General features: G+C 40.4%; 2 protein-coding genes and 4 long non-coding RNA genes across 11 annotated transcripts; 3 read left to right on the top strand and 3 right to left on the bottom strand.

Moving 5' to 3' along the window:
* The first annotated feature begins 23,035 nt into the window (after window positions 1-23,035).
* LOC124237825 (uncharacterized) lies at window positions 23,036-39,245 on the top strand. Of its 6 annotated transcripts, none has more exons than XR_006888145.1 (5): window positions 23,036-23,077; window positions 23,975-24,084; window positions 28,776-30,256; window positions 32,077-38,359; window positions 38,504-39,245. It is a non-coding gene; the product is annotated as an uncharacterized LOC124237825 (long non-coding RNA). The 6 variants fall into 6 exon arrangements; XR_006888148.1 differs by lacking the exons at window positions 23,036-23,077; window positions 23,975-24,084 and adding an exon at window positions 25,268-25,839 and having other exon boundaries at window positions 32,077-37,217; window positions 38,250-38,359; XR_006888149.1 differs by lacking the exons at window positions 23,036-23,077; window positions 23,975-24,084 and adding an exon at window positions 25,268-25,839 and having other exon boundaries at window positions 32,077-32,249; window positions 37,101-38,359.
* On the bottom strand, window positions 29,669-39,372 carry LOC124237826 (uncharacterized). The gene is made up of 3 exons (XR_006888150.1): window positions 39,237-39,372; window positions 30,109-37,197; window positions 29,669-29,776 (listed from the first exon to the last, which is right to left on the bottom strand). It is a non-coding gene; the product is annotated as an uncharacterized LOC124237826 (long non-coding RNA).
* Window positions 39,373-55,677: 16,305 nt separating this feature from the next.
* Window positions 55,678-117,029, bottom strand: SNX4 (sorting nexin 4). The gene is made up of 14 exons (XM_046658905.1): window positions 116,858-117,029; window positions 104,293-104,414; window positions 98,509-98,644; window positions 98,282-98,431; window positions 97,644-97,691; window positions 91,327-91,382; window positions 87,457-87,529; window positions 80,585-80,646; window positions 69,145-69,210; window positions 66,094-66,183; window positions 63,505-63,604; window positions 61,496-61,641; window positions 59,841-59,955; window positions 55,678-56,758 (listed from the first exon to the last, which is right to left on the bottom strand). The coding sequence occupies exons 1-14, from the start codon at window positions 116,996-116,998 to the stop codon at window positions 56,711-56,713; spliced, it is 1,353 nt and encodes a 450-aa protein (XP_046514861.1). The 5' UTR covers window positions 116,999-117,029; the 3' UTR covers window positions 55,678-56,710.
* A 14,925-nt stretch (window positions 117,030-131,954) lies between these two features.
* OSBPL11 (oxysterol binding protein like 11) lies at window positions 131,955-213,370 on the bottom strand. Its single transcript, XM_046658880.1, has 13 exons — window positions 212,481-213,370; window positions 192,460-192,528; window positions 185,702-185,877; window positions 184,771-184,850; window positions 183,017-183,193; window positions 174,190-174,391; window positions 170,392-170,537; window positions 166,847-166,987; window positions 159,924-160,422; window positions 156,552-156,738; window positions 145,477-145,659; window positions 135,363-135,516; window positions 131,955-133,616 (listed from the first exon to the last, which is right to left on the bottom strand). Exons 1-13 carry the CDS (start codon window positions 212,678-212,680, stop codon window positions 133,551-133,553), a joined length of 2,280 nt encoding a protein of 759 aa, XP_046514836.1. The 5' UTR covers window positions 212,681-213,370; the 3' UTR covers window positions 131,955-133,550.
* Window positions 213,371-231,961: 18,591 nt separating this feature from the next.
* On the top strand, window positions 231,962-237,924 carry LOC124237737 (uncharacterized). The gene is made up of 3 exons (XR_006888107.1): window positions 231,962-232,084; window positions 234,600-234,736; window positions 237,747-237,924. It is a non-coding gene; the product is annotated as an uncharacterized LOC124237737 (long non-coding RNA).
* Window positions 237,925-252,748: 14,824 nt separating this feature from the next.
* LOC124238491 (uncharacterized) lies at window positions 252,749-257,413 on the top strand. Its single transcript, XR_006888320.1, has 3 exons — window positions 252,749-252,970; window positions 253,475-253,768; window positions 254,366-257,413. It is a non-coding gene; the product is annotated as an uncharacterized LOC124238491 (long non-coding RNA).
* Window positions 257,414-266,687: the final 9,274 nt, after the last annotated feature.

Raw genomic sequence — 266,687 nt, forward strand, 5'->3', positions numbered from 1 at the left:
ATCTTGTCTGGCATCGCCTAATTCATAGAGGGCCAGCACCACCGCTCTGACTGGTGGAATTTTTGGTGCCTCCCAAGCCCTCTCTGCTCTGGCTCTGGAGTGAATTCTCTTCAGTTATGGTCTTCTGGCATCTTTAGGAGAGGGGTGTACTTCCATCTCTTGTCCCCAAAGACTTCTCCAGGCTTCAGAACCTCTTGTACTAACCATCTTTCAAGCTCCCTGGACTTCTCAACCTCAGGAGTAGGTGGAAGTACTATCTTCTCTACCCATGTAGTTGCCTGCAGCACAAGCCATTTGTCGAGGCTGGTTCTACCTTAAGGAGAAAGTTGTCTTCTTTTTACAAAGCTCTAAATTCATAGGCTTGTCAGAGATAGATCCACGGGAGCCTTTTCCACTACATCTTGTTGCTCCTACTGGACCCAGGAAAATAGGGCTATTCCTGTCCCCATGGGCCATCTTCTGGGACACTTACCCCTGAGTTCCTGCTTCAGATCTGAAGGACACTTCCAGATCATTGATAGATTCTAAAACTAATGACCAAGACAAGGAAACAACTCGTGTCCATAAACAGATGAATAGAGAGAGTTGGTGGTATATGTTCATAAGGGAATATTATTCAGCTTTTAAAAGTTAGGAAATCTAGGCATTGGTGACAACATGGATGAACCTAGAAGACACTGTGCTAAGTGAGACAAGCCAGTCACAGAAGGACAAATACAGCATGATTCCACTTATATGAGGTATCTAAAATACTCAAACTCATAGAAGCAGAGAATGCAATAGTGGTTGCCAGGGGATGAGACGCAGGAGAAATGAGGAGTTGTTATTCAATGGGTATAGAGTTTCAGTTATGCGAGATGAAGTATTTCTAGTGATCTGCTGTACAAGATAGTACCTATAGTTAACAATATGGTATTGTGCGCTTCAAAATTTGTTTTCTTAACAAATCTCATGTGACATGTTCTTACCACAAAAGAAAAAAAGAGAGAGACACACACATACAAGCAAACTCCGGGAGGTGTTAGATGTATCTATTACCTTGATTGTGGCGATAATATCACCAAAATTTGCATATCTCCAAACCCATCAAAGTATACACATTAAATATGTGTGGTTTTTGTATATCAATTATACTTCAATAAAGTTGATTTTAAAAAGACAACTAACATATGGCCTACTCTCTCCTACTTAGGATATAGAGTTAAGATAATAAACTCTTTAGTTTACGGGGGCCAGCCCTGTGTCCAAGTGGTTGGGTTCGTGGGCTCCGCTTCAGTGGCCCAGGGTTTCCCCGGTTCGGATCCTGGGTGCGGGCATGGCACTGCTCTTCAGGCCATGCTGGGGCGGCATCCCGCATGACATGGCTGGAGGGACCCACAGCTAAAATACACAACTATATATTGGGGGGGCTTTGGGAGAAAAAGGAAAAATAAAAAAATCTAAAAAAATAAAAAATGAAAAATAAATAAAGTCTTCAGTTTAGGAAGACAAATAGCCCTCGACCTCTTGGGAGCATCTAAGGGAAGTATGGGGTTGCACTAAAGGTCATCAGCGATGAGATGACTATGGTTTGGAAGGACACAGAGGAAGACCTGAGTGAAAAGTCAAGTTCACACGAACACAAGACTGGATGAAAACAAGGTCTTGGACCAGGATGATATCAGTGGGAAAGGAAAAAATAAAATAAAATAAAATAAAGCACATTACAAGGATAATATCCTATTGGGACCTAGAGATTGGCCTGGTGCTTAAGTCCACAGACTGACTACAACTAAACCCTTTTGGGTCTGAATCCTGCCTCTACCACTTACTAGCTTTGCATCCTCAGTTACTTAACCTCTCTGTGCCGTCAAGTGCCTCATTCAGAAAATGGGGCTAATAATAACTTCCTCTTAGGGTTGTTAAGAATATTAAATATCAATACACAAAGTATTTAGAACAATATCTGGCACATAGTTAAATGTTCTATGTGTTGTGGATATTATTATTGTTGTTGTTGTTGCTGTTGTTATCGTTACTATTTAAAAAGACTTAGAGATGGTGCTGAACAAAATTTCCAAAAAATAGAATTCAATATGGAAAAAACATCAGTTCCTGCAAGTGGATTGAGGCAAGGGAAAAGATAGAAATTATACAAGTACAAAAAATGATTTAAGTGGAAAAATGTCTTAGAGAATGTTTAGCGTGGGGAATAAAAAGGGGATATCACAGCTAGATGGAGCTAGGAAAAAATAAGCAATTAAGCTGCAGAAGAAATATGTAACATTATTCAGAGAATTTATTTCTGAGTATAATCTTTGCCTGAATACTTTTATTTATAAGGCTGATGAAACTGGTCTCTTGTAAAGATGCTTGCTATTTTCTACTCAGCAAATGCCAGTGAATCACGTTCCTACCTCTTCTTCCCCAAAGTTTAAGCAGAATGAAGACAAGTTAACTACTCTAATATATATATTTATGTATTAAAGCTGTGGGTTTCCATAAAACAGAAATAATGGCAATTGAAAATTTTTATCATTCTAGAGCTTTCAAAGATTTCATGTATTTGCTTATTGCCAGATAGTGCAACTTAATGCAGAGATGAATTTCTTCTTTCTTGTTTTTACTACCTTTTTACAATGTAAATAAAAAAGCGTGTCAGAATTCTAGACTTCCTAGAGAATATTAAAACTACCCTGTTGATAAACAATTGTGTAGATCAACACAAAAAAGGAGTCAACTTCCCCCAAAATGACCATCTTCCTACCTGCCAGTGTTCAGTGTAAACATTTATTAAAAGCCAGTACAAGATTCAACAAAAGAGGTAAAAGAGATACTGTGTTGCACAAAAGTTCACCAGCTGTGAGATGACTATGGTTTGGATGGATTCAGGGAGCGACATGACTGAAGGGTCAAGATGCACAAGAACACAAGAATGAAGTGCTGGGGTGGGGGCTGTGTTACCTTTTCATTTGCTATTTGATTTTTCATAAAAGCAACCATTTTACACTTTCCTGAAGATTACGCAGTTACATAAGAACATATTGCTGGGGTTCAAAGAAGGCAAGGATCTGGTCTAAGCTCATGAGAAGCTCTTAGACTAATGGAGGAAACAGATAAAAAGTGAGAGAATTTCAGCATAATAGGCTGTGATAACACAGAGGTGTGTAGACGGTTCTCTCATTGATGGAGACTATGGACTGGCTTATCATTCTGATACCAAAAGAATACTTTCCACCTTGTTCGTACATCTAAAAACTTACACGTGAGGTTCTTGGCAAATATCAAACATTATGCAGGACTTTCTTTCACCTTTCAAGAAGCATTCATTGTCTGATAATTTAAAAATGTGTAAGCTCTGAAACAAGTCATTTCCATCACACACACACACACACCTTGAAATAATTGCAGAATAATCCTCCATACTCCGTGAACAAAATGTGAACATGTGAGGCTGAAAAGCACATGCAAGTTGAAAATTAGGTGAAAGTGATCTACAGCAGTGGAAGCGAGGGGACATGACAGCATCAGTGATCAAGCAGATAATCGTCTGGTGGGAAGAAGCCGTTTTACCTCTTCATTCACTAATTGATATTTCATAAAGATAACCACTTTACACTTTCCTGAAGAAGATTATACGGTTATATAAGCTTCATTCTTCCCTCATAAAATAACCAGGAAGGGGGCACCCAAAAAATCAGCTGATTTGGCGTTTGATTTGGTTTGTAACAAATTTCAATGTCACAGCTAAGGTCATCACCCAGTTAGCCTCAGGCCTTGTATCATCTAAGTCTGCAGGTGTGCTCCCCAGACCACTAGCACAGACAGATGTCACATCCAATAGCTGATGTCCATAGGGAGAGCACCAACTCAGCATGGAACTGTTACTATTTGGGGCACTTTGCTTAAAAAGCCAGGGAAGTGTGCAGTATATTGGGAAAGTGCCCATCTTTTTCCTTTTTTAATGTTTTGGTGTTTATGCGATTAAACATCAGTTGTTCAGAAGTTCTATTTATACCAAACACCACATTCTCCAAGATTCCAGATAGTAGAGCTATTATAGAAAAGAAAAATAAAAGTCTTTAGTACAATTTAGTTACTGTAAAACCTTTATTATAAATCCCTATGGCACACACATTGTTGTAAAAAACAGTGTTACCATCAGTCTTAAAAATCACATAGGTTGTGTTTTGAAACTCAGAAAATGAGGATAATGGCATAAAAATCTGGATATATAGTAAAATAACAAAATATACTGAAAACATTCATGAAGTACGGATTTTAATATTAATTCAAACATTTATTATTTACCTTAGGGGGTCAGCCCCGTGGCTGAGTGGTTAAGTTCTCGCGCTCCGCTTTGGCGGCCCAGGGTTTCACTGATTTGGACCCTGGGCCCGGACATGGCACCGCTCATCAGGCCATGCTGGGGCGGTGTCCCACATGCCACAATTAGAAGCACCCACAACTAAAATTTGCAACTATGTACTGGGTGAATTGGGGGAGAAAAAGCAGAAAAAAAAATACTTTACATTGAGTAAGAAAAGAGTGTACTGATATACATCCCCACTGTGCTGTGGCTTTCCCGACAGACCCTGTCCTCTGTCGTGACAGGCTCATTTACCTAGAGACCGAAAGTCTCTTAGGCCACAGATAGACATTTTGACCTCTTTCTGGACAGAGAGGAAAGAATAATGTCACATGGAGCAAAGACCTTATGAGACCACCTCTCAAATAAAAAAAAAGGTAATGCCACTAGGGTGAGGAGAAGGCTTCATTTCCTTCAATCACTCATAAGTGTCTTTTGAATGCCTAGTATGTGTCAGGCTATGGGCTGAGTGTTAGTGAGAGTTAGTTAGGCTTAAGAAATCCATACATCTGTCCTTTTATTCATCAACCAAATCATTATTGAATGTCTGGCACTATCCTAAATGCTAGAAATACCATGGTAAATAAAACAGTGTTCCTCCCCCAAAGGAGCTTGCAGTCTTCAGTTGGAGTAAAACACATGAAAAAGCTGCCTGAAGTGAAGCAGGGTGATACGCTGTCAGACAGGAATAAGCAGGGATCCTGGGGGGCAGGACACAGCCCAGCCCACGGGCCAGGAAAGCTTCCCCTAGGCGACATTTGAGCTGAGACTGAAAAAGAGGTGGGTGGGCATTCTGGTAGAGTCCTGGGCAGAGGGAGGAGATGGTGCCACAGAGCCCTAGAGCCAGGGAGGGCTCCGTGTGTGCAGAGACCTGCTCGTTGTTCAGAATGAATGGGTGCAGGAAGTGGTAAAAAATGAGATGACAGCGGAAAGCACCAGCAAACTCGAGCGCCTCGTGGGCCAAGCTGAGGCATCTGAACTTTATCCCGAAATCATGTTTCCCCAAAGTGAGGCTGGGTGGTAAGCAAGAGGATTTTAGAGGGTCCACAGACCAACGTTCTTTATTTTGGTAGTTAATGACTTTAATATGCATTAGAAAATTATATAACTCATGCATCCAACATATTACTGCTCTTATATTATTGCTTAAAATGAAGCTGAGGAACAAAAGTGATTCAATTTAGAGACAAAATATTAAATATATTGTAGTTGATATATAAACAACCTAAAATGACTGATGTTTTGGAAAAACTGCCTGAGACCAACAGATTGCCATTGAAAGATTCTATGCAGGGAAGTAACGTGACAAGACTTCTGAGTTAGAAAGGACACTGTGGGGGCTGGCCCCGTGGCCGAGTGGTTAAGTTCGCGCGCTCCACTGCAGGCGGCCCAGTGTTTTCTTGGTTCGAATCCTGGGTGCAGACACGGCACTGCTCATCAAACCACGCTGAGACAGCGTCCCACATGCCACAACTAGAAGGACCCACAACAAAGAATATACAACTATGTACTGGGGGGCTTTGGGGAGAAAAAGGAAAAAAATAAAATCTTTAAAAAAAAAAAGAAAGGACACTCTGGTTGTGGAGAATGCATTAGGGCTATATTTGTCAAACTTCTGGTTAAATTTCATTAGTGGATTCTGAAATCAAATTTAAAGTTGTAACTGGCAAGGGCTGGCCCAGTGGCGTAGCACTTAAGTTCACATGTTCCACTTCGGCGACCCGGGGTTCACTGGTTCAGATCCCGGGTGCGGACATGGCACTGCTTGGCAAGCCATGCTGTGGTAGGCGTCCCACATATAAAGTAGAGGAAGATGGGCACGGATGTTAGCTCAGGGCCAGTCTTCCTCAGCAAAAAGAAGAGAATTGGCAGCAGATGTTAGCTCAGGGCTAATCTTCCTCAAGAAAAAAAAATAAGCCACTGGAAATAGACCAGTTAGGAGGCTATTGCCATAGTTTTTTCATTCATTCAGCTAGTATTTATTGAGCACATATTATATGAAGGGTGCTGTTCTAGGCACTGAGAATACAGTTGGTGAACAAACTAGATAATGTCCCTGGTCTCACAAAGTTTCCACATTGGTGAGGAGAGGATACAATGAGCAAGTAACCAAGTAAATACATAAGACAATTAAAGAGATGGCGAGTTTTTATTTCTATTTATTTATTGCTGAGGAAGATTCACCCTGACCTAACATCTGTTGCCAATCTTCCTCTTTTTTGTATGTGAGCCACCACCACAGCATGTCCACTGACAGACGAGTGGTGTAGGTCTGCACCCAGGAACTGAACCCTAGGCTGCTGAAGTAGAGTGTGCTGAACTTAACCGCTAGGCTGGGGCTGGCCAAGATGGCAAGTTTTTAAAAGCAATAAATCCAAGAGAGAAAGGTAAGCTCTGCACAGACTGCCTGTTCACTACTGTGCCCCAAGCACTGAGACTAGAAATAGCACCTGGAACAGAGTAGCTGCTCAATAAGTATCAGTTGAACAAACGAATGAGGGATGTTGTTGTTTTGACTTAGGTAGTGACAATAGAAATTAAGAGAAGCAGATGGGTTCAAGATATGTTTAAGAGATAAAATAAACAGGGCTCAGTGAGAAAAAAAAATACCTGGGGCTGAGAGATAAAAAGAAGAGGAATGATTTTTCTACATTCTATTCTAAATATAGTAACCAGAGTGCTCACGTGATTTCTCCACTCCAAACCCTCCTGTGGCTCCCTATTGTACTGAGGGTAAAACTTTTAAATTCCTTGCAATGGCCAGTAAGGCTGCACATGATCTGGGCTTGGGTACCTCATTGACCTCATCTCTAATAATCTCTCCCTGGTTCTCTCTACTCCAACCACACTGAACCCCCAGTTAAGTTCCTGGTCAAGGCCTGAACTAGCTGTCCCCTCTTCCTGAAATGCTCTTCTCCCAAATATTCATGTAGCACAATCTATGCTTCCTTCAAGTGTGTCCCTCTTTGTGAGGTCTATTCTGACCACCCCTGTCTATTACTGCAATTCCCTCTCCATGACGTTCATTGTAATTTATTTATCTTTATTGTCTCTCTTCTCACAAGAGTCTAAACTCTCCTTGAGCCTAGAGCACTGCTTGGAACATTATAGGTACTCCATAAATATTTGTCAAATAAAGAATGAAAGATGACTCTCAGGTTTCTGGTTTGAGCAACTGGGTGAATGGTGGGTCATGAGGCAGAAAACACAGGAGGATGCAGCATTTGGTGGAAAATAACAAGTTCAGTTTCGGACATGCTGAGTCTAAGCGTCTGTGAGACTAAGATCCAGGTGGAAATGCCAGTTAGGCAATGGAATATATAGGCCTGGCACTCAAAAGAGCTGGAGATACAAATCTGAGGGTTACTGGACCACAGATGGCATTTGAATGGATGACATTGCCAAGGAAATGTATGTAGAAAAGAACTTTGAGAAACACCAGGAGGTGAGAGCAAAATCAGAAGAGCTTATGAAGGAGAGAGAAGGAGGAGACAGGGTGTTAGGAGCAAAACCAGGAGTTGTGGAAGTCCATAGGAAAGTAGTTTTAAGAAGGAAGATATTAAAAAAAAAAAAGAAGAAAGAAACAGGGGCCAGCACCACGGCTGACTGGTTAAGTTCGCACATTCCTCTTTGGCGGCCCAGGGTTTCACTGGTTTGGACCCTGGGCCCGGACATGGCACTGCTCATCAGGCCATGCTGAGGCAGCATCCCAAGTGCCACAACTAGAAGGACCCACGACTAAAAATACACAACTATGTACCTGGGGGCTTTGGGAGAAAACGGAAAAATAAGATCTTTAAAAAAAAAGCCAAAAAGAAAGAAGATTGGCAACAGTTGTTAGCTTAGCTGCCAATCTTTAAAGGGCTGGCCCAGTGGCTGAATGGTTAAGTTTGTGTGCTCCACTTCGGCAGCCTGGGGTTTTGCCAGTTCGGATCCTGGGCATGGACATGGCACCACTCATCAGGCCATGTTGAGGCGGCGTTCCACATGCCACAATTAGAAGGACCCACAACTAAAATATACAACTATGTTCTGGGGGGATTTGGGGAGACAAAGCAATTAAAAAACAAAAGAAGGAAGATCTATTAGTCATCTATTGCTGTGTAACAATTACCCCAAAACTTAGTGGCTTCAAACAAAGCACATTTGTTATCTCACTCTTTCTGTGTGTCAGGAATCCGCACTGCTTAGCTGAGTCCTCTGTTTTAGAGTATCTTGAAAGACTGCAATTAAGGTGTTAGCCAAGGCTGTGGTCTCATCTGAAGTGTTGACTGGGACATGATCATCTTTTGCACTGTTGGCAAACCGTTCCTTGGTGGCAGGATTCAGTTTTCGAGGGCTGTTAAGAGGAGAGCCTCAGCTCCTTCTCATGTGGGTCTCTCCATAGAACACCTCATAACCTGGGAGCTTGCTTCAACAGAACAAGCATGAAAGAGGACTCAGAGAAGGAACGCAAGCAAATCTTTTATAACTCAGTCTCAGAAATACCACATCATCCCATCTCACTTTTGTCTTACTCTGTCCCTTAGAAGAAAGTTACTAGGCTCAGCCCACACACAAGGGAGGGGATTACAAAAGGGAGTGAATACCAGGAGGTGGAGATCACTGGGATTCATTTTCAAAACTGCCTCCTACAGAAGATGTGTTGGCAGTGTTAAATGTCATAGAGTGATCAAGTGTCCAGGAGATTTGGCAATGAGGGGAACCCATTTGTTGTTTTAGAAAGAGCTGGCTTAGGAGAATGTGGAAGCAAAGGCCAGACTACGATGGATTGAAGAGTGAGTTAGAATGGAAGAAGTAAGAGACAGCAATACTAGACAATACTTTCAAGATGCTTAGATAGATGGGCAGGATAGAGACAGGGTAACTAGAGGAAGGAATGGAACCAAAGCCAGGTTGTGGGCTTTTTAAAAATTGAAAGAGATTTGAATATGTTTGGGTAGGCATGAACAGAAAGAAAGAGACTGTGGTTAGAAATAGAGATGAATCACTCAGATGGTTTTATCAAGGATGGAGAAGACCGGCAGGAAGTCCAGGGGAAAGATGATGAGGACCTAAATAACCACCTTTCATCAAGTCTTTATTTACCCAGGCTTATTTTGTTAAATACTTAGCTGTCTTATCTCATTTAATTCAACTTCCAAAGGTAAGACTTTAACCAGCATTATATAGGCCAGGAAAGAAACCAAGAGAAACTAAGTAACTTTCCCAAGGTCACATAGTAAATAAGAAGAGTAAAATTTGAAATCAATCTCTAGGCCAGTGGGTCTCAAAGTATAGTCCCGGACCAGCAGCGTCAGCATCACCCAGAAACTTGTTAGAAATGCACATTCTCAGGTCCCATGACAGTGATTCAGCAACTCTGGGAGTAGGGCCCAACAATTTGTGTTTTAACATGCCCTGCCCTCCAGATAACTCTGAAGTTTGAGAAGCACCGCTCCAGGTGTTACTGTCTCGTAGGGCCCAAACTAGAGCAGGTGCGATAAAGATAAAGCGAAGAGGACAGACTGGAGAATTATTCAGATGGTTAAGGGAGAGTGGGTGAAGAAACCCAAGATGACTTCTAGATTTCTGGCTTGGGTGACTGATAGAGAAATCACCGGAAGAGGGAGGAGGTTTGGGAGAGAAAAACGACTTTGTTTTGAACAGGCCGATTCTGAGGTTCTTGTGGGCAAACAGGTGGAGCTATTGAGCAGGCAAATAAATATATGCGTCAGATGGTTGAAGGAAAGGTCATGCCAGGGACAAGCCCAGGCCGTTTGCAGGGCCTCGGGCAAGAACACAAACAACCACACACTATAGACCTAAATATTTAAAAGTTATAAATCAAACTAAATTATTGCTAACTAAGATACACTGTCTCTTTTTACCTTGACAAACATATCTTCATAATGTGAAAATTTTTAAAACTATGTGCAAAACGATGGTTTTTATATGATGGAAAGTTGGCAAAATGGCAAAGACGACTTGGGAGTTCTGTTGATGGGTTGGCGATTGGGGTAAGTCATAAAATATACACATAATTCATGAACGACTGTTTATTTCCTCCATGAAATTTATTTTTCATGCCTTCATTTCAGCAAAATTTTCAATAACGTTCTTATAATGAAGATTTTCACATAATTAGTATTCAATTGACAGTAGCAATTCAAAGAGTTAAAAAATAGATGTAACTATTCAAAGTACACAAAATTTTTAGTAAATTTTCATAAAAAATGTAAACTAGTTTTTGGAGGACTTGGCTGGCTGCTGATTGGGAGTTGATGTTGAGCTGAGATTTTTTTTTTTTTCCTGAGGAAGATTAGCCCTGAGCCAACTGCTACCAATCCTCCTCTTTTTGCTGAGGAAGCCTGGCCCTGAGCTAGCATCCGTGCCCATCTTCCTCTACTTTATATGCAGGACACCTGCCACAGCATGGCTTGACAAATGGTGCCATGTCTGCACCAGCATCCAGGCCGGCCAATCCCGGGCCACCAAAGCAGAACGTGCGAACTTAACCGTTTCGCCACTGGGCGGGCCCTGAGCTGAGATTTTTATCTGACTCAGAAACTGGCCGAACCCCAGTTTGACTTCTCAGCTTCAGGAGATGGACAGAGCAATTCCTACGTGCACGCATCAAAAAGCACTGACCCCAGCGTAGCTGTTTAAAACTGGTAGGTGCTATTTTCTCCCCACTGATCATATTCCTGATACTGTGTTAAGCACTTTTTTTTTTTTTTTTGCAATTTTTGCCCTCTCCTGACACCTTATGAAAGGCACAATGATTTCCATTTTGCAAATGGAGATACTGCGGCTTAGAGAGGTCAAGTAACTTGCTCAGAATCAATTATTACATGGCTAAGAGCTAGAAAATAAAGTAATGGGCTAGTATTTCCCATGTCTCTGGAGAAAAGACACCACGACCAATAACAAAGACAAGAATAATTCAGGCATTCATAAAGCAGAGGACGTAGAGATTTACTTCTGGGGGCCCGATCAAGGACCATTCATTTTACCTGGAGAAAAACACCAAATCCCAGCATTCTAAGACTAACACTTATTAGAATTCTTATACTTTCAAGACATTCCTTAAGACTAAAAAGTAGAAATTGTTGACAAAATACCTGCCAATATTGCACAGCACAATATTACTATGCCATATTTCACGGAGGTAAAGCACGCGGAGGTTTTCTCTGGTTTTCCTCCTGGCCGCCTCACTCACCAGTTCCTCTTTCACCATTTGTCGTCCAGGGTTCTTCCTCCCAGCCCACTTTTCTCTTCCACAAACTCACCCTATGGGAACCTAATCCACTCCCCAAGGTTTCGAAATCCATCTCTCGGCTGATGACTCCCCATATCTAGACCCACCCCAGAGATCCAACAGCCACCAGCGGAAGACTCCGCCAGCACAGCCTGCAGGCGTTGGCTACTGATGAAGCTGTCCGTGGAAGGATTATTAAAAATAAGAAGTTTGTTTTCCCATCAGAGATGTAATAGTCCTTATCAGGGAATATTCAGAAATTATAGAAACATAAAGAAGAAAAAGTAGCCATAATATCATCACCCAGAAGTAATGGAGTCTAAAGAAGGTGGAGATGTCTGCCCTAATCCTAAAATGGCCTGTCCTAACAGAAGAGGCACGATAGCATAGTGTCGAGGGGCTTCAAGCACCAGATTTGTCTGGGTTCTTGATCCTGGTTCACTAGCTATCTGGCCCGATTTGTGAAATGGGCACCGATTAAAGTAATGCGTGTAAAGTGCCTCCCAGAGAGCAAGTGAGTAACACTTGCTCATTCAAAATTCTGTTCCAGGGGCAAAGTAAGAGCAAAGCAAAGGCAGGCAGGGAGAATGTTTCCGGCTTTTTCTTCTTGAAAGCTGTTTGGTTTTGGAACTTGCATCCTCTCCTGTTCTGAGGCTCCCCAGGTCTACCCTCCTTTTGGTCCAGCAATTAACTGAGCTGGATATTCTGCTCAAACGGGCAGGAAGCGCAGAAGGGCCTTGTAGGGGTGACAAAGAGTTCTTTGCCCTCTGAACTCAGCATTCCTGAGCTCAGGGGTTTCCAGTCTTTTTACCACTAAGAACCCTTTCAGTCATCTTCCCCCAAAGTCGTGGAGGATTTGTGTACACAAAAGTGCATTTCTTAACTAAAAAAAAGTAAATCAAAGAACTGTAAACATTTTTTAATTATCTTTTATGTTTTGTAAAGTTTTTTTTCTTCTAAACTGTTAAAATGATTAAAGTTAAAAAGCAAAATACAAATTATAATTAATGAATATCAACAATTCACATCAAAACTACTTAAAGTTGAAAGTTTTAATTCTTTGACAATTTAAAATCTTAAATTATTTTTTATTTTTTAAGATTTTATTTTTCCTTTGTCTCCCCAAAGCCCCCAGGTACATAGTTGCTTTTTTTTTGTTGAGTTGTGGGTCCTTCTAGTTGTGGCATGTGGGATGCTGCCTCAGCATGGCTTGATGAGCAGTGCCACGTCTGCGCCCAGGATCCAAACGGGCGAAACCCTGGGCCGCCAAAGCGGAGCATGCAAACTTAACCACTTGGCTATGGGGCTGGCCATTTAATCTTAAATATTTTTATAAAGATAAAACTATTAGCAACTCTAGCAACATCCATGTTTTTGTTAGCTCTTTTTTTCTTTTTTTTGGCAAGGAAGATTGGCTCTGAGCTGACATCTGTTGCCAGTCTTCCTCTTTCTGCTTGAAGAAGATTGTCCTGAGCTAACATCTGTGCCAATCTTCCTCTATTTTGTACGTGGGATGCCGCCACAGCATGGCCGGGTGGGTGATGTGTAGGTCCATGCCCAAGATCCAAATCTGTGAACCCTGAGTCCCCAAAGTGGAGCATGTGAAAACCACTATGCCATCAGGCTGGCCCCTTTAGTTATCTTTTGCTATATAACAAATCACCTCAAAACTTAGTGGTTTAGAATAATGATCTCCCATTTCTCACCATTCTGTAAATCGCCTTGCTGGTTCTTCTATTAGTCTCTCCTGGGCTCATTAATGAGACTGCAGTCATATGGCGGCTCAGCTGGAGATGGAGGGTCGAAGAGGGCCTTATTCACATGTCTGGGGCCTTTGAGGGGACGGCTAGGAGGCTGGGACCTCTCCCTCCATGGTTTCTCATCATTCAGTAGTCTGAATGAAGGTGGCTTCCTTACTTGGTGGCTGGATCCCAACAAGAAAGCAGAAGCTGCCAGGCCTAAGGCCCAGGCCCTGAACTGGCACAGGCACTTCCGCCACATTCTATTGGTCAAGGCAGGTGGTGAGGTCATCCCAGATTCAAGTGAGAGAAACAGACTCCACTTTTTGAGGGGAGAAATGGCATGAGTGGACAGGGAGGCGAAGAATTATTGACAGCTATCTTTGCAAACAATTTACCACAGTCCATCTGGTGGCCAATGCAAAGAATTGGTTATTTACATAGCTTCACATATGTTATGCCTAGACCTACATACATATAAATTTAAAATAATATAATATATTGAATAAAAGGATATATAATTAATAATAAGAGTATTGTTTACCATTACATAAACAATATTATTTGCTATTATAATGTTTTTCCACCATTCTGTGCAACTGTTGTAAATACCAGGAGAGTCATGATTTACAACATGAAGAGAAGCAAAAATATGAACGCTCAGCACTACTGGGAAACACTTTGTTATGCAATAATCTATTATACTCACGCCATCATTTGGCAAGTTAATTGTCTAAATACTCCCCCTGCTCAAATCCTCTCCAGACTCAGAAGCAGCATCTGTCTCCACTGTCGGCAGCACAGATTTGGAGGCAGCTGCCTTTTATTTTGGGGACATAGGGCAAGAGTTGTGAAGTGTTTCCCTGCAACGTAAGCAGTGTTAGTTAGTAGAGCGGATGTTTAAAGACATGGGCCACACGGTACCTGTGCTGAGTGCTGGATCCTGAATGACAAAGGTGCCCAAATAGTCCTTAATTAACTTACGCTTTGTATGCTTGCATATGTAGGGGACTTTAAAGTACACAGTCTAGGGCAAGACACTCTTGTTTAGGTCTAATGGTGGTACCATTGGATGCCAGTAACTTGAGAACGGAGAGATAATCCAGGGAGAGTGGGTGGGAGTGAGAAGAGTAGTGGCCCAAAAAGGATGGAACTCTGGGGAATAAACACGTTATTTACTGGATGGACTGAATGGATGGACTGAAATATCCATCAATAGGGGAAGTGCTTAAATACATTAGGATGCATTCATTCTATGAAATACTAAGGAACTCCTTCCTCTCGTTCTCTGCCTCTCTGGTTTTGTGTGTGTCTCTCTCTCTAGCCCGTATCGTGGACTGATCTCTAAAGTAAAACATAAAATAAAAACAGCCAGCAAGGTGTAGAACAGTAAGTATAGCATGACTGGTATTATATTTATATCACACACACGCACTTGTGACTGCATAGAAAAAGTACTAGAAGCAAATACACCAAACTGTTAAGAGTTTGGAGGTACAAGGGGGAATTTTCACACTTTGTTCAGCCTCTTAGAATTAGAGGCTCTGAACACGAGTTTTCTGTTACGTAAAATAGAGGTAATAATAGTAATCACTCGCAGAGTTCTTTTTAAAAAATTGAGATATAATTCACTCACCACAAAATTCCTCCTTCTAAAGTATACAATTCAGTATTTTTTAGTATATTCCCAATGGCTCCATGTGGGTCTTTCTTTGGGACAGTCCTGCTGAAAGCTCAGTGTTTTTAATGGGGAGAGAGGGAGACTTTGCCCCTGGGGTACATTTGGCAATGTCTGGAGATATTTTTGGTTGTCATAACTGAGGGGGCACCCCTGGCATCTAGTGGGTAGAAGCTAAACATTCTATAATGCACAGGACAGCCCCCCCAAAACAAAAACTTATCCAGCCCGAATGTCAGTTGTGCTGAGATTGAGAAACCCTGACTAGATAAATGCGAGTTGATTATGCTTACACCTCGAACCAGGGCAGCAAGATGGGATGGCTCCAGAGTCAGACAATCCTGGGTTCAAATCTCAGCTTTACCACTTACCATCTGTGTGACCTTGAGCAAGTTCCTTAACCTCTCTGAGCCTTAGTTTCTTCATCTAATAATCACTCTCATATATATGCATACATATAATCATCTAATATATATAACAATTCTCTAATGTACATATGTTTAAAATCATCCAATATGCATATAATGTACAGCATAGTGACTGGCATATATTAAATACTCAAATATTAGCTCACATTAACACAGATGATAACAATATCCTAATAAAAATAATACCTCAGGATTTTTAAAGTCAGGTTTATTGAGTTAATTTATGTAGAGCAAAATCATCTTTTTAAGCATACAATTCAACGAGTTTTGACAAATGTATGCAGTTGTATCACTACCACCATAAGCAGGGTATCAAACAGCTTCATCACCCCCCAAATTCCCTCATACCCCTTGGTAAAAAGTCCCCATCCCACTGATCAATTTTCTGTCCCTATCGTTTTTTTGCTTTTTTCAAAATGTCATATAAATGGAATCCTAGAGCAGGTAGCCTTTGAGTCTGGCTTTTTTCACTCACATAATGTTTTTGAGATTCATCTGTGGTTTTATACGTATCAGTAGCCTTCTTCCTTTTCATTGCTGAGTAGTATTCCATTGTTTGGATGTACCATAGTTTGTGTACCCACTTACCAGTTGACCGACTTTTGGTTGTTTCCAGTTTTCTGGCTATTATGAATACAGCTGTTATAAACATTAACGTACAGGTCTTTGTGTGGACATGGGTTTTCACTTCTCCTGAAATAAACAAGTTTAACACAAGGAGTGAGATTTCTGGGTATTATAGTAAGTGTATATTTAGCTTTGTAAAAAAACATCAAACTCTTTTCCAGAGTGACTGTATCATCTTGCATTGTTGATCTGCAACCTGGCTAGCGCTTGGTGTTGTCAGTTGTTGCTTTGTTTTGTAATTTAATTTTAGTCATGCTAGAAGGAAGGAAGTGGTATCTTATTGTGTTTTTCATTTTTTGTTTTTGCTGAAGAAGATTCATCTGAGCTAACATCCATGTCAATCTTCCTCTTTTTTTTAGTATGTGGGCTGCCAGCACAGCACGGCCACTAACAGAGCTGTGTAGGTCTGCGCCCAGGAACCAAACCCAGGCTGCTGAAGCAGAGTGTGCTGAACTTAACCACTAGGCCACCAGGGCTGGCCCCCTTATTGTGTTTTTAATTTGTATTTTCCCTAATAACTAGGGATGTTGAGCTCCTTTGTTTTGGTTTCATTTTACAACATACAGACCATTGTGGATGCTTTAAATATCACAAAAACTATATTAGGTAGGTTGAAATAAACATGTTCATACTGACGAGAATTAAATACATGCCTTCTCTCCACGCCACCATCTCCAAAGTGACTGCTTTCCCATTTTCCATGAGAAAAGCAATGTCTGGTTTTATACACTCTCTAGCAACCCGGGGCTGCAGCCAGTCTGCGTCATCCTCACTGTGTAATTAGAGGCTGGAGGTGCCCACGTGTCTCATTTTTAGGATGCTGTGGGCTACATTTGGCCCAGATTAGGTTATACTTTAGGCATTTTACTGCGTCTCCACTTTTTCCCCTCAGTGTTCCATTTCTCAGAAGGCTCTTAGCAGAACAAACAGATCGGGGTTGGAGTGAAGAGTCTCGCTGTCTGAGGAAGGGCAGGTGGTAGAGACCTCCACGGGGCACTCTCTGTAGAGCAAGAAAGGAAAGAATAACCAAACCCACCAGCCCTCGAGGGCGCAGAGTCTTGGACTCCAACCCGGCGAGAGCGGACTGCTTCACCGACTGAGATCATCTGTGCACGAGAACTCTGTCTGTCTCACCGAGTGGGCATTGGCCTGCCCACGTTGTCCGTATTTTCCTCTCCCTTCTCACACAGAATCCATCGCCTCCAACACTTTTCCTTCCTCTCCTAATTAGGGTTGCCAGATAAAATACAGGATCCGCAGTTAAATCTGAATTTCAGATAAACAATAAATAATTTTGAGTATAAGTATATCCCATGCAATATTTAGAGCTTGCTTCCACTGCCAGTATTGGAGGAGCTAGCTTATTTTTGTTAAGGAAATCAAGCTCGCTCTTGGGGAAAGAGACAAGAACTTGCTTGATTTCTTTTAGACCTAGCCTTGTTGGTTTTTTTTTCCTCAGAAGCAAGGTATATAGACAACCACCTATTTTCCCCACTCCTGCATTTGTCCTGAGACTTCAGAAGCCTGAAGAACCAGGGGTGGATGGCAGTGACCTACCTTTCGCTAACAATTCCTGTAAAAAACAGAAAAGCAAAGCTTCGTCTGGGCAGACTCTGGGTAAGTCAGATGAAAAACTGACTATGCCTCCTGTTCAACTCGGCATGGCTGGGGAAGGAAGCGAGCTAATCTGTATGAAAGGGTCACTTAAACAGATTTCTGGAATCAGCCTGATACAAATGCATTCATTTAGCTTTAAAGTTTTTTGAGTTATTGTCCTGCTAGCAAACCCACTAACAGTGAGCTTCCCCTACAGAGAAGGGCACAAGCAAATTCAAACCCTCTGGCCCCTTGCTATAAGGTTAACAGGAAAAGAAATGCAAAATATAAATGCAAAAAAATAAATAAAATAAACTTACTTTTAACAGAAGAGAAAAAATATTTATTGGCTGCCTCCTATGTCCAAGTTCCCCGTGTGTGTTATCTGAACGTATCCAATTTTACAGAACGTACTTGTTGTGTTGCAAAACCATGCATGTTTAATAATTTCCCCAGTGCTGGTGGAGTAGCTTGGATTTGAATTAGAATCAGTCTGATTCTGGAATTGGGTGTTCCTACTACTAATCCACACAAGTCTGACACCGTAATTATCCCGAAGAAGAGAGAAATTTCCCAGTAAAAATGCTCAGTAGCGTGTGGGAATTATCACAATGGATCAGCCCCAAAGGACGAGGCCTGTGATTCCACCGACCAAGCAGAACCCATCCAGGCGGCTTTGACGGTGACTGAAGGATGAGTTCAACGTGCTATGGCCACGGCTGGTTTCAGAGGCAGTACTGGGGCTCCAGTGAAGGATCAGGGCTAGAGACCGGTGTCCAAAAGTCATTGACACAAAGGGGAAGAAAACTATCTTGTAATTGCCAGAGACCAGAGCAAGGAGGAGATCAGGAATCCAGGCAGGCAGCAATATCCGATCACGTTTCTTGCCACCAAAGCACCTGAAGTGACTGTGACTCTGAGGTAATGTCTGGGCCAGCCACGGCTTGGTCAGGAACTGGGACCTGTGTCCTCATGTGTGAATGCCAACAACAAGAGTTAACACTTAGATAGCACTTTCCGGGGGCCAGGCTCTGGTCTGAGTCCCATCCATCTATTAACCCATTTAATCCTCACAACAACACTTTCAGATAAGGGCTCTTGTTATCCTCCTGCTGTCCATGAGGAAACTGAGGCAGAGAGAAGTTAAGTGACTTGCTCAAGACCCCATAGTAAGTGACAGAGCTGGGATTCCAAGAGGAGCGTCTGGCTCTGGAGTCCGTGGCCTTCACCGTCACGCCATACTGCTATGTGGAAAGCATCAGCACTGTCCGGGAGGCAGACCAAGGCAGAGCTGGTGAGGTCTGAAGAAAGAATTGAAATAGTGCATTGGGGGATCAGCTTACCAAAGAAGGGCACTGAGTGTAGAGGAGAAAGTCAGTGGAGAATCACCATTAGAGCAGGGATTAAGAAGGGAAAGCCCTGAGGTAGACAAAGAAGGGACAGTCAGAGGGGTGGGAGGGGAATCAGGGGGGAACAGGAGGAGGAGAAAACTTCATGAAGAAAGGTTATCCATAGTGCCTAGTGCCGCAGGGAAATCAAGAGGCGTAGTGCCTGGGAAATGGTCATTAGAATCGGCAATTTGAAGCTTGTATTGATGAAGATGTGGGTTATTCTATAAGGATACAGATTTAGCTGCTGTAATAAAGGCCAAAATAGCAGTGTGAAGTGTATTTCCCCTCACACAACAGTTCAGGGCTGACATGGCCAAGCCATCTCATTGGGGACCCATGCTCCTTCTATCTTGTTGCTCTGCCATCATGAGCATGAGGTATCTATCTCAGGTCTAAAGTTACTGCTCCCATCATCCCTCCACAGTTAGCCAGCATGAAGATAAAAAGCAAAAGTGGATATAGCATGTCCCTTCCTTTTAAGGGGATGATCCAGAAGTTACATACACGGCCATACCCAGCTGCAAGGAAACCTGGAAATGCAGTCTTTGGCTGGGCAGTCGTGCTCCACTAACACTGATGGGTTCTACTTCTCAAGGAAGAAAAATACGACAGATATGGGGACACACCTCTCTACCACAGAGGCCATTGGTCACCTTTGCACGTAGTTTCATCTGGTGGGCTGTAGGGAGTTTGTAGGGAGAGGATGGACTGACCGCAGAGGAGGAAGTACCATCTGAGAAGGTTGGTGGTCACTGAAAATAGAGAAAATTCTGGTAGTTTGAGGATTAGTAGAAGAGCGAGCTTGTCTGTACATGAGGGGGAGAACTAGGTGTGCTTGTGGAGAGCAGAAAAAGTCAAGAGGGAAGAGAAAGACCAGATGCTGGCGAGGGTGAGGACAGCTGGAGAGGTCAGCCTTGGACACTACTTTCCTGAAACAGCAGGGAAGACGACAGTGAGTAAAGATACAGAGACATTTTAATGTGGAGAGTAGGGAAGTCGCGCAAGCTTGGGTTCAGGTGGCCCCAATCCCAGTCAGGTGGGTGAGATCATCTGCCTCCATAACTGTGTTTCCAAATGTGAAAGCTCCTGGGAGCTCACAAATGTAAGGGTGATGCTCCATGTCTCTGACCAGCATCCCATCGCCTGGGGCCACCCTGCCTCTCAGGAGGAGACTAACGAACATGCACTGTCTTCCTCCTGCAGAGTCAGAACCCTATGCAGAGCGGCGTCCAACCTGGAAAGCCAAACAGACAGATACAGAGATGACCGCCAATAAATATTTGCTAAATACATGAATACATGAATGCATGAATGAATGAATGAATGAACAAATACTTTTCACACTCTATCTCTCTGGATAGGTGCACATGTTCAGGAGATTTAAATTTCTCTTCAAGTAATGTAACTCCTTGCAGGCTGACATTCATTTCAGCAGATTCCATTTCCAAACCTGCTTCCTTCTTCTCTAAAACAGGAGAATAATATGTTCCGTGGAATTTTTGAGGTGTCGTGGATCGTACCAGGCAGTATCTGGGTCTTTTGTTTGAGTTGTTAGAGGAGCTTTTGAGGATCCACTCAGGCTAAATGTCGACTCCCTCCAGTTTAAAGAAATTGCATCAATAATAGGTTGTTTTTTCCATAAAAGGAAAATAGCCATTCATGGAAGTTCTTTGTGTGTATTTGTTTCCAATTACCATAATGTCACATCGTTTCAGATGTCAGGCAAGCCATGACAGACTCAAGAATCCAGGTATTCCAGACAAAGAAAACCACCTCTCCCCTATTCCCCCACCCTCAGTTTATGTAGATCACTGTCTCTTGTCGCTTCTTTGTATTTCAGAAGATTATATCCAGGAAGACGGTGAAACTAGAAGGCGAAAATCGGATCAGATGTGGTATGTCAGTCATCAACCACCCACCAAATCAGAAAGGCTTGTATTACGAAGGATTGTGTGTGGTGATGTGTTGAGGACTAAACAAACAAAATGACAAAGAGCTAGTGGCTGCTGCCTGGGCTGGTGCCAACATAGGTTCGGAGGCCCCTCCTGGAGGACTGTCCCCAGGACTGCTTAAGACCTTAGCCCACCCCTGAGCATCTTTCTGAAACAAGCCCATTCTGTTGGTGAGACACAGAACATCTTCACTGCAGAGGGAGAATCTCCAGGTTCAACTATTACCACTGCAGAAATTATGAGCAAGTGGAATGATTACATCATTTCTAATTACAATTCTTCTCTCTGGCTCCAACATGAGGAAACTGCCCTCGCTTTCATCCTCCCCTCCAGACTGCCAGCTCTCCGAGCAGCCTTCACCTTCTGAAGGACAAAGCTGCCTCTGGTCTTCCACCCTTGGAAAGCTCTCTGAACTTGTCTGTTTCCAAGATGAGACATTCTTTAATGCATCCTTTAAAGCGCTGGCTCTCCGGCACAAGACAAAAACAGGTGTGCAAGGGAGCTAAGACAACTCTTCTCTTCCTTCTCCAAGAGGAGTGGCTTCTGATGCATACCTTCGGGGCACTACCTCTGCGTCTTCATGCTCTCCTGGAACGCTGAGCTTCCCAGTGTTCTCGGCAGGGGAGCAGAGCACTAAACACCAAAACCTACCATTGGTCTCAGTCCCTCTCTGCACTCCAGATTATTCCACTAGCTTTTGCCTAGGGACAACTCAGTCCTCCCATATCACTGTTGCTTGACATCAGATCCTCTGACTTCTCAGCCGGTATCTCAGAGTGGCCAATGGAGTTCTTCCTGCCCAGTGCACAGGGAGCATCTTCTTCCTTGCTCCTCATTATTTTCCATCTGTGATCTCTCTCCTTTCCACACTACAAGGACAACACACAGAGCAGACCACACAGTTTCAAGATGTTTACTAAGGAAAATTAAAAGAGTAATTGTACTAAAGTGACAAAGTAGAATTTGTGTCTAATCCTTGGTTAAAGATTGGCGCTATATCTTGTTCCTCCTTCTCTGACCAGGTGCTTGTGGTCACCTGAGATTTGCGCCTCTCCCAGGTCTATCTCAGACCATGCCAGAGGCCCCACGCTGACCCAGCCAGGCCCTTTCTAATTACAGAGAAACAAGACTGCGGTGGTTTTGTGTCTGAGTCTTGCCACTGCACTTGTTGATGCCTCTGATATTTTATACTCAGTGTTTGGTTCTGGGTGTCATATTTTAAGAAGTACGTTGACAAATCTGAGAGAATAATCAGGTAGTGAGGGATCTGAAAACCATCTTACACCAAGAATGATCAGAGAAACTAAGGACACAGGCTAGAGAAGCGAGGACCTGGGGAGGGCGTGGACATGGCCATCACAAACCCTCCAACACTGGCTGAGGGCAGAATCCAGACAAACGAGATACATTTGCTGTTTTCAGCCCAACCCAGCGATATACCTTTCTTACACTAATGAAGTGGTGCAGACTCTTCTAGAAAATGATAAGCGCATCTTTATCTAAATTGTTCTAGGAGAGATTAGCTGGCCTCCAGCAGAGATGTTCCAGACAGGATTCTTTTGTTGGGTAAGGGCTTGCCTTCCAACTCCATAATTGTCTATCTCTATGAAGAAGACAGAGAAAGGGTCCAGAAGTTTTTGGTAACTATGATCCTTGTTAAACCTCACTACCTGTTCGGCTCTAGACATCAGTCAACTCTCACCTATTAATATTATCCTTTGAAATTCTGACGTGAGCTCCAGGAATTTAAAATATTCCCTTCTGCAGGATGACACAGCTTGCCAGCTTTAAATTTCAAACTTCAAAGCTGCTTTGGAAATAAAAGTCTGCTTTTACAATTTTAAAGGTTTCCAGCCGTAGGAGAAGTGAGCTGAACTTTGGAAATTTGCTTTTGAAATTTACACCTATTGACCAACTTACCAGTGAGCTTGAATGTCCCTGTGGCATGTGCAAGCAGCCTGTTTAACTTACCTTTGCTCTCTGACAGCTTAGGCCTGCCTCCAGTCCGGAGTAGTCTAGAGAAGAGGTGCCCAGCTCTGGCTGCACATCAGCGTCACCAGGAGCTTAAAAAAACAAAGGTAAGTGCCCAGACCCCCTACTCAGAGCTACTGATTTAATTGGGCTAGGATTGGGCTCAGGCGTGGATAATTTTTAAAATTCTCTAGGTTGTTCTAACATGTAGCTAGAGATAAGAAGCTGTTCTTGAAGACTTGAGAGACGCCATCTGACCCAGGTGCCTCTCAGACATCATTTCAGATCAAACCAGTTTGCTTGGGGTCTAGAGGTTCAACAGTGCTGTCATATTCCAAAACACCATTCAGGAATAAACGGATGAATTCTCTACATCTGTGGTTTTGATTCCCGGTAGACCTTGTGCCTTGAGTCCACTAGACCCAACTATGATGGTGGAGTGCCAGTGGGGTGAAGGTTGAGGGATGTTTTTACATCTCTAATGACAAAATTGGTGGGGTTATGGTCAGGCTAAACTCACCTACCTACAGGCGTTTTGAGCTTCTCTTGGCCGACACACAGCTTCCCCATGCCTGGACGAAAACATCTTTCTCTGAAGCTTCCAGAGACTCAGACAAGAGAGAAGACTCCTTTAAGGAGGCTTTTTTGACGTGCTGATTCACAGCTGTTTATATTCAAGAATAGCTACCCACTGGGAAAATCACATCTGTGCTGACTGTTGGAATAGTAACTGCCCACAGGAGTTGATGAGCCAGCAGACTCATCCTTTTGGATGGTGCTTGACCCCTAACATCCCCGCACACACTCCACGAAGGCACAGACTTCATGGGCCTCCCCACCCTCGAACCCTCAAAGCCTAGAACAACATCTGACGCCAAGTTGTTCTCAAGAAGCATATTCAATGGATGAACACGTGAAGAAATGAATCAAATGATAATCAGGGCCCAGATAGGACTCCAGAGGCTATCAAAATTACTTAAGAATAAATAATTGTTTATTTCCAGAATCTGGTTTCCCCAGGGCTTCTCAGAAATGCTCAGATACCAGCAGAGGAAGACCTAGACCACTGCACACGTTGACACAGGGAGGAAGCGCGTGGCCAGGACAAAGACGGGTCAGTCTATGTGAAGCTTTGGATCTACTTCTAAAGGACCAGCCTAAACTCTCTCATTGTCAGAGTTTCCCAACCTCCTTCCCCTTCAGCCTGAGCATCATGGAAGTCCGCCTCCGCAGAGCTGCCTCCCCAACCCAGGGCTTCCCTGCTATTAACTATACTAACTAACCCGCTCCCCTGCAGGGAAAGCCCCTCCCAGATCCCTTCTTGTACTGGGTCTTAAGCCCAACTCCCCACACCCTTGCATAATTCCGGTTTTACCCATCATAGCGCACCCCACCCTGCCCAGCTGGTGATGCACCACCAAGCCCTCCTCCTCCTCAGAGAGAGCAGCTTGGAAAATCTTTTTTTTGTGCCTCAAAAAATTAGAACTAGGCTTGTCCAGCCCTGGCAGTGTTAGCAATCATCTGCTGGAGACGCATACAAATTTGAGTAAAAAAAAGCCAAGCAGCTGCATTCTCCCAATCCCCAGGGCCCTAGAACACACCCCACAAAAAGCAGAATCCTTTCTTGGAATATGGAATGTGGGATTCAGTGAAAACCTTCTGACCGAACCACCTTTCTCCTGGGCTCTCACATTATCCGCCTAGGAGAGGCCTGGGTCTAAAGGGAGGTGTTCACATCTATTGATTCTTACTTTCCCTGTCAGCCTGGCCGCCGACAACATGACTTGGCAGAGCCTAGCAGTTCTCCCTGAGCCTCTGACTGGTACAATCAAGAATTTTTACTTTGAGGCTCAGTCAGCTTTCTGATGAAAGGAATTCACTATGTCTCAGCGTAGGTATTGCCTGTGTCAATGCGCATGTGGAAAAAATCAGAAGCTGGAAGCCAATAGTTAATGCGTTGAATCTCTTGTATTTAACACATTCTCTGGCTGAGATTCAAAGTGAAGGATTAAATGCTGGTGACCTAGGGGCTAGCATCATCAGTGGTTCTAGAAAAGTCCCCTCCCTCTATGATGCACCATTTAGACTGGGAAGATTGTTCCCCGTGGACCACACCTCCAGGGATGTGCATCTTAATTGAAGAGCGAAATATCAAGCAACTTGATCAATAACAATAACCTGTGATTGATAACTACAGGTTAATGTTCTAAGAAGAGCAGCATTCAAATTTCTAATCAAGGGGCCATTGTTACTGATAAAAATTACCCCCTCTTGGCTCATCCCTATCTTTGAAACACTCATCCTACACAGGTTGGAAAGTGATCACTTGTTTAGGAAACTTCACTCTGTCTACATGATCACAACCACTGAGAGGTTTACTTAAACCGATAGTGGAATTAGGGACTGAGAGGCAAGGATAAGAGAAACACATTACATTTAAAGCAGCATCTAGTTAGCAGCTGCCTGATGTAGCTTTCCCCAACTCCCCACTAAAATACATACAGACACAGAAAAAGATTAAAAACCCTAAGTCATTCAGTCATGCAAAAAATATTCATCTGACAAGCACTGAGTAAATAGTCACCGCTTTCAAGGAATTTCTGGTGCAGTCACTAAACCCAACTCTGTCTTAGTTAACTATTGCTGCGTAACAAATTACCCCACAACTTGGGAGCGTAAAACAATATTTATTCTTGTGGGTCAGAGTCCAGCCAGGGCTTAGCTGGGTGCCTGGTTCTGGGTCTCTCACAGAGCTGTAGTCATCTCAAGGCTCAAGTGGAAGGATCTGCCTGCTTCCTCGCTCATGTGGTTGCTGGTGGGATTCAGCTCCTCAGTGGTTGTTGGACTGAGGATCCCCGGGTTCTTTGAGGTATGGGCCTCTCCACAGAGCATCTCATGACGTGACAGCTTTTGAGGAGCTGTAATAATGAAACAGAAGGGAGTACATCTGGAGACAAGCAGGAACCCTCCTCAATTCTCCTTCCATCCCCCACTCACTGCTGAGCGTTGGGGGGATCTTCAAGGTTTCATGCCTACCCATCTGTATCTAGACTTTCTTCTTGTTCCTCCCTTCATTGATTTAATCCATTCAATTACTATTTAGCGGCTCTCTCTACGTGCCAAGAACTATGCAGTGGGAATATAGCAGTGAACAAACACATTTCCGATTCTTAGAGAGTTTACATTCCAGTAGAGAAGACAAATGATAAAAAAGAACTGTTTAGTATATCAGAGATAAGTGTTATAGAAAAATAACGTGGAATAAGTGGGAGAGGGAGTGCTAAGAAATGTGTGTGTGTGTTTGTGTGTATGGGCCTGTGTTTGTGTATGTGTCATGGTGGGAGGTAATAATGTGAGAACTGGGCAGGGGACTAAAGGAAGGTAGAGGTCCTGGGGTGGCGGTGTGCTTGGCATGTTTAGGGAACAACAGTGAAGTCAGTGGGGCTGGAGCAAAGCCAGTGAAGTAGAGAACAGACAGACACAAGGTCTGCGGGATAGTTGGGCAGCAGAAAGTAGTGGAGTTCACTGAGCAATAATTTGAAGGGTTTCGTAAGCCATTTTAAGATTTTAGATTTTCCTCTAAGATGGGACACAATGGGTGGATTTAGAGAAAAGGAGCAACATAATCTGATGTAAGACGACTTGGCTGCTAGGTTTAAGAAGAAACTGGCAGCGGGGCAAAGGTGGAAGCCAGGAGACCAGTTGTAAAACTACGGAAATAATCCAGGCAAAAGTAAGAAGTCATTGGATTCTGGATATATTTTAAAGAAGAACAAATATGATTCAATGAAAGATAGAACATGGGATATGAGAAAAAAAGAGGCATTAAAGATGATTCTAAAGTTTTTGGTCTGAGCAACTGGTGCCACTTATGGGGAACAGGAACACTGGAGGGGGAAAAACAATGGGGAAGATCCGGAAATCAAGTATTCTGTTTCAGGTATGTTAATTTGAGATGTCTATTAGACAGCCAGATGGACATGTCAAGTAGGCAATTACATAAACGAATCTGGAGTTCAAGGGACCGATTCCGGGCTAGAGATGGAAATCTGGGAGTCATCAGTTTACAGACGTTATTTAAAGTCACGAGACTTGATGCATTCACTGGGAGGTTAGAGTAGATAGAGAAGAAAAGAGATCCAGGGACTGAAGCCTGGGACACTCCAACACTGAGAGAGGCGTGACGGGAAGGAAGCAAAGTGGTTAATGAGGTAGGAGGAGAATCAAGAAAAAGTTGTGTCCAGGAAAACAAGTGGAGAAAGTATTCCAGATTATTGGAGCTTCCTTTAGTTTATCTTAGGGCTTTTCACATGCTAACATACATAAGAATCACTCTACAAGGTGATTTTATACACAGTATCTTATTTATTTATTTTGCGGGAAACTTAAAGGATTTTCAAGGTTATTTTGACTTGGCTCGAATTTAGCTGTAGATGCTGACTGAAGAACGTACCTGTGGTGGGATGGGATCCACTGTAGGTCCTGAGGTGCTAGGAGGATTCCAAGTACTGTAAGGACAGAGGCAGTGTTTACCAGGGACTCAAGTGTTAGAGTTTTATGTCATTGAACTTTTTTTGATAATTGCAACTTTTAAAATATTTTATTATATTGGGGCCGGCCTGGTGGCACAGTGGTTAAGTGTGCATGTTCTGCTTCGGTGGCCTGGGGTTCGCCGGTTCAGATCCTGGGTGTGGACATGGCACTGATTGGCAGGCCATGCTCTGGTAGGTGTCCCACGTATAAAGTAGAGGAAGATGGGCATGGATGTTAGTTCAGGGCCAGTCTTCCTCAGCAAAAAGAGGAGGATTGGCAGCAGATGTTAGCTCAGGGCTAATCTTCCTCAAAAAAAATAAAATAAATAAATAAATAAATAAAATAAAATATTTTATTATAGAGAATATCAGATGTGCAAAATTAGCAGAATAATATAATGGTATAATAGCCTCTGTGTTCCCATCACCCAGTTCAACAATTATCAATTCATGGCCAACCTTGTTTCCTTTATATTCCATCACTATCCCCCATACATTTTGAAACAGCCTCCAAACATCATATCACTTCATCAGTAAACATTTCAGCATGTATCTTTAAAATAAAGACTTTTGGGGGCTGGCCCCGTGGCTGAGTGGTTAAGTTCGCGCGCTCTGCTTCGGTGGCCCAGGGTTTTGCGGGTTCGTATCCTGGGTGCGGACATGGCACTGCTCATCAAGCCGTGCTGAGGCAGCGTCCCACATACCACAACTAGAAGGACCCACAACTAAAAACATGCAACTATGTACCGGGGGGCTTTGGGGAAAAAAAGGAAAAATAATATCTTTAAAATAAAGACCTTTTTACATTAAGACAAAATCATTATCACCCCAACAGTTAACAGTTTTTTACTTTAAGAAATCCAGTAAGAACTCAAATTTCGTTTGATAAATAGGTTTTTTTTAACAATTTTTTTTTGAATCAGGATTCCAATAAGGTCCATACATTGAGAATGGGGTTATATCGTTTAAGTCTCTATACATTCTCCCCTTACCATTTCTTGTATATGTATGTGAGAATATTATATTATAATAAACATATATATTATTTTTTGTTTTTACTGGCAAATTATTTGTTGAAGGGAGCAGGTAGAGTTTCCCACAATCTGGGCTTCCGTGATTGCATCCTCGTGTTGGTGGTGAAATGGTCAACATGTTTCTCTATCCTCTGAATTTCCTGTAAAAAGGGAGTTGAATCTAGAGGCTTGATCAGCTTTGTTAGATTTTGTTCTTTTGCCAGAACTCCTTTATAGGTGTTGCTGTTCTCTTCCACCAGGACCCCTTTGGTACCGGGCTCCATTTCTCTGTTGTGGTGCTGGAGGCTCTTCGCGATCAAAGCCTAGGTGTGAACGTCCTAACGCTAGCCTTCCTTCTTCATTTACTAACCGCAGCACTCCTACGAAGAGAAACTTCCCCGCAGTCTGCATTTGGTTTCTCAGTGATAGAGTTCATACAGGAAAGGCAACATAAATGCTTGATTTCTTACCTTTATTTATCAATTTTCGAAATAATAATTTGGTCTCTAGTATCCTCCCACAGAGACCAATTAGGGCTTTGGGGTGGGTTGGGGTGGGGGATGTTGTGAATGCATGAATTTAATTATTTGATGTGTTTCAATCCATTGCAGTTATCCCCACTGATGCTCAAATTATCCATCATCAGCCAGTGGAAGCCCCTTCCATTGGTTCCCGAATCCTTTTAATGCATAATCCTCACTACCTAGTGCCAAAAGATGTTCAGGTTGATCTTGTATATTTCCCACTCAGACCTGGACTCAGCCATTTCTCCTCGAAGCTCTGGTTCTTTTTAATGGAAAAGGAATTAAAGTTGTTATGTACCATATGGGGTCACAGAATCAAAGACCCGGGCCGTAGGTGTTGAAGGAGATGTCACCTTGGTGAGCAAAGCTATACTAGAATCTGCTAGAACTCAGAATTCCACTGGGCACTATTCACACCAACCTCCTCTCAAGCTGTTGATCTAAGAAAAGGATGCTATTATCTCCCAAGCAGAGAGCGTGGGGCCAAGCTGACGGCTTTGTTTCATTCAATCCAAGTAAGTAAAATGAGAAAAAAATGGAGCCCATGGAAAAAGGCTACTGAGTAAGAGAAAGGACAAATCCTTTCCTCCCTAAAGAACAAGAGGAAGGGACAAGTCCCTGAAAATGCAGATCACTGCAGGAAGAAAGTGCCGGGACGTCATTCAGCATCCTAAATAGGGTGGAAGGAGAGACGTCTTTCACAAAACACGAGCAGACAGCCGCAGGATGAAAACAAGCTGAGGAGAAAAAGAACAAAATAAATAGAAAAGTAGATGCATGAGATAAGGAATTCTAAGGTAAAATTAAAAACACAAGAGCAAAATTACGATCAGACTCTGCATCGACATATATAATACGGTTGTTTTCACGTAACAATATATGAGAACTATCTTTCCATATGTCATTAAACATTTTTTTCACTGTGATATTTCCAATGACTGGACTGCATAGGTAATTCAACATAGGAAGGGCCACACTCCCTTGAACTCAACCCCTCATGTTAGAAAATTCAATATTTTCCAGGTTTTTCTGCCGTTACGAGTAATATGAAGAGGACATATTCTTGTACCTCTGTCCATGTATTCACCAACTATTTATCGAGCATCTAATGATTACTGGACATGGTGCTAGGTGCTGGGGTGCGAGGCGGTGAAAAAGATGGACACAGTTCCCGTCTTCATGGACCTTGCAGTACAACAGAGAAACAGGAGAATTAAGTAAGAAATTTCAACACTTTTGTGATAAATGATAGAAAAATTGTATGATGAGAAGGAAACACATGGCCAGGAAGCCTAACCTATTTTAGATTTTCCTGAGAAAGTGACATTTGATCTGAGAACTGAAGAATGAGAAGAGGTAAGCTAAGAAAAGAATTGCAAATAATGTTTCAGGGAAACAGAAGAGCATGTGCAAAGGCCTGAATATGAGAAGAGCAAGGCATACTCAATGGCAGGTCCCGAAGGGCCTTGTCACGGAAGGATGTTAAACATGGGTGTATCATAGTCAATTTTTTTCTATAGAAGACACACTCTGGAGCACAGTGGACACTGGATTGTAGCACAGCATGACTAAAGGCAGAGAGGCCATTTAGGAAGCTGTTCAAAAGCCCAGGCAAGAAACGGTGGTGGGACAGAAGAGGGTGTTGTCAGTGAGCATGCAAGGAAGCCAATGGACTCAGAAAAGACTTACGGGAGGCTGATTCATTTGATGTGGGCGGTAAGGGAGAGGGGTTTCAAAGCTAGATCCCAGGTTTCTGACTTTAGCAACCAGGGGGTGCCCTTTACTAGTAACGGGAGAAAGAGAAGAGAGAAATTATGAGTTCAGTTGGGTACTGTTGAGTTTGAGGTTCCTACAAAGTTCCTAAATGGAAATATCCAATATGCAGTTGGATACACAGATCTGGAGTTCAGGATCTCTCCTGAGACCTGGACTGGGATTCCAGATTTGGGATCCATCGGTGTATGGGTTGTCATCAAAGCTTTGGGAGTGCCTGAGATCTTATAGAAAAACTATATAGAGGGAGAAAGAACAGCACCTGGGGCAGCCCGCTGAGGAACAGCACCAACGCTTAAGGGATGGGCGAAGGAAAAAGACACTGAGAGGGAGCAGCCAGAGAGAAAGGAAGAAAACCAGAAAACATGCAGCTTTATAGAAGCTGAGGAAAGAGCTGTGTTATGAGGAAGTGTGGCTAACAGCATCAAATATTTCGGAGAGGTTAAGAAAGACAAGAGCTGAAAAGAATCCACTGGATTTAGTGACCATCTATAGGACGTGACAAGAGAAGCGACAGTGGTGAGTTGGGCAGGATGACCAGATTTCAGAGTAAAGATTTAGCTGAAGGTGAGGAAACAGTCAATGGATCTCTCCTTTGACTTTTGACCCAATTTGAGCAACACTGTCTTTTACTCAAGACAAGTTGAATTCATCTACATTTATTTTCACAATGGTTTTATTTGGGTTTTCTTCTTTCATTTTGTTTTATGCTTTCTTATTTTTATGTTCCATTGCTCTTTCTTTTCTATTCTATTTTTTGCTGGGTAGACCATTGTGTTTATCATTATCTCCTGAAGTGAACCGGAGGGTTAACAGCCTGCTTTTAATTCTACTCAGTAGTGGAACCTGAATTCGAACCCAGGCCATTCAGAGTCTGCACTCGCAGCTGCTGTGCTATACTGCATCTCTTGTGACCCAAAGCATCATAATAGAGATAGCAAATTAGTTTGCCCTTGAAAATAGTTACACCATATGGGCAATAATTTCACTTCTAAAAATATACCTTGCACATACATTATGAGAATTGCACATAGGTATTCATTGCAGCATTATTTATCATAGCAAAACAATCCAAATTTGTATAGGTTTTCTCTTTTTAAAAAATAATATCCATAGCTGTCCCTCTCTAGTGTTTGACTTGTCCTCTGGTCCGTGTTAAAAGTTTTTGTCTTGTATCTGAATTTTGTTTGTAAATTGATCACAACCTTTTAAAAGCTGATTGAAAAAATTCACATTATAATTTGTACCCTGTTTGCTCCCCGAGTTTGCTGACTGTTTACGACACAGAACAAGACTTGACATACAGGGATGGAGCAGCTCAGAGTCCATCTGAAGGAGGCAGAAGGGGTAGCATTTTCTGGCATCAGAGTCGAACACATTACAAGACCTAGGAAATTTGGCTCTAAGATGTCTGGCAAAGAAGCAGAAAGAAACACAGTAAGTTACATAATTTTCATTGTCCAATAAGACAAAGAATTCTAACATTCTTCTGTGGAGGTAGCTTTTTCTGAGGTCTAAAATCAAGCAGGAATTTATTACATGAATCCTCGTATAAAGGGTACTGAGGGACACTGAAGACTATCTGTGATACTGTGATTCATAAGAAATAGTATACATTTGGTTTTTGTCTAGTTTCTGGCATGGAATTCCTAAAACCATTGGAATTTCCTGAGCTATAAGAGCAATGGCAGCATCTTTTGTTATAGTATTTGGTCTCTTGTCTTCAGTTCCTGAAATCGCTTCAGAGCCATAAAGGTGAAATGGGTGTCTTGTTATTCATAACAAACTCCCTTCAATCACAACTGGTTTATGTTAATGAGGTGACTTTTGGAAACGCCCTAAAGATAGGAGGGGGCCGGTCACCAAGGAAGCCGACCGCGTGATTAGAGGGTTGGAACAGTCCCACCCGTGATCTCCGGGGAGGGGAGAGGGCTGGAGACTGAGTTCAGTCATCAATGGCCAATGATTGGATCAGTCATACCTATGTAATGCAGCCTCCATAAACATTCAAAAGGAGGGGCTTCAGTGAGCTTCCAGGTTAGTGAACACATGGAGCTTTGGAGAGACTGACACTCCTGGAGAGGCATGGAAGCTGGGCTCCCCTCCCCCATACCTTGCTCTATGCGTCACTTCCATCTGGCTGTTCCTTTCCTGAGTTATAGCCTTTCATAATAAATGGGTAATCTGTAAGCAAAATGTTTCTCTGGGTTCTGTGAGCCGCTCTAGCACATTAATTGAATCCAAGGAGGGGGTCACTGGAACCTCCCATGTCTAGCCAGTCGGTCAGAAGCCAGTCTGAAGTCGGGGGTGGCGCGGTAGGGACAGTCTTGTAGGACTGAGCCTTTAACCTGTGGGATCTGACACTATCTCTGGGTGGATAGTGTCAGAATTGAGTTGAACTGTAGGACACAGCTGGTGTCGGAGAATGGCTTGCTGGTGTGGGGAAAAACCCCCCTCCGCACATCTGAATTGGGTGCTCAGACCCCTTACTATCTTTAAACATTTTATAAAGAAATCCTATTAAGCTCATTTGCCTGGATGGCTCTCTATGAACTTGCCATAAAAGCCCCCAGCAAGGTACCTGCTCCTAACCTGGGGAAGGTTTTTATGCAAAGAGCTGAAAGGTGGGGTCTGGGTCTCTGTCTCCTGGTCATATTTCTGTCTTCCTCTCATTGGTGGAGCTCTGCCACCAGCAAGGCACTTTCAGATCCCATGCTGCTCCAGCTCTGCTGTGAAAGCCCCCTCACGTGAATACGAGCTGGGGGTGGGTGAGGAGAGGTTGTAGCCCAAAAAGGCCAGCTGTAAGCTAAAATTTCTTCGAAGATTTGCAATTTATATTTAAAAGCCATGTGAATTTTACAGTCTGTTTCATAATGTGTTATACATAAAAATGTGTTTCCCCCTTAAAACTTCTAACAAAATTGGTGCTCCAGGAAGATGGGCTGTATTTATCCTACTTGAGTATCCCTTGGCAAGCCGCCTCGGACCTCACTCCTCCCACAGACATGCTATGATTTTAATTTGATGTTGGGACAGTACTTCCAGGGTCTAGATTAGTAAACTGCTTCTGTCCAGTATTAAATGTCTTAGAACAGAACATCATCTATTAGTCTAAGGTATCGAGAGGAGGGTCTGCATAGCTCTGGCAGACAGGTGTTCAAATACGAGTTGACACTACCTTGTGAATATTTATGAGTTGGACTTCCCGTACAGCCGGCAGAGAAAGCCAGTGTTCCACACAGGTCCAAACGTCAAGAGCAACGACATTAGGCAAGAGCTAATACTTATTTCTCAGGAAAGATATTTTAATCTGTAGAATCATGATTGATCACGACCTACCTGAAGGCCCAGGGAGAAGATGCTTGGGTAGTGGACACTTGGTGGGGCTTACCTCGCTACAGTAACAAGGCTCTAAGGAACGGTTTGAAATCTCCAACTTGGCACAGGCCCTCTGTGAGAGGAAGAATGCTCTAAGCACTTTGCACATTGAGTCATTTATTCTGTAAGCTCAGTCCCGTTCAGTTGGCCCTTTTTCCGGCTAGGATTCCTGGGTCTTGAAAGCCTAAGGTTAGCTAAAGCAACTCTGCAGGGAGGGGTGATGTGCAAATCCTCTAGCTGCGTTTAGGGTTGGGCTGGACCATCATCTATGTTTACAGAACGGTGGAAGGCCCAAGATCAATTGGAAAAAGATGTATCCTCCTAAAATGGGAGGCCACAACCTCCATGAGCAAGACTCTTGGCGTGCAGGTCATGGGTAGGCCAGTAGCCATCGGAAAGCTCCGTTTAACAAGGAAGAAAATACTTCATTGCGAGAAAGTATCTAAAACAGATGCTGGCCACCTCTTCCATAGAAGAACCTCAGAATGACCTCAGCAGTACAGCTATTTCAAGAAAAATTTCCTCTCAATGAACCATCAAATGAGTAAGCTACAAATTGCATCCCAAAAGAGCTAAAAGATTGAACTCTTTGGTACCATTTTTAAAGAGTCATTTAAATACTGGCAAAACTGCTATTTCAGACTACACAGGTTAGCCAGTGGGAAGCACCAGCAGGAGGTAAGGTTGGGTATTTACTCCTCCAGAGCCCTCCTTGCAGGGCTGTTGGTTGGCAGTGGCTGCATTTCTCTACAGAAGGCTATAGTCCTGTTGAGGAGCCCTCTCCTACAGCTACAGCTCCCACCAAATTCTGGCAACTGCTCCCTCCCCCGCCCCTTCGGCTTTAGGGGTAAAAATGCCAACCTGAGATGTTTCACCACCCCTTCCCGGTTTCTACTAAGCCTGACCACACTGCTGCGGATGGTCCCTTCATTAACCTCTATTCAGCTCCCCTTTGGCCTGTGTCTTCTTTCCACTGCTGGCACCCTGACCCAGAGACACTCCTCACTCCAGGTCCGGCTGAGGAGGCAGCCACCATCTGCAACTGACAAGAAAAAGAGCACCGTGGACGGTACCTTGTTGTAAAGGCTTCTTCTTGGAAATGACACATGATACTTGGGTCCATTCTTCATAGACCAAAGCAAGTCATAAGGTGTATTCATTATGTATTGTTGTATAACAAATAACCGCAAAACTTAGTGGCTGAGAGCAATTACCACTTATGCTGTCACACAGTTTCTGAGGGCCAGGAATCTGGGAGTGGCTTAGCTGGGTGGTTCTGGCCCAGGGTCTCTCACAAGGCTGCAGCGAAGATGCCAGGGCTGCAGGCATTTGGAGGTCTGACAGGGGCTGGGGGATCTGCTTCCAGGGCGGTTCACTAACATGCCTGCAACTTTGGACTGGTTGTTGGCAGGAGGCCTTGGTTCCTAGCCAGTGGACCTCTCTAAAGGGCTGCTTGAGTGTTCCCATGACATGGCAGCCGGCTTCCCCTGGAATGAGCAAGTCAAGAGAGAGCCCAAGAGGGAAGCCACAAAACCTTTTATGACCTAGTCTCAGAAGTCAGACACTATCACTTCCAGAATATCCTATTCATTCTAAGTGAGTTATTAACTCTAGCCCATATCATATGGGCAAAGCTAAACTTCATCTCCAGAAGGGAAGAGTATCAAAAAACACATGGATATTTTAAAACCACCACACAGGCCTACACCTAACTTCAAAGCATACAATGTGGCCGGAAGATGAAGCTCAAACATTTGGCGAATAGTACTAATGACTGGAAGAATCCCAGGAGATTTTATTGGCCACTTAAGAATTAAAATCTGGATCCAAGTTTTACCATTGTGTTTGATTTATGAATCTTTGCTATATGAATCTTGGGGTCATGGTGTTGAAATAGAATTTGATCCCAATCCAGAAATCCCTAGGAGTGGGAAGAGGGACAGCCCAACAGCCAGACTTCCTTGAAATGATAAGTAATTCCCAGGGCTAATCCCCTCTGGGAAGAAGAGATTCTTTACGTAAGAAAATGAATTATTACATGAGGCCCTAGGCAGGCAGGAGTGGGGAAATCCAGTTCTTTTCATGAGCCTCATTGTGCTGACCTTGAACTTCCCTGGTGGGGGGAGCCAAGGTGGTGTCCACCCTGTGGAGCTGGGAGGTCTGGAGTCAGAGAGAGGGACTTCTGGAGAGAGTCACAAAATAAACCCTGGCTTGTGAGCCAACTTCCCTCTTCCATATTACTCTTTGTGTTCATTTCTCATTTGTATGTCCTAAGGTTTTGATAAAACCTATTTGAGCGGGCTAGTCTTGTCCCAGAAGTCCAGATCATGAGACAAAGGTGATGTATCAAGGGGGGAGCAGCGTGTGGGAGGCAGGAGTAGCTGAAGAGAGACTCATGGGGAGAAGTCAGGCTCAAGCTCCAAGTTGGAGCCACACGGTCCAGCTCTCCCCACCAAGAGACTCTGCTCTCATGACTAGACATAGAAATTCTGGGTTGTATTTTATTAAGACATCCAGTATTTCCTTACTACCAGCTACCCCCAATCTGCTTGACCCCGCAACCTCAGCTGTCAACACAGCAGCCCAGAAATCTAGGCAATACTAAGATCTTGGGCAGTGGGTGCAGATGCCCAACGATGTATTTGTGAGGGAGTTGTGCAATCATTTCCAGACCTAAGACCTGAGGCAGAAGAAATGGAAGAGACTTCCAGTCAGGGCAAGAGGTCCAAGAGAGTCAGAGAGAGTTTCTCTATCTGATGGAGCCGAGGCCCTGCAGGGAAATGAAAACGCTTTCCACCTTTGAAGTCTTCCCCAGGACCTGGGTGAACTTCTGGTGAGCGTCTCTCCCCCCAGCAAAGCAAGGTCATAGGAACAAACAACACAACACCTCATGCCGTGCCTGCTCCACAGCGGCCTTTGGACTGTGGGCTCGTGGCGGCGTTCCAGCCGTGGAGAGGCAACGCAGACCCGGGTCAGGATTTGCTGGGGCACCAGGCATCGATTGTACCTGTATGATGAACAAGCATGGTTTGTGACTAAAACTTTATTTTTCTGTCTCCCACTACCCTTTAAACTTTATTCAGTGAGGAAACTTTTCTTCTGCTACTGGATGAAAACTCAGGAGGCCTCATGATTTTTGGGTGCTCAGTTTTAGGTAACAGAGAGCCTTGCAGTCACTTTAGGTCAGAAGGACAATCTCATTCAGTGGTTATATAGTGGGCTTTCCTTAAAGACTCTTCAGTCTCCATTTGAAGGAAAGTCTCCCTCTCTCACAGCCGAGGCTTGCAGTTGGTGCTACCATCTCTGGGAAAGTCTTCTTCCAACCCAGTCCCCTGGCCTCCATCCCATAGCGGCTCTTTCCACCATCACCAGATGAGGGAAAGGGCAGGCAATGAGGTAAGGGGTCTGGTCTCACGCTGCTTGCCTGGACAGCTTTGCGCTCTCTGGGCTGACAGAGAATTAAAGCTGACTCCCTGTCGTGGGTGCTTTCATGGATGGCTCAGAGACTCCCACCCCAGGACTTTCCTCCCAGTTCCCTTGACCCACGTGATGCATCTGTATTCTGGATGGTCACTTGTGACATCTTTACTTCCAGCTTCTTACTGGGGCCCCACAGGCTAACTCCTCCGTGTGGCCCACTTCTGATCCATGGGAAACACACTTGTCTTTGTTCCAGTGAAGTCTGGGATGACCCTAAGATACCAGCAAGCTCCTAGCTCTGCCCCCAAATCCCTGAATCAGTGCATCTGTCTGTCCTACTCCAGAGAAGGGAATCAGACCCCAGGCTCCAGGCACCCCCTCAACTCAGGAGGTCTTGTGGTATGGTCGCTATCTCCAAAGATGGCCGCCATCAATTCCTTCCCTTCCTTTATATACATGCCCAATCAGCTAGCAAGAAGTGGAGTCTATACTCCTATACTCCACCCCCTAGAATCTGAGCTAGCCTGTGACTGCTTAACTAACAGCATGTGGTGGAAGTGACTCTGTGCCAGTCCTGGGCCTGTCCTTTAAGAGGATTGGCAGCTTCCCCTTCCTCCCTTCCTCCCTGTTGGCACCCAGCCTCCATGCCGTGAGGAAGCCCAGGCAGCCACACAGAGGAGAAGCAAAGCCCTCAGCCAGCAATCCCCACTGACCACGCAGCCATCAGCCAGTGCCAGCTTGCCAGCCAGGTGAGTGAGTCATTTTGGAGCTGACACCATGTGGAACAGAGACAAATTGTCCCCACTGAGCCTGGCCCAAACTGTAAAATTGTGAACAAATCAGTGGTTCTTGTTGTTTGAAGGCACTAATTTTTGCAGTGGTTTGTTTTGCAGCAATAGGTGACTGAAATACTGGGTGAGCTCTCCAGCGAGTGTCATGGAAGCCTTTCCTGCTCAGCTGGGGATGAAGCTGATGACACCCCCTTTCCTTCCCACGTGGGTACATGGAGGACTCAGCATGGCAACAGATCTCTCCAAGGAAGACTCTTCACACGTCATCCCCTCTCCCCACGCTCTAACTGATTTTCAGATCCCTGATCTGCCTGAGGCGTCCAAGAGACATAGAACCAGTTCTTAAAACTCCTTTGTCAATTCAAGATGTTTGAGAATTCTGTCTCACACTCACTTGGAGGCCTAATATTGTTCATATTAATTTCTCGGCTAAAGCTAAGGCCCAAAGAACCTCATCTTGAGGTCCTGGGGCACCGAGTCCAGGCCTGGCTGGGGCATACACTGACCCCTGAGAGCCTTCAGGCAGGTGGGTGGTGCCAAGCAGTGAGTTTTTCAAATTTCTTTTAGCCAGAAAGTCCTGACAGAATCTTATTTGAAGGCCCAAACCAGTTGAAAGCCACGTTATAGTTGAAGAGGGAGTGAGAGGTCTGAGCTGGGCCAGGGCCCCCCCATCCTTGCCCCGATAGTGCCCCTAACGTGACATAAATGGCCTGGGTTCTGCAGAGCACAACTGGAACACCGCTGTATACGGCGATGAGCTCGAGCTTGGGAGCAGCTTGAACTTCTCTGCATCTCAGCTTCTTCACTGTAAGATGCGGGAGACAACACTACATACCTCACAGGTTCTCGTGAGAGGTGGAGGAGACAGTGGAAGCACATTTGTACCGGGCTGGTATTCCACAAGCATCTGTCCCCTTTCTCCTTTCAGCTGGACTCATGTTTCCAGTCACCAGCACACCGAGTTTCCTCCCTGGTTCAGTGGAGAGCCTGCTGCTGCACCCCGGGGCTCAGCAGGACGTCACTGCGTGGGACAACCCACAGCTCGTCTTCTAAGAGGGTGTCCAGACCATCCTGTGTCCTGTCTCCAGAATCTGACTCCTGGCGAGGGAGGGGTTAACACAGTGCGCCTCCCCCACAGGGTGAACTTCAGTCAGGAGAAAGGCTGGTCACAAAATCGCTGGGGTGAACCAAGCCTTTTCAGTGCCCCCCAATGGCAACCCAGGGAACTCGCGTCTCACAGCCCCTGCTGGGTGCTTACTGTAGGCTAGACAGGCGCCCAGTGCTTTACATGCATTATCTTTTTTAATCCTCACAGCAACCTGGTGCAGTGGATACCATTATGTTGTTTCGCAGGTTAGAAAACTGAAGTTCACAAAGGTTAAGCCAGTAATCCCCAAGTTTGGGGGCCTATCAGAATAACTGGGGAGCTCTTGACATGCACGTTCCCAGGCTCCACTTCAGATCAAAAGAATCAGAATGCAGTTTTTTAGGGTCAAAGGTGCACACCTATCCAGTGGGAAGACAGGGCTGGGACGAGGGTGAGACAATCAAGGCTGCCTGAGCCAGGGTGCACCTCCCTCGCGGGTGCCCATCCGCTTTCAGACCCAGCAAGCCAGGGCCTTCTTACAATCTATGCCCCAGGTGTCCCCTGGCCTCATCCTGGTTCCACCCACTGCAAAGCCAGAACTGAGATGCAGGCCTGTCTGTGGACAATCTAGCCATGAGGTTACTACAGTCCCAGGAGGCCTTAGGGCAGAGCTTCTCACACTTGAATGTACATCAGGATCATCTGGGGAGGCTGGTCGGGCTCCACACTGAGATCCACCGCCTTCAGGTGGGAGGAGAAGCCAGCATCTAGGGCAACAGCTTCCTTCTCTAGATTTCTCCCCTAAGGGTCTGTGATGAAGTGCTCAGAGCAGCTTCAATGCCCCACGCTTCGACCCCAAGATATGCCAAACTGGGCTTGATTTCCCCATCGCCCACCTGCCCCCCCAGGCACCTTGAGGCCAGGTGTCCTAAAGCCGCTCCAGTTTCCACAAGAAAGGATCCTAGGGAGAGGGTGTAAGGTTTCAGCATGGAGAGGTCAGGCCTTACCAGGTCAGGACTGATGGGGGCTCTGGTCTGACCACTCCGTGGGGACCCCATCCATCTGCTTGCGGGCTGCTGGGAGGGCGATGTTACGCTCGTGTTTGTCTCTCTGCTTTTTGCAGCTCCGAGTTTACGGGAAAAGACGAGCCTGATCTTAAAGTTCCTGGGTTCTCCCTGCTCCCTCGTTGAGCAATTGTCCTGAGAGCAGTTGCAGACATTTGCGATAATTAGTTAATTTAATTTTATGTGCGCCTTGTTGGGGACCGAATTCAGTGTATCAATTAATGGCAGCTCACATGCAAACGAGTGGAATTCAGTCCCCAGACTTTAGGGTTTTGGTTTTGGTTTTGAACAGCCCGTAAGGCCCTAAGCCAGCACTGGGTGTTTCCTTCTGATCCTCAAAAAAGTGTTTCTGATTCATTAAACACCTAATCGCGCAGCTCTTGAGGGAAGTTCCTACTAAAAATGAAAACCAGCCTCCAGCCTCCTCCTCACTTCCACCCCCACCAACTGCAGGCTCAAAGGCCCCTCGCAGCTCTCTGAGGTTCCCTGACACCCTGACCTGCTCCTGACCTCTGACCCCGATCTCATCCTCCCGATTTTACTGTTCAATCCTGGGCCCATGGTGGTTTGGGGAAAGAGCTCTGAGTTGGGTGTCAGGACATGTGGACTCAGCCCACTGACCAGCTGTGTGTCCTGGGCAGTCGCCTCTCCTCTCTTAGGCTTTGGTTTTCTCCTCACATACAGGGGCAACAGGATGGCGGTTTCTGCCAAAGGAAATAGGAGACCCTGCTGGGAGGATGAATCTAGAGCAGGCATGATGGTGGCCCTGGGGACTGGGAGGGGAAGGACTTCCTCTGGGGTTTTGGGAACCGGATTTGAAGGTGGGAGGGGAGGGCGTGGCGCGGGTGAGGGGGTGCGCAGGTCCTGGCTGGGGGAGGGGCGGTTTGCAGCATCGCTGGGCTGCCCTGTTATCTTTGTCGGCAGCTGCACTGAGGGGCCTCCCCCAGCTTCAGGGGGCTGAGAAGTGCCCTGGGAGCCTCTCATCCCAGGCTGCGGGGACAGCCAGCAAGGGCTGACCAGAGCCTGCGTGTGGACAAGTTCAGAGAGCTCAGGGGGGCCCAGGCTGGCCCTAGGCCGACCATGACCTAAGAGAGAGAAGTCCCCGTCCCCATCCTGAGCCCTGAGAAACACCTGCGGCCTGCGAGGCTGGCCTCAGTGGCCTAGGCCCTTCCTCAGTGGACATGGCCTTGCGAGGCCACCCACCTTCTCAGCAGCAGCCGCACAACGAGTGGCCCTTTCAGCCTATTTGCATCTTCTCAGAGGTGAAGGGACTGTGACTGGGAGGCACTCAGGGGTCTCTAGACCCACTATTGGGACGACACTCTCTTTTTTTATTATTAATTTTTTTTTAAAGATTTATTTTTTCCTTTTTCTCCCCAAAGCTCCCCGGTACATAGTCGTATATTCTTCATTGTGGGTCCTTCTAGTTGTGGCATGTGGGACGCTGCCTCAGCGTTGTTTGATGAGCAGTGCCATGTCGGCGCCCAGGATTCGAACCAACGAAACACTGGGCCACCTGCAGCGGAGCGCGCGAACTTAAGCACTCGGCCACGGGGCCAGCCCCTTTTATTATTAATTTTTAATTTAAACATTTTATTTATTCATTTGTTTACTTATTAAGCTTTATTGAAGTATAATTGACAAACAACAGGAGGACATTCTTAATAAGCACTATTTTGGGAGCATGGAATCACTTATTTGGATCTTAAAAAATAGTTCCTTATTTTCATTCAAGCTGGTAAAGCAAGACATCTGGTTATTGGAAAGAACTAGCCTGTCACTCCTTTCGAGCTGCTGTAACCAACTACCACAGAGTGGGTGGCTTATAAACAACAGAAGCTAACTTCTCACAGTTCTGGAGGCTGCAAGTCCCAGATCAGGGTGCCAGCGTGGTCGGGTTCTGGTAAGGGCCCTCTTCCGGGTTACAGACTGCCAAATTCTTGCTGTGTCCTCACATGGCAGAAGCTCTGTGGGGTCTCTTTTACGAGAGCACTAATCCCATTCACGAGGGCTCCAGCCTCGGGACCAAAGGGGCCCCCCCGCCCATGCCATCATATTGGGCATTAGGATTTCCACATACGAATTTGGGGGATGCAAACCTTCAGACCACAGCACAGACTATGCTGACCTCTGCGGGCCACTCAGCAGTAAGGGGCCATGAGTCCACGAGCCGTCTGATCCCCTACTTAACTGAGCAATAGCCAACGTTCTTGAGCACTCAGGACAGTGTGCTGGGCACTGGACATGCATTAACGCGTCTAATACAACACTTCTGCCCAGAAGGCACTATACTCATCCCCACTTGGTACCGAGGAAACCGAGGCACGGCACAGTAAGTAGCTTACCCGAAATCATAGAACTTGTAAACAGTGGAGCCAGGAATCAAACCAGGCCTGAAAGTGGACTCGGTTTTGTAGCCCAGAGTCCCACTCCTGGCTGCTTCTCCAGGTCCGGCCCCACCTGGAGGTCCCTGACTCCTGTGACAGGCAGGAACTCACCTGCCTGTGGAGCAGAGAGACCTTCCCCCTGGAGCGAGGACTGGACACTGGGAGGCGGTCCGCTGGCAGGCAGGACACCTGGGAGTGGCTTCAAGTTCAACACTGGATCATCGGGGCAGAACCCACGTGTGGCAGAACGTTTAAAAAAAGTTCTAATGTCCTATTTCTGTTGAAATATAATGCAGCTAGACAAGACGCCTGTGTGTTTGTTCAAATGGTTTGAAAGAGACGCTGCCGACCAGGAGGGGAAACAGCGAGCAAACCCCGGTGCTTGTTCAGAAACTCTAAAAACAAGAAAACCATTTTTGTTTGTTTTTTAAGGAGGCAGAAAATTCTCAAACCGTGACTGGGAGATTGAAGGAATGAGAGGGGTTTGTGGACTCTTCGATGAGAAAGAGGCGCGTCCTTCCTCACAAGCTGGAGAGATGGAAGGGCGGCTGGCTGGCTGGGGAGTCGGGAATTCTCTCCAAAGCCGGGACTCGGAACCCCAGGAGGGCTTTCGCGGACCCCCAAGGTCCCCCCCTCTAACCCCTTGCCCCAGATTCTCATGGCTCTCCCAGGCCAGGCTCGCCCTATAGCCTCGATTAGTGCTAGGGGTGTCCTGGGGCAGGGGGCAGGGGGCAGCCGAGAGTGGGCGGAAAACCAGGGAGAATCAGCCAGGCGCGGACGAGTTAGGAGCAGATTTTCCCCCAGGCGTTGTATTGATGAAATCGAGGCTAGAAAGGTCCAAGTTCAAAGGTCTGTTTACTTTACTATCTTTTTATCCCGAGGAATGTGCCAGTCGAGTTAATGTTTATTTTATTGATTAATCTCGTTTTAGGCACGTCAATAAAGAGTCAATGCTACTTTTATAGGAAAAACGCAGTTTTGCGGCTAATGATTTCACATCTCCGGCGAGAGGTTCTTCCTGGGCCCATTGGCTCTACCGCCACCTGGCGGCCACTTCCTCTAGAGCAGGGTTGGCCATTTGCGTTGCAGGCCGGAACCCGAGTCCTTTTGGGGGTTGTTACGATGATCCAGTGAGTTAATGTATGGGCAGTACCTAGTGCGGAGTAAATGTTTAATAAACTGTAACTATTAGTCTTATTGGAAAAGAACTCGATATCCCTCCGGGAGTCTGTTCTCATCCTTTCCATCCTGAGACAAGTGAAGCTACAGGAGGCGCGGCCCCCACATCAGTGTCTGCCGCTGCTGAATCAGAGGCTGAGAGATATTGCCAGGTTGGGAGGGATGAGCCAAATCTAACAGGCAACGTTTAACAGAGAGAACGTAAGTCCTAAATTATATACGTTGTCTGCCAAGTGCACAAATATGGGGATGCCTGGCTGACAGAAAAGATCAAGCCCAAACCGCTGAGGGATTTTAGGAACAGATAGTTCAACCAGAGCCAGTTGGGTGACTCCACACTGAAAATTCTCATTTTATCAGCAGCCATGAAGGAGCAACGCAGATGACAAGCCTTTAAAATGTTCATACGCCCTGACCTCGTCATGCCACAGCTAAGACTCTACCCAGAGGAAATCAGAAATAACTGTATACACAGATGCTCATTACAGTATGATTCACGAAAGTAAAAAATAAGAAACAATAAATGTCCAATAATAGAGGACAAGTGAATTAAACTGTGGTTTATCCATAGGCAGTCCTTAGAATTTTTCCAGAAAAAATGCTCATTATCTAAGTCCATAAATTGGCAAAACTTTAAGGAGAAATTGACAAGTAGGTGATTTTAATACAGCTCTCTCCATAGTTGATAGATGAAGCAGATAAAAAATATCAGTAGGGAAAAAGATTTGAGCCCCCAATTTGAAGCTTAACATAATGGCCCTGCGTGGTACACAGCGCCCTACACCTGGAAAGCGTGTTCTTTTCAAACACACACGGGGCATTCCTAAAACTTGACCACATGCACATGTGGAAACTAGCAATTTCAGTACCTGGTGCTAAATTCTAAGACAGGAGGAACGGGGACCTTTGGGATCCAGAGGCTTTTTGATTTCAAGCTCAGGGAAGACCTCCCAGAAGACATTATGGGAGAAGCAGAAGGTCCAAGGGCCCTGAGGCAAATGCAAAGCGAGTGAGTTTGGGGAGCGCGCAGAGCACCCCAGCGTTCGCATCCCTTGCTCTCCACAGTGCCGCGTTCTCCTAGTCATCCTGCTCCCAGGCGGTGGCCCCGTTGTGAATATCCAGAGGTCCCACCAAAAGCTGCGGTTCAGTTTCCATCTCTAATAGGAGACGGGGGTCTTCAGTTACCTCCACGCCGGGGCATGTCCCCCAGAGAGGAACATGAGCTGGGCCTGAAAAGGAGCCGTCCGGAGCTCAGGTGTCACGTAGGCTTGGTGAGCTCACGGCAGGTGGGTAGGTCACAGGACTCCCGATGGTCGGTGACAACTAAGGAAACCCTCTGCCCATCCCCCAGGGGACGCCTAAAGAGCCTTGGAGGGCCTCCCTGCAGGCCGGGCCAAGCAAGGAGGGATCCAGGACCCCCGGGCTTGGTCTAGCCCGCATTGTGTGACCCGGCTCGCATGGAGTTCTCTGGAGTTCAGGCCACCTGCTAAACACAGGTATCACTGGCTCCCTGCTCACTGTGCCAAGGTGTCACATACACAGGCTCATGTTTAGGAGGGAACTCTAGAGGTGTTGGCAACAGTAATTGTCCAAAGTCGCTGGATGGTTGAAATGCAGTGTTTATCCCAAACCTTCATTTCAGCCAATTGCTTTCTTGTGTCCTCCCCAAACCACTCTCAATGTACCCCTGATCTGGTGTGGGGACTCGCTGGATGCCCTTTCAGTGCCCCTCCCTGGCTGCTGAGCAGGTGGTGAGCTGTGATAGCCAGAGAGGCTTGGGTAAGCCACACAGGCCTGTTAGCTCAGGAGACAAATGTGGAGAGAGAATACTGTCCAGAAGTCAGGGATCTGCACTCATGGCCCGTGTGACTGTGAGCAAGTCACTTCCCCTCTCTGGTCCTGGTTCCTCATTTTCAAAATGAGGGGGAATCATCTCTAAGCTCATTTTTAGCTGAAAATTCTGGGAACCTATCAATCACTGAAATAATTGGGTCTATTTCAATGGTCAGTTGAGCAAATTCTTAATCAGAGGATACCGTCCCCTCCATTGACTCTCCAGGGCTGCTGTGGGGTGGAAGGAAGCGGAGGTGGGAATGCCTGGGCCTCTGCTGAGCCAGGGACCAGGAATGAAACCTCCCCAGGGGCTGCCACCAGGACTTGGGGCAGTGGGGCCAGTTCTTCAGTCATCCTCACCTAACCAGCCCAGCAGCACAAGGGGAACTCTATCAGGTGTTTCTATCAGGCTTGACCAGCATTTTTGGTATGCTAATAAGATAATCCTCCGTATGTGTGTGTGTGTGCGCGTATGTGTGTGCCCATGCGTGTGTATCTACAGCCACAGATCTACCTACAGGTATAGATATATACATAGAGAAAATTGTGATCGCTCTCTTCACATATATATGAATACACCTGTAAAGTGAATCAAGAAAAGGAGACTTATGTGATGAAACGTGGATTTGGTTCTTGAGCGTTTTTAGGGGTATAAAGGAAACAGTGAAGATACCCAGTTCACAAAGTGGTGATCTTCAGCTTGCTGATGGGAACTCAGTGGTGCCTACATACCAGCAATGTGCAGTCCTCCTGCTTCCTGCTTACGTTGGGCTGACCTCTGGAGGGTCATACTTAATTCTGGGTACTAAGGTTTTTTGGTTTTTTTTTTTTGAGGAAGATTAGCCCTGAGCTAAGTGCTGCCAATCCTCCTCTTTTTGCTGAGGGAGACTGGCCCTGAGCTAACATCCGTGCCCATCTTCCTCTACTTTATATGTGGGATGCCTGCAACAGCATGGCTTGCCAAGCGGTGCCACGTCCGCACCCGGGATCTGAGCCAGCGAACCCCAGGCCGCTGAAGCAGAACATGAACACTTGACCGCTGTGCCACCGGGCCAGCCCCTGGGTACTAAGTTTTGAGAAAGATTCTTCAAACCAGAGGCTTCCAGGTAATATCAGCTCAGGTGGGGTGGGGTCTGGAAAGCATGTGCCTGATGGTTGAAAGAACTGGGCATTCAGAGCCTGGACAAGAGCAGACAGGAGGGATGTTGTAATGGCACAAGAAATGGCACTGGGAATAGACAGATTAGGATAGAACGAGAGTGGAGTTTTTACCAAAATGGAGTAGAAGGAAGAAAGATTAGTTACAACGGTCACACCCATATCCACACACAGTTTCATCCTTCCATTCAGCCTGCTCCTCTCAGTGACTTTGTTCATTCCCAGGGTCCACTTGCCGTCTATCTGCTAATGTCTCCCAGCCCCATCTTCAGCCCAGACTCTTCCAGAGCCTCAGACCTGTGCATCCGACCCCCCTGCTCACCCTGACCTGGATGTCCCCATACACCCCGAGCTCAACATGGCCTAGAGTGAACTCTTCGCCACATCCATGACCTGGGACCATATTGTGAAAGCCTTCAACTTTTATGAGCTCCACTTGTACTGACCATGTCTGGAAGGCAAGGAAGGGTATGGGGTTGTCATTTATAACTAAACTCCAGAGTACTGGTCATTGTTTCCATTGCCTCTGTCCTTAGAATGAGGTGTTTTCAACTTGGCTGCTCATCAGAATCATTTGGGAATATTTTTGGAAAATGCAGATTCCCAGGCCCTACCCAAAAAGTCCGTGAATCAGAATCCTACGAATTTTAACTAACTTTTTTCAAATTTGGAATCCCATTAATGATATCAATGAAAGTCAATTATGCTGATTAACAAGTCAAATTTCACCACTGAAAATTCATTTCTCACATTTCTTCTCCTCAGTAGGAAAGGTAAGGATTGATTTTGAGGGAATGAATGCCTTGGCCCTTACTCCCACCCTTAACCAGAAGACACACCTACTGGCTCAGTGCTCTCCACCATTCTGCTAAAATTTAGCAACTGTGGGAAGCATTATCCACCTGATTCCTCCGGATGGAATCGTCCCTTCCTTCTGCCTCTCTGGGCATCGGGTGCTTGCTTGCACAGTATTAATTTGTTCTCACAACCATTCTGTCCTTTTGGAGAAACTCGCAAATAACTTTCTCTCCCTTCCTCCAAACTGGAAGCTCAGGAGCTGAGTAGGAGAGGGCAGGAGCTGAAAGGTGCCCATAATGTCCACATTGGCCCACACCAACTTTCAGTGGGCTCAAATCCTGCGCCTTAGCCGGGTATGGCCCTGAGTGTCATGCCTGAGACTTGGTTCTCCCGACAAGAATCTGTCATGTTGGAACCCCAAAGCATTTGTTGGTCAACTTTCAGTGCCTTTGATAACTTTTCTCTTTGAACAAACAAAATAGTTATTTTCACCTCGTGGGCAGGGGGTGAGAGTGGGGGTAAAATTTAGGCAATTTTAAATGGTAGATCGTTGCCAGATTATTTTTAAATTAACATGGGACTGTAATTGGACAGGCATGTGCTAGAATGCACCACCCTGTTCCAGGTCAGCCGTTCCGGCTACCTCCCCTGCCGCCCACTCTTAATCCCATTTTGACCACCGCTGCGCAGAAGGCTCAGCCAGAGTCGCTACGTGAAAATCTGCAGGGGCAGCTCTCTCACAGATAAACAAGAGCTGACTTTGTCTTTTATGAACCACATGTTCAAATTGGAACCAGGAGAACATGAAATTCACTCAAGATTATTGGAAATACACTATGTATCACTTGATGTAGGATATAAAACTTTATTTCAAAAAATCCCCACGCAATTTATCCTATAGATGTACTCTCATATGAGCATAAAGACAAGGAGATTCATTGTATCGTTTATCACAGCCCCACACTGGACACCACTCTCATTTGCGCCAATATGAGGCTAATTAAATAAATTATGGTCTATGTGGAATACCACATGGCCAAAAAGGGGTTGAAGTGTGTGTATTGACGTGGAGCTATCTTCCAGATTACGTTAGGTGTGCGCTGGATGCTCCCGTTCGTGCGTGTGGAGGGGTGCACACACATGTGATGACAGACTATTTCTGGAAGGAATACACAGGAAACGCACAACAGCGGTTACCTCTGTGGAGATGAACAGGGAGCCAGAGCAGTGAGGAATAAGAGGAAGGACCCCACTTTCCACGCACAGGCCTTCAGCACCATTTGAATTTTCTTTTTTTTTTTTCTTACCATCTTCATATATTAACTTAAAAAATTTTTAACGTTCTATTGAAATGTCCAGTACGAACCTCACAATCTGGAAGAGACTTTGACGTGTCCTTCATCGTTTATGTTTATAATACTGTGGGGTCTTCTTTCATTTGACCTCTTTTACTTCCCCGGCTGAGGACAGGGGCACAGACTTTGGCTTTCCTTTGCCTTTATGTGCTTATTGTTTAAAACTAGTCTCTACCTGTTTCTCCGCTTCTTATAAATATTAGGAGATAAGTAACTTTTTCATTTTTGTTGCACGCATTTTGAATCAGCCATTGCCTCACACTATGTCGTCATCCTCTGCGTGAAGGAGTGCGGCATGCACACCCCAAGCACATTTCTAGTAATAAGGGGAGGCGGCACATGTGGACACTGCCCATCCATTCGGGGATGCTGTAGCCACATTTTGCTGATAACCTAATTCCTGATATTTGTTTGTTTCAATCTTCTGATGTTAATTTCTTTAGTTAACATTCCCTCGGGAGCCACTTTTGGAGGGAAGATGAGCGCTTCTGTCACTGTGATTGCCCACGTCTGTATCCATTTCCAGTGGATCCCCACGGTCGAGGACATGTGCTGACTTTGATAAAGTTCCTACCGGGCCACATCATCTGAGGCAGTGTTTGTTGCTATTTTTCTTTCGGTTGCAAAGCAGTTTGATGCATAGTGATATTTTTTACAAAGATTATTCCTATCATCTGCAGGTGTGTGGTGTTCTTTTAATAGATAATCTGCTTTGGGTAATTATTTTTTATTTACACTTTAAAAAAATTAGCCTTTTATTATATAAGTAATACATAACGGTGCAAAAATTTCATTTGTACTAAAATACACTAAAAAGTAAAAGGCTGCTGGGGTCAGCCTCTGGTGTAGTGGTTAACTTTGGTATGCTCTGCTTCGGGGGCCCAGGTTCACAGGTTCGGATCCCATGCACGGACATACGCCACTCATCGGCCATGCTGTGGCAGCATCCCACACATAAAGCAGAGGAAGATTGGCACAGATGTTACCTCAGGACTAATCTTCCACAAGCAAAGAAAAGAGGAAGATTGGCAACAGATGTTAGCTCAGGGCTAATCTTCCTCAGCCAAAAAAAAAAAAAAGGAAAAGAAAAAGAAAAAAGAAAAAAGTGAAAGGCTGCTATTCCAACCAATTGCCAACCTACACCCTAAATATAACCATTGTGAACCATTTAATGTCTTACCAGGTATTTCCCAAGCATATGCAAACACGGAGACACAATCAACCCTCTTTTTATTAAAAAATAAAATTGGCTCATGCTATACACGCTGTTCTGCTACTTGCATTTTTTGCTTTCTCTATAGGGGACATGTTTTAAAGTCAATTCATTGACTTTAAAATTTTTAAATCAATTATCTATCACACAATTTAAAAATTAAATAGTATTTAAAGGTTCATGATAAAAAACAGCAGCCCCTGCGCCCCATGGTTCCTATTCCTCAGTCCCTTTGATTCTTTTCTCTGTTTCTATTGATGTTTATCTTTATATTTCCAAACAATGTTTCTAGGGCTGTGTCTTCATTTAAGACCTATTATATGAGCATGTGGCTCTCTTAACCTCCCCCCCAACCAATCACTAGAGTTGTTAGCACCGAATTTGGATAAGCTGATTGTTGTGTTTCCATTATTATAATTATGTAAATATTTTAACTGCAGAGCCATGTAGTATATCCTGATTATGAGTTTCTTCTTGCAGAACATTTCTTTTCTCCTGAATATTGTCAGAGCCTTGTGTTTTTATTGCTTGGTTTTCTTTCTATCTATGGCTAAATCATCCCACTCCAGTGGCCTCCAAATACAATATTGCACTTGTCCCCATACATCCCATAGACCTGAGCCTACACTTCCAGCTTCTTCCCCGGGGACCTTCCTCCGGGAGCCTTCCATCTCTGGCTCCACTCTGGCCAGTGCCTTCCTGGGACTCCTTTTTGCCTTATCCTGGGCAAACCTTTCCTCTCTCTTCTATGTGAGATCTGTCTTCCGTATCCCATGTCTTCCTGACTTTTAGTCTATGCTCCGGCTTTGGTGAGCCACATCCTCCAGTAGCTTCTGGAGAAAGGGTGCATAGGAAGAGAAGTTTTCGAGACTGCATACCCAAAAACGTCTTTGTTCTGCCTCACACTTGCTTGACAGTTTGGCTGTTGAGTTGGAAATCATTTTTTCTTCAGAATTCTGAAGGCATTACTCTATTCTCTTCTGGCATCTAAGAAATTTTGCTGTTGGGAAGCCTGATGCTATTCTGATGGCAATTTTTCGTATATTAACTGTTTCCTGGAATGTTGTACTAGTCTGGAATTCGTGGTAGTGTGTGTGATGTCTCCTCAGCACATGGAGCCGGGGCGGGACGGGCCATCTCACTGCTCTTGCAACAGACTTTCAACCAACCCTTACCCCACCCTTTTAACTGCACGACTATTTCTTCTTACCAGTGTGCCTGTTTCCTCTCATTCCTGAGTCTGTCTTGGATTCCGTTGTGCCAGTTAGCTTGTTTCTCATTAGCAGCTCCAGCTAGAAGCACGTAAGTTCCAGCTGCCACCATTTTGCTAAGTCAATTAACACTCCTCCATCTTACTCCAAAATTCTGTGAACAGTTCTTGTAAGAGTTCTCTCTTCTTCTCTTCCCTTTGTCCTCAACAGTACTTAAAAAAAAAACTTTCTGTCATTTTAGAGGAATTTAGAGAAGGCACAAAGATAACCCCATGTCTACACCGCCGTCTTTAACAGGAAGTCTTCTGCAGCGCTGGATAAAAGCCTCATTAATACTATTCTTGCTATTACCATCTTATTGAGTTTGTTGTAACTTTTGCATCATAATTATTATCCATCTACGCATCTTTATCATCAAGGCTTCACATAGTTTTAAATTTTGCTTTTGATACAAACTTGTAAACACGGAATTGTATTAAGAAATTGGTATTACCTATTTTTTTTTGTAAAACTACTACATTTTTGTCTATTTGCTAAGTAACTGTACCTAAAGCGGTCTCAGTTTGGCCAGGCCATTGGCTTAATGGCTAGTACTATTACATATTATATATATATTTTATATACACACACACACACACACATATACACACCTCACTACTCAAAGTGTGACCAGTAGCACTGACGTTATCTGAGAGCTTGATAGAAATGCAGACTCGGGCTCCGCTGCGAACGACTGAATCGGAACCTGCACTTTAACTAGATCCCCGAGTGACTCACAAGCACATTCAAGTTGGAGAACCAGTCTAGTCTTTCACCAGAGCCCGCCTCACTCTCATGTTGCCTCTTCCTGCTGCCATTCCCAGTAGGATCCAAGACATTGTCACCTATTTTGCCATCTGGGCATCATGAGAGTTAGCTTTGTGGATCCCTCTCCCACCCTCCTGGCTCTGCCCCAGAGGCTCTCCTTCACGTCTCTGACGCCTAAAGTCCTCTGCTCCTCCAAAAGGGAAAAGGCTCGAAAAGTACAGGCTCTGGAGCCATACCTGGGTTCCAATCCTGGCTCTACCACTTACTAGCTGTGGGCCTTGGGCAAGCCACGTCACTGCACGGTGCCTCACTTTGGGCTTTGGCTTCAGCAGTAAACATTCGATCCATGTTAGCGATATCCTCTGAAATCAAGGCCTCAGCAAACGAGTACTTAGGAGTTTCTCCTTGTCTTCTGCTGAACGGTGCTTCTATCACATGAACGTTTTATTCATTTGGGCTTTTGCTACTGAATCAGCTCATTCCACCTTCATCTGAGGATGAACTTTCTAACTATCTGCTGAATCAGCAGGTTCCCCAAACCTTTGGACTTGGAGCGTCCACTTGGTGAACATACTCTCCTCCGTCAGGGCTTCAAGTATGGGGCATCTATCTGTGTCAGGGTTCAACGAATATTCTGAGGAAAAGGCTCAGCAGTGAGCACAAGGGACAAGAGGAGAGGGGACAGTTGGAGGGAGGTGGGGGGGAAGCCAGAGGAACGTCAGCATTGGTCATGGGGAGGGGGACATGGGGGGACACATTGTCTAGTGGGCAGTTGTCTAGTGATGGACTCAACTTTTTCAACATTATGTATGTTAGCTGTAGGTTTTCCATAGATGCTGAAAGTTTTAAATCATGAATCGGTGTTGAACTTCGTCAAATGGTTTTTCTGTCTGTACTGAAACAATCATGAGATACTTCATTTCATGAATATGGGGGATTATAGTAATTGATTTTTAATGTTAAAGCCAATCTTGTATTCTGAGATAAACTCAACTTGGTCATGATGCATTATTATGCTCCACATACTGCTGGATTCAATTGGCTGATAGTTCAATGATTTCTGCCTCTGTGTTCATGATGCATATTGATATGTCACTTTCTTTTCTTGAAAGGTCTTTGGCAGTTTTGCTACTCTGGTAATACTGTTCTCATAAAAAAAGAGAGAGAATTTCTGAAAGTCTGTGTAGAATTGAAGCTTTTTCTTCCTGAAATGTTTGCTGCAACTCGCCAACAAAGCCATCTGGACCTGGAGTCTCCCTTTGCAGGAAGATTCTTGATAATACAGTTCTTTGATATAAGGCTCTTCAGATTTTCTGTTTCACCTTGTATCAGTTTAAGTAAGCTACATTTTTCAAGGAATTTGTTGACTTTATCTAATTAATTGGTTTAAAGTTGTCCATAATATTCCTTGTTATCTTTTTAATGTTTGTAAGATCTATAACACCCTCCATTTCACTCCTGATAGGGATAATTTGTGCTTTTTCTTTTTCCGCTCAGTTTTGCTCACGGTTTAACTTTATTAGTTGTCTCAAAGAACCAACTTTGGCTTTGTCAACTCTATTATTTATCTGTTTTTAGTATCACTGATGTTTGCTCTTACTTTTAATATTTCCTTTCTTTTACTTACTTTGGGTTTAATTTGCTCATTTTTCCCTAGCTTCTTCCTTCCTTTCAAATACATAAATATCTAAAGCTATATAATTTAGGAGGCAAGTGTAATTCTACTGATTTGGCCTTACATTACCTTATTTCTGGGTTACTCAACCCTGAAAGAAATTCCTAAATCCTTTTTTAGGGAAAACTTTTTAGGACAAACAGTAAGGAGAGTGTGCATATAAATCGAAAGAATGACTATAAGGCTATAAAAAGCCTAGCATTCCTGTTACATAACTCTTGATTTTTCATTCCATTCCGAGCTGGGTATGTGTTTATTCTAAGGATGCTTGAATTTTAAGAACCCTCAGTTCCTGTTTTGGATGCTACGTTGTAATTATCAGTGACTCATTCATCCACACTCAAGTTTTTGGATGTAAATGAAGGTTAAGTATGACTTCAGTTAATTTTAATGCTTTGACTGTACCAACTGCATCACGAGTACATTGTCAAGATGAAATCTTCCTCTGTTACTAAGTATTTATATCAATGTAATGAGTCATTTTTCTTTAGTTATTGCTTATATTATCTTTTTATATTTATCTTTGGAGATCTAACACCCCCCCCAATAATTCATTTTGAGTTCTGATTTTTAAACTGAAAAGGAGGGGGTTAAGTTCACGTGCTCTGCTTAGGCGGCCCAGGGCTTTGCTGATTTGGATCCTGGGCGTGGACATGGCACCGCTCATCAGCCATGCTGAGGCGGCGTCCCACATGCCACAACTAGAAGGACCCACAACTAAAAATATACAACTATGTACCAGGGGGCTTTGGGGAGAAAAAGGAAAAATAGAATCTTTAAATCCTGAAAAGGGTTACTGCATATACTTATTCTGGATAGTACCAAAATGATTTCCATAATAAAATTCCTTAAGAGTTTCTTTAAAAGGAATGATTGTGCTATCAAATGAAACTTTTTTCAAAACCAACCCAAGTCAAGCTCTTTCTAGTTAAATATACATACAATCAAGTGAATATGTGTATATTTTAGAAATAACAAAATATTTTTCCTAATTCATCTTTTAAAATACAGGTAACAACGGCCTTCTCAAATTAAGTCACCCAGTAGAAAAAATCTAACATATTTTACATTTAGTCTAAGGTTAGTGTGGGGGAGAAGGCTTTTGATTTTTAAATGCCAAGTGGAAAGTATTTCATTTCATGAGTCAAGAGATGATTACAATTCAATGGAATGAAATGTGCATCTATACAGAGGACTTTTGCTTCTAATAATTTTATCCTTTTAAATAAAAACCAGTAAAATTAAAAAAATTGTATCTCATTTCAGCTTATTTTTTAAAATATCCAACATTTTGGCGTAAGACAAATTTATACAATTAAACACTTCAAAACATAATATGCCATAAATTATTTTCTCACAGGGCATCAGATACTAAAATGTATAGACCACTTTGTTAAAATAACAAAAATATATGAAAATCAGCACAATACCTCTTTATTTATTGTATAAGTTTGGCAAACAGCACAAAAATCCAGCAACATTTTAAACATGTAAAAAAGTCAAACGCTGAACAGTATTGGAAATTTTATTTTACATAATTAGAAATAATGAGTACACATGTAAGATTCTGCAAAGCTAGCAAAACGAGGGTGCTTGGCTTCTGAACATATACCACAAAAACACACACACAAAACAAGATAATTTATCTTTACAAAAATTACAGCCAAGCGACAGAAAAGAAGGATGTTTAATAATGAAGATACTAAAACATATGTTTACTACATATATCTTATACATTGAAATGCTACATCTTGTACCCTGAAATGCCATGTGTAGAGAGCCAAGCAGAGTAAATTTAGGCTCATCACTGAGGTTAAGAATTATTTGAGAAGAATTTAATGCTTATATGTAACACACTCAATTAAAATTTCCTATATAGCAATTCCTACATCATAACAACGTATTCCACTATATATCTGAGAAGTTGAGTCTTCTTTGTTGGCAGTATAAAATTTCTGACCAGTATCAAAATTCTGGTAAAACACAAATTGAAGGCATTTTCTAGTGTATGCAAATGTTACAGGGGGCATCAATGAATGTGGGAGAAAATCTTAGATTTCACACTAAGTTTCTGCTGAGCTTTGTCAAACCAAACAGCTCAACTATAAGGCAAGAAAAAATAACCCCCTATAACAGATTAGTGGGTCTTACCAAGTAAAGATAGGAATTCAATCTTAGGAAAAAACTCCCTACATAAACAGATTTGAAACAGGTGACATTGAAACAGACATCTAGAAATCACCTAACATCTTGATATTCAGTCATTGGTTCAGAAGCCTGACAAACTATCCATTGGTATATTTTATCAAATTAATTTTTTGGAATCAGCACCAGTCCCCAAAACCTGAAATTATAATATTTAATCTCTATTAAAATACATACGTTTTGTGCTATATTAACACAACTACAATCAAATTAAAGAAAGTTGAAGCTACTCAACTTACGCATTTTTGTGTATACTGCGTAGCAACTTAAATTTTTTTAATTTACTTGTGCTTCTGTTTTGGGGCACTTTGATTGAAGAGAAATTCATTTCACAGGATTACATCTTGCTAAAGCATTCCTTAGCATTGGTCCAAACTTGAATTCCCTAAAAAAAAAAAAAGGAACTTTAAAATGATTTTGGAAGGATTCTGAAAGCCCAGGCACTCGGCTTACTGGTGTGCTAAGTCTTACTTTTCGGAAAAATTAACAGCAAGTCCAGCACGTATGATACTGTTTCTGGCAATGGCTAATGTAAGTGAATGTCTAATGTTTCTGACAAAAGCAAGAGAATCATTCGTATGAACCCATCTTCAAAATGGAGAAAGAACTACAACTTCTTGAAAAACTGTTTTCAAGGTTCATAACAAACTCATTTACTCCTATCACATGTTCATATCGTTTCTGTTTGTAAATCAAACAAGTTCTCAAGGAGTTTTTTCTATATAACATTTGAAACAAAAGAATAAACCTTATTAGTCTAACAAATATAAATTTACGATTATTAAATTAGTCTAAAAACTAATGTTTTGATAAAAATCAATTATGAACTAAATTCTCAAATCCCTCTCAATGGTTCTGACAGACTATTTAGCAAAGCTAATATCCTATAATATACCTAATATGCTTAAATAAAAATGCACGTCTATAAAAATGTCAACAGTAAAACCTAAGGAAGTGGTAGAAACAAAGGTACTTTTTCAATAAAAAAAATTTATATTCTGCAATAACTGCTAATCCATGAAGGAATATTTTCTTTAATACTTAAACATTTAAGTGTGTCAATATTTATCAAGGCTTCAAACAAGAGAAAAAAATCAAGAATCTTTTGAGTCTTTTTCCTTTCTGATGGAATACGAAAAGCAAATAAACAAGTAAATAAAAACAAAAATCCTTTAAAATGTCTCAGGCTGGCTGGATAAAGTACTACCTAATGGAGTATCTATTGTTAGAAAGGCTGAGAGAGATCTCACACACCGTCCTAGTGAGATGTCTGTGAGACATCAAGTGACAAAGCAACTACACACTAGCACATGCAATGCCATCCCATTTCTGAGGGGAAGAGGAAAGTGTATTTTCTGCAAGATCGTGTATGTTCAAAAACGTCTGCCAGGATACACTGAGGGTGTAACAGTGGTGAATTTCAAAAGGCGACTTGAGGGAGGAGGGAGAGAATTTTTACTTAATACGCTCTGGATTATTTGAAATTTTTGCAATGAGCATATATGTTATTGTTATGATAATTTTTAAAATTTAAAAAGATAAAATAACTGGACACTCAATCAAGTATTTCTTAAAAGCCTCAGACTCCTTGTTCAACAAATTGGAAAATTTACCATTAAAAAGGTTGACCAGAAAAACACTAAGAAGTGATATTTGCTTTTTAAATACTAATATTAATATTTTTTTATTTAAAATTTTTTTCTTTTGGTTTATTACTACTGCAATTTAGTAATTCACTTATATTAAATTACCACTTTGAACAGCTGACATTATAACAAAGTATGATATACTTTAAAAGTTAATACACAAGTAAAAGAACAAAATACAGACACCCATATTTATCCAAAAAAACCCTGATGTTAATCTTGACTTCTCATACCTAACTTTAAGTTTCTAAAAACAAGAACACTGTGGATTTCCAAATATACGAATCTGTTCCACGCAGGGAAGAAAACAAAACATGACGAAACTTTACAGCACTGTTCTTGGGAAATAAGGTGAACACCCACTCTTCTCGTCTCGTGTCAGTAATCTCCTGTTCACTACAGTTAGGACCTCGGGACACATGGGTAGGCGCATAAGCTATCCAGCAGTATGTCCAAATATACCTACAGTAAGATCTTTTTAATTTAGAGATTAATTTCTAGCACCCTCAACCACACCACCCTAAGCAAAGTGGGGCAAAAAATCCTTTGAGATATTCTATGAAGCCTGCATTTTACTTTGGAAAAGAAGCAAATGAAAGATCACAAGGAGCTTATTAATGAGTCTTTTATAGGAACAAAACAAAACAGAACCAACTCTAAAAGCCTTTGTTTTCTGATCTATGAGACCACCTGAGATTTAAAAAGGCAGGTCTGAAGGAAGACGTAAATGTGAAGCCCCCTGTAAAGCAGGCAGGCAGTGGAGAGACGGGATGACAGCAACAGAGATGGGAACTCCAGAGCACCAAACTACAATATGTTCAGCCATGAGCATCTGCAGACTGACGGGTCATGGTTTTAACTTCTCTTAAGTGACCCCAGAGATCCACAACATGAAGTAACTTAAATCTCACTGAGACATAAATATGAATTTGCCCAACAAAAAAGGAGCCCACTTGACTACTGTGTGGGTCTCGTGCTAACGCCTCAGAGTATCTTTGCTGTCTACTGCTACTGCTGGTGATACAAGTGAAAAGGTCTAGGAAAGTGATGGTTCCTAGCCAGAAAAATAGAAATTTGGGGTAAGTTAAAGCCTGAGAGTGTTTATCTGAGTGTGATTCCTCCCTCTGAGAGGTCTTCATAAATACGGGAATCCGTCTTACTGTATGATCTACTAAGAGAACACAGGTTAAATCGCTGGATAAACTGTGAACTGCCTGACAAATGTAAAGCACTGGCACTAACTGGCGGTCAGACAGGCAGATCTTGGGTTATGAAAAAAAGGTTAAGGAATGTTTTATGTTTTGTTCTTACAACAGTATTTCAGAAAGATTTCCACCATTGTCAAAACACTTATTTTAACCAGAATAAGCTTCACCGTTCATATCTTCTACTGAAGATATCAGCTCCATGAAGGATTTACTCTGACAACAAACCACATCATAACCACATTTCCCCAAAATAACATTTAAGCTATTTTCCAATCAAAGTATACATCACTGTTAGGAACAGTATTTCACCGCCCTGTCCAAGAACGTGATATAATCAAAGTAACATTGTTAGAGTATATTTTCAAATACAAGTTATAAATGGGGCATATAAATTTGGAACTTCAGATGAGTGGAGACTCAGTAATCAATATTTTGGTTATGACACTTCTTTCAAAATTAAGTAGAGAAACTGGGAAACTTTCTGGAAGGGGAGAAGAATGGGCTTTAAAAATGAAAATGATAAATACTCTGGTCCAAATAACAGAAATTAGTTTTAAAGACATTTGTAAGCACTTCTGAATATACCTGTATCTTCACTGAAACCAAAACCTACCTTTTTGCACATACTGATCTGCATGACTGCGTAGCTTATGAGGGCCTCCTTTAAATCACGGTTCTTTTGTTCTTTGAAGCGCTCAATATCAGCCCAAGCATTTTTCACAAATTCTCTGAAATAAAAGGTACAGTCATTATTATTCTTAAATTAATTAAATTATATATTGTAAATTCAAATAACTGGTCCTCATTTGAGTTGGTTTTAATTTCTCTATATAGAGGAAAAAGCTATTGCTTGTATAAAATAGTTGTTTTTTTCTCTTCCTAAAAATTACAGTGGGAGAAAAGCAGACAGTCATACATTCTTCTACATTTTAATAATCTATATTTTTGCCACAAGAATTCCAGCTTCAAATTATTCCTATAAAACAGATGCAGATGGCTCCTTGAAGCTCACAAGCCTAACAGATGCCACATGAAGTTGCCTTCCTAGGGTCACTGGAAAATATACTCTCTTAGTGACAAGAATGGGATTATGTATCACATTTATCACCTCCTTGCTTTAAATGACGAGAGTTTTAAAAAGTCTGAGGCATTTGTCTTTTTAAACTCTATTCATGTAAGTTTACTTTGATTTATTTAGTGCAAGCAGTTCTAAAAATTAACAAAACCACCTCCAAACCAATGACATACACTTGGTCTACTCACTGACTATCAGACAAAAACCACAGTAAGAAAAATGAGCCAAACAGTGATGGCATACCTTTGAGAATTAAATTTCTAGAAATATTTATGGAATAATTACATGCCAAGCCCTATTCGAGGTTTGTTGCTGTTAATGCCGCTGAGTGAATTCCAACTCCTAGCGACCCTGTGGACAGCAGAGCAGAACCCTGCCTGGTCTTTTCGCCCCATCATCTCACCCAATGGTGCTGTATCAGACAATGCTCCCATGCTACTCATAGCGTATTCACGGCCAGTTCTTTTGGAAGTGGGTGGCCAGGTCCCTCTTCCTAGTCTGTCCCGGTCTGGAACCTCTGCTGAAACCTGTCCACCATGGATGACCCTGCCGGTATTTGAAATACCAGTGGCAGAGCTTTCAGCATCACAGCAACATGCAGCTACCACAGTGTGAAAAGTGAAAGGTGGTGTGGTTCTCTGACTGGAAACAAACCCGGGCCTCAGTGGTGACAGCACTGAATCTTAACTACTAGCCACCATTACACAAAGTGTTGGGACATAAAGATGAAAAAGATGCAGTCATTGACTTTGAAGGGCTCATAATTTAGCCAGGGACAGTCATAAAGAACAACTAAGCACCCCATACAAAACTGCTACGCTACAGTGGCCTGAACTCAGTGCTACGACAGTCTGCGGGGATAAGAGAAGACTTCGCAAAGGAAGTAACACAAGAGCTGGGCGCTGAAGAATGAGCAGCCTTTTGTCAAATGACAGAAAAGAAGGGTAGAGGAAATGTGCAAGGGGTAGAAATCATGCAAAGTGAAGTGAATCTTTCTTCTTTTTCCTTCCCACATTAAAACAATGCTTCTATAACATGATTTTTGATAACTCAAATTAGGGATTCAATCATTGCATTTGACAAGAACAGGGTATATTCAGGGATGCTAATGAAGCTGGTTATAAAGATTAGAAAGAAATAATCTGCCATGTAGCCTACACGTCCAGCTTTGTTAAACATCTCAGCATTTTTACCTGCCTTCCAGATTTTTAGACTTTAGCTGTTGTTCTCCTTCATTTATTTGTTCTTCTAGCACCTTTATTCTGGCTTCTCTCTGCTCTGGAGTTTCTTGACCAAAGAGCTTGGTAGTCATTCCCTTCAAAGAAAATGTTCTCACGGTCTAAAAGGAAATAGAAACAGATGAATGGATAAGCAAAATATGGTATATACCTATAACGCGGTATTATTCAGCCTTAAAAAGGAAGGAAATTCTCACACATGCTACAACATAATGTTAAGTGACATAACCCAGTCATAAAAAGACAAAAACTGTATGATTCTGCTTCTATGCGGTATCTGGAGTAGCCAATTCAGAAGGAAAAGGTAGAATGGGGGTGGCCAGGGGCTGGGAGGAGGGAAATTGACGGTTGACGTTTAATGAGTATAGAGTTTCAATTTTGCAAGATCAAAAATTTTTTTTTTAAATATTTATTTTTTTAATGTTTTTTTCCTTTTTCTCCCCAAAGCCTCCCAGTACATAGTTGTATATTCTTAGTTGTGGGTCCTTCTAGTTGTGGCATGTGGGACACCACCTCTGCATGGCTCGATGAGCAGTGCCATGCCCGCGCCCAGGATTTGAACCAACAAAACACTGGGCTGCCTGCAGCAGAGTGCACGAACTTAACCACTCGGCCACGGGGCCGGCCCCCAAGATCAAAAAGTTTTTAATGTCCTTTTTAAAAAAATTTTTCATTATGGTAAAATATAAAGTTTATCATCTTGACTATTTTTAGGTGTTATGCAACAATGTGAATGTACTTACTACTACTAAACTGTACACTTAAAAAAAGGAAATTAAAAACTTTCGCCCTGGCTCAGACAGAAGCACCATAAGCTTTACAACCAGGGGCTCCTCATATGATTTCTAACACTGGAATAATATAGAATAGTCAAAAAGGGTAAAATTCTAACTGACCTTCTTAATAGAATGGAAAACTTCTAGGTGAAGTATTAGGTAAGTTATTTCTTCACATTAGCGGTCATATTTTTAAAAATTATCCTATAGCATAAGAAATAGATAATATTCAACAGGCAACAACGGAAATAAATCAAACTAAAGAAACATATTTAAAATCTGCATAACTCACACTAAAACTTGGGTCTCTATTAATCAAACAGGATGCCTAAACCCAAGCTGTGCTGCTCTTACATTTCCTCACTCTCTGGAGTGTACTGAGGGAGCACCTGTCCCTTCACATGCCGGCGAAGAGAACCAAGCTCCCTGAAGATGGCCTGGGACCTTCCCCTGAGTTTTAAAAATAAATCAAGCCTAACATATACCTGCCTATGGTCACAGGTCTTCTCCCACATAGGTGTGACTTTTCATACAGGTATCAAGTGGGTAACATACAAACACTTTTAAAACTAAAGTGCTTGTTAACCAGTAAGTGACTCCTAAATGCTGGCACTGTCACTGCTTCACTACTTCCAGATTGTGTGCTCTCACGACGACAGCTCATTATTCCAACGAAACAGCTGGACAGTAGAAAGCTGGTTATTCAAATGATCTAAGTTTAATACAATAAGATATGGAATTTTCTTCGCAAGTATTCACTAAGCATTCAAGGATAAAGCACACAGAAAGCTCCTTGTTAGGAGAGAGGCACTGATTCTAACGGGGGAAGGATTCTTTTTTTAACTGATAGAAAGTAAAGTAAAATTTCTATAATATACCTTGTAAAATTAAACCTGACAAAGGCCATTATTTCAATCCCAAAGAATAATGTCTTTTCACTCAGACTTAATCAGCAATGAGATGACACTTATTACACGGGGCAATGTCAGCAAAATGTCTTACAGTAATATAGTACAACATTTTAATGGCTTACATCTTTTTATAGCAAGATCACAACCCAAACAATTATAAAGCTGCCCACAAATTATTCCCCTGTGAAAGCTACAGATCCCCTGGTTATTATAACTGCACTCGTCCCACATAAGGCTCGCTGCAATAATCCTAGAGCTCTAAATGAGAAACACTCACCCCTGTTGCCAGCTCCTCACATTGCTGCTTCTTCGACGCTAAGTCCTGAGCAGCCATCTCCAAGTCATACTGCATAAGCTCATGTTTCCTGCACACAGCCCTAGGGATGAAAAAGCCCTGCAATTTAATTTTTGTGTCTTTCCATTTAACATGTTAAACAATTTTTCCAGAAGTAAAGGGGAGGCATTCACAATGTCTTACTCGGGTCAGAACTTGTGTACCCAGAATTTTCAATTTTAAAGTGTAGTAGCCCAACGTTGAAAATTAAATCTAGCAGAAGCTAAGCGTAAAAACTTTATGTATGTTTAAAACAAAAAGGTTGTTTTCTAGATACTTGCAACATTTTTTCAATAAACGTACCATTATCACGTACATCTTTTGTGGCCAACAGGCACATGAAAAGATATTCAACATCAATAATTACTAAGGAAATGCAAATCAAAACTACAATGAGGGGCTGGCCCAGTGGCGTAGCGGTTAAGCTCGCATGTTCCACTTCGGCAGCCTGGGGTTCACCAGTTCGGATGCCGGGTGCAGTCATGGCACCGCTTGACAGGCTATGCTGTGGCAGGCGTCCCATACATAAAGTAGAGGAAGATGGGTACAGATGTTAGCTCAGGGCCAATCTTCCTCAGCAAAAAGAGGAGGATTGGCAGCAGATGTTAGCTCAGGGCTAATCGTCCTCAAAAAACAAAACAAAAAAACCTACAATGAGACAGCACCTTACGCTCACCACAATGGCTATTACTAAAAATACAAGAAATAACAAGTATTGGAGAAGATGTAGAAAAAAGGGAACCCTCATACTCTGCTGGTGGGAATGCAAACTGGTGTAGCCACTATGGAAAACAGTGTGGAGATTTCTCAAAAAATTAAAGTTAGAAATACCATATGATCCAGCTATTCCACTTCTGGATATTTATCCAAAGAACATGAAAACACTAATTCAAAAGGATATATGCATCCCTGTATTCACTGCAGCATTATTCACAAAAGCCAAGAATGGAAGCAACCCAAGTGCCGATCAATGGATGAACGGATAAAGAAGATGTAGTGTATATATACAATGGAATACTACTCAGTCATAAAAAAGATGAAATCGTGCTATTTGCAACTAAATGGATGGACCCTGAGGGTATTATGCTAAGCAAAGTTAAGTCAGACAGAGAAAGACAAATACCATATGATTTCACTCATATGTGGAAGATAAACACACAGATAAGGAGAACAGATGAGTGGTTATCAGAGGGGAAGCGGGTGAGGGGAGGGTAAAAGCGGTAAAGGGGCACATATGTATGGTGATGGATGGAAACTACACTTCTAGTGGTGAACACAATGCAGTCTATACAGAAGTTGAAATATAATGATGTACACCTGAAATTTACATGTCATAAACCAATGTGACCTCAAAATCAAATAAAAAAATCTTCTGTATAACATAGGAACTAATGCTATAATCTCACATAGGAACTGAGTATTCTTTAAAAAGATACCTCAGTCATTTCTCAATAAAAAAGAAGAAAGCTTTATTAGTTTTTATCATCAAAGTAATCCATGCTCACTATAAAAATAAAAAAAGATTCCAATAAGGAATGCACAAAATAAAAAGTTTCAAGAACACTCTCGTTTCCCTACTCCCACCATCCAGACACAACCATGTTAGAAGACGGTGTCTATCCTTCTGGACTTTGGCTGGGCATCTACAAATACACATGTCCACATGCCCCAAGCGATTCTACATCTTTTCTTCCTTATATACACGATGGACATGTTTCCATATCAATACACATTAAGCTTTTCTAAAATTTTTAAGAGCTGCAGAGAATTCCACTGTATTCAGTAACTTTCTTTTGCTTGGTAACTCGAAAATACCTTGGTGAAACTTCTTACCACTCAAAGTTCTAGAAGGAAAAAGGCTAACAATGTGATGTTTTCATACCAGTTACTGAATAGCTAAAGGAACATTGCTCCTCTGTTTTACTAACAGAATTCTTATAACTGCTTTTAAAAGTGACAGGAAAATGACCAAAAGTGACTATGACCAAAAGCCACTTATTATAGGAAAATGATTCATTTTTCTAAATTGGACAGAAAAACTATAGTAACTTCTTAATTAAATAGGACAATATACCAGAGATTTCTGTCTGGCTCTGTAGGTAATAACAGAAAAACAGAAGACAAAGTCCTGATATCAAGAAGTTTTACAACTGTACTGAGGACATAAGATATGCAAGTGTGAAAAAAATCACAGAATCAAAATAGCAATATACAACCTAGTGACAGATAGTGTGACACACACACAATCTGTACTTTGCTTCCAATCTTCAAACTGAAAAAAGTAGAAAGAACAACATACAGACAGATCTGATGCCTTAGATAATGGGTTTTATCAATATGTTTCAAGCACAGGGCTCGTCTTAAATTTCTGTGCCCAGCACTCTGCAACACAGAGGAATACATGAGACCCCATCCAATATCTGAGGGAATAAATTCATTTCAACATGACCTTACTATCCTTATTTTAGAGTAGCGTAAGAAGAGAGTGGTGACCAGCCACAGAGCTACGTCTGGAACACGTATGGTACTTACCGCAGTGCTTCTGCATAAAAAAGATACTCCTTTAACTGATCTGCATAATGTTCTTCATCTTCTAAAATATCATCAATAGAAGACGCATACCTGTTTAAAAACCATTGCACAGAGTGACTTTTACCAGGACACAAGTATTAACGCTCTAAAGAAGTTCTATTCAAAGTCTAGTCCACAGATCATTTCCTACTTAAAAAGTTAAGTACAGAAAGTGAGAACAAGTATATGGAAACATTTATAGCGTTTTTAACTACCATGACTATTTTATTGAATTTTACCAAAATGTTTTGATCAACAATGGCTTAGAAATAAAAACCAAAACAAACAAAAAATGGTCCTTCTATAGAGTGCTTAAGCACAGTATGACCAGTATCTTTTCTTCAAAGATAATCCAAAAGGGCTACAAAATCTGTAGAAAGAATAACAGTTTAGTATAATTGGTGCATGAGTGTTCCTGGTAGCAACTACATACAGTAAGGCCAAAAAGCTAAAAAAGGAAAAGTCAAGCAAACAAAGATTACAGAAAATTGTATAAGCCTTATTTTATTCGAATGCTCACTAGCAACTTTTGCTTTGATGCGGACGAGCTCCTCACTGTCATGTTATTCTCATTCCTGGAGCTCAGTCTGTTCCTTGTACAGAAATGTGATGGCTCTCCATACTCCTTCTCCAAATCCTATAAGCATATATCTCAACAACTCGTGGAAATCGTCCCAGGCTACTTTAGTGCTCATTTAATCACTCTATTTCTGATCTCTTATCAACAATTTAGAACTTAAACTTTATCAAAGTAACGTGCTGCGCATTGGTTTTATTTCTCTGATTGGATTATAAATTCTGTAAGGACATGGGCTATGTTATTTACTACTTCTGACCGGTACAATAGGCATCCTTTTTTCAAATTAATTCTGATTCCTTATAGCATGAGAATAAAAGAAAAACACACTTTATGTCTCCAGGCCTGCTTCATGTAGGCATGTAAACAAAGTTTACTGAAGTTCTAAAAATAATTAAATAAATGAACCTATGTTAAGGTCATTGAAAAGTGATGTGCTTATAGGATTTATAAAAGTAGGTGAAGTACATATTCTGTCATTAGAAATTTACATTTGTTAGAGTGTGGAATTTCCTCTATGTGACTGAAAAAAATCTTGAGAATCATCATAAAGAATAGGAAAAATTGCCTTTAGTTCATAAGTCTAAGATTCTGGAAGAGTTAATGTTAAGGAAACAAACCAAAAAGAGGAACCATGGGGTTAGGGGCTCAAAGATAGGAAACACAGTGTAGGGATAAATGGCATATCCTTGGGTAGAAAAGCGTAAATGGCAAAGATTTTTAGATATCAGTACCGAGATTAATTTTCCTTAATACAACTGAAGGGACAATCCTAAATTCCTGCAAATACTGAAAATAAGTCAACAGAATGAAGACTTCTTAATAAAGTGGTTGAAAAGTACCCAGTTAGCTTGAATATGGCCCAAAGAAAAATAATATTTAGATAAAATAAATATTTCTTTTTATTCCTGAGTTGTAGGAGTTGTTTATATATTATGGTTAGAAACGTTTACTCCCAGTCTGTGGCTTGTCCCTTCATTATCTTGATGGTGTCTTGTGTTTGTATGTGTGTGTAGTAAAATATACATTATATAAAATTTACCTTTTGAACCATTTTTACGTCATAGTTTAGTGGCATTAAGTACACTCACATTGTTGTACTACCATCACCACCATCCATCTCCAGAACTTTTTCATCTTCCCCCATTAAAACTGTACCCTTTTAACAACTCCCACGTTCTTCCTTTCCCCAATGCTATCCTTTGATAAGCAAAAATTTTTAATTTTGATGAACTGTTTGCCATTTAAAAAATTTTTCTTTTTTCATCTCCTAAGAAATCTGTGCTTACTTGAATGCTGTTGGCTACTCAAGGTCTTTTGAATTTCCATATAAATTTTAGAATTGGCTGATCAATTTCCACAAAAAAGTCACTGGAATTGTGATTGAGAGCGCAATTTGGAAAGAATGGTCAGACTAACACAACTCAGTCTTCCAACCCATGATATGGTTTCTCTCTCCATTGATTTAGATCTTTAATTTCTTTCAGCAATATTTGTATATAAAGATTTCAGGGCAGAGGTCTTTCAATCTTTCATTAAATTAATCTCTATTTTGTTTGATGCTATTATCAACAGTACTGCTTTAAAATTTTGATTTTCCAATTGTGTTGCTAGTATCTAAGAAGAATTGATTTTTTTTATACACTGATTGTGTATCCTGCATCCTTGTTAAATTCAGTTGTTCTATAACATTTTTGTTCTTTTTTTTTTTTTTTTGGTGAGGAAGATTGTTGCTGAGCAAACCTCTGTGCCAATCTTCTTCTATTCTGTATGTGGGACACTGCCACAGCATGGCTTGACAAGCAGTGTGATCTGTGCCTGGATCCAAACCTGCAAACCCCAGGCCGCCAAAGCAGAGCGTGCAGACTTAACCACTATGCCACAGGGCAGGCCCCTTTGGTTGATTCTTTATGATTTTCAATTTAAGAGATCCTTTAACTGCAAATAGACAGTTTTACTTCTTGCTTTCTGAGGTTTATGCCTCTTACTCGACTCACTTGCCTCAGTGCACTGACTAGGACCTGTGGAAGTGGGGAGAGCGGGCAACTTTGTCTTGCTCTTGACCTTAGGTGAAACCATCGCTATTTCACTAGTGAGTGCAACATTACCTGTAAGTTTTAGACTGAGGAAATTCCTTTTATTTCCAGTTTGATGAGAATGTTTACTGTGAATGGATGTTGAAATGCTTTTTCCACAGGTATTGAAATGAACATATGGGTTTTCTTCTTTATTCTGCTAATACATGAATTGGACTGATTGATTTTCGAATGTTAAACTAACCCTGCACTCCTGAGATAAATGTGAGTCAGATCTGCATACACAGAGCATGATAAAAATGCCAGCAAATGTGACAAAAACAGAAGAACGGCAGAATCACCCAAGTTTCCCCACTGACCTTCCCCTCAGGCTCTGCCTTACATCCTCCAGGTACTTACACATCCATATGATGACCAGCACTCTGCAGTCCATCACCCATTTCTTTTTCTATGGCGCTCCATTCACTAGGAAGAAAACGATAAACCAAAAACATCACAAATTAGCTATGGAATATTATTAAATGGAATCTTTAACAAGGTTTTTTTCTAGGCAACGTATAGTATCTGTATTTGGATTTATTTTCTATGACTCGAATATGCTGCTTTCCCCTTAAGTTTAACAACTAAATGCAAATGAGGCTTTAAAATGTTAGTTCAAAAGTTGACACCTGCTGCTAAGTGCAAAGTATCACACAAAACAGCTTCTGCTCACAGACAAGTTTCTCAGCCGGTGCGCCCAGTCAAATCAACTATGGAGCTTCTAGAAACTATGGATGCTGGTCCTGCTCTTGATCCACGTCATCAGAATCACTGCGGTTGAGCTGAAGCATGTATATTTTTAAACACTGCATGGGTTATTCTGATGAACACACCTGATTGCACGTCACTATCGACAGCTAACGGAAAAAGACAACTGTGTGGAAACATCGGGTGCACAGTAAAGCTCTAATAATCTGCGCTACAGCTGCAGGAGAAAGTCTACTAGAACCACAGACCACTCTGTTGTCATTTCTGTGAAATGCTTCAAATAAAAATGTCTTTCTATGGAAGTTATAAATGTATATTGTAGTAAACAGGGAAAATAATCTATAATCACAAATACCAAGAGATGACATAATTTGATCTATTTCCTTCTAGTCTTTTCATTTACTCATTTAATATGGCTGAGATTATCCAGTATATGCAATTTTATATCATGCTTTTTCCCCTTAACAGTATTTGCCCACATTATTAAAACAATTTGTTCTAAGCATTATTTCAGATGGCAACACATAATTTTTCTAACCATTTTCCTGGCCGTTCAGGTTGTTTCCAATTTTTCTGCTATGTAAAGAATGTATAATAAACATCTTCAATTGTACCATATCATAAAAGAAAAGAATTTAAAACATGATTATTCTGTGAATCTGTAGTTTTTACACACTGTTCTTGAAATATCAGCTTATATGCTTATACTACCAGAAGGAAAAAAACCTCACATGGTTTTTAATATTGTCAAGGAAGCAAAACGAACATAAATCACCTACGTAACAGTATGGTCATGACTAAAGAACAAACAGGTAAGACGTCCTCTGATAATTTTCTTCTCCTGTTTACTCCCAAAATAGTAATAGCAAGAGTTAACCTTTTTTTCAGTGCTTTGCTGTTTACAAAATGGATTTTTAACATCTCTAGCTGTACTGTCTACGCTCTAAAGCCATATTTCTAATGCCTACAAGACAATTCTACGTTTACACACCTCTATAATTTCAATTCAACATACCCAAAGCCCAGTTCTTCACATAAAACAGACACTCTAGGGATGTGGGGAGATTAGAGCTTAACTAGCCAAATATGTAACATAGGGATCACAGTTAATGTAACTGCAGGTCATGGGAACAGAACAAACGGGCAGTCCAGATCAACTGTCTATTGGACGTCCCACAGGTACTTCACCCATCTAACCTTTGAGTACCTTTTCCTGTGCTACTGTCACAGACTAATTGCCCTGAGGAACTCAAGGGGGGTTTCGGAAGCACTTAACTCTTTCTCCAAATTATTTCTGCTGCTGTTGTTATGTTAAGAGATGCAATCACCAACCACCCCGAACCCACTAAGTCCCACTGCAAGAACAGCACCTGCACAGATGAGCGGTCGCACTTTGCTTCATTTTAATACTAAGATCTCCACCCCAGGAGAAGCCGAAGGCTTTTCACCATAACATGTGGGGTATGTGGAAGAATGTTTTCCAACTGAGCCCGCGCAAGCAAATACTCGCCTCTCCCTGAATATTCATTCCCCATCTGAAATAAAAGACACCTGCTTTCCGGTGTTTGGGGAGCCATGGCTTTGGGAATTAATTCCCTGTGGGCTCCTTATTTGCAGCCAATAAACTTTAGTTTGTTTGACAACTACTTCTGGTGAAAGTTCTTGATTTCAACTCAACAAGAATTGGACCCACTTTGGTTTGATGACACTACCAACTCAAGGTCAACATTACCAAATTTAATTCCTTTGTTTACCACACAAGACTAAAAACTAGTTCAAGGAAGATAGGACTTACACTTAATCATCTATGTATTCCTATTAAATAGTTTAGTGCCTGATAAATACTTGGCATTTACAGTTCATAGGCAAAATGAAAGAATGAACCAATAAATGAACTAATAAATGAGAGGGGGGAAATATGTGCCAGGTTCTATGTATCAGCCCCTCTGGGCACCAGACCTCTCCCCTCAGGGCACACAGAGTCTAGCCTTTTTTTGTTTTTGTTTTTGTTTTTTTTGGAGGAAGATTAGCCCTCAGCTAACTACTGCCAATCCTCCTCTTTTTGCTGAGGAAGCCTGGCTCTGAGCTAACATCCGTGCCCATCTTCCTCTAGTTTATACGTGGGACGCCTACCACAGCATGGCTGCCAAGCAGTGCCATGTCCGCACCCGGGATCCGAACCAGCGAACCCCGGGCCGCCGAGAAGCGGAACGTGCGAACTTAACCGCTGCGCCACCGGGCCGGCCCCCAGTCTAGCCTTTTGCTCCCCAAACTGTGGTGCAGCAACTGCATCACCTAGAAACTTGTTAGAAACACGGAATCACAGGACCCATTCCAGATCGACTGAACCAGGGCAGGCATTTTAACAGTTCTCCAGGTGACCGAGTGCTCATTAGGTCTAGGACTGGAAACAGAAAATGTTAACCAGTGGAGTGAGGAGAGGAGGAAACCATTAACATACAAGGAACTAGAAAGGGTAGAAGGACTTAGCATCAACTTTGTAAGAGGTATAATGGCTATCATAAAGTACTTAATCGATGAGTTATTGTCACAGATGAACCAGATCAAAGAGGGTCATAGATCTTTCGTAGCATCTGATGAAGACTATGGACCTTTTCCTTAAGGGGGAAAAACTGCAAACACAAAATTTCCCGTGTAATTGCAGAGACTTCAGACAAGCTGAAGTCCATCCTCACCTCTCTGATTAAGAACTCTGAACTATAAAACCACCAAGATCCCTCCTGCTTTAGGTTTTTACAATTCCATTAAAGAAGGAAAGGAAAAGACTCCAAGAATGCCCAAGGATCAGGATTTTGGACAGGAATAAAAAATATTATTAGGAAAAAAATAGAGGTTTAGAGCTAAATTTAGTCACCCAATCTGGTGTTCATCAGGGATGGAGGCATGAGAGGGAAAGCGTCCAGTCCCAAGCAGGTCTGCGGCAACAGGCTTTATTTGTTTATACTTCTTGCTGAGGAAGACTGGCCCTGAGCTAACATCCGTGCCCATCTTCCCCTACTTTATATGTGGGATGCCTACCACAGCATGACTTGGCAAGCGGTACCATGTCTGTACCCAGGATCTGAACCGGCGAACCCCGGGCCGCCAAAGCGGAATGTGTGCACTTAACCGCTGCGCCACCAGGCCGGCCTCTATTTGTTTATACTTCTGCAGAAGATTTCATGTAGACAAAGTTCTATGCTAAGAAGGGGTTTGGAAATCACTCCCCATTTAACTCCACAACTGAATAAAACTTAAAATCAGGCTCAGAGATCTAACACTGTTTACTCAGGCAGCTCATCAGAGTCAGAGCTGAGACTAGAACTGACTGCCAATAGTGTTCTATCTAATAATCTCAAGCTCCAACACTTCTTTTTGGTTTGCTTAGTCAAAAGAGTTCTTGACCCCAACCCACCATGCATATGACCAAAAAATAAGGTGTAGACTCATTAGACAAAATACATCCTGTGCCTCTGAGGTACACAATGACTTTTTTTTTTTTTTTAAAGATTTTATTTTTTCCTTTTTCTCCCCAAAGCCCCCCGGTACATAGTTGTATGTTCTTCGTTGTGGGTTCTTCTAGTTGTGGCATGTGGGACGCTGCCTCAGCGTGGTCTGATGAGCAGTGCCATGTCCGCGCCCAGGATTCGAACCAACGAAACACTGGGCCGCCTGCTGCGGAGTGCGCGAACTTAACCACTCGGCCACGGGGCCAGCCCCATGAGGTACACAATGACTTTTGCGTATCCTTGATCATGTGCCTTTGCCCATGATTTTTTGAAAGAAATTTGCTTGTGTATTTTCCTGGAATCCCTTGAAAGGAATTATACCAACTGAATGGGAGAGATGGGTTTTTTTGGTTGCTTCTACATCGATTCACAATCTATGAATTAAAACGGGTATTCTGAAATGTTCAATTAACAGAATACAACACTTAAGGCTATTAGCTTCTGATAGCTTTCATTCACCACAAATGCATAGTTATGAGCACTTAAAACTCTTTCCCTTTTTTTCCAAGTCTTCTGCAGGGTGAATCCCACCTATGTATTCAGTCCAGTTCTGGACCGGTAGATCTGAAAGTTCCTAGGTCAGTCTGAAACTAGTGAAAATACAGACAAGTCCTATAGGCACCTACGGGGAATGGCCCTTCGGCCTATCCTAAATTGGATCAGGTGTGTAATCCAGGAGGAATCCGCAAAAAGCCTAGGAACTCAAGAAGAGAACAAAATGAACTCCTGTACTCAAAAAAAGAAAAAAAAAAAACTAACAGCAACGTGTGACATGAACATACTACAAAATCTTCCCTGTTTCTTCTCTGTGCATCTAATTCCTGCTCATTTCTTAACATACACGTTTATGTTTTGTCCTCTTTCCTACTTTGACAGCCCTTTTCCACTCATAGCTCAATCTTTTTTTTTCTTTTTAAAGATTGGCACCTGAGCTAACATCCGTTGCCAATCTTCTTTTTTTCTTCTTCTTCTCCCCAAACCACCCAAGTACATAGTTGTATATTCTAGTTGTGAGTGCCTCTAGTTGTGGCATGTGGGACGCCACCTCAGCATGGCCTGATGAGCGGTGCCATGTCCTCGCCCAGGATCTGAACTGGTGAGACCCTGGGCTGCCGAAGCAGAGTGCGCAAACTTAACCACTTTGCCATGGGGGTGGCCCCTCAATCTTTTTTTCTTAGACCATTCTCTCACTACAATTTCCAATTTAGCAACAAGCCATAATTTTACAAAATTACTTGAGGTATATATTGAAAAAATTTAAATTAAGAAACAAAGCTGAGGAAACCAGCTTTATATTTCTTCCCCTCTTAAATTTCAAATCAAAGAATAAGAACACATTAAGCTTTTTTCCAATTATGTGACCCTCAACGTTCCAATTTCTTCAGTACTCTTACAGGTCAGCAGCTCTCAAAAGATAAAAAACACTCCCCACCAACTGGCACTGCTCCGCTATCCTTTTCCACATTCTTAACTGATATCCTCACTAGCGCTTCTCAAACTGGGACACTTTATCATGGATACTTGAAGCCCTATGATAAACATGGCACAATTTTTACGAAGAATGAATTTTACTTTTACATTTGAGGAGAAAAAGCTTTATATACTTAACCAACTACGGATGTTCTACGGAATAAAATGCAAATTTTGCATGAATTGATAGAACTCGAGCCTTCAAAGAGATTCTGCCACAGCTGCTTCCAGCCCATCCATCCTTCACGGGGCTGGTGAGGGGAGGTGAAGAAGGGTATGCCGAAGGACAAGCTGAGGAATCCTCTTCTGCACTAGTTTGAGACAGACTGCCTTACGGCACTCCCCTCAAGTTCCCTAACCACACGAGTACCCTACTTGTTCTCAGGAGAGACACCTGCTTCCTGGGACAGAGGCCAGTTAATGTTGCCTCCTACAACGTACTACTCCTTGGCTTTAAGACGGCTCTCTACCTTCCTCTATCTTCTTTCCCACTCACCCTCCTAGCCCTGCTCCTCTTGCAAAAAACAATAACAAACAGGCCTTATTCCCCTTCAAGGAGAACTTCAGGGACTTTCTTAAAAGACTATCAGTAACCTGCTTTCTTTCCTTCCTTAATCCTTTCCTCTCATTCCTTGGATCACTGCAATATCACATACCACTCAAACCAAACTGCTCTCCAAATCAACACCAAAGATTTACCTACCCACTTCCCCCCTTTTCATTGAACTCAATTCCTGTACAGTATACTCCAACTTCTTCTTGAAATGCTCCCTTTACTTGCTTGACAATGCACAAAGCTGGATCCTCATCAATTTTCCAATGTCTCCTTCACTGGTTCTTTTTCTTTGCCTGATCCCTGAACACAGGTATTCCCCAAGGTTTGGCCCTTGAATCTCTCGCATACTTACTATAACCCTCTAACATTATCACCTAACCCTACATTTTCAAAAATCCCTCCATTAGGATACATCTTTTATACACCACTCATAATCTCACCAGCCTCTTAAATTGCTGATCCAAATTTCCCATTGCTTGACAGAAATCTTTCATTCAAATGCAATCTATCCAAAACAGAACCCTTTTAACTCATCCCGCAAACTTGCTATTTCTCCTACATTCTCTATCACAATCTTAATCATTCAGCTGGCAGTGAATTAAATCTTGGTTTCCTTAGCACCTACCATGGTAGCAGGAACTCAGCAAACGTGTGCTGAATGCGTGGAAGAATCCATTGGTGAGTCCTACCATTTATACCTCCTTCATAGTCCCTCCTGGCAACTGCTATGGTTCAGGCTGCTGATCACCCGTTTAAATTAATTACCTCAGCCACTCTGGTCTCCCTGGCTCAATTGTCATGAAATATTTTAGATGTAAAATGGTTTTCTATTAATTAAATTTTTTTTTCTGCTTTATTTCCCAAACGCCCCCGATACATAGTTGTATATCTTACTTGCAGGTCCTTTTGGTTGTGGGATGTGGGACGCCGCCCCAATGTGGCCCGATGAGCGGTGCCATGTCCGCGCCCAGGATCCAAACCCTGTGCTGCCACAGCGGAGCGCGCGAACTTAACCACTAGGCCATGGAGCTGGCCCTCTATTAATTTATTGAGTTGGCAAAAAGACAACTCTGTACCGTTATCATGAGACATTAATGCAAAGAATTTTCTTTAAAATTTTATTCAACCATGTGACCTTGTATCTACTGCATCTCAAATTAATACAAGTCCATTTATTAATTACAATAAATGTGCTACCTTTGGGAGTGTCTGATTTATGTTAATTTTCAAGTGACATATTCCCAAGCTTAACTGGAATTCCACTTTGGGTTATATTCTAAAAATCAGGACTAACTCATGCATAAATTTTTAAAAAATTGTAGATATGTCAAACATCATGCCATAGACTTCAGAAAATTGATCACTATTTGCCTTTCTTCCCATTTATACTACTCGTTTTCTATTTAGCCATATATTACTCTCCTAGTAATGAAGAGTTTATGTTTACAATATCAATATGCTTCTCTTCATTAAAAATTGTCATATAATCCTGACATTGTCTCAACCTGCATTTAATTTTAATGTATTGATCAATCAAAGATATTTGGATAACCTGTTATTTAATAAATAAATTTGGATCCATATCTCACACCTGATATGCAAATAAATTTCAGATGAATCAAAAATTTATGAAACCACAAAATTGTGGAAGAAATGAGAAATTTTTTAAGATTTTATTTTTTTCCTTTTTCTCCCCGAAGCCCCCCAGTACATAGTTGCACATTCTTCATTGTGGGTCCTTCTAGTTGTGGCATGTGGGACGCTGCCTCAGTGTGGCTTGATGAGCAGTGCCATGTCCGCGCCCAGGATTCGAACCAACAAAACACTGGGCCACCGGCAGCGGAACATGCAAACTTAACCACTCGGCCACGGGGCCAGCCCCAATGAGAAATTTTTTTTACACTCCATAGTGGGGAAGACCTTATTAAGATATACACAAAAATGAGAGGCTATTATTTTAGAAAGGAGAAAAACTAATCATTTATATGTAACTGAATTTAATAAACAGAATATATTTCTGCCTATTAAAAGCCAACATAAGAAAAGTCAGGGGCTGGCCCCGTGGCCAGTGGTTGAGTTCACGTGCTCTGCTTCGGCAGCCCAGGGTTTCACCGATTTGGATCCTGGGCGTGGACATGGCATCACTCATCAAGCCATGCTGAGGCGGCATCCCACACGCCACAGCTAGAAGGACCCACAACTAAAAATACACAACTATGTACTGGGAGCTTTGGGAGAAAAAGGAAAAATAAAATCTTAAAAAAAAAAATCAAAAAACACACAACGAATGAAAAAAAAATGCAATTCATTTCACAAATTCCTCATTTTCCTAAAAGATAAAGAATTCCTGCAAATCAATTAAGAAATCAGACTACCAGCCAAAGAGAAAAAAAGGTGAAATATATATACAGACAACTTATGAAATAGAAAAAAACTGGCTGTTAATCACAGGAAGAAAAGTCTGAGTTCATTCATAATTAGAGAAATGCAAATTATAACTACAGTGAGAAACCATTTTCCACCATCAGTCTGATAAAGACAAAAGTTTGCTAACACATTCTTAGGGTGAGGGTATGAGGAAACAGATGCTAATACCTTGCTGGTGGGAGTTTAATATTTTCTATACAGGACAAATTGGCAATATCTACCAACACTACAAATACAATTATCCTTAGACCCAGTAACAACACTTGTAGAATTTTATCCACCTATACTCATACGTGCGTGTGAACTGACACACACAAGAATAGTTATTGCAGCATTGACTGCAATAGCAGAAGACTGGAAACAATTACCAAGAAACTGGTTAAATAAATTATGACACCCTTGCTCAATAAAGCCCAATCCAGGACTGGTAACAATACATCTTGGAGAGCAGTTCTTAAGCGAAAAAAGCAAGGTAAAACAAGTGAACACAGCAATGCATACAACATTCTCCCTTTTCATGGTAAGGAAAAAAAAAGAGGAAAATGCATTTGTTTGTATGTTAATATATTACATTTATAGTGTTACATTTTACTATAAGTATACACAAGAAACTGACATTAGTTGCCTCAGAGGAGAAGACTAGGTGGTTGGTACACAGGGGTAAAGAGAGTTTTCACTGTATAAGCTTTAGTTTTTGGTGAATTTTGTGCCACATGAATGTATAACCTATTCAAAAATGTAAAATGAGTCATATTTTTAAATTAATTCAATCAAAAGGACTTACAAGGGAACATTAGCAAGGACATTTTTCTTATAAAAAGATATAGATACTAACTTCTAAAATGTCACAAGCAAAATAATGAACACACACAAAAATTCATAAAAGAAACGTTCAAAACTAGGTTGAATAGGAGTGGCAAGAGTGGGCACCCATGTCTTGTTCCTGTTTTCAGACGGATGGCTTTCAGTTTTTCACTATTAAGATGTTGTCTGTTCGTTTGTCATATGTGGCCTTTATTATGTTGAGGTGACTTCCTTCTTTACCCATTTTATTGAGAATTGGATCTTGTCAAATGTTTCCTCTGCATCTATTGAGATGATCATGTGATTCATGAGGTGTATCATGGTGACTGATTTGCGGATGTTAAGCCACCCCTGCGTCCCTGGAATAAATCCCACTTGATCGTGGTGTATGATCCTTTTAATGTATTGCTGTATTTGGTTTGACAACATTTCGTTGAGGATTTTTGCATCTAAGTTCATCAGTGATACTGGCTTGTAGTTTTCCTTCTTTGTGTTGCCTTGTCTGGTTTTGTTATCAGGGTGATGTTGGCCTCATAGAATGTGTTAGGCAGCATTCCATCTTCTTCAATTTTTCAGAATAGTTTGAGAAGGATAGGTACTAAATCTTCTCTGAATGTTTGGTAGAATTCTCCAGAGAAGCCATCTGGTCCTGGACTTTTGTTTTTGGGGAGGTTTTCAATTACTGTTTCAATCTCTGTACTTGTGAATGGTCTATTCAGATTCTCTTTTTCTTATTTATTCTGTTTTTGGAGGTTGTATGAGTCTAGGAATTCATCCATTTCTTCTAGGTTATTGAATTTGTGGGCATATAGTTTTTCATAGTATTCTCTTATAATATTTTGCATTTCTGGAGTATCTGTTGTAATTTCTCCTCTTCTATTTCTAATTTTATTTATTTGAATTTTCTTTTTTTCTTGGTAGTCTGGCTAAGGGTTTGTCAATTTTGTTTATCTTCTATTAATCCTTCCTACTGTTTTTTTAGTCTATTTCATTTATTTCTCCTCTAATTTTTACTATTTCCCTCCTTCTGCTAACTTTGGGATTGTTTGTTCTTCTTTTTCTAGCTCTGTGAGGTGCATTTTAAGATTACTTACTACTAGCTGTTTTGTGTTTTTTTTGATGAAGATTAGCCCTGAGCTAACATCCGCTGCCAATCCTCCTCTTTTTTGCTAAGGGAGACTGGCCCTGAGCTAACATTTGTGCCCATCTTCCTCTACTTTATGTGTGGGACACCTACCACAGCATGGCTTGCCAAGCAGTGCCATTTCCACACCCAGGATCTGAACCGGTGAATCCTGGGCTGCTGAAGTGGAACGTGCGAACTTAACCTCTATGCCACCGGGCCGGCCCCTACTTCTGGGTATTTATCCAAAGAATTTGAAATCAATGATCGAAAGAGATTTATGCGCCCCTATGTTCACTGCAGCATTATTCACAATAGCCAAGATGTGGAAGTAACTCAAGTGCCCTTCTACAGATGAATGGATAAAGAAGATGTGGCATATATATCCAATGGAATATGACTCAGCCATAAAAAAGGACAAAATTGTCCCATTTGCAACAACATGGATGGATCTTGAGGGTATGATGTTAAGCAAAATAAGCCAGAAGGAGAAAGATAAACACTGCGTGATTTCACTCATATGTGGAGGATAACAAATACATGGATAAAGAGAACAGATTAGTGGTTACCAGAGGCGAAGGCAGCTGGCTGGTGGGCGAAAGGGATAAAGGGGCACATATGTATGGTGATGGATAAAAATTAGAGTACTGGGGGTGAGCACGATGAAGTGAATTCAGGAAGTGATAAACAGTAATGCACACCTGAAATTAAACAATGTTATAAACCATTATAATCCCAATAAAATTACTTGGGGGGAAAAAAGAAAAAGAAAGGTGCAAAAACCACCAAAATATACAAGTTATATATACAAGCAAATATTCTAATTTACACTAAAATTATCCTAAGACTGAAAAATCCATCTTGCAAAAAAGCCTTCAGAAATTATAAAGTGACACAAAGAAAGAAAAAAGAAAAATCACTAATTAATGAGACAGTGATTTCCAATGGAATCTTCTTGGGCATTCTGCCAAGAAGGTAAAAGGCACTGCTCCCTGCTTCAGAGCAGTTTCACTTTTATTTGCTCAATATATTGGACTTCCTCACTATTTTTTATTTAAAGAAAGGCTTTAAAATGAAAACTTTAAAAACCACTACTACAGGACATCATTTAAAAACATAATCTTCTATTTTCAAGAATTATAGTTCTCAGGCAAAAAGTGAATTAAAGCTAATCTTTATTTTTAAAGTTTGTATAATGCTTACCTGAAAACTCGCCCATAATTCCCATGTACTTTATATACACCATAGAGTCGATCTGCTACTCTCTGGAAGAAATATTTAAAAGAAATTGCTATTAGGTCAAAGTTATATACAGACTACTTTAAAAAAAATATTTCATCCTCATAAAAAATGCATACTTGGGGCTGGCCCAGTGGTGTAATGGTTCAGTTCGCATGCTCCGTTTTGACGGCCTGGGGTTCATGGGTTCGGATGCTGGGTGCGGACCTAAACACCACTCATCAAGCCATGCTGTGGCAGCATACAACATACGAAGCAGAAGAAGATTGGCATGGATGTTAGCTCAGGGCCAATCTTCCTCAAGCAAAAAGAGGAAGACTGGTAACAAATGTTAGCTCATGGCCAATCTTCCTCACAAAAAAATTAAATTATAAATAAATAAACAGTACAATAAACTTGGAAAACATGGAAAAGAAAAAACTTAAATCTTCCAGTTTCATCACAGGGAAAAAAACCCCAAACTAGTGTTTTCATCATATTTATTGAATCGCTTTCATACTTCTTTCTATATATACAAGTTTTAATTATTGCTTTTAAACTTCCTATATCAAGAATGGTAATAGTTTTATCCAGCAGGTTATTACTTTTAACAGGTACCCCTTTAAACAGTTGTATAACATTCAAGCTAGTAGTATATAAAATATATAAGCATTTCTTGTTGAATATTTAGTTATCCCTAATTTCTTCAGTATTATAAATAATGTTGTAATAAGTATCTCTGAGAGTAAGGCTTTTTCCAAATTTCAGGTTGTTTCCTTATAGAGTCCCCAAAGTGTAAATTCCACTAAAAATATAAATTGTCAATTCTATTGATAGTTTTAGACAAACGCTGAACACATGCAACAGACTTCTATGCTACTTTATTAAGATAACTCCTTCTAACCAACAAACACATTAGACAGTTTAATAACAACAGAATTAGAATTTAGATCCCTCAGATGAAATACGTACTGCCCAGTCATTCACACAAACTTTACGAAAGACAAAACAAAACACCACACGTAATTTGCTTTACCTTCCCCTAAAGTGTTACAGACATGAACTGGAAGACCAAAAGCTAAACCCACATAAAACCCTTGAAAAAAACTCCTGGTATACAGTTTCTAAATGTAAATCCTGAGGATAAATTACCTAATCCCTTACTCAAACATGAGGAATTTGAGGAATTAGGCATTAACCATACAACAAATTTTTTTGTCTTCTTCTCCCTAAAGCCCCCCAGTACATAGTTGTATATTCCAGCTGTGAGCGCCTCTGGTTGTGCTATGTGGGACGCCGCCTCAGCATGGCCTGATGAGTGGTGCCATGTCCACGCCCAGGATCTGAATTGACAGGAAACCCAGGGCCTGCCAAGCAGAGCGGGTAAACTTAACCACTCGGCCTCGGGGCCAGCTCCCCATACAACAAATCTTAACCCTTTCAATACTTCAGCTCCAAGTGAACAAACCACCATTATAAATACCTGGAGCAGGTGTGAGAGGATCATAAAATCTTTTCCACCTCTCCTTGGCCCGCTCTGGAGGAACACATACCCACTGGACTAGGGAGCAGCACACTGCAGGTCTGCAGATTGTTTCTGTGAAGTCTTATTGAACACAGACATGCTCATTCACATTAGCACTGTCTACGGCTGCTTTCATAGCAGGGCTAAATAGATTCAACAGGGACCATATGGCCCAAAAAGCTGAAAATATTTACCATCTGGCTTTCAGAAAAAGTTTGCCAGTTGCTACACTAGACTCCACTTTCAGGACAAAGTTCAGTCTTTATTCTGCAAGAAACTTTCTAAGGTTGTTCCCAAACTTCTATGCTAATTTCTCTAGGATATTATTTCCCAATTATTTTTTGAGAGTCCTATAGCATGTCAAAAGTTGCTTGTTTTTTTTTAAAGTGGTTTCACCGTCAAGTAAGTTTGGGAAACCCTGAGATAAAGTTTAACAGGTTTCTTTCCTGCAGGACTTTTTAGATGTTTAACACCACGTGTGAATCATGACTGTTGAAGAGAGAGATGGTTTGCAGTAGGGAACATCTTACAGGACTGGCATTCCAAGGAGTATAAAATGGAAAATGCCATTCTAGACCACTAACTTTTCTAGATCCTCATACTTTTAAAGATAAAACCTCCTCTTGAAAGCTGAGCATTTTATCATCCACTTAAGATATCAACGATGAAAGAGAAGGAGAGAGCTTATTAAATAACCACGTAAGAACAAAAACTAGAAGCAACATAACTGCAAAATGCAGATTCAAAATAAATGTCCAAAGAAAAAGTGTGTGAATTCCAGGTATTTAAAAGTTTATTTCTTTAAAGTCTATCACTCCTGGCAGCTAATATAAAAGGAGCTTCTACCATAGTAATTAGAGCTCTGGAAAATATTCTGGTCCATAGAGCATGACAAAAAGAGGAGTTTTCAAAATACTCCAAAAAGAGGAACAATCACATGAGGAACTACTCTACTCATGAACTAGGCCACAAAGAGACACTCAGCACTTGTTACTGGACCAACAAAGTTTCTGGTATGAACTATTCATGGAAACAAATTCTTCTAGCAAACTAAAACATGAAATGACTTCTGTCTAGATCATCAGGCAGTTAGAAAGAAGATGAAGCAAAAAAACCTCTATAAACCAAAAATGATCATTTCTAGAGAAAAGGAAAGACAAAAGTGGCAGAGCAATAAAACATGGATTATGAAAACCTGAAACCAGATTAATTCAATGATCGTTGGTAATCAAAAATATTCGTGCCAGGGGCCAGCCCCATGGCCAAGTGGTTAAGTTTGCGTTCTCTGCTTCAGCGGCTCAGGGTTTCGCTGGTTCGGATCCTGGGTGCGGACATGACACCGCTCATCAGGCCATGCTGAGGCGGCGTCCCACATAGCACAACTAGAAGGACCCACAACTACAACACACAACTATGTACTGGGGGGCTTTGGGGAGAAAAAGGAAAAATAGAATCTTAAAAAAAAAAAAATTGGTGCCAGGAAAAAGGGGCTGTACCTAATGACTTAGTCTAGACTGCTATTCAATTTCATTTCTGTTGACAAGTCTTTCTTTTTGAAAACTGATCATCTGACATTTGGCAGTGGAGGACTGACACTGAGCAAATTCTATGACAAGAGAAGAAATCTGACAGACTCATTCAATGATCCCCCCAGTTGTGTATGATTTGGAACTGATGAGAATGCCTTCTCTATCCTCATTGAAGTAGTAGGTGTTTAAATGTTAAAAAGGACAAAGTTTTATGACATTCTATGAGATGACCTTATTTTGAAAATCTGGACTTGACTTTTCTTTTGAATTATCTCCTATGGAGTCAAAGATTATGAGATTTAAGACTCTTGATAGTGAACTGCCAAAAGGGTTCCCAAAGGAGCTGTATGTGATACTTTATACTGTCACCATCCCCAAACAGTTCACAAACATTAGATATTACCATCTTCAGAAATGACTACAAATTAAATATACAGTATCTCAATAACTATAATTTGCATTTTTAGAGTACTAGCAAAGTTAAACATTCCCCCCTCCCTTTTAAATTTGATTTCTCCTAGCGAGGCAGCATACAGGGTGGAAAAAGTAAGGGATTTGGAGTCAGACAAATGTGAGTTCAAATTCCAGCTCCTTCTTACTTTAGGTTTTGACTTTGGAGAATTTATTAAACCACTCCAAGCCTTAGTATTATGTGTTTCTCTTGGAAATGTGGAAATGACCTTCATCATATTACTTTGTGAGCATTAAATAAGATGACATTTGTAAGGTTCCTGGGAATAAGCAAGGGGGCTTAACGAAAATGAACTCTCTTCTCCCTCAATCTACTTGAATTCACATCCTTTGTCAAAGCATCCTTGAAGGTAGTTAAGAGCATGAGCTCTGGAGTTGGATAGACAAAGGTTTAAATTCTAGCTCCACATATCTACAGTGTGATCTTTGACAAATTACTCAACTTCATTTGCCTTTGTTTCCAAATCTATTAAATGGTAACAGTACATGCCTTCAAAGGGCTACTGTGGGAATTAATGAAGAAAAATATATAATATGCTTGAGCACCGTGGCTGAAATACAGTGGTAAATAAAAGTTAGATATCAGTATTATTTTTCTTTTGTTTTAGTGTATGAAACACAAATTATCTCAAGTCTCATAATTCTACGAATAAGGCACTCATTCATATAACAAATATTTATTCAGTACCTAACAATGTGCCAGGCCGATATTCTCATTTCCCAGCAAAGCAAACAAACTGAAAGGTTACTGGATTTGCCTGAATGACCTGAGAAATGGCAGAGACAAGTTTCAAACCCAGCTCCTCTAGTCTAAGGCCATCCACCCTTTCTGGTTGATCTGTTTTGATGTCCTAAATATTTAACTCTTTAATCTGTAAGGTATTTTTTGCCTTTTCTACTTTTGAAAGAATTCTCCTTGACAGAAAAGACAATCAAACAATTCTACTTTCCCTTCACTGTTAACAATTCATCATCGTGCGTCTAAGCAGCCTTCTCTCGATGCTCTGAATGGTCTCCCTGTGGTGCCTTCTGCGTTGTGTGCAGGCTTCCGTCAGGGTAGGGCTTTAACCTGCCATTTTTACTTTTCTGTTACTGTCCATGACTAAAGAGCCTTTCTCCCAATTTTAGAACAATCAGAATTTTCACTCATCAGAAAGCATTCCGTATTTTCCATTGGCACTTCTCTCACTTGTACAGACTCACAGATCAATGCTGCCTTTCCCTTGAAGAGCTCAAGCTATCTTTCATGTCAATAAAGTTCTGAAACCTGTTTTCATAAAGTTCAGGATAAATATCTACACCCAGCATTCTCTTACCTGTGCATCATAAACTCTTTGTTGACAAGGTCGTTTTCTTCAAAGTGTCTTGTCACATATACATTACTAACCAGTTCACCCTGGTTGGTTATAATTAAGTTAAAGAAGCAATTTATCTTAGTGCTTTCTCAAATCTTTTAAAACACAACCCTGTCAGCATATACATTCATTTATTCATTCATTCAATGCATATATGTAGCGAGTGCCTACTATGAGTTGAGCATTATTCTAGGGATTTCACAGTGAGAAAACAAAGCTCCTGCTCTCGTGGAGCTCACGTATACTAGGTACGGGAGATAGTTAACACAAATGAGTACAGAATACAACGTCAGACAGTGTTGCTATAAAGACAACAGCAATGACAGAAAAATGACAGAAAAGTGCATCTTATTTTATATCTCATATGTTTTATGAAAGCAGTCATCCATAGCCTCTCTCAGGCTAAATGAGCTGTAGCACAGTCTCTCAACAACGACAATCATTTCCCCCTCCCTTAAATCTCACTTAAATTTACTCCCTATGTTTAACAGATTTTCTGAGAGTTTAACTGTTAGAATTTGTTCAATTCACCACTCATCTGAGGTTTCTGATAAATCTGATTCTGGCTGGTTTTTCTGCTTTGTCCCTTAGTTTCTTCTGGGTATGAAAGACTGTGAGCCTCTGCCTACCCGAGACTCCCAGATCTGTTAACCCTCCTGCCAAACAACGCTTTCCACAGTGTCCCCCTCTTCCCTGTGTTTGAAGGCCTTTTAGGAGAACACAATTTTCATACTCAGCCAGATCTCTAATTTAAGTAGATTCTCCCACTTTTCTGGCACAGAAAACAAAGCAGTATGAATTATTCTTCATTTTCTGCAGCATCTCTGTGTCCCACCTCCACTTTCCACAAGAACTGTTGCCTAATTTATTTGGGTAATTTCAAGGCCATTAAAGGCCTAGAAATTTTATCTCATTAATCCACAGTCCTTTCCAATACCCAGTTTGTGACTGTAGCCTAATACTTCTCACAGGTACTTTTTCTTTTCCTAGAAAGTATCTTAGAATTTATTTAAGGAGTCCAATGGTACTCTGAATGGTTAAAAAGAAGACTGGGCCAATATGAGGATCTTTCATATTGTCACATATACATTACTGGGTTTTTTTCCCCTTGTTCTACTTTTTTATACTTATTATGGACATCGTCAAACATACAAAATGTAGAGAACAGTAGGATATACTTCCATTTCCCAATGTTCACCTTCAATAATTACTATATGGCCAATCTAGTTTCATCGAAAGCTGTCCCCAGTCTCTACTCCTTACCAGTAGACTCTTCCATTAAAACAAATCCCAGGTAATAAATGTCATTGCAAGAGGATTCCAATCAACACAAGATATGATCCTGAACCTCGTAACCCACTGTCTTTCAAAGCCTTTAAGGAAAGTTCTAAGGTTTCCTCTAGGTTACCCCAAAGGGTCAGAGAGGATGATACAACATTTTACAGGTACATTAATTTACCCAAAAGCATTTTTCTCCATGTCTGCTATAGCCAAACTATATGGCTAAATACAATGATTATTCCTTGATTTCTAGTTCCTTTTTCCATGGCAGACCGTTACCTCACATAAGTTTCTTTAGTAGAATTTAGGAGCATGGACACAGGATGGCCTAACATATGTAAACTATTTCATAGACCCTACAAAAAACCTTGAAAGAATAGGATATTATCATATGTAGATCTAAAATTCCATACTTACTTAATTATATTCCAACACTGAAATAGTAGGTCTTTTGACAAGATGTCAAAACAACAATATACAAACTGCCGAGAAGACAACAGGCTAAAACACTTTGTTTTTTATGTCAGAAAACATTTCCCATTTTTTTAAAAAGCAGTTTGGATGATGAACACACTAAATTTGAATGTAAAAATCAGTTATTCATCATAAATAGTATCCATTACTTAAAAACATGATGATTAAATGAGAAGCACGTCCTTATAAATGTGTGTCAAAAAGCTCTCGGTGACTACTTACAGCTCTAACTCGAAGAAGGTGTGAGATGACGGACTGTAGTTCATCACTGTAGTGTTTTAGTTCAGTAAATCTCCTGAAACATGAAACAAAACATCATTTTTCTCATGAAAACAAGTCAAAAACTGAAAAACAAATCATTAGTTCCTGAGAATAATAAAACTGATTCTCTTTAACGACATGCTGGCCTTGAACATTTACACACCAATACAAATTTTAAAAATTCTAAAATAAAACAACCAAACTTTCTTTTGATATTTTGAGAGCCAAGAAAAGATGTCATACTTCATAATCTACACTGTGGGAGTGAGAGAGATAAAATTTGTTGGTATGAGAAATTACTTGAAAACAAACAACAGGAAAAAATTTATGGTGCTAATACAATCTTACGCTGCAACCATAAACTCCTGGTCTCTAACTTCAACTGTAATGCTACTCAGTGATCTTTGCTTCCCTAATCTAATAACTGCTCTTCTCCATAAAGACCGGAGACTTCTGATACCACCACCCACCACTCTCCAACTAAGCTTCATAGATTAAACAGAAGCCATCAGATAGGAACTCCCTCCACCTCCTGCCAGTAAACTTAGAAACTTTCCCATACCTACACCCTTCTTCCCATCCAACACTAGATTCTATCCCAGCTACACCCCATATTGCTATTTTCTAACTTCCTCTCTCTACAAGCTCCTCACTAGCATATCAATTTATTTAGGGTCTCTCCCAGATTACAATACACATACATATTCCCTTAACAACACAACCAACTGTTAACACCTTCTCAATACCACCCCTTTCACAGCCACTTTTACAGGGCACTCTCTCTCTAGCAACACTTTTATCTTCCCTTCCCATTCACTGCTCAGCTCACTACAATCCAGTTCTGCCTCCAGCACAATAGTGGAGAAATATTCCTGACAAAGTCACCTACTATTTTCATGTTGCTAAAATCCACTAATGTACGTTAGTCCTCACCTTACTTGATCTTTCCAGCAAAACTGGAACTTCACCCTCCTCAAAACTTTGTTCCCTTGACATCAGTGCTATTTCCCATGATTTTCCTTTTACTCTCTGGTCACTCCTAAAGTTTTTTTTACAGTGCTCTCTTTCTTCACTCATCTCTTACGCCTCCAACTTTAGTGTGCAAAGAACTCCTGAAGTGTTTGTTAAAACACTACTGAAGGTGTCTCAGTAACAGACGGCTGTAAATAACCACAACAACCGTACACAGAGGTCCTAGTGGGACTCAGGAATCTGAATTCACTACAAGCTTGCCCATGGGATTCAGATGCTGGTAATCCTAAAATTACACTTTGGATAAAGTGCTGGCTTCTTTAGGGTGCAGTCCTAGGTCCTTATCCATTTTACAACCAATCCTTCAATCTACACACTCCATGTGACTTGTCATTCACAAGTCTTCACAATTACGATCTGCATGCTGCTGAATTCCAAATTTCCACCTCCAGTCCAAATCTTTCTCCTAAATAGCAGATCTATAGATGAAGCCAACTGACTTGGAGACATCTGTAATTACTTACATGTCCAAAGTAAGCAATTTATCTTTCCCTATTCCCCAAAAATCTCTCTCCTCTGTATTCCCTAGCATTTTAAAGAATGAAACCTGGGAGCCATCTGTACTTCCTTCCCCTCTCTTTCACCCCATACATTCTACTAATCCCTGGGTCTACCTCCTAAATAGCGCCCATATATTGTTTAAATATTGCCACATAAAAGTGGAAGACTCAAGGTCTTCCTCCTCACTGCTCTTAACAATCTAGTTTGAAGAAAGCTAAACATGTATGAAGCAAGTATTAATTTGGTAATCCCTCTGAAACAATCTTTCTGGCTTTCTAGATCTTAAGAAAGGACAGAATAAAACTATTTTACTGATATCAACTATTTTAGTAATGGTACAAAATAATTAATCTATTGGGACAGTTAGACCTAGAACAGAGATTCTGTATATTAAGAATCTGTTCTAATAATGACTGACGTAGACAATTCTCTTACCTAGAACTTAAGGCAAACAAATCCTATTAGTAATTACACATTAATTATACACTTTAACAAGGACTAGGGGCAAAACACTGCCTTGGTTATGTTGTTGTCATATCACATTTAAAATTCTATATGTAATATGGGTATTAAGTAAAATTTAGCAATCTAGAAAATGAGATTAGGTCAGAAAAGGGAAGACAAATATTCAACTGGGAAAGTATTTTTCATTAAATTGAAAAACATTCAACTAATAAAATGTTAATATTAAAATATTAATTTAAAAATAGTCTCATCTACATGTTCCTCTAATGAACGTGTATCTACTAATGTCATAAACTTTGCTTATTAGGTTTTCCAAAGCATTTTCTGGAGGGTGACATAATTTTAGTTCTTAATCTAGAGAACATCTCTTTTATACCATAGATGTCATTATAACTGTTATAAAACCTTAGTGGAACCTTAAATGCATATTACAAAGTGAAAGAAGCCAATCTGAAAAGGTCACATACTATACGATAGGACATTCTGGAAAAGGCAAAACTATGGAGGCAGTGAAAAGATCAGTGGTTGCCAGGGCTGTAGGGAGGGAGGGATAAATAGGCAGAACAAAGAGGATTTTTAAGGCAGTGATAATACTTTGTATAATATTATAATGATGCATACATGTCATTATACATTTGTCAAACTTATATAATATACAACACCAAGAGTGAACCCTAAAGTAAACTACAAACTTGGGATGACAATGATGTGTCAATGTAGGTCCATCAATTGTAACAAATGTACCACTCTGGTGCGGCATAATGATAGTGGAGGAGGCTGTGCATATGTAGGGCCAGGGGGCATATGGGAGCTGTGTACTTTCTGCTCAATTTTGCTGTGAACCTAAAACTACACTTAAGAAATAAAGTCTATTAAAAAAACCCCACATCTCAATGGTTATCATCACAATTTCCTAAGTCCCAAAACTTTAAAATATTTCTATTTTATATTCAAAATTTACATTAAAAACCAGAGGCATTATGGTAATGTGTTATTGTTTATAAAGTCAGGCATAATAGGCTATTAGACTATGCAAACTTGGCCTTTGTCTGCTAAGAATTTGCACCGTGTAGAAATTAATGCGGAAGGCCTAACTAGAGAAATTCTAACAGACATCATAAACTTGGTCACCAAAAATGGGAAAGTCTTCTCTGCCTAAGCACACTTCTAACTGAAAAACTCGGCTGAACCAAACACCAGGTAAAGGTCCACACAGTGAAGAGTCTGGACAATTATCCACCAAATTCAGAGAACGAACAAGCCAAAATCTTAATACCCAAGTCCCATCCTATGGAAAGATACTTCTGAATACACTGGCTTCCCATAACACAGAAATGCTCTCACAAACACCAAACTAACATTAATGAAGTCAAGTAACTGTCATATAAATACACCTCCATGAATTATACTGGTATGCATTTATCTATCAAGTTTTCTTGGTATACAAAGTAGAAAGTTTATTATCAAAATCTATATATAATATATAACCTTCTCCTCTTGAGCTCTGCATATATTTGACAAGCAAATTCATAAAACTATTTTGTATGAAATTACTTTTCTCATTTTTCTGATATCTTCAACAACATTTAATAAACCCTCCTAGGAAAAGGCAGTGGCTTAATTTTCTAAAACTTCAGTTACTCACAACCTTAAATCCAATTAAGTTACCAAATTTCAAAATCAGTTTTAGACTATAAAAGGATTTCACTGAATGTGAAGTACTATTTAAAGTATTTAGCAAATAAAGTGCATACATTCAGAAATGAAAAATTAAATAGATTGATAGGCATCATTCAAAACAACATTGTAACTGTTATTAAAACAAAACCTTACTTGTCTGGGTTTTTCACTCTGAATGTTGCATTAAGCGCTTTTAACCTGGAGTCTGCCTGGAAAAAATAATTTATTCACTTAATACAATTACATTTCAGGGTATAAATCCAAACAGTTTTACTTTCCCTTTAGAATTAAGATGCTCAAGTACAGTTTTCTTCATAGCATTTGTGTCAAATACATTAAACATACCTAAAAATCCAGCTTAGTAGTTATTTTTGAAAACACTACAAAAATAATGTTATAAATTAAACTGAATACACGGCATTCAATGATACCAAAGTAACACAACGGTAAACACCAACACACTAACAGGCACGTAGCTCTGATTATTATAACTCAGAATAGGTCGTGTGAAAAAAAATAGTTTACTTTTTCTTTAAATCAAGAAAAGCAACGCTCTGTATAACCAAACTAAATAAAACTACGGCTGTGACACCTGTGCATTACTGAGGGTAGTTCTCAGGTGGAATCCAAACCAAATGTATATTGGTTTTTCTCATTTTCCTGATCAGTATTTTAGAAAAAAAGAAATATGGAAATACCTGTATTAAAGTAAAACAAGCTAGATGACATCAAATTACTTACTAGCTGGCAGAAAATGTTACAGCAAAACTTAACTATCTTATTTCTAGATAACTGCTCTCAAAGGAAGGACAGAGGGATCAACACTAAATAATTTCCTTGCATAAATTTATACTTAACGTATCTAAATCCTATCCTAAGTTCTCATTTAAAAGAAAAAACCTCACTAAATTACTTTTCTGACCAGGGCACAGAAACCAGGGTTCATCAAAGGAAGCTCAATCAGGAATCAATTTCACTATCTGGTTGGTTTTGAAAATTCCAATCAGTTCGAAAATTTTACATTATTCCATCTTCCAATCTATAATTATAAATACTCCAAAATAATAAAACAAACAAACAAAACAAAAACAGGAGGGATCCCCAGATTACCTGGCTAAGAAAATAAAAACAAATGCAACAAATATGGTCCTCCATCAACTCAGCCTCCTAGCACTTCAGATCAAAAGAAATTCTAAGAGCTGTCAAGAGGTAAAGAGGCTTAGTTTGTCACTGATCTCAGGGGATTCTCTTATTTCTCAAATCAGTGTTTCACCAATTCTTCACCTTTCTTACATCTCCAGGGCAAAAAAGCTAATACATGTGAAGTCCTTACAAATAAAAGCACCAATGAATTTAAGGCATATATTACTTCCTAATGTTCTTTAAGTTAATTAAAATCACTAAACACTAAAGCGTTAATGACTTAATAGTCACATGAAAATGTGATTCTTTAAATGAGGATGAAATTACATAAAAACGAGTAAAGAAGAAAATTTTCATTTGTACCTTTTCTTGAATCTCATACTTCTTAATACCATCAATTTATTTTTTACTTTTAATATCACCTATTTACCAATTTAGAAGTCATAAAAATGTAAATTGTCACCATCTTAACCTTTGCTTACCAAATATTCTGTTAGGTCAGGTCATTCACAACATCCAACTCAATCTATTCATCATTTCACAAGATTCCATAAAAAGAGAAATTGCCTAAATTGTACCAAATTAGAGACTTCTGCCCAAAGCTAGATCTCTAAAAAACTACTTGGACTCTTCCAAATCTGACAAGTAACCAACCATCGCATCAGATTTCCCATTAAATATCTAAAGAAGCCCTTACATCATTGTTTCATACCACTCTATTTCCTTTAACGCAGCACTATCTGAAATCATCTTAGCTGTTTACCTGTTTCTCAGCAGCCCACTAGAATCTAAGAGCCATAAAAAAACCACAATGTGGATGGTGCCCCTGGAGTTGCACAGAGGCTGCTATGGCAATATTTTCATCTGCTTTGTTCATTGCTGCATCCCCAATGCCTCACAAAGCATGGCACAAGATAAACATGTAGTAAATATTGATTGAATGAAAAAAATAACCTGACTATTCTATAGCCCCAACTTACTGCCTTTCCCACAGTCTCCTTTAACCTCCACCTCCCTCTCCCTTTCCAATTCCTATTACACACTTTGCTTTCCTTATCTTGGACCTTGTCTTTCCTTTATTTCATTTTCTGATTCTTATTGTCCCCCAAACCTTGAGGAGTAAACCACTACCCAGCTTGGCCTCTCTCTAACATTCTTCTTCCTTGGCCCCTAGGTTGACTCCACTGCAGATTTCTTATTATTCCGGTCTTAGCTCAAACATTATCTCTTCAACCATGTGACCCAGTTTGCCCAGGACAGACCTGGTATTACGCCTGTTGTCCCAATCTAATTATTAATAGTGCCCCTTTTTACTCTCAAAAGTGTCCCTATCTGGACAATAAATTTTATGGTCACTTATCTCAAAATAACCCCTGGAAAAAAATCCCGGCTGTCACACGCTTTCACAATGATGATTTATTTCCTTTCTATCATTTCTAAGCAGTTTAAAGTATCTTATTTAAAGGTTAAATTAATGTCTCCATCTAAAATATAAGCTCCGTAAGAACACAGAGCTTATGAATGGTTCCAGCCCATTCACTACTGTATCCACAGCACCTAGAAGAGCACATGACACTCTGCAGGGCCCCAGCATTTGGAATCTCCACGGTGGCTCTCTTGGAGTTCCTGTGCGATACACAGATTAGCAGAGATCCTGTGGGCCCAGATCTTGTCTCTGGTAGTCCTTGTTTCAAGCAACAGACAGAGTTCCAGATTCTTCTGAGTCAGTCTAAATTCATTTAAGGTTTGGGCATATGGATGGCACTTACTTTCATGTAAGTAACTTTCTGAGTTAACTGAGTTCAAATGATATTACTTTAAACTAAAGTATCTAGTGTTTATGTTCATTACTCTAGAGATAAAACTCTTTGCTCAGCTTTCACTGAATTGAGTAATATGAGTATTATATAAATGTAATATGAGTATTATATGAACGCTAATCTACAGCAGTGATGAAAAGATCCGTTGCTCACGTTTATGGTAAATAGAGCATGGATAAAAAGAAACTAAATTTTTATAATTATCTTGCTGGACATAATAATTACTCTAAAAAGATTTAAGAAAATATTAATCTAGTAGGCCTAAACTATAGATTAAATTAAACATGTCTGAAAAAAGGAAAATTAAAGTAAGCTGACATTTCAGTTTGAGGATGACAATCTCATAGCCAAGGTCAAATTTTCCTATAAAATACAAATATTTGGTCTGATTTGAAATGATCTCATTTTCACTGAAATATAGTTTCCAACACTTCACCAACTATATTTATAAACATCAATTACATAACTAAGAAGTGAATAGAGAGGTAATATGAGATGCTAATTAAGAAGGGCTTTGAGTTAGGCCTAGACTTGGATTCAGCCTCCATCACTTGTAACTATGTGACCTTGGGCAAGTCACTTCCTAGAGTTCCTCATCTAACCTCAAAGGTACTGAGGCAATACTCAGGAAAAAAAGAAAGAAACTACAGTAGATTACAGTACAGTGTTTAGTACACAGTAAACATATAATTATAACGTTAATGATATCAGATAAGATACTGCTTTAAGTTCTAAAAAACTTTTTTTCTTACCATTTTTGACAATCTTACTAAAATTATCTTCCTAAAAGTATCCTTATCTTTCACCTTACTGCAATGTTGTTAAGTTTTAGGCTAGTGGGAATCAGTATGTCTAGGATGAACTCTAGGATTCAGGATTTTAAACAAACAATCCCAACAAATTTAGATGCACAAAGCCCATTAACTGCATTTTAAGAAACACTGAATTAAAAAATTTTTAAAGAACTAGCTGCATGCTAAAAAATAAAGGAAGAAAGAAACACTGAATTATGAGTACATAGCAAGCATAATTCAAACTTTTCTTGAGGCCCCAAGGTAACCACTATAAACAACTAATACTGAACCCTTCTGTGATGCAGTGAAGCCCTAGGGGCTACACAGGTGTGTGGGGATTTGGCCCCGGGCCACATGCCCCCATACTGCGGCATCTGCCTCTCCTATCATTGTTATCCTTCTTTTCTAGCAGGCTCTGCTGTCAATTATCACTACTGTCATAGCGTGCCTGTCTCCAGTACTATTCACTTTTAAATTTCTTTTAATATGTTGTAGTCTAGAAAATAACCAAGTTGCTTTGAATAACTATAATAAAATTAAGTAAGTCTTATCTGAAAGGACCAAAGTATTTCTATAAGTATAGCAGTAAGCCTGGTTCCGTCCATTGGAACATCTCAGAAGTCAGTTTTCCTTAAATCCCAGCTTTCAGCTGTGATCAGGTTAGTTGTGACTGCCAAATACACGACCTCTGGATAAGTGAAATGTTACTATACATACATATATATATATATATATATACACACACGTACGCATGTGGACAATCTCACATACATGTTTGTATGTATGCATGCAAGCACATGTGTGTGAGGTGGTCCAAAAGGTCCCATTTCCTTGATGGAAGGAAGGACTTAAAACAAGAAACAGCCACAATAAAATAAGGAATACCTCAAGACACACAGGTTTCCAAATTTTCTCCATACGTTTATTTCTGGTCCATTTCATTAAAATTCTGACTTTTCAAATTATTATTTTTTATTTTTTTAAAGATTTTATTTCTTCTTTTTCTCCCCAAAGCCCCTCGGTACATAGTTGTGGGTCCTTCTAGTTGTGGTATGTGGGACGCCGCCTCAGCACGGCTTGATGAGCGGTGCCACGTCCGCACCCAGAATTCAAACTGGTGAAACCATGCACTGCTGAAGCAGAGTGTGCGAACTTAACCACTCGGCCATGGGGCCGGCCCCTGACTTTTCAGATTATTAATAATGTATATTATTACCTTTCAAAGACTTTATAAAAGTGAAACCAAGGTTTCAGCATAAGCCTACCCAAATACAAAACATTATATCTTAACTCTTAAACAGCACCTACACACAAGATTCAAAGCACTCTGTAAACAGCATAGTCTATATGGATGGAGAAATCCAAGAGTTTTCTCATGTTCACCAAAGTTATGGCCAAAAACTGGGTTCAAGGACGAACAACTGAGAACCAGTTACTAAAGTAATGACTAAATAAATGACTAAAATTTTAAAAATTTTGTATTATATAAATAGATATCAACAAAACAATTATAATTTAGTTTGCTCTTTTTCTTATTAGTTCCTAACATATCTCAGACTACTCAAAAAGACTCTATCAAAATATAAATAACTTTTTAAAGTCCAGAGTTATTTCAAATCCATCTCTAAACTAAAATTCCAGTATTCTCTCGAGTGCCATAAATTAATGAATTGTGGCCAAGATAATTCTAATTTTTTCATGTAATCTTCCAACAAAATATTTACAAATTAGAATCAGTTTATGATAGAATTAGATACCTGATTATATTTTCTGTGCAGAAAAATTTTTTCTCTTCCTAGTGTTTTTCTTCTAAATTTCAAATACCTATATATCAATGCATAAATCCCCAGGAGATGTTTTTAAAATTACTGTAAACACATTTTGTTCTTGTTGCCTAGACCTACTGAATTTTTGTATGGCATTATCATGTGAATCATTTTAACAATTTCTATTATATTTCTCTACTTACCTATTCAGTTTACACAAGAGATGAAAACGTTCAAAAATCTGCAACAACCAGTGTTATATTACTTTTGGGGACAATAGGGAGAGTAGAGTGGAATCAGAGTGCCCACCTGCATCACCATTGTGCTCTTCAATTTTTAGAAAACAATTTCATTCCTGAACACTAATTCTAATGACTAAATTGAAAAGCTGTACAAAAACTAAATAAGCATGTATCATTAACAGATGCTAACTGAAAACGACTCCTGTGATCATTCAAAATTGGCCACCATGCCCCAGTAGACAGAAGCAGCATGACTGATGGCTCAATGTTTAGGCAACTAAAATGGGAAACTCAAGTTTGATTCTTCCAAAGTGTCTTTCTTCTCTGATGACGAGGGAGCAACTATGAGGGGCACCACTGTGAGTGGCAGTGGTGAGCACAGAGGGAAGATAAAAAGGATGCAAAGTATAATATGAGCATACTGTAGAAAAATCTACAGCTTGTACCTAAACTACTGCTTCAAAATGTTCTCTCCCAACAGAATTAAATTCGTAAGTATACCCACTATAGTCTCACTAGTAACTAAAATTACACCAACCAAAAGTAAATTGCAGTGTTTCTTTGAAAATCTTACCAATGATATTTGACGCAAAGCTTACTTCCAACATTCACTCATTCAATAAATATCAAGTACCCACTAAATGCATGGCATCTGCTGGGAATTGTTAAGGAACAAGGCAAATTACTCCATACAAATATTCTTACCTTTAGCTGAAACCCAGTTTCATTCACAGTCTCCTTCCAGTTACCTTCCTAAAAATTTAAAGTTAATTTTAGAAATCATTGCAAAATAGCTCTTTACTGCCCATGGGTCCTGTCCCCATGCTACTCCATGCTATTCTCTGAATAAAAGAGCACTGCTGCCAGAAAAAAAAAAAAAAAAGAAATCATTGCAAAATAAAACAACCCATAAAGAATATTCTAAATTAAATAAATTAAATACCTATCGTTCTGTTCTTCTTTCAGGGGAGATGGGACAGAGAAGTTAAAAAAAGAATTCTTTTCACTTCACAATTAACATCCAATCCAGATTCCAAAAGATTACCCAAAGATGGACTCAGGAGTTTATAGATCTGTGCTTCAAAAAACTAATGACTAACTTCAACAGCATTTAAGTGATAGCAAAAGTCCCATCTTTAGTATCTTTAAGTAGAAAATTTTAGCCAAAAGAATGATTTTCAATAATTTTGAAATTCAAAACAAACCAAAAAAACCAATGAAATACATACTAATTAACAAAGTTGCTACAAAAGGATTCTTAAGAATAAGCATTCCACAATTTAAAATTTAAAAAATCCTAAGTCAAATGGATTTTTGAAAAAGACCAAACAAAAGAAAAATACCTGTGTTAAAAACAAATAGAAGATTTTGTCTCTACAAAGGATGGGATGTGAAGCAACTCTCAAAAGGAAGTTTTCTAAACCAATTCGTCGTCTTTCCACAAAATCCGGGTCCATGTTGTCAGCAGACAGCTTATGCCAAACAAATTCTGCCTAGGTAAACAAAACAATCATGAAGAATACTCTCGATGCTAAATACTTCTAAACTATACTGCCATTTCACTTCTTACCCTTTTCTCTGGTAGAGGGGGCACAACAACATGTGGATAGTAAACTAAAAGGTAGTTTCTCAACAGCTCAAATTCACTATACCGCCTCCACAGCGAGTCTGTTAGGACACTCTGACCATCGATATGTTCAACTGACCTGAAAAGAAATAGAGTAAGATTTCTATTATTTTTTAAAAATACAAATACATGCATCTAACCTCCTTTAAAATTTATAACTCCATTTACTGAATGCTTATGAACCAGGCACTGAGTAAAGAACTTTTCACGTATTGTCTTATTTAAGCCTCACAACAACGCTGTGAAGCAGGAACTGTTGTCCCCATTTTACAGACAAGGAAGCAACAGCGCAGCACACGCTCTTCCGACAGTCACAGAGACCTGTGGAGAGAGCACTCAGATCCCCGATTCCAAAGCCCTCACTCCTAACTAAGCACTCTCCTTCTGTTACAGAAAATCTATCTGAACTCAAGAGAAATAGTCATATTAAGAACATTCGAAAAGCCTCAATGTATAATAATTCAGTTAATATATAATAATCGATTTTACAATATAGTAAAACCTGGTTTAGCTAGTGTTTCATTAAATAGAAGGTATTTTTAACTGCACTTCTGCCACAACAAGAGAACAACATTCATGCTGAAGACCAAGATACCACAAAAAACTTGATTTAAGGTTACAAATGAATCAGATGCATCCAAGTACCACAAAAGCAAAATGTTAATTAACTCCAAAAGGTTGGGGGAGAAGGGATGCAAAAATTCATCTCTAGGGCCAGCCCTGTGGCCAGTGGTTAAGTTCGCGTGCTCCCGCTTCGGCAGCCTACGGTTTCACCAGTTTGGATCCTGGGCATGGACCTAGTACCACTCATCAAGCCATGCTGAGGCAGCGTCCCACAAAGCACAACCAGAAGGACTTACAATGAGCATATACAACTACGTACTGGGGGGGTTTGGGGAGAAGAAAAAGGAAAAAAGATTGGCAGCAGATGTTAGCTCAGGTGCCAATCTTTAAAAAAAAAAAAATTCACCTCTAGTCTTACCTTTAATATAAAGAGTTGCAGCCAATGCCATGTCTCATCCATACGAAAGTTCAACTTATAGTTGGGGAAAGTTAGGATAAAATCATATAAACGATATTTAAAATTATTTTGACAAGATTTCTGCTAGCATAATCACTATTAGAAATCATTAGTCTTCTAAACATTATCAGACCTTCCTATTTTCCAATTGCTTGCTTGACAATAACTTACAAGCCCTCCAAGAAACACACATATAACCACAATGTGCATTTGTATATTAGGGCATAAAGGCACAGAAGCTAAACCAGTCTTGGAATAAAGTCAAGTCTTGAGAAAGTATATATACTATCCCATGCTCAGCACAAGAGATGCTCAATGCTTAATTATTTATATATGAGTATGCCACTAAATTTATTCATTGCATATTAATAAAAAGGAAACAAAATATGAAGTTCAAATGCACAATGGCTCCCATGGCAAAAATATAGGAGTATTAAATCTTAATTCATTTTAAGGAGTTGATCTAACCATTAGCTATGACTAATACCATTCCAATTCTGATTCTCAAGTTCAGGTGAAAAAACATCTGGGTTAATATCAAGTTTCAAATTAGTCAAAATCATTACCAACAGAAGCCACACCTTGCTAATAGGAAGGTCAATATAAGCAGTATACCTATACTATAAGCAGCTATAGTATATAGTATAGTATAGCTATTGTATATAGCAACTATATATAGCCTATAAGCAGTACACCTACAAGGCTGTTCTTCGAAGACCTGCTAATGGTTTTTAAAAAAAGGCCACGTGAGGCAGGGGCTAATCATTGGAAACTGACCAAAAGCATACCGAAGACTTTCAATGGACCACAAAACAACCTCATTTGTCCAGTCATTTAACAAATATTTAACAGCACATAATTGATTTTACATGCAACATTTAATTTAACCTTCACAATAAAGTAGATAGTATCATTAGCTCCATTTTACAAATTAGAAGAATTAAGTAGCGACATCATCCTGCCTCCCAAGGCATCGAGGCATTCTTACCTACTCTAAAAGAGGCATATTCTCATCTATTTTGAAAGGGTTCATATTCTATGAACAAGAAAACACAAAATCTCTGGAGAAATTAAAAACCAGGGACTTCAGCCTTATTCAATCATACCTTACTAAAGTATAACACTACAGGCAATTACTAAATGGGCTTTTTCTACGTGCATCTAAAGAGTAGGTGGGTAAGCTACATGATAAAAGTTAAACTTTTAGTTAATATCAAGGCTCAATAACATTTCATATTGCCCCAGATTATCTGCGTAACACTGAATTACAGAAAGAATCCTACATGATCAAATTAGGAAATCCGATGGTTCTGTAGTTGTGGAAGGTCAGTTAACCTTAGGGGTACACTACTTATAAAATAATCTATTCAAAAGCAGTACTTCTCAAAGCGGATATCTATTATACGGGCAAGGCAAGAATTTCTGGGGAAAAAAAGATTTTCTAAGATAGGAAAAACAAAAATCATTAGGAAAAGATAAATTTGACTACCTTAGAATTTAAATCCTTTGTACCTTAAAAGATAATCAAAATGATGGTCCATGGCCATAATTTTCTGCTTCAAAAACACATGGAGCTTCTGTTAAAAAAAAATGGAAATTTCTTGGGGCTGCCCCGGGGCCAAGTGGTTAAGTTCACGCGCTATGCTTTGGTGGCCCAGGGTTTCACTGGTTCGGATCCTGGGCGGGGACATGGCACCACTCATCAAGCCATGCTGAGGCGGCATCCCACATGCCACAACTAGAAGGATCCACAACTAAAAATACACAACTATGTACCAGGGGGCTTTGGGGAGAAAAAGGAAAAAATAAAATCTTAAAAACAAAAACAAAATGGAAATTTCTGGAGCCCACCAAAAACCCTGCAGCTTAACAAATTCTCCAAGTGATTACTATGTATTTTAAAGTGTGAGAACCACTGTTTTAAAATAAACTTAGGGCCAGCCCCAGTGGCCTAGTGGTAAAGTTCAGCTCCCTCTGCTTTGGGGGCCTGGGTTTGATTCCTGGGTGCAGACCGACATCACTGTCTGTCAGTGGCCATGCTGTGGTGGTGCCTCACATAAAAAAAGAGGAAGATTAGCAGCAAATGTTAGCTTGGGGTGAAACTTCCTCAGCAAAAAATAAACAAATTTAAAATGAAATACAATCGTGAAAGTAAACTCAATAATCCTTTTGTATACCACACATTTACTGATGATCCACTTAAATATTTATTCAGAGTCTAGCTATGCTACCCAAGTATGGTCACTTCTAACTCCCAGTTTCAAATTATGATAATTTACTCATTTCAAAGTCAAAGAACAATTATAAATTATTCTAGATTATTCAAATCAAGATTTTGTTCCAGCAGTAAAAGTAATCAACAGCTAATTTCATTGCTCAATTGGGTGAAGAAATAGGCATATACTAAAAATACCCTTTTTATTTTTATTTTTATTTATTTTTTTTAAAGATTTTATTTTTTTCCTTTTTCTCCCCAAAGCCTCCCAGTACACAGTTGTACATTCTTCGTTGTGGGTCCTTCTAGTTGTGGCATGTGGGACACTGCCTCAGTGTGGTTTGATGAGCAGTGCCATGTCTGCGCCCCGGGATTCGAACCAACGAAACACTGGACCGCCTGCAGCAGAGCACACGAACTTAACCACTCAGCCATGGGGCCAACCCCCAGATTTTTTTTTTTTTTTTTTTTTTTTGAGGAAGATTAGCCCTGAGCTAACTACTGCCAGTCCTCCTCTTTTTTCTGAGTAAGACTGGCCCTGAGCTAACATCCATGCCCATCTTCCTCTATACGTGGGACGCCTACCACAGTATGGCTTGACAAGCAGTGCCATGTCCACATCCGGGATTCGAACCGGTGAACCCCGGGCCACCGAGAAGCAGAACGTGCGAACTTAACCACTGCGCCAGCGGGCCAGCCCCCCCCCTTTTAGTTTTAAATTGAAGGATTTATTTAAAAAGCTAGAGCTAATACTAATTTCTAAAGTATGATCTTTTAAGTGGCTAACTGACCTTAAAAAAAAAAACAGAAACAAAAACTATCTCATGGGACCATATTTGTTTTTTAATCACTTTAAAAACCTCTGTGATACATACACATAAATATGTATAGCACAAAACAACCAAATTTTGTTTTATTTATTTTTTTAAAAAAGATTTTATTTTCCCTTTTTCTCCCCAAAGCCCCCGGGTACATAGCTGTATATTTTTAGTTGTGGGTCCTTCTATTTGCGGCATGTGGGACGCCACCTCAGCATGGCTTGATGAGCGGTGCCACATCCCCGCCCAGGATCCGAACTGGCGAAACCCTGGGCAGCTGAAGCAGAGCACACTAATTTAACCACTCGGCCACGGGGTGGCACCTACGACCAAATTTTAAAAAGATCCACCTGACCTCTCTCTTTTCCTAAAATTCCTATTGTATACAAATTTTCTCTTGTTTTTGGAAGATTCCTTTTTCTTTTCTTTTTGGTAGAGAAAGGAAAACTATACTTACAAAAAGGATTTTCAGAACTGTGTTTAGATTAAACAAGCTTCACCAAGATTTTAACTTTCATTTTGGGTAGAGCCACAGACCTGGAGAAAGTCTTGAAAAGACACCAGGTTCAGCCTGAAGGCAAGCTCAGTGACTTTTGGTAAAGTCTACAAAAAAGGAGGGTTTAAAACTTTTTTCTTAAAAATGTATTCACCTCAAACATGATTATAACTCCTTTTTTTTTTTAAAGACTTTTTTTCCTTTTTCTCCCCAAAGCCCCCCGGTACATAGTTGTATATTCTTCGCTGTGGGTCCTTCTAGTTGTGGCATGTGGGACGCTGTCTCAGCATGGTCTGATGAGCAGTGCCATGTTTGTACCCAGGATTCGAACCAACGAAACACTGGGCCACCTGCAGCAGAGCACACAAACTTAACCACTCGGCCACGGGGCTAGCCCCGGATTATAACTCTTTATCAACTAAGTCTGGTAGTTCTACTATTCTATTTTACAGGATACTAAAAAGTTCTCTCATATCCGGTTTTAATTGAAAGTATTTCTGCTCAGTCTGCAGGGAGAAAAGAACTAGTCAGTACAGTCTTCATATAAACTCTTTATAACTGGCGAAATAAATTGAGTCTTCCCTTGCCTTTCTCTAGACAAAACAATCTAATTCTTTTAACTTTTTCCTTAAGAGGTAAAAGACAACTTTTCTGGTAAGTTTTGATTTCCTACTCCATGATTTACTTCGTCTTTTCAATTTTATGCCAAGGTCTAAAGCTCCAGTCTCAATTTTTTTCCTGTTAATTTCTCTATAACTCCCAACTCTCCTAAAATAACTAAGACCATACTGCAGCTCCTCCCAGACTTCTTTGTTAACTATCTCCACTTACCTAAGTCCACTTCATACACCGCTGTTAACCTGGTAGCCCCTCCCAAAACTGCACAGAATTGTATCTAACACCAAAAGCGGAACCAAAGCATGTGTCAGGTAACATTCCAGATCCCAAAACAATTCCACTAACCTTCCCTCTCTCCCTAAAACAAGTACATTAGAATACAGCTATCAAGAGCACCACAGTAAATGACAGACCTGTTTACCTGTTAAAAAGTAAAGAAACAAACAAAATCCCTAAAAAGACAACAATCTGTAAACAATTCTGTTACACAACAGCATTTGCATCAAATAGCTACCAAAGCTTTTTCCATCTAACTTGAGGCCTAATTCTCATCACCCACCTTGTCTCAATGAGGTAAGCAGTGTATGTTTCTTGCATGTTCATGGCATTTCTTCCAGTTCGCTTTTCTGCTTCTGAAACACTAATTTCTATCTTCTTCAACCAAAAATTATTTTCTGTCATCTGGGCAAAAACAAATGGAAGAACAACAAAAATACCTTTAAGATGGACAAAAACCCCAGCTATTATAATAAAATCCATTATTGGTACATATTTCAAGCTACTTCCTCATATTTCTTGAGTTGCTAGGGGTTGCCAAATGACAGGCCCCTCGTTATCAGCATACACAGTAAACTTTTCCAGAAGCTATTTTAACAGGTATTATACATTTAATTATTAAAACATAGGCAAGATAACAGCAGTAAAAAAAATAAAAACAACATAGTCATCTCATATAAGTGACCAAGAATAAATCTATATAGAAATGCATAAGAAAAAATCTAAAAACACTTTATACAAAGACAAATGATCCTCAACACTGATATCTAATTTTTTATTTTATCAAAGTCAAATCAATCTCTCTCAAAAATAAAATGCTACACATATGCCAAAAGTCAAGATTTTCAGCAGGCAGATTAATTTAAAAAAAAAGAGTCGATCTTATATTCAACTTTAAATTTGCCTAAACTTTTCGGCAGTGATTAACAGGCTCCACCTGTGAGACAGCAGCAGGATGTGACTAGAGCAGACTCTTTTCTTTTCCCACTAGAACATCCCCAGGTCTACATCGAAGGACCAGAAAGAACGACAAACACACCACCAGTGGTTCACAGGCTCCATGTGAGGGAAGTGCGCCACTAAAGAGAGGTGTTTGCTGAATACAAGATAATCCAAGTCTAAACAAGGAAGACAAAGTGAAACCACGTGATAACTGCTGTACTTTCTTTTTTTTCTCCTTTGTTCACTCTTAAAGTTCAGAGGTGGGTTTTAATTAAAAACACCAGACTATATTATAATTGGGGGCAGTTCGTGAAGAAGAGATGTAAGTAGAAAGATGGATAAAGGAAAAAGCTATATGCAGTAAAACCCATGGTGATGCTTTACACAGAAAATTAAACCTATGTGCTTTGAGGACAGAAAAAGCTATGTGCCACCACAAAAAATAAAATCAATGATGAATAAAGATGACATAGAAAGCGTCCCCAAAATGTTAAAGAAAAACGGAGAAAAAGGTAAAAATGCTAAAAGAAGATAACGAAAAAGGATACAGAACTAAGGGCCAAGCCAATGGAAAAGAACTGTTATTAGTCAACAAAAGCAGTAATCACTCAGTCATTAAACAAGACATTTTTATAAAGCGTAAGTTGTACGTTTATGTACTAAGAGGAGGAAATCATCCAACTAAAAGAAAGCTCAAGAAGTTACATAAGCACAAACCACTCAACATCAGGATTATGAAGCCCTCATTGGTTGAGATATACATAGAAAAACTCATACTTTTGGCCCACAGCCAGATTCACCACCATCTACTCCAGTGAAAAATTCCCTGAATTCTAGAAGCACATGACTGATAAAGCAAATTATCTCTTGGGCCAAAAAGGTAAGCATGAGTCATGAATTTACCCTGTCACGCCATGCAATTACAGAAAAGTAAAAGAAAAGAATAAAATCAGCTATCATCAAAACTAAAGAAAGGCACTATACAATACCAGCAGGGTTTGGGAGATGATATAAACTTGTTTATACTGTTTGTACTGTCAATATTAAAGCATAAATAGTGCCAAGAATAACACAACTGATACCATAATTGTTAAAAGGATACATTCAATACATTTAGAAATGGATTGACTGGATGACCAAAAGATGAGACCAGCGACATGTTTTAAAGAGATACAATATTTTACCTGTATTCAAAGTGGACTTCTCATCAGAGTGAAGAATATCATTAGAGCGATGCTACACTCATATCCAAAAGGAACAATGTCCCAAATGCAGACGCTTGATGTGTGAATTGACGTAAGACTAATAACTACCTAAGACTAAATAAACATAGAAGATGGGCATATTTAAAAGGCTGATGAAATTCTTTATTTCCAAATCAATGAGTGAAAATGAATATAATCTATTCTAAGTTTTAAAAATGTTGCAAACAGTAAAAAACAGTAAAAGTGAGCATAAAGCAGATAACAGTGATAAAAGGAACAATAAGAAACTACTAATTCAGTAACTAAATATGTCTTGAGTTCTACAATGCCAGTCATTAGGAATGCGAGGATAACTGAGACCAGATGCCTGAGTCCACTGCTTGTATGAGCAATTCTCAATCCTCCAGTGAGCTACCGTCCATGTGTGGTGCTCTTTAAGAGTAAAGACAAAATGAATTAACCTTAATATAAGAACTTTTAGGACTGTGGATGAAAAGAGTTAGAGTGTCTACAGCACTTAATTTACTTAATCTTATTTAAATCACACACTAAAGAAAATACAATGTTTATTATTATATTGAAAATTATAGGAAAAAAATTAAAAGAAACCAGGCCAAAGAAAAACCCCAATAGGCAGACTGAGATGAACATGGAGCCAACTCAAAAAAGAAAGAATGCAAAGAAAGAAAAATAAAATAGCAAAAATAAAATATACTCTTGGCAGTAGAACTTACACTGCAGGAAATCAAATCAGTAAGAAGACATAGTCGGGAAGCCCCTCCAGAATGCTGACGAAAGAAAGACCAAAAAAAGTGAAAATGATGAAAGATGATAAAAGAGGAAAACTAAGAACCAAGGTTTAAATAATGGAAGTACTTAAAGAAGAAATCAGAAGAAATAGAACAGAAATAATAATCATCGATATAATTAAAGAGAAAAAGAAACAAACAAAACTCTTTCCTGGATTGAAAACAAAATTCTAAGCCTTCAAATTGAAAGGCATGTGGTCCATGTGTAATTGATTAGAATATTTAAACATTTTCAACTTAAAGAAAAAAATACCCTAACAAGATTAATCCAGAAAAATATGAAACAAGACCACTACAAAAGAATAAAGACCAGATTTGCCTTCAATTTCACAATAATAAATTACAAATGACAAAGAAGCATCAGGCATAGAATATAAGTGAAATATTATAAAATATACTAATATACTGTTCCTTCAAAAATACTTAATCCAAGCAGGACTTTTTGCAGAAACTGATAAACTGTTCCTAAAATTTAAATGAAAATACAAACGATCTAGAACAGCCAAAACAAGTTTGAAAAATAACAACTTGCAAGATCTACACTATCTGATTTTAAAACTTATTAAATAACTAACGGACTGAAGACAGTGTGCTATTGGCAGAAGGACACACATAGAGATCAATGGAACAGAACTGAGATTCCAGAAATAAACTCTTACATTTAAGGTCAACTGATTTTTTTTTTAAGAATTATTTTGAGGGGCTGGCCCCGTGGCCAAGTTGTTAAGTTCACGTGATCCACTTTGGTGGCCCGGGGTTTCACTAGTTGGGATCCTGGGTGCGGACATGGCACCACTCCTCAAGCCAAGCTGAGGCGGCATCCCACATAAGTGGAAAGACCCACAACTAAAAAACACACAACTATGTACTGGAGGGCTTTGGGGAGAAAGGAAAAATAAAATCTCTAAAAAAAAATTATTTTGAATGCTTTTTTTGTTTTGTTTTGTTTTTTTGAGGAGGGTTAGCCCTGAGCTAACATTCACCGCCAATCCTCCTCTTTTTTTTGAGGAAGATTGGCCCTGAGCTAACATTGATGCCCATGTTCCTCTATTTTTTTTATATGTGGGATGCCTGCCACAGCATGGTTTGATGAGCAGTGCATAGGTCCGCACCTGGGATCTGAAGCAGCAAACCTTGGGCCGCCAAAGTTGAACACGTGAACCTAATCGCTGCACCACCGGGCTGGCCCCAAGGTCATCTGATTTTAACAAACACACGAAGGCAAGTAAATAGAGAATGGAGAGTCTTTTCAATATATGGTGCTGGGACACCGGAATATACATACCCCCCCCGAAAAAAGGAAAAAAATTTAGACCCTTTACTCATACCATACACAGAAATTAACTCAAAAAGGCTTATACACCCACATATAGGAGCTAAAACTGAAATTTACAGCATCTTCATGATCTTGGGATAAGCAGAGAGTTCTCACATACAGCACCGAAAGCACCATCCATAAGAAAATTGATATACTAGACTTATCAAAATTAAAAACTTTTGCTCTTCAAAAGACACCATTAAGAAAAAGAATAAAGCCATAGACTGAGGAAAAAAATCTGCAAATCATATTATCTAGTAAAAGACTTGTATCCAGAATATCTAAACAACATATATAACTCAATAAGACAAACCACCCAAAACATGAGCAAAAAAAATCTGAATGGACATTTTACCAAAGAAGATATACAAATGGCAATAAGCACATGAAAAGATGCTCAACACCAACAGTCATTAGAAAAATGCAAATTAAAAACACTTCACAACCCAATAGAATAGCTATAATCAAAAAGACAGACAATGCCAAGTACTGGCATGGATGCAGAGAAAGGTGAGCCCCGTACACTGCTGGGGGTGATGTTAAATGGTACAGCCACTTTGGAAAACAGTGGCAGTTTCTTAAAAAGTTAAACATAAACTTACCATATAATACAGCAATTACAGTCCTACAAATCTAACCCAAGAGAAATGTAAACATACATCCACCCACAGACTTGCATGTAAATGAATGTTCACAGCAGTAACACTCAAAATAGCTAAAAATCGAAAATAACCCCAAAGTCCATCAAATGGTGAATAAATAGAATGTAATATATTCATATAATCGAACATTATTCAGTAATAAAAAGGCACTATTAATACATGCTATAACATGGATAAACCTCAAAAACATTATAAGGTGGCAGACTCAAAAGACAACAGCCTATATAATTCCATTTATATGAAATACCCTAAAAGACAAATTTATATAGAAAGGAGACAGTGGTTGCCAAGGGCTAGGGATCGCAAGGGGGATTAACTACAAAGGGGAATGAAGGAATGTGGGGGGATGACAGAAATGTTCTAAAACTGGGTTGTGGTAACGGTTGCACAACTCTAAAAGTTCACTAAAAGTTACTGAATTATGAGACGAACTCTGTATGACTCCACTCATAGGTGGTAGTCAACATATGGACAAAGAGAACTGATCGGTGGTTGCCAGGGGAAAGGGGGGGTGGGGGGGTGCACTAGGGGTGAAGTGGTGTACCTACAACATGACTAATAATAATGTACAACTGTAATTTCACAAGGATGTTAACTTTCATAACCTTAATAAAAAAAAGTTATTGAATTATATACTTAACAATGAATGAATTTTATGGTATATAAATTATACCTTAATAAAGTTGTTAAAAAACAAAAATTCGTGAGTCCATACTGAAACAGACAAATAGAAAGCTTGATGAGGAACAAGATATTTTCATACTTTCAAAGTATGTCCAAGTACCTCCCCACAAACTATTACTTAATTACAAAGTAATTAAGTCACAAAAGTCACAAAAGTAAAGACTGAGGGGGCCAGCCCGGTGGTGCAGCAGTTAAGTGTGCACAGTCCGCTTTGGCAGCCCAGGGTTCGTTGGTTCAGATCCCGGGTGCGGACCTATGCACTGCTTGTCAAGCCATGCGGTGGCAGGCATCCCACATAAAAGAGAGGAAGATAGGCACAGACGTTGGCTCAGGGCCAGTCTTCCTCAGCAAAAAGAGGAGGACCGGCAGATGCTAGCTCAGGGCTAATCTTCCTCAAAAAAAAAAAAAAAGTAAAGACTGAGACTCTTCCAGACTGGAGAAGACTAAAGAGACCACAACTAAACGCAATACAGGAGTCAGGACAGGATCACTGTGCTCTAAGAACACTATTGGTACAACAGGCAAGACTTAAACGAAGTCTGAGAACTACATAGCAGTAATTTATCAATGCTATTTTCCTGATTTTGATGGCAGCATTGTGGTTATATAGGAGAATGTCCTCGTTTGCCCTTGAAATACAAAGTTTTGGGGATGAGATCAGGGAATATCATGATGGCAGCTTACTCTCAAACAGTTCAGGGCAAAAAGGTTCTTTGTACTGTATTTGCTTAGAAATTTGAGATCATTTCTATAAATGGGATTATTTCAAAAGTTTTTTAAAATGGTCATTACGTTTACATAAATAATTTTTGTCTCAGTTGTTTTGGAGAAGAAAAAAACAAAGATACATACCTTCCAAATCATTACAGAGGATAAAACCAAAGAAATTATCCACAAAGGAAAACTCAAAATCAGAAACCAAAATAAGAAAGTATGAAATAGGACAGAATAAAATCAACTAAAAATAAAGCCAGTTTGGGGCCAGCCCTGTGGCCAAGTGGTTCAGTTCTCGCGCTCTGCTTTGGTGGTTCGGGTTTCACCGGTTGGAATCCTGGGCGTGGACATGGCACCACTCATCAAGCCATGCTGAGGCGGTGTCCCACATGCCACAATTGGAAGGACCCACAACTAAAAATACAGAACTATGTACCAGGGGGCCTTGGGGAGAAAAAAAGGAAAAATAAAAGACTGCAACAAGACAAAAAAAGCAAAAATAAAGCCAGTTAAAGTAATAAATGCAAATGTTTTAAATTCCCTATAGCAAACAAAGACAGACTTAACACAAGGCATAAAAATTATAAAATGGACAAACTCAAACACAAGCAAGGTAAACTCAAATCAAAGGAAACCGCTACAGCATCAGCCCAAGCAGGTGGTCAGGAAAAAACAGAAGTTTGTAACTACAAGATCAATTCTCCCTCAGATTAGTAGCCAGCTTGCCAGAATCTGAATCCCATCTCTGCCATAAACAAGCTGTGTAACTCTGGGCAAATTATTTACCCTCTCTGCCTCAGTTTCTTCATCTGTAAAATGGGGATAAGAATACCTAATTCATAATGTTCTTGGGAACATTTAATGAGTTAATGCATGTAAAGAGTTTTAAAAGTTGCCTACCATGTAGCAAGTACTAGCTATCACCTATCACTTGTAGGTTAAAATTTTTCTTTAATCATAAAAATCCTACATGATCATAAAAATTAATACATGCTTAGTGTACAAAAATGGAAAAATTAAGTAAATATAAATCACCTATATCCCACAACCCAGCACTAACCATTGTTGATATATTAGTGTACTTCCAATGTTTTTTTCTAGGTGTGATGCTACTGAAATAGGTCAGAGATATGGAGTTTAAGAACCATCCAGGGGCCAGCCCCGTGGCCGAGTGGTTAAGTTCACGTGCTCCGCTTTGGCGGCCCAGGGTTTTGCTGGTTCAGATCCTGGGCGTGGACATGGCACCGTCTGTCAGGCCACAGTGAGGTGGTGTCCCCCATGCCACAACTAGAAGGACCCACAACTAAAATATACAACTATGCACTGGGAGGATTTGGGGAGAAAAAAGCAGGGAAAAAAAAAAATTGGCAACAGTTGTTAGCTCAGGTGCCAATCTTTCAAAAAAGAACCATCCACTGACTCTACCTCTCTTAGGGGATATGTCTACAATGGTCAAAGGCAGCTTGTATTATGTAAAAAAATAATACTATGTCTACTTAAGCCTAACAGTGAAGTTGACTTCAGCTGTATTTCTTAGATAACTAAGAAAAATAGGTCACAATACATGACCTGTGTTCTTGTGCTTTTTATCTATTAAAACATATATTTAAGAAAATAGCACAGCTATTCAGAAAACATTAATTTTTATTTAAAATAAAACAATATGGGGCTGGCTCCATGGCCTAGTGGTTTCGTTCGGTGCACTCTACTTCAGTGGCTCCGGTTCAGTTTGCAGGTGCGGACCTATGCCACTTGTTGGCAGCCATGCTGTGGCAGTGACCCACATACAAAAAACAGAGGAAGACTGGCACAGATGTTAGCTCAGGGTTAATCTTCCTCAGTATAAATAAGCAGAACAATACGTAAGTTTGAACAGTTTTCCAAACTGAGTCACAACACATTCATGGTTCATGAAATTAACCTGGCGGGTTGTGACCAATGTTTCTTTTTGATGATGAAGAAAAATATCAGAGGGCACTGCATGAAGTAAAGGTTAAAGTACTGCTTCCTGAAACAACACGTATGTATAAAAGTATATGTATGCTGATTATGATGTAAAAATGTATTTGGTACCATGAGTCACCTTCAAAAAAATCTGAAAGCTGCTAAGGCAGAAAATAAGGCAAACACTCTTAAGTATGATTTAATCAATGGGTGCTAAACTGATAACTTCTCTAACTATGCTGAAGCATTTTCTTTTCCTTTTTTATGTTATCCTCACCCACAAATGCCTCAAACCCCACTCACAGTTCTCGCCTACTCCCCTCAGCAATCTGCAGCAATCAGTGAAGGAGCAGACTGTGTACAGGCGTCTTCAGCAGCAGCTGCTCCAGCACTCCGTGCCCCCACTTGCACTCCCAGGCCTAGAGCGCTCTCCCTAAAAATCGCTCATGAACCCCTCAGGCAATGGGTCTTCTCTGGGCAAATACTCTTAACTGCCAACGTGATGGAATCTTCCAGCTTAAAAAAAGAAGTATTCTTTCTTACCTCCAAGCCCTTGCTATTTCTTCCCGCTTCTGCCAGGACTAATTACTACTCTCGTGGAGACTGGATTCCTCTCTCATTTTTCCATTTTCTAAATTACTTTAAATAGAACTGACAACACTTAGACGAAAAAGAATGCACTCCGCCTTACAAGGAAAAAATACAAAAGGAAAAGAAAGGAGACTTCTAACTAGATAATTGGAAGGAAGAGGATTGAAAACTCATAGAAAGAAAAGCAAGAGATTACAGAATAAGAGCTTATAGCAGAATTTAAAGAATTTTTTTTAATTATATTTTATTTATTTAAGTTAAAGAATCTTGATTAGCGATGTTTCAAACCAGAAGAGACCTGCGACTCCTGGGCAGTGCTGGTTTCCACCACCCCGAGGTGTAGGGCAATGGGCACAAATTGCTCTCCACTCACAGTCCGCAGAGTCAAAGATAAGGCTGATGACAGGACCTTTTGCCATCTCTGCACACTATCTGCACAGATATTTTTGTGGTGAAAACTGCTTGATAAATCAACACGTTTTACATTTTTTTCTTCTTAAAATTACAACAATCTTAAATAAAAAATTTAAAAACCGTATTGGAGCAATTTACAAGACCATTTTTTTTCTTTTTGAGGAAGATTAGCCCTGAGCTAACTACTGCCAATCCTCCTTGTTTTGCTGAGGAAGACTGGCTCTGAGCTAACATCCATGCCCATCTTCCTCTGCTTTATATTTGGGATGCCTACCACAGCATGGCTTTTTGCCAAGCGCTGCCATGTCCGCACCCGGGATCCGAACTGGCGAAACCCGGGCCACCAAGAAGTGGAATGTGCGAACTTAACCGCTGCGCCACCAGGCCAGCCCCTACAAGACTATTTTTAACTTTTTTTGGAATAAAGCTGCCTGGTTTAATGGACAAAGCACTGATTTGAAAGCCAGGCAGGCCTGGGCTCAAATCTCAGCCACGCCACTGACTAGCTGTGACCTTCACCAAATCACTTCTCTCTCAGTCTCTGCTTCCTCATCTTTATCTGTCTTTTGGGGGTAATCTGGAAAATTAAATGACAAGCAGAGCCTTACTGTACATAGCACACAAACAACAAATCCAACTTACCTTTCCGCCCAGACCACATTCCTATCAGTAACAGTAGCAACTTGTTAATTGTGGCTATAATCACTGCAATACCTCTCAACTGGGTAGACTGGAGTGGGGGAGTGGACAGGATAAGGGAAAAGAAGTAGATGACCCTCTAAGGACGGGCTTGGGGAGTTTTCTTGGGGGGACAGAGGACAATGTACAGAGTATATGTGAATGTGTGTGTGTGTGTTTAAACCGGTGATTCTGAAACATTTGTCCAAATGGCTTCTGTCTCTATGAATTACTAAATTAGGGAGATGTTTTGCAAAACCCCCTAAGTTTGGTCACTAACAGACGGTCTCTTATAACACATATTTACAAACATTTTCCTAAGAAGTCGGGTAATATTATATAACTACAACTTTTACTGTATGATAGCATCTTTGGGTTTTCAACTATCTTAAACTTAATGAGATAGTTATAATCACTTTTAAATTAACATAAATGGATTTCATACTATAGTTTCAACTTCATATTAGTTAACTACCTAAAAGCTTTCACAAAAAAATTACCAGAATTTTTATCACCATAATCATAATTAAACTCATGAGGTAGCCAACAAAAGATATGATTCTTAACTTTTGAAACAACCTAAAATTGCTTTAATACATATCCACAAGACTGGCAAATATTTTAAAGTCTGAAAATATTAAGTGTTTATAAGGATAGAAAGCATGAGGCAGTGCTGATGGGAGTATAAATCACTTGGGAAAACAATTTGGCACTACCTACTGGGGTGGAACATGCGACTACCCTCCAAACCAGCAATTCCACTCCTAAGTTTATATTAGACTCTTAGACACTTGCACCAGGAGATATACAGGAAGAAGTTCATGGTTGTAGTAATTTTTTAGAAATAGCAAGAATCGTAACAACTCCAATGTCTGTAAAAAGAAGAGAAATCAACTAGAGATTATGTATAAAATGGCATACTATAGAGCCATGAATATAAATGAACAAAGCACATTTTGGGTGAATCCCAAAAACATAATATTGAGAAAGAAAGGAAGTCATAATAAAATTAGGTAAATTTCAAAATCAAGTAAAATTAAACAATATATTCTTTAGGGACACATATGGTAAGATTATAAAGAAAAGCAAGTGAATTGTTAGTACAGAATTCAGAATACAGGTTATCTCCGTGGTGGAGGGAGTGAGCTACACCCCAGGAGAGCATATCACGGCTTCAAAGGAATTGACAATTATTTTGTGGGAAGCTTCTCTCCATTAATGATACAGTTCACAATAAAAGTTTTTATTTTTAAAAAGAAAACAGAAAAACTAAGTCACAAACGGGAACCTGCATAAAAAGCAAATCATATAAGAGCCAAATTTTATGCACTAAAGAATACACACACCTCTCTCACATTTAACAGGACATCCTGACCTCTCCACAAATAATACTAAAAGTTAGGAAAAAATTAAATGAAAAACTTAAAATTCACCCCCAAAAATCTTCATGCTAATGTTAAAAAAAGAGACAACAGGCCCAAAATGGAGTCACCTATGCTAAGCCCCATGTCACCAAGCCGAGACTTAATATCTACCTTAATTACAGTTTCAGCCTCTCCCAGGAATGGAATCTTAAACAGTCAACCGGAACCACCTGGTCAGCACCAGCGATGTAATCTGCCTGATGGACTCCTATCGTCCCCTAAAGGAAGGGGATCTTGACATAACCAATTCACTCTTTTGCTAGTATAACTTCCTTGTCCCGCTCCGATCTGCCTATGAAAGCCTTCCACTTTGTACAGCTCCTTTCTATCTGCTGGGTGAGAAGCTGCCCAATTCATGAATCATTGAATAAAGCCAGTAAGATCTTTAAAATTTACTCGGTCGAATTTTGTGTTTTACTACTACCCTATATATATATATACCTTGACATTTCCCTAAGAAGGCAAAACCTTCAACTCCTGTGTTGAAGTTCCTGGTTATCAGGTCTCTGAACGTAAAGTTGAGTCTTTCTAATCGCATCCAGCAAACAACTCTAACTACTCTTTATCCGTCTATCATAAGGATAGGTAGTTTTATATTAACAGTAACACCTGTTCCAGAAAAAAGGAAGCAAAAGGGATGAGCAATGCACACTGGGTAGCGCGGTATGATGTGGAGCGCTAGTTTCTGAAACGCTTCAATTTAACCTGGTCTACACACTTGGGAATGAAATCAATTACAAACATAAAATGATGCATTTTCTCCTTTCCTCCAGCAAATGAAAATCACTAATTACCAGGGGCTTCACAAGGCAGGTCCAGGGGATCCTGATGACAAGTCTCCAATGGGAACTGCGGCACTGACCCCCAAATGAAGAAATTACAGCCAAATAAACAGTTTTAAAATGTTTTTTTCACTTGTACCTCTTCTTAAATCAGACACTTTCTTCAATTTCCTGACGGTGGTACCAGGCCAACCATCCTTACTGCCCCAGGCTTGTTCCTCAAGTCCCCCATTCTCCTCCTTTTCAAACACCGCTGTCCACCCGCCATGGTGTCCCGGTTAAGCCATCTCCCCTGCACAACCCCCTCCCAGACTGCCAGAGACATCAGCGCTCCTCTTCAGGTCAAACCTCCGGGTTCCCCGACCTCTGAACACTGCACCTGCTCCAGCGTGGCCTGTCCAGGGCCCCCACCTCCACGCCCGCGGACGCGCACCCACAGATGCCCTCCCTCCCCGGCCGCCGCCCTCTCCACCCTTCCCCTTGGTCCCGCGGCGCCCGCGCTCGCCCCTACCCAGCACCCCTCCTTCCACTGAGCCTCCCCCTCGCTGCACCTGTGGCCCCGGCCCTTCCTCGTCACCGCGGGGCGCCCCTGGCCGAAGCGCTGGCCCCCGCCAGACCAGCCCAGCCCGCCCGCTAGGCCCCGACACAGGCCCCGCGGCCCCCGCCGACCCTTCTCCTCACCGTGCCGTCCCCGGAGCCCTCGTCCCGGGCCCCCTCCACTTCCTCACCGACCACAGCCTCCAGCCCAGCGTCGGGGTGACCCAGCGGCTCCAGGGGCGCCGGCTGCAACCGCCGCTCGGGGTCCGGAGGTGCCTGCTCCATGGCTGCAGTTCGGCGCGGCGGACTCAGTGCGCCTGCGCCGCCGCGCCCGGCCCGCCCCGCCCCTCCATCCGCGGCTGCCCCGCCAGGCCCCGCCCCTCTGCCCCGCCCCGCCCCGCCCTGCACGCGGCCGCGCCCACCGAGAGGGCTCCCAGGCTACGGCTGGGCTTGGAGCTGGGGTTTCCGGGGAAAGGCGGGTCTGCAAAGGCTCTGATCAGCTACTATCCGGGAGACCCAGGAATTCGGGCGAACTGATGGAGGGGGAGAAGAGAGAGAGAGCCAAGGGGAAAGTGAAGACCAGAGTAGGTATTGGAACCATTCAGGTTGGTGATCACGTGAAGGAAATTTGGAGCTTAGAAGAAATCGGAGGCCGCGGTCTGACCTCTCTCTTGGCCTCTTGTTTTGCCTGCCATTATTAGTTCCATTTTTTACCCCCAGAAAGATCAGAACGGCATAAATTATTAACTTTTATCAGGTTGAGTAACACAATCAGCAAAAAGTAACACTTGCAAGTGTTTGAGAGAAGTGAAGCGCTTGGCTGAAGTAGTTCTGAGTGTTTCAAGAAGCCCTGAAGATGTCTGGTAATTTTCTACAGGCGTCTCGTTGAATTATCGGAACCTAGTTCCTTGACGAGCATTCACTATGGTAACCTGATGGGAAACGCTCCCTGGGTGTACCAGACTGTGGTACCTGGAGGTACCTTCTATACAAAATGTGGTCATCAGTTTTTCAAGGAGAGAAACTGATCTTTCTGCCCAAATACTTAGCTTATTTCAAGCTGTGACACAATTTCCTCCTCCTCCTGGAATGCTTTCTCTGGCCTGGTGGGAATTTCCCCTTCATCTCTAAAACCTTAACTTATCAGGTCCAACCGCTAATATCACTTTATTCATAAATTGGTTATGACCTTTCTCCTATTATTTTACAATTATTTATTTATATGCCTGTTGCCCCAACTAGACTTTGGACTCCTTTAAGGCAAGAACCCTATGTTCTTATTATTTTCTCTTACCAAACCTAGGACATTTACTCAATAAATGTTTAAAGGTGTTTTATCCATTTGTGAGGGATTATTCATGCTAGGCAAATCTCAGGAGATACATTTTTAAATCAGAAGACTATTTCATTAATTTATCACAGAAAGGATAGATATCTTTCCAGGGACAGATTTGTATCCATCATCCTGTGCCCTTTCCCAGTTTTGAGATACCCAGGAAAGTAGGTCCTGGAGCCGTCAGGACAATTGCTCTGGCCTGGTGTCTTGAGTATCTCTGCAGTGAGGAGAAGCAAAGAAAAGGGCACAGGGCTTTACAAAGCCGTCACTGAGGGGAGGCAATGGTGCTCTCTGCGGTTACTAAAACAAGAAGAAAAATGAAACAGAGTAGGAGCATCTGTTTCCCCTTCATTCATACCACTTTCTTATGGGGAAAAAAAATTCAAGACTGCCTTTAATATCCATTTTAAGTTGTTCAGCTGGATTTAACTTTGTCCCTATATCTTCTTAGGAGATGACCTTGAGCAACCAAATCTGAAAAATCAAAAGGGTGCTTGAAGAGTCTAAAATCAGGGCAAAAAGGATCAGATGATCATTTTCCCCTATTTTATATTTATATAATACATGTTCATTGTGGGAAAATTAGAAAATAGTTATGCCTAAAAATAAAAGCTGTCAATACTCCCACACCCAAAGATAAGCACGTTAATATTTTGTATATAAATACCACTTCAAATATCATACATAAATATAATAAAAATGAAATCACACTATAATGCTGTTTTAAATTTATTTAAAATACAGCAAGAACACCTTTCTTGGTGATTAAAAATATTTCTACAGAATCTTCTTAAAGGCTAGACAGAGTTCTACTGTAAAAAATTACTGTAATTTATTTAACCTTAGAATCCTCTAGAGTTATAATTTAAGTTGATTCTAAGTTTTACTTTTATAAACAACACTGCAGTAACCATCCTTCCATATAACATCTTTGTATACTCAGCCAGGTATTTCCTTAGGCTAAATAGGAATTGGAAGATTTTAAGCAAAATTTCATTTAACCTCTGATAGTACCTGAGAAATTATTTCTGCTCAATTACAAAATAATACATCTCTCAAAAATTGCTATTTGTATCCACTAGATAATATGTCTTACCCTTGAGGCTGCCTTCAGGCTAACAGAATCTTTTTGATTACAAGACAATAACTAGTGTTTATGTAAAAAGCCTGGGGTGGGAGAAGAGTATCTTGAACTTTTTAATGGGTCCACCTCTTGGACCCCCTGCCCTGCAGGTTCTTATGTGCTTGGCACTTTGCGTACATTTTCATGAAATGCCCCTGCAAGACAGGCATAATTTTCTTCCTTTCATGGATGAAGAAGCGGGCCTGAGTAATATTTGACAAGGTCGTACAGCCAGCAAATAAGGAGAAGACCTGAGATTCAAACCCAGATTTATAGGACACCCAGAAGCCAAGCTCTTGGCCATACTGCTCTGCATGGGGGGAGAGGAAGAGGAGGGATTCTTCTGGAAAAGGAGGCAAATAATTGGCAGAAATGGAGAGTTGATTCCTCACCTGAAAACCCAGGGAGAAAGGCACATTGCCTTGGACTATGAAGGCCAAGTCACCCCAGTCTGGCTAAATCTGGGAAAGCCCAAGGCTAACTCCATGGAGATTTTGGATACAGGTTCTCCCCATTCTTCTGATTCAGACAGGGGAAGGCCAGAGGTCACCTGCTGGGAGTGAATGGGAAAAGTCTCAGGAGCAGGGGTGACTAGCCAGGCTGGCTCTAAGGATGTCACCCTCTGTGGGGACACTTTCCCCGCTTCAGCCAGCCAGAGGAACTTCAGCCTCTTACATCTAAATAGCATGATTTAGGTTTCCATTTTGTCATCAATTTAACAAATATTTATTGAGCTGTGTTAGCCTATGAACTACATGAAACACCTATTCTCTGCTCCCCACCATCCAGGTTCTGTTCCCCCCTCCCCAGGATTCTCCTCCTGTGCCTGGCCAGCCACCCAGGATCTGTGAAGGTGACATTCTTCCATTTCCTGTGAAACTACACCCTTCTCTTTCAACCTTGATCAGTGACCATCTCCAGCTCCACTCCCTCTCTCATTTGAGTTTCAGTGTGGATGACATCTGTCCTAGTTCACAACACAATATGTAATTTGCCCCCTTCCTGTTGGTACCACTATCTTCCTTTTGGGCAAATTCCCCATTGTGTGAGGCCTTGATTGGAGAGCAATTCTTTTTTTTTTTTTTTTAAAGATTTTATTTTTTTCCTTTTTCTCCCCAAAGCCCCCTGGTACATAGTTGTATATTCTTTGTTGTGGGTTCTTCTAGTTGTGGCATGTGGGACGCTGCCTCAGCGTGGTCTGATGAGCAGTGCCATGTCCGCGCCCAGGATTCGAACCAACGAAACACTGGGCCGCCTGCAGCGGAGCGCGCGAACTTAACCACTCGGCCACGGGGCCAGCCCCTGGAGAGCAATTCTTAGTGTGTGCTTTCTATTGCAGCCTCCCATTATAGCTGAAGAGCTCATATCCTTCTTTTACTACCTCTGGACAAATTATTTCAACTCAGCCACTCAGACTCTAAAACTCACAGGATTTTGAATCTTGAGTCAGAACAGATGCTGGAGGTTGGAGACATCATTGGGCCAGTGGTGGTGCTAGGGCCAGATTGTTTGCAACCCATGAATTTCCTGTGGGTTCTGTGCCAAGTCTCCAGAATTACCTTGATTCTGCGACTTTCTGTGCTTGCATCACCAGCCTTAATTCCGTAAACTCCTGATATCCTTCCAGGATTTTCTCTATTTGCTTAATATGACTAGACTTGGTTTCTGTTCTATGTAGCACAGAGCTGTAACTGACACAGTGAAACTCTCATCTATTCAACTAAACATGTAATAAATATTAAGCATCTGCCCTGTCCCAGGCAGTCTCAATGTCTGCCTAGGAGATCATCAAACTGATTCATGGTTGTCCACTCGTGGAGAAGACTGGAATACGCACCCAGAATCAGCAGAACCCCTATGGCTTGGGAAACTCCCCCAAGTCCTACAGCAAGCCAGCTACTGGACTCTTCAACAGCCCAAAATCCAAAGAGCCACTACAGGATAGATATAGTTCTCCCCTCCAGATGACTTAAACACGCTCTGATAGAGGTCTTCCGAAGCAAATAGTTGTTTACAACTAGGAAACTCAAACCAGATAGGTTGGGAGCAAGCACTGTGGCAGGTCATTGGCCAGGTATTTTGGGACAGATGAGTCTTGTTGCACCTTTCAACTAATATTGTACATATGGGTAACAGCTTACCTATAAGGGTACTTTGCACCCTGGCAGTTGACACTCTAGAAATGGAGAATTTTCTTTGGTATTCATAAGAGGTCAGACCACCCGATCTTTGTTGGAAAGCTAGGCTGCCTAAAAGTTACGAAGGATTTATTACATGATTCTGAGAGGTATTTTGTTTTGTTTTTTTTTTAAGATTTTATTTTTTTCCTTTTTCTCCCCAAAGCCCCCCGGGTACATAGTTGTGTATTTTTAGTTGTGGGTCCTTCTAGTTGTGGCATGTGGGACGCTGCCTCAGCGTGGTTTGATGAGCAGTGCCATGTCCGCGCCCAGGATTCGAACCAATGAAACACTGGGCAGCCTGCAGCAGAGTTCGCGAACTTAACTACTCGGCCACGGGGCCAGCCCCTGAAAGGTGTTTTTATGTGTGTGTTTTTGTTTTATTTTCTTCTTCAAAATTATTTTAAATCCATTTGGGTGTTTTATTTTGGAAGATTTTTTTTTTCTAGGAGTTCACAGTCATAATTATTCTTCTTCCGTGCCCCCTTCCCCCTAAACAAGTATGTAGAGACTCTGCTCTGAGAAGGATAAAATGGAACCCATTTGGGGGAAACCGGCCTATGGGTTATAGAGTTCCTGCCAGAACAAAATTTCATCCAATTATGTTTGTTTATAGTGAATGAAACGAGTAGTAGAAGAGATCTAGAGACATACATATATATTCACTCTTTTAAGCGTAGTCAGGATTTGTTTTGATCATCTATGGTAAGACATGCAGACAGGGAAATGACTGTTATGAAGGAAAAAGGTTTTTTTTTTTTCTGAGGAAGATTAGCCCTGAGCTAACATCTGTGCCAATCTTCCTTTATTTTGTATGTGGGTCACCACCACAGCCTGGGTGACAAGTGGTGTAGGTCTGTGCCCGGGATCTGAACCCACAAACCTGGGCCACTGAAGTGGAGCCTGCCGAACTAACCACTACGCCATGGGGCTGGCCTGTGGAAGAAGTTTTTATACTCATAGATCCTTAGAAGCAGGAAGCTTGGTGTACCAGGCATGGGGACCACACAGGGAAGCAGAGTAATAGGGGAAAACATGGGCACAAGCCTTTACTGTGATCTCTGTGGGAAGAAATGGGCCAGGGAAGGTAAGCAGGGTTAGGATTGGCTAGTTTGAATAACTTCAGCAGGCTCTGGGTGTAGTGGCTGTCCCTAGTTGTTTGGTAGCTGGCCCTGGGGTGGTTAGAGAAGGGGAATTGTGGCCTAGAGTGTAAGATCCCATAAAGGAAGTGGTTGGGAGTATGGGCTCTGGATTGGTTGGTTTGACTATGAAAGGTGTGCTAGGAATTAGCTAGCCCTGGGAGGGGCAGTCTCTCAAGGATCAGCAAGACCCCAAGATCTCAAAGCATCAAAAATATAGACTAAAAAGACATGACTAACATATTCACAGACACATAGACTTGTACCAACATATACAGAATCATATATGTAGTGATGTGTATATGCACAAAAATATAAAATCACAATTAGATGATTTTAGTGACTTCAGAAGTCATCAAGTCCAACTTTCTACCTGATGCTTAAACTTCCTGCCAGTACACCTACCACAGGGTCATGAAGACTAGTGTTTGTAAACAATACCATGGACGAGAATCACACTATGTTAATGACTTTTAATGTCTTTCTTGCTACAGAAACAATGTGTCTCATCATTTTTTAAATTCAGGAAATACCAACAAGCAAAAAGAAAAAAATAAAAATCATCCAGAATACCAAGATCAGAAACAATCACTATTTATATTTTTGAACAGTTTTCCCCCCCATGGACATATAGATAATTCATAAAAATAGGATCATGTTTTATACAATGTTTTGTATGAAACCTGCTCTTTTTCATCCAGTACTGTACTGTGAACATCAAGCTCGCTTGAACTTGCCCTTCTCCTATGATAGGAAGCTGGGTCTGAGAATGGAAGATGCAAGGCCCGAATCCCTACTTTTAATAGGCATTGCCAAACCATCCTCCACAAGGTTGTGCCGGGTGACATTCTCACCAATAATGTTTGAGAATGCACATTTCCCTTCGCTAACAGCAGTCATTGTTTTTAAAATCTCTATCAGTTGGAGAGGGAAAAAGGTCATCTCATTGGTGTTTTAATCTCTTTATTTGTTTTTATTACTTGTTCTTTACCACCTTCTGAGAGAACCATTTCTTCTTTGCTTAGTTTGGCTTCTTCCATATATTGAACTGAGTCTGTCTCCAGAAAAAATTCAACTACTTTTAGCCCATCTTTTAACAGACCTAACTAATTAAGTATTCTGCATCTCTATTCACGAGGGATATTGGTCTATACTTGTCTTTTTCTGTAATTTCTTTGTCAGGTCTTGATATTCAGGTAATCCTGGCCTCATTAATGTAGGGTCTGTAACTCCTTTTTTTCCCCCTGATATTTGTGTTCTATAACTTATGTTCTCTTCACTTTTTCTTGGTCCATTGAACTGGGGCTTAACAATTTTGTTGCTCTTTTTACAAAGAACCAACTTCTGGCTTTGGTAATTTTCTCTCTGGTTTGTCTGCTTTCTCTATGTTAATTTCTGTTCTTTATTATTTTCTTCTTTTTGCTTATCTTGGGTTTACTTCTTTTTTTAGTTTCTTGAGGTGGAACCTTGAATTACTGACATTAAAACTTTCTTAGTAATTTAAAGAAATTTGAAGCATTTACAGGTTTAAAATTCCCGCTAAGAACTGCTTTACCTATATTCTACAAATTTCCATATTGCTGTTTTTCTTTATTATTTTCTTAGAAACATTTTCTAATTTCTCTTGTGATTTCTTCTTTGACTTATAGATTATTTAGAAATGTGTTGTTTAATTTCCAAATATTTTGAGTTTTCCTAGATATCTTGTTATTGTTGTCTAATTTAATTATGTTTTAGGAAGAGAACATAATCTGTAGGAATTCAATCCTTTTAAATTTATTGAGACTTGTTTTATGGCCCAGCAAGTATCTAAGTTGGTGAATGTCCCATGCACACTTGAAACCCTGTATTCTGCAGTTGTGGGATATAGTGGGCAGTAAATATCAATTAGGTCACGGAGATTGAGAGTGTTGTTCAGGTCATGTATGGCTTTACTGATTTTTTTTTGTCTGGTTGTTCAATTGGTTACTGTGAGAGGAGTGTTAAATTTCCAACTATAATTGTGGAATTGTCTATTTCTCCCTTTAATTATGTCAAGTTTTCCTTCATGTATCTTGAAATTGTATATTAGGTACATGCACATTTACAATTGTTACGTCTTTCTAATGGAATTGACATTTTTATCATTATTTAGTATCTATGTCTGTTAATACTCTTTGTCTTGAAGTCTATTTTGTCTGGTATTAATATGACCACACCAGCTATTTAATGCTTATTGCTTGCATGGTAGATCTTTTTCCATTCATTTACCTTCAACCTGTCTGTGTCTTTATGTTTAAAGTGTGTCTCTTATGGATGATATAAGCGGAGGCGAGAGGAAGGCTGTATTTGTGAGAAAAATCACCAGGAATCAGTTTTAAACATTTATGTCTTAGATGGAATCTTCTACTCGAAACTTCTGCTACCATTTGCCCCATGCTATGCTGACTGCCACAGGGGAACACCTTTGTTGTCACTTATCAGAGGCACAGCCCTCCTGAGGGGATCCTACTTCAGCCAACCAGCAGCCACCCCTCAGACAGCAGTGGTTCCCAGGGCAGCAAAGCAAGGCGAGGGCAGGGCTGTGAATGCTGACACTCAGGAGCAGGAATTAAGTGGTGGCAGGAGACAGGGAGCGGCACCCGGGATCTTACCTCTGCCCGAGAAGCGGCCTGTGCAACACATTCAGAAAGGTGAGCAAGAAATAGGCAAGAGACATGGACTGCGACTGATCACTTTTGGAGACCTTTTAAATTGGTTTTTCCTATTTTACCTTTTTTATTGACATCTGTAGAACAATAAACGAATTTCTAAACCCTGGACATAATTTTAAGTAAATAAACTTATACTGAATCTACTTTGCATTGTGTTGAGACCAGTTCTACTTTCCCCTGACTTGGGGTTTCCTGTGCCCTCCTTCCCACACACTCATTAGCCCCCTTCATTGAAGGCTGGCTTTGTTCTGTTCTGGCACTTCTCATTTTGTTTACTAACTTGATGAGTCAGTGTCCTCTCCTGGGCCAGGGAACTCAGTGAGAGCTGGGGCAGGGCCTTACTCCTCTTCATGTTCCCAGTGCTCAGGATACAGCAGGTGTGCACACAGGTCTGCTGAATTAATGAATGAGTAGGGGGAGGGGCAGAGCATACAAAACAAAACAAGCAAACAAGTAATAACAAACGGCACTTTTATTTATTAAAGCCAGTCAGGCAAGAGAGCCAGGCTCCTGCCCTCTGTAGCTCTTACTGTACCAATCAGGCCAAGAGAAACCCTGTCCCCCTCCAGCAGGAGTCACTGTGTCCCTTTCTACAGCCAGGCCCTCATCAGTCAGAGCTCTGCTTCTACCAGGGAGCGGGTGGCTCTGAGCCACCGTACCCTCCTCAGCCCTCCCCTTTGTTAGGTCGGAAAAGTGCTGAAGCTGCAGAGGTCTGAGTCAGCAGATTAATTCCAGAAACCACCCACTTCAGACCGGAGGGGAACGGGAGTGGAGGCCACTTCTTTTTCCTCTTGAGTTGTTTTCCATTATAGATAACCTAAACTGGAGATCACAGGTATGGGATTATCTCAGAGATCCTCTAATCCAACCCCCTCATTTTTCTGATGAGGACAGAGAAGCCCGGAGAGGCAGTCAACCTTGCCCACAGTCACTACTAACAACTGGTTAGCAGCAGAGCAGTGGTTGGGACAGAGCTCTAGCGCCAAACTCTCACTGAGGCGCGGAGAGTGTCTGACTCAGCTTCTTCTGAAGGCCGGCGAGCAGGAGCAGATGTTCTTTCTCTTCCACTTGAGGGAGGAGGGGCTAGGGACATGGCTGCAGACATCTATCAACCAACCAGTGAATGGAAAAACAAACTGTGGTATAATCCAAATAATGGATCTATTCAACAGTAAAAAGGGATGAACTATTGATACATGAAACAACATGGATAAAATAACTATGCAAAATAATCAGCAAAGTAATTATGCTCATTCCTTTATTCTGAGAGAATAAGCCAGACCCCCTCCCCAAATAGACAATACTATTTGATTCCATTTTTGTTTTTTTTAAAGATTTTATTTTTCCTTTTTCTCTCCAAAGCCCCCCGGTACATAGTTGTATACTTTTAGTTGTGGGTCCTTCTAGTCATGGCATGTGGGATGCCACCTCAGCATGGCTTGATAAGCGGTGCCATTTCCGCACCCAGGATTCAAACTGGCGAAACCCCAGGCCGCTGAAGCAGAGCACGTGAACTTAACCACCTGGCCATGGGGCCGGCCTATTTGATTCCATTTTATAAAATTCTAGAAAACGCACACTAATCTACGTGACACAAAGAAAATTAATGACATAGTGGGTTAAATGATGGTCTCCAAAAAGGTATGTCCACGTCCCAATTCCCGGAACCTGTGAATGCTACTTTACTTGGAAAAAGGGTCTTTGCAGATGTAATTAAGGACCTTGAGATGAGATCATCATCCTAGATTAACCAGGTGGGCCTTAAATCCAATGTGAAGGGTAAGAAGAAGGCAGAGAGAGATGTGAGACAGACAGAAGAGAAGACCCAGAGAGGAGGAGGCAAGTGATCACAGAGGCAGAGATTGGAATACCTCACCACAAGTCAAAGAATGCCAAAAGATACCAGAGGCCAGAAGAGGCAAAGAATGGATTCTCCCCTAGAGCCTCTGGAGAGAGCGTGGCCCTGCTGCCATCTTGATTTCAGACTTCCAGCCTCTAGGACTGTGAGAGAATAAAGCTCAGTTGTTGTAAGCCACTCAGTTTGTGGTAATTTGTTACACCAGCCTCAGGACACCAATACAAGTGGTTCCCTGGAAATGGGAAAGACATGGAGAGAGGAGAGAGGTGGGAAGGGGAGATTAGAAAGGGGTCAGAGTAAACTTTTGAGAATGACACATATTTTCATTATCATGACTGTGGCGATGTTTCATGGGTGTAGACATGTGTCAAAACTTATCAAATTGTACACTTAAAAATGTTTACTTTAAGTCTATTACACATTAACAAAACCTTTAAAAAGAAGAAAGACATATGGGTCTAAAATAAGACTCCACTTGCAATATTCTGGCCTTCTGCAAGTAGTCCACAGAACACCGATATATGATGCATTCTTAGGAAACTGATGAGATGAAACACTACCATATGAAGAACAGCTGAGTAACTCCAGAATATTAAAATTGAGAGAACTGATATTCAAATACATGAAGTACTGCTCTGTACAAGAAAAAAGATTCTACTCTTATATGAACTCCATTAGAATCGAGACCAATGACATCAGTTATAGTGAGACAGATGTTGGTTCAAAGAACTTCAGTCAGTGCTGTCCACAGATAAAATAGCTGTGGGAGGAGCTAGTTCATGGGAGATTATTTGTCTAGATATTGTAGAGTTGATGCCTGTCTTTGACTCTTTTCTCCAATTCCTGTTTTTTCCCCTCCTCTTATGTTTTGCTGGAGCATCTACTTTAATAGCTTCCAGAAAAGGAAATGCTGGAATAAAATTTTTTTGAAATTTTGCATTCATCTTTTGGCTGGGAATAAAATTCTAGGCAAAATTGGAGGTATTGCTCTTTTGCCTTTTAGCTTTCAGTGATGTTACAGAGAAGGCTGATGGCATTCTGTTTTTAGAATCTTCTCTTTATCCTTAGTCTTAAGAAATTTCACAATGATGTGTTTTGGTTTGGGCTTTTATTTTTCCCCAATTGTGTGGGGTATGCATGGCATTTTCAACTGGATTCACGTCATTCAGTTCTGGGAAATTTTCTTGTAAATATATACAGATTTTTAAACTGCATCTTCCCTTCCACTAGTTTTCTTTTCCTGGAACTCCCACTGGTTGTATGTTAGACTTCCTGGATTGTTCCTCTAATTTCTTATCATTTCTCTCCTATCGTCCATCTTTTCTCCTTATGTTCTATTCGCCAAGAACTTTTTCTTCCAGAACTTGAGTGTTTAATTTGAACTATCATATTTTTAACTTCCAAGACCTGTGCTTGTTCTCTGAACAGTCCATTTTAAAAACAGCATTATGTTCGTGCTTCAGAGAAGCAAGATCATCTCACCTGTCTGAAGACTGAATTTTTTCTGCAGTTATCTCCCCTCATTTACTGAATTATCTGCTTCCTCTAACTTCTTTTTTTCCTGTTTGCCTTGATCTCTTTTTTTATTCATGTTGGAAGCTTTCCTCACATCTGCTGATCCTTAGATATTAAAATGAGACGTAATGTGTTTATATATGTAGCGTGTTTGTGGGAGACTGGATGTGTGTAGTGTGATGTGAGAGGATGGAGGGTTATATTGAGGGAGTTGCTGTACTTTAAAGTAATTAACAGAGTTATCAACTGAGATTTTTTATTGGCAGATCCTTCAAATATATCTGAAGGACTTTTTGTCCATAGTTTTTCTCCCAAATAGGATCTTTTAATCTCTTGCCTGAGGGTATAAGCCTGACTACCAATATTTTGGAAATGGAATAGGGGAAAGTGCTAGAAAGTCTCACCTTTAAGTATGTAGACTTTAACTTGTTCCCCATTTTCAGTTTATCAATTTATTTGTGTTCCTGAATCAGGACCCTCTCTGGTTCAATTTCTCTAGAGTCTCTTGTAGGGTGGAACAAGGGCTAGTCACCTGGCTGCACTGTTTGGGGCTCTTTCTGCAGACTTTGAACCAATCCTCTTGTTTTCGACTCACTGCTCAACTCTGCCTTCCATAGTACCTAGGTACCACGATGCCCTTCTGGGGTTTGGAGAGACTAACAGCCTTGCTAGTGTCAATATCTCATTCTCGGGAATTTAAGTTTTAGTTTCTTCTCTTATCTAAGTCTGTAGGAATAGGATCAGTTATTTGCCACAACAGAGTCCAATGCCCCCCCCGGCCCCAAAGCAATACTCAACAGATGTTTGTTGAATGAATGAAGGTCTAGCTAAGCTCACTTGCTTAGCTAGTGAAGTGAGCACCAAACTTTCTGAGCAATAATTTCTTCATCTGTAAAGTCTGAACAGCCATCCCTGACTTTCCAATTTCACAGGGTTGTTGTGAACGTCAAAGGAAAACAATGTGAAAAGCCTTTGTAATATGTTAAGAATCTCTTGTGCAGCTTGGTTTTTGGACATAGTAGGGATTTTATGCCACTAGAACATATATTTTATTAGAATTTTCATCTTCATGCATATGAGCTTTGTCTTTTTGATCCCCATTTGGTAGAATCACCTTTTCTTCCCTTTCCTACTATCTCTGGTGAATCACCACTCAGCTTGCAGCCACTGCGGTAGCTATAAAGAATTCCTCCAAAGTGTAGATTCTGGAGTAATCATACCAATTTGCCTTTCTCTAGTGGAACACATTAAATAGAAGTTAGCCTTCATCTTCAGGCAGGATTTTTAACAAAATTTTAGGCTTACCTAATTAATTAATAAATCCTTTAAGAATCCATTTGTAGAAGTTGGTTCAAGTACCAGATATTTATAGTGAGAGTAAAGTATAAGTGCTAGAATTATGAGGAGGGAGAGACTCAATACTTTTCTTCTTCTTATTTTTGGTGACAAGTAGGATGTAGGTCACAACATGCAGAACTCATTGAATCAATATGTAGATGCCATATTTCACCCAATACACAATCTAAAATTACCTTTGGCAACTTAAAAACTATTTAAAATGCAATCAATCGGAACATGATTATGGGCTTAAACACAATTTTTTTGTTTTTTGTTTTTTTTTGAGGAAGATTAGCTCTGAGCTAACTACTGCCAGTCCTCCTCTTTTTTTGCTGAGGAATCCTGGCTCTGAGCTAACATCTGTGCCCGTCTTCCTCTGCTTTATATGCAGGACGCCTACCACAGCATGGCGTGCCAAGCGGTGCCATGTCTGCACCCGGGATTCGAATTGGCAAACCCTGGGCCGCTGAGAAGCGGAATGTGTGAACTTAACCGCTGTGCCACAGGGCGGGCCCCCAATTTTTTTGTTTTAACTGCGGAAGATCTTATCATTTTTTAAAAAAATCTTTATTTTTATTTTTTTTTTTTGAGGAAGATTGCCTGAGCTAACAGCCACCACCAATCCTCCTCTTTATTTTTTATTTATTTATTTTTTAAAGATTTTATTTTTTCCTTTTTCTCCCCAAAGCCCTCTGGTACATAGTTGTATATTCTTCGTTGTGGGTCCCTCTAGTTGTGGCACGTGGGACACTGCCTCAGCGTGGTTTGACGAGCAGTGCCATGTCCGTGCCCAGGATTCGAACCAACAAAACACTGGGCCACCTGCAGCGGAGTGCGTGAACTTAACCACTTGGCCACAGGGCCAAGCCCCCTCCTCTTTACTTTTGCTGAGGAAGATTGACCCTGAGCTAACATCTGTGCCCATCTCCCTCTACTTTAGATGTGGGACACCTGCCACAGCATGGCTTGATAAGTGGTGGGTAGGTCCCAGGATCCGAACTGGCAAACCCCAGGCTGTCAAAGCAGAGCATGCAAACTTAACTGCTGTGCCACTGGGCTGGCCCCTTAAATACAAATATTTGACAGAAGGTATAGGGTAGTAAGTGTCATCACCACGGTAAAAAAATAAAAGCCTAAATACATGGCCAGAACATGTTCTTTCTGTCATTTCTAGTCTTGGACTTCTTAACACAATTCCTAACAGCCAGAAGGAAAGTGTACGTTTACAACTTTGGCCCAAAGAAAGAAATACAAATCTGTCAACTGCTACGAAGGCTCATTTCCCTGGCCAAATATAAACAAAGTATAAATAAAAAGAAAGCAAAACAGAAAAGGCCTCTAGCTCTTGTCAGGTGGATATGCTGCAGCGGGATGTCAAGAAGAGAGGGACAGGGTAAAACAATTCCCCAAAGTGGTATTATTTCACTCCTGTCAAAGAGTTCAGTTCAACAACGTGGGGAGATTTCAATTACTCACACATGTATTACTTTTTATAAGAATTTTTAAAATCATATTTCAATAATTCTTAAAATGGCTCAACAATTCAAAGAAATAAATGGGTATTCAAATGGTCCAAAGAACAAAACAAAAATCTGTTGTTTTATTTTATATTCTTCCTCTATTTCCAGTATTTTTAAAAGATAGGAAAATTAAAACATTTTAATTTTTAAAAACTCTTATTAAATTTACTGGGGCTGACCATGTGGCACAGTGGTTAAGTTCGCACATTCTGCTTCGGCGGCCTGGGATTCGCTGGTTCGGATCCTGGATGCAGACATGGCACCGCTTGTCAAGCCATGCTGTAGCAGGCGTCCCACATATAAGGTAGAGGAAGATGGGTACGGATGTTAGCTCAGGGCCAGTCTTCCTCAGCAAAAAGAGGAGGATTGGCAGCAGATGTTAGCTCAGGACTAATCTTCCTCAAAAGAAAAAAAAAAGAAAATTTACTCCGTTATCTCCCTTCCTGAAGATAAGTTAAGAGAGAATCAATGTCCCTCTCATATGACTAGGGCAGTAACTCCAAATATAAACTTTCTCTCCATTCATAAAACAGACAAAGGCATCATTGTTCTCTAGTTTTATTATTTTTCAATTTTCCCAACACAGGAACTATAACTCATTCTGAGATTTTTCAGTGCATTTCACAGCAAAAATGAACAGGGGAATCATTAAAATGGTTGTACATAAACCAATTATTTTCTTATAATTTACAATTTGTTGAAAAAATTATTGTTTTGCTGTCTTCATCCTATTAACCCCTTCAATAAAACACAATTTATCAGAGCACAAAGCTTAAACTTCTTATGATGATGCAACAGATACAGCCACCTACAACGGCTGGTGAATACCAGGTATGTTACACACACTGATTGGAAGACCACATCAGAAGAAACAGAGTAAGGCACCACTCTTGGAAAATTAAGGTAGCTTGCAGTAACAAGTGTCGAGCACCATCAGTAGGTGCTCAATAAATACTTAAATGAATGATGAAAGCCATACTATTCTTTTAATTGCCAGCAATTCTTCAACCTCAATAAAAGACTTATTAAAAAAAAGATTTGTACCTGAATACAACTTCCTGATACCATTTTATTTCACACACTTTTGCGTTTCCTTGAAAAGAAAGTAAGACCATACCGTACATGCGCTCAGTCACATGTATAACTTCTGAGTTACTGACAAATACGAATAGCTGTTTTAAAATTTGAGTGAACAGAGGTAAGATTAAGCATACTTATCCAGAGGGATAGCACATAATACTGGATATTAACCTACAAATGAAAAAAGGTAAGGAAAAAAGTAACAGTTTTATTTTTAATATTTGCTATGTTCTTTAATGCCTCAGTTCTTGAGAAAGGCCAAAATCTCATCATATTGACATGAACATATTTTAAAAAACTGTCTCTCAAGTGTAATAATTAATAAAACTAGGTATTGAAAAATGTTCTGAAATTTTTCAAGTCAATGTTGTTTTCAAGTATATTAAAATGCTCAGAAGAAAAAATTCTCCATGGTTATAATTCTAATCAATTTATAAATATGCTTTTTAAAAGAGTTCCAACAGAGGTGGATAATGGATAAGTTCCTCAGACACAGGCACACAGTCTCTTTGAAGGAATAGAATGCCTTATTACTACAATCCGGTTGATTTTTTTTTAACACTGATTTCAGGCACAATGGCTGAATCCATTTCTGGGTCATGTTCCTCCTCTTGGTTTGTTTAAAGAGTAGTGAATACTTCAGTTACTGACAGAAAGCAAAGCACAAACTCTGAAAGAGACTTCACTTTTCACCATAAAGAAATCAAAATCACTGAGTTTTCACTGTGGTGTTTATCTGCTGCTCCCATGCAAAAATAGGGGATTCAAACTTAGCTTTAGGAGCAGGAACCGGATAAAAGATCAATCATCTAATAATTCAGGTGAAAGGTTTTAGGATGCTATTGCTCACATCACATGAACATGTTGGTGAGAGGTCCATCGTGCTCCTTCAACACTTTGGTCTTGCGGTAGTTCTATGGTGCCCTAATAGGTACATTCGTGTTTACCTAGTTTCAGTCTGTGCAATCAGGAAGCAGGCCGTTCAGTGCAATGACTCCATTCTGGAAGGGTTTAGGGTAAACAGAGAAGGATGTCATTTGGTCGAGTCTTAGTGTGTGTCACTCTGCTGGTTGCGTTGTTGGAATTATTTTCCAAAGGGGTTTGTGATAAACCCAGCCATCTCCCTGAAACAAATAGAACAATAAATTAAAAAACCATTCCTCTAATATTTTCAGAAGCAGTAACCAAAACTAGAAGCAATGCCTTCATTGAAATGGAATTCTATTTTCACATATAAAAACAACGGTTTTTGTGAAGGAAAAAAATCCCTGTGCTTAAGACATCAAACAACACCTGTGGTTTAGCTAGGATTAGGCGAGAAGTTCTGGTCTGGGAAGAACCTAGATGATGCCCCATGAACACTTTATTTTGCAGAAGTCATTTGAATCAATTCTGTCAATTTTGCCAAGACGCTGAGGATCGAGCTTCACCTACAGTGACAGGCGGCAGGCGGAGCACAAAGAAACAGTCAGCAAGGTACCAGCTGTTCTCTCCATCTCAACTAGCATCTCTGGTATCTTAATACTATTTTCTAGTTCTTTCCCGACTCTACCTCCATTAGTTTTCCCTGGTTCCTCTGAGCTCAGTTTTTTTTTTTTTAAGATTTTTACTTTTCCTTTTTCTCCCCAAAGCCCCCTGCTACATAGTTGTATATTTTTAGTTGTGGGTCCTTCTAGTTGTGGTATGTGGGATGCCACCTCAGCATGGCTTGATGAGCAATGCCATGTCCGCGCCCAGGATCTGAACCAGCAAAACCCTGGGCCACCGAAGTGGAGCGTGCAAACTTAACCACTCAGCCACAGGGCCGGCCCCTAATTTTGAATATTAATTACAAAGTTTTATTTCTTCATACAAAACTGTAGAGATGTAAACTACTTTCTCTTTATTATTCCTATCCCATGAAAACAGCTAGTATTTATATTAGATACCCAAAGATTAGAAAAATGAAAGTAACGAAGCTACTATAACAAACTATGGATTTTTGAAGGTAATAACTATGCAAAAATCATAATCAAATTACTTTTTCCAGATTCCTTAGTCTTCCTTAGACTTGGCTATAGACAAGAAAGCTTTTCTTGATGTCAGCTCTGGTCCATTAGTCACTTTACTCTGAGTTCTACCAGAAAGTGATAAACAAAACAAAAATCTTTAAATTTAGACAAGACTTCAGAAATAATTTAGTCCAACTGCCAAATCAGTACATCAACTCTTCTGCATAAGCCATGGTCTCTTATATAGGTCTAGTGATGAGAATACTTTACTGTAAAATATACTCTCCGGCTATTATTGGATATTTTTGATTGTTATACAATTCCCTCTTATGTTAAACTCAAAATTTGCTTCCTGGTAATTTGGGTCTAGCTCATGTCTGCTATCCAAACTGATAAAAAATTTCTATGTGATAAGCCTATGTATATTTGAAGGTTATAATGAATGGCCCCAATTTTATGTTTTCCAAGCTAAAAACAACTTCATTCTTTATTCTTAAATGTTGCAAAGATTTCAGCCACTTCACTATCCTTTGTGTGACCATCTCTCCCTTAAAAGGTGGTCTCTGGAAGTGAACACAGAGTTTCAGTGTGGTACAAAAGGAAATAAATGATAAATTGTACATTCTATGATTGTCATTGAAGATTATATCAGCATTTTCATTTGTGGCCAATTTAAATCTCCAAATCTATTTCATCTGGACTGTTGGTAAACTATTTTACTTTGACAAATTGTGAAAAGCCCATGAAAAAGCTCATGTTTAAGCTGGACTGTTTTTAGAAATAAAGATGTATAAGCGATAACAATTCAAGAAAGCCTAGTAAGCTAAAGTTCTCACTAAGTATATAATGAGTTTTAGTCTGAAGACATGCAGGACATACCTCTTTAATAAAATATTTGGTTTTCCAGGGTGTGCCTGTTTCAGTTCGATGCCTTTCTTCAGTCCTCTGGCGTTCTTCCAGGGTACGTTTATGCTCAGTGGCCTTATCAATTTCAGATTCCCTCAGAGAGTCTGTCACATTTTTCCACAATCGCCTAAAATCAGAAAACCACACATTTTACATTCTTTAAAAAAAGATAATTAAATAGAACTGAGACCCTCAAAATTAACAATAGTTTTTAAAATTACATTTTCTAAGTCAGAGCTATTTTCTAATTTCATACCTATGAGTTTCAAAAATACTGATACTGTGTGGCTGATACTAATGTCCAAGATGCTGCTGCATTTGCTTTTCCTTTTTAAATTAAAAATAATTTGTATTTTCCCAAGTTATAAAAGCAAGCTTTTTATTTTTAAGAAACCTAGGGAATAATAAGTGAAAAGATAAATAAATATATTTTTAAAAAGCTGAAATACAAGAGAGACCAATGCTGCTTCTGGACATGATGAAGTAATGGGGACCAGATTTACTCTCCTGCCTTTGATCAGCGATGAAACCAGACAAAATATAGTGAAACAATGGTTTGCAGATATTGAGCAAAAGGGAGCACAGGACAGTGATTCCTGAGCGTAGGGAAACAAACGAGGGGAGTCCTATGAGTGCTCCAACTCACTGGCTAGAGAGAGTTTATAGGCATAGCACAGGGAAGGGGAAGCTCAACAAACTCCAAGCAAAAGAAGACTGCCAGGACAATTATTTGGGGAAAGAATAGTCTGTCCATCAAGTGGTGCTGGGACAACTGGATATTCACATGCAAAAAGATGACCTTGGACCCTCACCTCACAATAAAACTTTCAGAAGAAGATCTAGGAAAAAATCTTTGAGACTTTGGATTAGGCAATGATTTCTTAGATACAACACCAAAACTATAATCCATAAAAGAAAACACTGATAATCTCATTTCATCAAAACAAAAACTTCTATACTAAAAAAAACACTACCAAGGAAATGAAAAGATGAGCAATAGACTAGGAGAAAATATTTGCAAAACATATATCCAATAAAGGATTTGTATCCAGAATTTACAAAGAACTCCTACAACCCAATAAGAAGACAAACAATTGAATACAAAAATGGGCAAAGGATACAAGCATACATTTCACCAAAGAAGATACACAGATGGCTATTTAGCAAATGAAAACATGCTCAACATCATTAGTCATTAGGGAAATGCAAATTAAAATCACAACGAGGGGCCAGCCCCATGTCTGAGTGGTTAATATTCCGCACAATCCAATCCAGCAGCCCAGGGTTTGTGGGTTTGGATCCCAGGTGCGGACCCACTCCACTCATCAGCCATGCTGTGGAGGTATCCCACATACAAAATAGAGTAAGACTGGCACAGATGTTAGCTCAAGGCTAATCTTCCTCAAGCAAAAAAAAAGAGGAGGATTGGCAACAAATGTTAGCTCAGGGCAAATCTTCCTCACACACACAAAAATAAATAGGAAAAAAATAAAATCACAATGAGATACTATTTCACACCAACTAGAATAAGTATACATGCTACATCACAGATGAACCTCTAAGTGAAACCAGCCAGGCAGAAGAGAGCACATGTTGTAAGATTTGAATTATCTGAAATGTCCAGAAAAGGAACGTTTATAGAGACAGAAAGTGAGTTCCCTGAGACTCGGGGTAGGAATGGGGATTAACTGTAAATGGGCATGAGGGACCTTCTGGGAGAGTGAAAAGATTCTGAAGCTGATTTATGGTAATGATAGCACCACTCAGGAAAGTTACGAAAAATCACTGAATTGTACATTTGAAACAGGTGAACTTCATGATATGTAAAATATATATCGATAAAGTCTTTTTTTAAGTGGCAATTTTAGTATTAAAGTAGAATTCAAAGGAAGAACTGAGACCGGAGACAAAGAGATCATTTCATGATATTCCAGAATCAGTGCATCAAGAGGACATACAATCCTAAACGTGTATGCCCCTAATAACAGAGCTTCAAATAACATGAAGTAAAGACTGATAGAACTACAAAGAGAAATATTCTATTATTATTGGTAATTTCAATAACTGGAATAAGTACACAGAAAATCAGTAAAGATACAGAGGACTAGAAAAATACTATCAACCCACTTGACCTAATTGACATTTACAGAACTCTCACCTAACATCAACAGAATACACATTCTTGTCAAGTGCACATGAAACATGTACCAAGAGAGAATGTATTCAGGGCCACAAAACAAATCTCAATAAACTTAAAGGATTGAAACTATACAGAGTATATTCTTTTAACAAAATTAAATTAGAAGTGAATAATGGGAAGACATCTAGAAAATCTCCAAATATTTGGAGATTAAACAACTAAATAACCTTATTAAACATTACTAGACAACTTCATGAGTCAAAAAAAAATCACAGGGGAAATCAGAAAATATATATCAAAAGTTCAAATGTTGTGGGCTATAGATAAAGCAGATTTAGAGGGAAATAAATAGTATTAATCATTTATATGAGGAAAGAAGAAACACTAATGACTTAAACCAGCGGTCAAACCATGGTGCATGGACCGTTTTTGTAAATAAAGTTTTATCGCGACATCGATCTGCTCCCTGTCTATGGCTGCTTTCACGCGACAACGGCAGGACGAGTAGTTATGGTAGAGACTATCTGGCCCATCAAGCCTACGATCCTTACTCCCTTGCCTTCTATGGAAGCTTGCTAACACCTGACCTATGCTTCCATTTTAAGAAACTAGAGAAAGGAATAGCAAATGATGCACACAGTAAGCAGAAAAAAGGAAATAAAAAAAAAGATAAAAGCAGAAATCAATAAAAAGAAAACAGAAATAGAGACAAAAACAAACAAAACCAAAAACTAGATCTTTGAATAAAATTAGTAAGTCCTTAATCATATTGATCAGGAAAAGAAAATATTACCAATATAAGGAATGAGTGTGGGGACATCACTACAGATCCTACACACATTAAAAGAAAAATAAGGGGATGCTATGAACTATACACCAGTAAATGAGACAAATTAGATGAAATGAACCAATTCCTTGAAAGATACAAACTACCAAAGCTCACTCAAGAAGAAATAGATAACCGAAATATCCCTGTGACCTAAAGATGTTGAATTTGTAGTTAAAAATTTTCCTCCAAAGGAGAATGACATCAGCATCATGGTGGAGTGAGTTGTTCCCATTGTCTCTCCCCTCTAAATTACAACAAAATGGACATTCATTAACCAACACAGGATTCTCTACACAGCACAACAGGATGCCTGAGAGATCCATGCAGTGATACAGCTGAAGGAGGGTGAACTGGATTCCTGGAAAGCAGTGGAACTGGGTGAGTGGACCCCTCTGCCTCTCTGATGGCAGTGATTTAGGTCACGGGTCCTCACACAGCGGCCAACATGACTGTAAGAGGAGGTGGGGGCAACCCAGCCTGTACATGATCACTTTTGGAGTGGTGGCCTGGCTGGTGGGAGTGCCCCCTGTGCCACAGTGGACCTGCCTGTGGGAACACTCTTTGAGAGTGGTGGTGGCTCAACTGAGCTGCCAGCAAGTACAGAGCCGGCCCACTGACAAAAGAAAGCACCCCTCCCATCCCACCTAGCATAGCATCTTGGCTGGTCCCCTGCCGAGTGCTGTGTACTTGCCTGCAGAGAGCAACCTGCTGGTAGAGCAAAGAGGTCCCACCTGTGCATGCATGTGCCACCAAGTGGCTGAGGCCAGCCTGCACAAACACTGAGCACCCCCATCAGCACAAATTCCAGCAAATGGGTCGGGATCAGAAAACATAACTCCGGTCTACCCCTCCACCAGCAGTGGTAGGGGGAATCTGCGACCTGATACTACCACAAATGTGCTGGCAAAAGATCAATTCATCAAATGCTATGAATAACAATTCAGAGCAGAACGAAAATGACAAGTCTCCAGAAACCAATCCTGAAGTCACAGAAATTTACAATCTAAATGACAGAGAATTCAAAATAGTTGTCATAAAGAAACTCAATGAGTTACAAGAAAACTCAGAAAGATAGTTAAAAGAGCTCAAAGAATAAAATAAATGAACAAAAGGAATTCTTCACCAAAGAGACTGAAGCTTACCAAAAAACCACAGAAATTCTAGACATGAAGAACACAATTAATGAGATAAAAAATAATCCAGAAACCATAAAAAAGAGAGCTGACATTATGGAGGACAGAATTAGTGATTTAGAGGATAGAAATGCTTCAGGTGGAGGAGGAGAGAGAATTAAACTTTTTAAAAAGTGAAGAAATTCTTCAAGAAATATCTGACTCAATTAGGAAAAGTGACACAAGGATTATAGGTATTCCAGATGTAGAAGGAAGGGAGAAAGGAACAGAGAGGTTTTTGTTTTGTTTTGTTTTGTTTTGTGAGGAGGACTGGCCCTGAGCTAAACACCTGTGCCAATCTTCCTCTATTCTGTACGTCACAACATGGCTTGATGAGCAGTGTGTAGGTCCGAACTTAACTGCTGTGCCACCAGGCAGGCCCCTTTCAAAGAAATAATAGCTGAGAACTTCCTAAACCTAGGGAAAGAAGTGGACTTAGAAGTACATGAAGCCAGTACAACTGCTAATTACATCAATGCAAAAACACCTCCTTCAAGTCATATACTATTAAAACTGGGAAAAAAAATATTAAGGGCAGCAAGGCAGAAGAAAATAACCCACAAAGGAACCCCATCAGGCTTTCAGTGGATTTCTCAGCAGAAACCTTACAGGCTAGGAGAGAGTGGAATGATATATTCAAAATACTCAAAAACAAAAACTTTCAGCCAAGAATACTCTATCCAGTGAAAGTATCCTTCAGATATGATGGAGAAATAAAAACTTTCACAGATAAACAAAAGCTGAGGGAGTTCATTGTCACTAGGCCTGCCTTACAAGAAATGTTGAAAAGAGCCCTCCTATCTGAAACTAAAAAGCAAAGTCTTATAAAACCTTAAGCAAGGAGAAAAACAGACAGAATCAGAAAATTGCAGCTATTAGACTATGTTAGTAAACAATTAAAACAGAAAAGATAAAGGGAAAGAAAGCATGAAAAATAACTATAAACACTTCAATTCGGTCACAAACTCACAATACAAAAAAGAACAATTTGTGACAACAATAATGCAGAAGGGGAAAAGGAAAAGGATGGAACCTGATTAGGCTAATGGAGATATGAGGCTATCAAAAAACGGACCATCTCATCTATGAAATCTTGTTTTCTTTTTTTTAAAGATTGGCACCTGAGCTAACAACTGTTGCCAATCTTTGGGTTTTTTTTGCTTTTCTCTCCAAATCCCACCAATACATAGTTGTATTTTTAGTTGTGGGTCCTTCTAGTTGTGGCATGTGGGACGCCACCTCAACATAGCCTGATGAGCGGTGCCATGTCCGCGCCTAGGATCCGAACCAGAGAAACCCTGGGCTGCCGAAGTGGAGCATGCGAACTTAACTACTTGGCCACAGGGCTGGCCCCTCATCTATGAAATCTTTTATAAAAGCCTCATGATAACCACTAAACAAAAAATCAGAGCAGAGAGGCCAGCACAGTGGCACAGCAGTTGGGTTCGCATGTTCCGCTTCTTGGTGGCCCAGGGTTCGCTGGTGCCGACATGGCATTGCTTGGCGTGCCATGCTGTGGCAGGCGTCCCACATATAAAGTAGAGGAAGAGGGGCACGGATGTTAGCTCAGGGCCAGTCTTCCTCAGCAAAAAAGAGGAGGACTGGCAGTAGTTAGCTCAGGGGTAATCTTCCTCAAAAAAAAAAACAAAAAAACCACACCAGAGCCACAAATCACAAATAAAGAGAAAACTGAAAAAACTATCACAGAAAACCACCAAATTGAAATGGCAGTCCTAAATAAAAGGGAAAAGAAACAATGGAAATATAGAACCACCAGAAAACAAGAGATAAAATGGCAGTATTCAGCCCTCATATATTGGGGCTGGCTTGGTGGCACAGCAGTTAAGTGTGCATGTTCCACTTTGGCGCCCTGGGGTTCGCCGGTTCGGATCCCAGGTGCAGACATGGCACCGCTTGGCAAAAGCCATGCTGTGGTAGGCGTCCCACGTATAAAATAGAGGAAGATGGGCATGGATGTGAGCTCAGGGCCAGTCTTCCTCAGCAAAAAGAGGAGGATTGGCAGTAGTTAGCTCAGGGCTAATCTTCATCAAAAAAAAAGAAGACTTGGATGTAAGACCCGAAACCATAAAACTCCTAGAAGAAAATATAAGCAGTACACTCTTTGACATTGGTCTTAGCAGTATATTTTTGAACACACGAGTGTTCTCACTCAAGGGAAGCATAAGAAAAAATTAACAAATGGGACTACTGCAAGGCAAAGTAAACTGTGAACAAAATGAAAAGACAACCCACTAACTGGGAGAAAATATTTGCAAATCATATATCCAGCAAGGAGCTAATCTCCAAAATATATAAAGAACTCATACAACTCGACAACAACAAAAAACAACATGATCAAAAAATGGGCAGAGGAGATGAACAGACATCTTTCCAAAGAAGATATACAGATGGCCAACAGACACATGAAAAGATGGTCAACATTACTAATTATTAGGGAAACGCAAATCAAAACTACAATGAGATATCACCTTACATTTGTTAAAATGGCTGTAATTAACAAGACAAAAAATAAATGTTGGAGAGGATGTGGAGAAAAGGGAACCCTCATACACTGCTGGTGGGAATGCAAACTTGGTACAGCCACTATGGAAAACAGTATGAAGATTTCTCAAAAAATTAAAAAATAGAAATACTAAATGATCCAGCTATCCCACTACTGGGTATTTATCCAAAAAACATGAAATCAACAACACAAAGAGATTTATGCTCTCCTATGTTCACTGCAGCATTATTCACAATAGCCAAGTCGTGGAAGCCACCAAAGTGCCCATCAAAAGATGAACAGGTAGAGAAGATGTGATTTATATATACAATGGAATATTAGCCATAAAAAGACAAAATCGTCTCATTTGCAACAACATGGATGGACTTTGAGGGTATTATGTTAAGAGAAATAAGCCAGACAAAGAAAGAGAAACATCGTATGATTTTACTCATATGTGGAAGATAAATAAACACATGGATAAAGAGAACAGATTAGTAGTTACCAGAGGGGAAGGGGGTTGCGGGTGGGCGAAAGGGGTAAAGGGGAACGTATGTATGGTGACAGACAAAAACTAGACTATTGGTGGTGAGCACAACGTAGTCTATACAGAAACTGATATATAATAATGTTCAGCTGAAATTACACAATGTTATAAACCAACATGATCTCCATAAAAATTAAAAAAGAACTTTTCCCCAAAGAAAACAACAGACCAATATCCCTCATGAATGTAGATATAAAAAAATCTTTAATAAAATTTTGGCAAAGAGAATCCAGCAGTATCTCAAACACCTGGTTTAATAATAGGCGGATTCTTGTATCTGCAGCTATATTCAATCTGTTGTGATATACTGTTTTAAAATATAAATAGAAAATCTAGCCTCACACAGATATACAGTTGAAAAAGTGAAGAATATTTTAATAGACTTTTCAAATAATTCAATTCTTTGATACTATATCAAACTCAGTAAGTGGTAGATTTTTAAAGTTAGCTGAAATGTGGAAACTGAAAAATGTCAATAAATTTTTCATACTCTGCTATATGGAAATCTAATGGTCTAACTGGCATCTTGAATGCATTTTTTGAATGGATCTTGAATGGCATCTTGAATGATTTTGTAATATCACGCATTGATCATTTGAAAAATGATCTTCTAGGTGTCCACATATTTTATTATATAATGTTTAAAAAAATCCACATTTATTAATATCACCACCAATTTCATCAGAAAACTCTTTACCTGGAAAGTTTCCAAGTTCATGGTGGCAGATACAAGTTTTCCGAAACTGATTTTTGCCTTGAAGCTTAAATTTTTTTTCCAGTTTTATTGAGATATAATTGACATACAGTACTGTGTAAGTTTAAGGTGTACAGCATAATAACTTACATATATTGTGAAATGATTGCCACAATGTTTAGTTAACATCCATCATCTCATCCAGATACAAAAAAATTAAAAAGTTATTTTCCTCGTGATGAGAACTCTTAGGATTTATTCTTTTAACAACTTCCAAATATACCATACAGCTGTGTTAATTATAGTCGTTATATTGTACATTACATCCCGGTAGTTATTCATCTTATAACTGGAAGTTTGTACCTTTTGACTACCTTCATCAATTCCACTCCCGGTTCCCGCCTCTGGTAACCACAAATCTGATTTCTTTTTCTATGAGTTTTTTCCCCCCGAGTTTCCACATACAAGTGAGATTGCACAGTATTTGTCTTTGTCTGTCTGACTTATTTCACTTAGCATAATGCCCTCAAGGTCCGTCCATGTTGTCACAGATGGCAAGACTTTCTTCTTTTCTATGGCTGAATAACATTCCATTGTGTCCATATACCACAATTTATCTATCTACTCATCTGTTGATGGACAGTTAGGTTATTTCCAGTGAAATTTTATTATTAGCAACAAATATTGTCAACTGTTTTCTTGAAGTGCCATGTTCATGTCATTCATTTACAAGAAAAATGTTTGCCCAATATTGAAATTAGAAAAGCTATAGTTTTTCTGTCAATCATTCTTTTAACTAAAAACGGTGTTTCACGAAAAGAGTAATTAGTTCAGCTTGTAACTCAAACAACTGCACAAGTGCTTTTCCTCCAGATAACCACTGTTCTTCTTTAGTAGATAGATGAATGTTTTATGCATACTCCCAATTTGTCACACAGAATATTAAAAAGATGGGTACTCGATGGTCTAGACAGCATAAAACTAATAATCTGTACTGCTTTTTCAAGGATATTCAAAAAAAGAAACTGGCATCTAAAAAAAAATGCAAGGACGTGGCAGTGAAGATACAGTGACTACTTGTATAGTGTGATCTGGTGCCACTGCTGTGACCAGCGCTAAGGCTCAGCAGTGCTATCCACCATCGCTTTTGCACCACGCATGCAACTGCTAACAGAGTGAAAAAGGGAAACAACATCTTAGCATTATTATGAAAAAATTCTGAGCAGACCAAACCTTGAGAACTTCTCTTTTAGGATAAATCCTTAGAAGAATTTTTTTTTTCAATCATTACTGTTTTACTTTTTGACCCAATCTGAGTATCTGGTTAATGGGTATTTAATCCCTTTCCACATCTAGTTATAAATTGATTGGTTCTATTCATGTAATCTTAAATTAAGATGTTCAATGCTTCCTTGTATTTCTTTTTTTCTTTCCTTGTACTCTTTTTAAAAAATTGATACAGCAATACTTCCATGTGATAGAAAATTTAAACAGTACACAAGGGCATTCTATGAAAAGTGCGCCTTTTTGCTTCCCAGACTGCAGTACTCCTCTCCAGAAGCACCACTGTAAACACATTTGGAGACTAACCTTATCAACACATACAGATCCTCCTCATTGACTTTTAAAGGCCTATGACATATATTGCCAAAATATCCTCTGATATTTGATCAGAGGATATCCTTTGATACTAACTCGCAGTATCAAAACGTCTATTAGCTCATAGTTTTCCTCAAAAGAGTATTTTAAAAACAATTTGTCTTATTAACTAATTTGTATTTCTTTGAATTCTAATTACACTGAACAACTTTTCATTTTTTCAGTGGGCATTTTTTCCCCGTATTTTTGTGAACTACATCCTTATATCCTTTGCTCATTTTTCTATTGGGGCACCTGTCCTTTTGTTAATAATTTGTAAGAGTTTTTATGATAAGGATAGTAATCTTTTGACTGTTAAATTTTAACACTTTTGCCAAGTTTACAAATGTTTGATTTTTACTAAAATGTGACTGTGTATCATATAAGGTCATAGCTGATAATGGGTTTAAGAGCATCAGACCAGACCAACCCTTTCAATTTACACATGAGGAAGCTGGTGTAAAGTTGTGGAGTGACTTACCCAAGGTTGCAAGTTAGTGAAAAGGCTTAGATTAAGATCCATAGCTTCTGACTCTTTTCTGGGTGGATGGGAGGATGACATACCTGGATTCAAATGGATCTTGTTTCTCCAGAGGTCTTACTCTTTTCTTTGTCACTGACAATTTAGTCAAGTCCACATACTTCGTCTCTCCATTGCTATACGTGAACTCAAGAACACTATTCCATTCCCCTTGCACTCTGCATACCACAGTGTTGGTGATGTTGTGTTTTACTTCACCTGTAACCCTGGAGGCAGGTAGAAAATAAAGACATGCTCTGAGTGCAATAAGTGATATTAGGTTTGTTTCTTAGGATTCTGAAACCCAAGAATGCTCCTTGTAAATTCTGTTCAAACTGGTTAAACAGTTCACTTCAATTCGTCAATGGCAAAGTCAGACTCTTTATAAATCCCATGACAGCTTACTAGATAATTTTTTTAATTAGCATTTTTTCAAATAACATCAATTTTAATCTTTAGAAAGAATACTGGGAATCAAACCAGAGACTAAATCACCATAAATTATCATAAAATGCTTGCTACAAACAAAATTATCATAATATTAAAACTAAGTAGAAATATGAAAAATATTAACATTTCTTTTTTATTGTAGTCTAAAAATGTTACAACATTACAATCTGACTTTCTTTTTAACTAGGTCAATTTATTTAAAAGTTCGTAGTCATTATATTTTGAGTTATGGATATATCAATTCTTTATAAAACTGCGCAAGCCTAATTTTAAATTAAATATAGAGACCAGACAAATCAATGAGTAGAAAAATAGAAAAGTTGAAAATTTTTAAATTCTCTTGGTGAAATAGAAAAATTAGAAGAGTACTGGTATGCAAAACATTATTATCAACACAGAACTTAGGACTCAAACACTACTGTTGTTGAAAGTTTAATGAAGAGTTATCTGGCTGGTTTATTGACAGGTAGGATGCAGCTCAAATGAAAGTTGGAATAGGAACAGGTCTAACTATTTTCAATGAAGTATTTTCTGTTCATTGTAGGAAACAATAACAGGGTCAGATTAGATAGAGGTTCAGTACTCAGAGACCAGTGGGCAAATGTCAGGGTCTAACCAGTGTGCCAGGGATTATGGTTTATCTGGATTCAAAAGGGAATTCAAAGGACCAAAGCCCAGAGGGTCATGTGACAGCTCAGGAACCCTAGGTAGCATATGTCAGGTATAAGTCAAGGGCCTGGGAACCAGAGGGACATAGTTGAATTTAGGGAGCCCACAGCTTTTAATCAGAAGTTAAAGGTCTGCAAACCCAGAGCTCAAGGCAGAGGTGTAGGGGCCAATAAGCAAATGACCTATGAACTAGATCTTAGAGATCAAGGTGTACAGGAGTTTGGAATCCAAGAGCAAACCAAACATCCAAAATCAAAAGTTAGGTGTAACTATAGCTCACTGGATACAAAGAACACCATGACTACAAGGCTGCTTGATTACAGTAAAGGTGGGAACTCTGGGTTATATTTCAAAGCATATGAACTTAATTCCACTGCTAAGGGTTTCTTGCCTGACTGAATGTTTCTTATGATGTTCATGTTTCCTCTCTGATTCCATTTGCCAACATTGTTCCCTTTCTTAAAAATTTATCTCTAACCAAACAGGATATGAGGAGATGACACGGAACACTTATCTCTTCCCTCCTCCATCCACACATACCTAGAGCTATACTCCAAGAACTAAGGAACAATAATCTGTTCCTCATTTGATCTCTCTTTTACTGCCACAGCACAATCTCTCAAGTTATCCTTATCTCCCACATGCCTTTCCACTCGACAAGTAAACCCTGGGTCTCTGTTGATGCACACTGGGTCACATGGGGTCCCTGCTGCTTAGTGCAGCTACACTGCAAGAGCAGTGTGAAGAGAACTGGGGCAGGGAAAAAGAAGCACACATACTAGAGGTAGGCCATGAGGAACTTGCAAACGGAACACAAGGAGGAAGAAGGGCCTCGCCTCATTTTGCATATAATAATTCATCATAACGGTCTAATGAAGGGTTGGCAAACTTCTGCAAAGGACCAGAAAGTAAATATCTTAGGATTCATGGGGCCAGATTGTCTCTGTCACAACTACTTAACATCTGTCATTGTAGCATGAAAGCAATCACAGATAATAAGTAAATGAATATCTAAATAGCTCAAGCACACACATCTAGATCACGCATCAACCAATAACAGAATATGCTGCCCTTAAGACACTTACCAAAGAGCTAAATCTTAAGTTGTCATCCTACTCATCTCTAAAATGGGGATAATTGATAAGGTATTTGCTCTCTCACTTTCTAAAAACTTGACATCAAATTGGCTTGTTAGATTGTCTAGACCCTGTCTCTATAGCTATTTGGAATACCAGAAAATCACTAGATTTATTAACTTGCCTTCATATAGAAAGCTTTCATTGATTGAAAGTTAAGATTTTAGCTTTAGGTTTCATTGATATATATAAGAAATACTCATAAGAAGGATACTTACATTTTATGCACAAATACTAAAGAAAATGTTGTCCATAATGTTACTCAATACCACTATATAAAGAAACCTACAACAAATCCCTTTAGAATTTAATACCAGGAAAATAGCTTGTCTCTCTTGAAAAAGTGACAGGCTTCCTTTATCAGACAATGAGAAGTATCTTGAGCATCATGATTCTTTTTTACTTTAACAGATAAGTCAGAACTAAATTTTATTTTCAGGTATAGTAATTACTTAATCCTGGCTTTACAGCATTATTGCCCTTTTCCATCATTATGGTTATTATAAAATTACAGACTTTATTTTTAACTATTATATGTGAGTTTTTCCTAAAAGACTTGCAAATGCTTTCCAAAGATAGGGCCCTGGATTCTAACACTAGACTGAAAGCTTCCTGAAGGCAGAGATAGTCTTTTTTCTACTCTGTAGCTCCAATATGCAGAAAAGTGTGTCACTCAGATAGTTAGCATAATCTTTCTATCATACCATTATATAGACAGATATAGTGCTATATTTATTTATCTATATAGATAATTCCTACCTCACTTTAGGATGATAATGATGAGAGATATATATATATATATATAAATATATATAAATATATATAAAATATATATATGCGTGTGTGGAAAATGGGATCAGGAGATGGACATGAGCATGAGGAATAGTTAAGCAGCCTTGCTTGGCTGCATCATAGATAGCTGTGGAAAATGAGGGAGTAAGAGAAGACAAGTGGAAGATAATACATTTATAGCAAATGCAGACAGCAGATACTGTGTCTGCTCTGATTGCAGATAGCAGGAAAAACTAGGCTGCCTGAGGAGGGAGACAAGGCCATTAATAAAGGGATAAAAGAAGGCCTTTGTTATAATATTCTGTAAAATCAAAGAAGAAAAATGTCAAGAATAGAGAAGTCTGTTTCTAATAGGAATCTTGTAAGTGAGAAATTAGGTGAAACCATTGGTCTTAAGGGAGATCAGAATGGAAAAAATGAGGAAACTTTGGAGTCAGCCAAAAGCATCCCTTGAGTTATGGGAAGAGATGTGAACGCAAAGGAGAGAGAGAGAGAGAGAGAGAGACTGTGTTAGAGAAAAGTGTTACACTTCCAAGTAACGAGAAGACCCAGTGAGTGCGGCCTTGTGGATACTAAAGAGTATGGAGGGAAAAGAAGCCAATTTAAGTAAGAAATTCAAACAAACAAGATGGCAAATATAATGACTGATTAACAAAAGTAAGAAATCTGAAATTATTAGGAGTCTTTAAAAAGTCAAAGTATGAAAACCAGGTATCAAAAGCCAGGAAGGTTTTTAGAATGCTTGCTTTGGATGCTCCCTCTAGGAATCCAGCTGCCAAGACGGAAGAAGTCCGGGCCATGTGTGAGGGCCACATGCAGGCCTTCTGAATGACAGCTCCAGCTGAGCTCCAGGTCAACACCCAGATCTACTGCCTCCCGCCTGAGTGAGCTACCTTGGATATAGAGCTACGTCAAGGCCCTGGATGACTGAAGCCTCAACCAACATCCCACTACAACCACATGAAAGACACCATGTGAGAATCACCCAGCTGAGCCTGGTCAATCCACAGAACTGGGAAAGAGAATAATAAACAGCTGTTTTAAGCGCTAAGTTTTAGAGGGGTTTATCACCAGCAGTAGATAACTAGGACATCATCCAAAGTTATCTTAGATGCCCCTTAACTCCTCTACGTCCTATCAGTTATTCCTTGCAGTCTGTCAATTCTGAATGCCGAACTGCGCCCCAAGTCCATTCTTCACCTGCCACCAGATTGATCTTTTTTAAAATACAGATTTAAAATATATCACTTCCAGGGGCTGGCCCCATGGCCTAGTGGTTAAGTTTGGCGTGCTCCACTTCAGCACCCCAGGTTTGGTTCCCGAGTGCAGACCTATACCACTTGTTGGCGGCCACACTCTGTGGTGACCCACATACAAAATAGAGGAAGACTGGCACAGATGTTAGCTCAGGGCAAATCTTCCTCAAGCAAAAAGAAGAAGATTGGCAACAGATGTTAACTCAGGGTCAATCTTCCTCAGCAAAAAAATAAAATAAAATAAATCAGTTCCAGGTGCAAAACTGCTTATAATGTATTCTTGTCAAAACCTCAAAAAAACAAACGCAAATGGAGAAGCAGTCTATAAAATCAACCTATATTCTTCAAAAATGTCAATGTCATAAGAGACAACGAAAGACTGAGGAAATAGCCCAGAAGACTAAAGAGACATAACAATTAATGTAATACATGATCTTGGATCAAGAGAAAAAATACTGCTAATTATTGGGAAAACTGACAAAATTAAATATGGACTGTACATTAGATAACAGTATTATATCAATGTTACATTTCCTGAATTTGATGACTGTTCAGTGATTATGTGAGAGAATTTCCTTGTTCTTAGAAAATTCAGGCTAAAATATTTTGGGGTAAAGTGTCATGATGTCTTTAACTCTGAAATGTTTCAGGAATCATAATAATAACAAAGTATGTGTGTCTAGAGAGAGAAAGAGATTTTGAAAAAGCTAATGAAGCAAAATGTTAACAATTGGGAAATATAGGCAAAGGGTAGATGAGAGTTTTTATAACTCTACTGTAAAAAAAATTATTTCAAAACGAAAGATAAAAATAAGCAAAATTAATAAAATATATCACTTCTATGCATAAAATCTTAATTGGCTCCCCAAGGTCTTCAGAATAAAGATCAAATTTGTAAAAAAAAAAAAAAAAGTCACTAAGGATAAATACAATGGTAACGTTAAATCTATTATGAAAGGAAGCCTGAGTATGTCCCATCCTTTTAAAGTCCCTCTCAACTCTTAAAACAGAGATTCTATCTCAAGAAAACTGTAGATACAAAGTAGTTAAATAAATGAAAACTTTTTTGTACGGGAAAGGTTGTGAAAACTACATAGCGGGGAAAAGGCATTATGAAATTGGCCACCTTCTCCCCGACTGGCCACCATGCATCCTAATCCTGCAGATCCACTCTCTAGCCCTTGGAGATTCAGCCATGGATGGGCCTCGGGCTCCTCAGTCTATCTCCACTCTGCTTGCTTAGTGATCTGCCTGCTCCTAGCAAGGAATACAGACTGAGACAGATGACAACTGGGTTCTTAACAAGGATGTGGGTATGGACTTCATCAGGAAGGGTGAGTACTCTGAGCATTAGAGAAACTTAAACAGAGTTGTGATACTGAAGAATGTGAGTAATCTAGTCTCAGTGAGGCATCAGCTCTGAAAAACATACGATTTCCTTATTGGAGCAAGAAGAGCTATGAAGAGAAGAAAGAGGATATCCTAAAGGCACAAGTCTAAGTACTGGAGAGGGACTTAAATCAAGAGAACATTTCTATGCAGGAAATTTGCAGCAAGCAACAACCTAAATGTCACGGCAATGGTTAAGATTTGGGAGATGAATTCTGATTCTCCACACAAAGATAGTCCTGAGAATATGATAAATTGTTACAATTTATATTTATTACTTTAACCTAAAGCAAGATAAAGCACTGGCTGAGGAAAAGGTTTAAATATTTTGTGTTTGGGGGAAAAAAATTTACCTGAGCTTAAAACTATAATCTGAATTTTTATAAAGGGACATTTGCATAAATGTAAATCATATATTAAGTGCTTGAAGCAAAGTTAAGACTTAAAAGTTAATCAGAATAGCTACACAGTTGAGCTGTTACAAAAGAAGAATATTTTGAACATGTAAGAGACATAACACTATGTGTACTAAATGTGGAATAAGGTTTTAACTGAAGACTATCAGAGAATTTACATGTATAAATACAAATGAATATATGTGGGCAAGGCTTTAACAGCCTCTTCCTTATTAGGAGCAGAGATTTAATACTGGAAAGGAACCCTCTGAATCACAATGAATATGGGAAAGTTTTCACTCACAGCTCAACATCAGCTCAACATGTGATAACATATGGATGGAATAAACGAGGGAAATCTTTAAAAAGGATCTTGTCTCTTAATCAGTCCAAGAAAGTTCACAGAGGAGAAAAAACTTCTGATGAATAATAATAATTTCAAAAACTCCTATCGTCATTATTTACCCATTATAGACATGGAAGAACTCACACTGGAGAAAAACCTTTATTAATCATTCATACTGCAAATGGCACAAGAGAAAACATACTGGAGAAAAATCATATGAAGGCAAACACTGTGAGGCAACTCTCCATAGTCATTCACTCCTTAAACAACATGAAATAATCCACACTGAACAGAAACTGAATGAGTGTGATCTATGTGGGAAAGCCTTTAGTCAATACTCCACTCTTACATAACACAAGAGAATTCACACTAGAGAAATACCCTATAAATATATAGTAGTTGTGGACAAGACTTCAGCCAGAGCTCTTCCTTTTAAACACGAGAGAATTCACATTGATTCAACCTATGTCTAATTAATGGGGGGAGAATACTTGGCCAAAGTTTTAGCCTGGATGCTAAAACAGGAAAATTCACGCAGCAGAGAAACTCTAAAACTAATGAATGTGGTGAAGGCTTCAGCCAGAACTCTACCTCAATATCAGAAAACCTGATATTTTCTACCTGACATCAGAAAACTCCTAGAGGAAAATGCTACTTCTGTAATCAATATGGAAGAGCCTTCAGCTGGAGCTCTGGCCTTAGTGTACACAATAATGGGGAGAAATCCTATACATGTAACGAATGTGGACAAGTCCTTAACAGAAGAAAGTCTCTTGATGAGCACTAGAGACTTCATACAGCAGACACAAGTTGAATGAAATGAATGTAGCAAAGCCTTTATTCATAGAGCCAAACTTGGAAAAAGTGAGAATTCACGCTGGAGAACAACACTTTGAACATAATGAATGAAGCAAAGTCTTCAGTAACCATTCATTAAAGACCTTATAACCTTACAGCTCTCTCCCTGGAGAGATTTCTATGTATAAAAGCCCTTAAGTAGAACTCTCAGTTTATTAAACACTAGACAATTCATATTAGAAGAAACCCTATAAAGATCCCTTTACTACATAACTGAGGCAATAGTTCAGACTTCTGTCATACGAAATATTAATGAAAGACAAAGACTAGATCAGTAAATGAAAATACGTATGCAATAAATATTGTTGCTGAAAAATCTAAATCATTATCTGTGTCTTCAAAAAGCATGGACTATTTTATTGGGTAAAAAGGCCAGTATTTTCTCGAATATTTCATCACTAGTGATCAGTTACTCACTTCCTATTTCTTCTATTTTTACAGGTTTTTTGAGGCAAATTTACATATAATACACCCACTTTTAAGTGTACAGTTTATTAGTGTTGATAAACGCATGTAATGGTGCAACTACCACCAATATCAAGTTGTTGAAGATTTCCATCACCCTCTGGGTCCCTTTACAGTCCATTTTCTGTTTTCATAGTTATTATAAGCTATCATTACAAAACTAGGCACCAAGAGGAAAATATCTTTGAATGATAGCTGGAAAACAGAAAATGGCACAAAATAGCTGGCACAAAACAGTATATTGTTTTCTTATAGCAGGGTTAAAAGATATATTCAAATGGTAAGGAATGACTAGGAATATATAGATAAGCACACTTAATTCAAAAGTAAAAAAAAAAAGTTACCATAAAATTTGTGTTGGGTTTTTAGCTTAGATACAATTAAATATTCCAACACAAACTTTCCATGTATGTTGGTGTTTACAAGCTTCAGTATTTCCTTATAGGCTGAGCCCCACTGCCCTAGCAGCTGGTACCGATGTTGTTAATAGCTACTGATTTGCGGCTGTGGCTCTAGGATTTTCATTTCAGTTACTATCAACTATCTGGCATTGAATAAAACATGTTAATACCAAAACAACCATCCTAGTTTTCCATGTCACTAAGAGTGACTGTTGAAAGAAATAAAGATGTTAAACTCAGAGAAGAGAAAAATGAAGACAGCCTACAGGAGCTGTTTTCAAACCTGAAGGGTTATCCTGGAGGAGGAAAGGGGATATTAATTGTGTGAAGATCCAAAAAATCAAATCCAAGGCTTCATACCTAAGAAGTTGACCAGCAATAAATTAAAGAATCATTGGGAATAGCTACAGTTTGATAGAGTGGACTAGATTCTATCTCCAAGAAGAAAGAAACTCACACTTAACCATATTTCCAAAATGCTTTACAGATCACTTACTATGCGCACAGCACTGTATAGATGCAGTGGAAGGCCCAAACAGTACAGTTCTGTCACAAAGCTTACAGCCATTTTGGGGAAATAGGACATATCAATCAAGAGAATTAGTTTGTGTATAAACAACATGTTTTTTAAAAAAATGTTTTTATACATAACACGAATGCTGTAGGATTTCAAATAACACACACACATACGTACATGCACACACACAGACTTATGCACACACACACACACTCGCAGAATGAAGTTTCAGGAACCGGAAATAGTACTCAAAAAAGACAACTAAAATTGCTGCATGTCTCTTTATCCAGAAAATAATACTTAAGAGAAAAGAAAACATATGCCACTAAGAAGTACATCAATATCACTGCCAATAAAAAGTGCTGGATTTCGGAAAATTTATTACTGTAGTTGTCTTCCCTTAAGCATTCTACTCAAGTGTATGCACTGAGGAACAGTTTCACCAAGGCAAGAATGTTACAAGGATGCAGATTTCAGCTCTAACTTCATATAAATAGGGGGAGTCTGAAAATGGAATGTGTGAGGCATCACACATTGTGAGTTCTGTACTAATAATAATGTTCCAACACAGATTGAACAAATCAGTTATCAGGCATGTGTTGCAAAGGGATTTATGCACTTAGTAAATGTTGGGCTAGTGACTTCCAAAGTCCCTTCTAATTGCAAGGTTTGAATCCTGTGATTACTCTGATGAGGAAATAAGTAGAAGAACATATAACAAAGTGTGAACTAAATTAATATCTTCTTTAAGGGTAAAAGGTGACTGTTTTGACAATGTCCAGTGGTTCTGCTTAGATGAACTATATTCTTTTTTTTTTAAAGATTTTATTTTTCCTTTTTCTCCCCAAAGTCCCCTGGTACAGAGTTGTATTTTTTTTAGTTGTGGGTCCTTCCAGTTGTGGCACATGGGATGCCACCTCAGCATGGCCTGATGAGCAGTGCCATGTTCGCGCCCAGGATCCGAACCAACGAAACCCTGGGCCGCCAAAGTGGAATGCGCCAACTTAACCACTCGGCCACGGGGCCAGCCCCTGTATTCTTTTTTTTAATTCTCTGCTTCAGTGTTTTGAAATCTGTATTGTTAAAGGCCTACTCAATGCCTGGGAGCCAATCAATCTTTCCACTTCAAAGATTGTTGAGTCCCAGCTGGCCAGTGAAGAGGTAAAAGAGCTATACGCAATGGAAAGTCTCATACACGGCTGGAGAAGTGTATTCTGGCATAAGCACTAAAGAAAACTGTTTGGCAGTATCTGCCTCAGTTCAACTTCCATCTCCTATGACCCAGTAACTTCACTCCTAGGTATCTACCCAACAGAAATTCATATATACCTTTACCAAACAGTGTTCCAGCAGCCCTATTTGTAATGCCTCAAAGTGGGAAACTACCCAAATGCCCATCAACATTAGAATGAATAAATGAATTGTGGTATAGTCAAACAATGGAATAGAGTCCTCACTAAGGAGAATGAACTGCAAGTATACATGGATGAATCTCAAAAACATAATATTGACCAAAAGAAGTCTAAGAAGAAAGAGTACATAGTGTATGACTCCATTTATATAGAAGTCAAAAATAGACAAAACTAATCTATGGTGTTAGAAATCAGGACAGTGGCTACCCTAAGCGGGAGGGGTGTGTTAACCTGTGTGTGTGTGTGTGTGTGTGTGTGTGTAACTGTAACAGGGCATGAGGAGGGCCTCAGGGATGCTAGCAATGTTCCATGTCTAGATCAAAGTGCTCAAATCTTCACTTTGTGAAAATATATCAACCTGTATACTTCTGTGTGTGTTATTTTTCAATAAAAAGTTTATAGAAAAAGAAAACTATCTCTATTTCAGGGACAGTCAGAATAGACATCAAGGGCTTAAGGAAAGAGTTAGTTTCCTCTTGAGGATCCTATTAGAAAAACTTGTCTTCCGTAGTTTGAATGATCTGGACTAGTGCCGAAGAGACGAACAAGTTGAAAAGGGGGTATAATCACTGGCCAGTCCTAGATGGGATTAAAACAAAGGCACCAATCAGTACTAGTACCTAAAGACTGGCTTCTATCATTGTGCTTCCTCAACTATTTCTTGTGATTAGATATATTTTCCCCCTAACTTGTAGCAACAGCTGCCTCCACTGAGGTCTGCATTCAAGTCTGAATTCCTTTAAAGGCAAACCTTGGGCCAGAGACTGCATGTTCCTGTGTTAGGAATTCCATTCTACATTTTGTTAACTACTTTATCAGGAAAATTTTACAAGAGTAGATAGATCTGTCACTATTTTGAAAACTAGATCATGATTTCCAGAATGCCTTGAAAGATGAAATATATTAAACAAGAAACAAATGTAAATAAAAATTCAACTCCATTCACATAAAACAAAGCAGAAAAACAATAAGGAGTTATAATATAAGATCAAACTGGTAGAATAAGAGCCAGGAATCATTAAAATGTTCTTACCGGTGCAGTTTGCCACCATAAAATGGCTTCGTATGAAAAGTGATGCTGGCTGAATACCCAGTTTTTACACAGTTGACACTGACTTTGCCACCCAGTTCCACCCAAGGAACAGTTAGAATTGACCGGGCATACGCACAAGGCAGAGAAAATGTATACTCTTCTCCATGCTCCAACAGACTGAGGACACCTGAATGTGAAACATGACGGTGGTTAATATCTCAAAAAAAAAGACAGTTATGAAAAATCCTATTATTTCTTCTCATCTCTAGTGAATAAACATCATTATTTTGCTTAATTTTCACTTAATTTTGGATGAAATTAACTTCATTTACAACTGTATTTGACAACCTTTCCTGGTAATAGTGAATCAAGGTTACTTTCACTATGACCTAACTATCCCTTTGGGGTTCATGGGAGCAGAAAATGTCACAATGGGAACAATTCAAGAGTTCCCTCTAATACTCCTAAAAATAAAGTAAAACCTTATGTCAGTGTTTAAAGACATGCTATACTGCATCAGGTTAAAGTCTGATCATTAATAGGTACTAATAACTTTCTCAGTTTGGGAATAACTAAATGTCTAATGCTATAGAGTCATAGACATTAATCTCAAGACAGCTTGATAAAAAAAAAGTATTTTCTACTCTATTCTATGCATGTTAGGAAGAAAAAAAACCTAATTCTATGACAAAAATTATGATCATCATAATAATTTTGTTTGCCAAATTCTGAAATATTTAGGGTGAAGCTACAAGACATAAGAAGTGGTAGTTTTCAAACAAATATTATTCTAACGGGGCTTGTTCCATATTAAGTAATCCCATAACAAAGATGGTTTTAAAAAACATATAAAAAGAATTACAGGGGCCAGCCCCATGGCCGAGTGGTTAAGTTCACACACTCCGCTTTGGCAGCCCAGGGTTTTGCCAGTTCGGATCCTGGGCGCAGACATGGCACCGGTCATTAGGATACGCTGAGGTGGCATCCCACATGCCACAACTAGAAGGACCCACAACTAAAATATACAACTATGTACTGGGGGGATTTGGGGAGAAAAAGAAGAAAAAAAAAAAAGAGAAGATTAGCAACAGTTGTTAGCTCAGGTGCCAATCTTTAAAAAAAAAATATATTAATCAATAATTAATTTATACTAGATAATTAAGAGACACTAAGGATATCTGAGCTACATTACTAACCTAAGCTCACTACCTGGGTCGCCATCAGACCAAATACTGAACTGGAAATGTACTAGTCTGAACTCTTATGGTAATCTCCCTCTTAATGAATGTTCATTAAGTACTCTGTTCTTAATGTTCACAAATAAGGGCAAGAATTATGATATTTTAATATAGCTAATTTTTAGGATAAGCAAATAAACAGATTCTAAAGTAGTCTACATAAAGCAACACCAACTATTTTTTTTGTATTACCCTTAACAGTCTTCACAAAGGGTAACAATAAATCAAGAATTACTGAGCCATTTCATAAGGGACATGATTCTGGCTGTAACAGATTTATATATAATGGGAGCTGTCAGAAGAGATATAGACAACATACTGAGGTATATTTTAAGTACTTAATAATAACTGTTGACTAATTCTAAGTTGGAAAAGATATATTTTTATTATTTTTTAAAAAATATCTTATAAACTGGGTTTATGATCTTTGATTTCTAAGAATATATTTAACATAAGTAGCACACACACAGAATTTAAAATCCGAAGACATACACAGCCAGTTTTGAATGTACACGATAAACGACTAGTTAGGATAACTGAGATTCAAAGAATTCTAAAATCTCATTTATCATTAAACAGAATTTCCCCCTACTAATAAATAAAAAACAAGATTGCTAATAGCAAAATAAATTGTCTTACGTTCCATTCACTGATTTTATTTACTTTCTGTTGAGGGTACCAATAGCAATTTAATCTCTAAAAGACAATCCATAAACATATAATTAGCACTTAAATAATCAAAAATTAATGATTTTATACCTCCTTCATGATTAATGCATGGTTAAGATATTAATGCTTCTCCTTATTTTTGGAGGTATTTCCTTTCTTGGAGTAGGAGAGGCTACCATTATCAGATTCTTTCTGTTATATGAATTGATAAGAGTAACTGTTGTCGGGGAGAGCATGTCAAAGAATGAGGTTCTCAATCTGTCTATGCTTTAACCTTTGTGATCCTGAATATGTCCCACCACCTCTAAACTTCAGTTTTTTCATTTAAAAAATAAATAAATTGATTGATGAAGATCCTAGGGCTAATGTTATGGAGCTTGTAACTCAAGGTGGCAATTTTTTTTCTAACTGATAAAACACGAGTACTTTATATGTTATGAAAGTTTTGATTAGCTTGAGACATTATTTGGAAATTATCACAACAGATCTTAAAAATGGGGAAAACTGAAAAGGAGGATAAAGTATTTTCCTGACAGCTACAACAACATAATCTCAAAATGTCAGCGTCACAGGCTTATTACGCTGTGCTTACAATGTAAGTTTACAATCAGAACCAATTATGCTACACAGAAGAGTCTGCCTGTAATATTAAAATGGGTTTTCCACCATTGTATTTTCATTAACTCTGCTATGATTTCTGTGGAGGCTTTTTTTGTTCTTGATTTTTTGCATCTTCTTGGCCAAAAAACACTGTATTTCCTTAAATTATTTTTTCATGACCTTTTCCTGAAGTAGAATTAAAGTGTGGCAACGTATTTTAAAATACTCCATGTATATCTCCTCAGGAAATACAAAAGATGTAGATAAAGATTTACCTAGAAGATATTTCTTGAGTGGTTTTTATAAAAATGAAAATATGGAAACAACTTCAATGTTCAAATAGAGTAAATAGTTAAAAGATAGTAAATATCCCAGTTCATAGGATATTATGCAGTCATTAAAACATGTTTTCAAGTATTATCAATGACATGAGAAAATGAATATTTAGCGCAAAAAAGCAGGACACAAATTATAGAGAGGGAATTAATCCTAATTTGAGAAAACAAAAATAAAAGTCTGAACATGCACACACAGAAAAAATACTAAATTCTAGCTAAATTTATCCATCTCTGGACAGGGGGATTAGAGATGCTTTATTTTCTCCTTGATATTTCTCTAAGTTTTCTAAATTTTCTACAATAAAAACATTTTATATTTAAAATCAGAAAAAAATCATTTAAAAAGAGAATTTATATTTGTTCATAGGTATGCTCCCACCACCCCCAGCCTTCTGGGACACACTAGGAATTGGAACAAAAAAGTAGTACACATAACATTTCAAATTTATAAGTAATATTTATCTAGCTTCCCAAAATTTAAGACTGTAGTTTGATATTAAAAATTGGAGAACAATTTTTCTACTTACCTTCTCCAACCATTGTCACGCCTATCGACATGCCTAAGAATTTGCTCTTAGTCCAGACATGGGCATTTACACACATCTTCCTCTCTGCACATTCTGCATAAAATCCTGAGACTGGAGGATGATGGGAAACCTGCTCAGCGACGAATCTGACTGTATAGCAGTCTGATCCCACCTGGCTCAAAGCCTCCTCTGACACAGGAGCGTGATTTGTGATTGCCTGGGTGGAAGAGCTGCTAATAACACTGGATGCTATCTCGCTTTTTGGCATCCTCCAGGAACAGTGAAATGTTTCTCCAATGATAGGATTGTACGGTTTCTTAGCAATGGCTCCCTTACGGCCTTCATGAAATGAGGTAAGGTAGTACTCAACAAAACGAATCATTCTGTCCTCAGCTGTGGCTCCATTAGTGATGGCTATAAATAGGTCTGGATGAGACATAAAGTCTGCATACATTTCCAGCAAGGAACGCTTCTCTAGGATAAACGTAGGAAGCACCACCTAAAACAACAACAATGACAAAATTAACCAAAGAGGAAAACTTTAATCCATGTATATATCAGTAGATAACTATTCTTATCTCTCTGAACACATTTCATTCTAGATGGATAGTAAAAACAAAGTCACAAAAGAAAAGTACGGTCTCATTAAAAAATAAGCATGCTTGAAAGGAAATGACAGCCAGGTGGTTAAAATTAAATACCAATTCAGGCCTTCAAGAGGGTCAGGTAAAAGAAATTTTTTTTTTTTTTGAGGAAGATTAGCTCTGAGCTAATTACTGTCAATCCTCCTCTTTTTGCTGAGGAAGACTGGCCCTGAGCTAACATCCATGCTCATCTTCCTCTACGTTATATGTGGGACGCCTACCACAGCATGGCTTTTGCCAAGCGGTGCCATGTCTGCACCCGGGATCCGAACTGGCAAACCCCAAGCCGCTGAGAAGCAGAACATGCACACCTAACTGCTATGCCACCGGGCCGGCCCCAAGAAATTTTTTTTAAATCCCCAAACTCCTTGGAATGAATAAAAGTGTTATGAGGGAAATGGTGGTAAAACTCAAAGTAAATGCTACCCATGCTTTTCTTCTTCTCCTACTTTAAAAATAAATTGATCATGATACGAGGTATGAGAAGAGGAAATAAATGCCATTCCCTGAGAATAAAGAGGATCACTAACCAAAGCAAAATTTCTAACCTACATTTAATTTTAAGCACAAGAGAACTATTTCCAAGAAGAGAACTTTTGCCACGTAAAGCCAGGTAAGGTAAGGAAGACTGACTGTTTTATTTAAAGCAGACTTGGAGAGGCACTGCAAACTGGTTCAACTCTTTGAGAAAACAATCTGGCAATATTTTTCAAGAGCCTGAAGATGTTCAGATCCATTTAGCCTTGTGAATAGTCTACCAGGAAGCTAGTCTTAGGAAATAATATGAATGAAAAAAAAAGAATGTGAAAATAAAATTAAAACAACCTATTTAAAAAAAATTTTTTTTTAGCGAGGTTATGATAGTTTACAACCTTGTGAGATTTCAGTTGTACATTATTTTTTGTCAGTCATATTATAGATGCACCACTTCACCCTTTGTGCCCACCCGCCACTCCCCTTTCCCCTGGTAACCACTAATCTGTTCTCTGTGTCCATGTGTTTGTTTATCTTCCACATGTGAGTGGAATCATACAGAGTTTGTCTTTCTCTATCTGGCTTATTTAGTTTAACATAATACCCTCAAGGTCCATCCATGAACAAACTATGTTTTTAACTACAGTTCTAGCTAACTTAAATACAGGACTTTAATTTAATGGACTATTACAGTCATTTAAAAAGATGGTTATGAAGATGATATAAGTGATACAAAAGATACTGATGTTTCAGGTTCATTTCAGGATGGATTGAACACACACATCTTAATTTCACTTTCTACTGAAATCCCATTAAAATTATATAAATAAATGTCATATAAGGGCAAACCTAGAGGTATCAGGAAAGCTAACAAAAAGCAGTAACATTTTGGGAGTTGTTAACTAGAAAGATGACTCTTAAGCAGTGGTTTACAGATTCCTGAGAGGACTCAGGAACTGACAGTACCAGGTACCTTTGGATCTGAGGGTTTAGAGAAACGCTAAAATAAAGACAACTGAGTGAAATCTGTGTGCAAAGCAATTAGATCCATAACCCCCCTCCCCAACTCCGCACTGTGGTAACTGTCCCTCTTGCACCGCAGCCAAAATCAAGAAGTTTAGTCTCTGGAGAGTGAACTAAGGCGGCTTATTCTCTAGTCTGGGGAACGTCAAGGACTCCCAAGAGAGTAGATACCATACTGATAACAGGGGGACGAAGTCACCCCATGTGAATTAAATGTTAGATGCTGAGATTCTCTTGCACACAGCCCTCTCCTCCACAACTCCTAGTTGCTTACTCACCAAGCAGGAGATTAGAAGAATTCCTTTCGCGGAATTTGACTAACCCATTAGAGGAAAAATCTAATGATACTGACACCAGGTTCCCCAACAAATCTAGATTACTCAACACTGAAAAGCATAGGCCCCACCCATATGTTCAAAACTTAAAATCAGGTTTTTAGTTCCCCTACACTTACTCATGCACAGAAATCCAAGAAATACCTGATCTCTGAGAAAACCTCTAATTAGGAATTTAAAGACCAAAACAAAGAAACAGAGTTGGAGGAAACAGAAACCTCACTGGAGGGAGGGGAAAAAACTTAAAAATAATAATTAATATCTTCAGAGAATTGAGAAGATATTACATACATGAAACAAGGATGCTTTTTGAAAAAGAAAATTTTAAAATATGACAGCAAAAACTAAAAATCAAGAGAAAGGTTAGAAAATAAAGGTGAGGAAATCTCCTACAACATAGAAGAGAGACAGAAGAGAAAAATAGAGGACCAGACAAGGAAGTTCAATGTCTATGTAATAAGGATTTCAGAGAGAACAGGAAAAAATAGAAAATTGTCAATGAAAAAATTCAAGAAACATTCAGAGAACTGAAAAGTATGTGTTGTCTTACTGAAAAGGCCCACCAAGTGCCCAGAGACAATGGATAAAAAGAATCCTCAGGGCCGGCCCCGTGGCCGAGTGGTTAAGTTTGTGCGCTCCGCTTGGGTGGCCCAGGGTTTCACTGGTTCAGATCCTGGGTGCAGACAAGGCACCACTCATCAGGCCATGCTAAGGCAGAGTCCCACATGCCACAACTAGAAGGACCCACAACTAAAAATACACAACTATGTACCAGGGGACTTTGGGGAGAAAAAGGAAAAAGAAAAGAAAAAAGAATCCTATCCAAGATACGTCACTGTGAAATTTCAGACTTCTGGGGACAAAGAAAAGACTCCAAAAACAAGCAAAACAGGTCACAAACAGAAGATGAGGAATTAGAATGACATCAGTCTTTTCACTAAAACCCTACAGCAAGGAGGCAATGTTCTAAAGGAAAATTAACTATAAGTTAGAAATTCTATCCAAACTAGCAATCAAATATGAGAGCAAAATAAAGACATTTCTGACATACATTTTCGCATTTTGCCTCCGACAGATCTTTCTCAGAAGGGAAAGGAGAATGTGCTCCATCAAAATGAGAGGCAACAAAAAAGAAGCGAGGAATCAGGAAACAGATTCAGCACAGGAGAAAGGTAAAGGAAACGCCAGGAGGACAATGAAAGGCCATCCCAGGAAGAAAGTTGTACAGCAGACACAGGGAAATGACCCAGATTAGAATGACGTGATTCAAGACCCAGACAGGTGGAAGACTATCATCTACGTGCTTCATGCTGCCATTGAGATCATCTTTTTAAACCTGAGGCTAGAATGCCCTAGTGAAACTGGTTTCAACTGTATCTGTATTTGGCTTGTGTTGACCCTCTGCTGATGAGGTGCCTATTCTCCTCTCCACGCTCTGCTGTCTGGATTGGCCGAAGACACTCATTTCACCCACAGACTGTTTCACCCACAGACCATTTCACCCACAGATGCGTTCTGGCTTCAATCTACTCCTGAGAGTTGGGGCTAGGTCACAGTTCGGAACCTCAGCAGCAGAGAACACTGAGCAGCTCACTCCCCCTGCCCACGTTCCTCCTGGATGTCCAGCATCCAGCTCACACCAAATGCTTTAACTGTGAGCTGTATATTTCACAGGACTCACTCACAATTTTGCCTTCTGATTTCCTCAGAAATGGTTCTTTTAAACTTTCTCAGTAATTTATAAGAAGCTGAAGCCAGAGACTGTTTAATTTACCTTCCCCTGGGAGCCTTCTTCTCTGAAAGGCATTATAGCCCTTTCCTTATATAGCTAAACATGTGCTGGCTATCACTTTTTCTAAACTAAATAACACATTGTTATGGGGTACATATACAGGTGGTAAAATTATGAAGAAAAGTAGGGGGATGATTAACACAAAAGTCAAGTAAGTGGGTACATCTAGGAAACAGTAGGGGACTACAACCAGGAGGGGCACTCACAGAGCTTCCAAGTTCTGGCAATGTTCTATAAGTTAATCTGAGAGGTAGGTACACAGGTATGTGTTTTACCAGTGTTCTTCCATCTGTTTATATGCATTCTATTCAGTCTTCTGCATGCATAATACATTTCACAAAGATATTAACTGAGAAAAGGAAATATAACAAAATTGGATATAAACTATGGTTATCTGAAGAAAGACTGGAAGGGATTCTCAAAAGTGAGAGTCGTGTTGTTAGAGTGGTGAAATTATAGGAGATTTTTTCCTTCTGTTTTCCAAAACTTTCCGTGAGGTCTTTAATTATACTAAATTCATAGTATTATTTAAAAAGGAGCAAAATGAACAGTGGGGAACACATATATTACTTATTTACAACACACAGGCTAGGACCATGGTTACCTTCTAGTTGTTATAGTTCCTGCACTCAGCACAGTGTCTGGAATATAAGGGGGGGCTCAATAAATACGTGTTGTATCAGTGTTCTTGATGGATAGGAGGTAGATGTGACTGCAGTTTAGTCACCAGGTTCTTTAATGTTGTTCAAAAAGCAGCACTCTTTTCAATGTTATGTGAATGTTTATAATTTGTGGTTGGTTGATGTTTATAATTAAAAAAAAAATTTTTTTCCATTCTGCTTTTTCTCCCCAAATCCCCCCAGTACATTGTTGTATATTTTAGTTGTGGGTCCTTCTAGTTGTGACATGTGGGACGCCGCCTCAGCGAGGCCTGATGAGCAGTGCCACGTCAATGGCCAGGATCCGAAGCAGCGAAACCCTGAGCCGCTGCAGCGGACCACGTGCACTTAACCACTGGGACACGGGGCCAGCCCCAATGTTAATGATTTTATATATAAATATAAAAAACATATATATACACATATCTTTTTAATTAACAAAGAACAAATGTGGGGAAAGTTTTTCATATATAGTTATTCATGCCAAGAGAGAGCTTTGCCATCTGGATTACTATCAAAGCACATTCTTTTCAAATGTTCTATGCCTCATAAACTCCAACACTGCTCTTATGCCTTATAAAGCTAAATCTACTAAGGAAAAGCAAACACCATAATAACCAACAAACCCCTCATATCATTATTCATTTTAACTGATTTTATAACTAATAGTCTTTTCTGCACCACTAATATGAAGATTTCTAGAATAGACATGATACCCAGTTGAAATACTAAGGTTAGATGAAAGAGGAAAGGTTAATGGATTTCTTTATTAATTCCTAAAATGTCTGCTTCTTTAGTAGGCTTTTAATTTAGTCTATTTACTTCTAAACCCGCCTATAATCATCATAAGTTGAGTAAAGAAAGGTGTTTTTGATTTTGAAATGCTTCAAAGTAAATTCTAAAGGCAAAATGCTTTCTGTTTATGTTTTCAAGTGAACAATTCACTGGAATCAAACCACCTTTAATCTACACTTTCATCGCCTTCAATGGCATCAAAACCCTCAATTTGAAACAATTCTCCTAAAGTCAATTTTGCAATCCTATACCAATGCACAGTAGTGTCAACAGTAACTCAAAGTACATAATCCCACAGTGGTAACATTTGACATATATAGGTTTTAAATCTGATATGCTTTTTAAATTAACGTCATGGATTAACTGTTAAAACAAATTAAGGCACAGAAATTAAATAAACCGGGAATGGAGAAAACTGGCCTAAAATTAAAAACGATAAACAAGTGCTTCTCAAACTTTAATGTACATATGAACTGCATGGGGATCTTATCAAAATGCAGGTTCTGGTCTTCTAAGTTTGAAATAGAGGGCTGAGATTCTGAATTTCTAACATGTTCATAGGTGATGATGACGCTACTGGTCTTCAGACCACACTTTTTTTTTTTCTAGTTTTACTGAGGTATAACTGACAAATAAAACTGCAAGATATTTAAAGTGTATGTTGTGGTGATTTGATATACTATACATTGTGAAAGGATTCCCACCACCTAGTTAATTCAGATCATCCTTTTTTGAAGAAGAAGAAGATGATTGGCCCTGAGCTAACATCTGCTGCTAATCCTCCTCTCTTTTGCTGAGGAAGACTGGCCCTGAGCTAACATCCGTGCCCATTTTCCTTTACTTTATAAGTGGGACGCTTACCACAGCGTGGCTTGACAAGTGGTGTGTAGGTCCACACCCGGGATCTGAACCAGCAAACCCGGGGCCACCAAAGCAGAACATGTGAATTTAACTACTGTGCCACCGGGCCAGCCCCCAGATAACATTTTTAAAGTAAGCAAGGCTACAGATGTTAGTTCAGTGACAATCTTCTTCAAGAAAAAGAGGAAGATTGTCAACAGATGTTAGCTCAAGGCCGATCTTCCTCACACACACACAAAATAACAACAATGTAAAAGAACAAAAAGCCCTGACAACATTAACAATTACAGGTATAGTCCTGCCCCAACAATCTCCACAGCCAGTTTAACCCATTACTCACTCTTGTTAAATCCATGCCCAGCTTAAGCTGTGACAAGAGATGGAGGATGACACTGCGCTGCTCTTCCACTGCTCCCAGGTCATCCTCCTTGTTGTCACATGTATCCTCCACCTCATCATCTGCATTTATTTCTTCGGGTTCCTTAATGCAAAACAAAGCAAAAGTCTAGTGTTATAAATGTTTACTAATTTCTATTGAGAATAAAAGTCTCTTTTCTGTCACTGTCTCTCTGTGCAAGAAATACTCCTGTATTTTCTTTTTTATATATGTTAAGATCACACAGACAACTACTGTTTGTGTAAATCAGAATTACTTGTTTTTACAACCTTGAGAAGAGGCTTTCTCAACTCCCCTTTTCAATGGCTAGTAGGACTGTCAGGAAGCATCTCCTGTTATCAACCCTAAATCAGTTGCACAACATAGTTTAAGTATAGTTGCCAACGTTTACTCATCATAAACAGGGAGAAAAGTTGATCATCCTCCTCTCTACACATGGATAACAAATCTAATAATTATTCATCTGAGAAATGTTGAGGAAAAAACCTAAGAGGTCTTGATTAGATAATGTTCTCCAACCCTCTGAAAAGGTACCATTACATTTGAGGTCAGACCCTGGGACACAGATTAACAATGCAAATATAGCCTTAACCTTACTATACAATACAAAGTTTACTTTGCGGGTTGCAACGTCCTCTAATGAAAATAATATTAAAGAAATAAAACATAATCTGGTAGAAAACTATTTAAGAGAGTACAGTTTTTGCTGTTTTTAGAAAAACTTTACGTTCAAATCACTTACTAGAATAGGAAAAAAGAAGAATTCTATTAACAATTAACATTGGTTCTAAGTCTTGGTGTGAACGGAAGACTTTGAAAGCTCTTCTCTCCTCTTGAAATGCCTCTTCTCAGAGGCTATCATGCCTTTCTTAAAGAAAAGCTTAAGGTAAAAGCATTACCAAAATTCGAATAAACTCGCTCAAATGCATAAAATCCCTACAATCCCAGAATGGTTAGCAAATACAGTGGCAAGGTGAGTTTCTAGGAATTCGTACTATCTGGATACTGCATGGCAAAAAGAAACCCTAATACTCCACAAAACTCATACTAACCCCATTTCTGTCCTTCTGATTTCTGACTTGGGCACAAAGGAACTGAGGGCTTCATTCCAGCCTCCCTCGGGTTGACTTCATCACCTGACAGCAAAACCTCCACTACTATATGTCTCTAGCTTGCCTTAACACTCATATTTCAAAGAAGGTGTATTGAAATTTTTGGAAAATAGAGGTCTATTCTGGTAGGTTAAGTAGAGTCTAATGCCTTTTGTAATTAAAAAAAAATCTATGTGATTATTTTTTTCTACTTACACTCAGTGATGTACTTAGTCTATTCACTGTTTCAAAAGATTTGGAAATACAGCAATCCAATTGCTTTTTATATACATTTACAATCATATATCCTCTTCTCACATAAAATTCAACATGCTCATAAGCCATACTAAATCTTTTCTCTCAAAAGGCTCATTCTTCCCAATTTTCCTAGCTTTGTGAATGGCACCACAATTGTATCTAGTGATTTAGGCTCAAAAACTTGGAGTCATCTTTGATCCAACCCTATTCCCAGTCAATCACAAGTCCAACTGATTTTTCATTTGAAATCCCATACCTATTCATTTGTCTTCATATCTACTTCCATAGCCTTCTATCTACACTTTAATTACAGGTCACATTATATACCAATCTTCCTAAACATATCACATCCCCCCCATGCTCGTGACCCTAGTGTCTATCACTTTAGGACTGAATTCTTCTGAATGATTTTTATGTTCCCTGGGGGCACAGTTTACACTGCATTCTATGGAGTAGGGCTCTAGGGATTATCACTTCCCGTAGAATGCAACATGAATGGTCCTCGGGATTTGTAAAATCCAACAACCCTGTGATCATTTTCCATAAACAAGGTGCTTTGCTAAATTAATTTTATCTTCATAACAATCTTATAAGGTATTACTATCCTTACTTTACAGATAAGGAAATTGAGGCTAAGAGTGATTAATGAATTGGCCCAAATGTTAGTAAATGATGGAATCTGGGTTCAACATTATCAGGCAAGCCTCCACAGTAAGCATACATGGCTCAGTGTCCCTGCTCGTGGTACTCCTCCAGCTTGAGATTCCCTTATTACTCCTCCTCAAATCCTGTCTCTTTTCAAAGCCCAATTCCACTTCCACCTTCTTTCCAAAGTATTTCCTTTCCACTCTACTCAATACATCTTTCTTCTTTCTCTGAATGCCCATATCTCAACAGCCTAAACCATTTCAAGTAAGATGGAAAAAAAATACTACTGCTTCATATTATCATCCCATTCCTCAGTGGATGTGTGTTGTGACTCCAAGTGGATTATAAGTCTCTTCAGTGAAAGAATTATGTCCTCGTTTTTCGGTCTCTTCTAATTCCTAACACTCGACTTGTCATATCCTAGACAGCTTGATATATAATTACTAATGGCTTGACTCCACAAATGAGCTAGTCAAAAAGTTATAGAAAAAAAGGCGCTTCATACTTTTTTCCTTCTCCCCTGCCTGCTCTGCCACCATTGCCTGCCTCATTAAGCCAAGGACTTTGCCAGTTTTGGAAGTCCCTTTGTCACATATTTCTTTTAAGAAGTAATTTGCTAATATATAAATAACCATAAACTCTGCCTTATTCTTGACTCAGTTAATTCTACTTGGAAATATAACCTAAAGAAATTATGCAAATAAAGGGGGAAAAAACGGTAGACAAGATGATACAGTGCTATTTATAATAACAAAAAATAACAATATGGATATTCAATAGTCTACTTTAACCTTTAAAATTTTAATTATATAGGCCAAAATAACATAGAAAAATGCTTATGAGAAGTATCATGTAAAAAGCACTTAAAATGAAACCATCTATGTAATTACGATGGCCATAAAAATAACAGATGTGAACACAAAAGGCAAAAAACCAGTATGATTTGTTACAGTGGTAAAACTATGAAGAGAATAAAACATTCTTTAGCTTCTGAAAAATATGGAATGAATAATACTTTATAAAAATATTAAACTCTAAAACTGTGTGCTATTTTAAGTAGAATAACACTTTAAAAAATTGGTTTGGTAAAGTGCTCACTATCAGAAAGACTTACGAGTAAACTTGTAAACTTAATAGTAAACGTCTAGCAAATAATGTTCAATTAAGATAATGGGGTAAGGAATGCAACAGATAAATACGGTACAAATAATGTTATATTAGATAAGTTAAATACATTTTTATCAAGCAAAAACAAACCAATACTAAAAAGGGCACATAATTTAACCTGGAAAATACTACATGTACAAGTTTTAAACAATAAAACCTCTTTCAAGGCCAAGGCAGTTTAAAGTAGAACAATAATGTCTAGAGTCTGCAAGACTGTTGCTCTGGCGTTGGGTTGACTTGCATGCCCTGACAACGAAAAGAGAACTGATCTTTTTCAGTGATTCCTAATTTTTTCACCCAAACCATATTTTCGCATTACCTTACCCTTGCTAATAGTCCAGATTCTGCAACACATTGTTCTTCTGCGACTGCCACTGGCTTACTCTGCTCAGTTGCAAAGGGCTGGTCAGCTCCATTTTTATAGTGATTTGATAAAGGTATCTTTGGTTCCAACCACTCGATTGTCGTTCCTGATGAAGTAAGAGAAAACTTTCGCTGAAACTTGCTCATAATCTGGAAAGTTCAGATGTGATTTTATTAAACAATTTTATTTTGCGTCTATAAGACCAAAAGCAATTCGACCTGTTAAGAGACTCTGCAAGACAGCCACCTGTATATCATTAGCATGAGCACCATGATTGGGTATTTTACAACAGAGCAACCTGCAACTTGAAATCAGATACCATTTAAACAAATCAACCCTGAACAGGACTGAACTCACTTCTTGGGCAAATCTGTGAATTATAAAGCGTATTCCCACCCTAACTGTTGATTTGCTGTCCTTTCTGTAGGAACCCTGTCCCTCTAGTGATCAAAGAGTATGCCGTTAGGCTTGAAGGAGTCACAATTACAGGAGGAGCCTGGGGACTGTGAAACAGTAAAATTTGCTTCAATTTGTGATTGAACCTTATTCTCGAGTAGCAGTTTTCTAACCAATCAAGATAACCCCTTGATCTGACTTAAGAATTGCAAATACATGTCCATTCTTCTTTTTTGCAATCATATAAAAAAGCTCCATATACTTTTAAACTGAGAGGCTCTTCTACTGAATAAATAACAGTTGACCTAGTGAAAGACAGTGGTCACAGAGACCTGTCATCTTCTCAGTTAATGACTCAAATGTCTCTTATTACTCTCAACTAGTTTACAAAGCGGATTCTATGCCTAATCAATAATGGAAAATGTTCCATTTGATTTCAGAGGCTGATCTAGGTTCACAGAAGCTTGGTTATAGAGTGTTACAATAAGGGATGCTCAGAATACTACAGCAGAAACTAAAATGAGTACGGACTCTACTCATTCTATAACAAAACCCCAGCCTTCAGCAGAGACACAAATTACAAAGTACCTACCAGGCTAGCAGAGCATCTTGCCTTGCCATTCAGTTCAGTCTCACCCTGCACTAGGGGAATTCACGATTGGGGGAACGCCCTGGATTAGTTCATGGGGCCTGTTTCAAAATTCCAAAGAAATGAAAGCACTTTGTTCCTACCTTTTAAATGTTTACTTCTTTTTGCTGAGGAAGATTCACCCTGAGCTAACATCTGTGCCAGTCTTCCTCTATTTTGTATGTGAGCTGCCACAGCATGGCTGCCGATGAGTGATGCGGGTCTGTACCCAGGAACAGAACCCGGACTGCCAAAGCAGAGTGCACTGAACTTAACCACTAGGCCATGGGGCCTCTAAATGTTTATTTTTATTATCAATATCTAGATTTATTTCCACAAATAAAATGCACACAAATACTAAATTTAAAAGATGTGCTTTATGAGATCCCTTAACTGATTGGAAACCTTAACCAAACTCTTTATCAAACTAATCATTTGGTCTCAGGATCCCTCTAAATCAATGATCACTACCGAGCCTTTGGAGAACATACATTAAGGCTTCATGGGACTAAACACTAATCTGAATTTGGATTTCATTTCTCGTGTCATCTCAAAATTCGAGCGGGAAGGTAGTTCAGAATTTCTTTCCACAGTTACATTTTCATTCTCAAGTGACTTAAGATTAAATTTCTACAGAACTAATTTGGAAAACGTGGCTCTTAATGGTGAGAAATATCAATACTAGTTCATTAATTCCCACAAATGCCTACAAAACTTTGCTCCAAAAAATAGTGATACAGGAGAACAACTTTTACTTTAAGCACTTCTGTAAAGTTTACAATGTGCTTCATTTTTCTAATTAAAAAATGCAAATTTATATTGTGCATGCTTCATTAATCATGAAGCAGTCATTTAAAAGGTTATGTATTAATTTAAACTACACAAAGGAAATTTCTAAGAATTTAAAAAATTATACAGTATTTAATTAATCAAGTATTTATTGAACATCTAGTAACTAGCACTGTGCCACTTGATAGACTTTTTAAAAATTAAGTAGCACAAACCAGAAACAAACTGTTTCATTTTTCTGACAAAACAATTATTACCAACACTAGAACTAACCCAAATTTCAAAGCTCAGTGTAACTCATCCAATGTTCAACAGAGGGAATAGTTAAGTAAACCAAAAACCAAAGTACATCTGTCCCCTCAAAGGAATATAAGGCAGGCAACAACAATTATGTTGACCAAAAGCATATCATAAGTTGGAAAATATTCTTGATATTAAGTGAAAAATGTAAAATACAAACATATATTTTCTAATAACCATGAGGAAAAGCAAAACTAAGAAGAAAAAAAGAAAAAACAGTGGCAATTTCTGGCTGGTAGGTCAGTGCATGATTTTTGTTTCTTCTTTCAGTTGTATGGTAGTTGCTAAATTCTTCATGAGTGTGTGTTGTTTTATAATAGGAGAACATTTATACTGGATTACTTAGAATTCCTCCAAAGCACCAGTCCATGTTCACGACTCACAATTCAGGCTCTTCTATCTATCTGGAATGCCTGCTCCCCTACCTAACTGGTTTTCATAGCTTTCTGTGCCTTTCCCAGACCTTTTCCCACCAGTACATTGTTGTATATTCTAGTTGTAGGTCCTTTTAGTTCTGCTATGTGGGATGCTGCCTCTGCATGGCCTGCTGAGTGGTGCTAGGTCCGCACCCAGGATCCAAACCAGTGAAACCCTGGGCCACCGAAGCAGAGAGTGCAAACTTAACCACTCGGCCATGAAGCGGTCCCTAAAGTAAACTTTTTCTTGAGCAGAGACTGAATATCTTTCTAAAATATCTTTCTTTCACAAGGGGAGTTAGTTGGATAAGAGAACAATGAGTGTTATGAAATACTAAGTTACTGCTTCTAATACAATGTGATGGGTGGAGGAATTGGGGAGATGTTGAAGAGTACAAACTTGCAACAAGAAGAGGACTAAGTTCTGGAGATCTAATGGACAGCACAGTGAATACAGTCAACACTGTATTACCTACTTCAAAGTTGCTAACAGACTACATCCTAAATGTTCTCATTACAAAAAAGAAATGATCATTACGTGATGTGACTGAGGTGTTAGCTAACACTTCAGTGGTTATCATATCGCAATATATAAATGTATCAAATCAATGTATTATATACCTTAAACTTACACAACATGTCGATTATATCTCAATTTAAAAAAACCCAATGTGATGTTTATTCAACTCATTTAATAGAGAAACTCATTTTTTGTTCTCCCATGCAATAACATTCTTTTCCCCAGTAAATTAACTTCAACAAACAGCTGCTCTCAAATAGTAGATGTACACTTTATTTTTCAAACTGAAAAGTGACTGACGAGATTAACATATATATCTCAATATGGAAACAACGAATAGTAGAGTAAACCAAAACTCAAGAAATGATCCCAACATTTCTACTTTGGTCAACTGGATAGACAGTGATGCCACCAATTTTAACAGAAATATAGGAGATGTGGGTTTTGAGTTCAGTTTTTGACATGTTAAGTTTGAGGTCTCTAAAAGCATATTCAATGATGTCAGACAGAAAATTGTTTTAAATTCAAAAAAGGAAACAATAAAAAAGACTTTGTATAACATTACTGTGATACTTAAAAACCAAAAGGCTTGCTGGTTTTCTTTTTTTTTTTTTAATTAAGACTTTTCTGGAACAGAATTACAAGGAATGCAGTCCTTTCCATGTTTTGGCCCTTAATGTCTGAGTCCTACCTTTAATCAATAACTCACCTGAAGGCAATGAACCCTTCTGATGTGATGCATGCTGCAACTGGAGAATATGAAAGCAGTCATTTAAGCAGTTCATAGTTGCCATGGAAGTAGCTTTGAGCATTAAGAGATCCTGGTCCAAGGAACTGAGATGGCCAGAAGCAGGAAGGCATTCAATCCGTCTAATTAAGTCTCTTTGTTGTCCTTCAGCATGAGACATCATCTAAAGAAAACGACAGATCTGTGTGTCCTGCTCATGATTTCTGTATAACACATATACAACCAGACCTACAGTTGCTAGTTTAATTACGATATTCAGCTTGAGAGCCATTTTTAGGACATTTTAGGCTTAGAAATCTTTTTTGAGTTTGTTTGGCTATTTTCAATTAGTAAGCACTTAATAGTGCTTATCAATTGAGTAAAAGATGGTAATCTTTGGCAGCTGTACTTTTTCTTTGGAAGCAACAAAGCTTAAAAGACTTGTGGGGGCCGCCCAGTGGAGCACTGGTTAAGTGCACACGTTCCGCTTCGGCGGCCCAGGGTTCGCCAGTTCGGATCCCGGGTGCAGACATGGCACTGCTTATCAAGCCATGCTGTGGTGGGCGTCCTACATATAAAGTAGAGGAAGATGGGCACAGATGTTAGCTCAGGGCCAGTCTTCCTCAGCAAAAAGAAGAGGATTGGTAGCAGTTAGCTCAGGGTTAAACTTCCTCAAAAAAAAAAAAAAAGACTTGCCACCTTTTATTAATAGTATAAATTTATACAAGTCATCAGAAAGAACATTCCAGATCATGTTTAATAGCAGCATTAAATATTTCATTCCAAAGTAAAATTAATTGCCAGTCTGGCCTCTCAACCACTTGCTTCACAGGAGCTCTGGTCTGGCTCAACCTGAACCTACATTGAGAACACAATGGTTTACCTGCTTCCTTTTTCCTATCTAACTTTCTGGTCCCATTAGGCTGATTTTGGAGCAAATACGGGATATAATAAGCTTTTCAGGTTAAAAGAATTTAATACATTCTGCTTTGATTAGGAACCTTGTCCACTTTTCCTAACAGAGCCAATGCAATAACAATGATGGACGAGCAACCCAATGTTTTAAAATGAAAACTGAATTTATTATGCTAAATTACTTTCAATTGTGAGCAGAAAGTTTTCAGATTGCCCATCCTTTGGATGCTATTTTTTTTGAGGAGGAGGAGGATTAGCCCTAAGCTAACATCTGCTGCCAATCCTCCTCTTTTTGCTGAGGAAGACTGGCCCTAAGCTAATATCCATGGCCATCTTCCTCTACTTTATATGTAGGACGCCTACCACAGCATGGCGTGCCAAGCAGTGCCATGTCCGCACCCGGGATCTGAACCGGCAAATCCCAGGCCGCCGAAGCAGAATGTGCGAACCCAACTGCTGCGCCACTGGGCCAGCCCCTGGATATTATTTTAATTCACATAGAAACTTCACAGTGGAGAGATTCTCTTAGCTTTCAGAAGCTCTGTTCCTGATGATTTTTAATATAGATCATCAGAGGATTAGTGAAAGAGAGATGCAAAATGATCCTACTAAGCAAATCACGTGTGTCATACATGTAATAGCTCCTGAAAACATGTGTCATAGTAATAGACCAAACATTCACCCTTACCAGAAAAAAAGGTTTTTAAAAAGCGTGGGTACGAAGGTATCTATACATACATACTTATACATGGATACATATGTGTGCTTTGTATGTGTGTAAATGTTTTTGTATATAAATTTCAGGACTAACTCCAAATAATCCAAAATTATGAATAAGTACAACCACTTTGGAAAACAGTTTGGCAATAGCTACTGGAATTAAATATACAGAGCTAAATAAATCATGATCCAACAATTATACACTTGTAGGCATGTAATCAATGGATACATGCGTATATATGTTCATCAACTCAAACGTCTCTCACCACTAGAACAAATAAAAAATTAAGGTATTTATACAATAAATACTGTGCAGCAATGAAAAGAAGGAAACTGCTACACTCAACATCATAAGTAAATCTCAAACATATAATGTTGACTGAAAAGAAGCCATACTCAAAGGAGTATATACTATTTGAGCCCAGTTTTAGCAATTTCAAGAATAGCCAAAATAAATCCATGGTGTTGGAGAAGTCAGGATAGCGAGGAAGGATGTAGTGACGGGGTAATGAAGGTCTTCTGGGATGCTAGTAATATTTAATTTCTTGATCCAGGAGGCGGTTACATAGAAATTATATCAAGATGTGCACTTTCGTGGTCAGGTTCTTTTAACATGGACACATGCTTAGAAGGTTAATTAAGAACTGAGATGGAGGCCAAGGGAACGGGCCACATAGATCCCTTAGGTTTACCACTGGTCTAATGAAAAGAACCTCCATCATTAATTGAGTAGAGCAGAAAACCGGATAAGAAATTATAGACAAAATTCCACAAATTAGTTGGGGCATAAGCCCCAGACTTCTAGAGACAGGCCCAGTTTATGCTGATGGTCCTGCCGCAACTATGGATAGCGTCTCCCTTCTGTCTAAACGTGTTCGTTTGAAAAACAAACTATATACTTACACTACCTCTTTATTTTACAAGAACTTCTTGGTACGTAATCAGAAACGGGAAGCTTAACTCATGCCTCTGGTATCCCTCTCTGGTCTAGGGGTCCTAAATATAACTGCTCTTCCCCTCTGCATCTAGGAATGTTGTTAGTGAACACTAACTTTTATACTTGTCAGATTTCTTAAGCAAGTCACAATTAAGTGCTAGTATTGCTGAGGGAAAAGATTACTCCTCAAGTATATCTGAAACCAGGCTGAATTTATTACTTTCCAGGCGAGGGAGAGCCGTCCTCACAGAACAAATCAAAGAGCTAATCTTATGCAGACCTCTTGGGAAAGTACAACGTTGGAGGACAGGCTGACTTACAAACAAAGCTGACAGAGCAGAAGAAGCACGGCCTGGAGGGCTGGCCTAATGTTCAGACGTAAGCACATGGAAGCGGTTGTCAGTGACCAATTTGAGCTGGTTAAACCCACTCTGTGTTTACTTGCTTGGGACTTTAATCTAGTGTCAAACGAGAGTCTGCTTTCTGCGTTCTTTCTTGAACTTGGGAAACACAACTTTTTATTCTCACCATAAGAAAAACAGTTAAAAAATTGGACTACATTTAGATTAAAAACACCTGTTCATTAATTTAAAAATACCTGTTTTATTAACAGAGCACAAAGAAAAAAAGATGTACACTTATAATTTGTGTGCTTTTCTATATTATAAGCCAAAAAAAGTTTAATAAAGGAAAAAAATTGTAAGCAAGATATTCACAACACAATCAGCTACCACAATATAACATTTAAGAAAAAAAAATGTGTTTCTTTGTGCAAATGGCCCAAAAAAGCTACCTCTAGTGCTGATGTTAGAAGAGGCCTAAAAAGTTATATTCTTGGCTAGAAAAAATAAACTTTAAAATATAATTATGGCACAAATATTAAAATTTGGTTATGGCTCTCTCCAAAGCAAACAAATGAGTTGATCATCTATTTACAATGAAACAGAAAATTGACCTGTGATTGTTCCTAACATTGTAAAACCAGTAGCGAGATCCGGCAACTATGGTGATAGTATATCACTTAAGTGGCATCTAGTTTGTTTGAAAACCAGATTACTGTATACACATTCGGTTTCTGCCCCTCCCCCCTTCCTGGCACACAGCTCCTAAAACCTTTGTAAATTCCTAAGTGATTAGAGCAGAGAGGCATCTTCTGTTATAATATTTGGTTTTGTTTCTAAAATAGCTTCAGAGCATAAAGGTGAAATGCATCTTTTGTTATTCATAGCAAACCCCTTTCAACCACACTCGAGTTACTGTTAATAAGGTGATTTTTGGAGAGTCCCTAGATAGGGGCTGGTTGCCAGGGAGACCCAACCCTGTGATTAGAAAGTTAGAACTTGGGGTCGTCTCTGTGGCCCAGTAGTTAAGTTCGCGCACTCTGCTTCGGCGGCCCAGGGTTTCGCCAGCCCAGGGTTTCGCCAGTTCGGATCCTTGGCGCAGACATGGCACCACTCATCAAGCCATACTGAGGCAGCATCCCACATGCCACAACTGGAAGGACTCACAACTAAAAATATACAACCATGTACTGGGGAGCTTTGGGGAGAAAAGGGAAAAATAAAATCTTAAAAAAAAAAATCAGGACTTCCACCCCTACCCGCTAACCTCTAAAGAGGAGTTGGAGGTTGAATTAATCGCCAACAGCCAACGATTTAGTAAATCATGCTTACGTAATGAAGCCTCCATAAAAATCCCAAAGGAGGAGGTTCAGAGAGCTTCCAGTTGGTGAACATGTGGAGGTATTGGGAGGGTGGTGCAACCAGAGAGGGCATGGAAGCTCTGCACCCCTTCCCCCATATCTTGTTGCTATGCATCTCCTCTATCTGGCTGTTGCAGAGTTATATTCTTTTATAATACACTGATAATAATAACCTGTTTTCCTGAGTTCTGTGAGCTGTTCTAGCAAATGACTGAACCAGAGGAAGGAACAACGGAAACCTCTGATTTATAGCTGGTTGGTCAGAAGCACAGGTGATCACCTGGACTTGCGATTGGCATCTGACGTGGGGGCAGTCCTGTGTGATCTGACATTATCTCAGGCAAATAGCGTCAGAATTGAATGAAATTGTAGGACACCCAGTTGGTGTCCACAGCGAATTAGAGAACTGCTTGGTATGGGAGAGAACCCCACACATTTGGTGTCCAGAGTACAGAAGTACAGAGTGTTGCAGTAGAGTGAGGAGAAACACAGGAGTGTTCTTCTTTGACAGAACGACTGTTAGAAACTATGACTCTTCAGGCTTGGGGCATGTGGTAAACATTTTCTCAAAATTAAACAGAATCAGCTTGTTAGTTAAAGAAAAACTGACAGTATTTGTTGCCAACTATAAGATTTGAGCTTTAAAATGAACTTAGAATTTTGGAAAACCTATACCTGTCACCATAAGCTTGACAGCTCCTCATACTGAAAGCCTTTTTCTGATGAGACGGGTGGGGATGTTAATGAACGTGAATTTTTGATATTGTATAATGATAAAACGGATCAACATTTGCAAGACCTGCATAACTCTGTGAACTGCTATTTTCCAAATGACTAATGTATGCTGTTACAAAATCATATGTAGGTTAAAGATCCACTCAAAGTGCAAAACAGACCAATGGACTTTCCTGTAACAGAATATAAAAAGTTCACTGAGATACATTAGATTCCACACTGCATCTAACATTTAAGACATTACCACTGTCAAGATTCGGTGCAGTATCAAAGAAGAATAGCCACAATTATCTAAAAGGCTATTAAAATATTCTCTTTTTTCCAACCACATATCTGTGTGAGATCAAATTTTTTTCATGTATTTCAATGGAAACAACATACTGCAATAGATTGAGTGCAGAGACATATATGAGACTCTTGCTGTGTTCTACTAAGCCAGATATTAAAGAGACTGCAAAAAACAATAATCCACTCTTTTCAACTATTGTGTTTGTTTTAGAAAAAGAGTTGTCTGACATAAAAATATGTTAACATGTAATGGGTTTATTTTTATTTTAAATTAATAAATATTTTTTAAAATCTCAGTTTTAATTTCTAATAAGGTAAATACTGGTAAATTTAACCCATATAAAACAAAAATCTTTGAAGTCTTCAATAATTTTTAAAAACAAAAGGAATCTCAAGATGAAAAAACTTGAGAACTCCTACCTAGAACCACAGGTCAGCTTGGTATCAAAAGTTCTCTCAATTTCTTTGAAGACAAAAAGGATTTGCATAGTCTCAAAGTATCTCCCCAAGATATTTATTAACTATAAAGGGAAAGATAGCAACTTTAGAGTGGGGAAATCCAGTAGAAACTACCTTAACCAGGTGACCAAGACCAACATCACCAGTAATAAGATATACTGACATATGAACTCCTTGATATGAGGTACTACGGCTACATCTTTTTGGGGTATTCTTTCCAAAAATGTATAATCCTATTCAAATAATAAGAAAACATCAGACCAATCCAAATTCAGGAACATTAAACAAAAATAAATGAGTAATAATCTTCACAGGTGTCATGGCCATGAAAAACAAGAAAAGACTGAGGAACAATTACAGACTGGAGGAGACTACGTAGTAATAAGTAAATGCAACGTGGGATCCTGGATAGCATCCTAAAAAAGAAAAAGCACACTAGTGGAAAAACTGCCAAGATTTGAATAAGGACTGTGGTTAACAGTACTGTATCAATATAGCAATATAATTTCCTGGGTTTGATAATTATAACATGATTACGAAAGATAGTAGTGTAAGGAAAGTTGGGTGAGGGATATACAGAAATCCTGTACTATTTTTGTAACTTTTCGGTAAATTTAAAGTTAGTTCAAAGTTTTAAAAATTCTCAACTTGTGAAACTGTTAGCTTTGGTTTTAGCTTAACACAAAACTTTTCAGTCACTGTATTGGATAAAAATGCTTTGGAGAAAGGCTCAGAAACTTTCCAAGGGCCCTTCTTTCATAAAGCATTTATACTCCTACAATGAAATCCATCCAGGCCACAAAATTGAAACGAGATTCTTAAATGCATGGCATCCTAAGCAAGACTAGGAAACAATATGCCTCTAGAGACTAGATTATGATAATTTTAAATAATCAGCAATAAGCTAACTTTTAAAGGAAAAAGCAGTTCTGGAGGTATTTAATATTTGTCTGGAGGACAAAAGATGGTATATACCCTCCCAATGGACTATTTTTTCACAAATAGAATTATTTTATTAGAATACAGAAATGTTCCTAATAGAGTCACAACACTTTGGGTTTTTTTGAGGAAGATTAGCCCTGAGCTAACATCTGCTGCCAATCTTCCTCTTTTTGCTGAGGAAGACTGACCCTGAGCTAACATCCGTGCCCATCTTCCTCTACTTTATATGTGGGACGCCTACCACAGCATGGCTTGCCAAGCGGTGCCATGTCCACACCTGGGATCCCAACCGGTGAACTGCAGGCCACCGGAGTAGAACGTGTGCAATTAACCGCTGTGCCACCAGGCCGGCCCTAGAGTCACAATTTTATAGTTTGACTTGTTGTACTCTTAAAAGCAAAACACCAACTCAGTGAAGAACCAGACACTTAGCTAAAGCTTTTTTTTTGCATGGGTGGGGTAGGGACGGCGGCGGCACTGGCACAGAGATTGCCAAACACCACTCAAACCCTAGAATAATTACTGGAGCTATAATTCAAGGAGCTGGCCATTAAATTAGGCAGTTCTGTGAGTAAACACCTGTCCTTCCCAAAGACGTCGTTGTGAAACTTTGGGGACACACACTCTCTACACACAAGTACCAGAGTTATGTGTTAAATATTAACACGCTATCACAATGATATAAGAAGTACATTTAAAGACACAAAACTGTAGCGCGGGTATGGTGAGAAATTACTTCTGGGCCAATGAGAATAACAAAACTAGCAAGAGAGCAGGAAAGAGAAGAGTAGGTGATGAAAGTCTTCACAGTAGAAGGGAAGCTAAAAGAGATACGACAACAGTCTCAACGACCCGAGCACAGCCCAGCAGAGCCCTCTACTGAGGCTAAAATTTCAAATACGAAAAGGTTCCTTTTCCCTGAAAATGTGCACATAATCCATGACAACTTCAACTATACGCTTTTTGTTTTTAACTTTTTACTGATGTATAACAACATACAGCACAGATAGAAAAGTACACATATCACAAGTGTATAGGCTTAATGAATTTTCATAAACCAAACACACCCATGTAACCAACACCCAGATCAGGAAACAGAACATCACCAGCCTCTCAGAAGCCCTCCCTTGAACTCCCATCACTAGGCAGGGTTGGAGAGTTCCAAAAATTCTTAAGGGTTAAGGAACACACTATGACACGTCTGTCCCTAGACCTTATTTTTTATTCTATGCCTTGCATCTTAACCACTTTCAATGTTTCCTTTTCCTTCACTCTAGATGAATATAGAAATACCTTGATTTCCTTAAAACACAAACACAGATATTTACTTACAGATTGAATACCATCATCCTGAATACTAAAAATGCACTGTTTTATGAAAAACGGTCTTTGTGATTATCACTTGTTTATGTAACAGGACTAGAAATTGAATCAAAAGCTACTGTCTATCTCAAGCATGTTACTTCATCTTTCTAAATCTCAATTTCTTCACCTATAAATACAACCCCAAATAACTTGAGAGAGGGCTCATTCTCCCCAGCCTCCTACCTTGAATGATTTGGGTGTGATTTGATATTATTTTCACAATCCACTGCATAGCTATCTATAAGCTCTACCAAATTTAACTCAGCAAACAATACCTGGAACACTTAGAACCTAACAACTGCATCCTTTATTAACTAGAATTATTTGGTACTCAGTTTGAAAGAGAACAAGGGAAATGGAGAGATAAGGCAACCTAAGTGTTTATTCTATTTCCGTGTATGTTTGAAATTTTCTCTATATATCAGTTTTTTAAAAAAATTGTCACTTGTTTGGCCATATAGTCTTCCCACTAGGCTTAATAACCCTCTTGATGATAAATTTTACCTCAAAGGAGTCTGTACTTTTACTTGAGAAATCAAAGATAGAGACTTTTGAAAAATGACAGCGTACCCAGAAGCTAGCTGACAAACTTGAGGAAACTTACGATGTCATATATAATTAGGGAATATTTATGACTTAAACACTGAGGCCCAGAAGACACAAACAGGACTTAAAGGTTGTTTGTGACAAAACCAAGTAGGTAAGATTATTTTATGCATTTTAACTTGACTTCAATTCATACTTACTTCTCTGACTTCCACAAGATGGTCCGGAGGTAAGGGAGCTCTTTTGCTCACTGATTGTAGTTTGGAGTGTCCAACGCTAAAGAAGGAAATGGCATTTTGACTTGGTCTCCTCTGGGATATAGGAGAATTGCCACTAGATGCCAGTGAGAAGCTCCGTGATTTCAGAGGAGGATTATTCTATTAAACAAACAAACAAAATCATTCCTGTTTTAAAAAATGTAGGCTAACCTTCATCCTATCTTACACTGGAGGCTTACACACAAACAGTTTTAGAAATAAAATTAACCTCAGAATTGACTATAAGAACATTTCTAAAGAGACAAAATTTAAGACACTCAAAGTTTAAGTCTTTCACACATCCCATAGTAAACTGGTAATTTATTTAGAAAATTAATTCCAGGTTTGTGCTGTCAAGAAATTTTTTTCACATTAGACATATATTAGAAAAACAAGAAATTCCTAATTTCAGATTTTTAAATATGATTGAAGCAAAACAAAATGTAATCAGAAGTATTCAATATAATCAATTTTCTAATGTAACATGCAAGTATCTTTGGAACAAACTAGCACTTTCTGATCACTGCCAATGATTAGAATCTTGCAGTATGAATAAAGTCTCTATGTCAGATTTCCTGAAGACTAAGCTACAGGCCTAAATCACAAAGAACTTTTTAAAATCTACCTACGGGGAAAAACACTAGAAAGAATTAAAAAAAAAAAAGTCAAGGTATTACCTAGGTATAGGAATCCTTTAACTATACTGCCCATACATTAGTTTTTAGACATCTCTAACCTCAGTTTTCAAGTCCTGAGACCCTCCTTTTCACTTTAAAAAATAAAAACTACTCCAGAGGAGATATACAAAGGACTCATAGCATATGAAAAGATGCTCAACATTATTAGTCTCTATTAGAAAAATGAAATCAAAACCACAATGAGATTCCACTTCACACCCACTAGGACGGCTATAATAATAATAATAATAATAATAATAAAAGGACAATAACAAGTATTATCAAGGATGTGGAGAAATTGGAACCCTCAATTATTACTGGAGGGAATGTGAAATGGTTTGGCCACTTTGAAAAACAGCTTGGCAGTTCCTCAAAAAGTTAAACAGATAACTACCATATGACCCAGTAATTCTACTCCCAGGTATAACCTGGCGAAGTGAAATCATGTGTTCACACAAAAAAACCTGAATACAAATGTTCACAGCAATATTATTCATAATAGCCATAAAATGGAAACAACCCAAATGGCCATCAACTGATGAATGGATAAACAAAATGTGGCATATCCATACAATGGTATATTATTCAACCATAAAAAGAAATAAAGTATGATACATGCAATGACATGGATGAATTGTGAAAACATTTTGCTAAGTGTAAGCAGCCAAACACAAAAAACATATGTTGTATGATTCTATTTATACGAAATGCCCAGAAGAGACAAACCTATAGAAAGAGAAAGTAGAGCAGTATTAGACAGGGGCTGGGAAAGGGGAGAATAGGGAATGACTGCTAACGGATATGGGTTTTTTTGGGGGGTGATGAAAATGTTCTGGAATTAGATAGTTCCAATGGTTGCACAATCTTGAGAATATACTAAAAACCACACAACTGTATACTTTAAGAGGGAAAATTTTATGGTATGTGAATAGTATATCAATTTAAAAATGTAAAAAAAAAAAAATTAAAAAACATTCTTCCCCATTTTTGTGCATTAATATCAGATACGGATCCACATACCTTGCCGATAGCTTCAGTGTGATGTTGTGTACATATCTGAAGTCTGCTAACCCAATGTTGTCGCTCTTTAGCATCTGTAGCTGATAAAAAGTATCAGAAAGTTATTCACCCTTATCCTTATTTTTGGAATACAATTAATCGTCTATAACATGAAGAACAGATAATTGAAAACCAGGGATTGGTCCTGATCTCCCTGGGGCAAAGGTCTCTGACTGGAGGCGGGCAGGAAGGAGGCCAAAGCATCAACTTTGTGAGGCAACACAGTAGCTGGATATGGATATTTCATAACGAGGATTGATTACATGCAGCTGGGTCGGTATATGACACTTGACATGTCTTAAGTTTCTTGTAAAAATATGCTCTTTTTTAAAGAAATGACTTTTATTAAGCACTGATATGTACTTGATACTTTCAGATGTCTAGCAGCATGCTCAATTAGGATGGCCATTAATTAAACAAAAAACATAAACTTCTATACAAGTTAAATTTATAATAACAGAAGTTACACTTTATTTGAATGAATATGAATATTTTAATAAATCCCAAGGATGTACATTAGTCACTGAAAACCGCAAAGAGTGCGTGCAAACCGAACCAAGAAAAGGGGTAAAATACAAATCCATAGCAGACATAAAAAATATCATTTAAAGAAGTTTATGTTTTTAGATTTCTCACTAATCAGGGTTTCATCTACACAAATTTTTCAGAGGGGTCAATCTTAAACAGATTTGTTCATAGTGCCACTTGAAAAAAGTTATTTATGAAAACAGATTTCATAAATTCTTAAAGTAAATCCCAGGTTTAGAATATTGGGTCTACATCATCAATGACAGTAGTTTCTATTTCAAAAACCCAAACGAAAACAGGGAAGTACATCAACTTCTCACAAGAAGAAAACAATCACACTACTAACTCCCATTATCAGTCATACCTCTGAGTTTATACTGCTCCCCGCTAGCAGCATTGACAGTGAAGGTGTGCGAGTCCTCGTCACTGGGTGATATTACAGCTCCGGCAAGCTGCAAAGTACCTCTGGGCTTTTGATTTCTAGACTGTTCATTCACAAAGTACTCCAATAGCCCAGCTTCATTGTTTAAAACAAAAAACCTGGAATGATTTTTTAAAAAGTCAATTTTTAAACATTTCCCCTAGTCAAACTAAAGCAAACTAATTTCAACCACACAATCTGGCTTTTTTACTATTAAAAAAAAAATTCAAAAGCATTTCAAGAAGTGCTTGGAAACACTAGATTGAATTAGCTAGCAGTAAAGATTATTGAAAAACTGAATGAGTTTAATGAAAGATCTAACACCTTCAACTGCAGGAGAAGTATTAAATAGGGAAGAGACATACCAGATAATGCAAAAAGGAAACAAAGATATAGTATCCTTTCAGAGGAAGATTTCTCTCCAGAATTCATTAACAGGGAGGGTAAACTGCCCAAAGACAAATGGTAGTGAGAAGTTTTACTTAAAATTCACTGGAAAGAAATCAAAACATGAGCTCTGAGTTTAACTAAATGCTAGGTAACAAATGAATTTGATTTAAGATTTAATCAGTGAAATATACAACGAGAATAATATCAAGGTAGAAAGATTTTGTGACTATATCATTAAACAGGTCACAACTAAAGATTACTTATCCTGTTTAAAAATGAAAAAGCTGCAACTGGAGATGCAGAAACATAAGGAACTTGAAACTAAATGATGAAATACTGATACACCTGGGAAAAGAATGTGATGTTCTGATTTGTTTCTAGATTAACTACTTTAGGAAATATATTAATTCAGATTCCAATTTAAGTAGTGCAACTGTTCTTTTCTTTTAAAAAATATCTAGAATTTTCTACTTCAAAAAATTAATGTTTGGGGGCCAGCCTAGTCATGGTGGTTAAGTTTGGCGCACTCTGCTTTGGTGGCCAAGGTTCGGGGGTTTGGATCCCAGGAGCAGACCTACACCACTTGTTAGCCATGCTGTGGAGTCATCCCACACATAAAGTAGAGGAAGACTGGCACAGATGTTAGCTCAGGGCTAATCTTCCTCAAGCAAAAAAAGAGGAGGACTGGCAAGAGATATTAGCTCAGGGCTAACCTTTCTGAGCAAAAAAAAAAAAAAAAAAGAGAGAAGATGGGCAACAGATGTAAGCTTGGGGCTAATCTTCCTCAACAACAACAACAAATTAATGTTTGGGTTTGGAGCATTTTCACATTCTACATGTTGGTATGTTCCATAATTGAATCAGCTAGACAATTTGATCCAGTTCAAGTTCCTAGAAGATACTGTCTTAAGCAACGTGGCAACCATTATCACCCATATCAAACTGGGAGAGAAGAGAATCAGCCTTTTATTTAAGGAAAGAAAAAGAACTGATGAGAAGTAAGCAAAAGAAGTTGAAAGTGGTTGCCTGAGAAGGGAGAGGGGAAAGCAAAGGACTATTGTTTTTCTCATTCATCTTTTAGCATGCTTCTGATTTTTAAAATTATGTTCATATATTCTGATAAAAAATATAAATTAATTATAGTATTTTGGAGAGTTTTAAATTTCTATTTCATTAATTACTACAAGATCTAAAAATTTTTATGTGTTTATTGATCATCCATAGTTCTACTCAGTGAACTGCCTGTCGCATTTTTGACTATTTTTAAAAGGGTTGTTTAGGGGCTGGCCCTGTGGCTCAGTGGTTAAGTTCACACGCTCCACTCTGGTGGCCTAGGGTTTCGCCGGTTCAGATCCTGGGCACGTACATGGCACTGCTCATCAAGCATGCTGAGGTGGCATCCCACACAGCACAACCAGAATGATCTACAACTAGAATATATAACTATAAACTAAGGGGCTTTGGGAGGGAGAAGAAGAAAAAAAAAGATTGGCAGCAGATGTTAGCTCAGGTGCCAATCTTTAAAAATAAACAAATAAATAAAAGGGTTGTTTCTTTTCCCAAAGATTTGAAGGGGTTATTTGAATTAACACAAGATAACCACTGACAACATCTCAAATTTCTAAAACATATGACCTGTCCCTGGTAAAATGCACATATGAATGTGCTATGGTCTGAACGTGTCTCCCCAAAACCCATCCATTGAAAGCCATGGCACCTTTGGGAAGTGATCAGGTCATGAGGGCAGAACACTCATGAATGGGCTTAGAGCCCTTATAAAAAAAGAGACCCCAGAGAGCTTTCTAGTCCCTCTTCCACCATGTGAGAATACAAAGCCTGCGATCTGAAAGAGGGCCCTTACCCAACCATGCTGGCACCATGATCTTGGGCTGCCAACATTCAGAACTGTGAGAAATAAATTTCTGTTGTTTATAAACTACCCAGTCTGTGGTATTTTATTATAGCAGTATGAACAAACTAAGACATGAATCCACTATAAAAAAATTCATCAAATAAATAGAGTCTGTTAGCAAGAATGCAACCTTTTGAATATATTGAAACCCACTGAGTGGTACACTTTAAACGGACAAATTGTATGGTCTGTGAATTATATCTCAACAAAGCTGTTAACAAAAAGAACAACAAGTGAACAAACAAGAAACGAAGGAAGGAGGGGCCGGCCCCATAGTCTAGTGGTTAAGTTCGGCATGCTCCACTTCAGTGGCCTGGGTTCATGGGTTCGAATCCTAGGCGTGGACCTATACCACTCGTCAGCTATGTTGTGGGGGCAACCCATATATAAAATTGAGGAAGACTGGGATAGATGTTAGCTCAGGGTTAATCTTCCTCACCAAAAAAAAAAAAAAATTCAGGAATTAAAAAGGAAGGAAGGAAGGAAAGAAAAAGGAAAGAAATCTTTCCTTCTAAGCCATGAGAACAATCCACTTCGAACAGGCAAAGGAAAATGACTGGTCTCTTCTCTCAGAAGTAGTCAATTCAAAGAAAATGTAGAGCACAGTATGTTTAGAAATCTCAAGTTTGCTGTGAACATACATTTTTATCCCAAAAGCATTCCCACAAATTTACAACATGGAGGCACTCACCTTAATATACAGAAAGAAACGCTGAGGAGGGATTAGTAAAATGATATAAGCCAATAACTGATTTTCTTTCTAACACCAAGATGATGCTGTGGACCCACTGGTAATAATAGAGCACTTTGGGCTCTTTCATTATACGTGGATTAATCCCGATGTTCTTCTCTCACCCCTTCTATGGAGATATTTTACAAGATGTGTAGACTGGGGATAGAGAGACAATCTACAGAGTAAGGAAACTTAACAAAGCTATTTTGCCTAAAAGGGTCCTAGACTCTTGACTGAGGTATTTTTAGCAAGTTGTCCTAACCAAGAAGCTCAAGAAATGTAGAAACAAGGGCTAAGTGTGACAGGCAAATTTAAGATTCAGCACAAATCTTTATATGCAGAAAAGTCACCTAAGCTGTTAAAAAAAGAAATTCAATAATTGTTTTAAAGAAAAATTGTTTTAAAAGAAAAATTAAGTAATCGTTTATTTTTTGCAATTACAAAATAACAAAGACTGCCAGTTTGGGAAATGACTAATCCTGGAACAACCCACAACTTAAAGTGAAGTATCATCAAATGCAATCTAAAAAATATTCTGACTTGGAAGTGTGTCTTATGATGACAAAAATAAACTTCAGTGAGAATTTTGGATGGAAAGGCAACCATGTGCTTTGTCCCAACTATCCGAGGGCTTTAACACTGAGTGTGTACAGAACTTCTAAACCAAACAGGAAGCAATCTCACCCTGGGGATTAAAGTTGAAAGTGGAAGGGAAGTGGGTTCAGGAGAGGGTCTTGCTGTAGTGTACTTTCCTAGGGCACTACATTCCAGAGCACTCAGTTATTTATAGAGTGGGCCCATGCTGATTTCTCCAAGCTGCTCTAACTCGCCCTTAGTCAAAACAGAAATGGATTGTAGGGAAAGGGTCTTGAACACCTGGCACAGGAGCAGCACTTTTCTTACTTAAGCTTTATCTGCAGCACATGGGCAAAAGTGGCTAGGCATGCCAAGGAAACTGAGCTACTGAGCCTAGGGTCCTTTAATATGGTCTTAACCCTCTGTTGCCCTTTTTCACTGTGTCCACATGTTCCATGCTGAGGACCCAGTATGTCTCTGTTGTGCCACAAGACCTCCAGCCAGGATGACAGAAAAAGGAGGATGAAAGTTTTTTCTAAAGTGGGCCTACAGCAATCCAGTTGACAAGCTGAGACCTCTCTGATGGGCGAGTTGGTAAAAGGTTCAGTGTTCTCAGTAGCAAACAGGAATGGGCTGTCTTCATCCTTCCCCTTTCTTGCACTGCTAAAACTGGGATCTGAAGCAGCTGCAGGGATCACTAGGCAGAGGAGGGCGCCTCCCTAGCCTGGAACGTTTGCTTGGCTCTGTTAGATAGCTCCCCAGGCAATCAGTGCCCAGTGGATCTTTTTGGTAGGCTTCCTTATGCAGTGATACAAACACCTGCTCCTTCTTCCCATGGTCTCAGGCTGCCCTGACCTGAAATGCCATCTTTAATATAAACTAAATCTTATACAGTTGGGTACGTTTTGGAGCTTTCTTACTCTGTTCCACTTCTGAGACTTTCTCAATTCATTAATAATATTCATTAATATTATACGAATGAAAGTTGTTGAATGAATGTTGGGAGTTGACCTATTTCCCTTTTTAAAAAGAGAACAAAGAATAGTACTAAGAGCAAAGTGACATAAAATTTTTTAAAAAGTAATATTCTATATGTCACTTAAATGTGTAAGCCTTCAAAAAATTACATAAAAACTAAGGTGGAAAAAATGCAAAGTGAAAAGGCTCCCTTGACTTTTCTCTTTTTTTAAAAAATAAAATATGGGAAGCACAGAGAACTGCCCTTTTTACTTCAAAAAGAATGATTCCATTTTCATATCCAGCTTTGACCTCTCATATGGCCTCCAACTTTCTGCACATCACCCCATTTGCATTCCCTAACGTCACTAAACATGGCCCAAACTGCCTTCTCTTTTAATCTACCACATGTTCATCAGTGCTTTGACTATTCTTTAAAATGTCTGAAAACCATTCTTTCATATATTATGTGCCATTTTCTAGTTGTTTAAGGTAGGAAGGCAAATTCAGTTCCTGTTACTCTATCAAGGGCCAAAAGCAGAAGTCTCCAAATGACATGTGCATAAGAAGTAGCCCATTGTAATGCAGAGAACACAGAGTCAGAACTATGTGGGTTCAAATTCTAGTTTGGAAGTCAGAACTATCTGGGTTCAAATACTAGTTTCATCAGTTTAAAAGAGTTTAAAAACCACAATGAGATATCACTTAACATACATTAGGATGGCTATTATCAAAAATAAAATACTTAAAAACCCAGAAAGTAACAAGAGTCAGGGAGGATGTGGAGAAATTGGAACCCTTTGCACAGCTGGTGGGAAAGTAAAATGGTGCAGCTGCTGTGGAAAACAGTATGGAGATTCCCCAAAAAGTTAAACATAGAATTACCGTATGATCCAGCAATTCCACTTCTGGGTATATACACAAAAGAATGAAAGCAGAGACTCCAACAGATATTTGTACACCACCGTTCACATCAGCATTATTCACAATAGCTAAAAGGTAGAAGCAACCCAAGTGTCCGTCGACAGAGGAATGGATAAACAAAATGTGCTATACACATACAACAGAATATTATTCAGCCTTAAGGGGCTGGCCTGGTGACACAGTGGTTAAGTTCGCACGCTCTGCTTCGGTGGCTCAGGGTTCGCCAGTTCGGATCCCAGATGTGGACGTATGCACCGCTTGGCAAGCCATGCTGTGGCAGGCATCCCACAGATAAAGTAGAGAAAGATGGGCATGGATGTTAGCTCAGGGCCAGTCTTGCTCAGAAAAAAGAGGAGGATTGGCGGCAGATGTTAGCAAAAGGAGGGAAATTCTGACACACGCTACAACACGGATGAACCCTGAGGACATTATGCTAAGCGAAATAAGCCAGTCACAAAAGGACAAACATTGTATGCTCCCACTTATATAAGGTACCTAGAGTAGTCAAATCATAGAGACAGAAAGCAGGATAGTGGTTGCCAAGGAGCGGGAAGACGAGGAACGATGAGTTATTGTTTAACAGGTAAACAGCTTAAGTTTGAGAAGATGCAAAAAGTTCTGGAGATGGATGGTGGTGATGGTTGTACAACAATGTGAACATATTTAATGCCATTGAACTGTATGCTTAAAAATGGTTAAATGGTAAATTTTATGTTATGTATATTTAATCACAATAAAAAAATAAATAAAAGTTTAACCTTCTGCTCCACAACTACCAATTCTAAAGTATTTAAGATAGCTGGCTTTGCTACTTACTGACCGCCTGTGTGACCTTGGGCTACTTATTTAAACTCTCCAAGGTCCCAGAGAACTTTTGAGAATCCTGTACAAAACAGGCACCTAACACAAATCTGTATACTCCTCCAAACCACTCTAAGAGCCTACAGAAAGCCCAAGGCAGGTGAACAAGTGATTTTAATGCTAATAAAATACTGACTTCTGAGGCATTTAGAGGCTGCCATTTGGACAGATGTCAAGTCCTCCTGCCCTCTAAAAAGGAAAAGAAAGTCATCAGACTGTTAGAAAACATGGTAAATCCTTCTCTAAAAGGTTTCCCAGCCATATCTCTACTGAAGTAATATCAGAACATAAAAAGCTCTACTTCCGGCCTCCTAGGAGAGTGATATGACACAGAATAATCACACTTACCTGTATTGCCACCCAGTGACAAGGTTGGTGTACTTCATTAAGTAGCCATACACATTTTCCATGTGATCACTGTTTCAAAAAGATCAGAAAGCACCAAAGTCAGTGAAAATTAGAAGAAATTCCAGCAAGTTAACTGTTCAGTTTTAAAAACAGTGGTAGATACACATTTTCTACAAACGCCTCGAAATTTCTTCAGAAGTAAAATTCATTGGTTAATAAATAGAGGTATTTAATCCCCAAATTTCATCCACAGGACTTTTTTATCACATTTCTTCAAAACAAGTGTAATCTCCCATAAATTATTACATAATATTTCAAATATAAAATTATATAAGTATGAAATTATACAAATATAAAACAAATGTACTACAAATATAACTATAAAAACATTTTATAACTTAATTCAACACTGAGGAAATAAAGTCCAGTTTTATGGTTCTAGAAAAAGCTAAAAAAGATCTTCATCTTGAATAGCGCCTCCTCCCTCTTGTGGGATGTGTTATGTCTCCGATTCTTTGGGCTTCCAAAATGAAGATCCTGCTTTTGATGAGAGCGTGACACCTCACTCCCACTCCCTTGCCCCAGAGAGGCACGCGGCAAAGTCGACAAAGTCTCACTGCAAGCCTTGCCATTGGTAAGATTTTATCTGGGACCTGTATCACTGTCCTTACTACAATTGAGTTTCTTGACTGCCTGCCCCCTTTTTTCATTTATTACAGGTATGTTCTGTAATAGTGGTTCATAGAAAATGCAATATCTCATTGATATTTTTTCCAGTATTTTAAGGTTCCTTATAGTTATGAAAAGATATTAAAGCTAGACCTTTTTGATATATGGGCTTCATTTATCATTTGGTAATTTACATTAAGAATTCCTTTTAAACTCACCTACTCTAAAAGTTTTAAATTTACACTATAAAATAAAACGGATAGTAAAAATTTATTTTCTCTACCATCCCTGAATCACAGAGCATATTTGATAAAATTTCAGCTAATAGCATCTAGGAAATTGAAAGCGTCAGTCAACTGGCAACCTTTAAAACATGGATGTCAAAGCAAAAGCAAGGGAGAGCTAACACAACCAACAGAACAAAGTTCAAAAAAAATTTAGAGTGATCTGAATGACAAATGAAAAGAGATGAAGATAAAGACAGTCTCAGCAAACAAAACGGCAAACTGACTAAGATTCCAGTAGCTATTAGGGGAGAGGAAGCAGGGAGATGCCTCAGGAGCAACCTCACTGTTGGGTCCTTTCTAATTGCATGTCTTCAGAAAGCTTAAAAATAAAGATCAAATCTGAAAATAAAGAACTGATCCCATGACTGAGAATATGTTATTTTTTCCTGTATTTTTCTTCCATTCTAAGGCTAGCAAGCAACACTGTTTTTCAATATTAAGCGAAACTGCTCAAATTCTTTTGGTTTCATAAGGTCACTCATCTCAGGAAGACAAAGGTTCTCAACTTCCACAATGAAACCCAAAGTTCTGATAATTATATATCTATTCTGTCATGTTAAAACTGACAGCACAGTTGGATGCTCATTTTAAGACAGGGAAAAGGCAGAAGCAAAAGCTGTCACTCAAGCAGCAACAGATGCCTGATCACCCCAGGCAGCCAACCAGCGGCCTGATCACTAGCCCAGGGCCTGACCAGATGCTGACCACCCCAGGTAGCCAACCAGCAGCCTGATCACCAGCTTGGTGCCTGGCTTGCAGAGGATGACCACCTGGCCCAGAGACTAACCAATCCCCAGCTGCCCACTTCGACCACTACAAATAGCACCCCAGACCGCACCCAGGGCTGGTCGGTTGGTTTCCACCTGATCAGCCCAGCTGGCTTTCCTTCTTTAGTTTCTTTATAATCAGCCTGGCTTTGTCTCTCAATAAATTTGTATAATCTCTCCTGACCCACCTTTGAATTCTTTCTTGCACAAGGTCAAGAACCCATACTAAGAACAAGGTCTGATCCGGGACCCCAGTCACACCCAGGCCCGTATCAATTTCAGTATTTTCTAAAGCTCACATGGAGAGGGAAAGATTCTTTAAAAACCCAGGGCCTTGGGTTTCTGCTAGAGCTCCTCTACTTCCAGCCCCAGGTCACAGCAAAGCTATTTCTTTCAGCTCCACTGGTACTTGAAAACGCAGAGAGAGACCTTTCTTGTCTGCCTCCCACATCTTTCTCAGGCTTCAGGCTTAAACAGCTCTTTGGGGCCACAGGAATCCCAATGCCCCGGGACTTTGCCCAAAAATAATTTCCCAAAGAGTTCCTCCACTGTTTTAGATATTTAACACACAGCTCAGCTTCCCTGAACTGTTCTTGTCCTCAAAATTTATTCCTTCACTTATATGTGGAATCTAAAACAAACAAAAAACAAACTCATAGATACAGAGAACAGATGGGTGGTTACCAGAGATGGGGTGGGCAAAATGGGTGAGAGTGGTCAAAAGACAAAAACTTCCAGTTATAAAATAAGTCCTGGGGATGTAACATACACCGTGGTGACTATATTTAATAATACTGTTCTGTATATTTGAAAGTTGCTAAGAGAGCAGATCTTAAAAGTTCTCGTCACAAGGAAAAACACTTGTAACTAAGCATGGTGACAGATGTTAACTGGACTTATTGTGGTGATCACAATATATACAAATGTTGAATCATTATGTTGTGCAACTGAAACCAATATGTTATATATCAATTACATCTCAATTAAAAAAAACATTTTGTCCATTCTGTCCTGTAGCTTCATAACCTGAATATTTATTTACTTATACTCTGCATCAATACACAAAAGGCCTAAGTTGTCAAATAACCTAAATTAAATATTTCCTCAAAGTACCAAAATATTCCATAATTCACCATTTTTGGTATTCCCCTTTAATCTAGGTTTTTTATACCAACCCTTCATTACGAGATAAGTGCCATTTCATAGCTATCGCATGTAATAAAAACATTATAACTCAATTATAGTTCATTACCTCTGGTTCTAGGACTATATATATTCTTCAAATGCATGTGTGAACTGTGGGGAGAATCATTCTTAAAACCTCAAGTATACTATCCATAACTGAGAAAAACAAAATTTTCACTTCAAAGCAAAGATAAGGCATCATCTCCTTTACTTTGTTCAGTCTCTCATATTACTAAAGATATTTCTCATTTTGTTAATATCTAGTTATTTATATCAATCATTTAATAGCTACCAATGAATTTTTAAGAGTACAATTTTAGTAGCATCATTAACTAAATAAAATCAGTGTATCTTCATATTTCACAGTACAGTAATGTTTTATGTTCATTTTTAATGTTATTAATAGTTCGTTGATGCTTATATCTAAAAAGAGTAACGTTCTCACAAAAATTACAAGAGGGATATTAACATGGTTTATTTGATAGTAGCATAAAGCAAGCCTCAAAAGAACTAGAAATTCAAATATGCAACTATAGACTGCTGGCCTGCTTTTACCATATAAAACAGATGTCTCCAGGGTACAAAGATCCAACTTAAGAACACCCAATTCCTTGGAACAGCTGGTTGCACTGTTCCTCTCCCTACCTCCCCCTCTCCCTTCTCTAGTCAGTGCAACCAGCTGCTGTGGAACGACTGTGCCATCTGGTGGCCAGCACAGAGAGCTTTGTGAGTGAATCTTGTTCCCTCCTCTTTTCTTTCTAATAATTGAGTTATCATGTAGCACCTCTAACCCTCATGCTTTGTTCCCATTTAAAATGTGTGAATTTTTAGGGGCTTGCCCAGTGGCGTAGTGGTTACATTTGCATGCTCTGCTTTGGCAGCCCAGGGTTCTTGGGTTCAGATCCCGGATGTGGACCTCCACACTATTCATCAGGCCATGTTGTGGTGGTGTCCCACATACAAAATAGAGAAGACTGGCACAGATGCTAGCTCAGCAACAATCTTCCTCAAGCAAAAAGAGGAAGACTGGCAACATACATTGGCTAAGGGCCAAACTTACTCACAAAAAAAAAGTGTGAATTTTTATAGAACATTTTTAATGTACACGCTAATATGAACAAAATCTAGTTGTTAAAGTGGGAACACACGACTTATCTCTATATCACACTGCTCTTTTGTGTTCTATGAAGTAGAGATGATGGTCAAAAAGACTAATACACTGAAAAATAAGCCATGGAAAAGTTAATGTCTTCTTCAGTGCTTCAGCAACTCAACAAATCGAGTATATTCTGATCTTTTACACTTGTTAACATTTAATTGAGATTAGAACTAGAAGTTGACAGTTGATTAACTGAACTATGCCAAGTGGCATTATATTATATTTAGTTGAAGCTCATCTCCTCCTAGATATCTTGATGATTGTTTCAATTCCTAAATCTCCATAACTATAACACACTTATTCCTTAACCCTTCTTTATCAGACTTAAGGAAGACACACAAGCTTTTAAAATTAAGCTGCTTTTTGAACAGTTTCAAATCCTTTCATTTCACTTCAACACAATTACTCAGTACCTTCTAAATGCAAAGCACTCTGAAAATCCACTGAAAGGATGAGAAAATAAAAAAGGCAATTCCTCTTCATCTCAAATCCATAACCTAACCTAAGAGAAATATATCTCCTTGAAGAAAAAGACATGACAAAGGCTCCTGCTACTGGAGAAGAGACACAATGGGACTGTGTTTTTAGCTGTCGTACCAATGAAAAAATATTCATTAAAGACACATGAGTCATTAAACAAGACACGCGATTCAACAGTGATTGAGGTTGAAATGACCGGACTTGATGACTGATTAGATATGAATTGAGACACAGAATGAGACTGAGAGAAAAGGGACAAGGGCCACACCCAGATTTCCAGCTGGAGCAACTGTGTAGATATGAACGTCATCTCTGAAATGGGGGGGTCATTGAGGAAGTTTTGGATTTGTTCCAATTTAACATGTTGAATTTAAGGGACCTGTGGGACAGACACAGGGCCATATCCAGTAAGGCAGCATGATTTGGGTTAAACATAGAGATTTGATAATAATCAGCATATAAGCGTGTAACCAGTATTTGAAGCCATGAGAGTAATATAAAATCACCCAGGAAGTATTATAAAATGACAAGAGATGGGACAGAGTCTGAGAGAATCTTAAGGAAAATTTTAAAGGCAAGAAGGGTGCAGAGAGGAGATAAGAAGTAACTGAGTACCAGGAGGAAAACCAGAAGTACAGTCACGCATCACTTAACAACAGGGATTTGTTCTGAGAGATGCATCCTTAGTTGATTTCGTCGTTATGCGAACATCACAGAGTGCACTTACACAAACCTAAATGGTACAGCCTACTACACACCTAGACCATATGGTTCTAACCTTATGGGACCCCTGTTATATATGCACTCTGTAGTTGACTGAATCATCGTTATGTAGCCACATGACTGTAATTCAAATAAGTTTGTGGTCACGAATGTTCAATGCTACTGAGAGATGAAGTCACAGAAAGACTGAAACATTTCCGTTAAATTTAACAACCAAGAGATAACAGTTCAGGGGCCGGCCCCGTGGCTGAGTGGTTAAGTTCCCGCGCTCCACCTTGGCAGCCCAGGGTTTCGCTGGTTCGGATCCTGGGCACGGACATGGCACTGCTCATCAGGCCATGCTGAGAAGGCAACCCACATGCCACAACTAGAAGGACCCACAACTAAAAATACACAACTATGTACCGGGGGACTTTGGGGAGAAAAAGAAAAAATAAAATCTTAAAAAAAAAAAGAGAGAACAGTTCAATGTAATGATGAAGGCAGAGCCAGCTGGCAGTAACTGAAGAGAGTCTTGGAGAAATAGGAGTGGTTAAGGGCATGTGGCCTTAAGGCAGGATACTTCTAAGTGACTAACTGGAAGGAGAGAATAAAGAGAGTTAAGGGGAAAGATAGAGGGGAAATGAGGGAGGGGTGGGCCCCACAGCCCAGGGAGAGGAATCAGTCTTGGGCACCTTAAGGCATTTAACTGCAGGCAGGAACTTACACAAGCTGTACTAAGTATAAAGGAGCTGTCAGTAAAGCCACAGGTCAAAATTCCTACATTCTCTTGGGCAAAAACTGTCTTCCAGAAAGGCTTAGCTTTCGTTCATTCCTCTGATAACATAATAGCGTGATGAAGCAAGGGAGCAGCCTGCTTAGCTGAGGAAAAAGCAACTGAACAGATGGGAGTGACTGCAGCACGTGGGCCTCCTTCTGCTGTCCCAGGTACTCCACGGAGCAGTGACTGCTTCTCGCTCATCCTAGTATTCCTTGCAGCACCTGGTGCATGGCCTGGCACACAACAGGTGTTCAATAAATCTCTGCTGAATGAATTAAACAATGGGAAGATAGAAGCAGAAGTTTTCTATAAAACCACAATTCTGAGTAGCTTGCAAAAAAGAAACTAAATTCACAGCCTGTATACTCAAATAAATCTCAGATAAAACAAATTCTAATTCCAATTGTGTCCTAATCTATACCAAAAAGTGTAAGGTTAAGGGAGAGGTCCTCCCTCCTGCCAAGAGTCTTAAAAACGTTAATGCTCTTTGACCCAAGAATTTCACTTCTAGATATCCAGTCTAAGAAAAATGATTAGAAATGTAGACAAATATGCAACCCTATCCACCGTAGCACTATTTATAATAGTAAAAAAATAAATAAAAATAAAAAATGGAGAAAAAGGGAAATGAATGGAGAGGAGAGGAAGAAAAACAAGCTAAATGAATGGCATTAGGAGAATGATTAAGAAATGTAATGGAATAGTATTCATCAATTTAAATGTTTTTGAGTCTTTAACAACACGGGGAAGTGCTTACTAAAATCACTAAAATTGCAGGTTACGAAATTTTATATAGCATATAAGATAAACGCCCAGAACATAGGTACACAGAATAGCAACTGTGGTTATCACTGGATAAAAGAATTAGAGATGGTTTTACTTTGTTCCCTTTGTTTCATATTTTCCAATTTTAATATCTTATTTTTATAATCAAATAAGACATTTTCTTTTTTTTTTTGAGAAGATTAGCCCTGAGCTAACATCTGCTGCCAATCCTCCTCTTTTTGCTGAGGAAGACTGGCCCTGAGCTCACACCCGTACCCATCTTCCTCTACTTTATACGTGGGACGCCTACCAGAGCATGGCTTGCCACGCAGTGCCATGTCCGCACCTGGGATCTGAACTGGCGAACCCCAGGCAGCCGAAGCGGAACGTGTGCACTTAACCGCTGCACCACCAGGCCGACCCCTAAGACACTTTTAAATGTTCACTTATTTGAATAGGTGGGAGAGTCCATGCACAGAGCTATTTATACCTATTAATAGGTATGGATTAAATTTTTTTAAACTTTCCAATGTGACTATATGCACATTGCTGTTTTGGGATGCAGAACTGTGTTTCCTATAAGCCCTTACTTCCCAAACTAGGTTAGACATACCCCAAACTGGGCTGGGTAGCCACAAGAACAGGGTAAAACTAGAGTATCGTTCTAGAGCAAATTTACTTGACTGCAAGAAGTTAAAGCATTTTTAATACCAAAACTCGCATAAATGTTATGAAGAGACTTGCTCCCTCCTCACACATTTCCACGTGGTGAACTTCTCCAGAGAGCTCTTGTCCCCCCTCCCCATCCTTCCTCACACCTTCGACAGCTGGGCATGCATGGTGCAGCCCTTTCTGGGCAATTTTCCTCAGATCTGCCTGCCTACCCAGAGAGGACATTCCTATCTGCTCCGGCAGAGATGCCACTTGAGTACTCCAAGCTGCCCGTGACTGGGTGCCCGAGCATGCCTAAGTCCAGGGTGAAGGATTAGCAAAGCTACTGTACTCACATCGGAAGCACTTTCTCCAGTGAGCTTTTCCACTCATAAAACTGTTTTACACACCCATTACGATGGCTATTACCAGAACAAAAACAAAACAAAACAAAAAACCAGAAAATAACAAGTGTTGGGGAAGATGTGGAGAAACTGGAACCCTTGTGCAATGCTGTTGGGAATGTAAAATGGTGCAGCACCTGTGGAAAACAGTATGCTGGTTCCTCAAAAAATTAAACATAGAATTACTATATCTTCCAGCAATTCCACTTCTGGGTATGTACCCAAAAGAATGAAAGCAGGGACTCCAACAGGTTATTTGTACACCAATGTTCACAGCAGTGTTATTCACAATAGCCCAAAGTGGAAACAATCCAAATGTCCATCGACAGATAAAAGGATAAATAAAATGTGGTACACTATACAATGGAATATTATTCAGCCTTGAAAAGGAAGCAAATTCTGACATATGCTACAACATAGATGAACCTTGAGTTCATTAAGCTAAGTGAAATACACTAGACACCAAATGACAAATGCTGTATGATTCCACTTATATGAGGTACTTAAGAGTTGTCAAAATTATAGAGATATAAGCTAGAACTGTGGTTGCCAGGGGCTGGGGGAGAGGGGGAAAGGGCAGTTATTTAATGGGTTCCTAGCTTCAGTTTGGGGTGATGAAAAATTCTGGAGAACTGTGGTGATAGTTGCACAACATGAATGTATTTAATGCCACTGAACCATACACTTAAAAATGGTTTAAATGGTAAACTTTATGATATGTATATTTTACCACGATAAAAAAAAAACCTGACAATTTGATTGTGTCCTGTCTGATCCCTATGTCCTCTCTCTCAATGGGTCCTGAATTCAGGATAATATTCAATGACCTCTTGAAAACTCAATAACAGATATATTACAGAGCAGAATATAAAATCTTCATGAATTCTGAAGATAATACAGAAAATTTTCAAGAAAGTTATATCAGCCACGGGCTGCTTTAAATCACAAACTAGATCCCTCAAGGGTACTTATTGTCTTATGCAGTTGAGATATTTCACAAAGAAAGTTTGAGAACCACAGCTGTAAATGTCTGCATATACAGACAAAAAAAAGACAAACTCCTATGCACAATCTGATTGTCACAGAGAATTTTGGGAAATCTCTCACGCAGATACCAGTCATTTGACAGAGCTTCACTGAAGATGGGACAAAAGAAACTCCTACATGGAAAAGTAGAAAGTCCACCTCTAACACTTCCAGAAAGTTAGGAAACTATTTATTATAGTGGAAAGAGCATGAGCTTAACACCAGACAGATAACGGTTTTAATTTCAGCGTGACCTTAGGCAAATAACCCATCTGGTCCTAACTTTTCTCATCTGTAAATGGAGATAAGAGCATCTATCTTGCAGATCTATAATGAGGAAAGAGATAATATATTTCAAGCCATATGTATTTGAAGTTTATTTCAACATGGTAAACACTCAACAATTATTGGTTCTCTCCCACTCTAGGAAGTCAATTCCCCTGCAGGCAAAGGGCTCATTTTCTAGATGAGTTTTCTAGATCTGACTTACCTTGTTAGCCTGACATTTTCAAGTCAGAATGATGGGGGCTGAAAAGCCCTGAGACTTCCACATATTTTATTATTTATTTATTTATTTATTTTTGGTGAGGTAGATTCGCCCTAAGCCAACATCTGTTGCCAATCTTTCTCTTTTATTGCTTGAGGAAGATTAGCCCTGAGCTCACACCCATGTCAATCTTCCTCTATTTTGTATGTGGGTCACTGCCACAGCATGACAGATGAGTGGTGTAGGTCCGCAGCTGGGATCCAAACCCCTGAACCCCAGGCTGCCGAAGCGAAGCATGCCAAACTTAACCACTATGCCATGGGGCTGGCCCCCTCTACTTCTTTTATTTTAAAAAATAATTATTGTACTTTTTTCCAGTATGTATTTTGATGGGGACTATGAAGGGTCTGAGATGTTACCCTACTTGCAAGCTAACAAGTTAGCCACCCACAGTTTCATGGATGCAGACAGAAGACTTGAGATTCCTGAGTCAGAGACAAAATACTTCCGTAGTCACAGCAATAGCAGTAGACAGATTATCAGCCCCAGTCACACGGGGCAATGCAAAGAGGGCAAGAGACGTCTGTACAAGCAGTGGGTTGCGGTACAGACGAGGAACCTCAAGTGTAGGGAACCTGAATCTTTTAACAGACAGTGAGTCTGCCTGACCTCCATGGCAAGGAGACACCATCTTTTTCACATTGGACAGTAAATAAACCTAACTGTTACTCAGGAGGGAGATGCTCTCTCTAGCTTCCAGAACAGTTTGCTACGCAAACATTTTTGAAGAAACAGTATGAAACAAAGGGCAGTCAGTACCTCTGCTCACCAGACATGTAGAAAAATGAGAGACCCATGAAGAACTGTGTCCCAACAAGTATTACATGCATATTACAGTCAAAAGTCCCTTATCCGACCCTGTCTTCCAGCCACCAGCTCCCCCCGTCAGAGACAAGGACTTGCCTCAACTCCTTGTGTATCTCTTCAGAGACATTTTATGCACCTACAAACATACACACATACTTTACGTATACATTTCAGAGTATATACATACATTATATATTTATAATGTATATTATATATTTAACCAGTCCCCCTACTAATGGACATTTGTTTCCAGGCTTTTATTCCAGGCTATTATTACAAACAATGCTGCAACAAACAGTTGTACACATCTTTGTGTCCATTTGCTAAAAATGAAATTGCTAGGTGAAAGATATATGCATTTTTAGTTTTTGTAAACACTGCCAACATGCTCTCTGAAGAGACTGCACCAATTTAACTCCCACCTTTCAACGTAAAAAGGAGTCTGTTTCCTCACACCAGCCTATGGCTGTGATGTCTGCCAACAAAAATAAGGTGTAGCTTTTACCTATAAACAGGACTTTCAGACAGTACTAGCAGGCTTTTCAATACCTCTTATGTTCAAAATTAAGTTTCTGAAACTTAAGTGTGAGGTAGTGCTATCCCGTGGAGCGAGCACCTAAAAGGGACAGAGGGTCCCGTTCTGCCGTTCCCACTGACTAACGCCAGCAGTGACCTTGGCCAAATCACTTCACCTCCAGTCCTCAGTTTTCTCATGTGTTAGTTAAATGCCCCTTTCAGCCTAAAATGTGTGTATATCACTCATCTCTCAAAATTTAAAGGTTTTTCTCAACAGCAAATTGTTATTTCAAAAGAAAATTTGGTAAATAAAAGCAATATATTTCTTATTAAAAATTCTTAGAGAAAAGCAGAAAATTTTTTCTAGTACAGTATCTTGTTCACATAGCATTTACTTCTCTGTATACTTCCAAAAGGTCTGCAGAGTAACCATTTCAATGAGACCAAGACACCACAGACCAAGAGAATGGCAGGGTACTGAAAGTACTACTGCCACCCTCCCTATCTGTATGTTTATTCTCTCATCCTATTTTTATATGTACCTCTCTCTGGCTTTAAACCACACTTAGGTCCAAAATATACTTAGCGTAACATTTAATTTTGTCTGTAATAGCATAACCCAAGAAATTAGCATAAGGAATGTTCTCTTCCTTTGGACTAATTCTTTCTAAACTGAAAGCAAAAAGAAAAAGCAGAAAGGCATTTTCCTTCCTCCATATTTGAATAAACAAGGAAAAGAAAGGTGAAGCCCACACAAGAAGTACCAAGCAATGTTCATTTTTATACATTTATTATCTGACTAAAGAGTTGATTCTTCTTTTACAAATTTCACATTTATAATTTAAGTAACAAATTCAAACACTCAAGTTTTTTTCTTTTAGTACCTACAAATATTATTTAAAAAACAACAAAATTAAAAAGGCTCATTCTATTATTTGAATAAAAGAAAAATCTCTCAATTTTTTTGTAATAGTGTTCATCACAATTTTTGGTGGCAAAATAAATATATATCCCTCACACTCCCTCTTGACAAGGAAGTGAATCATCTCCCAATGACAAATATCTGTATAATCAAATGACTGAGTATCTTGTATAGCTATAAAATCATGTGAAAATTTAAAAATAAAATATTACTTTAAAATATACAATGTATACTCTAAGATGAAACCCGATCTGTGAGCCACCAAGAATATAACAATAAGAAAAAAAAATTTTTAAGGCATAAGTATTATATTTTGTATAGAATCTTCCCAATTGCTGATTTAAATTGATTCAATATTTACCATGATAGCAAAACGGGATAAAATCCCAACTCAAAATTTTATGCTAAAAACCTCACTCATAATAAGAGAGAAGCAAATTAAAACTACACTGAAATACTATTTTCTAACTTAGCAAACTTGTAGATTTTCGCCAACCTAGTAACATATAAAACTGATGAGGCTGTTGGGAAATAGGCACTCAGTCACTGACACTGTACACCCCAATGAAGAGAAACCTGATAGTAACTATCAAAATTACAAATTGACGCAGTACTTCCAGCCCTGAGTATTTTTCCCACAGATATATTCCACATGTTCACAAGATGACATGTGTACAAGGTTATTCATTGAAGTATTATTTGTAGTAACAAAATTTTGGAAATAAATTAAATGTCCATCAATAAGGAACTTCTTACAGGAGTACAGTGTATATAGAGCTATAGACTGAACTGTGTCTCCTCAAAATTCCTATGTTGAAGTCCTAACCCCTAGTGTGATGGTATTTGGAGGCAGGGCCTTCGGGAAACAAGCAGGTACAGATGAGGTCATGAGGCTGGGATCCTTATGATGGGATTAGTGCCCTTACAAGAAGAGACACTAGAGAGCGTGCTCTCTCTCTCTGCCATGGGAGGACACAGTGAGAAGGAGCTGTCTGCAAGCCTGCAAGAGGGCCCTCACAGAACCCAACCATACTGGCATCCTGATCCCAGCCTTCCAGCCTCCAGAACTATGAGAAATAAATTCCTGTTATGTAAGCCACCCAGTCTACAGTATTTTGTTATGGCAGCCTGAACCAATGCATATGATACCATTTGTGGTAAAATTAAAAGTGGGGCAAATGTATTTGCTTAATTCTTTTCTAAAAATCTCTGGAAGCACACACAAGAAGCCAAGAGTGTTTACACTCTCTTTTTAAGCAGGAGGAGACCTGAGCAGGTGGAGGAGGGGGTGGAAGGAAGATTTTCCACTGTATATCTTCTAATATTTTTTCGGATCAAGTGAACATATTACCTATTCCAAAAAATTAAATTAAAAATACTTTTCATTTATGTTAGTTATAAATATGTGAAACATCTACGAGATTGATAAAGAAGTTATTCTTTGTAGAATTGAGGGTACAGGCTCAGGCAGCACATTAAAAACGCCTCTATCAAGGATAGGAAACCTATTCCAGAAGCAACTATTGGTGGCATTTCATGTCACCATTTATATCATTCTCATTCCCTCCCTTCCATCCCTCTATGTCCCTATCTCTTAGCTACGTCCTTTTTCTTTCCCTGTGTTCCCTCTTGTTCCTTTTCTTTTTCTCTCCCTTCTATCCCCAACTATGGTTTCCAGCTGCAGCCAGGAGCAACCATAGACTTCAGTTTATCCCCTCCAGGGAGCTCCTAGCCAACCTCAAGAACAGCAACGGTAGTAAACTGCAAAGGCCGCCAAAACTCAGGTACAGGGAGACTGAGTGGAAATCATGGTTTGTTATAATACTTAATAAATCAAAAAGAAAATCTTTTCCGCCACCAGTAACTAAATTGCTCTAGAAATTATCCTAAAATCCATATGGTAATGCCAAAACACTAATGTGATTGTTTAATCAGGCAATTTAGTTTTATGTTAAACCTGAGTAAGTCTGGACACAAATCACGGTATTAAGCAAACTCAGTATAGGGGAAGATTCTTTCCTGGGGAAGATGTTCCCTCTCTTCAATGTAGTATAATTTACATAAAAAATATTCTCCACTATTTTCAAAAGCAAAATCAAAAGAGTTTTAAGAAGACCTATTTCCAAGAAGTCTATTTGATGGACAATTTCCTCTAGGACCTAAATTATGTGATTTATCCTAAAAAGATTAATTTGCATGTTCTAACATTAACCTGTTTGTACAGTTTTGATACAGTATAACTTCTATGGAAAACATGAACTCAAATAGACTGTATTTAGATCTGTAAAGCAAAACTGTAAGGAAATTAAGAAATCAGAGTATACCATAATAACCCAAATCTTGTTCCTCAAGGGTTAGTATAGTTCTCACTAGATTTTGGAACAACATTTTATAGTTTTCAGTTACACGCCTATAAGTTGTCTCTCCCTTGTTTCTACTGGCATCTGTAGCAGATTTCAGATAGGGAAAACAAAAACCAGGGTACAGAAATATACTTTCCTTTAACCCCTACAGAGAAAAAAGCAAACATTTATGACTTTTTCTTTAAATCAACCTCAAAACAAGTAGTAAAACCTCTAGGAGAGTAAACATTAGGTCATATTTAGGCAGATCTCCTTTCCCAGTTTGCAAATAGGTACTCTTCCTCGTAACAGAGTATTTAGAGTGGATGACATCAGGTCTGACCACAAAAATTATTTCTATACATTTGCAGACTTCTACCCATTTACTGAAACACATAACTATCCGCTAATGGGTAAAAGAGATCTGCCTGTTTACTAATGGTAGTTAGCCAGCACAGAGCCCAAAATAAGAAAAAGTAGGTCCATCATACATCCTGATTTGCTTTTCAGTTCCTCCTTCGCGTAGTTCTCTTCTGTCCATTGTAATAAACAAGTGGCGGATTTGCAGATTTGTAAATTTTTCTGAAAGCTGACATGAGAATATAAAAATAATGGAAGCATGCACATTTATAAACTTTGGACAGATAAAGGAAGTATCCAGAATTAAGAAATCTATTTTCCCTTTAAACGCTGAGCAAAGACCACATCATATGAGTATAAATTACTCTGGAAAAAATAAAATTTAAGTCTAATTTAATAAACTCACGTGTCAACTTTGGTTTTAAAAAAGGTCATCACAAGTTGCAAATGCAGTTGAAGCTCCTCCCTTTTCTGATTCGTCTTCATGATCCTCCCAAAATAAGCTTTGGGATCCCTACTTTCATCGTTGTGAGAGTACACACTAATTTGGAATTAATGAACAGAGGGGTTCACATACGGTAGAGGTTCAAAAATATTTGCTGCATGAGCTAGAATACTAGTAAATGATGAGAACACCACGTCCTAAACTAAGTATTTTTATCAATAATTATTCATTCCTTTAGAGAGCTTACCTACTTTAAATACCTCTACGCAAATAACTACCAAGGAATAAAGGTTCGTCTACTTACTAGCTGTGTAACGATGGCCAACTCATTTTGACTTCTGTTTTCTTCAACTGTTAGATGGGGATAACAATGCCCTACCTTCCTCCAAGAGTTGTTGGGAGGATTTAATGTGATAACAGAAATAAAACATTCTGGATACTATAAAGCCAACTATCTACATTCCCAATGCCCTGTATCTCTAAGGGCTGGCTGGATATGCCACTTAAACCTTCTGGCAACTTAAGCTTAACATACCTAAACCAAATGCATCATTTGAATTCCAAAATCTGCTTCTCCTTTAGACTCTTCAAAATTTCAAATCTAGACGACTTAAGTCAATCTTGACTGCCTTCTCTCACTACTGCCCTGCACCCAATCAATCACCAAGGTCTGTCAACCATCCTCTGATGGTTTCCTTCTTTTCCAGCCTACTAACACCATCCCTTTATTATCTCATGTTTAGATCATTGCAACTGATCTCATAGAAGCTCCTCCTATTCCCCAACAATCACATTCAGTCCCAAACTCTCAGCTTTATAAACAAAGTCCCAAGTGCCTGCTTGTCAAATCCATCTCAATAGGAGATGACAATCTAGAGTACACTTACATTAACATCTGTGATAGGCACTCTCTTGCATGGTTCCCAATGATTCCTACCTGCTGGTAGTCATGCTCTTTTATGGGCTGAACCTCATCTTCTGCTTCTAATACACTGTTTAAAGTGATGTGACTTCACTTCCATGCTTAGGTTACAAAAGACTGTGACTTCTTTCTTGCTAGCACTCTCTTGCCTTCTCACTTCCTCGCTCTGATGAAACAAGCTGTCAAGCAGTAAGATGCTCTGTGGAGAGGCCCATGTGGCCAGGAACCAAAGGAGGCCGCCAGCAGTCAGTTCGTGAGGAACTGAGGTCTTTGTTCAACAGGCCACAAGAACTGAATTGTGTCAAAAGCCACATGTGTAAGCCAGGAAGTGGATCCTTCCCAGTTGAGCCTCAAGATGACCAGCAGCCTTACGAAAGGCCCAGAGCCAGCAGACCCAGCTAAGCTACACGAAGATCCCGACCCACAGACACTGTGAGATAAAAAACGCTGCAAAATTAAATATAAAACTACCAAATAATTTTAAAACTACATGAAAACAAGTATTTATAAAAATAACTTTCTATAATTAGAAGTGAAGAGAAAAAGAGCAAGAGTTCTCTATGCCTGAAAAAACGTAATAAAATACAAAGACTAGGAAAATCTTTGCAGCAAGTACAGTAAAATTAAAATATGCTGCATGTAGTTACATATTTATTATATAAAGAACTAATATAACTTTCTCCAGAACTATAGTGAAGAGATCAGTAAAAGATAGTGTCTCCAGGGAGGGAAACTGGGTGGCTGGGACAAGAATGAAGGTGAACATTTCACTGTATTTCACTCCTTTACCTATTCAAAAAAAAAATCAACAAAGTATTTTTAAAGTAAAATTGATATTAAAAAATATTAATTAATGTGTAATATTTTAAAAATAGACTTCAAGTATATTAAGAAAAATATTAAGAGAAAATATTAATAGAAAATTAAACAAAACATATAAGCAGATATATCACAAAAGAAAAAAACACAATTAATCATAAAGAAAAATTAACTGAAAATGGATCAGAAATCTAACGGTAAGTGCTCAAATATAAAACTCTTAGACAAAAACATACACATAAATCTTTGTGACCATGGACTTGGCAATGGTTTCTTAGATGTGACACCGTATAAGAAAAAAAAAGAAAAAATAGATTGGGCTTCTATGAAAATAAAAAGCTTTTGTGCTGCAAATAATATCAAAAAAGCAAAAAGACACCCCACAGAATGAGAGAAAATATTTGCAAATCATATATCTGATATGGGAATTCTATCCAGAATACATCGAGAACTCTTACAATTCAGTAATAAAAAGATAAATAACCCAATTTAAAAATAGGTAAAGGATCTGAAGAGACATTTCTCCCCAGAAGATATACAAATGACCAGTAAGTACATGAAAAGATACTCAACCTTACTTATCATCAGGGAAATGCAATTCAAAACCACAATGAGATACCACTGTACACCCACTAGGATGGCTAAAATGAAACAAACAATAATAAGTGTTGATGAACATATGAAGTAATTAAAACCCTAATATACTTCTGGTGAGAATGTGAAATAGTGCAGCCTGTTTGGAAAATAGTCTGGCAGTTCCTCAAAAAGTTAAACATAAGAATTATCATATGACCCAGCAATTCCACTCCTAGGTACATACCCAAGAGAAATGAAAACATGTGTCCACACAAAACTTGCACAAATGTTCACAGTAGCATTATCCATATTAGCCATAAAATAGAAACAACTCAAATGTCCCTTAAATGATAAATGGATAAGCAAAATGTGGTATATCCATATACTGGAATATTATTCAGCAATAAGAAGGGATGAAGTAATGATACATGCTACATTTATGAACCTTGAAAACATTATGCCAATTAAATTTCTAAGACTGCAAAGCCAAAGCCCAGGGTCCGAAACATAGGGTCTTTACTAAATTTCAACCACTCCATACAATAACCTGAAATTTCCATTTTAAAAATGGGATAGTAGCAAATTAAAGGTAGGCAGTTGGATATAGGGCTCTCAAGTTCCAAAAAGAGCTGAGGCCATGGAAGAGAATGAGATAACAAACTGAAAACATGTAGTATAAGAAGAAAAGATGTTGAGTATGTATCACACCAACCTTTAATGGAGAAGAGCCAACCAAAAACCTAAGAAAGAAACAGTCAGAGGAATAAAGGAGAAACCAAGAGAAAGTAAGATCAAAAAAGTCAAGAAAAGAATTATAACAGATATAGAGAATCAACTGGAATAAGAATCTACAAACATTCCTTGTTTTCACTCATATCCTTGGTGAGCACAGAGCAAACTGTTGTAGGTTGAGCAATAAATGAGGGTTAAGGAAATGGAGGCAGTGAGTATAAACTGCTTTTAAGAGGAAAGGATTATGTTGGTTTTTATTATTGTTGCTCTTTTTAAAGTCTAGAGACTTTGAGCCTCAGAAGCAGCAGCCAGGGAAGAGGGAGCAACACAGGACAATGGAGAAAACTGCTTGATCAATGACCTAGAGGACAAAGGCATAAATCAGCTAGAGGGTTAGGTTGAAGAATAGCCTTGGACAAGCCAAATCAAAACAAAATATGTCAGTATGTAAATGCAGTAATGCCTTATTTATCTGTGTCCTTGGGGAAGAGTTCCACAGAACTGAGTTTTCCAGAAACTTAAGCATCTCTTTTTTAATTTCAGCTATTTCCTTGGAAATTGCTCACTACTGTACCATACAGCTCTCGGCCTTCTTAAATAGAGTGCGCTTTTCTGGATGACTTAAGGTCATTGTGGCCAGGATTATTGCACTAGGAAGTAATATAGCTGAGTGTGCATGTTAATTTTTTGAATCTTCTTTGACTGTCTTATGTTGTCAGTTGCCATTTCCTCTGTTACATTTCTCCCGAGACCTTTTTCATCTGTGGTTCCAACAGATTCCAGTTTGGAAATTATATAACCATTAAATAATACCCTAAATAAGGGAAAAAAGGGTTCTGAATAAAAGTACAGGAGTAAACTATATGGCTGTATAACAACTCTCCAGAGTGATTCTAAGAAACTTGTTTCACTTTTCAATTCAATTGAGACGGGGTTTCAAAGAGTTGAGAATGTCAGAGGATTGACCTCTGACTATATGAAATATTATTTTCTCTTGCTTCCTTGGTCATATCAAAATATCCTTGGCAAGCAACTGATAATTTTATATGGTTAGTCTTTAAACTACAAAAAAAAAAAGCATCCTGTTGATTTCAAAAGTGGGCCTACACATCTCACAGTAACTAACATACTTCCTTGTCCTACAATCATTCACCAATAAAAAGGTATAGCCTTCCAGATTTCCTTTGTGTATGTTACCACAATCTTCATATTTCACACAGATGGATATTATTCATGGTAAAGGTACATCCTTCACAAAATCTTGGCTTTAATCCCTTTCAAGTTTCACACAAATTTCACAACTACAAACAGCACAAGAGCTAAAAAAAAAAAAGACCAGAGTTAGACACACAGGCAGGCAGTTAGCCAAAATTTAAGAATTCATCCCTTTAGGTCCAATAGTACAGTATATCCTGATTTCACCCATCCTTAAGATTCTGGAAGTTTATATCCCCCTATACTTTATATATCAAAAAACAAAAACAAAACAAAACTACTGTTGCTTCTCCAGGACTGTCTTCTTGTTCCATAAGTTTCTCATCCAGATTAATGAAAATTAACAAATGTAGACTATCTCATCAAGACAGAGAGGGAGAATGTGGCCTCATCAACTCCAACTGAAACATCTCCAGGCTCACTGGTTTAGGGTATCAGGTACTAGCACCTGTACCTCTGCCCTTGTATTCGAATGACTGATGTACATCTCCCCTTCTAAGTCACACACACCATGAGGGCAAGAATCTTTTCTGATTCAGTTACTCCATTCAATCACTTAACAAACACGTTTTGAGCAGGTAGTATTCGTGAGCCTCTGGAGAGAGCTGAGTTAAACAGTACCTGCCCTCACAGTCAAGCAGAGGAGGGAAGCTTGTAAACAAATTACAACACAGGCAAAAAGAGAAGTGAGGACAGAATTAAATCAGAGAAAGGAGCTGTAGAGGAAGTTCTGGGATACACTTATATATTCTCCAAAAGGCCTTCAATAAATACTTGTTGAGCAGACGAATTAATGAACTACACCTTGCTAATGAAAGAGGAGATCAGCTGCTTCTGGAAGTCCGTGGATAAACTTTACCTTTCACCAACTCCAGGAACGCAGACTCCAGCATACTCACCCCACCTCCACCTCTGGGAACCACCTTGGAGAAAGGGCCATACCTGTACTGCCAGCCTTTGGCACTGCCACCGCGGCTGCTGCTGCTGCTGCTGCTGCTGATTCCACCCCCACAGCTGCTGCTGCTGCTGCTGTTCTTGTTGGGGGTCACCGCGGTGGCCAGTCCCTCCAGCTTTCCTTCGCTCTCTGAGACTTTCATGGTTGACACTGGTTCAGCCCCCTGCATCTTGACTCCCAAGTCCATCTGCCCTTCTTGGGCGGGAGAGCACAACTCCGTAGAGTTCTGGAGGTGATAATTTTAAGATTTGATCTGAAGGTGATCCCAGTTGCTCAGCCGGCGGCTAGAGTGGGAACCATCAAACGGTCCAGGGAAGGAAGACAAGCATTCCCACCCAAGGAAAACTTTTAAGAGGACAGGGGTTGCGATGGGGACAGACAGCCCTTAAATATATATCTCCTTCCTGGCAAAAGCAAGGAGGAAAAATCACCCTGCCAGAGGACTCGGTGGCATACTCAAAGGAGAAGCAGAGCAGCGTGGGGAGGTCGCGGACGCCAGCCAAGAGGGCCGGGCGAAGGACGGAGGGGCGCGGACCCGGACCCGCGGCCTGACCTCCGGCGGCCGGACCGACCCGCCGCGCTCCTTCTCCTCCAGCGGGTCCCCAGGGAGAGGGGCCCGCCGCAGCCCCCGACACAGAGCGGGGCTGCCCGCGCGCAGCCAGGAGGAGGGTCGGGGAAGGAGGCCGCCGAGGGCGGGACGCCGGCTCCCAGCACCGCCCCTCCTCCGGCCAGCGGCTCGCCGTTCGGGGCGACTTCCTCCAGCGCCCTCGGCCCTGGGCCCTCGACTGGGCTCTTAGGGGCGGGCGACTCCCTCGCCCTCTCTCCAGCCCCAAACGTGAATGCCACAGATACGGCCGCCGCCCCACCCACAACCCCACGGCGGGTCACCCGCCCGCCTGCTCTCTCCCCGCCTTCCCTTCCGGAGTAGTGTGAGCTCACTTCCCCCAGAGCAGAAGCGCCTGGCGCCATCTTGAAGCAGGGCACGCGGCCCGGAAGGAGGCGGAGCCTCGGGGGTCGCGGTGTTGGGGCGGCTGACCCGGAAGACAGGGAGGAGGAGGTGGGACAGCCAAGGAGGGAGAAATGAAGGGGCGCTCGCAGGCAGTCCCCATGTGGAGTGTGACTGCCGGCCTTCGTCGACAGCTCCGGTCCATCTGTTTGAGGGGTCATTCCAGACGTTTTAGGAAGAAAGCTTAGAAAAAGAAAGTACAAAACAAAAGACACCTCTTCATTTTAGTAATTTTTCCAAAAATGCATGACATTGGAATAAGGCAAATCAGTGTTGTAAATGAGAAAGAAACTGTCATGGATATTAGAGCTTTCAGAATGAAAGCCAGGTGCTCTTGCTGACCCCAAACACCTCTTTAGACCTCTATAGACCTTGGTTTTTGATTCTGTTAAATAAGAGTGGTTGACTAGGTGATTTCTAAAGCCCCTTCTAACTGTAAATTCTAGTTTCTAACACGACTTGAGAGTTGAATGCATATCATATGCAAAACACTATGGCAGATGCAAAGAAGTATTACTCAAAGTAAAAAAGTAAACAAATAAAGTAGTAAAATAAATACAGATTTACAGGTAATTAAGGCTATGAAGAAAATAAAAGAGAATGATTTAGGAAATAAATGGGATGAGAATGGAAACCCTACTTTAGAAGAACAGTTGAGGAGAGTCATCTATGAGGAGATGACATTTAAAGTGGAAGATGAAGAAAGATGAGGAAGATAAGGAAAAGCAACTTTACTTATTCTGGGAAATGAGGGACCTTGGTGCCTGGAACATAGTGAGCAAGAGAGAGTGGTGTGAAATGAGAGTGAAGAGATAGGCGCAGAAATTTTTTGATTTTTTTGTAAGTGCAATGGAAAGTCATCGAAAGTTTTAGTCAGAGGAGGGTTATGATCTGATTTATGTTTTCCAAAGATCTCTCCAGTCTTTTCAACAAATGGTGCTGGGACATCTGGATCCATATACCAAAGAGTGAAGTTGGACTCCTACCTCACACCACATACGAAAGTTAGCTCAAAATGGATCAAAGACATTAATGTAAGAGATAAAACTATAAAACTCTTCAGTGAAAAACATAAGAATAAATTTCCATGATCTGGAGTTAGGCAAAGCCTTCTTGGATAGGACAGGAAAGCATAAATGACAAAGAAAAAATAGATTGGGCTTCATGAAAATTACAAACTTTTGTGCTGCAAACAATACCATTAAGAAAGTAGAAAGACAACCCACAGAATGGGAGAAAAATATTTACAAACCATATATCTGATAAGGGGCTTATATCCAGAATATGTAGAGAGCCCTTACAACTCATTAATAAAAAGATAAATAACCCAACTTTCAAGTGGGCAAAGGAACTGAATAGACATTTCTCCAAAAAAGATGTACAAAAAGTCAATAAGTACATGAAGAGGTTCTCAACATCATTAGTCATCAAGGAAATACAGGTCAAAACCACAGTGAGACAGCACTTCACACCCTAGGATGGCTATAATCAAAAGATAGACAATAGGGGCCAAGTTGGTGGTGTAGTGGTTAAGTTCATGTGCTCTGCTTTGGTGGCCCAGGGTTCACAGGTTTGGATCCTGGGCACGGTCCTAGCACTGCTCAGCAAGCTACGCTGTGGCAGCATCCCATGTAAAATAGAGGAAGATTGGGATAGATGTTAGCTCAGTAACAATCTTCCTCAAGCAAAAAGAGGAAGATTGACAACAGATGTTAGCTCAGGGCGAATCTTCTTCAACACACACAAAAAAGACAATAGCCATTGATGAGGGATGTGGAGAAATTGGAACCCTCATACACTGCTAATGGAAATGTAAAATGTGGTATATCCATGCAGTGGAATATTATTTGGCCATAAAAAGGAATGAAGTGCTGACACATGCTACAACAAAGATAGATTTCAAAAGTGTTATGCTAAGTGAAAGATGCAAGACACAAAAATCCACATATTGTGTGATTCCATTTATATGAAATGTCCAGAACAGGCAACTCTATAGAGGCAGAAAGTAGATTGGTGGTTGCCAGGGGGCTAGGAGGAAGGAGGAATGGGGAATGACTCCTAATGGGCATGGGGTTTTTTGAGGGGTAATGAAAATATTTTAAATTAGATAATGGTGATACTTGCACAATCTTATGAATGTACTAAAAGCCACTTCATTGCACTTTAAATGGGTGAATTTATGTAGGTGAATTATATAAAAATAAAGCTGTTTTTAAAAAAAGCAAATTCTCTAGCTGAAAATTGATTCTAGTGGGAGAAAAAGAAGCAGGGAGACCAATTAGGAGGCTATTATAAGAAATGAGGTGAGAAGCGATAATGGCTTGGACTAGGGTTACAGCAATGGGGATGGAGAGAAGTAAAGGATCCAAACTGTAGCAGGGTAGAGGAATGGGGGTGGCTACAGTGCTGTAAATAGATTGGATTTGCAGTAGTGCAGTAATGTTCTTACAGGCCTCTCCACTTCCAGTCTATTCTATACACATCACACATCATAACTCAGATCGTGCCCCTTTGAAACTCAGAAACCTCCAAAGATCTATCATTATTTATGGAATAAATTCCAAACCCTGTCCAACAAAAAATGGTGTGGAGGCTGTTGTAATAGCTGATTCTGATATGTAGAGGCTGGGTGAGATACTAGGTGAGATGAGGCTCTCTATACAATCAATGAGGTCAGCCAGCTGTAACAGTAAGCCACCCTAATCCTGGATCATCCAGACTCCAGTCAAGGAAAAGAAGCCTTGTGAGTGGATGCCTTCATTGGAGCAATGGCAGGTGTGAAGGAGGAACATGCCAACCCAAGGATGAGGGACAATATGGAGTCTGGAAAAGGCTTCAGCTTTAGAGACCCAGAAACTGTTTTGTCATTGCTCCCAGTGGTGATGAGATGTGGGGACGGGCTCATGCTAACCAAACACACAACAGACCAATGAGGTAGCTGGAAAGACAGATGTTGATTAATAATGAAAAATATGGTCCAGGGTACTCAAGTTTGAGTGTTGGCACATTCTGTGCAAGACACTCAACAGGATAAGCTAAATTATTACCAGAAGGTTACATGATGCTCATGGAATCAGAGCCAGGGGGGTTGGTTGGATAGATTTTTTTTTTTTTTTGCTTTTTTTTTAAGCAAAAACTTCTTTTGCTGTTGTACAATAGGATCTGAGTCTGACTGTTTCATTCAATGTCTAAAGAAAAAGGAGAGCATATGATTTGAACAAGCAAGATAAAGAAATGCACTTTTTTGGAAGCCTTCAAAGAATAATACATTCATCTCTGCAAAAAGTTTAAGGTGCATTCGCCAGCAATCCAGCTGAATGATGGATCAGTGTATCCTTCCACGTGGAGAGAAGCTGCATAGCGTAGTGGTCAAGAACATGGGCTATTGTGTCAGACTGACACTGTTTGGATACTGATTTCACTGCATGTGACCTTGGGCAAGTTACCTAAGCTGTATCTGTTTCCTTACCTATACAATGGGAATACTATTAACACCTCTGATATGGATTAATTGTGTCCCCCTAAAATTTGTATGTTGAAGCCCTAATCCTTAATGTGACAGTATTTGGAGATGGGACCTTTGGGAGATAATTAGGTTTAGATGAAGTCATGAGGCTAGGGACCCCATGATAGGATTAGTGCCCTTATAAGAAGAGTTGCCAGAGAGAGCTCTCTCTCCCCCATGTGAGGACATGGGGAGAAGAAGGCCATCTGTAAGACTGGAAGAGAGTTCTCACCAGAAACCAACCATGCTGGCACCTTGATATTGGCTTCTAGCCTCCAGAACTGTGAGAAATTTCCATTGTTTAAGCCACCCAGTCTATGGTATTTTCTAACACCCAGTCTATAGTATTTTGCTATGGCACCCAGTCTATGGTATTTTATAGTACGCAGTCTATAGTATTTTGCTATGGAGCTGACTAAGGCAATTTCCATTTTGAGTGGTTGTCAGCGTTAAATGAAATGACACATGTAAAGCAACTAGACCCATGGCTGACGCATGACGTGGTAAGTGCTCAGCAACTGTTGGCCGTTATTATTAGAAGGATAGGGTTTACGGGCCAAGTAAAATGAACGGTCTTGTTTGGTGAGAGCACCCTTCCCCTGGACAGCTCTGAAGACACACCAACCAGCATATGTCTGAAGACATCCAATGTATTTCTGTGGGAGATGCCAGCTTTGTCTCCCAAGCGAAATGGAGTTTTCCAGAGGGATCCTGATCAAAAGAGACCTGTTAGGGTATGTAAATGTACAGTCCTAAGAATAGTGAGTGGAATCACCAGCTTGTGGTGTCGGGGTGAAAATGCAAGTGTATCAGGTGACCTCTGCTTCAGTGTCATCTCCCCCCAGAGGCCTCCCCTGATCACTCACTCTGTACGGAGCAGCAGCCCCTCCGCATTCTTCTCCATTCCTTTACCCTGCTTTAGTTTTCTTCATAGAACCTGACACTGTATGCTATGTTGTGCATTTTCTGTCTCCTCACTAGAATGAAAGCTGCATGAGGAAAGAGTCCATTCTTTTTTTCCCACTTCTGTACCCCCAGGCCTTGAACACTGGTTGACACATTTGTCGGATGGATGAATGAATTTACTACGATGCTGAAGAACACGGACTTTGGTGTCAGCCTTCAAATCTTGGCTCTGCCACTTAGTGTACCTGATCTTGATCAAGTTACTTACCTTGGTGAGCCTTCATTTTCTCATCTTTAAGATGGAAATAGGATGAAACAAGGAAATATATAGAAAGTGCTTAGCACAGTACCTGGCATCTAGTAAGCACTGGACAAATGCTGGCTATATTTCCTCTTTCTAACCCACATGTGCAGGGGACGGAAGGGTGATTTATTTCCCTGAAACACAAGAGACCTGCTTTCTCTCTGAGTCTGCAGCTATGGCCGCTGGAATGCTGCAGAGAAAATGGGGGCAGGGGAGTGGAGAACAGGGGAGTGGGGAGCAGAACTGATCCCGTGAAAGCCACTGGGAGAATAAGGCTGTGGACCCACCGTTTCTATTTAAAAAAATAAATAAATGAAGGAAGGAAGGAAAAGAGAAAGAAATTCTGAGAAGAAAATGTTCACATTCACAAGAGATGTTACTACTACTGTGGTGAAATGGAGTTTCAAATAACCAGGAGCCCCGTCCTCCTGGCGTCCAGTTTAGGCAGAAATTTCTTTATCAATTTCCGTCTCCACTGGAGTGATTCAGCTAAAGGGCTCTGAGAGAGCAGCATTTTGCTGGAAACACTCCCTGCCAAGCTTAAAGCTTGTTGTGGGAGTAAAAGAAATAGACACACTCAGTGCTTTTGTTGAGAGAAGGAAGAAAGAGTAAGGAAGAGAATGGAGTAGCTGCTGTGCTCAGATATTGATTAAATGAATTTTTCCCCCTATTTGTTGCTTTTCCCAGCACCTCTTCCCTGGATCCCTGTTGAACCTAAAAGTATTTCACTTAAATACCCAGTAGACTGTAAAATTAGCTCTTAAAACTGTATTATAAAAGGAGAACATGTCTTCCTTCGATGTGATGTGTTCATCTTGTCCATTTTTAGATTTCTCTGGCTAGTACAGGTAGTGTTTTGCTGACAGAAGCCCATAAAAATGCACAGTCCACTGGAGTCATGTGACCTTTCCATCATCAAGTGGCGAGTGCCACAGGAACGGAGAGAAAGAAAAGCCAAGCTGTGCTTTATTGTGAAATCACCTGGCTGTGAATTCTGGAGAGCACTCATGTGCATCAGTGTGCCAATTTATTGTTCCCTTCAAAGGAGTCTGTTGACAGAAAAGCAGTGATTTACTTGACAGGGCATACACCAATATCTCTTGAAAAAGAGATTCCATCACCAAAAAAAAAGCAAATACAAGGGTAGCAGTTTTCAATTTGTGCTCCATACAACGTTCCAGGATATTAATTGGTGTTACTTGATTTAAATTTTTTCTTGCTGTGGTTAGATACATTTGAAAAACACTGATTTGTTGTGTTTATTTTAAGTAAAGTTTATTTCTTCATAAATGCATAAATATGCACATATTTATATGACACATACATGTAAATCTACTGTTACTGTATATACATGTATGTGTGTGTGTCTTTGTCTCTAGATTGCATGCTGAAGTAAATTTTATTTATCTTCTTTTTCTCTCTCCACACACAAACATGCACACACACACACACACACACACATTTATGCACATTTTGGTGTATTTATACCTTCATGTTTCTTCTCATGTTTCTCTGCTTCTGAATATGAATGACTGCGTTTTATTCCTCTTTGTGTGTGGGGAAGTAATAACCTGTAGGTCAATAAACATTTGTTTAACTGTTACAGATGAGAGGAGGAAGGATGAAAATATTCAAGACTTTTGCGTATGGCCGCACAGGTAGCTAGGATAGTTGAGTCACAACATCTTAAGCCCTTGTCTTCTTGCTTCCCTGTCTTATAGTCAAGCATTATTATTTGCCTGATTTGTTTTTTCAAGCTAGACTAGTTCCTTTCTGGCAGAACTTCTGGGAGGATTTAATATGCTAATGTGTACCATTTGATATGGTAATATGCTAACTTCATAAGGGAGAGAGAAGGTGCAATATTTGCCAACCGTATTTGACCACAGAACTCCTTTTACATAAAACATCACCCAGGAATAGTGTCCACAAAGTTTATAGATTAGGATACCTTTAGAAAGCAAGTAGAATCTTATGAGGAAGCCCATCCAGATTAAATTCACCTTATTTTGCAGGTTTTAGCATCGTTTCCCTTGCCAGCCTCCCCGTGCTTCTGCATGGCTTGGAATTCCTCCCAGGAGAATACCTCCCCTGGGAGGTGATGAGGACAGAGGCCGTGGATGTGCCCGTACAGCCCCTGGCAGGGGAGGAGTTCCACCTCTGAAGGCCCTAAATGTAGAAAAGGTGTTGATGTTTCTCATATACAATTCTAAATAAAAAATAATACCCATTTGTGAAACAAATGAAAAAGAGCCTGTTGATCGATTATGAGGTAGACTCTGGTAAACTTAAAACAAAAGGAAGTTTATTCAGGGTTCCTTAGGACTGCAGCCTGGGAAGCACAGATTCAAGGAACACTTGAATTGTGTTCCAGATGTTGAAGGGAGGAGGCCGGTTTTAGAGTTGAGGCTAACAAAGGCAAAGAAAAAAAAATGAGAAGGAATGCCTTTCAACAAATTCCAGGTGTAAAGGTAATCATCAGGGTGAGGGTCAATGAAACAAGCCACTAAACTTATGAATGTGGGAGATGACTCTGACAGGAATGTGGTCTCTGGATAATCTTATCTTCCTGACGGGAATAGAGTCTCTGTCCCGGTAATCTTATCTTCCTTGGGGAGATTTGCAGACGCACTTCAGGCATTTAATGAGTTCAAGAGTTCACCCTGAAGGAGGAATTTGTTTCTCTCCTCTTTATGTCCACCGGGTTCCATTTTAATGCCTTAACATGAGACCCTTCATCTTTTTTCAGTTCCACAAGCCCAACAAAGTTTGGATTTCCGTCACGAAAGACTGTTTTGAAATGTCACATATGAAACTCTGGAAACATTTGGCAGGGGCAGTGCTTTACTGGTGTGCTAAACAGCCACCTGGTCTCCTCATTGGGTAACCCGGCCCTGACGCTGGAGAAATGCCTTCCTGCCTGGGAGAGGGGGGATCCTAAGCCCCCATTAGCTGCTCTACCATAGTACAAATGGACTTAGTTCAATCCCTTTTCCATCTGTGAAAGGAGACTCAGGATGGTGAAGTAATAGAAAACTTGCAAAGGGCAGGGATCCAGTCGTACCAGCCATTGAGGACAGACCCGCTGCAACAGGGAATTGGGAGCGGGTTGGCTATGGGGATGGTGGGTTGCCTATTTGATGGTTTTGCCTGGGACTCTCTTTTTAGTCTTCTTTTTCCCCAGGATGCTGAATAACTGCTCCTGTGGGTTCTATGTTTAAGATCTCTGTGGGGCTTTAACATCAGTCTTTCATAACACGTGAACAGGAATTATCTCTTTCGTGTAAGAACTCCGCCCTCCCCCCCATCTCAGGCTGTGAGCACCTTGAGAGCAGAGAGTGGATTACTAGATCGCAAGCACCTAACACTTAACCTGATACAGAGTAGGCCTCCAGAAATGTTTGTGGGATGAAGGAATGATGGGGTCCTTTCAGAGGACAAAACTCCTTTCTGCTCCCTGGCCTGGCTTCTCAGCATTCAGGCCAGGACTCCGCCTTCAGCGGGCCCCCAGCTGGATGTTATTTTCTGGGCTGGCTCTGCAGGGAGGTTGCTCTTGCTGCCCTTTTGTCCTCAGCCTCAGCAGCCCCAGTGCCAATTGTGATGAAGGCATTTGTGATATTGTCATTCACAAGCACCGAGGATTAAATCCTCTCATCTTTCCTCACATGGACCACCAGTGCTCCATGGGGGATAATTACCTTTATTGTTCTAAATACCAGACTAGCAGAGTAGAATGTCTAAATGAAAACAAGCTGCTTGTGGTCCAGGTGGTTGCTGGAAGATGGCTGAGTCTGTTAGGGCAAGGAACAAAGAGACATGGTCAAGTGGTTAAGGATGTACAAACTGGGGCCGGCCCGATGGCGAAGTGGTTCACATGCTCTGCTTTGGCGAGCCAGGGCTTCACCAGTTTGGATCCTGGGCACAGACATGGTGCCACTCATCAGGCCACGCTGAGGCAGCATCCCACACGCCACAACTAGGAGGACCCACAACTAAAAAAATATATACAACTATGTACCGGGGGGTTTGGGGAGAAAAAGGAAAAATAAAATCTTTAAAAAAAAAGGATGTAGAAAGTAACTTTCTATAGTAAATTTATTGGCAAAGAACTAGAGGTTTGGTAAAATGCATAGTCAGAAAGACAGAGGTAAGATCATGCAGTAGAATGAGACTGTCAGATTTATCCAAAGGTTGGCTATGTGGAGCCCAAAGAACTATCGAGAAAGTTATGATTTCTCCTCTTCTAGGGAAGTTTGGGAGGAAGAAAGATCCCCATCATCTTGTACTGAAATGAGGTCTGCCTAGAGGAAAGGAGATAAGACTATCTCAGATTTTCTTTTTCTTTTCTTTTTTTTTTTTTGAGCAAGATTAGCCCTGAGTTAACATCTGCTGCCAATCCCCCTCTTTTTGCTAAGGAAGACTGGCCCTGAGCTAACATGCGTGCTCATCTTCCTCCACTTTGTATGTGGGATGCCTGCCACAGCATGGCTTGCCAAGCGGTGCGAAGGTCTGCACCTGGGATTTGAAGCAGTGAACCCTGGGCCACCAACGCGGAACGTGTGATCTTAACCACTGCGCCACCAGGCCGGCCCCCGATCTCAGATTTTCAAAGTTCATCAATATTATTCTTTATTTCTTCTCTGAAAACCTTTACTGTAGTCATTAATTGAACAAAAATTTATTGCACATGGATTACATGCCAGGTACTCCGTTAGTTGCAAAGGATGCGACCATAAACAGGACACAGTCTTAGCCCTTAAAGCCTATGCGTAGAGCAGGGAAGCCAGATAGTAAACAAGAAATTTAAAGTAAATGTGAGAAGTGCCAAGATACATGTGGTGTGGAGCCCAAGGAGGAAGGGGTGGGTGGGTAGGTGCATGGGCAGTTGTTTACCTAACGTGGCAATCAGAGAAGGCTTCTTGAGAAAAGTGTTTCTTTACGCAGATGACTGAAAGGATGAGTTGAAGGAAGAGGGAAGCAATGTTCTAGGGAGAGGGAAGAACCACGTCCAAAGATGAGAGATAAGAGATATAAAAGGAACTTACAGAAAGCCATGGTGGCCAGAGTTCAACAGTAATATAATAGAAGATGAGTCTAGGGAGGTAGTCAAGGATCAGATGCCAGGCCAGGAAATTTGGACTTTTTCCTAAGCACGAGGGGAGCCACTGAATGATTCTAAGCAAAGGAATTAATTACATGATAAGATTTAGGTTGTTTAATAGAGAATGACGTTATGTCCAGACCTAGCTTCTGCTTGGACCTCAGTACAGCCTCGTCCTGAATTAGGTTCTTAGGAAGACTTATTTTCCCGTTCACATTGGTAGATTTCAAGTAAAAAGATGACACTTAGCCCCACTGCCAAGTCTTGCAAGCCATAAGATACAAATGAAAATTTCCAAGGAAATCTTCCTTTGATCACTGTAAGAGAGGCAAGTGATGGATCTTTATAGGACCTATTTGCAATTCTCAATTTCCTGACTTTTGTGTGACCAGAAAGACGCATATGAATTCTCTCCTAGTTGTTCCTTCTTTCTCCTCCTACCATCACTACAGTCTTTAAAGTGGTATTGGGCAACCAAATAGCCTTGTGAAAAATTGCTCAATACAATGAATATGGCATAAAGGGACATTCTGCTACTTCCTTCCATCTTTTGAGGCAATTTTGGCTTCATCATAAGCTGTTCTTTGGTTGGTTGGTTGGTTGGTTGTTTTTTTGAGGAAGATTAGCCTTGAGCTAACTGCTGCCAATCCTCCTCTTTTTGCTGAGGAAGACTGGCCCTGAGCTAACATCTGTGCCCATCTTCCTCCACTTTGTATGTGGGACGCCTACCACAGCATGGCTTGCCAAGTGGTGCCACGTCCACACCGGCAAACCCCGGGCTGCTGAGAAGCAGAACGTGTGCACTTAACCACTGCACCACCGGGCCGGCCCCATAAGCTGTTGTTTTTATGGCAATTATGGTTGTTCATAGCTCTTTCACCTGCAACAAAACCTATTTAGCTCTTCTGAACCATTCCAAATGTTTTAGAATTTAAGTGATCAGACCTTAACTCAATTTCTCGTATGTTCTAGGAAGAGAACAGATGACGGCACTTCATGCAGGCCGAAGCCCAATAATATCAGTTCATCTCAAAGAAGCATAACGGAGAGACAGTGTCCTCAGCCATGCAAGGTGTGCTTCTACTGCTGTCAGTCCTGGAGAGCTGGGGAACAGTTTCCTTGTTGTTCTTGGCAGTTTAAGTTACCGTTTGTGAATGCCATGCTGTTGACAGGCCAAGTGGCTAATCATTTGGAGCGTTTGGTCAGGCTGCCAGAGGCCAAGGTCAACCAGTCCTCTGATCTCCTGTCTTCAGTCTTCCCTAAGCCTGAGCTGTCCTCACTTCTACGATCTTTTCTCATGGCAGCATGCTCCCAGTTTCATGTCAGCTTTTAATCAAGAGCCAAAGAACCAAATGTGGTATAGGCTTTGCTAGTTGAACAAAAGGCAAAGAAAATATCATGCCTGTAATTGTATGTATCCTGTTATTGAGGGGAAATTCTATGATGACCCTCTGCAGGGTGGAGAGTAACAGACTTCTGGCGTTTTTAGTTGACCCAAGTCACAAATGCAAATGCTGAGCAGGGTCAGGTAAATGAGTGCAGTGGGCCAGGTGGGGACTGTGTAAGTGGAGAGTGCATGCCCTGTCTAAAGAGAGGACCACTACTTCACTCCAACAGACTATTACCAGGGGGCCCAATAAAGCCAAATCTTCTTGATTGTCTAAGAGAAGCCAGAACTAAGGGATTTAATGTGAAAGCCCCTGAAGGTTTTTTTTTCTTTTTTTTTTTTATTGAGGAAGCTCAGCCCTGAGATAACATCTGCCAATCCTCCTCTTTTTGTTGAGGAGGCCTGGCCCTGAGCTAACATCCTTGCCCATCTTCCTCTACTTTATATGTGGGACGCCTACCACAGCATGGCTTGACAAGTGGTGCCATGTCCGCACCCAGGATCCGAACCAGTGAACCCCGGGCAGCTGAAGCGGAACATGCACACTTAACCGCTGTGCCACCTGGCTGGCCCCGAAAGCCCCTCAAGTTTCAAATGTTGACCACTATTAAGAATTTTTTAATATGTAGGAACCAAAACAAAACATGTTTGTGACCAAATTCAACCCATAAGTCAACAGTTTGAGATCTCTGGCCTGGAGTCTGTTCTAATTGCAAGAATCTGCAACGAGAGAAAAAGCCTCATGTTTCTGAGAAGGACTGAGGAAATCTAAGTATGAATGTTAGCAGCGTCCCTAGAGTTTGACACTTTTGGTAAGAGGTTTTCATAAATAAAATCTTCTCATTCCTATTCTTCCAGCCACATGTGGGAGCACAGGAGAGGTGAAAATACCAGGTGTATTACTGTGCTAGGGCCGTCATAACAAACTAGCACTGACTGGGTGACCTAAACAACAGAAATTTATTTTCTCACAATTCTGGAGGCTAGAAGTTTGAGAGCAAAGTATTAGCAGGGTTGGTTTCTTCTGAGGCCTCTCTGCTTGGCTCGCAGGTGGCCATCTTCTCAACATATGGATTTTTGGAGGGACATAATTCAACCCATAATGGCAGGCTGTCTATCTTCATATAGCCTCTCCTAGAGCAGAGCACACTTTTTCCATTCCTCTTACTTAATGAAGCTAGATAGCCTGGGAACATGTGTGTATTAACACCCATCTGTCCCCAACCTTGTAGAAGAATTCAAAGAAAAAGAGATCCAGAAACACAGCCTGTCAGAGCAGAAAAAGTGCTTGGAGAGCAGAGTTCTGCTTAGAGACCATTTTATAGACAAAGAAATAAGACAAAGAGGTGTCCTGTGACATGCCGGAGAGACAAGGTCGCAGCCTCTCTGAACAGGAAGTGGCCTTGGGAGTCATCTGTTCTATCATTCTCTGAGGGATGCTTTCTCTCCAAAACGTTCCTGCCAAATGGCCCAGCTTCATTCCACACCTGCATGTCAGAGCTCCAAATATTTCCAGACAGAGATCTGTCACCATAAATACTTTTTATTTTATTTTTTCTTTTAGATAAAAATCTGCAATTCTAGAATAGGAAGAAGCAAACTCGTGCCTAGACTAGGAAGAAACAAACATGTGGATGTGGCCAGACTAGTGAAAAATGGATCCGGTCAATCACTCCCCTAGTTCTTGACATTATGCTTCTGTAGATACAGCCTTTAATCATCTTAGCATGTCTCTCTGCCGTAATAGTTTAACCTAGTCTGAAGTCCTTTACATGTGCGCTACGAAAAACCCGTCTCCCCACCTAGTGCTTTTGTACTTGGGTTTTTTTCCTGTTAGTTTTCATCTTGTTGGATTCTCTCCATTGCTCCAGTCCAATGAGCTCACCTTGGAATCTGATTCTGACACCTCTCCATTCACTGTCTCCTGCGACTTCACGTTGGCTGTATATTCATCAGGTTGTCATCTGTACTCATCCAAATCATGAGCAAAATTTTTACCAAGACGGAGTCTTAGTTGTCTTTCCTCTGGATTCACACGGATCCAATCAATCAGAACTCCGGTTGGTGCATTGTCTCCAGTCTCACCCAACTTGTATTCCTCCACCTAATTCCAAAGGGCATTGTAAGAGATTTGGCTGAAATTCTGTGACTATAGCACTTCCCTGCCTTATGGTCTGGCTGCCTTAATTTTAAAGAATCACCCTGCAAGTTAGTGGCTGAGCTGAAACAGGATGGTCTCTGCTGTCCAAAATCTCTCAGGCTATTTGGAGACATGAGAAATATACAACTGAAACACAGTCAAGAGGACTGGGCTCTTCTCTTCTCCAACAGAAAAATGGATGTGAGAAGGGAGGGCTTCAGAGTAATCTGTCCATGATCCAAATTTAAGAACAGAGCTGCAAGTGGATTAAAACCTCTTTGGCTGAATCTGCTTTGAGCATGCCATATCCTTTCTCATGATTTTTCTCTTCTGCAAATTGGGAAAAATGGTATTTTCTTTAAGTGTGGGCTATTAGTCATTTGAAACTGTTTTCCTCAGTCCCTGTGGAATCTCCTTCCCAGAAAGGTTGTTAGAGTTGGCACAGACCAGCTTTAAGGCTGATCTGGCAGGAGAGCTGGGCCAGTTGGCTATTACAGTCTCTACAACCATGTTCCTTTAGTAATGTGGGCCAAGAAGGAAGGCATTTGTTTTAAGCATCCATGACAGGGAAGAGATTTCATACTTCTTGGTTGCAGGTCAAGGACGTTCCAGCCACATCTCCTCCACTTGTGCCTGTGTCCCGTTTTCATATCTGTGTACAGCATAAAAGGGAAGAGAAGAGAAGCCAAAAATGAATCTACCACTGTGGTTTTAAGACACTTCTTAGAAATTTTCTGCTCTCTCAAGTAAGAGAATTTTTTTTGTTACATGACTACTTAAGAGAACTAGCCCTTGCTAAACTGTACTTACTAACCTGCTAGATATGAAGTTCTGTAGAAAGTTCTAGTCTAGTGCTTAAAGGTTTCCATGCCTGTCTGTAGTTCCATCCTCCTGTGATGTCGTAACTCTAATATCACAACCGACCTCCTGTCCTCATCCTTGTCTCTAAAATCCAAGCAAAGAAAGCTGAGCTCAGCTTGAGGTGGGAGATATAGGGTGTGTGGGAGACCCTGAGATGAGTCTACATGAAAGGTACCAGGAATTTTTGATCCCTCAGGGCTTTAGGCAGAGGATTAACACCCATCTTTCAGAGGTGGGGTTGGTACAGAACCTAAGGAAGGTGTGACCCCAAACAAATCTGACGCTAGACTTGGGAAAGGTTTCAGTTGTTTTGAGAATAACAGGCCACTAGGAAGAGAGCTGCCACAGAGAGGGGAAAATGGAGGACACTTGTTTTAAGCCTCGCTTGTCCAATGACCCTCAGGACCCACAGGGACAGCCAACCGACAGCAGCAATGGTGGTCATTTGGTGGGACGCCACGTCCTGGATGCCACTGGGGCCATCAGCTTCAGGTGCTGCATTGCTCTGAAAGCCTCTTCTGCTCCGCCTGATCTCTCCCCTTGGTTATGAGTTTCCTCTCTAGGTCCAGGCCTTCATAGGAGAAATAGATCACGTTTCCATCATGTTCACCTTCCCCTCCCAAGCGTATCCATGCGAGCTGTCTCAGTTCATTTGGGCTGCTATAACAAAAATAGCCTAGACTGAGTGGCTTAAATGACAAACATTTATTCCTCACAGTTTTGGAGACTGGAAGTCCAAGATCAAGGCACTGGCAGATTTCGCCTCTGGGGAGAGCTGCTTCCTAGTTCATGGATGGCTGCCTTCTCACTGACCTGTCATGGCAGAAAGAGAGCAAGAGAGCTCTCTGGGATCTCTTTAAAAGATTGGCACCTGAGCTAACAACTGTTGCCAGTCTTTTTTTTTTTTGTTTTTCTGCTTTTTCTCCCCAAATCCCCCCAGCACATAGTTGTATATTTTAGTTGTGGGTCCTTCTAGTTGTGGCATGTGGAACACCACCTCAGTGGGGCCTGACGAGTGGTGCCATGTCTGCGCCCAGGATCCGAACCGGCTAACCCCTGGGCCACCAAAGCAGAGCACGCAAACTTAACCACTTGGCCATGGACCAGCCCCCTGGGATCTCTTCTATAAGGGCACTTATCCCATTCACGAGGGCTTCACCCACTTCACCTCCCAAAAGCCCCACTTCCTAATATCATCACGTTGAGGGGTTAGCATTTCAACATATGAATTTGGGGGTGATACAAACATTCAGTCCAGAACAAGAATGGTGAGAGTTCTTCCCCACCTCAGACTGGATTCTGACAGGCTGAGTATTATTCTCTGTAGTCCTGGTCTTAGTCACGTTTTGGCTGATATTAATTGGGCCCAAAGTAATCTTAAAGAGTTATCTTAACATCTCATACATCCCTTAACTCCTGGAAAAAGATAGTTAGCCATACAAAGAAGATGGTCATCTAGTGTTTTAAAGACCATTTTAAGAAGTAGTCCTTTTTCTTAAGCAATTTATTGAATACCTTTGTGTTCACACGCTGAACAAGCATGGTCATAGTTTATAATAAGAAAATTAGCGACAACCTAAATATCTATCAGTAGGATAATGTGTTGTTCCTGGAGTAGCTTCTGTATTACTTGAATTTTTGATAATGAAAATGCTTTCATATTACTTGTATCAAGTCATTGCTATGGGCTTCTAAATAGTCCCCCACTTCTGTTCTTGCCCTTTATAGTCGTTCTGACTGCTTTCTCAGTGATCTATTAAAATGCAAATATGACTGTGGCACTTCTGGGCTTAAAGCTTTCTTATGGATTGTTCCTCATTGTCTATCCACCACGTTCCAAGCTCTCCGGTGGGTGCAACAGCCCTCAGAGCTGTCCCTGCTCTGCTCTGCAGCTTGAGCTCCCGTGCCTGTACTCTGCTTTCCAACCACACATGACTTGTTTCCACCCTCTGAACCCCTCAGTTTCTTTCACCACTACACGGCTTTGCACTTACTCTGCTCTCTGCTTTCAGTACCTCCCTCCCCTTTCTCCAATATCAAATTTGAGCATCGCTGTCACTCTCTACCCTCAGAAAAGTTAAGCCCACCCTGTTCTGACAGCCCCTATGGGCTCTTAGCACACTCCGCATGAGGCTGTCTATGTTCACGTCTCGTCTGCCCCATTAGAATGTGTGTTCTTAGGAGCTGAGAGGTTGTTCATCTCATATTCCCTGAAGCACAGGCCCTACTGGACAATAAAGATTGAATGAATGAATAAATTAATGAATGAACAGTGTAGTATTCTTGTAATGCTTACATCTATCAGTTGCTGGTGTTTGTTTTAGGCTGTGGTTGATCATTTAAACCATAGGCACATATATAACAATATTGGGCTTGGGGCAGAAAGGTCCCGTGAAAAATATCCAGTGTCAGGCTGAAACCCTTCTAAAGATGGCTCTGCTCGCAAGAATAAAGCCCGTTGAGGTCCTCAGCTCCATGAGATCTTCTGTGACATTTGAACACATTTGGGGACTTCAGCTGGGATAGCCTATGTCTTTGGGGGATCAGAATCATCTCAGGCTTTAAGGCCAAACTCAGTTTACCCCACTCTTCTCATTTGGTTTTGTCCCAGGCTGACACAGGGATGGGCATCTCTATTGTGTCAACCTGTTGCCGAAACACTTTTGAAATGTGAAAACATTCCGAGTGGTGAAAATGAATTCCCCTCAGATGCCTGATCTACATATGCGTGTGAATTTGCCTTAGGAATAATTGCTGACCGCAGTCTGACCCCTCAGTACCCCCCATGCTTCTATTATAGCACTACAGTGTTTACTGTTGGTCCCCTACAGCCCACTGGAAAGTAAGCCCCCCAGGGCAGGTAGCTTTCTTTTTTCTATAATAGTTGACACGTAGAAAAGCATAGGTATAACATACCTTTAAGTTATGAAGCATAGCACTATTTCTTGTCTTTCTATCTCTACTGCCTGGAAAAATGCAAGGTACAATAAATATATGTTGAATAAATGAATGGTTCTTCTATGAATAAGTGAACCAGAAAGACCAGTGTCTCCCAGATAAAATATCCATCAGTAGTCAGACAGCTAAAGGTATCATTCCAAGGTGAACTGACTCACTACTAAATATATGAGAACCAAATTTTATTCCACTTTCGGGACTGATTCTTTCTCTTTCTGTCTACCTTTCGGAAGTTCAGTGGTGGGGCTCTTTCATGGAGCTACATAGTGGAGATGACCTGGTGTGGTTGAAAGACCATGGACTAAAGTCAGGCAATTCTGAGTTTGAATCCTAGCTCCACCATTTTATACTTGTGTGAACTTGGGCAAATTACATATCATCCCCAAGAATCAGTCCTCTAATCTATTAAAAGTGGCTTATTAATGCTTACCTGCTGGAATTGTAGGAAATGAAAATGAAGTAACACCTGATGTTCATTACCTTCTCACATTATTTCAGACAAAGAAACCTGGTCTAAATGTTTCTAGACAGAATTCCTTTGACCTCTGCTACGGGTGGCATACTGGAAAGTTGATTGAAAGCTGTATTTACAAAAGGATGCCATAAGCCTATAAGTTTCTGCTTCCCTCTTGAACCCATGTGCCATATAAAAACTTCGTCCTTATTCCCCTTCCACGGCCTCTCTCCTTGATGGCTTTATGTTGCTTTTACTCTCCCTGACACCTAATTCCTACACACAGCCTCTGTGGAGTCTTGAATTTCACATATTCTTGATAGTCACTTTGGTTTTTCCCCTTGATTTAGTCCTAGAGACAAATCAATAGGTAACTATGACTCTCTCTCAAACAGTAACAGAAAAGGAAAAAAAAGAAAAAGGAAAGGGAGTTCTCTGTGGAGTAATACCTCACAGTTTATAGTAATGCCATGGCTGTGTATTTTTTTCTGAAGTACACGCCATAGAAGCTCGATTTGGTTCTGTACAAGCAGTCTCCACATCTGGAATAGACCGTGTATTCCGAAATCTACTTACAAGGTCAGTCATTTAAAAATCACAATGCCAGCACGCACAGAAGTGAGATTACTCGGGTCTATGAGGTTCTCAGGGCAGCCCACAAAAGTCTATCTAATCCTGAATGTTGCTGACCTGGCGCACTGGATGCGTTATTCAGCTACTCCCAATGACTCTGTACAGCCCTGATCGTGTGAGAGCGGGAGAGAGGTCACGCTGTGTTCCAACTCTGGTGCCAGGGACACAGCTCTGCCCTCCTCCCCACTTGGCTGGGCCAACAGCTAGGAGTAGGACTGTGCCAGGGAGGGGACTGGGGAGAAGGGCAGATCATCCTGGGCCCCAGCGCCAGAAATTGGATTCTCTGCCTCAGGACATCTTTCTACTCCTCTCACTCACAGGACCTCCGAGTAAGGAGTAAGAGTAGTAATAGTGACGTTTGTATAGTGCTTTATAGTTTACAAATAACATATTTTCATCCCTGATATCTCACTGGTCTCATTTGGTATTTACAACAACCCTCTTGAGTGAGTTATTGTTATAACTTTCACTTAACAGGCAAGAAAAACTGAGGTTCAGAAATGGAATGATTTTTCTAATGCCAGGGAGGGCGGGGGCGGTGGGTAGGGTGTGGAAAGAAGCTCGTCTGCCACCCGAGCACAGTGCTTCTAATGAGGTCTCCTCCACACCCGCTTGTCTATGTTTTATTTCTTTATGACACATGCACATAGTGTTTACTAGGTGCCAGGCACTGTTCTAAGAGTTCTACAAATATTAGTCCACTTAACATGGCTCAGTCTTAAGTCAAGTTTTGCCTTCTTTTCTTTTTTACTTTTAAACTCATGTCCCCATCACCATGGAATCATCTTGGCAATAGATGGTGACTTTAACAATGTCCCTCATGGCACATTTTTTAGGTTTTGACTACTCATCAGGTGATCTCTGACTCTCATATTTCCATTATCAGATGAGTTGCTTTCAAGAGTCAGATTCTTTGCCAAATAGTTTAAATACGATTTAAGCCTTTATATTCACCAATCCAGCAGGTCTTTCCACCATAGCCTTTCCTATTTTAAGACAAAATAAACTCTCTCTGATCAGAGCTGAAGTTTCAGCCGATGGAATATGTCTCTTAATGAAGCTTCTATTAAATATCTCATCAGAATCTGGCAGTTTTGTGTTTGTTAGCTTCTGGAGAGTGTGTGACCAGCCTAAGAGCGGAGTAGCCTAGCAGTTACAAGAATGGCTCTGAAAAGAAACCTCCTGGCTTTGAATTCTGGCTTTCCTTCTTTCTACTTTGTAATCTTGAGCAAGTTAATTACCCTATCTGTGCCCCAGTTTTCTCATCTGTAAAATGGGGGCAGCAGTAGCACCAACCTTGTAGTGTGGTTGTGAAGATCGTCCCATTCTACAGATGAGGAAACTGAAGCTCAAGAAGTAGTAAGAGCTTTTCCCGAGACTACACAATGCTATGCGCTGGAGCTGGGGTTTGAATTTAAAGTTGCCTGTTTCCAAAGCCCATACGCTACCAACTACAGGATAGATTCAAACCTTGGCCAGGGGGTCAACTAGATGTGCTATGTTGAGAACAATTCTGAGATTGCATTAGTGCCAAATGGGAACAAGTGTGGTCCATTAGCAGCAACTCCTGTGGGCACAGGAGGGGAGATGGAATGTTTACCATCACCACTCGTCACGTCCACTGATAGACCTGGATATCACTAGGAAGGGGACCCAGCCTGGGAGCCCCTTTAGGGCAAGTACCGTGTCTTATTGATATCTGTCACCCCACCAATTAGCACACTGCCTGGCCCAAAGTAGGGAGTAAATATGTGTTGAACTAGATTGAGTCGAGCTGTTAGAGATTTGCCCCCTGAGGATGGGGCCTCTACACTCTGGGTTGGGGCAGCTTCCTTTGGTGTGCCTTAAAAAGGCAAACTTCTAGTCCTAAATGGGACTTGGGGAGGTTCTAATGCCCAAATGTGAAGACCTCCTATGGCTTCCACCCTCTTTCAAGGGTAAATCTAGGATAAAAAAAGATACTAATATGATATATTGATTTTATTCTGGGTGAGTCATGACAATGAATCAACAGCCAGTTTATTCAACCTACCCTCTTTCTTTCTGCTAGGCCTATTTACTCTTCCTCCATTCCCAATTAGGAAGGCAAATGGATATTATCTTAAGGGTGGGAAGCAAAAAGGACTGATGGATGAGAGTTTAGAAATAACACCCTATCTTTGGAACACAATCAGTCTGGGACCATTGATTCTGTTTCATTTTTCCTTCCTAATTTAGAGAGTGGTGGAAGTTGAGAGTGTTCATTGTTTCATGAGAGTCTGCGTAAAGAGAGCATTTGACTTGGTTTCACATGCAAACTCTGCTCACCTACTTAAGTGTGAGACCTTGCTCTGGAGACCTTGCCATTGACAGGGTCATTCTTCGGATTGAAACCCAATCTAGTGCTCATCCCCAGAGAGAGGCACATGGTTACCCTCTTCTTCCTTTAATCTAACCTTGATTTAATCTTTCTTTAGCTTCTGCAGCATGCTTTTTGATGATGATGAAAGCTGCAAGTTGCAACAGATAACTCCTTGAATCCTCTTTTAGCTCTTAAAAAATTATTGGCCGCCTCCTTTGAGCCAGGTGCCATGCTAAATGCTTTTTATCTCATTTAGCTCTCATAACAACCTTGGGGAGGAGGAAGCATTACCCTATTGTGTAGATAAAGAAATCGTAGACTCCAAACGTTAAGTGATTTGCCAACGTTGCATAGCTCCCAAGTACTTACACCTCATTTATTCAATAAATGTTTGTTGAGCTCCTGCTCTCTGCCAGGCACTGGAATGCATTCTAGAAATACTGAAATGAATAAAAAGTAGCCCTGCACTCAAAAGTTCACAGTCCAAAGACAAATATGGATCTGAAACAGATTATGTAACCTGATGTGGTAAAGGAGTGATGGCTGCGTGGAAAGAGCATCGTGGGAGCACAGACAGCGGAGTGACCAGCCTGGGGGTCAGGAGGCGTCCTGGAGGAGATGACTCCTAAATGGATCTTGGATGACATGTAAGCATTGAGCTGGTGAAGGAGGGTTGAAAAGGGAAAGACTGCATCCTTGGCATTGGGAAGGGGCAGCAGGAGCAAAGGCATGGAGATAAGAAACAGCATTGTGAGTGTGAGATCCACGAAATTGAGTACTGTGGGAAAAGTGTAGGTGTGGAGATGCAGCTGGCGTGGTAGGCAGGGGCGAGGTCAAAGCAGTCCTTGTAGTTATGCTTTTCCGATGACCTACACTCTTCCCCTTGAAGCCTGTATCCTACGAATAAGGAGTCTGTGCCCTTGAACCTGTGCCCTGCCTTGGCCTGTGTCTAAAAATGGCCCAAAACAGTTACTCTTAGGCAAAAATTTAAATCAAGTAGTCTACTGGGAGGGAGAAAGATGGGTTGCTGCAACCCAGAGAATCATTTCTTCTCTGATAGGCTCCTGGGCTATCTCTTGGTGGAACAAGTATCTAACTGGATAAGAAATTGAAGAGCTAGGAACAAGAAATATAGTCAGTGTGTAACAGTGGGTGATTTCTCTGATGCCCACACCCCCACTGAATGGCTGTGATGCAGCAATTAACTTCAACCTCCTGAGTCCCCCTCTCCTGTCCCACTCTGGCTTTCTCTCTGTCTCCATTCTCCTACAAACTATCTATGCATCTCTGCCCTTTTCCTGTGTTTGTTTTTGCTATTCCTTCTTTGAATTTGTGTGGGATGCTTGTCATCACTGAGATGAACTGAACATGTGGCCTTGACCTCCAGAGTGGTGTTTACTAACTGAACTACAGTGCCATCAATTCAGCTGCTGAACGCCTGTCTGGGACCCAAGATTAAGAGAGAGGATGAGACGAAAGCTTCCAAGAAGGAAACAGGCATCTAGATCAGGGTTTCTCAAAGTATGGTCTGTAGACCACCGACATCAGAAGAGTTTGTGACAAGTGGAGATTAACGGGTTCCAACCCAGACCTACTGATTCAAATGTTTGGGGATATAGCCAAGAATTCTGTATTTTTAACAAGCCCCCATATTTAGCAAGGGAGATCCTTAAGCAATAATGTAAGAACATTTGCCTGGAAGAGGAATCACAAAATGGCAGCAGAGGGTCAAATTTACTTGCAGATATATTTAGTTTGGTCCTTACAGTGTTTTAGAAATGAGAACATTTTACTCAAAAATCTAGATTTCTGGCTTTTCTTGAAAAATTCTTAGAGAGGCAACCCTGAGCCCATATTCAGACAACAATCATCTGAAGACCACCATGTTTCACCCAGCATTCTCTGAGGCCCCAGAGCCCAGAGCCTCCCATGGTCTAACATCCCCACCCTTTGGCTTGGGCTCCTCCAGAACAGGTACCAGATTTTTGTCATCTGTGAGTCCTCAGTCCCTAAAACCAAGTTCAGAGAAGAGAGTGAATACATGTGTATTGAATGATGAATGGGCGTGACCCTGATCATAAGCTCCTTTTAGCTTTAATAACTGAACCATAAGTCAAAAAAAGCCCTGGTCCTGAGTACAGGAGACATGAGTCTCATCCTGATTCTGCTGCTGATACCTTTGGCCATATCTCCTCACTTAGCAGAGGTTAAGTTATCTTAACTATAAGAAGAGTTAGGAGGGGTCCAGCCCTGTGGCATAGTGGTTAAATTCAGTGTGCTCTGCTTCAGTGGCCCAGGGTTCGTGGGCCCGGATTCTGAGCGTGGACCTATACCACTCATCAGCCATGCTGTGGTGGTGACCCACATACAAAATAGAGGAAGATTGGCAACAGATATTAGCTCAGGGCCAATCTTCCTCAAGTAAAAAAGAGGAAAAAAAAGGAGTTATGAGGATGGATTTGACTCTTGTTCTTTCATCTCAAAAAGTGTATTTTCTCTAGGCTGCAGGTGGGCATTTGAGTTCCATTTTTAAATTGTATGTGGCAGAAGAGGCTATTGTGAAACTCAGTCCCAGTCAGCCTTTCTCTCTGAAGATCCACCCTCTCAAAGGCCATCTGTTGACTTGGCAATTTGGAATCTTAGTCTGACCTGAGGAGGGAGTCATATAGTCACAGAATGGTGGGTATTTATGGAGAGACACTGGGCTAACTCCTACAGGTAGGCCTCCTAGATGAAGTCCAAACACGTCAGCATAGTGCAAAAGGCTCTTCCCCCTCAGATCCCTGCCAGTTAACCCTGAGAATCTCTGCCTTCCCGTCAATAATAGTGCATTCCCTCCACTGCTCCCAAATGCCACTTTGTTTCTCCCTCTTCTGCCTTTGTACCTGCTGTTTGCTCTTCTTCACCCTACTCAGTCATCTAGTTAATTCCTACTGAGCCTTTAACACTCAATGGAAGGGAGCCCTCTGGGAAGTCGTTCTAGCCGCTGCCCCTGCGCCCCTTCTCCAGGCCTAACTTTTCACTCTCTCCCTCCTCAGTTGCTATACTTTGCCTTGTACATATCCCTGTCATCACATGTATCACAGTTCTCACTCCTTCATGTGCTGGTTCCCCCCTAGACTGTGATCTCCTTGAGGCCTGGGATCCAGGACACATCACAGAAGCACAACCAATGCATATTGAGTGAAGGCTGAGCCGCCCTAAACCCCAGATATGCTGAGATGAGTCTGTATATCAGAGAAGAGCTGACCATTACCCTTGTCCTCCCCACATTCCCCTTCCCCCACGGCCCATACTTCTGCATTTTGAGATACAGAATTCATTGCTGATCTCTAGAGTGACAGATGCTGTTTGCCATTGCCTGAGTTTCCTCTGTATAATATGGATTGTAGGGATTATGTGTAGGTCATTTTTTCGTGTAGCACTAAACAATAAGAGCATGGTGTAGGGCAATATTTTCTAAAATGTTATGAGGAATCCTTTAATCCCAATTTGGAGAATGTAAATAGACCCTGTATTAAAAATGTAATCTGGTCAAAAAAGTTTGGGAAAGCCTGAAAACTATATTTCCCTCTTAGAAAGACACAGTGCATATTAGCATATCAAAGGTTCAGAAGTGTGGTGATAAAGGACATGGTTTAATTTTGATTCACCCAGGACCTCCGAAGCACAATGCTGGGAATGGAACTTAGCACTGAATTAGAAGTCAGAAGACCTGAGTTCTCATTTCTCCTCTGCCACTGATGCAAATGTGTGATCTTGAACCAGACACTTCCCCTTTTGGAACCTCAAATTCCTCATTTGTAAATGGAAAGAATGGAAAATAAAAATCTAAAACGACATGGCTGGATTAGATTGTTTCTAAAGGCCCTTCTAATCCCCACTTTCTATCCCGCTGGAGCTGATGAACAGCTCCTGCTTTGCTGGGGCTAAAAGCTCCCACAATGGGTATTTAGCAATGTGGCCTCAGCTCTGCCCTGCCCCAGCCCGGGACCAGCTGGGCAGCAGTTTGGATGTTCTCTGAATGCAGCTGTTTCCCTACTAGATCAGAAGGGGGATGATTTGGCAGTTCTGAGCCGACAACTCCAGAACAGCCTTAAACGTTACAAGAATCAGCCGTCCACTTTTCCTCTCCTTGGCAAGGGCTCCTCCATGGCAAGAACCATTGCCCAGAATGTCCAAGAAACAATGGATTTGACAGTAAAACTCTGGGTTAAGGAAGAGCAGGTGGGTAGGAGAAATTAGATAGCGATCATCAGTCAGGACCATGAAAACCCCAAACACCCGCAGGGAGCCCAGAAACCTAAGAATGTGGTGAGGAGAGTGAGGCAAGCTCCCCTGGTCTTGAGAGAAAATTCGGCCAGGCCATGCCCTTCAAAGTGCCTGTGTGGAAAGGAAAGTACATCTGGCTCAAGTCAGATTTGGGAATCACGGTGTTCCCGTGGCCGGGGATCAGCCCGTTGGTATTTCCCGTTGATAGAGGCCCTATTAGCATGATGCCATGTTCAGAACAGAAAATCCGCACTCTCTGCTCTGAAAGACAGCCCCCAAATGGCCACTGTTGAAGGCCCACATTACACACAAGCAGGGTGGTGGTTCGCTCTGAATATCATCTCAGCAAAGTTAGAAATACCATTACTCAGAATAATCTGCAGCCAGGATTTTCTTCTTTTGTAAGTTACCACCACTCCAGGATCCTTCCTTCCTTCCTTTCCTCTGTCCCAAAACATTATCTACTGTCAAATGACAAAACTAGAACGATTTATTCAGGGGAAAACAATCTATGGATCGGGGGAGTTCTGTGCCTCCTACATACTTTTCCCGAGGGATTTTTGGGACAAGAGCGAGTTTTATAGAGGGTTAGAAGAGGAATAGGGCATGTGGAACAGGGCATGCTTGGTTGGCTAGGAGGTTGGGGATGTCCTTATAAGACTTTGTTGTTAGTGCATCCAGGTGCAGAAGTGGGTGGCCAGCTCCTTCTTCCTAGTCTGTCGCAGTCCGGAGGACACCACTGAAACCTGTCCACCATGGGTGACGCTGGTGAATAGCTTTCAGCATCACAGCAACACTCAGCTACCGCGGTGGGAACCACCAACAGAGTGTGGTTCCCTGAATGGGGAAAGGAACTCAGGCCGCTGCGGTGAAAGCCGAATCTTAAACGACCAGGTCAACAGGGTTGCTAGCAGGTCCTACTCTCTAGGGTGAGGTCAGCTAACTAAAGCCTAGTTGGAGGATTGCGATTGGTGGTAAGTTGCCTTGACAGGGAGTCATTTCCCACAAGTGCAGGCTGCCTTAGGTGTAGATTTGTGACGTGGGCCGGGCCACTGGGGCAGCCCCTGTTTTGTGGGTCCTGATATACGAATTCACTTTGTTGCTACGTCTCAGGCCTTGCAGTGGACACCATGGTAGGTCATGGAGCCCGAGTGGATGTATATAGTGCAACGCTTATAGGGGTTGGGCTCAAAAGTTAATGTTAAAGCAAAAATCAAGTATTGTCAGAATTAGCCTTGAAAATGTTTTAAATCACCCCCAAGGGTGGTGAAATGGTCACACTCCAAGAAGCACAAGGACAGCTGAGAGACCTGGGTTTTAACTGAGGGATTATGTCATTCATCCTACTCTTCTCCAGGCCATTGACTCAGCCTGAGGAATGGTACGATTTAGATTGCTATTTCTCTCTCAGAATTTTGTTTTGTTTAGTTCTGTTTTGGCTAAAGTTGAATTTGTGTAAGCTAAATATGTATATGACACCCATTCAGCGTAATACATAGAAAAATTATCTACATTCCTCCTGCTAACGGAGGTTACCCCCCGAGTGAGAACTGGGATTGGGGGCGCTAGAATGAAGAGGGTCAAAGAGGACTGTAGGCTTCTCTGTAATTTTTTTTTTTAAACTTTTTTTTTTAAAGATTGGCACCTGAGCTAACAACTGTTGCCGATCTTTTTTTTTTTCCTGCTTTTTCTCCCCAAATCCCCCTGGTACATAGTTGAATATTTTAGTTGTGGGTCCTTCTACTTGTGGCACGTGGGGTGCCACCTCAGCACGACCTGCCGAGCTGTGCCATGTCCACACCCAGGATCTGACCCAGTGAAACCCTGGGCCGCTGAAGCAGAGCTCGTGAACTTAACCACTTGGCCCCAGGGCTGGGCCCCTCTGTAATGTTTTTATTTTTATTTAACACAGAAAATGCATTCATATTTTTCTTGTGTAACATGAAAGGTCCCTAACTACAAGTTGCTCACTATCAGTGGGACACAGTCATGAAAATAAATGATGAGACAGTATCTTAAGTGCTGTAATAGCAGTGTGCTATGGGAGGCCATAGGGCAGGGGAACAATTAATTTTTCCCTGCTACTTAATCTTATCCCTGTCCTGTTTGTTCTGTGCTCAGGGAAACATGGTTGAAGCCTTGCTTATCCTGGTTCAGGGTGACCTAGATAAGGCTTGGGCAGTTTGGCTTGTCTTGCAGTTCCCTCTGATGCCCCAGGGAAGAGCAGCTCTTATGTTATGCACTGCTAGGTGACACCATAGACACCAGCATGGGCATCTGCGTGAGTTTGCCAATCTGTCACATTTAGTCTGCTATCATAAGGATCTTGCTGAGGGTGAGAGGGGACCTTGGATCTCTGCAGTATGTTGGCCCACGGGTAGACTCACTCTTGGCAATGCCTTTCCCTCCTCTTTGTCTTTGGTGAGGTCGAGTGGACAAGAATTATTGTTCCCACATTATAGACTTGGAAACAAAGGCACAGGAATCAGAAGCAGAGATGAAAACCCCACGCTGGATTGCCCCCCAGCCCAAGGCCCCATCCATCCAACTGCCCTTCATGCTCTCACTGACCGCTTCCAAAGGCAGTTATAAATGAATGCAGAATGCAGAATCATGAATCCATTGTAACAGAACCACAAGAAGCCCATTGGATGCACGTTCAGATCATTTTCTTGACATGGTGAGACATAGAGCCATAGTATGAGCCCTGTCCCAGGCCTAGTGGGATAACTCGACAGCTTTTTTCCTGGGAATGAGGTCCCTCTCAGCTAAAGGTTGTGCTTGGCATAGTAAAAATTGCAGGCTCTAGACTGAGATGGAATCCACCATGTTTTATCCATGAGACACTGGACAGGTTACTTGACCTCTCTGAACCTCAGCTCTTGATCTCATTACCAAACCAGGTTCGTTTTGCCTGCCACATGGTTATGCCAATCATCAAGATGACTAGTTTGCAAAGAGAAAGGGTTTAATCATGAGGCAGCCAAGCAAGAAGACGGCAGAACCAATCTCAAATTCTCCTCCCTAAAAAATGGGGGTTAGGGCTGTTTATGGGATAACAGGTGGGGCAGTCTGAAGCATGGGAGTAGGTGATTGGAGGAGAGGAGAAGTGAGGTAATTGCTGATCTGCGCAAGTGCAGTCAAGCTTTATGGCTCTTCATAGGAGCATGTTCACAAAATGGCGGTGGTACCATAGTCTGAGGGTGGAGTTTTTGGCTCTTTGATGTCAAAGGATTACCTATGGGTCATTCTTGCAGGCCCAGTTAATGAGTCAGTGGTCTTAACCAGCCTGAACTGGACAAGAAATCAACTCTCAGTTTCTGAAAAACTTAAGCATCTGTTACCATGGTGATCCAAGCATCAGAGATGTTATCTATAGGATGAGTTTTAGTAATGCATCTTCTAACTGCTTTTGCAAACTGACAGCTAACTGAGCATAGTTAAAGCAAGTTGGCCCCTGGTTTCAATCTTTCAAATGGGAAAAACACCACCTGCCTCACTGGATGACTGAGAGGAAGGAATAGAAGCCAAATGCCTGTTCCAAAGCAGGCACTCAGCATATACCAGTCCACACCCGTTCTTTGGGTCTTTCCTGGGGTTACTGGCTGCACAAACATCTAGGAGGACCTGCCTAGTTTGGTGAGTGAGCCTAGTGAGGAACAATAAAACCCACAAGTCATTTAGAACATTAATGTCTGCACCCATTAAAGGGATCTTCACTCAAAAGTGTCTCTTTCCAGGCTTAATTTGGGCCTGCGAGAACATTTGAAAAAAGAAGAAAAGAAAGAAAGAAAAAAAATCTTCAGGGTATAATTTTTATTGTTTTTTTCCATGAAGAGAAATTGAGATCGGTTAGCTGGGGCTGTAGACATCCTGAACTCATCTTTCCTTTGGATACATCTCGAGAAAGGATGTGATGTTTCTGTCGGTGTTTGACGGTGGCAATGACTGAGTCGTGTGGTTTTCCACAGACTTTCTCCTGGATGAAGGTGTTTGATGATGGAGGACCTTGGTCATCAAAGTTTTCAGGCCTCTGGCTCAGCAACAAAACAAGATGAAGGTGCATGGCAGCATTCATATTAAATGGTTTTCCTCTAGGATTAATTCTGGAGCTCGCTATCCCTGAAGATCTTTATTTTTAGATTGGCTAAAGTCTTGGTTGCCATAACAGAATTCAGTTAAAGTTGGCTGAAGGGAGAGTGGAGAATTTTATGCATATGTATTTTAAAAACGATTAAAGAAGGCAACTTAGGTGATATAAACAAACTTTAACACTTCATGAAGCAGACAATCTCCATTCCCAAGGGTCCAGAGAACTGCAAAATGGGGAAGAAGGCAGGAAGCTTTTATAGGATAAAGAATAAAGAACAAAGAAGAGAAAAAGAGAAAATATCTGATTGGCTGGGGCCACACACTCAAACATGTTTGGGGTGAGAAGGAACAAGGAAATAAGTATAGAGCCCAGAGATGGCTTGACGTTTGGGGGTTGGCTAACTGGATATTCTGCATTTCTGGTCAAGTGGAGCATTTACAGGGACATGAAAGTTATCTAAATATCAGTTTGCTGACATGGCACCCCAAGCAGGAGTGGCTCCATTTTGGGCCTAGAAATTTATTTCAACATGTATACGCATATTCTATATATATGTTCATGTATAGGTACATGCAAATTTACGTATATGTATATTCTTTTATGTATAAGGATATGTATATGGCTATCTCATGGAATCTGAAGACCAAGAATACAATAAAGCTGCAGGAAAGAGCCAGAACAGCGAAGTGCAAAGCCATTGGGACATCTCCCTCCATGTCTTTTGGGCTCTTCTCTCCACCCCTGCCTCTGCCCTGGTGCAATATGGCTGTTAATCACTCTCCTGAGAGAGGTTGATGGTTATGGTTCAAACCAGTTCTTAGACTGGGCTGATTAGATCACATATCTCAATTCTTGGCTTGGGTAAGGTGTCCATCCTAGGCCAATGAGTTATTACAGCCAGGGAAAATGAGATACACAGTGCAGACATGGATGCTGGAGCTGACCACTGTGAACAAAGAAGATACATTCATTATAATTTATGACCAAGAACTGGAGACCCAATTTAGACTGGGTATTGACACTGCATAAAGAAAACAAAAATGAGCAAATATAACCAAAATGACCTCAATCATGACTGAGAATGATAAACAAAACAAGGGTCTGGCTTCTGGATGGGTTTAGATGGAGAAAAAGAAGCAGGGCTTGACGGGAGTAAAGAAGATGGGGCAAAGAGAATTCTTGAGTGTGAACAGCTGGATGTTGAGGAGAAGGATGGTGTCATTAAAAGAGAGAAGGGAGAGAGAAAGGGCAGCCAAGGCAACTGTCTTACTCCCCAAAACAGAACCTTTCCTGATGACTCCCACCTAAGCATTTTGTAATCCCTCTCCTTTCAACACCCTGATTCTAAACAGGGCCCATGCCTCTGGTCTCCCACATTCCTGCCTAATTAAAGAAAAGTGTTTTTTAAAAAAATAACTAGTGATCACAAAAATAACAGCTTCCACTTATTAAGAGTCTACTACACCTCAGCTGTTTTGCATAGTTTATGTCTAATTCTTTTTTTTTTGCTGAGGAATTTCAGCCCTGAGCTAACATCTGTTGCCAATCAACCTTTTTTTTTGCTTGAGGAAGATTAGCCCTGAGCTAGTATCTATGCCAATCTTCCTCCACTTTATTTGTGGGTCACTGCCACAGCATAGCTGATGAGTGGTGTAGGTCCATGCCCTGGGTCCGAACCTGCAAACCCGGGCCGCCAAAGCAGAGAGTGCCAAACTTAACCACTGTGCCACAGGGCCGGGCCCAGTTTATCTCTAATTGTTACAAATTTGGGAGGCAAACATTGCTATCCCAAGTTTATAAACCCGGGAAATGAGTCTCGGGGTGATAAAGTAACTTGCCCAAAGTCACAAAGCTACTGGGCACAGAGCACAGAGTCAGACCCAGGTCTGCTGATTGCTGCCAGTGTCCTTTATGGGGGATAAGGAGCTATGTCAGTTTCCTGTTGCTGTTATAACAAATTACCATACACTTAGTGCCTATAACAATGTGAATCTATCATCTTAGAGTTCTGAAGTCAGAAGTCCTAAAGTCAAGGGGTTGGTAGGACTACATACTTTCCAGAGGCTCCAGGGGAGAATGTGCTTCCTTGCCTTTTCCAGCTTTCATAGACCATCTGCATTCCTTGGCTCATGGTCTCTTCCTCTATCTTCAAAGCCAGCAGCACAGAGTCTTCAAATCTCTGTCTGACTCTGCTTCCACCCTCACATCTCTCCTCACTCTGATCCTCCTGCCTGCCTCTTATAGGTGTCACCAACTAATCGCTCAGAGGAACTCAAGGATGGGTTTGGAAACATTTAACTATTTAAGAGATGCAATCACCAACCACCTGGACCAGACCAAGCCCCACCATAAGAGCAGCAACACCTATGACCTTTGCCTTATTTTTAATGCTAAGATCACTCCAGGAGGAGCTTACGCCTTATTCCTGTAACGTGCAGTGTGTGTGGAAGCATGTTTTCCAACTGAGCCTGCACAAGTGAATACCCACCTCTCCCTTTTGAATATTCATTCCCCATCGGAAATAAAAGGTCCCTGCTTCCCTTTGTTTGGGGACGCCATGACTTTGGAAATGATTCTGCTTGGGCTCCTGTTTGCTGCAAATATACCCTACTTTGTGTGACAACTACTTCTGGTGCAGAGTCTGATTTAATTCGCTGGGAGAGAACCCACTTTGGTTTCAGTAATATAAGTACCCTTGTAATTATATTGGGCCCAACTGATAATCCAGAATAATCTCCCCATCTCAAGCTCCTTAACTTAATCACATCTGCAAAGTCTCTTTTGCCATGTCAGGTAACATATTTCACAGGTTCCAGGATTAGGACGTGGACACCTTTGGGGACCATTATTCTGCTTCCCACATGAACCACATCCGTCTCATTGACCACTGTATTCCCAGCACCTGGCACTGTGCTTGTTGCATATAAAGCACTCAGGAAATATCTTTTAAATTGTTGAGTTAGGAATAGTAAACTAGATTAACTTCAAATATTATCCTTTCCTTTTGTTTTTATTTTAATTTTAGATTTTGGTTAATCTGTCTTAAGACAGGATAGGACCAGAGGGACCAACTCTGTGGCTGAGCGATCTTTTCCTCCAATCAGCCCCAAATGTAAAAATGGACAGCCCTTGACACCAGTGTCTGTCATTTAAGGTTGAGTGTAGCTCTGGGTTGTAAAAAACTCTTCAGAGTGCAGACTGACTACCTGTGACCTACAGTGGTGAGGCCTTCAAAACTCTAAGCTAAAAATAAACCATGAACAGGGCTGGTGCCCTGGTCTAGTGGTTAAGTTCAGTGTGTTCTGCATTGGTGGTCCCGGTTCAGTTCCCGAGCACGGAACTACACCATGCTGTGGCAGTGTCCCACACACAAAATAGAGGAAAACTGGCACAGATGTTAGCTCAGGGCAAATCTTCCTCAAGCACAAAGAGGAAGATTGGCAATGGATATTAGCTCAGGCTGAATCTTCCTCACCAAAAATAAAAATAAAAAATAAACCATGAACAAACGACTCAATTAAAAAATGGGCCAAAGACCTGAGTAGACATTTCTCCAAAGAAGATAGACAAATGGCCAATAAACATATTAAAAAATGCTCAACATCATCAGCCATCAGGAAATACAAATCAAAACCACAATGAGATCCACTTCACATCCATTAGAATGGTTATGATAAAAAAAGAAAAAAGGAAAATAACAAGTGTTGGTGAAGATGTGGAGAAATTGGAACCCTCATATATTGCTGGTGGGGAATGCAAAATAGTACAGGCGCTGTGGAAAACAGTTTGGTGATTCCTCAGAAAGTTAAACATAGAATTACCATATAACCCAGTAATTCCACTCCTAAGTATATACTGAAAAGAATTGGAATCAAGGACCCCAGCAGATGTTTGTATGCCAATGTTCACAGCAGCGTTATTCACGATAGCCAAAGGGTGGAAACACCCAAATGTCCATTAACAGATGAATGGATAAACAGAAGGTGATATATACATACAATCGAATATTGTACAGCCATAAAAAGGAATGAAGTTCTGACACATGCCTCAACATGGATGAACTTTGAAAACATTATGCTAAATGACAAGCCAGACACAAAAAGGACAAATCTTGTATGACTCCACTTATATGAAATAACTAGAATAGGCAACTTCAGAGAGACAGAAAGTAGATCAGAGGTTACCAGGGCCTAGGGCAAGTGGGGGTGGGAAGTCGTTGCTTAATGGTTACAGAATTTATTTTGGCGTTGATTAAAAACTTTGGAAAAAGATAGTGGTCATGGTTGCACAATAATGTCACTGTACTTAATACCACTGAATTGTACATGTAAAAATGGTCAGAATGACAAAAGTGAGGTTATATATATTTTACCACAGTTTTTTAAAATAGTAAAAGATAAATAAATGAATAAACCATGAACCTTCTTGCCAGGGAAAGAAGAGCTTTCGGTGAATCAACACTGCCACAGTGTGAAAAGCTCAGGGCCTGTGAATCCCAAGATTCATGAAAGACAAAATGTTTAATTATAGGGCCTTGGTGGAGACAAATATCCTGAGGCCTTTGTAGTGTAACAGAGGGAGTAGCTAAACTAGTTTTATCAAATCTTATCAGCCCTAGGGGAAGACCTGGGACTGATACATGTGAAATTGTTTCACAATATACTGATTTCCCGTTTTAAACAAAACAGGAAAACAAGCTTTGGGAGGTGTTATGTCTTCCATTTGGCTGGATTTAAGATGAGTGGGAACAGAGTGTACTGGTGACGATAGGACAGATTAGAAAGTGCAAAGGAGAGACTTTTTTTTTGAAATTAGCCCTGAGTTAACTGCTGCCAATCCTCCTCTTTTTGCTGAGCAAGACTGGCCCTGAGTTAACATCCGTGCCCATCTTCCTCTACTTTATATGTGGGACGCCTACCACAGCATGGCATGCCAAGTGGTACAGTGTCCGCACCCGGGATCCGAACTGGTGAACCCCAGGCCGCCAATGCAGAATGTGTGCACTTAACCGCTGTGCCACCAGGCCAGCTGCTCCAGCAGGACTTTTTATGTGAAGGAAAAGGAATCTAAATAAGTAAAATGATTCCCTAAACTTGTACGCTATATGAAGTGTCTTTTGTAATAAAATAAAAATTACTCTGGGCGGGGAGGGTTCTGGTAATGGGAGACGTCTAAATGTCTCTCTTGGATCATTTAGCACTGAGCTGCCAGGACGAAAGAGGCTGGATGGAATGAGCTTTGCATGGACTCTAGGATTAAGAGCCCTCATGTAGAGAAACTGAGGCGGGGCTAAGTCAATCGGGCACAGTGTACCTGTGACCCTGGCAAGTCTGGAGCTAGGGAACCCATCCCTAGTCCGACGTTACAGTACCAAGGAAATATTTCAAGTGAGGTTTGGTTGTCTGTGGGGGGTGCAGGAGGGGAGAAGGGCAACTTAACACAAGACACACGTAAAGCCTGCTTTTTCTGATTCTAGGAAGCAGGTCCAGGGTGTCTGTAAAGCCATAGCCTACTGCGGTGACCCTGTGTTTGTCATCGCCCTGAATTACACCTGGGCTGTACGCACAAGGCTGACTGATGGCTCCTGTGGAGCCTGGAGCCTTTGGCATCTCCCTCACCTAGAAACAGTCAAGTCAAAGCTCTCGGCTTTGCTAAGCTGAGTGATAACTGACGGCACTTTATTTGATGAGGTGTGTTCTGGAAACCAGGGAGAAAGTGCTGCTTTGCAAACCCGAAGTCAACAGTGACGCTTCTCCAAGGACTGTGCAGGAAATCCCCAAGCCAGTTGCTCTGTCCTGGGTAAGTGCCTGTCTTTTGAGCTTCTCTGTGAGCTCAGAGGGGAAAATTCCAATGAGAAACCGAAAGACTCTCGCTGAGGTAAAAGCATTCTCCAAGAGCTGGAGCGAAACTCTTCATGTCCCAAGGCTGGCACCCTGCCCCTATTCTAGCCAGTTTATCACATCCTGAGCTCCTGCTGCAGCCCTCACAACCCAGCCTCAGGGGCTAGGAGGAGGTTAAAGTGCTGCCCTGAGGGTTATGGCCTTGGGCACCTGGCTCACACCCTGGTCTTGGTCACAAATAGGATCCTGGATTCACATACAGTCTTTTCTAGCGTCCAAGATGCTCCCAAAAGGCGGGGCTCGGGGATAGATCAATTCTAGAAGGGATTGGCCTTTGAGAACAGGCATCATAAAGCGAGGGTGTCTTGCTCATTTTTCTTCAAACATTCAAGAAATATTCTTTAAGGGGCCCGGCCCCGTGGCCGAGTGGTTAAGTTTGCGCGCTATGCTTTGGCGGCCCGGGGTTTCGCCAGTTCAGATCCTGGGTGCGGACATGGCACCACTTGTCAGGCCACACTGAGGCAGTGTCCCGCATAGCACAGCCAGGACCTACAACTAGAATATACAACTATGTACTAGGGGGCTTTGGGGAGGAGAAGAAGAAGAGAAGGAGGAGCAGGAGGAGGAGGAGGGGGAGGGGGAGAAGAAGAAGAAGAGAAGATTGGCAACAGATGTTACCTCAGGGGCCAATCTTTAAAAAAAAGAAAAGAAATATTCATTGAGTGCTTACTATGGGCTACTATGTGGCAGGAAATTTTCTCGTCTCTGCGACATATCAGTAAACCAAAGAGGCCGAAATCTCTGCTGTGTAGAGCTTACATTCTAGTGGGAAGGGATGAGCCCCGTGAAAACGTTTGCAACTTTGTTTCTGCTTGTCCTGCTCCTGTCATCTCCTCCAGAGGTAACCTGGGAAAAACCAGGAGATGAGACTCGTCATGCACTTATTTTGAGCTAACTTGAGAAGTCATTGATAGAGAAGGGCTTTTCTGGATTTGAGATTACCCACGGGTTTTAGTAGTCTGGCGTCTGTTTTTCACTGCTTGCTGTTCACATTGACTGAACAGCATTGTCACACTGAGACTATGACACAAATTCCATTTTGACTGAAGAGCTTAGGGTTTGAGGCATAATATGGCCAACACTTTACAAGCCTATGGGTCCACCAACACTCCCAGACTTTTCTGATCACCCTCCCTGCATTTGCAAAGCTGAACCAAGAAATTAGCTCTGAATGGGATCTTCCTTCGACACCCACAAACCTCATCCTTGTGACATAAACAATGGCCAAAGCCCAGCCTGAGAGTCTGGCTACTCAGTCCAGAGTGAAGACACAGACCTTAGGGAGCAGAGGTTAGTTAATCTCTAAATTCTTTCTTCAATAATTGTTTATTAAGCACGAACTCTGTGCCAAACACTGTCTAGGTATTAGGGACATAAGGGTGACTTAAAATGGATTCTATCCTCATAGAACTGACATGCTACTGAGGGCGGGGGAAGGAAGAAAACAAGAAACAATTCGCATCGATGTCTTCTACAAATATGGCTTTTCAAATTCTGATGTGCACTCCTGAAAGGGGAGTTTCTCAGTTAATGGGAGTGAAAAGGCATTAACCAAGATAAAAACAACCTTCACTTAATTAAATATGAAGAAATGACAGTGTGTTGCTATTTTAAAACCTTGAGGCAATGAAATAGTGATGAGAAATAATTTTGTTGATTGAATTGAAGGATATTTTTAGGAATATTATTCAGTGTTGTGAGGTAGAATTCTGACACTTAGCGGCAGGAACGTAAACAGTAAATCCCTTCTCGAGTGTGACGTGTATCTAAAGCCTTTAAAATAATGCTTCTAACTCAGTAATTCCTCATTTAAAACTCTATCTCTTTTTCCTAAGGATATTTTTTATTTTATTTTATTATTACTAATTTTTTTTGTGAGAAAGATTGGCCCTGAGCTAACATCCATTGCCAATCTTCCTCTTTTCGTTGAGGAAGATTCGCTCTAAGCTAACATTTGTGCCCATCTTCCTCTGCTGTGTATATGAGATGCCACCACAGCATGGCTTGATGAGCAGTGTGTAGGTCCGTGCCAGGGACCCAAACCCACAAACCCTGGGCCACTGAAGCGCAGTGCAGGAACTTAACCACTACATCCATGGGCCAGCCCCCTAAAAATGTGTCTTAATAAACTAATTGTTGATGTGCATAAATTTTTTTCACTTTTAGAAAAATTAGGCCTTTTCTTTTGAGATAATTGTAGATTCACATGCAATTTTAAGAAAAAATGCAGAGAGATCCCATGCACCCTTTACCCAGTTGCCCTCAATGGTAACGTCTTGAAACTATGGCACAATATCACAACCAGGATGTTGACGTCAACATCAACATCATCTACAGGGCTTGTTCAGATATCCCCAGTTCTACTTGGACTCATTTGAGCAGGTTTGTGTGTGTGTGTATGTGTGTGTGTGTGAATCTAGTTCTGCAGTTTTGTCACATGTGTAGGTTCATGTATCCACAACCATAGTCAAGACACAGAACAATTCCATAACCACAAACATACACTATTTTCCCCTTTTATAAACACATCTACTTCCCAATGTCGTAAATATTTAGCTATAAGGATGTGTCTTGCAGTAATCTTTTTTTTTCTTTTTGGTGAGGAAGATTGTCCTTGAGCTAACATTGTGCCAATCTTTCTCTACTTTATATCTGGGATGTTGCCACAGTGTGACTTGATGAGCGGTGTGTGGGTCCGCGCCTAGGATTCAAACCCGCAACCCCAGGAAGCCAAAGTGGAGCGCATGAACTTAATCACTACACCACTGGCCAGCCCCACAGTAATCTTTTTAATAGTTAAAAAACATGAAATAATCTCAATATTCACTAATAGAATATTGATTACACTAGTTAACATATCTCCATCAAATAAAATAAGTACCATGTAACCCTTAAGTAAGTTTTGTAGCAGGTTACCCAGTGACTTAGAAAGATATCTATACTATATTAAGTGGAAATAATCTTTCAAGTGTATTTTTATTTTCTTCTTTTTACTTGTTCAACTTGAAAGTTCTATTCATCATGCATTACTTAAAAATTTTTTTTTATTGTGGTAAAATAAACATAACATAGAATTTACCATTTTTAAGTGTACAGGTCAGTGGCGTTAAGCACATTCACATTGTTGTGCAACCATCACCACCATCCATCTCTAGGACTTTTCATCACCCCATACAGAAACTCTGTACCCATTCAATAACAACTCTCCATTGCTGCCTTCCCCAGCCCCTGGTAACCACTGTTCTACTTTCTGTCTCTATGAATCTGACTTCTCTAGGTACCTCATATAAATAGAATCATACCATATTGTCCTTTCGTGACCAGCTTAGCACAATGTCCTCAAGGTTCAGCCGTGTTGGAGCATGTTTGTGATGCCACTTTAATTAGTGATCCCACTAAATGCAAAGCCACTTAGAACAAGCCTCATATTTGTGAGACGTTTGCATGTTTGTAACCATGAATTACAAAGCCAAAGGTGAGCCTGGAGGACCAAGACTGAAGCAATTTTGGGGGCTGAGTTTCAGGGGAGTGACATGGCAGAAGGCAGGTTAGTTTAGGCTGGAGAAATTACATATGTGAGGACTGGAAAGTGGAGACCCACACAGCACATGTAGTGACAAGAAGCCAATTCACCAGGGTAACCTCAACACCTGAGCAGGGCATTATTGAGAAAAACAGAGTTAGATGATGTTATGGCCTGAAGGTTTGTGTCCCCCAAAATTCATATGTTGAAATCCTAATGCCCAATGTGATGGTAGCAGGAGGTGGGGCTTTAGGAGGTGCTGGGGTCCTGGGGGTGGAGCCCTCATGGATGGGACTAGTGCTCTTATAAACGAGACCCCAGAGAAATCCTTCATCCTTCGCCATGTGAGGACACAAAGAGAAGTCTGTGAACCAGAAGAGGGCCCTCGGCCAACCATGCTGGCACATGATCTCAGACTTCCAGCCTCCAGAACTATGAGAAATAAATTTCTGTTGTTTAGAAGCTGCCCAGCCTGTGGTATTTTGCTACAGTTGCCTGAACGGACTAAGACAAAAGATAAAGGCAAAGACTGAGAGGCCAAAAGTACATATAAATATTTCAACATAAAAAGTGACGCAATTTCAAGCCAGAGGGAATTGAAGCTGAGATGGGACATGTTCAAACTGATGTTCAGAGAATGAGGCACTGCTGATTGGCGTAGTTCGGAGAGCAGGGGGCTGGGGCAGGCGTGCAGAGGAGGCACAGCCTTTCAAGTTGGGTTCAGACGTGCGCGAACTTGCCCTAGGAGGCTGCTTGATGCACCCGCCCTGTCTCCTGCCAATCAGGACTTGCTGTGTAAATTGCATGCCTATTTGACAGAAGGAAACTGAATGCAACTGAGGAAACTGTCCAGAAAACAGGCAGACGGCAGTTGGCGGAGGTCAGGATGAAGTATCATTTGGAGGGCTGACCTGGAGGCGGGGCAGAGAGATCCGTTTCTCAAGACGTTTGTCTGGAGTTCAGGGGCTCCCAGGTTTCACTCTGGCCTGAACCAAAAGATAGAGGCTGGAGAATTCAGGAGAACCTTGCTTCCTGGCGGTCCTTGCAGGGGGTGGGAGCACAGGCCGGCCCAGGAGAAATGTTCACCTACCTGGTGAGTCAGCTGTGAGCATCGACTGGCATCAGGAGGCTGGGGTGGGAGATCAGCCACCCTGTCTTGCTTTGGGTCTTTGATATCTTCTTCACTGTTGTGCAGAATCACACAGTAAAGGAGTCGAAGGAGCTGAATACAGACAAGAGGAATGGCTGGTTTTTAAAAGAGCCATGTGGGGACAATGAAGAGCCACCAAAATTGGGGCCAGTAGGAAGCTGTCCTTTTGTTTTATCCCAGCAAGCACAAGGATATAACTCTGGGCCAGGGGAATAGCTATAGAAATGGATAGAAAAGGGCAGACCCGTGAAGTGAGGCGAAGGGGAAAAAAAATCACAAGATTAACAAAAATATCTCAGAGGGTGAAGGCCTCTTCACCCTGAGGTGGAGGAAGCCACCTTGGGCCAACTTCCCACCTACAGAAAATGACTGCTTACATTTTTGAGGGCTACCTTCATATTAGGTGTTCTGATTGCTTTAAATCCAAGTCCTTTAATCCCCATCCAGAGTCCCATGGACATTATAGGCCAGTTTAGAGATGATGCAACCGAGGTTGAGCAGCTGCCTGAGGTCGCAGATGGCGAGCGGTGGCACCCGGATCAGAGCGCAGGCACGCTGCTCCGACGCTGGCATGTCAGCCATCAAGCAGTTCAACTTTCTCTTCAGTCTGAGCATTTCCAGAGCCCAACAGCCCTGTGGACTTCTGTTCCCATGACCCTTCATCTGTGGACTGAGTGAACACAGAGTCTGGAGGACGGAGCAAAGTATTTCTCTGTTCCTGTGCAGTTTCCTCTTGGATGGGTAGGCAACTCTTCCTTGTCCTCCATCCTTCTTTTTCTACCCTTCTCCCCATGTCCACCCTCAGGAGCCCGCCCAGCTGCATCCTCCCCCGACCCTCTGCGTCCAGGCCAGCAGGGCCCAGCGATCCCTGGTGTCTGAAACTACCAAGTCCCTGTGTCCTGATCCTCACATTCTTAAGAGCAGAAGGGCCGTTTAAAAGACAAGCCTCTGTCTTGCTAATATTGATTACCTTGGTTAGAAGCAAACTAAATAAGGACCCAAATGATCTGAAACCGGGGCTCTCCAAGCTGAAAATGAAAGCACTAGGTACACCAAAGAAGTACACCATTATTTAAGGTAAGATGACGAGTTCAGGTCCCTGGTCGGCTTGGAGGAGGATTATGAACTCTTCTTCGCCATCAGTAGCCTTAGGTTTCACGTCACTGGTGCTGGGAAGCCAGATTTCCAATAGATCCAAAATGGGTAGCAAATGCTTCCAGTGGGTCCGGGGCCATTCAACACCTGGTATGCGTGTGCTCGATGTTTCGCAAGCTGTTTCTTTAAGATTCTTACAGAAGGGGACATGTTTTTCTGCTGAAATCCTTCTCCTCCCAGCAGGAATGAGAATGGAAGGAGCAAGTGGATGAGACAGAGACAGAGGACCCCAAACGGCTGTACCTCACCCTGCTAGCTGAAACTCGAATCCTCAAAATCTCCTTATGTTCAGCAGAAATTCCTTTCCTATGGATCAAGTCTGCACTTTGAAACCCACAGAGAAGGGACCATCTCTTTCCAATGACAACCCTTAGGCATCTGTTCTACAGGAGAAAAATCCCTATTTCCTTTATACATATGTTCATTCTAGGATGCCAGTTTCCAGGCCCCCATCATCCTGATCATTCTGCTCTGATTCACTCAAGCTTGCCAATATACTTTTTAAAATATGGCAGTAGGAATTGAAAGTGTTTTTCTCTCGGGAAAGAGTAGTTATGCTGCATATATAATGTCTGAACAAGGCAGAGGGAAAGAGAAATGATTTTTAAGTGATTTTAAGGAAGTGAGCTTGTAGATTGGCAAGATGGTACTGAGGATGGCATTGGTGGTGTTGAAAACCTGGGCATAGTGCTTCAGATGTAAGATGACTTGGGGTTGGCTATGTTTCCTAGTGGGAAACAGGAAATACAGACCTGGAGAGAGAGTAAGAGATTAGGACCCAAGGTATAGTCTGGAAAGTCTTCAGCCTAGATGTAGACGGTGGTAGCTAACCCATTGAGGAAGGGAGAAACTCCCCTTTGTGGAGTGCCAGGATGACCGGGCTGTGCCAGATGTTTTTCTGGTGTTAATATCTAATCTTCACAATTTTGTATGGTAGAAATTACTGCCCTCATGAGGAGGATGAGGCCAATAAAGGTTAAGTAACTTGCCGAGCGCCACCCAAACACTAAGTGAAATGGCTGGGATTCCAACTCAGGTGAGTTCTCAGGGAGTGTGACGAAAGCCTCAAGAACGTGTTCCCAAACCAGTGGTGTCAACTGTGAATCACTGAGGAGCACTGGCACGTAAAGGTTTCCCAGGCGGTCTGTAGCCTGAGTGCAGATTTAGTGTTTATGAAATAAAGTCTACAGTTTGCTGGGAGGTCGGGTAGCCCAGAACTTAGTGGTTAGGGACACGGGCTTTAGAGAGACCTGGCTTCAAACTGTAGCTTTGCCCCTTGCTTGTTGCGTGTTCATGAGAAAATGTCTCCACCTTTCTACCCTTAGTTTCTTTGTCGATGACATGTTAATGATAGCAACTTTGTGGCATTGTTACAAGGACTGAATGAGATCATGTTTGTAGTGGGTCTATTCATATGTCTATGTGAGTAAAATGTATGTAAAGCATATTTATATATGAGGAGTGCTTAAGTAATAAGCATTCCACAAAGGTTAGCTATTTCTTCCTGTGTAAATTATTCATTTGTCCCTGGCACTTGACATCAAGCCTCTTTTTAAAATGGAGAATGAGTATGGTGGATTGTAATGTGTCACCTTGGCTAGGTTCCGTTACTTTTCCCAAAATTCTTTTCCCTGTGTGTTTCAGGTTAGACTGGTCCATGAGACATTCTTGTGGGAGACTGTGGGCTGAAGTGAGGCAACGGCCATTTTGTAGCTCTCGCACATTGTCATTTATTTGCTGGCTCACCTTACTGGTGTGAGGCAGCAGCCAGGCCTACAACTGCCCTCATCTTCCCCCGGCTCCTCCTCCAGCATCTCTGGCTTCTGGGCCAGGCACGTGTGTTTAGCAATCTGATGAAGGGTCCCAGCTTCTGCGGGACGTCAGTACCGTGAAAGTCAGAGGCAACAGGAATGACACAATTTCATTGCATCCTAGTGCGCCAGTTTGTGCTTGCTTTCTTCCCACTTCAGATGCAGCTTCTCTTCCCAACTGCCTGCCTCTGACTATAAATACCTCCTAGTTAGGGTTGCCAGATTTAGCAAATAAAAATACAGGATGCTCAGTCAAATGAAAGTGTCAGATAAATAATTTCCTGGTGTGTGTTCATCTGGAATTCAAATTTGACGGGGCATCCTGTTTTTTGGGTTTTGTTTGCTAATTCTGGCAACCCTAAGAGTGGGAGAGTAAGTGACTAGAGAAAGGTGAGATTGCTGGGCAGAACCCAGTTGAGGATAGTGACTGTGAGGGTAACGACACCAATAATACCCAGCTGAGTACTTTTCTTCAGCAGGGCTCAGCTGCCCCGGTGCAAGCAAGGCCTGGATAATCGGGTTCCTCCAGAGTTGGGGTTTTACCAGGTGGATGCTGGTAAGCAGCACGAGAGAGTTTACGGCAGTGGTTTGCAAAATTGCATTTGCAACAGCGTCACATAGAGGACTCATTAGCACACAGATTGTAGGGCCCCATCCCTAGAGTTTTTGAATTTATTGGTCCAGGGCTGGGGGGTAGCAAGAATGTGCAATTTCTAATGAGTGCAGCTGATCCAAGGACCACATTTTGAGACCCACTGGAGTAGGCTGAAATGAGGGACCATGGGACCTAATGTAGAGAAGGGGGGGAGTCAGGATGGAGGAGGCTGATGGCACAGAGGGGATGAGAAAGGCAGTCCACGTCCCTTGCCTTCACGGTGAGCGGATGTGGTGCCGCCTTCCCAGGCGTAGGTTGTTCTGCCCCTTCAATCTTTTCTCTCCTCTGTAGTAATTTTGGACTATGTAACACCCCGGTCCTTCCTCTAATACTGGCATCTGCTTCCCTTTTCATGGGGGAAGTTTTTGAGAACTCTGGTGTCATGACACTGGTGTCCAGTCTGATCCATGAGAAGCTGGGCATTAAAGCAAACGCACTGACGGGGGCGACATCGCCACGAGGGTGCAGAGGTGATGGTAACAAGGCCCTGACTGGCAATAACTGCTCTGTGGAAAGCTTCCAAGTTAACTAGTTTTTCTTCCCTCTGAGAAGGAGTTTAGGCGTTAGGAAATGGCAAAGAAGGAAAGCAGGGGGAAAGGAGAAAAGCAGCCAAGATCTTGGGTCCAGGTGAAGCTTTCCATTGCCCAGCCCTTTCTTGATTTTTAGTTAAGTCATAGAATAACACATTTTACCCAATTCTCCATGGAATATGGCCTTAAATGGAAAGGATCTTGACTTCATTAAGTGTGTACAATATGTCAGATGCTGAACTGGGTACTTTACATGTGAAATAGATATGCAAAATGTTCCATTTATTTTTATGAGTATAATTTTTTCTTTATATTTTTATGTATCTTACAAATTTTCTACAAGTATGATTTTCTTTTATTTTTAACCTTTTATTTTAAAATAACCTCAAATGTACAGAAGAGTTGCAAAGATAGTACAGACAAATCCCATATATTCCCTTTACTGAGACATCTCACATAACCATGGTACATTTGTCAAAACTAAGAAGCTAACATTGGTTAATTGACTAAATTATTATTCACTAACCTACAGACTGTGTTCAGATTTCACCAGTTTCCCCTTTAATATTCTTTTTGTGTTCCAAGATCCAATCGAGAATAACACACAGCCTTTAGTGAATTTCTTTTATATGTAATTAAAAAAAAAACCTTATGGGGGCTGGCACTGGGGCCTAGTGGTGTGCTCCATTTCAGTGGCCTGGGTTCAGTTTCCAGGCGCAGACCTATACCACTCGTTGGTGATCATGCTTTGGCGGCAACCCACATACAAAATAGAGGAAGATTGGCACAGATGTTCACTCAGGGTGAATCTTCCTCAGGAAAAAAAAATGGAAAAAAAACACCCTTTAAAAATAGCATAAGCTTTCTCCCATCATACCAGTACATTCCTTGCAGTTTCAGGAAGAGAATAAAGAGGAAAGTATTTGCTGACCATGGAGTACAGGAGACAGATGGGGATAGACATTTCTCTTTGGTAGCTCCAGAAAGGAGGTGGGAGAAAATAACTACTTTTAAATAACTGTCATAAAGAATCCTCATAAAGACTAATAACGTGGAAAAATATTTATGACCATAATGTTGGGTGAGAAAAAGAGAATAACGACTTTTGGTTTCAAGATGTAAAACTAGGCAGATACCTTTTTTGAAATAAATATATTTTTTAAGTTATGGAACAGTTTTAATATGTAAAAACATATATTTTTCAGTATGTTCATTCTTTGAGAAAGATAAAAAAATGTACGTGGGAAATTAAGCAGGAGTGATTAATGAGTGAGAAAGTGAGAAAGACATGTGTGTCAGGGAGAGAGACAGAGACAGAGACAGAGATAGGGAGGAAGAAGACAGAGCCCGAAGGGGGAAGACAGAAAGCCCGACCTAGAGGCAAGAAGAACGAGCACCAAGTACCAAGTTCAGGCGCTAGACTTCTGAGCAGACCTCCATTAAGGGATCATTTTGTTAGGTAAGAACCAATGAAGAAGAAGGGAGAGAATATGAAAAGCAAAAGCTTAGACGCTTACTTGAGTGAAATAAGATCCCAGACAGAGATCTGTAGGAAGAGAGATGAGAAGGGAAGGGAAAAGGGGTGTGTGTATGTGTGGGGGGCAGTGAACATGGAAAGAGCGGGTGCACACGCAAACACAGAATGTATGAAGAGAAAAGCAAAACCCAAGCAGAGACCACTGCACGGAGGTGAGAAAAGTACAAGTCCACAAAGGCAAGGAAAGCGAAAGGACGACTGCCTGAGAGAGTCATCCCAGAGCGACTGAGGGATGAAGGAGCGGGGAGGCGTCGGGAGCCATGGGGAAGGGGAACAGTAATCTTGTCGTCCTGACTGTGTGTTCTGGAAGTGTCTGATAACGTACTCATCCTGTATCCTACTCAGAAGTGCGCTATAGAGAACAAAATCCCCAAAGTGAGGGTGTCTGGGTGTACATGTGCCTGGGTAATTTTTGATTGTCTGCTTTATTACTCAGGCTCTTTCTCTTCTTGCGTGTCTCATTTTCAATGGCCTGGCGAGATAGTGAGGGGCATCCTCAACGTCAGCATCGTCATCTCAGGGATAACACAGTAGTGACAGTAACAGCTATTATATGCCAGACCCTGTGCGAGGTGTTTCACATACATCATCTCAATCTTTTCTTCCTTTCGCATCCCTCTGAGATCGGTAAACTATCCTTTTCCAGATGAGGCTACTCGCCAGCAAAGGGGTGAGAAGCAAGTGCCCTCCCGACTTCCTCTCACCCACCCAACATGAACCTCCGGGCCTAAGCTCTGGATTTGTCTCTTTATGATTCTATTTCTGAAGTCAGGAAGGGACGTTTCCACCTGGAGGTACACGGGAAGGCTGGTCTGGAAAGCCAGGAAATGTGAGGTTGGGAAGGAGGGAGGACACAGAGAAGCGGAGATTATTAATCCCACCTCAAATTTACTTTGATTTTCCACGATCTTCTCTCGGGTGTATAAGCAAGGAGAAAGGGAAGGTCTTTAAGAAACGGATCCAAACTCCCTACCTTGAACTCACTGTGGTAAAAGGCTGTGGCGCAGTGGAACTCTGGGGTGCAGAGGTGAAGCAGAGAGGGGTGTTGGGGACATTTGGGCAGGGCTGAGGAGCTCCTGGAAGAGGGAAGCTCTGAAGGCAAACGTCAGTGACAGGCAAGGGGTTCCTATTCCTAATACATGTAGTGCACCTGCAAATCAGTAAGAAAAAGACAAATGACTCTACTGGAAAACGGTCAAAGGAGCTGAACATGCAAGTGTTAGAAGAAGAAATACAGGTGATGAACAAACATATGAAAAAGGTCAATCTCATAGGCAGTGAAAGAATCGCAAATCAATAGAGCAAATCACCTATTATTTGGCAAAGAAAATTTTAAATAACATCCAATGTTGGTGATTGTGTGGAGAAAATAAGAAATCGACTCCACTAGAGGGCAGGTTGCCTGTATGAATTCACGTTCAGTTTCACTGTTTGTTTTTGTTGCGGTAGGGTATACATAAAGTTTACCATTCAAGCCTTTTAAGTGTGCAGTTCCGTGGTGTTGAGTACCTTCACTCAGCACCATCCATCTCCAGAACTTTTTCTGTCATCTCAAACTGAAACTGTGTACCCGATAAGCAATCTCTCCATTTTCCCCTGTATTCATATTTTAATAGGATTTATGATTTTGTTTCAGTAATTGCACTTCTAAGAATTTATCCTAAGGAGGGGCTGGCCCTGTGGCCCAGTGGTTAAGTTCGTGCGCTCCGCCTGCGCGGCTCAGGGTTTCACCGGTTTGGATCCTGGGCGCGGACATGGCACTGCTCATCAGGCCAGGCTGAGGCGGCGTCCCACATGCCACAACTAGAAGGACCCACAACTAAAATATACAACTATTCACTGGGGGGATTTGGGGAGAAAAAATAAGAAGAAGATTGGCAACAGCTGTTAGCTCGGGTGCCCATCTTTAAAAAACAAAAAAAGAATTTATCCTAAGGAGATAGATAATCAGAGAAATGTGAAAAACGTATATGTACGAGGACGTTCCCAGCAGAAACAACCTACATATCCATCAATACGGAAGCGGTAAAATAAATTATGCCAATCTGGTACAATGCCTACAGTGCAGTCATTAAAAATTATGATGTTGATTATGTACAATATCAAGAAAACATGTCCATGATATATTTAATGAAGGACAAAGATGATAAAAATGCGTTGTCATGACCCCATTACATGAAACTGTGTTAATGTGTGTGTCTGCTGCACTTCATTTCTAGAGAAAAATCAATACTCAGATCCTCAGTTGAGACAATGTCTTAACTTGATTGAGAAATATATTGTCCCTTGCATAGATGAGTGAAATTTCCAAATTTATTTGGCTATGCAAGGTGGAATGTCTTACCTGTTTGTCTTCTGAAATACAATCAGAAATAACATCTACTTCTGAAGAAATATGATCAGGGTTTATATTAGATTAGTTGACTAGAAATATTCCCCCTTCTCTCCATCTAATGTTGCAATTGGAATTTGAGTGAGTTGTAATAGATTGCGATGTTGCAATATTCTTTCACGTGCATGGGTTATATTGTCTTTAATTGACTTAGAATGCACTTATTCCCACACTGGGTACAGCATAACCAGGAATATACCATTTCTTGCTTTCACAGTAATACCTGCCTCTAATGGCAACAAATCATATCTTTCTAGGTGGGAATGTGATAGTTTTGTTGAAAAGGGCTGACTACCTCTGTTCAATAAACGAGATACATACTGCTTTTTTTAAGGAAATTCCAAATAGGCTGGAGTTTTGTAAAATCTTGGTCCATTTGTGGCTATCTAAGGCCATAGTCGGTTTGAATCATTTCCCAGGCGTACTCTATGAATACTGTCTCTTCTATGCATTTTATGAATAGTAGGCACACTTTTAATTCTATACTATCAATGAAAATTTTACTTGAAAGTGAAGATGTCTTTTGTTATGTTTTTAAGGTATAGGATAAAGTTCCAATATATTTATATGTAAATTGTGTGTGAATGAAAATAGATCAAATCATGTACATTTGGAAAGCTTAGTACTTATTTTTTTCATTAAATGTAATAAAACTTTTAAACTACATCGATATGCCCTTTTTGAGCAAAACTATTAAACATAACAATAAAATAAAAACTTAAAAAATTTTAAAAGTAGTTGACAAAAATAGGATCCCATGACCTCATTATATAAAGTTGTGGGGGTGTGTATATGCATACATGTGTGTGGATGTGTACACATAGATACAAATATGCAGAGGGATATTCGGCAAATTAACAGTGACTTTTTAGAGTGGTGAAGTTTTTCTTTCCTTTATTCTTTCCTTAATTGTTTAAATTTTTACAATGAGCACTCTATTTTTATATTTGGGGGGAAATAACTTTCATTTTCATGGAAAGTGTGGCTCTGAGATTAAATGGCTTTTGAGGACTTCCCTGAAATCCCCAAATCTTTATAGCCATCACTCCGCCCACTTCCCCTTTCCTCCTCCCTAGAAGAACCCACCAGAATTCCTATTCACATCTCCTCCCTTGTTTGACTTAGTTTCGTAAGAGCCATGTACGCCTTCTACTTCCTCATCTTCTTGGTTTTCTCTCCCTTCTCCCTATTTATCTTTTCTGCCATGGTGGGTTCTAGAATGTTGAGACCCCACAGGTTGAATTGACCGATACCCTGGGCTGTCCTCTGCTGGGACTCAATGCTTTTACCAGAGTGTTCTCCAGGGAGCCAGTGGTTCTTTTCCACTTTCCTAGAGAGCTGTGGTGTGACTGACTTTATCATCGCTTCACACTGGTTGGGGCGGGGGTACAGGGTGGTGTGCAAAGTAGGCTTGTGGCTGAACACTTTTTGTGTCGAGAAAGGTGACAGCCTCCAGAGGAGGAAGGTCCTAGTGAAAACTGAGTCTCTGGATAGGTTAAGAGGACCACAGTTGTGTCCCTTGGTGGAGGTGTTTGGCTTAGCCATGAAATTCAGCATGGGCTCTCAGCCAAATTAGAGAGGACACTCACTTAATGGAAAATTTAATGTACTTTCTAGTCACTCATACATTTTTATGGAAATTGTATTGGGGAGACATTTTGCCAGCTGCAGATATTTGTGATCTGTTTCCATGATGCCATGGGGGTGCAGAGCACTGGGGAGAAGTGTCTCTTGAATACCAAGTAATGAGAAAATCAGTGCATACTTCGTAGTGACGATGGTTTGCATATCTTGGCCGACTGGGCCACAGTATGCCTTGACCAAAGACAGGCAGTCTCAACACCAACCTCAGACTCCTCCAAGAGCTGGATCTGCAGGCTCCACCTCTGCCAGGACCATGGACGGAAGGAAGAAGCGAAGCTCTCTTTACGTTCATAGGGATAAAGGAGAATGCTCTCTTTCAATAACTGAAATGTGTATTGGCCACCTCTCCATATGCTGCGGAGAAAAGAATGACAGCCACCCGCCTTCAGTATTGCTCGCAGCACAGAGAGGAAGACAAACTACCAAACATTTAATTACCATACTCTTCACGGGAGCAGAGAAGGAGAAGCCCCCTCCCACACCGAGGCATGGAGAGCGAAGGCCAAGGGAAGGCTTTCTGGAAGACGTGATGCCTGGGCTGAGACTTGAGGTGGAGCCGAATTCGTCCAGGTATGGGCTCAAATGGGGAGTAAGGGCCTGCTCCCTCCCCCTGTTCTAATAGTGCTTCTAAGTATTTAACTATTAATTACTACAACGTTATTACATATGTACACGGTAGCCCATATTTGCATATAAATTTCTGAATGCACTAAACCCCACAATTTCAATTTGGCTACAGGACGGAAAGCTCTTTCCTGTGGTTTTGATCTGAGGTCATTTGCTGATGGACGTCCTTACAGTGAAGGTTCTGCGTATGAATTTGGCTCCGCCATCTAGATTCCCTCAGGCCGGGAAGGCAGAGGCGAGGCAGAGGGCTTCTTCTTGCTGCGCGGCCGTTTCCTGCAAGAAGCACATCATGGAGACGTGAGGCTTCCTCCAGCAATATTCAAGAGCCTGGGCACCAGCGTTGAGGGCGTCAGTCAGGAGAAAGTTGCTGCAGTTGCAGGAGCAGCTTCCTGAGTCTCCTCTTCCTCTCCTCGTGGAGGAGACAGCAGCTCCCCTGGCGGCAAGCTCTACAGGTTTATTCTGGAAGACATTCTCACAGGACCAGCACAGAACCCTCTCCTCCAGCCTTTCCAAGTGTATTGTAAACACCTCATTCCTGTATTAAATCACCCTCAGCTTAAGAAAGTGGATTCTGCTTCCTGTAAGTGAACACTGACTAATAAATCTTTTTTTTAAAGATTGTCCCTGAGCTAACATCTGTTGCCAATCTTCTTTTTTTTTTCTTCTTCTTCTTCTTCTTCCCAAAGCCCCCGAGTTCATAGTTGTATATTCTAGTTGTGGGTCCTTCTAGTTGAACAAATGGGACACCACCGCAGCATGGTATGATGAGAGGTGCTAGGTCCGTGCCCAGGATCCGAACCAGTGAAATGCTGGGCTGCTGAAGTGGAGTGCACGAACTTCATCACTCGGGCACGGGGCTGGCCCCTGACTAATAAATCTTTAATGAACATTTTCTCTATTTTAGAATGGAGGCTATTAACTCCATTGAGAGAAAGATAATTTTTTTAGACCTACAATTTATTGAGCATTTATCATTTTCATTTTATAGATAAATGTTACCAAACCAGGTTCATTCCGTCTGCCGCATGAAATGCCGATCACCATGGTGACCAGTTTGCAGCAGAGAAAGGGTTTATTCACAAGACAGCCAAGTAAGGAAATGGGAGAACAAATTTCAAATTCGCTTCTCCGAAAATGGGGATTAGGCTGGGCCAGCCAGGTGGTGCAGTGGTTAAGTTTGCATGTTCTGCTTCAGCAGCCTGGTGTTTGCCAGTTCGGATCCCAGGTGTGGACCTATTCACCACTTGTCAAGCCCTGCTGTGGCAGGTGTCTCATATATAAAGTAGAAGAAGATGGGCATGGATGTTAGCTCAGGGCCAGTCTTCCTCAGCAAAAAGAGGAAGACTGGTGACAGATGTTAGCTCCAGGCTAATCTTCCTCAAAAAAAAAAGAAAATAGGGATTAGGGATGTTTATAGGAAAAGAGGGCAGCATAGTCTGAAGTGTGTGAATAAATGACTGGAGGTGAAGAGAAGTGCGGTAACTGATGATCTGCAAAAGCGTAGTCAAGCTTCATGGCTCTTCATAGGACACACGTTCACAAAATGGTGGCATTAGCATGATCTGAGGGTGGCGTTTTTGGCCCCATCGCGTCAAAGGGTCACCTATCAGTCATCCGCACAGGCCCAGTTAATGGGTTGGTGGTCTTAAGCAGCCTGAACTGGACAACGAGTCCACTCTCAGTTCCTGAAGAACTTAAGCACCCGTTGCCATGGTGACCCAAGAGCCAGAGATGTTATCTACAGGGCGGGCTTTAGTAATGCATTATCCAGCTACAGCCACAGACAGACAACGGAGTATAGTTAAAGTAAGTCGGCCCCCAGTTTCATAAGGACTCTGAGTCACAGACTGTACAATTTACCCAGGTCTCAAAGCCAGTAGTGTTGGAACCCAGATCTCTCTGCTGCCAAAGGCTTTGCTCTTATTTAGCACCTTCTGTTGACTCCCAAAATTCACATACACATTGCTTCACACACACAGTCTCCTCTGCGTTGGTGGATGGTGTGTTCAAACTGTCTTCTTTCCTTTTCAGGTTTTCTTTGTTTGTCGCTGTTTACCAAATATGCCATGAGGGGAAGTCAGCTAGGCATTCAGAGCAGGCCTGAAAAACCACCCAGTACGTGGCAGGGGGTAATTCACAGGGTCAGCCCTTTAACCCACTTAACCACTAATACGGGGAGCCAGGGCAGAGCTGAAGCATGCAGCCCCATAGGATGAGGCCAATCTGAAAGGCACACTGTCTTTTTTTTTTTTATTGAGTTTATGATAGTTTACAATCTTGTGAAATTTCAGTTGTAGATTATTGTTTGTCAGTCGTGTTGTAGGTGCACCCCTTCACCCTCTGTGCCCACCCCTCACCCCGCCTTTCCCTTGACAGCTACTAATCTGTTCTCTTTGTCCACATGTTTAAATTCCTCATATGAGTGGAGTCATACAGAGATTGTCCTTCTCTATCTGGCTTATTTCACTTAAGATAATTTCCTCAAGGTCCATCCGTGTTGTTGTGAATGGGATGATTTTATTCTTTTTTATGGCTGAGTAATATCCCATTGTATATATATACCATATCTTCTTTATCCAATCATCAGTTGATGGGCACTTAGGTTGCTTCCACGTCTTGGCTACTGTGAATAATGCTGCAGTGAACATTGGGGTGCATAGGACTTTTGGGATTGCTGATTCAAGCTCTTTGGATAGATACCCAGTAGTGGGATGGCTGGCTCATACGGTATTTCTATTTTTAATTTTTTGAGAAATCTCCATACTGCTTTCCATAGTGGCTGCACCAGTTTGCATTCCCACCAGCAGTGTATGAGGCATCCTTTTTCTCCACAACCTCTCCAACACTTGTTACTTTTTGTTTTGGTTATTTTTGCCATTCTAATAGGTGTAAGGTGATATCTTAGTGTAGTTTTGATTTGCATTTCCCTGATGATCAGTGATGATGAGCATCTTTTCATGTGCCTATTGGCCATCCATATGTCTTCTTTGGAGAAATGTCTGTTCCTCTCCTCTGCCCATTTTTTGATCAGGTTGTTTGAGTTGTTTTTGTTGAGTTGAAGCCACACTGTCTTTTTAGTGATGAGAAAGGTCTATGTGAACCTGGAGAGAGGAGGGATAGTTTCTGGGAAGAAGTGAGTTTCGGATTTTTGTGTTTGAATTCTTTTTGGCACTGAGCCACTTTGCTTTCTTTTCCAGGGAAATGTCTTCCTTGGCCCTTCAAAAATCTGTTCCTGGGGCCAGCCCCGTGGTGCAGTGGTTAAGTTTGCACATTCGGCTTCAGTGGCCCAGGGTTTGCCAGGTGCGGACC

Source organism: Equus quagga, chromosome 4 (genome assembly GCF_021613505.1).
Source record: "Equus quagga isolate Etosha38 chromosome 4, UCLA_HA_Equagga_1.0, whole genome shotgun sequence".
Classification (NCBI taxonomy): Eukaryota; Metazoa; Chordata; class Mammalia; order Perissodactyla; family Equidae; genus Equus; species Equus quagga.

Bases quoted from the DNA above. Each gene is read 5' to 3' on its own strand.
- SNX4 (XM_046658905.1), bottom strand. From the start codon at position 116,998: ATGGAGCAGGCACCTCCGGACCCCGAGCGGCGGTTGCAGCCGGCGCCC. The intron at 104,415-116,857 runs GTGAGGAGAAGG...GTTTTTGCCCAG, and splicing joins AGGGCTCCGGGGACGGCACG to ATGACAGAAAATAATTTTTG. The intron at 66,184-69,144 runs GTAAGTACCTGG...GTTTTTAAACAG, and splicing joins GCTGGTCATCATATGGATGT to GTATGCGTCTTCTATTGATG.
- OSBPL11 (XM_046658880.1), bottom strand. From the start codon at position 212,680: ATGGACTTGGGAGTCAAGATGCAGGGGGCTGAACCAGTGTCAACCATG. The intron at 192,529-212,480 runs GTATGGCCCTTT...TTTTTGAAACAG, and splicing joins GCCAAAGGCTGGCAGTACAG to TGATCACATGGAAAATGTGT. The intron at 170,538-174,189 runs GTGAGTTATTGA...TTACTTCATCAG, and splicing joins GAAGGGTTCATTGCCTTCAG to GAACGACAATCGAGTGGTTG.